This window comes from Lepisma saccharinum, chromosome 22 (assembly GCF_977018435.1).
Source record: "Lepisma saccharinum chromosome 22, izLepSacc3.1, whole genome shotgun sequence".
NCBI classification, from domain to species: domain Eukaryota; kingdom Metazoa; phylum Arthropoda; class Insecta; order Zygentoma; family Lepismatidae; genus Lepisma; species Lepisma saccharinum.
In genome coordinates, this window is record NC_139250.1 from 26769779 (window position 1) to 27013571 (window position 243793).

The 243793-nt window shown below is 38.0% G+C and overlaps 3 protein-coding genes across 7 annotated transcripts; 1 reads left to right on the forward strand and 2 right to left on the reverse strand.

Annotated features, from left to right (window-relative positions):
- The first annotated feature begins 98106 nt into the window (after positions 1–98106).
- LOC146004752 (sodium-dependent proline transporter-like) lies at positions 98107–176825 on the forward strand. 3 transcript variants are annotated; one of them, XM_083143724.1, is made up of 13 exons: positions 98107–98235; positions 101688–101789; positions 106935–107058; positions 113412–113543; positions 118234–118492; positions 134164–134305; positions 141195–141329; positions 145876–146104; positions 147036–147148; positions 158639–158767; positions 166241–166438; positions 170264–170419; positions 176467–176825. In XM_083143724.1, exons 2-13 carry the CDS (start codon positions 101706–101708, stop codon positions 176689–176691), a joined length of 1926 nt encoding a protein of 641 aa, XP_082999850.1. In that variant the 5' UTR covers positions 98107–98235; positions 101688–101705; the 3' UTR covers positions 176692–176825. The 3 variants fall into 3 exon arrangements, with proteins under 3 accessions (XP_082999850.1, XP_082999851.1, XP_082999852.1); XM_083143725.1 differs by lacking the exon at positions 113412–113543; XM_083143726.1 differs by lacking the exon at positions 106935–107058 and having other exon boundaries at positions 98225–98235.
- Positions 176826–178878: 2053 nt separating this feature from the next.
- On the reverse strand, positions 178879–239599 carry LOC146004738 (sodium-dependent serotonin transporter-like). 3 transcript variants are annotated; one of them, XM_083143701.1, is made up of 13 exons: positions 239504–239599; positions 237830–237956; positions 225241–225373; positions 218210–218284; positions 214061–214316; positions 206386–206524; positions 204215–204352; positions 202036–202264; positions 198114–198226; positions 196945–197073; positions 191302–191499; positions 186620–186772; positions 178879–179185 (listed from the first exon to the last, which is right to left on the reverse strand). In XM_083143701.1, the coding sequence occupies exons 2-13, from the start codon at positions 237941–237943 to the stop codon at positions 178952–178954; spliced, it is 1911 nt and encodes a 636-aa protein (XP_082999827.1). In that variant the 5' UTR covers positions 237944–237956; positions 239504–239599; the 3' UTR covers positions 178879–178951. The 3 variants fall into 3 exon arrangements, with proteins under 3 accessions (XP_082999827.1, XP_082999826.1, XP_082999828.1); XM_083143700.1 differs by having other exon boundaries at positions 218153–218284; XM_083143702.1 differs by lacking the exon at positions 186620–186772 and having other exon boundaries at positions 218153–218284.
- Positions 239600–242646: 3047 nt separating this feature from the next.
- LOC146004789 (uncharacterized) lies at positions 242647–243264 on the reverse strand. Its single transcript, XM_083143812.1, has one exon. It carries the CDS (start codon positions 243262–243264, stop codon positions 242647–242649), a length of 618 nt encoding a protein of 205 aa, XP_082999938.1.
- Positions 243265–243793: the final 529 nt, after the last annotated feature.

Below are 243793 nucleotides of genomic sequence, written 5' to 3' on the forward strand. Positions count from 1 at the left end.
TTAATCATTTTGTTTATTTAATTGTGAATTTGGTTTACTTCTCTTCAAAGTTCCTTTAAAAAATTGCTTCTGTTCGAATTTACACTTTGCATTTAAACTTCATTACACAGATTTTCCATTATTGCATGTTACTATCACGATATGTTGACACTTCGAAATAGGAGTTGTGTGGTTAGATTTGACCTTGATACTGGGGAACAAAATTTCTGTTGCATTGATACCAGCAATTTTTTTAATCTAATTTTGGTGCGCTGATTTCAAATCTGAGGTTAGTTCTTCTCTGTAAGCTCTATTTTTTTTTCAACATTTTAATTTTTCACCTTGATATTCATTTTTTAAAATTTAATTCAACATTTTAAAGTTAGATCTCATCTTGGCAAAGATATTATTCATGTATTCACAAACACGTGTAATTGCATCACAATATGCATTGCAGTTTGAAAATAAGGCAAGATGAAAGCACTTTTTTGAGTATTAAACATGTATTCAATCTTAGAAAAATGCATGAATTTAAGATTTTTTTTAAAAAAAATAACGTATGTCTACAGATAAACGGAAGGCAATATAAGAAATTCGATATGGATGGCATGCAAAGCTTAAATAACTTCTATTCAGGCTAGAATGTGCGCCTGTAAGCTCTTGCTTTGTGGACTTGCTCAGGGCAATCTCGCTGCCAGCAGTAGTATGCCATCATATTCTTGTTACATCACCTTTCACATGCTCTTTTATGTCATTATGTTCTTCTCGCAAATGAACTGAGTGACCAACTGCAAATGATCCACAAACATTCCCGTTGTGGAAGAGAAAACACACGATACTGTGCTTAGAGCTATCGAGAAATAATTGCCATTCTTTGGACTATACGAGGTAAGACCAAATTGGGTGAGGAGACGTGAGATATCATGGCAGTAAACAGAGTGCTTGTCTTCTGAGTAGAAGTCCACAAAAATCTGCTCTCACTTTTGGAAATACGACACTTTTGCCCATCAGTACAGTATTTTTTTTTCTTGCAGCCTGGATGCCATTAACGAATCTGTTTTCTTATGTCTAAGTGAAGAAGCCATAATCCGACATGAAAACCAAAAAGGAGGTATTTTAGGGCCTCACCGATGACGTAATGGGAACGTCGTCGCCTTGTAATCAAGGAATCCTGGGTTCGATACCCGGTGGAGGCAAATATAGTTCTGATCCCACTTTAAACTGCTAGTCCAGTCCCGATTAGTCTTCCTATAGATAAAGTGGACTTAAAACACACTCAATCAAACAATCACAGGTGTTTTAGTGCGTGGTTAAGGTAGATCTAAGCGTCGTTGTCAACCTATTCCCAAAGAAAATACCAATGGGTGTAAACGTTTCAAATTGCATGATGACTATAGCATATGCGGGAAAACTAGTTTCATATTTGAAATCAGCATTGAACAATTATATAGAAACAGTTGAAAAATCAAATGCAACAGGAAAATGAGAAAAAAGATTTTAGGGTTGATCCTGTCACTAAAATTTAGGAGCTTCGTCCGTTAATTGGAGTGCACATATGCAAGCGCACACACACATATCCGAAAATTGTAGGTAGTTTTTAACATGCGAGTTCATAACCAAGTAAATGTGGATTTCAATAATAATTAAATAGTAACACAATTAAACCTTGTTTCCATGATATGAAAAACTCAATATGATGTCCAAGTCAGAAATATATTTTATTTTAAAACATAAACTAAACGTAACGTTTCAACCTTCTAGCAAGGTCTTCTTCAGACTCTGTACCAAGTACAAATGAATCAAGGTACAAAACAGGAAGCTATATATACAAAAAAATCACTCCCCTCCAGACACAAGATTATTAGAAAGTTGTTTCTGGAACATTCCAGCAGGAGGCCTTCCCTTGTCAACTGTACTTTTACCTGAAAGGTGATTTAGCTAAACATTTCCTTTCATCTGGAAAGTGATTGGACTCTTTAGCTCACTCTCTTTTTCCTTTCTTTCTTCATTCCTCTTCCTTCTTCTCTCCTCTTTAACTCTTGTCCTTTCCACTCTTTCTAACACCTTCTTCCATTCTTTGTTTATCTTGAGTCCCCCATTCCAGTTCACTGTGTCTTCTTCCCCTTTCATCTCTATTTCCTTGGCCTCCTTCCATTTTCTCACTAGTATTCTCTTCTCCCTTCCTATCTGCTTAGCCTCATCCCACTCTATGTCATGTCCTGTTTCTCTCGCGTGTTTAAATATCGCATTTCTCTCTCTCTTAAGTCGTACATCATCCCTATGTTGTTTCAACCTGTCTTTCAGCCTCTTTTTCGTTTCTCCTATGTACACACTCTGACATTCTTTACACTTCACTTCATAGATAATCCCTTCTTCTTCCTCTTCTCTGTTTTCCTTTTTCTTGTTTGCAAAGTGCTTAGTAAAGCTGGCATTAAAACTTACAGGAAGGGAGGGCGTAGCATCTTAAAAATAGAAGAATGCAAACAAGAAAAAGGAATCGAATACTTTGAAAATTTCACGTATTTTTCATATTGATTGCAGAAACTTTTCAAGCAGCCCTCGTAGAACGTGCTTTTTTAATCCATTACAAAGAGGTTTTGATTATGTATACAGAGAAAGAAAGTGCTCATGACCATGCGAACAGGGAAATAACGTACTTTCCTGTAAAATCTGTAAAATTGACAAAGCACGTTCTTTCCCTGTAGTCTACAAATTGAATGATTTAGTTTTTCGGTCACTTTTAGCTAATCTCGAAGATGAGGATGAGTGATAATATGATGAAATTGATGAAGCGACACTCTCAAAGAACACCCATGCCCAAGAAAATTGAATTAATTCGGACATTTGGTACTGATAAGCTTTATTGGCTTAGGACTGTTTGATAACAACATAATTTTCTACAAGTTCTCTTTGGATTGGAAACTGGAAAAGATTAGTGTCAATGGAATATTAGCATTGAACACCAGCTTCCACGAAAAATCGAGTTTTGATCCTAGTGTCGAAATATCAGATTATGTTTTAAGGGGTTAATTGTACATAAAAACTCAAAAGTAATTTATGAATTTAAATTGATTACAAAAATTTGAAAAATGCGAAATTTTGTCAAAAAGGTATAATGATAAGTTGTTCCATAAATACCAAACTTGGGATCGTAGTGTTGAAATGTCAGATTATATAAGCTTTATTGGCTTAGAGCTGTGCGATATAACATAATTTTCTTTGTTGTCTCTGGTTTGGAAACTGGAAAAAACGAGTATCAATGAAATATTAGCATTGAACACCAGCTTTCACGAAAGAATCGGGTTTTGATCCTAGTGTTAAAAGAAAAAACTATGATATTGATTTTCGCTAATATCTTGTATGGAACGGAGAAAATTGAACTCACACACAAGTGTAACGTTGGCCGCTAGAAGCTTTCGCGAATAACTTGATTGCCCCTCGGAGTGAAAACGTGGCCACTTCACCCCCATCCCCTTCCGAGGGCCTCCAAAAGAACACGTATTTCTCATGAAGCGAACAACTCTTCGAAACGCAGTTTTGCAGGATCCAATTACATCGTGCTCCGAATATCTTCTCGAGAGAGGCGTATGGTCCTTGCAGCATCCCGAAGAGGGGGAGGGGCGCCTCTGGACCAGTTGGGATTCGGTCCTTTGTTGCATCCGGCATATCGCTGGATTCGAACGAGGAAGCTTTCTAAGGAGAGGTCCGGGATAAGGATGATTTAAAAGTGAGATCACGCTCTCGAATCGGACGCGGCTTCCATGCTGAAGGCGGGTTTTGGAGATATTTTCCGGTCTCGTGAAGAGGCTTTCCTTTGTTTACCCTCCAAAGGAGGAGAGGAAGTGCGGCAACAAACTTCTCGTGGTAGACGTCACTTCTGAGGGTTCTCTGGATAACGCCGCATAGAACGGCCAACAAAGCTTGTACAACCAACAGCAAAAGCAATAGCAGGGAAATTTTTCACCTAAAACTAAGCCACAAAAGATAAAAATGTATACTCTGTAGCAAGGACGCCCATATCGGAAGAGAAGGGAGGAAATCGAGTGGGCATAGCAGAGCAGTACACGCTGCTGCGAAGGCTAGTCACTGCAGTCGCTTTCCCCCTCCACGCAATCCCATTCCCTCTTACGTGCTCACTGGTGGAGCCGTCTTGCGTTATACTTGCGCAGAGACTTGTTTTCGTTCGCTTCCTCCATAGATAACCGGGACAGAATATAGAGAAGGAACTATGTTGAATTTAAACACATGTGGAGATCCATCCATCCATAAAATGTCGCAATCTGTTAGCACTTCCGAATCCGATAACACAATACAAGACAAATATTGTTTCTGGGTAAGAAGTACAATTTACTAACGATTTGTGCCCCAAAAGTGTGGAAAATTGTTAATATTCTCCTAAAAATTTAGATTCTTGTCTCTCTCTTCACACAAATACCTACACATGGATCAACAATAAAAGTATTTACACTAAACTTTAAAGCATGGTCACAAAAGATTAAGAAGTGAATAGCTTTTCCAGGTTACTGTGAACGTTCTGGGGTATGTTCGCATGGAGCAAAGTAGATCGAAAATAACAATGGGACTCTCTAGCCTCTTCCTTTGTAAAAACGCTTTGTTTGTTTCATAAAAATCTCGGTAATGTTGCCTAGCAACAAATGAAATGTTGTTCGAATGAGATGTTTTTTCGCACCAGCATGGAGATCGAAAGGGAACACTTCCGGGAATTAATTCTTCCCTCTTTTAAAAATGGGTAAAAAATAGAGTGAACAGCTTGAAATATTAGGAAATCCATAACAACACTGTTGGTTTGCGGATTTTAAAATCGGAAGGAATTCTCTCAAAAGGGGAAAAACGAGCGGCAGGTCTTCGCATCGACTGAAGCTATGAAAATATATACATCCCTTGCAGAAAAGATACTGAACGAAGAACATCGAATATGAAGGGTTAGAAGCAGACATGTTTATTAACAGTTTTGCACATTCTCTTGAGTTCTTAAAATTTCCTCGAGATGGGTGTCCCACAGTTGCATGGAGGCGGAAAGCAAGAACACATGAATTGGTGTTCTAAATTATTCTTAGATTTGATAATGATGTGCGACACCATGCGTTTGACATCCATCTATTTCGCTCCACCTTTTGACTCTTTGCAGTCACGCGTCTAGTTGATTTGGTGTCAAGTGGTGTATTTGGTGTCTGCACCGTTTGTACTACGTTCTAGAGCGGTGTAATGAATGGTGTGGTCACATGGTGCGTGCTAACTAATCAAATTAACATGTAAAGCAGCAGATAGGCATTTGTTGTATCTTCTGAACTTGAACGCCGCTATTCGTCTACTTGTTTGAACGTCATTTCCTTGCACCAGCATGACACAGGGATACACCTGCACTACACCGAGTGTCAAAAAGTGCAGCGGGGCCAATGTCGTGAGAGAACAGGCTTGGAGTTACAAATGCGATCCAGAACCTAAATGACACTCGTCAGTATGCGTCCTTTCAGACAACATTCTTCCAGACAAAGTGAACCGAAACAAAAGATTGAAAGAAGGAAGAAGTGATTCCGAATAAGCTAAAGTTGTGTGTAAGTTCACGGAGAGTCTTGCAAAATTCCAATGAGTCATTCCATGTCAAATCAACACAGATATGTGCAATTTCCAACCTAACCATCTCCGATTTTCATGAAATTTGGGGAGTTGAAACTATGCATGGAATTTAGTAACTATGAAAATTTTTAGTCTCTTGCGTCTTGTAATTGTTAAATTATTCAAGGTCAAAGTTAGCAGAAATTGCCCTTTTTGAGCCCGCTTAGCTATACTAAATATGCTGTAACTCCGCCCCTATTTCGCCTAGAAAGCTCAAATAAAGATTATTGTACAGGGAATTGAACAAGCTTTCCAGTGATATATAACAAGCCTACCTTTCGATAAAAATATAATTTTGATAACTACTTTACATTTTGACTCGTCTTAGTTCACGTAATGAAGCTTTTATCAGTCACATAGTTACACATATTATTTTGTATCTTCTGATCCCATTGCAGTCCCAAAATGATTTTTTGATATGTTTTAGAGTATGGCATGTGGGACCAAATATATTCTTTTCACGATTTTTGATGATGACATGTTTTGAGATATTCAAGGTCAAAGGTCAAGGTCACGTGACAAAATTATATTTTTATCGAAAGGTGGGCTTGTTATATATCACTGGAAAGCTTGTTCAATTCCCTGTACAATAATATTTATTTGAGCTTTCTAGGCGAAATAGGGGCGGAGTTACAGCATATTTAGTATAGCTAAGCGGGCTCAAAAAGGGCAATTTCTGCTAAATTTGACCTTGAATAATTTAACAATTATAAGAAGCACGAGACTAAAAATGTTCATAGTCACTAAGTTCCATGCACAGTTTCAACTCACCAAATTTCATGAAAATCGGAGATGGTCAGGTTGGGGGCTGTGTTGATTTCGCATGGAATGACTCCAATATCGTCTAGTTTCGGTAGGACTTTTGGTTTCCTTGTGTCCTGATACTTTCGTAGTGTCCATAAATCACACACTTTATTCAAGAATCAGTCTGCAAATTTATTTCCCCATCATGTTCTCATTGTTGAGAATTACCACTTAATGGAAAATTGTCGTATCATTTGACTTTGCTGTTTCCCCTCTAGCCGTACCGTAAATTATGGAAAGCAATGAAGTTTGTTAAATATACAACGATTTATTTTAACGGTAACTTAATGCACTTAATTTGTAACAAAAAAGAGTGTCAGTATTTACGTCTAGGCTTTAACATAATATACCTAAGATTCTTCTGTACTGTAGTTCCACTCTTAAACCCTGTTCCGGTTATCTCTGGAGCAAGCGAAGGAAAACAAGTCTCTGCGCGAGACGGCTCCACCAATGCACACGTGAGAGGGAGTAGGATTGCGTGGAGGGGGGCGACTGCAGTTACCAGCCTTCGAGCAGCGTGTACTGCTTCGCTCTGACCACTCGATCCCCTCACCCCCTCTTCTCTGCAACTATGCGCGACTTGCTCCAGAGATAAGCGGGGACAGGGTATAGCTCAGGCCCGTACCCAAGGGGGGCCAAGGAGGCCATGCCCTCCTCGAGACATGAAATATTTTAATGCGAACCTATAAAAAAACTACAAAAAAACACGGACGGTTTTTCACATTTTGCAAGAATTTCAATTTTCTTCTTGCATAAATGAATGGGTTGTTTCTGGAGAGAGGTAGACTCCTGAAGTCTGCACTGTAGTATATTTAGTAACTTTAGTTTTATAACCATTTACGCAAAGTTACCAAACATCTGAGTTTGGTCGGGACGGTTCACTATTTTTAATCCCTGTCCTGATTCTTTTCGAACAGAAGACTTGATGAGAAAATGTCCTCTTTTTTTGGTTAATTCACATTCAGACATGTTATTCATTGTAAGAATAATTCCTAAAACAAGTAATTTAAGTTATAAATATATTACTTTGTAATCATGGATTATCTTTATTACAAATCAAATCAAATCATGGCTGTTCAATACTGGTGGTATAAGAAAATTGAAAACATTGTTAATTTGTGGATATTGTTTTATTCAAATACTTTTGAGAATGGAATGTAAGCTATAAGCACCGAGCTGTACGCCAGGTGACAGCCTTTCACTGTAAGCAACTGTATTTTTGATTGCCGGGTTAGTGAGAGAGCAGGGTCCTATCACATCACTTAGTTGATTTTTTCCCGTTACTTTGCTCCATAATATTGCAACACTACAATTGTACATCCAGTTGCAATACTACCTTAGCGTTGGTGGTCACATCCAGGGTACGAATTCCCATGCCGGAGGGGGATCTCACACCTTCCCACCAACGATCCTGTTCTATTGAAATTCACCACCCCCCCTCTTCCAATCAATTTTTTTCGAGGGGAAGAATTTGTGTTATAACAATAAAAATAAGCAATAGTTTTGACTTCATAGCTACATACTTTACTAAGAGTAATATCAGAAACACATACAAAGAAGGAAGAACAAAGAATAATGTCTGTGTGTGTGGGAATGTTGCATACATCTGTTGCTCTCTCTCTCTCTCTCTGTCTGTCTGTCCTTCTTTAGAGCTGGTAACAGCATGCGGTTAAAACGTACTTCTATAGTCCCAGACGGTGGCGGCTATTAGGGGGGCAAGAGATGCAGTTGCCCCCCACTTTTTGCCACTTTTTCTCCCGCACAATGCTAAACTTTATCTACCAAGATAAACTGAACTGATAAACTGTCATTGCCCCCCGCCCCCAGTTTTGGCACCTTGCCCCCCCTATTTTTGGAATCCAATCGCCGCCACTGGTCATAGATAAGTTTTTTAATTATATCAAAATCGACTAGTGAGAAACGAAGCCTTATATGCAAAGGGGGTTGTCATTGTAGTCACCCTAGGCCCCTGGAACACAGAAATTAAACCGATCTTCTATTTCACCTCCATTTCTCACCTCCTCTCGTCGAAAATAAACTTACATGTTAATTTAATAGAAAACTAATGGGTTCTCAAAGTCTTTTATTTTTAGCCCCTCCACCTAGTTACGTATATCAGATCTTTAATTTGTAATCAAATTTGCAGATGTTAACAATACCCCACACTGCTTGAATGAAGATGAGGTAGGATGCACAACCATTACTGTCCTTTTATTAGGCACATTTCTTGAATGCTAAGAGGGCTTTCCAGAATGGCGCAGTGGTTGCGTCCTCGCCTTGTAATCAAGGGGTCCCGGGTTTGATACCCTGTGGAGGCAATTAGTGGTTCATATCCCACTTTAAACTGTAGGTTCATTCCCGATTAGCCTTACTGTGCATAAAGTGGACTTAAAACACCAAATCAATTCAATCAATTCAATTGAATGCTAAGTTTTATTTTCGTCGGATTCAACGGAAAAGATTATGTACATAAAATTTCTTCATTCTCTAAGTATGCGAGCCTCATCTAGGCGGGGGGGGGTGCAAATTCTGTGCAGGCAGGGGGTGTGAAAATCTATTCTCGTCCTGGGCGCTGAAATCTCTAGCTACAGCTTTGATAAGGAAATATTTCCTTTTGAGAGACCATTAACAGATTTACACCGTTATAGAAACATACCACAATAAAAGTATGAAATTAGATTGATCATTATTTATAGAAATCAATAATTAAATAAAGTCTAACACTTAATAAGAACATTTCCCCTATTGTCTAATTTCTCGACATTTTGAACCAGTTGTGAAAGGAATGAATTTGCTAGTTTATAAATGTACCAAATTAATTTATATATACATGTTTAATTATATTATTTATTTATTTAATAATTGACATATATACGTATTTCATGACAATAATTTATATACGAGTATGTATATATATATATATATATAAATCGAAGAAGGTAAAAGAAAACACTCACCGGACAGTGGAAAAATTCAAAATTTTCGCTAACTTCGTTGCATCATCGGTGCTTCTTTGATTTTTACTTAGCCCTTTTGGCCCTCCTTACTTTTTATCCATATATATATATATATATATACAGGGCTTCGGGCTTGGCCCCCCCTCAAAAAATCCTGGGTACGGCCTGGCATATCTAATTTTGCTTAAGTTTAGTGCCATATAATGATTAGTTTTGGAAAATTCAGTTTTTTAGCAGTTCCGTGTAGAGATATGTCTGAAGCCAAAGATAAGAATAGGGAGATAAGCCACAAATAATAAAGTCTAATTGTTGCCAGACCTTTAAAGCACAAAGTTTTCTTTTACATATAGTATTCCAATATTACTACCAATGAGTATTAATAGGGTAACGAAAAATAGCCCCCGTACTTGACTCTTTCCTTTGATAATGATGCTGTTAACAGTATATATTTAACAAATATGATGTTGTGAATAATTATAGAGTACTAACTTAAGGAATAAATTTACACAACGTAATATAACGACATGGAATGTATATTCAGAGAGTGTCGATTAAGTTATTCTTGTCTCACAAGGCTTGCAAACGTGAAAATAATCATCCGCCATTATTGAAACATGGCCGCCACTTATAAACACGTGATACAGTAAAATATCAGTTTCGAACTATATGCTTCAATCTCGTATAGGAGTTCTTGAAAATGATTTCTTTTCGAGCAACATGTTGTTCGACTAATTCGTATTTGACCTAATGGAATTTCTCCCTGTTATCCCATTCGCTAAGTCTTCCTCCGTATGCATAAGCATGAAAGCAAACATTGACTTTGCCTCTGGTTTTAATAACGTTCCTGCTCCCTTATTATTGCACTTATTTCTCCTGGGGTGATCCCGAATGCTGGATCATGGCTCTTGGTTCCACGAACGTCGGCCTCTGAAGTTAGAGCCCCTCGTTTGCAGAAGAGATAGGCTTATATTGATTGAAGGTCCTCACCAGAGATTAGCGTCTCTTCTGCTGACGTGACCATTAAATAATCCCTGCATTTCTGCGTAGAATCACATTGTAACGACGTCAATATTTACACATACACCAACATTCCATCTAGCAGTGGTTGAGAGTTTGTAACACGGATTCTCAACTTCAGGTCGAAATCATGTTTTCGTGTGATAAAAATCCGATATTATATCTATGTTCGAAATTCATTGGAATGTACATTTTAAATATTTAATGAACAACTAACTAACTCTCTAGTGTTCTCAAACTCGAAGGTTTTTGGCCGCAGCAACACAAGCCTTCTTAAACCTGAAGGTTTATGGGTGCAGCAACACAAGACTTCTTTGTTTGATTTGGTGTTTTAAGTCCACTTTATGCACAGTAAGGCTAATCGGGACTGGATCTACAGTTCAAAGTTGGATCCAAACCACTATGTCCTTCCACCGGGTATCGAAACCGGGACAAGCCTTCTTAAACCCGAGGGTTCATGACTGCAGTAACACAAGCCAATATAAAACCCTAAGGTTTATGGCTGCAGCACCACAGGCCTTCTTAAACCCTAAGGTTCATGGCTGCAGCAACACTAGCCATCTTAAACCCTGAGGTTTATGGCTGCAGCAACACAAGCTTTCTTAAACCCGAAGGTTCATGGCTGCAGCAACACAAGCTTTCTCAAAATCTTAAGGTTCATGGCTGCAGCAACACAAGCCATCTTAAACCCGAACTTTCATCGCTGCAGCAACACAAGCCATCTTAAACCCGAAGGATCATGGCTGCAGCAACACAAGCCTTCTTAAACCCTGAGATTCATGGCTCCAGCAACACAAGCCATTTTAAACCCAAAGGTTCATGACTGCAGTAACATAAGCCTTCTTAAACCCTAAGGTTTATGGCTGCAGCAAAACAAGATAATTTAAACCCGAAGGTTCATGGCTGCAGCAACACAGGCCTTCCATCTGTCCCTATCCTAGGCAAGATCAATCCAATCTTTTGAATCCCTACCGATTTCCTTTAGGTCCATCTCAATGTTATCTCTCCATCTTCGTCTTGGCTTTCCTACAAGTCTCTTAACATCAGGTTTCCCAACAAGAATCCTATAAACTCTTCTTTCCTCTCTCAATCGTGCCACATGGCCTGCTCACCTAAGTCCTCTTGATGAACACATTTGATATTAGTATATAGAACAAGTTGCGTTATTAGTGTGTGTTTTTGACTGTAACGATATTGAGTCGAAAAGCGGATTCGACTGTATCAAGATGGATAAAATGTGATTGTAGCAACATTTGAAGCACAGTCTCAATTTACTTCTACAATTTCAAATTTTGATGTGGAATTTGTAACAAGAAGACAACCATAGACGTCCGCAAGATTTTTTTCCATGGAGGGGCAGGGAAGGTATTTTTTTTTCCAGGGGGCAAACAAGGCACATATTCCCCAATAATAGTGTTGTTCCCTCAGAAAATATTGCTTAAATTTGATTTTATCATATTCATTCAATAATTAACACATATTATTGTGGCTCAAATGAATTTATGTGAAAAATATATATATTTTGGTTGACTTTCATTTTCCAGGTAGGGCACGGCCGCCCTTGCCCACCTTCCAAACGCACACGATATATTAATTGATTGATTGATTTAGTTTATTTTACTTCGCGTTTTGTGCCTCTTGGCTAATTTGCGAACATGGGGATGAGTGATGAAATGATGATATTGATGAATGGACATTCACAAACAACCAAGCCCGAGCGGGATTCGAACCCGGACCCTTGGCATCGCAGCGCGATGTGCTAACCACTCGGACACATAGTCCGGCGAAGCTAGTTACATAATTCAGTGAGAAATCAATGGTCATGTGATTGAAGATCTCAATATCTTTGTCTCTCATCATAATCACCCATGCCAATGATCTTGGTTAACAAAGAGGTATTATTCTTAATAAAAAAAATCATTACTTATTACACTGATTCCACTATTCCACCATAATTTATATGAACATGGTTATGATTCGTAAAACACATTTTATTTTCATAGTATATTCCCTTTTGTAGTAAGATACTTTAGGAGGATTGTTTCTGCAAGGGGTGAATTAGGAGACGTATTTCAAATACTGTATGTGAAATCATTGGTTTAAAAATGCCAAAAAATTAAATATATCTGTCGTTATCAGTGTGTGAACGTAAAGAAACACCAGTTGCAGTTTTATTATTGTAGACTTACGACATTCATTATACTAATGAGTAAAGTAAATATTAATATTTTTGACGATACACAGAAAATCATAAATATCGTAAGATTCTATGTTAGAGCAGATTTAACCCAGAAACATACGGTAGGTATATGGATTAAAAATATTATGATAAAATATACCGACGAGAATGTTGCATCTACAGGGATTTTTTGAAAGCATAAAAAAAGATGAAATATCATATGTCAGTCTTTTGCAAAGCTGATATACGACTACCCTCGTCTCTGAAAAGATAATTACCCCACTTAAAAATATCCTTCCGAGCATCAACCAATTCTTCAAAACCGGAGTGTGCTCCTAACGTAGGAGAAATATTTTCTTCGTCCGAAGTTGTGAAACTTTTCGTCAAATGCAATATCGTCTCAATCAATTTAGGAGGTAGCTACGTAGCTGTATCGAATTTAAGATAAATTGCCCTAAACTTGCTGCAGTTATTGGTGTCATAAAAATGATGACTTGCTACAATTTGTCTCCAAATACCTCCTTCCTAAGGAACGCAATATATTATTGCTTTCTTTTTGTCCAGTTGTAGGGAACCTGATGACGTAACAATTCCATTTGTCTTGCACGGCAAGCTAAAAAAATATCCTCTACAGAGTTCTGAAAATGTTAAATATTGCCAAATTGTGTCTGTGTGTGTGTGTGTGTGTGTGTGTGTGTGTAATAAAAATCAGAATAATATTGTACACAATTGTTCATCACATATAAAGAACACGCACTTGAAAAAAGTTAATGAAATTAGAATGGTTAATTTGAAGCGATATTATATTACAAACAATATTGTTTTCTGTAAGTTACACCAACTAACAGGCATGTCCAAGAAAATATCGAGAGAACATTTGTTACGTACCAAATAGGACCAAGTAATGTAAATAGTTTGCCAAAGAGGAATAGAGATTGCAGCACCTGGCGTGCAAGGTTAAGAATTGGCATAATATATGTGAATAACTTTATAAATAAGAACAAAGCAAATTAGAAAGATGAAAAACAATAGAGTATATTATAAGAAGACAAAGAATAAATATGAAATAAATAAATTAATATATATATTTTATAAATCAAATCAGTGATCATATGTAAGTTAATATGAAAATTAAAGAAGTCAAAGCACTGATTAACAAGATATTTGGGATAGAAACTAAGCATTGGCTAGCCATGTATGTAGATGACATGTACATTCGCAGTAAAGAATGGGATTCACATATAAGAAAATATATATCAAGAAAAGAGATTTGGTGTTTTGTAAAACACATCCGGTGAGCAAAGCTTCAGAGAAAGCTATCAAAAAGCTATTTTTCATATATGAATGCCCATATGAAGTGATAAGTACTTTTAGAAATACAGTTCTTTTAAAGCACATAAAAACAGATGTAGAAAGAAGAGAGAATTTAGAGAACATTAGAAGATATAATTGTACAGAAGAGAAGAAAGAAAGCGTCAAGAAGAAATAATAGACTTGTACATATATATAATTTGAAAAAAATTGTATCTTCATATATATGTATATATATATATATATATTACGACAATTTTTTTTATGGCCAACGGGGGGAATATTGTGTTACGTACCCAATAGGACCAAGTAATGTAAATAGTTTGCCAAAGAGGAATAGAGATGGCAGCACCAGGCGTGCAAGGTTAAGAATTGGCATAATATATGTGAATAACTTTATAAATAAGAACAAAGTAAATTGGAAAGATGAAAAACAATAGAATATATTATAAGAAGACAAAGAATAATTATGAAAGAAATAAATTAATATATATATTTTATAAATCAAATCAGTGATCATATGTAAGTTAATATGAAAATTAAGGAAGTCAAAGCACTGATACAAGTTTGTGTCTTTGAACAGATATTGCATCTGTCTGATTGATTTATCATTCCCATAGCGGAAATTTTGTTTACATCAGTGGCGTGCGCGTTTCAATCGACGCCCCACAGCACTTTTTGGTTGCGCGTTTGAACCGTAGCACCTACTTGGATGCGCGTGTCAATCGTTTGCACCAAGTATACACTCTGTTGTACCTAGTTAGTGTTGGCGCGTTCCAATCGCAGCCGTAAGGGAGGATATTAGTATTATTCCCAAAGCTTAAAGGAAAAAGCTGGAAAAGGATAAAGGAATTCGTTAAATCGTGAAAACATAAATAAATTGAAATCCAGAGGGAAGTTTGCAAAGAAGACAAGAAGGAAGTCCAGATCCTCCATATTGAGAAGGAAGTCCAGATCCAGACCGTCCATTGAGAAGGAAGTCCCGATCCAAACCGTCCATTAAAAAGGAAGTCCAGATCCAGATCTGGAAACTCTAGAGTAGAGTTTCTATTGGCCCGTTACAGCGGGAAGTCCCCCGCTCTAGCCAATTCGAGCGCAGTTGCATAACTCACAGAACGGCCATTTCTCTCAAGTTAATTCTGCTGGACTGTAGGTGGCCATAAGTTTTAGGAAATTATTCAACCCAACCCCTTTCCTACTGGGTTTCCTTACAATCAAAATACGGACCCTAATCTCCCTCAACATTTTCATAGTTCCTGGTTTCCTTTTATCCTTTTCCAAACTATTAGCTTGTTATGAGTTAACCTTTAGATAAACTCTGGTCTGTTTATGTTTTTTCTTGTCGATATGAATTTTAAAATACTGGCGTTTAAATTGATTTTTTTTAATTCATAGAATGAGAACTAACAATTCATCGTAGAGAATGTTAGGTTAGGTTGTTTTAATTTTGATATCACGGCTATGGCTTTCCGAGTTGACATTCTATCTAGATACAGGTGCAATTAGCAGGATAAAACAGTAATTTACTCACGAAATCCCATTTCGGGGAGATCCTACACCCTACCCAGATTAATCAGAAGTGAACAGAAAAATTATAAAATGTAACACTACATTCGTGGTTAATATAGCTGAAAATTGTCCCATAGTTTGTTATGAAAAAATATTTAAATGCATTGTGCCAAATCAGAAAAGTAGTGTAGCCAACTATTCACACGAAAGGCTGACGATTCAAGCAATGGCTATGTAATGTAATCAAATCATTGTACGTACTACGAAAGGTTACTCCTTGAGAAACTATTACCATTCTTAGATTTAAAATAAAACCGCAAACATATAAACACCTAAAATATTTCAAACAAATATGTATTTTAAAAAATAATAAACCTCTCCTGTTTGATTCCTACTTAATGTAGAGAGATGAAAACAATTTTCGACAGTACAGCACTAAAATAATGTTTACCTAGCATACTACTAGACTAGGGTATTTATCGACACCTCTCATGACTTTGTTTAGTATTGCATTATATTTTTTTTATGAGGTATTGAAATATTATCAGCATAACTTTGCACGGTTTTAGGACCCTACTACAATCTGAATTTTTTTATTCACATCAGTTTATTATGCGGGCCAATAAAACTCTCGAAATAGGATATTTTGTGTAAAATTAAATTTTCTTCTTCTTCAAATTGTATTATTTTTGGACTGGGATACCAAAATTTCCTTTGGCACAAGGGCACTATACTTTGAGAAAAAAACTATCATCAACTGTAGTTTTCCTACTACTTTTTTTTTTCAGTAGTATGTGTTGAAAAGTGCGTGCTTGAAAACTTCTGGGTGTGAAAGGTTTTAAGAGTGGAGAGGTTCCCGGCATTAAAATTAAAGACGCTCTGTGTGTTTGAGAGAGGGGGATGTTGGAGGGGTTTTAGAGAGTGTGAGTATGAATTCACATTATAGTGAGAAGCATGATAAGTATCATTATTGCTAGTGGTTATGAATCTTTTTGGTAGGGGCTGAAGCCCGACATTCCCCTAAATACGCCACAGGATTTGCAACCTCTAAAATCTAGATTGACATCCATTCCTGCAATAACCGACCTTTAGTGAACATTTGGGAAAGTAGTTACATAGGTTGCTATTTATGTATCCGGAACTGGCAACACTAATGTTGCTAGGTAACATCTAATATATCCATCGTAGAGTTGAACATTTCTATGGTATATGTACCCAGAACGTTGTGCTTACGGATACTATTTTTGTTTGTTACAGGGACTTGAAAATTTCATCGGAGGCCAACAATGGAATTAACTCGAGAACATTTTCGAGCAATGATTTTCTATTACTTTCGACGTGGATTATCTCAACAACAGTGAATTGATCAACTCACTTCGACTTTTGGCGATGAATCACCATCTAAAAGCACTGTATATCACTGGTTTAGTGAATTCAATCGTGGCCTTCGTTTGCTCACGGATGAATCTAAAGAAGGCCGTCCAAAATCGGTTGTTGTGCCAGAAAACATTGATGCTGTGTGAGAACTTATAATGCAAGATCGTCATGTGAAATATTGCGAGATTGAGGCATCCCTGGGCATTAGTATGACTAGCATACATTAGATATTGCATGAACATTTAGCCGTGAAGAGGATTTGTTTGCGTTGGATCCCGCATAATTTGACAACCGCTCAAAAAAAGGCTTGTGTCGATTGGTGCAAACAAATACTCACAAAATACAATCGTGGTGCTTCAAAAGCCGTGTATAACATCTACACAGGTGACGAATCTTGGATCTATGCATATGAGCCCGAAAGCAAACAGCAGCCGACGGTGTGGGTGTTCCAAGATGAGCCAAACCCTACGAGAGTTGTTCGTGCAAGAAGCACTTCGAAGCAAATGGTCGCCTGTTTTTTTGGGGGGAAATGGACATGTGACTACAGTGCCACTAGAGAATCGTAGAACCGTCAATTCTGAATGGTACACAACCATTTGTTTGCCAGAAGTCTTTGGGGAAATCAGCAAATACAACCAGCGACGCAGTCTCATTCTTCACCATGACAATGCGAGTTGTCACACATCGGTCCAAACAACTCAGTATTTGACCAGTGAAAACATTGAATTGATGGGTCATCCGCCGTATAGCCCTGATTTAGCACTCAATGATTTATTTTTGTTCCCGTACGTGAAGAATAAGCTACGTGGTCAACTATTTTCGACGCCAGAAGAAGCGATTGATGCGTTCAAAATGCATATTTTCGAGATACCTCAATCGAAATGGAAAAAGTGCTATGAGAATTGGTTCAAACGTATGCAAAAGTGCATCGATCATCATGGAGAATATTTTGAAAAACAATAAAACCATTTTCAATGATATTTTTTTTTTGTTTGTTATTCCGGATACATAAATATCAACCCTCGTATTACATCATGTAGCGCAGTTTGCTCATTATAACCTTTTTCTTCTACTACCCAGGAGACATATCATTAGATATGTGACGCCGTAAACACAGCTCACACTTACTGCGTTTAACTCAGTATCATCCCACCTTCCTCGCCTGATAGATGATACACTAATCTGCGCTCTATAAGTAATATATTAAAGGCTAATGTTTAGTCTGTAGTTCCTCGTAAACTGTAATTCCATACATTCTTCTACGTGTGATTGGTTCCTAGTCTGTCCACAACTAACCATTGTATAAAATACTATCAAGTAACATTCCTCCAGGCGCATAGTTTGCCTTCCAAGCTTTGACCTGGCAACATTCCGTCGCACTGATAACAGCGCCATCTATTGTTTCACACTTGGGAACATTCGAGAAAATATGCCGAGATGCGTCACATCCTACGTTGTGCTCGCAGTTCTTATTGTTCCCAGTGGTAAGGTATGTAGGTTCTTGTATTGCAATGAACAAACTTCCAGATACTTTGCATGCTTTGCATTGCCATACCAGCCAATCAAAGGCTACTTCAAGGATGACGTAGCCATGATATCATGAGTCTTGACGTCATTAGGGCTGCCAGGAAAGGGTATAAATCCAGCATTCCAAGAGTGTAGCTCTTAGTTTTGTTTCGCTAGTAAGACAGAGAAGATGGTGGACAAAATGACCAGCGCTAAGGCTAAGATGGACGTCGAAGCACAGAAGGTCCAAAAGGCGAAAGAAACCACTTTACAGATGAAACGTCTCTGTATCTTTCTGTACGTGCTCACTGTAACCGTGGCCCTTGTTGCTCTGCTGTTGTGCATTCTCACCTTCGGTTGTAAGTATATCGTTTCTCATTTCTTATTTTGGCGCACTTTAATTGATTTATGACTAGTGTTTGACGTTCCCTAGTCGAGTCTGGTGGGGATTTCTCCCTGCTGTAATCTCTAGTTTCCTAAAACCGAACGCCATAAATGTTAAAATACTGCTGGATAAAACCAGGGAGAATTTGCTAGGATAAGTATGGCAGGATAAATTATGTAGTGAATGGGTCTCCCAGATAGTGTAGTGGTAACGTCGTCGCCTTGTAATCCAGGGGACCCCGGGTTCCGATGGAGGCACAATGCGCAGTGGTTTGGATCTCACTTTCAACTGTATGTTGCAACTGAAAAAGTTGGCCAAGAAGACCCTAGTGTTCCTGACAAAGCTATTTAATACTATCCGTAGACGGGCGTATATTCCGGACCAGTGGAAGACCTTCAAGATATGCTTCTACTTGAAGCCTGGAAAAAGGCAGCAGCCAAAGAGTTACAGGGCCTTCAGCCTACACTTGCTGCACATGAGTAAATCATAGTGAGGATCCTGTTTTACAGGGTGCAAGAACATGTGGGATCTCATCACCTGCTACCTCCACACCAGTTCGAATTCAGAAGCTCGCACATCACAACACAGGTCTCCCTAGCAGTGGACTACATCACCGTTAATCAAAACAAAAAAGCCCACGGTTGGAGTACCCCTTGACATAGAAGGTGCCTTTGACACAGTATAGATCAAGGAACTCGTCGAAAAACTCTTCTCACTACCAATGCTACTGCTACACCTACAACTTTTCAGGGATCCACAACTTGCAACAGTCCGATCTAGGTGTGAGTTCCAGAAGGCAGAGTCTGCATTCTATCTACACGGTAGAAGCACCGGTGACATGCGCTTGCTTCCGAGCCTTTTGCGCAGACGATGCAACACACTTCACCACCAGAAGAATGTTGACCGGGGCCTACCAAGCCTTGAGCCAGCAACTAAGAGAATTCGAGACATACTCTACGCTCTGTAGATTTAAGACCAACTCCACGAAAAGCACAGTCAATCTCTTCAAGAGAACAAGAAGTAACCAATATCCGCACCAGGGATCGACTCTCTTTGGGCAAGCGGTACCCTATGCTGACACTACCCGAAACGTTGGGCTGACACTGGACAGTCGTCTGACCTGTAGATACAATATCGAAGATCTGCACATTGTGAGCAGTGCCATTTTCTTTTTCTTTTTTTTCTTTTTCGTTTTCTCGATAGAGGGTTCTGGTAATTCATGTTGTAGGCGTTAGCTGCCCTCCAAACATCGACCTCACCTGGGCAGTTGGGGCCATGGGCGTCCGGAAGGGGGGCAAGGGGGGCCGTGGCCCCCCTGGAAAATGAAAGTCAACCAAAAAATATGTACTTTACATATATAATTTCATTTTAGCCACAATAATATGTGTTAATTATTGCATGAACACCATAAATTCAATTTTCAGCAATGTTTTTTAGGGAACAACACTATTTTGGGGGAAAATTTGCCTTCTTTTGCCCCCCCCGAAAAAATACCTTCCTTGCCCCTCCCTGGAAAAAATCCTGCGGACGTCAATGGTTGGGGCACTGGTTTATGGATTGTTGGGGCAGAGTCAATAAGTTGGCTATCTCCGCATATGTTACCAGTATCAACTGATGCAACTTTTCCCCTTCCTGCTGCCTATACTGGAATGCACGATAATCCTGAAGTGAGCCATTATGTGGCTCATGTTTTGTCTATTTCGATTCAAGAGACTGATATTTTTTGCCATGTATCCAGTGGAAATATACCATGTTTATTTTATAGGTGATAGCGTTACTGTCATCTTTCTATCTAAATGGTTTAATTTCGATCTCTATAGCCTTGCAAAAGATCAGTAAAATAGCTCTGATGACTGCCCGTAGTTCCATGCGCAGTAGGCTTGTGCGCAAGTTTTCTTCACTGTTAACACTGCACATGGATTGTAAAGGAATGTACATTCTGCAATAAGTTGTATTTGATTTGCTATACTTTCCTTTGCGTACTTTTACCTTGAACGTAGGTTTGAAATTCGTGTTTATTACAATTGTTAAAATTCATCGCTCTTGCAAAAAGTATTCATTTCATAATGTTTTGTAATTGTTATACATTTTGAATCCAAGAGCCAAACGTACCATTGTTAATTAATCTTCAATTGTTTTTGAAAATCACCAATTTAATTCTGTAGTTAGGCTAGAACTATTGTGTTGCATATTTTTAGGAATGTACGATACATGTACGTACATGCCGTATGTGACAAAAGAATGTGAAGATCATTTGTGTTACCATTTTGAAGAACTTGTATCACATACGGGTGTACGATTATGCTATTAGTATAGTCTTATAGCTAGAGTTTTTACACGTTGGTGCTATGGGACATAGAAGTAATGGGGTGTTCTCTCCTACTTGTCCCACAGGCCAATCTGGATTGTATCGAGTATCTCATTGGTTAATTATACCATGCTGTCACTTCCTTTGCCTCTATAATCTACAGGGTGGACGGAAAGTAACTCCTTATTTTTTTCTCCTAAAATATTGAAGGTAGAAACTTACTTTTTTGTACACATGTAGTTTATTGTATACCATTATCTTTCCTCAATGTGTGCTCCAGTATTTTCTAAACACTGTCTTAAACGAACAGGTACGTTTGCTACGACCTTCCACAAGAACTCAGCAGGAACACCACTTAAGACCTCACGGATCTTATTCTCAATACACCAAGAGTTTGAGGTTTGCTGCGATACACTTCTTCCTTAGCCCACCCCCATAAAAAAATCACATGGGGTGAGGTCTGGATTTAGCGCTGGCCATTCTGTGGGACCTTGGCGACCTATCCAGCGTCCTCCGAAGTGCTCATGAAGCCATTGTCTAACAGTCAAGGCGTAATGGGGTGGAGCTCCATCTTGCATAAATAACAGTTCATGTACCTTGTCCTATTCAGAAAGTTTAGGCCATACAAAATTATCTAACATTTCCAGGTATCTTTCAGCGTTCATGGTGTCTCTCAACAGATAGGATCCAATAATGCGAAAAGAACTTAATCCACACCACACTGTCACTTTCGACTTGCCATGCATTTTTCAATTGTCTCTTTGGGATCAATTTCTGACCAATAATGGCTATTATGACGATTAACGAATTATCAAATCTTGATGCAATTTTGGCTCTCTCTTCAATGTTCAATCGTATTGTCATCTCTATTTTCAAGGGCACTTTAAAGGAACTTCAAAGGCTTCAGAGGATGTGGAAAAAATATACAACAAATGGCATACTTTAGTATATAAAACAAGATAACTTTCATTGAAATATGTACATAACTTCAATAGGAAAAAAATAGGGAATTACTTCCCGTCCACCCTGTATAGTTAACTACTTTTTTATCGCGCTGAATATCCTCAACCTTTTTTTTTCCGCCTTCTGAATAGAATTTAATATATGGTACGGTCCTGTTTGGATTTTATAGGTTGAGGATATTCAAAAACTTTGTACTCCGTCCCTTTAGGGTAACCGTTACATGTTTTTCCAGGGCTGAGTTTAACAATACCTATGAACGAATGTATATGTTTTTACATGGTTATTTACTAAGATATTTTCGCATAATGTGGACTTGAAACAACCAAGGTTTTATCACATTACAGTGTTCCTAGAACGCGATGAGAAGATGCAGTTTATGCTCTCCAAGGCCATGAAGTACATCCGCTCTCAGGTGAGTAGCACATCACTGTATATTAGTGGCATCAATAACTGATGGCTGGACTGATTGCGTCTACACTGGGAGGATGTTCAGGTGGATGTTTGTACTTTCGACTTATTTTGATTAGCAAGAATAGTATAATACCAAAGAATTGTGAAACATTAAAAAGTGCTGGATAAGCAAAAAGTCCAATCAAATTAGATAAAAAGGTGGAAACAAAACTTTGATGCTGGTAACAGAAGCTTCCTTCCTATGAAAATTGATAAAGGTAGTAGGTGAAGTTCGCCTTGCATATTGCACCGTGCCATGAAAGCATGTTTAGAGGATGTGGGGTAGGATCAGTGATGTGCGTCTACGAGTAAACAAAGATAGTCTACATTCTACACGTAGACTATTTTATACACGTAGATTACGTAATCTATGTAAACAACATGGCGAAAGTTGATAACTTAGCAAAGGGCGCCGTGGAATTAAAACAAAATTATACTGCGCATCAGTTGCTGATGTGTAAGGATAACTTTTCATCCTCTTTCTTCCAAATTCGAACCATTTCTCACCTAGGAAGAAACCTAATATAGGAAATATTCTAGTATTTCATGGGGAAAAGACCACTCTTGGCTCAAGACTGCCATCTGTTGTTGTTTTTTGCATACTATTTATCTTCTTCCATAGTTGATGATAGAAGAGAAGAGAAATGTTGTTGTAAATAGAATTCTTTTCATTTCGTTAGGAACCAATAAAGTTGAAAATGTCACTTTCCTTTCATGAAACCCTTGAAAATTAATTTTAATGCACTTTAGATTGTCTACGTAGTCTATGTAAACTACAACCCAATGTAATCTACGCGTAGATTACGTGTAGAAAACGCATGTAGACGTAAACTTATAGTCTACGGCACATCACTGGGTAGGATCCCACATATTATCGATCTCGGCCATTTTGGAGGTGATGTGATCAGCAGCCCTTACACCAAAGGTACCTATTTTTTCAGGTTGGATGTGTAACAACTGTTTGCACCTTATAAACTTTTTCCGCTTACTGCAGAGCATGATAATTTTGCTTAATGTTTCAAAAATATCCACATAGATACAATTAATACCCATTGTAAGTTTCATGTCTCCGTCGTTTTTTGTACAAAATTTACATTCAAAATCTCGGTTGCGTGACTTTTTGACACACTGTAGTGCCTACTCATCGATACGATTAACTAAAGGGGAAGGGGTAGGAAGTAGGAACGGACGATATCGGAAATTTGATATCGCGATATATCGTCAAGAAAATATCGTCAGCGTCGATACGATACGTTTTTCTCTCCGTATTGTGATATCGGCGATATATCGTCTCCACGAAATATATTGCCAAATATCGTGACGATATATCGCTGACACGATATATATATCGCCAAAATATCGTGACGATATATCGTCTAGTTGATATCGCCTGGACGATATTTTTTCAATATCGCGATATATCGTCTGAACGATATACCACCAAACACTAGTAGAAAGTCGCGTAAGTGAACTAAAAAGAAGAACATCACAAACTATTTTAAATTATTCAATCTCCTCCCCCACAAGGGAGCGAAAAGATTGTTCCACACATACTGACTCGTGTATCTAAATGTTTCCTTTGTATTTCTCATTTTCCACGACAGTGGAAAAGAATCTAAAAAGGCGAATTTATTTTGTAACCGTAGACTATACAATTCGTATAAGCAACGTTAAAATGTGGTCTCAATATAACCCCGTTAACTAGATAATTCTAGAATATGATTGAATACATAAATCTAACGTATACGCCTATCTTTCAGATTCGCATGGTGAATGCTGGCAGTTCTGAGAATGTGGTTCACGTTCAAGGTATGTGCCAAGTTTCATCAATAAATTTTTATTTTACTTCCTATTGTCTTGATTTTGCAGCTAATAAATGATTTTCTTGCTTGTAATAATAGATTAGTGACAATAGTTCTTGTGAAAATTTAATATGTAGAAAGCTCCAATTCTAAGATAATGATTTACTGTAATTTCTAATGATGTCGCACCAGCAGTTCAAAACTCTAAACTTATTATATGAAACAAAACATCAACATTAAAAAAGAAAAACAATTCGAACTTTATCTTAACAAAATCTGGTAACTTTCTTCAAAAAACCAAGATAAATTTGAATATGTTGAATTGTTGTTTTAAGTCCACTTTATGCACAATAAGGCTAATCGGGACTGGACCTACAGTTTAAAGTGGGATCCGAACCACTGTGCCATGTGCCTCCACCGGGTATCGAACCCGGAACCCCTTGAATACAAGGCAACAACGCTACCACTGCGCCATCGGGGAGGCCCAAGATAAATTTGAATAAAATTGAAAGAAATAATTAATTGCTTTTGAGAATATATCCTGACATATTATTAATTATGTTAGGGAAGTGCAACACGACTTGTAATGTTCGTAAACTATAGTGCTTCAATATGAACTTAAAACTTTGAATAAGAAAGCGTACTTTGAAACCAAACACATGTGCTTCAGTGACATAACACTTAATTTCAAATTCAAAAATTCATTTCAAACATATGAAAGTGGACTGACTACAAGTAAGAATCAAAAATAATGAATAGTCAGTCAAAGAAGTTGAGAAAGAAGGCAACTAACCTTATTTAGTATGTACTTAAGTATGCATTTATGCAAATATTTGAGGTAAAGGGTAATTTAAATATATCTTCTCCGTTGTGAGAAAGGAGCACAGGAATAATTGATTTGATTGAATTAGTGTTTTAGTCCACTTTATGCACAGTAAGGCTAATCGGGACTGGACCTACAGTTTAAAGTGGGATCCGAACCACCATGTGCCTCCACCGGGTATCGAACCCGGGACCTCTTGATTACAAGGCGGCGACGGGTCACAGGAATAAGGTTGCACTGTCAGAGTAAGGTATAGCATGTACAGTCACGGATACTTCTAGATTTTAACAATCTAATTTACTTTATATGCAATTTATAACCCAAAATTGTCCGTGAGTGTACATTGTTCCATTCTGGTAGTCTCACGTTAGGTGAACACTGGGAGAAGTGCTGTTATCGATAGGTCTCCTGTCCAGAAAATGGTGAGAACACTGATTCAACTTCATTTTCCAGACGAAGCAAAGGAAACTATAACCAATGTTTCTAAGACAAATTTTGCACCAGTTATATCTTAACTTATAGATATGTAGGAGATTGTCTGTTGTAAATCTCGAAATAAAAAATTAATATTCCAAGATTAAATTAATTATTGTAAATAATTACAGCTTCAGAAGAATGGTTAACTTTACCTATTGTGTCCTGTTCATGAAGCACTGTTACTTGTTCTTGGTGTAGTGTAGACAGCAATGCAGTTGTTTGGGTAACCCTTGGCGGAGTGGTTAGCACAGCGCACTACGACGCGAGGGTTCGAATTCCGGCATGAGCATGGGTGTTCTTTGTGAGTGTCCCTTCATTAATTTCATCACTCATCCTCATCGTCGCGATTGGCCAAAACAGGCAGAAAAGCGACTTATAATAATCTAATTCAATCAATCAATTGTTTTGAACTAGTTTTTCATTCTAATTTTATATTTCATTCTTTTGATATTTTTAGGTTTTTACGTCATAGTCGACTGTATATTTTGCTATTTGTGGTGCACATATCTCCAGTCTAGTGATAAGAAATAAAAATCTGCTTAATTGACCTTGATAAAGTAAAGCTCAATCATTACATAACCGCTGCAACCGAATTGCGCACACTTTAGATCCAGGATTGCGTACAAATCTCACTGACCTGTTTGCGTACAGATTTTGATCGAACGTTGCCACTTTGATAGCTGTACAGTCTGTGCGCAAAACTGTTTTTTTTTTCTTTACACAAGAAGAGAGAGAGAGAGATTAGAAATAAAATAGTAAATCATACCAATTTACTGAAAACTCAAAAGTTAGGTTAGGTTAGGTTAAGTTAATGACTGCAAAAACACATGTAAGTCCACACACACACACACACACACACACAAACACAACAGAAGTGAGAACGGTGAGAACATTTTACATCTGACAACATCGCCTCATTTTTTTGTGCGCAATCCTGTACATTGTAAACGGCTTATCAGATACCACTGATAAAACCGGAAAAGTGTGCGCAATCCGGCTGTAGCCTACATAACTAATATAATCACTTCTCACAGAATGTATCCAATGCAACATTTAACAATCAATATAAATGCTAAAACTCTGAAACGTTTGAGGTACAGATTCATTAACTGTTTCACCCAGTGTCATATAATAACATGCATTACCATGATTTATTTTATTTTAGGATGAGGATGCTGAGATCCTGATGGGGAAAGATGGGGCATGCCCTCTCCAACTAGAAATGGAATTCTGGACTTCATGAAAGGAAAAAAATGTTCTCAAAATTCAAATAAAACTCAATAAAAATCTTTCTTAAAGATAAATACATTTTTTCTATTTAAAGACCTTTTTAATATACAGGGTGATTCAAAAGTCCCTTAACACTACCTCTAAAATCTAAAGGAGTTAGGCTGAGTACAAATACTCATGACAGAAACACAACTTAAAATTTAAAAATTTTGAGTTGAATTCAATGTGGCAGTCACCACTATGGCTGACGTTCGCTTGGAACACACCAATTGGTTCACGCTAGGCCTAACCTGCTTCTATCATGACATATTGCATCCAGCCGAACTCCTTTATATTTTATTAGTGGTGTTAAGGGACTTTTGAATCACCATGTAATTTGAATTCTATGAATACCCCCGGGAGTTCAAAGGTACCGGTACTTCTTTTGTGTGCAATTCAGATATATATATATATATATATATATATATATACATATATATATATATTAGTTTTTAAACTCCTACAGAAATAAGTATTGTCTCCAAGTGGGGTAAAATATGATATTTTCCCCTCATAAATTGAACAAAATATACTCACAGTATGAAGAACCCTTATCGCAAGATGGCAGTGTTTCAATGTCACTGAGGAGGTCTTCGTTTCGTGTGATCTGGTGTTGCATGACCTTATATGGGTTGCCTGCTATAAACTTGGAGAGATAGACAGGATAGATTTTTATTTCGATTATTTTGTGGAGTAGAAATGAGTTGTGAACTGCATATACCTCTTAATTATAACGACTCAATTTTCACATGGTAGCTATGGTGTGAAATGTTTAGAATATATTACACCAAAAATAAGCCAACACATGTCCTGGATTCGGTACAGACGTCCAGATTATTCACTATTGACTTTAATACTTTTTTCTCTACAGGGTCATAAACATGTACTTTTTGTTAAAAAAAATCCAAGTTCAGGGTTAAATATCCCTGGTGGACAGTTGTTTAAAAATCTGAAATTGTACACAATACAGTACTCCATGATAAGTAACTTCAGTAAAAATTGAGTTTAAGATTACTTTGAGATGGTTACTTTCGTAATGTTCAAGAGTACAGTGAATTCTTAAGCATTTATGTTCATTTAAGCAAAGCTACGATCTAATTTCCACTTCCGATAAGAACCTGTTACAAAAATCAATTTTACGTAAAACACAGTGTGGCAAACAGAATATCATAAAAATCAGGAATACATAATGTAGAGGACAGATAGGAATGCATCTATATACAGGGTGTCATTTTAATGGCGCCCACGGACGACGGAAACGTATAGAGGACATCAAAACAAACAACTTTTCTCAGTAACATTATTCTCGTTGGTGCGTCGATTCGACGCTACAGCCATTCAAAAAAGACCGTTTTGCCGCCTGGATGCTGGCAACCCAACACAACATTTGATCGTATCTGTGACGTCATTTCCTGCGGCGAAGCAGCACACGGCAGGGTTGCAAGTAACACGCAAATTTTGTGAAAATTGACAAACTACCAACCACATTATTAACTGTAAACGAAGCGAGAAACGCGTCCAGAAGACCGAACATCATATCCTACCAGCCAGAAGATCAGCAGTCATCTCCGGGGTAGGGGGAAGTGAACCAACGATATGAGAATGGTAAAAATACGTATTCAAAATGAAGTGTCAATATCGGATTTTGTCTGAGCCTACATGTCAAATATCGACAACAATACATTATATTGGACTTACAGCTTACATGTGGCTGTTTACGCCCAGTTACATGCAAAATATTTGGAAATCTTGTTGCAAGGTTGATATCTTCAGGTTTGTGTCCAGATGCCATGTGGTACTTTTGTGCTGATAAGGGAAGTATCCGAGGTTCACGTTGTTACATTACGGCTAAAACACGTACAGTGGGATCCATAAGTATTACCAAGCCAATTGTCCATCACCCCGTTTACTCCCTTTGTTTTATGCAATGAGAGCTTCAAGAACTGACACAAAACACCAAACAATCTGGTTACAACATCTGAACCAGTATACGTAAAAATATAGTCCTTAAAAATACGTGGGATGAGGATAAAAACCAACAAAAATAGTCATGGACAATTTGCTGAGCAATACTTTTGGATCCCGCTTTACAGCCACAGTAACAATCTAATGATGAATCAGTAGCGAATATACTGTCCTGTTCACCGTTGCAAACTATTACATGTGTATCCGGTGCATAGATAAAAACAGTCGTCGGAGAGCTTGTATTACTACTACTTATATCCCTGTATTTTCAAACATTTCTGAAACTTGCCTCACAATGTCCTGAATATACATTATATTAACCTATGTGTTGCTTACCTTTGGAATTTTGAGTTCTTTCATTTCTATTTTGTCATCTGTTCAGTGTGTCACAGACAACTAGTATCAGAAGGACAAAGTGGATAAGACTAAATTGTAGATGCCAACTTGGTAACTAGATTTGCAAATATTTGACATGCAAGCTGAGACAACTTTCGATTAGACCACTTCCACTTGAATTCGATTTTCTTTCTACAATTTTTCGTTTCGTTTGTTTACCTCCTGTTAGGTTACAGAACGTGTTTTCTCGTTTTGTTTTACGGTACATAATGTAGCTGATTGTAGCTATGTCATTTTTAACAGAATATGTGTGTTCCTTACAACCCTGGAACGCATCGCTTCACGACGGGATATGACGTCACCAATGCAATCAAATGTTGTGTGTGGTTGCCAGCATTCAGGCGGGAAAACGGGCGTTTTTGAACGACTGTAGCGCCGAAACGACGCACCAACGAGAAAAATGTTGCTGAGAAAAATTGTTTGTTTTGATGTCCTCTACACGTTTCCGTGGTCCGTGGGCGCCATTAAAATGACACCCTGTATATTCTAATCATAATTTTTAATTTAATTTAATTACTTGGTGTGATACGAGTTGAAATGCAACGTGATGTGACACATATTTCATTCCCAGACATCAATACATTCCAGGGAACCAACACATCTCTACCACGAAAAATGCATTTATGGCTGTGGTTGAAGGTTCAGGCCTCAAAGGACACACGGGTACTGTTTGACCGACACTGCATTTGAAATGAGCGTCCAAATCAAACGATGCGGTGTGAATGGTGTACCGCACGGTGACTGAATAACGATAATGAGAGAGTTATAATCTTTCAGTTTGTCATAGCTGGTCAGGTATTTTGAACCGGAATGGAAAAGGAAACTTCACCCTGAATATACGAGGTATGTTAAAAAAGTATACGATTTTAGCCCGAGAATTATTCAACTGAACGGACTTCTCCCAGCAACCAATCCTGCTCGATAGAAACGCAGAGCCTGTAGAACGAGGTGCGCGTAGTACTTCCTCCTGCCACGTCGTATCTCTCGGCGCCACGGCTATAGTCTGGTTGGTGTTCGACGCATTCGCCGCTCCCCACTTCCCTTGCCAGCTTGTAGAGAGCTCGCCCTTAGAGAACACAGTCACACAGAATTTACCTGAGAGGAAATGTTCTCTCCCCACACTGTAATGTTTGCTTTGTTCATTAATATTGGTACGATTTATTCTCGCCAAACAGACGTGGCGCGGCGTCTTCTGATCAATAATTATCGAGTCCCGTGCCGTGAATAGGACCTTCTGTTCTTCCTCGGAAAACTCGAGGATAAACGTGAGTTTCTGTTAAACAACCAAATACTGCACAGTACCATCGTAAACAAGATTGAAATCTCCCGCCCTCCAGCTTGAATTCCATATGTTTACAAGAACTGGCCTCAATCATGGCTGCTCGATCCCACAATGCAACAGTTTGTGACGTAGGTCAAACACACCTATAGGAGACATTCATACTCCCTTATACGTCGTTTTTTTTTTTGTTGTTTGTTTTTTTGGTACAGTTCCCATTCGGACGATATTGAAATAAATGCACAACTCTTACGAAACTGTCGCTCTTCCCCTTAAACAAATACAAAATAAAGTTTAACCCATTTAAAGGAAGAATGTGATGAAAGTTATAGCAGCATCTTCTCCTTGCATGAAACGTTCGCAATACCATCTAGTACGATACTTTTCTTTTACTGCGACCCATATTCCAGACTGTAATTTCCCATTTCCTTCGGCAAAACATTTCCTTCTCTACGTCAGACGTGCGGCTTCCTCTGTTATTCTAACGGGGTTTAAAATGCTTCGCTCTGAAACCACAAATGGCTGGTGTTCTTGTGGTGCTTCTAGGCGCCCGCTGAGGTTGCAGAATTTCCAAAGTTCAGAACTTCTCGGACAGAACAGCTTGTTTTGACGTTGGCGAAACTCATTTCCATACTAGATCTTACGAAAGCAGACGCTCCTGGAGAGGAAGGGAAGGCGAAGAGAGAGAGAGAGAGGGGGGAAGGGAGAGAGAGTTGCCACTTTTTCTATATCATGTAATAAGTTAATTTTTTTCATTATCACTATGGCAAGAAATTTGATGATTTTGCAACAGTTTTATTTTTCTAAAAAAAGTTCAAAGATTGTTCGAACAATTAAAAATGTGTATTTGCTAAATAAAGGCAATTGGTTTGCTCATTTTCATGAGATAGGTACTTTTTTAAAAAAATATTTAGATCGTTAAGAAACATTTTAGTAGTTGATGTCACTTTTGTCATTAGGCTAATCACGCCGTGAAATCAAGGGGTCCCGGGTTCGATACCCGGTGGAGGCACATGGTGGCTCCGATTCCAGTTTAAACTGTAGGCCCAGTCCCGATTAACATATATGTGCATAAGTGGACTTAAAACAACTGTAACACCATTAAGCCTTGTTTCCATGATGAAAAACTCAATATGCTGACCAGAAATTTATTTTATTATAAAACATAAACTAAACGTAACGTTTCAACCTTCTCGCAAGGTCTTCTTCAGACTCTGCACCAAGTACAAAAGTAACAAGGTACAAAACACGACGATATATATACACAAGACAAAGACGTTGCTAGAAGGTTGAAATGTTACGTTTAGTTTATGTTTTATAATAAAATAAATTTCTGCCTTGGTCAGCATATTGAGTTTTTTTAAAACAACAATTTAATTCAACAATTAAATTCAACGATGAAGAGGATTTTTAGATTAAATTGAAGAAAAGACACACCCAGTAAACATGCCGGATTGAAATGATCGAACTGATTTACGTAACTCAAGTAAGAGGACATAGGCAGTGGCGGCGATTAGGGGGAGGCGAGGGAGTCAGATGCCCCCCACTTTTTGCCACTTTTGCTCCCGCACTATGCTAAACCTTATTTATCAAGGGAAAGTAAACTGTTCTTGCCCCCCTCCCCCAGTTTTGGAAACCATTTACCGCCACTGGACATAGGAATATTAATATTAAAAATTATAAATATATGCAGGGCGGTATTTGTTTGTTTGATATGTTATTTTAAGCTCACTTTGTGTACAGATAAGCTAATCGGGACATGACCTACAGTTTAAAGTGGGACCCGAACCAAGGTGCAATTTGCCTGCACTATCGAACTCCGGACCCCTTTATTAATAGGCGATGACGTAACTACTACGCCATCGGGGAGGACAGGGCGGTACGGAATCCAGTGTGACGTTACAGCAGACGACGCGCTGGAACTGAGTCTAAACAAATAAACAAGTGCTTTTCTTCGTATCCAATTCAATGCTATTTCCTTCGGAAGGGTAGCTTTAATTATTGTGACAGCAGTTACGAAACAAAATTGTGATGTGCATCGTACATCAATGTAAAGATGAGATTTCGGAGAATACGTCTGTATATAACATATACAGATGGGAATGTAAAGAATAAATGAAGTAGGAAATCGAGTAAAGCGAATGCTTCACAAGAAATCTCAGCCAATGGGCGACGTCGGTTCAGTCGCCTGAGGTTACTGGTTTCCCATCATCCATAGCGGCAGCGTGGCCGACTTGAGATCGGGTGAGCTTCGGTCGGCTTCGGCTGTGTTCGGAACTGGAATGTTATGAAAATGCATGATTTTCTTACTCCGGTTATTCTTTATCTTATTCTCTGTAAGGTGTGTGTGATATATAGTCGTATTCTCCGAAATATCATCTTTACATTGATGTACGATACGCATCATACTTTTGATTCATAACTGCTGTCGCAATAATTAAAGCTAGCCCGTCCGAAGGAAAATAGCATTGAATTGGATACGAAGAAAACACGTATTCTCGTTGTGTAGACTCAGTTCCCCAGCTCGTCGTCTGCTTGTGACGTCACCACTAATGGACTCCATTGTAGGAAGGTTGGTATCGCTGTTACAACCATTTTCGTCTTCTTCTTCTAAGTGAAACAAACCAACTAGCCTAACCTAACCACCACAGATTAGTTACTACCCCAAAAAGCTAACAGCCAATGGGAATGCTTGAAAACGTTGTAGCGGCAATCACTACCTTGTAAGGAAAGCAAGAAGGTCAAGTTTTACTTCTGAATACAGCAACTCCATCTTGTAGTAAATGTTAAATCTTTGAGAGGGAGGATGGATGTTATGTGCTTTGACAAAAGTAACTCAAAATTGTCAAGTCACACTGACCATACCACTATTCTTTATTACTATACCCTGTTCCAGGAATCATTGGAGTAAGAGAAGTAGTAACTGGGGAGGGGTCTACCAATGAACGCACACGCACGAGAGGGAAAGGGATTACATGGAGGTGAAAACGCGGCTGCAGCTACCATCCTTTTGCTTGTACTGCTTCGCTCCGCCCACTCGCTTTCTCCTCTTCTCTACCGTCATGTGCGACCTTGCTCCATAGATTCCTGGGACAGACTAGTCACAAAAGTAGGAAGTTAGAACATGAATTAACGTCCTGAGAGTCACTTTTTCATCATATAACACAACCTAATTTTCTGTCCTCTCCCGTGCTCTAAATGAATATCGGAATAAAAGAGTGAAATAAATGCGAATAAATAACACAAAATCCGATCTTCTGCGATTATAATTCCAACCGTCAGCATGCAAAATTTAAAGTACACTGCACATAAATTCGAGAAATTTCGAACTCGTCTCCTCATCCTCCTTAATTTACGATTTAGGAATGGTTCGTTTAATGCCAAAAAAAACTCTAGGATGAAGCTACTGTAAAAAAAGGTTCCTTTCAAGGATCGATTGAACAATCTCAATAATTCAGTGTCGTACAATGTCTTTCAATTCCCCTCATGAATATTTTCATATGCACATGTTTGAACTCTGGGCAGTATTATTGGTTCTGCTAGTCTTGTCAAAATAAGCAAAAGACGATAATAAAGTTGGACGTTAAAAAAGTTGACGATCTCTTTACTATTACGTAATCGCGCAGTGCTCTATGCGTGCTTATCCATGCATTACGTTCTGTAAATTCATTGTGGAGAAAAATTTCATGTTATTTTTTGTGACGTTCATAGTGTATGCTTTAATTGTACAAGATATGGGTTGAGGCAAGAATTCCTCTTATAATGACTATGAGAAAACCAGGGAAACAATTTTACATTAAACTGGCGCGCTTATTTATAGTAAGTGCACATTCAGAATTAAAGCATTTTGTTTCTGAAAATCCTAAGTGACCACATATTTTTTTCTTTTAATCATCATAAAAAAAACATAAACACTGTTGTTATTTTACGTTGCTTTTCTGCCCCATTTGGCTAATCGCGACGATGAGGATGAGTAATGGTTAGACGCAATTGATTAAGAGAGACTCACACTGAACATCCATGCCTAGACCGGGATTCAAAGCTGGGAAATTCGGTGGTGAGATAGACGATCTCCTTGGCAGAGTGATTAGGATACCTCTACAATGGGTCCCGGGTTGGAGTCGCGTCCTGGGCATAGGTGTTCTTTGCGTGCTCCATCATATTATCGCTCATCATCTTCACGATTAACCAAAGTGACAGAAAAGCGAAGTAAAATAAACCAAATAAAATAAAATTCGGGGCGAGATGGGAAGTCCACTACTTACCGCACTCAGCCTATAAGATATAAGGAAGGAATATATTTGAGAAATTTTGGCCAATAAGAAATTACATATATTAGAAAAATTTACAAATTTTACCATATTTTATGATTGGTTGATTTTGTTTCTTTTACTTCGCATTTCTGCCACTTTTGGCTAATCGCGAAGATGAGGCTGAGTTATGATAAAATTGATGAAGGGACACGCAAAGAACACCCAGGACAGGTTCGAACCCGGGGCCCCTGGCGTCGTAGCCCGGTGTGCTAACAACTCCGCCACTACATTTGTACACATATTGCTGTAAGCAGTGAACGAATATTCACTTATCCAAGCCAAAGTATCTGAAATTTGATCGCTGTGCAAACTTGATACCGTCGTTATTCCTCTAGACTTAAGCCCCTATCAGAGGGAACTGGATTTCTAGTTGTAATGCCCTAGTTGGCGCTGAACTAACTTTCCAGGTAGCAATCATGGCCGCCTGGCTGACTGCTTGACTGGTTTGGAGGAATAGGACATGTTCTAATTGCTACTTGCTTTCCTCGACTGGATTCTGTGGAACAGCCAATCAGAGCAAAGTTTCGTCATGTGAAGATAATCTGTGAGTGTGCAAAGGAGCGTTTTGTCTGTGGTTTCCGAGTGTTACTCCAGCAACGTATAAAGTATACAGCATGAAAGGCGCGTTGAGTTACACCATCTATGCTGAGTGCACGGTGTTTACATTTGAAACAACTAAAATATTCTTCCATGCGTGTACAGTAAACGTTGTAAAGTATATATTTAAGCAGCGACGTTGTTTTGAACCTAATAACATTTTATACGAAACGTTATTCCTCTCGGTTGAATAGTTATCGGCTTTAAAAAATGTGAAGTGATACATTGGTTACATCTCACGCGGCCGCCATTACAACTTCCCTCGTATGGGAACAAAAGTCTATCGACAAGTACTCTGATGAGTATCGTGTGAGGCGAAACCTAGCAAATTGATAGCAAGTCCAGCGCCAACTAGGGCATACCTACTGGAAATCCAGTTCCGTGTGATGCAGGCTTTACTGTATACTGTTCAGCGGAACGTGGCAGGAGAATTGAATCAGCAAGAAACACTAAATTTTGCGTAGGAGAGTCTTTGAATGACTGAAGGGATTAGAACCAGCTTTGGGTTACAAGCAGTAATTGTTCTTCCGCTTGGGAAGGTACAGAATTTCCATCTCCAAGTGCATTAGATGCGAATGCAAGGAGAAAGAAATGCTTGTTCGTGGTCACTGGCTGCGGTAGGGACCTCTCCTGGGGTTATTTCATTACCAGCCAATCAATATTCCCATCAACTGCAATTATGGAAATATGGACATTATGGAAATACCGGCAGATGTTAACGGATCGTGCATGAGTGCACCGAGTTCCTTTGGTAACTACTGCGTTCCCTTGTGGAATGGACCATGAACCTCAAATGCTTCGGTTCGAAATAGTACCTGAGGGTATTGTGTTGCAGCTGAGCTCCAGAAATACTGGTTCTCGTTGAAGAGCAGCAGACGAAAGCATTTTCCTTAGCATCTTTCTTAACATTTATAGCATGTCAAAAATGCTACCGTGTGAAACATTTTATGAGATTTTAGATGCAATGGCATATGTCAGTAGACCTAGTGGCCCGGTACTGAATAATCATTTGAGGCTCGAATCATCATTTGAGGCTCGTCGTAGCCTTTTATGATGTATATTTTGAGGGCAGAGTTGGCAACACTGTGGGCCCACTGTAGCCTTTTATGAGGGGGGTCTATTGCCCTCTGTTTACATCTGGCAACACTACCGTAGTTTGACAGTGTTGTTAACCTACTGGGTTTTTTTCACTGAGGCTCGAATCATCATTTGAGGCTCGTCGTAGCCTTTTATGATGTATATTTTGAGGGCACAGAGTTGGTAACACTGTGGGTTTTTACTGTAGCCTTTTATGAGGGGGGGGTCTATTGCCCTCTGTTTACATCTGGCAACACTACCGTAGATTTTTTGACAGTGTTGTTAACCTACTGGGTTTTTTTCACTGTAAATTTTCATCAAAGGGCCTGAGGGGTCCATGTATTTTTTATGTCTGGCAATACTGTTGGGGGCCTAGTGTTGGCGACACTGTGGGTTTTTACTGTAGCTTTTTATGAGGGGGGGTCTATTGCCCTCTGTTTACATCTGGCAACACTACCGTAGATTTTTTGACAGTGTTGTTAACCTACTGGGTTTTTCACTGTAAATTTTCATCAAAGGGCCTGAGGGGTCCATGTATTTTTTATGTCTGGCAATACTGTTGGGGGCCTAGTGTTGGCGACACTGTGGGTTTTTACTGTAGCTTTTTATGAGGGGGGGGGGTTCATTGCCCTCTGTTTACATCTGGCAACACTACCGTAGATTTTTTGACAGTGTTGTTAAACCTACTGGGTTTTTTTCACTGAGGCTCGAATCATCATTTGAGGCTCGTCGTAGACTTTTATGATGTATATTTTGAGGGCACAGAGTTGGCAACACTGTGGGTTTTTACTGTAGCCTTTTATGAGGGGGGGGGGTCTATTGCCCTCTGTTTACATCTGGCAACACTACCGTAGATTTTTTGACAGTGTTGTTAACCTACTGGGTTTTTTTCACTGAGGCTCGAATCATCATTTGAGGCTCGTCGTAGCCTTTTATGATGTATATTTTGAGGGCACAGAGTTGGCAACACTGTGGGCTCTTACTGTAACCTTTTATGAGGGGGGCCTATTGCCCCCTGTTTACATCTGGCAACACTACCGTAGATTTTTTGTCAGTGTTGTTAACCTACTGGGGTTTTTTCACTGTAAATTTTCATCAAAGGGCCTGAGGGGTCCATGTATTTTTTATGTCTGGCAATACTGTTGGGGGCCTAGTGTTGGCGACACTGTGGGTTTTTACTGTAGTCTTTTCTGAGGGGGACCTATTGTCCCCTTTTTATATTTGGCAACTCTATTGGATGTTCCTTTTTTGAGGCTTGGGTTTTACCAACCCATCCGAAGAAAATTCCACTATATGATCTTTTACTGGCTAAGCTAACCTACAAATAGAAATTGCCAACACCGACGAGTCTTGAATTATCATTTGAGGCTCGTCGGTGTTGCCTACCCACTCTACAAAAATTCTACTATATGATTTTTTACAGGTTAAGCTAACCTACAAATAGGAGTTGGCAGCACTGACTTATAAACCCACTGGGTTCTCTTGGCATGTTTTTTCATGATGTGTTGCTAGGCTATTGAGCATCTTGGCGTATACAATGTATATATTTTGAGAGGGGGGTTATAGCTTTTTATGCTGTACGAATACTGGAAGCTTGACAGTGACAACCAACAGAGTAGGTAAACCTACATCCAGGAACTGGCAACACTAGTTTCTGACAGTAAATTTGAAATAAAATATTAAACAAAATACATGAGTAAGCACTGTGATTACAAATAGTACCAGTGTTATGCCCCCAACTCCAACTGGACAACTGGGGAAAATAATTGTACAACAATTTGTACCTAATTGTACAATACTTGTACCTAATTGTACAACATATACACAGACATAAAAGAGAGAGCCTTCCCGTAACTTACTTCATGTACAATTTATATGATTTTACAACTGTGAAAAGAAAGCATGTGTGTTCTGTATGCACACATTTATTCTTATTTTTCGAAGTTAAATGAAAGCACATGTTTTTACGCTCTCGTAATACTAACCTTGCTCCACTGATTTTAAATTGCTTCCATCCGCTTTTTTTTCTGTGTTATTTCCGTATGCACGCAACATTCGCTTTCAATAGACAGAAGGAATGTTAGTATAGCAGGCTTTGAGTTTACAATTTATTAAATTAAACAATAATTTATGTAAGAATATACTTGTACTTACCGAACACAAAATAATAAAAAGCACATGTGAATATTTGCGTGTGTTCATGTTATATGACGACTGAGTAAAAAAATAATGTTGACTCCCCGAAAGATAAAAGTTCCTAGTTCGACATCAGATGCATGCAAATTTTATGTTTTGCTCTCCAAAATCTTGATTTTTATGTTTGTGCTATTTGTCATACAGCAGAGGAGGAGGAGGAGACAAGAGAGAGGGGGGAGATGACTTTCGTTTTCTGTGGAAGCTTCTGTAGAGAAGAGTAATGTTTTTTTTTTTGCAACTGCACGCGATTATACAACTGTTTTGTGTGTGTTAAATTGCTAGCAGCTTTTTGTAGGTAAGTTTTGTTTTTTTTTTTTGTTTTTTTTTTTGCATGTGTGTGTAATAATTGCGAGTTGCGTTAGTGAACAGGAAGTGGTGTTTTGATTAAACATCGAAATTTACGCTAAACAAAAAAAAATATGAGCATACATAACGTGCGCTTGAAAAAACTATTCTTCATCGCGAATAATATAAAAGCGAGGTAACAATCGGAGGGAGGGGAAGGGGACGATGATCATGATCATGTTAGTTTACTCATGGTGGATGGTATTGACGCGTGTACTCTGGGTTGGATTTGTTGTTTTAAGTCTATTTTATGCACAGTAATGTTAATCGAAACTGGACCTACAGTGGGATCCGCCGGGTATCGAACTTGGTGTTTTAAATTATACAAGTACACAGGGGGAAATTTTATTTTTTTAATTTGTTGATACTCTGGTTTGGATTTGTTTTTTTTATGTTTATTTTATGCACAGTAAGGCTAATCGAAACTGGACCTACAGTCACCAAAAAAAATCGACAAGGGGGGAGATTTTTCGATAACTCTTTCACTGTTTCCAACGTACTTAGGTTTTTTTGATAGACGACAACGACGGAGTCATCAATGAGTAAACATCTGTGAACTCGGTGAACAAGTCAACTTTTTTTTTTCAGTACGTCAATATTTTTTTCTTATTTCTTAGTGAATGGGTTATGGATGACTTGCAACGACGAAGGCCTTCTAGCAACACGTACTTAGCTTATGCCTCTTCCACCGAACATTCAACACAAGAGGGCTGTGTTAAATATACAGAACAGCGATAACAAGTGTTTCTTTTTTGGTGTATATTGGCTGCACTGCATCCTGTTTATTGCAAAAATAATCCACAGTGGGTTGGATATTACAAACAATACGAGTCCGAGTTTTGAAAGTGTAATGTCTGGCATCGAATACCCGGTGACTATTTCTGATACATCAAAATTCGAAACACGAGCACGAGATGCAGAAGAAAAACGCTTAATCATCAACGTGTATTCCTATACGTTGGATAAACATGTCGTGCATCCCCGTCAGGATAAGCGATGTCGACGATGATGATGCTCGTGTGATTAATCTTCTTCTAATTTCAAACGACAGTGTTCACTATTACTGTCTCAGGAATGTTATGCGCTTCCTCTTTTCTCTATAAAAAAGAGAGATTTGTGTTGATTGTTTGGTTAAAAAGAATTTCCTAATTATTTGTTTTTTGTCACAAGAATTGTTTGAATTTCAAACATTCCTAAGTGTTTACTTAAAGATTGATGCATTAACCTGTTAAGAATGTCACATTAATAATACCGGCTCGGAAATGTCATGTCCTCTTCCTCTATAGAAGGTCATATAAATGTGCTAATTGGTTGGTTAAGGGGGATTTTTTGATTAGTAAATTGAGGTTATAAATACGTACGTATAAAGGTTTTGCTAATATGGAATGCTAAAGTTTAGTACTTGGCTCTCTCAGAGATTCGAATTCTATTAGGTTAAACAGCATGGAAATTTCACAGCAAGAATTCTCATATTTACTGACGATATTCTTAACAACCTGTGTTTTGATTCCACTACAAAAACTGTATACAAAATATGCAGTCCCTAGAATGAGATGGATGAGGCTTATGAACCTCGACCTATACAGTTGTACAATCTGGCAATGAATAGATGTTGTTTTTTTATTAAGCATAGCAGAGTGTTTTCGCTTATTTTAATATCAGGCAACAATGTTAGAAAGTGGCCCCAAGAATAAAATTTAAAATCACTAATGTGATATGAATTTTTTTACTTGTGTGTATTTGAATATGAAAGTGAGGTACTTTGAATAATTGAGGGGGACAATCACAAGTAAGCTTGCAATGGTATTGGGAGGTGTCACGAGTTCAAATTTTAGACGATTTCTGTTAATCTGCTAAGGCGATATCAGTACGAAAAAAATTGTAAAAAAGAAGAGGCTAATGGCAACGATGAGGATGAATAATGATAATTATGATGAAATTGATGTGTGGCACTTAGAAAACAAAAACTTCAAAGTGTATTGCACCAACAGCTACAATTGCCCCCTCTCCCCAAAATACAAGGCAGTTAACAGAGGTGTGTATATTTGTTGGTTTACGAGTCTGAGGGCTTAAGTTAGTATATTCACTATAGCTATACATATTAAAAAAATGAAATGACCTGAGCAATAAAATATAACAATACCGATTCTGTTTTTTTTTTGTCGGATGACAGTAGTACAGTTGTCCCGGTTCTAAGCCCGAAAAGTGAGGCTCGGTGAGGCTCGCCTTAATGGATTTCTCTCGTAAGGCACCGAGCCTCATTTTCTGGCAGTGTTGCCAGCTTCTTACTCGAAAAAATCACCAAGGTTTTTTTTGGTCTAACCTAGCCTAAAGCAAGGAGCTGGCAATCTTGCTTGAGGCTTGCTTTACAGTGCATAAAGCAAGGTTACCAACCTACTGGTACTTTTGCCATAGCCTTTTACAAAAAAGAGAGAGAGGAGAAAGAGAGGGAGGGAAGAGTTAAACAGCCGAAGTAGACCTAGTGGCCGGGGGTTCTAAGCCCTCATTTGAGGCTCGAATTATTATTTGAGGCTCGTCGTAGCTTTTTATGATGTATATTTTGAGGGCCTAGTGTTGGCGACACTGTGGGTTTACTGTAGCTTTTTATGAGGGGGGTCTATTGCCCCCCCTTTTTATATTTGGCAACACTACCGTAGATTTTTTGACAGTGTTGTTAACCTACTGGGTTTTTCACTGTAAATTTTCATCAAAGGACCTGAGGGGGTCCATGTATTTTTTATGTCTGGCAATACTGTTGGGGGCCTAGTGTTGGCAACACTGTGGGTTTTTATGAGGGGGGTTTATTGCCCTCTGTTTACATCTGGCAACACTACCGTAGATTATTTGAGGCTCGAAATTATTATTTGAGGCTTGAAATTATTATTTGAGGCTCGTCGGTGTTACCAACCCACTCTACAAAAATTCTACTATATGATCTTTCACAGGTTAAGCTAACCTACAAATAGGAGTTGGCAGCACTGACTTATAAACCCATTGGGTCTTCTTGGCATGTTTTTTCATGATGTGTTGCTAGGCTATTGGGTATCTTGGCGTATACAATATATATATTTTGAGAGGGGGGTTATAGCTTTTTATGCTGTACGAATACTGGAAGCTTGACACTGACAACCAACAGAGTAGGTAAACCTACATCCAGGAACTGGCAACACTAGTTTCTGACAGTGAATTTGAAATAAAATATTAAACAAAATACATGAGTAAGCACTGTGATTACAAATAGTACCAGTGTTATGCCCCCAACTCCAACTGGACAACTGGGGAAAATAATTGTACAACAATTTGTACCTAATTGTACAATACTTGTACCTAATTGTACAACATATACACAGACATAAAAGAGAGAGCCTTCCCGTAACTTACTTCATGTACAATTTATATGATTTTACAACTGTGAAAAGAAAGCATATGTGTTCTGTATGCACACATTTATTCTTATTTTTCGAAGTTGAATGAAAGCACATGTTTTTACGCTCTCGTAATACTAACCTTGCTTAACTGATTTTAAATTGCTTCCATCCGCTTTTTTTTCTGTGTTATTTCCGTATGCACGCAACATTCGCTTTCAATAGACAGAAGGAATGTTAGTTATAATTAATCACATATTTACCTCATGTTAATTTTGATTATTTTGATTGTAGAAATGATAAGATTTAATATATAAAATAAAACATATTTAATTAGATTTACAAACTTTTATGCTCTCCTCTCCAATCAGCTAGTTCCTCATTTCCATAGCGAACCAGGAGGAGAGGTTTAGGGGCTCTGACCCCTTCCAAAATATTCATAAAAGTGAGAAAGAAATCTGTTTCTTTCATGAATTATTTCAAAGGGCTTTCTATATCCCCTTGAATGGGTATGTTTAAATAGAAAAACTTCTATTCTAAAGTGCCTACAGAGAAATTGGAGGTATGAACCTCCGATAACTGACTTAATTAATTTCTTATAATTTGCCTAAATGATATTCTACATGTGATCCATTCGCTATCTATCTGAAAAGGTACAATTTCTGGTCCTTACACAAAATCCATTTGTAATAATATGTTTCGTTCATTTTGTTTACCTGGATTTGTTATTTTATTAAATTTTCCATAAATAGTTTTTCTGAAAATTAGTTTTACGAGGATTATTAGTTTTCCACCAATGACACCAGAAAACAATTAATTTCTCCTTCCCCTCCTCAACTCTACTAGAATATTGAAAGGTGATACATTTTTATTATTCACAATTCACAGATAATATCCATATTAATTAGGAAGGTATGTTGTATGCTAGGTTAGCTAATTGTGTCTTCTACAGCTTCACTGTATAGAGGGAAGATGGAAAAAGAGAGCTCTACGGAAACTGACGTTCTTAACAATATTGTACGTTCGTGAAAATTATATATAAATAAGACTTAAGCGTATTATCTGCTTTCATGTCAGATTTTACCAACCTGTGAGCTGTAGTGTTTAGGTGACAAGTGACCTGCTCAAATATGATACTGTTGACAATATTGTACGCCCGTGAAAATTATATATAAATAAGACTTAAGCGTATTATCTGTTTTCATGTCAGATTTTCCCAACCTGTGAGCTGTAGTGTTTAGGTGACAAGCGACCTGCTCAAATATGATACTGTTGACAATATTGTACGTCCGTGAAAATTATATATAAATAAGGCATAAGCGTATTATCTGCTTTCATGTCAGATTTTCCCAACCTGTGAGCTGTAGTGTTTAGGTGACAAGCGACCTGCTCAAATATGATACTGTTGACAATATTGTACGCCCCGTGAAAATTATATATAAATAAGGCATAAGCGTATTATCTGCTTTCATGTCAGATTTTCCCAACCTGTGAGCTGTAGTGTTTAGGTGACAAGCGGCCTGCTCAAATATAATACTGTTGACAATATTGTACGTATATTGTATTGTATAGGAGACTAGATGCATATAATTTGGCGAAAAAAAAAAACCAAGTAAGGTCATAGAAAATAGTTAAAAAAAAAAGTGAACAATTATATTTTGCATTGCACAGCATTAGGTATTAAATAACATACCCCCAAAAAATCTCTGCATTATGCGTTCTGTAAAAAATTGCCCTACGTGCCAAATTGCTGGGTCAAGTAAACATTTTCAAAAGCACTGTCGTACTTGTGTGCCGGGAAAGCGAATATGTGCGACCAAACTGTGCTCTAAGTGTGGAAAAAATATTTCTATTGCCAACTTCAAGTTGTTTTTTTGACACGTATATATATTATTATTTTTTTTAACAGAGGAAGAAAGTCCGTGCTTCGGAAAACGCGATGATGTGCGTAATGATATCTTCCGTCTCCTGCTTAGACTTGCACCAATCTACTGTGTACCATCTTCTTCCCTGCCTTGCCTCGTCCAGTTCGTCCAACCTCTCGTTCAATTTTTCCCCTGCAGCCGAAAGCAGAATGTTGAGATCACTGCACCTCAGGCCGCCGATCTCCCGAAGATGGTCCTTGAGAACCATTTCACAAGGGATGCGAAATTCCGGCGTCGTTCTTGCTATGATTACAAGTTTCCCTACATCCTCACAATCTCCGTTTACTGCGTGTTTAAATATTTTACATAGTAGCTCGGGCGGCAAATCAGTTATACGAGACATGTTGTTATTATTATTATTTTTCACTCTATGTTATTTATATACCCCACCCCAATTTTTATTTTATGTTCATGGCGATGGTGATAGAATACCACACACGTAAATTTGCCGTTGCGTAGAAACGAATTTTCGTTTCGTCTCCCTCTCTCTTAGCATCATGTGTTCTACCCTGCTCGATAACCTTCGCTATTGTTGCCACATTGTCATTCCATTCCTGGACACACTCGCGCAAACATCATTGAAAACAATTGAATAGCGCTTCAGCTCGCGGTTCCCACCGTTCGGTAGGGACGCTAATGTGGCAATATAGCACGGCGTAGTGCTTGCTTCTTTTATGCAGTGCATGTTCATTGGCTAGCTAGTAACTAGTGTTGCCAACTGTAATAATGAAGCACTATTTCTGTCATGGAAGGGGAAAAGGCAGGTAAAGTGGCGGTGAGTTTTGTTGGATTGGAAGCACCATATTTTTATTTTATACTAAGTATTTGACCGGTTTGACGTTGTGTGCGTGTATTGCGTGTGTGTATGTAAAAGTGTGTGTTTGCTAATGAACGTTAAATTCCATAATGCCTCCAGTTCTGTCGAAGTTGAAATCAAAAACCTTGCATAGCCAAGCTCGGGAAATTCTAAGCAACGTGCACGAGTTCATGAAGGAGGAAGCCAGTCATGGTGTTAGCATCCCAATAAAGCATTTTGGCAAGAGAGCAGCGAACAGCAGCAACAAATTGTTCATATTTCATAATTTTGGAATTATTCAAAATAAATAAATTATGTATCTCCAACATCATTTCAACTCTGGCTCCGGCACGTGTTCTTGTAGAAATTGCATAGAGGAGGCTGTCATTTTTGCTGCTTAATGCGATACATATTGTTTTCTGTGTTAAAATTGCCATGCTTTGATGGGTAATAAGCCTATTGAAAACTGTGATCGAGCGAGATATTCTTTTGCGCTGAATAGTATTGAAATAGCATAAGAAGTCTTATTATTTATTTTATATTTTGATGTTTTAGTTAGGAATATATTGATTTTCAATTTTCCGTTGCTGCGTAATGACCGGGGGAGGTCGAAATAGAGCGGCATCTGCCGCCACCTCCCAGGGAGGCAAAATGACTAGCGCCGGCCCTGGTTCATAACAAAAGAAAAAGCCGCGCAGCTTATCGTCTAGTGGCAGTATATGTACTTGTTATTGTTGTGGAAGCCGGCATCCTTTGTAAATGTACAACAAAGGCAACCGACTGTCGCCGATCTCAGAGAGGAAATAATAATACTGCTTCAGGAGGAGTGTTATGGTGCAATTGTAGCGGTTTAACACGTTGGCATGTTATTATCTGCCGTTGCAGTTCCATACCAGTGTATACGGGTTTTGGAAGTGAAAAGTTAGAACGCCACCAGTGCATTAATGCAATGAAAAATAATATATATTTTTTTTTATTTTGTTTGAAATCACTCAAATAAGGAATCGTATGAAGAAGTCTTCTTTGCAGCATTTTTGGTAATTTTACTTATGTGTTAGTTCATATTTTGCGAATTTTTAGTCCATATGTATGTAGCTACATACAAAGTCACTTGTTAGTACATATTAATCCTAGTCCTGGTATAATGCATGACGTTTAAAACTCAACGTTAGATAGACCTGAATTCTCTAATTTTATTGTTGTACGTAACAGCTGTGCATCGGCGCACTGCAGCGATTTTTCTATCTGCTCCATTAGCAACACTGCTTCTTTAGTTGTTTCGCGCATCGCACGGCAGAATTATCTGCGCTGGACTCTACCCAGTTCGGCGACCCGTTCACCCAGCGATGCGTCTCTGCTCACGAACTTTTCGAAAGCTGCGTGCTCTAACTTTCTGTCTGCTTCGTGACGTGCATCCAGATCCGTCTGCGTGGTGTTGTAAGCGATGTCGTGATTTTTGCATGCGGCGTCCAACGGATTCACACCCTTGCCCCCTCTCTCCAATTTTTTCTCGAGTTTGGTACCCGGTCCGCAGTACTGGTAGCCAGGTAAATGCATCTGAAAAGGTAACTTGTTACCTTTTGAGAACAGGCACCTGTACGTGTTCTCGAAAAGTTTGGAGCAATCCAAATACTAGCAACTGATGAAACTGTACGATGGTCTGGACATTGCAACGTTCGCCTCGGAAATAAAACCACTCGACGATTGTCGTGAAAATTCAGTCGTTGTGTTCGACGACGCCATCCTGGAAAATCAAAATGAAATTCGCAACTTTTTCACGCAAGGTCGTCACAAAAAAAAATGGATTGCTTCTACCTAGCTCAAACGTTTTCCAAAATTCCAAAACAGTTAGTACGCGACAACGCTAATTTCATATGTTTGTTTCGTCAAGATCACACCAACCTCAAGCACGCGTACGATGACTACGTAGGCGGAGACATGAACTACAATCAATTTTCGGAACGCTGCTGCTCTACTTGCTGGAACGGTGACGATTTCGGATTCGCGACGATCGACATGACGAGGAAACCCAACGACGGAAAATACAGAAACAAAATCAACGACTTTCTAAACGTTGCAACGTTGTGAGAAACGACGTTTATTTATATACAATAAACGTCGTTTCTCACTACGTTGCAACGTTTAGAAAGTCGTTGATTTTGTTTCTGTATTTTCCGTCGTTGGGTTTCCTCGTCATGTCGATCGTCGCGAATCCGAAATCGTCACCGTTCCAGCAAGTAGAGCAGCAGCGTTCCGAAAATTGATTGTAGTTCATGTCTCCGCCTACGTAGTCATCGTACGCGTGCTTGAGGTTGGTGTGATCTTGACGAAACAAACATATGAAATTAGCGTTGTCGCGTACTAACTGTTTTGGAATTTTGGAAAACGTTTGAGCTAGGTAGAAGCAATCCATTTTTTTTTGTGACGACCTTGCGTGAAAAAGTTGCGAATTTCATTTTGATTTTCCAGGATGGCGTCGTCGAACACAACGACTGAATTTTCACGACAATCGTCGAGTGGTTTTATTTCCGAGGCGAACGTTGCAATGTCCAGACCATCGTACAGTTTCATCAGTTGCTAGTATTTGGATTGCTCCAAACTTTTCGAGAACACGTACAGGTGCCTGTTCTCAAAAGGTAACAAGTTACCTTTTCAGATGCATTTACCTGGCTACCAGTACTGCGGACCGGGTACCAAACTCGAGAAAAAATTGGAGAGAGGGGGCAAGGGTGTGAATCCGTTGGACGCCGCATGCAAAAATCACGACATCGCTTACAACACCACGCAGACGGATCTGGATGCACGTCACGAAGCAGACAGAAAGTTAGAGCACGCAGCTTTCGAAAAGTTCGTGAGCAGAGACGCATCGCTGGGTGAACGGGTCGCCGAACTGGGTAGAGTCCAGCGCAGATAATTCTGCCGTGCGATGCGCGAAACAACTAAAGAAGCAGTGTTGCTAATGGAGCAGATAGAAAAATCGCTGCAGTGCGCCGATGCACAGCTGTTACGTACAACAATAAAATTAGAGAATTCAGGTCTATCTAACGTTGAGTTTTAAACGTCATGCATTATACCAGGACTAGGATTAATATGTACTAACAAGTGACTTTGTATGTAGCTACATACATATGGACTAAAAATTCGCAAAATATGAACTAACACATAAGTAAAATTACCAAAAATGCTGCAAAGAAGACTTCTTCATACGATTCCTTATTTGAGTGATTTCAAACAAAATAAAAAAAAATATATATTATTTTTCATTGCATTAATGCACTGGTGGCGTTCTAACTTTTCACTTCCAAAACCCGTATACACTGGTATGGAACTGCAACGGCAGATAATAACATGCCAACGTGTTAAACCGCTACAATTGCACCATAACACTCCTCCTGAAGCAGTATTATTATTTCCTCTCTGAGATCGGCGACAGTCGGTTGCCTTTGTTGTACATTTACAAAGGATGCCGGCTTCCACAACAATAACAAGTACATATACTGCCACTAGACGATAAGCTGCGCGGCTTTTTCTTTTGTTATGAACCAGGGCCGGCGCTAGTCATTTTGCCTCCCTGGGAGGTGGCGGCAGATGCCGCTCTATTTCGACCTCCCCCGGTCATTACGCAGCAACGGAAAATTGAAAATCAATATATTCCTAACTAAAACATCAAAATATAAAATAAATAATAAGACTTCTTATGCTATTTCAATACTATTCAGCGCAAAAGAATATCTCGCTCGATCACAGTTTTCAATAGGCTTATCACCCATCAAAGCATGGCAATTTTAACACAGAAAACAATATGTATCGCATTAAGCAGCAAAAATGACAGCCTCCTCTATGCAATTTCTACAAGAACACGTGCCGGAGCCAGAGTTGAAATGATGTTGGAGATACATAATTTATTTATTTTGAATAATTCCAAAATTATGAAATATGAACAATTTGTTGCTGCTGTTCGCTGCTCTCTTGCCAAAATGCTTTATTGGGATGCTAACACCATGACTGGCTTCCTCCTTCATGAACTCGTGCACGTTGCTTAGAATTTCCCGAGCTTGGCTATGCAAGGTTTTTGATTTCAACTTCGACAGAACTGGAGGCATTATGGAATTTAACGTTCATTAGCAAACACACACTTTTACATACACACACGCAATACACGCACACAACGTCAAACCGGTCAAATACTTAGTATAAAATAAAAATATGGTGCTTCCAATCCAACAAAACTCACCGCCACTTTACCTGCCTTTTCCCCTTCCATGACAGAAATAGTGCTTCATTATTACAGTTGGCAACACTAGTTACTAGCTAGCCAATGAACATGCACTGCATAAAAGAAGCAAGCACTACGCCGTGCTATATTGCCACATTAGCGTCCCTACCGAACGGTGGGAACCGCGAGCTGAAGCGCTATTCAATTGTTTTCAATGATGTTTGCGCGAGTGTGTCCAGGAATGGAATGACAATGTGGCAACAATAGCGAAGGTTATCGAGCAGGGTAGAACACATGATGCTAAGAGAGAGGGAGACGAAACGAAAATTCGTTTCTACGCAACGGCAAATTTACGTGTGTGGTATTCTATCACCATCGCCATGAACATAAAATAAAAATTGGGGTGGGGTATATAAATAACATAGAGTGAAAAATAATAATAATAACAACATGTCTCGTATAACTGATTTGCCACCCGAGCTACTATGTAAAATATTTAAACACGCAGTAAACGGAGATTGTGAGGATGTAGGGAAACTTGTAATCATAGCAAGAACGACGCCGGAATTTCGCATCCCTTGTGAAATGGTTCTCAAGGACCATCTTCGGGAGATCGGCGGCCTGAGGTGCAGTGATCTCAACATTCTGCTTTCGGCTGCAGGGGAAAAATTGAACGAGAGGTTGGACGAACTGGACGAGGCAAGGCAGGGAAGAAGATGGTACACAGTAGATTGGTGCAAGTCTAAGCAGGAGACGGAAGATATCATTACGCACATCATCGCGTTTTCCGAAGCACGGACTTTCTTCCTCTGTTAAAAAAAATAATAATATATATACGTGTCAAAAAAACAACTTGAAGTTGGCAATAGAAATATTTTTTCCACACTTAGAGCACAGTTTGGTCGCACATATTCGCTTTCCCGGCACACAAGTACGACAGTGCTTTTGAAAATGTTTACTTGACCCAGCAATTTGGCACGTAGGGCAATTTTTTACAGAACGCATAATGCAGAGATTTTTTGGGGGTATGTTATTTAATACCTAATGCTGTGCAATGCAAAATATAATTGTTCACTTTTTTTTTTAACTATTTTCTATGACCTTACTTGGTTTTTTTTTTTCGCCAAATTATATGCATCTAGTCTCCTATACAATACAATATACGTACAATATTGTCAACAGTATTATATTTGAGCAGGCCGCTTGTCACCTAAACACTACAGCTCACAGGTTGGGAAAATCTGACATGAAATCAGATAATACGCTTATGCCTTATTTATATATAATTTTCACGGGGCGTACAATATTGTCAACAGTATTATATTTGAGCAGGTCGCTTGTCACCTAAACACTACAGCTCACAGGTTGGGAAAATCTGACATGAAAGCAGATAATACGCTTATGCCTTATTTATATATAATTTTCACGGACGTACAATATTGTCAACAGTATCATATTTGAGCAGGTCGCTTGTCACCTAAACACTACAGCTCACAGGTTGGGAAAATCTGACATGAAAGCAGATAATACGCTTAAGTCTTATTTATATATAATTTTCACGGGCGTACAATATTGTCAACAGTATCATATTTGAGCAGGTCACTTGTCACCTAAACACTACAGCTCACAGGTTGGTAAAATCTGACATGAAAGCAGATAATACGCTTAAGTCTTATTTATATATAATTTTCACGAACGTACAATATTGTTAAGAACGTCAGTTTCCGTAGAGCTCTCTTTTTCCATCTTCCCTCTATACAGTGAAGCTGTAGAAGACACAATTAGCTAACCTAGCATACAACATACCTTCCTAACTAATATGGATATTATCTGTGAATTGTGAATAATGAAAATATATCACCTTTGAATATTCTAGTAGAGTTGAGGAGGGGAAGGAGAAATTAATTGTTTTCTGGTGTCATTAGTGGAAAACTAATAATCCTCGTAAAACTAATTTTCAGAAAAACTATTTATGGAACATTTAATAAAATAACGAATCCAGGTAAACAAAATGAACGAAACATATTATTACAAATGGATTTTGTGTAAGGACCAGAAATTGTACCTTTTCAGATAGATAGCGAATGGATCACATGTAGAATATCATTTAGGCAAATTATAAGAAATTAATTAAGTCAGTTATCGGAGGTTCATACCTCCAATTTCTCTGTAGGCACTTTAGAATAGAAGTTTTTCTATTTAAACATACCCATTCAAGGGGATATAGAAAGCCCTTTGAAATAATTCATGAAAAAAACAGATTTCTTTCTCACTTTTATGAATATTTTGGAAGGGGTCAGAGCCCCTAAACCTCTCCTCCTGGTTCGCTATGGAAATGAGGAACTAGCTGATTGGAGAGGAGAGCATAAAAGTTTGTAAATCTAATTAAATATGTTTTATTTTATATATTAAATCTTATCATTTCTACAATCAAAATAATCAAAATTAACATGAGGTAAATATGTGATTAATTATAACTAACATTCCTTCTGTCTATTGAAAGCGAATGTTGCGTGCATACGGAAATAACACAGAAAAAAAAGCGGATGGAAGCAATTTAAAATCAGTGGAGCAAGGTTAGTATTACGAGAGCGTAAAAACATGTGCTTTCATTCAACTTCGAAAAATAAGAATAAATGTGTGCATACAGAACACATATGCTTTCTTTTCACAGTTGTAAAATCATATAAATTGTACATGAAGTAAGTTACAGGAAGGCTCTCTCTTTTATGTCTGTGTATATGTTGTACAATTAGGTACAAGTATTGTACAATTAGGTACAAATTGTTGTACAATTATTTTCCCCAGTTGTCCAGTTGGAGTTGGGGGCATAACACTGGTACTATTTGTAATCACAGTGCTTACTCATGTATTTTGTTTAATATTTTATTTCAAATTCACTGTCAGAAACTAGTGTTGCCAGTTCCTGGATGTAGGTTTACCTACTCTGTTGGTTGTCACTGTCAAGCTTCCAGTATTCGTACAGCATAAAAAAGCTATAACCCCCCTCTCAAAATATATATATTGTATACACCAAGATGCTCAATAGCCTGGCAACACATCATGAAAAAACATGCCAAGAGAACCCAGTGGGTTTATAAGTCAGTGCTGCCAACTCATATTTGAGCAGGTCGCTTGTCACCTAAACACTACAGCTCACAGGTTGGTAAAATCTGACATGAAAGCAGATAATACGCTTAACTCTTCCCTCTCTTTCTCTCCTCTCTCTTTTTTTTTTTGTAAAAAGCTGTAGGTAGGCTGTCGGTTGTTTAACTCTTCCCTCTCTCTCTCCTCTCTCTTTTTTTTGTAAAAAGCCATGGCAAAAGTACCAGTAGGTTGGCAACCTTGCTTTAGGTTAGGTTAGACAAAAAAAAAGCTGTAGGTGGGCTGTCGGTTGTTTAACTCTTCCATCTCTCTCTCTCCTCTCTCTTTTTTGTAAAAAGTTATGGCAAAAGTACCAGTAGGTTGGCAACCTTGCTTTATGCACTGTAAGGCAAGCCTCAAGCAAGGTTGCCAGCTCCTTGCTTTAAGCTAGGTTAGGTTAGGGTGGGTTAAGTTAGGTTAGGTTAGGTTAGGTTAGGTTAGGTTAGGTTAGAGTAGGTTAGGTTAGGTTAGGTTAGGTTAGGTTTGAGTAGGTTAGGTTAGGTTAGGTTAGAGTAGGTTAGGTTAGGTTAGGTTAGGTTAGGTTAGGTTAGGTTTGAGTAGGTCAGGTTAGGTTAGGTTAGGTTAGGTTAGGTTAGGTTAGGTTAGCCAGTGAAAGATCATATAGTAGAATTTTTGTAGAGTGGGTTGGCAACACCGACGAGCATCAAATAATCGATTGAATCTTTCCACGATGCTGGCTTTGATGTGACTGAAGGTCGTCCTCTCTCTTTTTTTGTAAAAAGCTATGGCAAAAGTACCAGTAGGTTGGCAACACTGCGAGAAATAGGTTGCCAGCTCCTTGTTTTAGGCTAGGTTAGACCAAAAAAACCTTGGTGATTTTTTCGGGTAAGAGTTGGCAACACTGCGAGAAAGTGAGGCTCGGTGCCTTACGAGAGAAATCCATTAAGGCGAGCCTCACCGAGCCTCACTTTTCTGGCTTAGAACCGGGACAACTGTACTACTGATGACGTAGTGGTAACGTTTGTTGCAATCACACCTCTGATGGTGTATAAAACTTAAATGTTTTGCATAACATGAAATATTGTTAATGGGAATGTGTTGTTTCTAATGTTAAATATAGAAAGCAGATAACAAGAAAAAAGAAGAAAAGAAATAATGTTGCAGGTAGATACGGAGCCTCAGCCCAAACACATATATGATCAGACAGGATGTCAACGATGCATTCATAACTAACATGTGATTATTCAAAAATTGAAATAGTACAGTGGGAAACAACTAACTAACTAACTCTCTATGTTTTTTTTTTTAAACCGGCACGAATGAGAAAGGAATAAAGGAGATTTTTACAGGAATCTTGTTGGGAAACCTGATGGTAAAGGACCAAAACGAACATGGAGATGAATCTAAAAGAAATCTGTAAAGATTGGAATAGAATATATATAAATTTTGCTCAGGATAAGTACAAATTGAACTGTAACTACGAATTTTCAGAATCAAGAGTGCTAGAGAATTAATTAATTAATTAATATTTAATATAATGAAGGTAGTAATATAGTATTCTTATTGAGAAGAGAATTTCTAAAAAACTTATTTTTCCTCGTACGTTTACTAATAGCAGTTATATTTGACATGTTTGACTAATCGCGAATCAACGTACGGAAGCCGTTGGAAGCAGTTTGAAGACTGAAATGGCTATGGAAGGACACTTATTATAATGTTAATATCTTAGTATAATGTTTTGAGAATTGCTTCTCGATAATGTTTGGTATATAATTTAATCTGTTGTTAGATAAAATACATAATTATCAGAATTTAAGGATGGAAAATATGAAGAGCGAATGAATGATACGTTTGACTAATCGTGAAGATAAGTATCACAGTACGTTTTATCGTTTCTTATATAAACGTTGAAACGTTTAAGAACGTATAAGAACGTTTACTGAAACGTTTCAACAATTGTTGAAACATTTATGAACATTTTGCCACCTTGTGTTTGTGTGTAGCGACTAAGGACTGAACTTTCATTTAGTGAAGCAAATTTCGCCCTGGTTACTATATTTTCAAGTATTTACACTGTTGGAAGTCATTGTAAAAATTTACAATACTCTATCGTTAAAATTTAAGTCTTTCTGTTAATTTACACAAACACTATGAATTAAAATTGATGTCAGCGCCGTGGCAAGAATGAGAAGTAAAGATGGCGTTGGTAATACTAAAGACAGACACACGCACCCGTACACGTGCGCGCGCGCACACACACACATACACACATGTAAATTGTCGATTGCTAATTTCGCACTTGTTTCTTATTTTTTCTGTGATTCTATGGAATGAAATCATACTTCTCCTGGAGAAGATATTGTTATCTGCTTAAGTTTCTGTTTCAATTCTTGAACACTACGTTTGCGGGAAACAAAATGAACATGGTGATGTACAATTTTTCGCTGGCTGAACAATATTGAGATATACGAAAATCTTTCAAATTTAAATATGAATATTTTATTTTGCACAAATATCTATAAACATTATCAATTACAATTGTGTGCACCATAAATATATTTCTGTAAACCGAAACGGTAAAATTACATTAAGCTTCCCCGATGGCGTAGTGGTAACGTCATCGGCTTGTAATCAAGGGTCCCGATTCGATAACACGGTGGAGGTAAATAAAGGTTCGGATCCCACTTTAAACTGTACGCAAGTGGATTTAAAATACACTTTATTTAAATTACATCAATTATAGTTAAGTTTGTTAATAGTCGATACTACTTTTAAAAAGTTATTGTTAATTTTTACGGTAAATGGATATCAGCCGAAATTGACGACTTGTAGCCACCTTGGTGGCCTAGGGAGTACAGAGGTTTATTCATAATTTCGTTACTGAACGTTTCCGGTTCGAGTCCTGGTTTTGGCATAGGAGTTGCTGTGTGCGAGTCCCTTGGTCACATTAATCTAATCGACGACATTACCACTATGTTCTCGAGGAGGGCCCTTACCCTGGGACAGTTCCTAGCACTGTGTAGTCCAGTGGTTCCCAACGTCCTCCTTCTCACGGCGCACTATAGTATTTTGTAGTAGATCCCGCGGCACACTAACGTACGAGTTGGTCACAGTGCGAGTGGTGACTGACGTTAGAATAACATGGCACAATATTTTCCCTCCATCACTGTCGACAATTATGATTGGGTGCGCAATCCATATGCTATGCCCCCAGCATCAACCACCGAACTTCCTCTGGAGAAAGAAGAGCAGCTCCCAGACCGAACACTTCAACTGAAACATGGTGTACTACCACTTACCAAGTCTTGGATGTTAGCAAAGAATGAGTACCCACCAATAGCAGCGGAACCAGTTAATACCCTGTCTAGCGTAAGACGCATTCTGAAAGGTGCACAGTGGAAAGTGTACATTCCAATACTGCTACACGCGATCAACGAGGACGATCCGGATAGTAGGGTCGAATACTGCGAATGGTTTGAGCACATGGTTCGCGAGGATAGAGAATTTGCAGGGACAGTTGTGTGGTCTGACGAGGCGCAATTCAAACTTAACAGTACTGTGAACCTCCACAATTGTGTCTACTGGTCGCCCGTCAATCCTCACGTTTATAGGGAGAAGGCGGTGAATCTACCGGGGCTTAACGTGTGGTGTGGTCTGTCATCGCGTGGTTTGATTGGTCCCTTCTTCTTCGAGGGTACCGTAACCGGTGAGGTGTATCTCGAAATGATTCAGTCAAGGATTCTGCCTGCCATCCGAACCCTATTTGGCGATGAAATGTTTTACCTACAGCAAGATGGAGCCCCGCCTCACTACCATCGCGATGTCAGGTCGTACCTGGATGACACACTCCCCGAACGGTGGATAGGTCGACGCGGTGCTATTGAGTACCCACCTCGGTCCCCTGATTTGACACCAGTGGACTTCTACCTGTGGGGGACCGTCAAGAATGATGTGTATCGACAAAACCAACTACACTCAACGAGCTACGTGAAAAAAAATAGCATCATGTGCTGCCATTATGCCAGATACACTGACGGTCGTAGTACGGTCTGCAGTTCGGCGCCATAGGAGTTGTTTACAAGTTGCTGGTGGTTATTTTGAACATCTAACATAACTCTCTCTCAGTGCCAAAAATTGTACCCACAAGTCAATTTTGTCAGAAGATATGGACTATCAAACAGTGAGTACATTTTTTGGACCTCCTGTATTTGTTAGCTACCAGAAAACGCTGAAGTATGTGCCATACAATAAGCTGTTCTCAATTCGTATGTGGAAAATTGTTATTAAAAAATTAGAAATTCGATTATCTCGAAAACTACTAATTTTCGGACGGGGTATCATATGGTCAAGTTTAATGCAAATTGCCTCTACTTTAACCCCTTTCAGGGAATACATGTAATTACCGGTTACCCTGTATACGTACAACTTGTGTGGCTATCGTGTTGTGACGGGGCGCCTTGAATATCGCATCAGAATCCAGAATCGATTCTCGGCTAGTGTCGTGCATTGTTCGTGCGTTTGCTCAATCAAAAGCAACTCCACTTGTTGTAATAGACCTGGGAAAATTATGTAGTGAGGTAAAAGCTCTTTCTCGCTTGATAATTAGAATATGAGAAAATTAACCGGGAACCGGAGAGTGTGAAGGGGGGTGACGTTAAAAATGAACACACTCAAATGCCAACTTCTCTTCTTCGTAGGACGTTCAATAGCGTAGTGGTAATGTCGTCGCCTTGTAATCAAGTCATCCCGGGTTCGATACCCGATAGAGGCACAATTAATGCAGATCCCACTATAAACTGTAGGTCCAGTCCCGATTGACCTTTATGTGCATAAAGTGGACTTAAAACCAAAACTCATCTCAGCTCAACTCGTAGTACGTTCTGCGCAGCATTCTTGCAGGCTAGATAGGCTCTGACGCCTAGACCCACGGCCAACCCTCTTTGGAGGTTGTTTTATTCCCTTAATATATATTTGTCAGTGCCACTTCAGCCATTTCATCACCATTCATCTCCATCTTGCGCATTGCCGAAGGTTCCGGGTTCGAATCCCGACATGGCCGTCCTTTGTGAGTGTCCATGCATCAATTTTAATTTAATCATACCATCACTCATCTTCATATTTACGATTAGCCAAAAGTGGCCGAAAAGCGAAATAAAACAAACCAAATCAATCAATTATACCCCAGCGTTGCGACTGATCTAAAGTAGAAGTAATAACCTAATTGAAATGCAAACTCGGACGTCAACATCGGGGCTTCGAGCGATCAAGTTCCTTGCACTGTTTTGGGCTGAGGTCTCCTTTGTGGCTTTCTCTCATAGTTCTCCAGACGATCACCAAATCATACCGTGGAGCCACAGCCCTTCGAGAGCCGTCCGCCAGTCTGACTCTCACTTGTAGATGTAGATCCAACCAGTTATGGACTGACGTGCGGTCAGCACGACGAACCCCCCAGTCGTTATTGTAGGTTTCCATGACCGTGTTATGCTACTCATTCGTAGCTCACAACTTCCTCACGATGGTGGGTGGCCACCGGTCCAATAAAAAAAGCCCAAGCCTCAGGTTATAACGCTTCCCCAAGGAGACTGGAATCTGCGCGCGTCCCGTAGCCGGTGACCAAGGCATGACGTCTTAAACCGCACGGCCACGGTGAGAAACTACCTTGAACTTGAATAGAAAAAAATATATATATTGCTTTTCTGACTCTTAAGTCAATAACGAAGATAAGGATGAATGCTGATTAGATTAATGTGACCAAGGGACTCGCACACAGCAACTCCTATGCCAAAACCAGGACTCGAACCGGAAACGTTCAGTAACGAAATTATGAATAAACCTCTGTACTCCCTAGGCCACCAAGGTGGCTACAAGTCGTCAATTTCGGCTGATATCCATTTACCGTAAAAATTAACAATAACTTTTTAAAAGTAGTATCGACTATTAACAAACTTAACTATAATTGATGTAATTTAAATAAAGTGTATTTTAAATCCACTTGCGTACAGTTTAAAGTGGGATCCGAACCTTTATTTACCTCCACCGTGTTATCGAATCGGGACCCTTGATTACAAGCCGATGACGTTACCACTACGCCATCGGGGAAGCTTAATGTAATTTTACCGTTTCGGTTTACAGAAATATATTTATGGTGCACACAATTGTAATTGATAATGTTTATAGATATTTGTGCAAAATAAAATATTCATATTTAAATTTGAAAGATTTTCGTATATCTCAATATTGTTCAGCCAGCGAAAAATTGTACATCACCATGTTCATTTTGTTTCCCGCAAACGTAGTGTTCAAGAATTGAAACAGAAACTTAAGCAGATAACAATATCTTCTCCAGGAGAAGTATGATTTCATTCCATAGAATCACAGAAAAAATAAGAAACAAGTGCGAAATTAGCAATCGACAATTTACATGTGTGTATGTGTGTGTGTGCGCGCGCGCACGTGTACGGGTGCGTGTGTCTGTCTTTAGTATTACCAACGCCATCTTTACTTCTCATTCTTGCCACGGCGCTGACATCAATTTTAATTCATAGTGTTTGTGTAAATTAACAGAAAGACTTAAATTTTAACGATAGAGTATTGTAAATTTTTACAATGACTTCCAACAGTGTAAATACTTGAAAATATAGTAACCAGGGCGAAATTTGCTTCACTAAATGAAAGTTCAGTCCTTAGTCGCTACACACAAACACAATGTGGCAAAATGTTCATAAATGTTTCAACAATTGTTGAAACGTTTCAGTAAACGTTCTTATACGTTCTTAAACGTTTCAACGTTTATATAAGAAACGATAAAACGTACTGTGATACTTATCTTCACGATTAGTCAAACGTATCATTCATTCGCTCTTCATATTTTCCATCCTTAAATTCTGATAATTATGTATTTTATCTAACAACAGATTAAATTATATACCAAACATTATCGAGAAGCAATTCTCAAAACATTATACTAAGATATTAACATTATAATAAGTGTCCTTCCATAGCCATTTCAGTCTTCAAACTGCTTCCAACGGCTTCCGTACGTTGATTCGCGATTAGTCAAACATGTCAAATATAACTGCTATTAGTAAACGTACGAGGAAAAATAAGTTTTTTAGAAATTCTCTTCTCAATAAGAATACTATATTACTACCTTCATTATATTAAATATTAATTAATTAATTAATTCTCTAGCACTCTTGATTCTGAAAATTCGTAGTTACAGTTCAATTTGTACTTATCCTGAGCAAAATTTTTATATATTCTATTCCAATCTTTACAGATTTCTTTTAGATTCATCTCCATGTTCGTTTTGGTCCTTTACCATCAGGTTTCCCAACAAGATTCCTGTAAAAATCTCCTTTATTCCTTTCTCATTCGTGCCGGTTTAAAAAAAAAAACATAGAGAGTTAGTTAGTTAGTTGTTTCCCACTGTACTATTTCAATTTTTGAATAATCACATGTTAGTTATGAATGCATCGTTGACATCCTGTCTGATCATATATGTGTTTGGGCTGAGGCTCCGTATCTACCTGCAACATTATTTCTTTTCTTCTTTTTTCTTGTTATCTGCTTTCTATATTTAACATTAGAAACAACACATTCCCATTAACAATATTTCATGTTATGCAAAACATTTAAGTTTTATACACCATCAGAGGTGTGATTGCAACAAACGTTACCACTACGTCATCCGACAAAAAAAAACAGAATCGGTATTGTTATATTTTATTGCTCAGGTCATTTCATTTTTTTAATATGTATAGCTATAGTGAATATACTAACTTAAGCCCTCAGACTCGTAAACCAACAAATATACACACCTCTGTTAACTGCCTTGTATTTTGGGGAGAGGGGGCAATTGTAGCTGTTGGTGCAATACACTTTGAAGTTTTTGTTTTCTAAGTGCCACACATCAATTTCATCATAATTATCATTATTCATCCTCATCGTTGCCATTAGCCTCTTCTTTTTTACAATTTTTTTCGTACTGATATCGCCTTAGCAGATTAACAGAAATCGTCTAAAATTTGAACTCGTGACACCTCCCAATACCATTGCAAGCTTACTTGTGATTGTCCCCCTCAATTATTCAAAGTACCTCACTTTCATATTCAAATACACACAAGTAAAAAAATTCATATCACATTAGTGATTTTAAATTTTATTCTTGGGGCCACTTTCTAACATTGTTGCCTGATATTAAAATAAGCGAAAACACTCTGCTATGCTTAATAAAAAAACAACATCTATTCATTGCCAGATTGTACAACTGTATAGGTCGAGGTTCATAAGCCTCATCCATCTCATTCTAGGGACTGCATATTTTGTATACAGTTTTTGTAGTGGAATCAAAACACAGGTTGTTAAGAATATCGTCAGTAAATATGAGAATTCTTGCTGTGAAATTTCCATGCTGTTTAACCTAATAGAATTCGAATCTCTGAGAGAGCCAAGTACTAAACTTTAGCATTCCATATTAGCAAAACCTTTATACGTACGTATTTATAACCTCAATTTACTAATCAAAAAATCCCCCTTAACCAACCAATTAGCACATTTATATGACCTTCTATAGAGGAAGAGGACATGACATTTCCGAGCCGGTATTATTAATGTGACATTCTTAACAGGTTAATGCATCAATCTTTAAGTAAACACTTAGGAATGTTTGAAATTCAAACAATTCTTGTGACAAAAAACAAATAATTAGGAAATTCTTTTTAACCAAACAATCAACACAAATCTCTCTTTTTTATAGAGAAAAGAGGAAGCGCATAACATTCCTGAGACAGTAATAGTGAACACTGTCGTTTGAAATTAGAAGAAGATTAATCACACGAGCATCATCATCGTCGACATCGCTTATCCTGACGGGGATGCACGACATGTTTATCCAACGTATAGGAATACACGTTGATGATTAAGCGTTTTTCTTCTGCATCTCGTGCTCGTGTTTCGAATTTTGATGTATCAGAAATAGTCACCGGGTATTCGATGCCAGACATTACAGTTTCAAAACTCGGACTCGTATTGTTTGTAATATCCAACCCACTGTGGATTATTTTTGCAATAAACAGGATGCAGTGCAGCCAATATACACCAAAAAAGAAACACTTGTTATCGCTGTTCTGTATATTTAACACAGCCCTCTTGTGTTGAATGTTCGGTGGAAGAGGCATAAGCTAAGTACGTGTTGCTAGAAGGCCTTCGTTGTTGCAAGTCATCCATAACCCATTCACTAAGAAATAAGAAAAAAAATATTGACGTACTGAAAAAAAAAAGTTGACTTGTTCACCGAGTTCACAGATGTTTACTCATTGATGACTCCGTCGTTGTCGTCTATCAAAAAAACCTAAGTACGTTGGAAACAGTGAGAGAGTTATCGAAAAATCTCCCCCCTTGTCGATTTTTTTTGGTGACTGTAGGTCCAGTTTCGATTAGCCTTACTGTGCATAAAATAAACATAAAAAAAACAAATCCAAACCAGAGTATCAACAAATTAAAAAAAAAAAAATTCCCCCTGTGTACTTGTATAATTTAAAACACCAAGTTCGATACCCGGCGGATCCCACTGTAGGTCCAGTTTCGATTAACATTACTGTGCATAAAATAGACTTAAAACAACAAATCCAACCCAGAGTACACGCGTCAATACCATCCACCATGAGTAAACTAACATGATCATGATCATCGTCCCCTTCCCCTCCCTCCGATTGTTACCTCGCTTTTATATTATTCGCGATGAAGAATAGTTTTTTCAAGCGCACGTTATGTATGCTCATATTTTTTTTTGTTTAGCGTAAATTTCGATGTTTAATCAAAACACCACTTCCTGTTCACTAACGCAACTCGCAATTATTACACACACATGCAAAAAAAATAACAAAAAAAAAAACAAAACTTACCTACAAAAAGCTGCTAGCAATTTAACACACACAAAACAGTTGTATAATCGCGTGCAGTTGCAAAAAAAAAAAACATTACTCTTCTCTACAGAAGCTTCCACAGAAAACGAAAGTCATCTCCCCCCTCTCTCTTGTCTCCTCCTCCTCCTCTGCTGTATGACAAATAGCAAAAACATAAAAATCAAGATTTTGGAGAGCAAAACATAAAATTTGCATGCATCTGATGTCGAACTAGGAACTTTTATCTTTCGGGGAGTCAACATTATTTTTTTACTCAGTCGTCATATAACATGAACACACGCAAATATTCACATGTGCTTTTTATTATTTTGTGTTCGGTAAGTACAAGTATATTCTTACATAAATTATTGTTTAATTTAATAAATTGTAAACTCAAAGCCTGCTATACTAACATTCCTTCTGTCTATTGAAAGCGAATGTTGCGTGCATACGGAAATAACACAGAAAAAAAAGCGGATGGAAGCAATTTAAAATCAGTGGAGCAAGGTTAGTATTACGAGAGCGTAAAAACATGTGCTTTCATTTAACTTCGAAAAATAAGAATAAATGTGTGCATACAGAACACATATGCTTTCTTTTCACAGTTGTAAAATCATATAAATTGTACATGAAGTAAGTTACGGGAAGGCTCTCTCTTTTATGTCTGTGTATATGTTGTACAATTAGGTACAAGTATTGTACAATTAGGTACAAATTGTTGTACAATTATTTTCCCCAGTTGTCCAGTTGGAGTTGGGGGCATAACACTGGTACTATTTGTAATCACAGTGCTTACTCATGTATTTTGTTTAATATTTTATTTCAAATTTACTGTCAGAAACTAGTGTTGCCAGTTCCTGGATGTAGGTTTACCTACTCTGTTGGTTGTCACTGTCAAGCTTCCAGTATTCGTACAGCATAAAAAGCTATAACCCCCCTCTCAAAATATATACATTGTATACGCCAAGATGCTCAATAGCCTAGCAACACATCATGAAAAAACATGCCAAGAGGACCCAGTGGGTTTATAAGTCAGTGCTGCCAACTCCTATTTGTAGGTTAGCTTAACCTGTAAAAAATCACATAGTAGAATTTTTGTAGAGTGGGTAGGCAACACCGACGAGCCTCAAATGATAATTCAAGACTCGTCGGTGTTGGCAATTTCTATTTGTAGGTTAGCTTAGCCAGTAAAAGATCATATAGTGGAATTTTCTTCGGATGGGTTGGTAAAACCCAAGCCTCAAACAAAAAACATCCAATAGAGTTGCCAAATGTAAAAAGAGGACAATAGGTCCCCCTCATAAAAAGCTACAGTAAAAACCCACAGTGTCGCCAACACTAGGCCCCCAACAGTGTTGCCAGACATAAAAAATACATGGACCCCTCAGACCCTTTAATAAAAATTTACAGTGAAAAACCCAGTAGGTTTAACAACACTGTCAAAAAATCTACGGTAGTGTTGCCAGATGTAAACAGAGGGCAATAGACCCCCCTCATAAAAAGCTACAGTAAAAACCCACAGTGTCGCCAACACTAGGCCCTCAACAGTATTGCCAGACATAAAAAATACATGGACCCCTCAGGCCCTTTGATGAAAATTTACAGTGAAAAAAACCCAGTAGGTTAACAACACTGTCAAAAAATCTACGGTAGTGTTGCCAGATGTAAACAGAGGGCAATAGACCCCCCCTCATAAAAAGCTACAGTAAAAACCCACAGTGTCGTCAACACTAGGCCCCCAACAGTGTTGCCAGACATAAAAAATACATGGACCCCTCAGGCCCTTTGATGAAAATTTACAGTGAAAAAAACCCAGTAGGTTAACAACACTGTCAAAAAATCTACGGTAGTGTTGCCAGATGTAAACAGAGGGCAATAGACCCCCCCCTCATAAAAGGCTACAGTAAAAACCCACAGTGTTGCCAACACTGTGCCCTCAAAATATACATCATAAAAGGCTACGACGAGCCTCAAATGATGATTCGAGCCTCAGTGAAAAAAACCCAGTAGGTTAACAACACTGTCAAACTACGGCAGTGTTACCAGATGTAAACAGAGGGCAATAGACCCCCCTTATAAAAGGCTACAGTGGGCCCACAGTGTTGCCAACTCTGCCCTCAAAATATACATCATAAAAGGCTACGACGAGCCTCAAATGATGATTCGAGCCTCAAATGATTATTCAGTACCGGGCCACTAGGTCTACTTATGTCATGGCGTTTCTCAAGGATAGGATACGTCCTATTTCCTTAATAAACCTTTTTAGAGCAGGCCTCATCTCCAGGAAGGTATCAACTCGAGGCAAGCCCCGGTATCTAACGACCTGTTGGATGAGATGAGTCAAGGCAAAGATACTATAAACCTTTTCCTGCTCCACCAAAAATAGGCAATAGTTAGGCTGGATAGTTCGATGAACTAACCAATCTCTAACTACGCACTGGTAGTGGTTAGGCTGGAGAGTTCATGTGAAGAACTAACCGACCTCTAACTTAGCATAACCAATCAGAATCGACCTCTAGGTCACGAGTGCAGTTGTAATGGCGGCCGCGTGAGATGTAAACAATGTATCACTTCACATTTTTAGAAGCTGATAACTATTCAACCGAGAGGAATAATGTTCCCTACAAAACAGTATTAGGTGCAAATCAATGGCTCTGCGTAAATACATACATAATAACGTATACAGTGCACGCATGGAATAATAATTTAGTTGTTTCAATTGTGTACACCGTGCACTAACCACAGATGGTGTAACTCGACATATCTTTCGTGCTGATACATTGTAGGTTAATTGCAGAAGCTAACCAAAATTTTACATAAAATGCTTCCGTGTAAAGTATTATCTGCTATAAGATTTTTGGAAGCATTTACATAGCATTTATGCTAACAAAAATGTTTAAAAAAGCTTCCGTCTAAAGCAGGCCTAAGAAGCAAGGGCGCCCGCAGAGGGGAACCACAAGGGATGTTTATCCCCTCTGAGAAAGAAAAACTTCAAGTAATTCGAATGGTTAAATTGTAGCGTGGATGAGGTGTGCCATGAGACAGCAAAATAAGTGGTGTCTGTGCATTGCGAAAAAGTACAAAAAGACAAGAACTGTTTATCAACAAAGTGATAGATGTTTGTGGAAAGAAGCAAGTCAAATACAGTTTCTATTTAAATAGTGAAACTTGAGAGCAATGTCATGGTATTTTTAAATTAATTTCAATTTTTTGATTTGTAAAAAAAATAATAATAAAAGGTAAACTATGAGTTTTTTATGACGAAAGGGCAAAATATAAAATCTTACTCTGCCCCTTCTCCCCCCAGTACTTTGAAGCTGTCACACCTCCAGACTGGTGTATAAATTATGTTCAGATCCTACCCTGGGACACCTTCAAAATACAGAAAAAATAATTGTTGTAGGTAGGGTCCTTCGTTCAGCCTTGACGGCGGCACGCTTAACGGCCACCCGGACGCCAACTCCCGTCAAATTGCGTGCGATATCTCCGCTATGAAAGCCGCAAGCTTCGAAATGATTTCACGTTCTCAGAATTATAGTTACAATTACATTCAAAGTAAGCACGTTAATTGTCACGGGGGATGTTGGAAATGTTGTCTTCCTGCATCCACTCGTTTTTGGCATGTTTTTAGGAAATTTCGCGTAGCTTTGGTAGCAAGACACGCTAAAAGGGAACTTAAGTTTCCTAACAGCTCGTGGCGCCAGAGTGACAATTGAAACACATAGCTTTGAGCATAACTTGTGGATTTCTTTCTTAACCCCATTCCATTTCAGTAACTTCCCGATCTCAGTTCAGTCGTATTTTGAAAGTGGGTAAGTGTTACAAGTGTTCTTGCGATTTTCTATTGTTTTATACAGCGTTTATTAAGCGTATAGTGTTCCAAGTGTTATTTGTGTTTTGCTATAGTTTTAATAATGGCACATACGCACACAATACAACAAAACGTAGGGCCTCACCGATGGCGCCTTGTAATCAAAGGGTCCCGGGTTCGTTTCCCGGTGGAGGCGCATACTGGTTCGGATACCACTTTAAGCTGTAGGTCCAGTCCCGATTAGCCATTTTTATGTACGATTCTTATCTGATTACAATTCTTGAAGGGATGTTCGTAGACGATTTTCAACAGAATTCCCAGGTGTGCCTGTTCCACACAGAAATACCGTGCGAAACCTTGTGAACAAATTGAGAACGAGAGTCGGTTAAATTTCTGTAAATGAATTATGGGGAATGTTAGTGGTGGGGTAATTGAGCCAGGATTAATATTCTTCTCTAACGAAGCAAGGTTCCATTTACAGGGAACAATGGAACCTTACTTCCGTTGGGAAATCATTTTGAATAAGGATATCTAGCCTATCTTTGTAAATTTTATTTTATTTGAAAAGAAACTATTCTTTAATCACATTTTGATAAAAAAAATTGTGACTTTATCTCTCCTTTTCGAGCAGAAATGGGACCTATCGTCCATTGTTGAACTCGTTTTGAAAAAAGGATATCTAGTCTTTTCTAAATTTAATTTTCTTTGGAGGCACAGTGGTTCGGATCCCACTTTAAACTGTAGGTTCAGTCCTGATTAGCCTTACTGTGCATAAAGTGGACTTAAAACACCAACTCAATCAATGAAACAATGAATACCACTCAGAAATGTCACGAGACGATTTTTAAACATAAACGCCTACATTATCTGGCCAAGGAACAAGAAAAGGCATTTTATGGCAAATCGTTAGCCTATTATTGCATAAAATTTAAAACAAATCTCCGGGATCAGCCCACAAATTTCCTAAAACCGTTCCAAAAACGAGTGGATGCACGAGGACAACATTTCCAACATCCCCCGTGACAATTAACGTGCTTACTTTGAATGTAATTGTAACTATAATTCTGAGAACGTGAAATCATTTCGAAGCTTGCGGCTTTCATAGCGGAGATATCGCACGCAATTTGACGGGAGTTGGCGTCCGGGTGGCCGTTAAGCGTTTCGCCGTCAAGGCGCTCAAGGCTAAACGAAGGACCATATTTCATTCTAAACTTACAGTTTACATGTTTTACAACTATATTATCTTAGATCTAAGTTATGCTCTTTCCTCTATATCTCTGTACACATTTTTCAATGGTAATAACAAGTGAGAATTGTTAATTGTATATTTTAGATTTGTGAAACCTAATATTTCCATTAAAAGATTCATCCTGCATATCTTAATTTGACATTTACGAGGTAGTGAAGCCCAAATTAAATTTCATATCAAAGCAGTAATCGAAACGCAGAATATATTCCGGTACACCATGGCCACCAAGCAAACAACCCATCCTTTAATACAAAATCAAGCAGATGTTACCACGGAAACGAGAAACAATCTTAGTAATTCTAAACCTCATTGGTAAACCACGCACGCAATGAGGTGGCCGTCTCATATGAAGTTGGCTTTCGTTGCTAGGAAACTGTTCTAACTCGGCTGGTGTAATTGAAATTTACACTGGGGCCGCCATGTACTCGTTCATAACGCCAATTATCATGTTGGCTGAAGAAATCCCCTAGCTCATTTTGTACTTTCGCCTTCAGATTCACAACTTGACCCTAGAAATTATGAAAGGATACATGGAACTTCTCTATAATGGACACGAATTAGTAGAGACAGATATTTTTGGTAAACAAAAAAAGCAAAATTTCGGTACAAAAACAGTCAATTTCGAGTGGCAAATATAATAAAATGTCGTTGTTATAGCGGTGAAAAATCGGATCAAAAGCTGTATATAAAATGACATTTGGTTTTAAAATTGTGAATATAATCCTAAAATCGATTTAAAACTGTAGCACATTTATACGCTGACCAGAGTAAGTTTATTCCTGTATAAAGGGGTCCATTTATGCTTCTCCAATATTTACAGCAGAATTATAATCAATTTCCGTGATAATTCAAACTTCAGAAAGTGTCTTGTAGGTAAATAAACTCTAAATTTCGTGTTTAAGAGTCTACATGGCATTTTGCAGTTCATTTCGCATCATTTCTTGACAAAACAGGATAGGAAAATGGACCTCACACCTTTGAGAAACATGAAAAATGAACATTACAGCATGTTATTTCACATTTTGTGTTTTCGTCAAAAACGAAATATGCATGCCTCTTACCAATAAGGAACATAAAAATGGCCGTTATTGAGAAGTACCCTCTATTGGGAAATAAACTTACAATGTTATTAAAATTTCGATTTGCAGAACAAAATATTTATGCTATAATTGATTTGGTTTACTGTACTTCGCTTTTCTGCTACGTTTGGTTAATCACGAAGATGAGGATGAGTGATGATATGATGAAATAGATGAAGAGACACTCGCTCACGAAGAACAACCATGTTATTCTAATAACTGAAAATTCATTGTCGCTGAAGTATAAGCTTTGCATCTGTCTTTATCTTGCGTTAAGTTCAATGGCTCAAGCTAATGTTATGGACGCTATGTTGGAATTTGTGCATTATTATAATACACCCTTCATATTTTTAACGGCCATTATCGTGTCCTTTTTTGAAATTTGTAATGTCTATTTGGATAGTGATTAAGTGTTTATATATCAGGGTTATATAGAGACAGATGTTTTGTTTAATGTAATTGTGGAATAAAAAAGACAAACGTTTTCAAAACTAGTGACGGCAACGAGTCACAAAATAGACAGATGTTGATGACAAAGCCAATGACAAGGCATCTCATTTTATCTACAATATTGGCGGATTTTTACATATTGAAGTTTCGGCAAGATTTATTGTCAAGGCTTATTTGTTAATTTGGCATTTTAACATGTCTTAGTCTTTTCTTAATTGTTTTGGCACAATTATTATTCATTTTGCACAACTGTCCTACAAAGTCAGCATATGACGCATATGACATTGTGAGTGACACCCATGGGCGGAGTTTGAGCTTTTGCTTTGGAGAAGCATATGATGTACCTCAGGGTTATTGAATATCCCCTAGTTTATAAGGGGTTCGGAGGCCTTCCCCGAAAATTAAAAAAAAAAAAACAACTTAAAAACACCTAGTTTTAGGCCTTTTAGATTTGAAAATGTTAAATTTCCTCTCTTAAGTAAACAAATATTAATTAGTATATTGGTTGTCATTTTTAAAAGAAGCAAAACAGTACGATTATTGCATTTTGCATTTCATTAAATTTTTATTGATACAAAACTCGTATTACTTTAAAAAAAAAGTTACGGTACGATAGTAAGCTTCAGAAATTTTAGAAAAATTAAATTGAAAAGTTCTTTTGATGCCCTAGCAGTGACTGTTGACTCAACACAAAACCATTTTACGTTTTTCATTTTTCAAACTACACATCAATCAAATCGTCTAAGACCCGCTATTGCGGCGCAATTACCGCACATGCCAACATGCCAAAAGTCAAGATTTGTGGTATGGCTTCATAACAAAAATTTAGTAACTGAACTTAATCATGTGTTATTTTCTTTTAGTCTTTTCTAAGTTGGGGGGGCAGGCCTATAAACTCCGCCTATGGTGCCACCATCGATACGATTCTTACGAAAACAGCTTACAGTGTGTTTTTAAACCTACACCAAGACTATCATGGCGGTTTAATTTGTGTTGAAGTTTTAGCGTACTTTCATGCCCTGTCTTCGAGTTATGAATTTTCGCCTTTTATCCTTATGCTTGCTGCGTAGAAATTCTTCATGAGCCCCTCCTTTTACACAACTGTCGTGCGCTGTACACGTATGGAAAAATATTTTAGCTTTCTCAATTGTAAACACCGTGCACTCACCATAGACGGTGTAACTCTACGGTTTCGTGCTGTATGTATTAGCTATACATTGTAATTGGAACAGCTAACCCAAATGATCCATGAAATGCTTTGGTGAAAACTGTAAAGTACTCTCTGTTATAAGATATTTGAAAGCATTTACGTAGCATTTATGCTTTCGTCTAAAGCCGGCTAAAAGGTGGACGTGGACGAGCAATTTGAAGAATGTTGTAGGAGAATTACTGCTTTGTGCTTTTATTAAAAAAGGAAAATTATGAACTAGAGATTGGCTCAAAAAAATATGGTAATCAATGCGTACCGAGCAAGCTTTTTAATTCGGATTTGCATTATTCATACATGACATTCGCAGGATTCATTCACAAAAAAAAAACATCAAACATTTATTGGTGCACTTGTAATAATAAGGATTTTCATTTTCAGCTAATCATATTTGTCACGTACACATCTCATCGCTTTGCATAAATACCTAAATATTAATGAACTGAACACGAATGCACTGCATTTCATCTCTTTACTTCTTTTTATCGAGAAACGGAGAAACTATAACATTAACAGCCAGCACTCTGAATCCCCAGACAAAAATCGCTCCTATGCAAACTCACAGCTATCTTCACATGGGCAAACTTTGCTCTGATTGGCTGTTCCACAGAATCAAGTCGACGAAAGCTAGTAGCAATTAGAACATGTCATATTCCTCCAAACTAGTCAAGCCGTCAGCCAGGCGGCCATGATTTCTACCTAGAAAGTCAGTTCAGCGCCAACTAGGACATTCCTACAAGAAATCCAGTTCCGTGTGATAGGAGCTTAACATAATATCTCTTAGAGATTCACGTTCTGAATTAATGAAGAATCCCTGTGCTACGGTTACATATATTTGTCTGAGTTAACACCATTTCGAACTGTATTGCAATGCACAAAATAACATTCCAAACATACCACATATAGAACAAATATTTTCACATTTTTGAGAAACAGACATTTACAAATGAGCACAATATCAATTAATATGTAATGGAAAATAAACATATGTTACAAACCTATGTCTTCAAAGCAGCTTGTGTGAAGAAAATCAACAGGTAGGAGCATATTCTAGCCCTTCAGATGTACTTCAATGTGACTCATTGATCAATTAGGTGATTTTCCTTGAGAATTTTACTTTTTGAAATTCCCTGAGATTTCCAGGTGTATGGGAACCCTGTCTAATATATGCATTGCATGACAGAGTCAGAAATAACAATTGATTGATTTGGTGTTTTAAGTCCACTTTATGCACGATAAGGCTAATTGGGACTGTACCTACAGTTTAAAGTGGGTCAGATATAAGAGGTATAGACCCAATCTGCTTATGGTACATTTAGATGGAGATTATTATTTGATAGTATATGGTATCTTTAACATGATACATTGATTATTGATTGTCAGCCACCCATCGATACATTGACCAAAGGAAATGTTGGTTGACTTTATGTGATGTTACATTTAGTTGCATAATATTATAGATCAAGATTTTGTGTGTATGTCTCCTTGGGTCCCTTCGTTCTATGTTGTGAATTGTAGGATTGGATGGGGAGGCTGCTTCGTCCAAAATTTTATTTTCTCTCTGGATGAAGTCGAATAGAGTTTATTGATCAAGCATTTCTGGAATCTACATATTGAAACATATCTATTTGTGCCTGTTATTATTTGCAGTGTTTCGTTTTAATTACAATAAACTTTTTACAATAATCGAATTTCGTGTTCGTCGTCAAGCAACGTATTGCGAAGATGGCGAAAATTGTAATAGAAGCCAGCTAGCGTTCCATGACTTGCAGCTGCGTTCGTCAACACCGGAGATGAGAACGTCTGTTCAAGGTTAGACCCTGCACTTCAACGTAGGCTTTAGCACAATATCTGTCGATTGAGAGACCGAGGAGTTTCCACGGGCGCATGTGTGTGCAAAGCAACGTGCTGAACACCTCGACTAGATGCTATGCAAGAGAAAGAAACCAAGTAACCACAACCGTTGGGCCAACTGCAATTTTTACGTAGGAAACGTTGGTTTACGTTGGTTGGCAAATTCAAGTTGGGCCAACGGTTTTTGCCAACACTTGCCCAACCATGGAAAAGTGAGTCAAAATCAGTTTTAAAAACTACTTTCTTCTGTTAAGCAACTTTCAAGAGTATGCCGTAAATTTTACAGTGTACAATCAGTGACATGTAACAGTGTTTCTTTTCGAATATTTCAGCACATACTGGAAATATAATATTTTGTTAATGAAAGTAGAAGCTATTCCTAACATGTGGTCACTCCACTCACAAGTTCTTTGTCAGCCACCATGGAGGAAATATAGTATCTCTGTGCTGGGAATTTCTTATTGTTTGTCTGTTTAGCTGTAGCAGAACTTGAACATTCTTACAGTTATTGTTGTGAAGGTGGTTCAAGATCCATATATGTGAAATAAGCAATGTTATGTGCAGAAAGGTGCAAAACTAAATAAACTCTAAAATTCAAATCACCAACCCTGAGACCTTCTGTAAACAAAACCACCTGCATGCAGAAAGCATTGCAAACTCATAGAAGTAAAATAATCCACACGAAAATCCAGCGTTGTTACAGGATTCATTATGTAAGGTAAAACAATGGCCAATTTGTAGTATGGGATACGCTGTCGCAAATGACGTCTCACTTTAAACCCAATGCTCTTTCTTTTGTACTTATTGCTTCACCTTTATGGTTAACTCTTTGCACCAGTAATCATTTCCCATAAATTTGGCTTCTTTCTTGCATGCGAATTGAATATATTTTACTTGCATTTTTTTAGACAAAATGATATAACATGGTAATGTATATTTCTAAGGTTTGATATAGATAGGAGTGTATTTGAAATTTGTTTGTAGATTTTATGTAAATTATATCTTATATAAATAAATAATGGGCATAAACAGCAGCCATATGCAAAGCTGTAAGTCCAATAAATATATTGATGGTGATGATCAAAACAAGACAAAGAAAGTTTGTAAATTTATTGCAGTTGGAAACTTTGACAAGCATCCTAATAACGATTTTTGTTCCACCAAATATAGTGCACTTCGTAAAATAACTTGGTGACAAGGCAAGATAGGTGTGAACATTTTGTAGGAATATACATTGTAACTTTCAATGAGCTTAGAGATTTGTGTACATAATGATATTTTATAACATTGGATATTTTCTAAAAGTAATCATGTGAACAGCAAGGAAGTAGTGCCACTTTCAACATGGCGAGTTCTATGAGGTAGTCGGCGGTCATGAATGGAGTGATACATTGAATCAGTGAGACGGTTTGTTTACATAAGCTCTCAGGGTTGGTGATTTACACTTTAGAAAGTTTTATATGCTACCACTTGAAGTAACCTTGAAAACAATGACGCCATATGAATGAGAAAGTGCTCTGTATTCTTTCTATTTTACACGAATAATTTGCACTGGGGTTTATATTTGGCCTCACAATAAATTACATATACGAGAACACAAACCTATTTATACTTTTGTTTCAGTACTTTAGCCCAACGTAAAACCACACACAAACAGCACGTTGGGCCAACATATAAACCACACATTGAGCCAATTTTAAAACAACACGTTGGGCCAATGTTGGAACCACGGCCAAAATTGTCACTTCCCAATGTATGTTCTTACGTTTTGCAAAATATTTTCAGTATGGCTACTCACCCCTTTGGATACTGCAGGTCCAGCAAGCAAAGGGCTCGTAGCGGGAGTCTGAACATCTGCCTGTGGTCGTCGAAAGTACCTCTCGGCTCTGCAAGTACGATGCAACACGATGGATTCATAGTGTCAGCAAGCTTGTCAACCTTAGGTGTCTGTTCGCCTGTAAATAGTAATTGTACACTTGTAAATATGAAAATTGTAAATATTTGTACACATGTAAATAGCTTTCTGTATACAATACTTATAAGTCGTTGCTTGTACTAAATGTTTGTATATTATGTAAATATCTTTCTGTAAAGTGTAAGTAAATAATGTAAACATAGTTACATATGTAAAGATGATAATACTGATTCGTATGTAAAAATAAAATTGTAAAACCATGCTTGCTTTTTATTCTATATCAATGCAAATTGTTAAAAATTTACTTTCAAATTACATTATGAAACTACAAACTCTAAAGTTTGCAAAATTACTTCAGACAGTTAAGTTATCAACTTAACTATAATAAGCACTGCCATCTGTTTTCAATCTTGCTCGAAGTTGGTGTGGTTATGCTGGTTAGTATACTAGTAACTTACAAACGTATAACAATTTGAAAGCTGTTCAATAAAGAAAAGTACAAATAATTAGGATATATATATATATATATATATATATATATATATATATATATATATATATATATATATATAGATAGATAGATAGGGTGATTCTAAACGTAGGTACAAACGAAAACCACAGATACCTCCCATGAAATAGAGACAAAGGTGCCCCTTCCACTTTGCCGATAGATGCCTCCGTGAGAAGCTAGACAACGCCGAAAACGTGTGAAAATGAACTTCACACCGCTGTACAGCCAGTACCAGTGAAGATAGAAAGGCGGAACAAAAGAAATCAAAAGGAACACCAAAGTCGTCCATCCAAAAAACACCAGGCGGCAGCGGCGCAACGCATGCGCATGGGGTTCCACAAAGGAAATAGGAGTGTCCCGCAAGACAAGTGAAGGGAATGGGAAGCGATCAACAACGGTAGGGACAAAAGAAGCAATGAAGCATGAAGTAACAATTGCACAGCGGGAAACAAACACCATGACTGAAGCAGTGCAGTCGAGAAAAGTAGTGCGGGGTTGGAGAACCACGGGAGGACGACGTAGGACGAAGAAACGCACCGAGAATACAAGCAAAATGGTCCGTGACACTAGACAGGCAACAGACGCACGTGTGCATGGGTCGGGGCAGAAATGGCGGCGCTGGTGGTGCAGCGCATGGAGAGTCCCCAAACACAGTGGGGAGACACCACAGCAAGAACAAAGCACGGTGCAACAAAAGAGAAAGAGGACCGGACAGGGAATGGTACCTGCCAAGGAGACAACAAATGCGGGACGAGGGATTCCCCGCAGCAGCACCGAGAGGATGTCACACAGAAGTCGTGCGCCAGCAGTAGAAACACAGCAACTACGGGCACAGGAGGTTTATTGCCAACGAAAGGTGCACATACAGATAGGACCACGTACCCCGTACATACGTTCTTACAAACGTAGTGATGGGGCTCAATCAGCCTCTGAGAAATGAAGCCGGAGGAACATCGCTGGGTGGGAGGAGGCGAAAGGCTGCTGGAGTGTCGTATGGACCCCTCCACTCCGTACGGTGGACGACACCAATGGACTAGGTCGGAAAGTGTCCAGCCCGATCACCAGGTCCACTGTCCCCAGACCTGACGCGTCTGCTTGCTTCCGAGCCCAACCCCAGCCGAACAACTCGAGTCCCTCCTCGGCCGCAGCCTTCCGCTCCGAAACCAACCCTGGCCTCACACCACCTCAGTCACACACTGCCGCGTGGGTGTGAGACCGGGCCGAGCGAGGCTGGACAGACAAACTGCGTGGGACAGCCGTGGAATGAAGCTACGTGGGGGTAGGAGCACGAGGACGTACTTGCTCACGTGGACGACACACCGTCCACTAGCACCCGTAGCATTGCACGTGCAGTGGGAGTATCACAGTCGACAGTGTGGCGTGTCCTTCTTGATGATCTGCTGTATCCCTATCATCCACAGCGAGTCCACGCGTTGCTGGCTAGGGATTACCCACGACGTGTGGAATTCTGTGAACGACTGTTGCAGTTTTGTACCGACGATCCCCGTTTTTTGTGCAATGTGCTTTTCACGGACGAGGCATCATTCACCCGTGAGGGCATCTTCAATTGCCGAAACAGCCATGTGTGGGATTATGAAAATCCACATGCAGCAGTCGAGGTACACCATCAGACCCAGTTTGCAGTGAATATCTGGGCAGGTATCATCGATGAACAGATTATCGGTCCATACCTGCTGTCACAATGTTTAAATGGCCACCTCTATCGCACCTTTCTTGCATCAGTCCTTTCAGACCTGCTAGAAGATGTACCCCTCAACGTGTGACATCGCATGTGGTTTCAATTGGATGGAGCGCCTGCACATTTTGATGGCACAGTGCGAACCCTTTTGCACCGTACCTACCCATAGCGCTGGATCGGCAGAGTGGGCGCCGTCCCCTACCCCGCCTGTTCGCCTGACCTCACATCAATGGATTTCTTCTTGTGGGGCCATGTGAAAACACTCGTCTACGAGACCCCGGTGCCTGATCAGGAAACTTTGGTAACGTGGTTACTTGCAGCAGCATCGGCCGAGGTGTGTGCCATGCCAGGGATTTTTGACAGGGTTCGCCAAAATTTCCTGCGACGCTGCAATGCCAGCATTGAATGTGATGGTCGTCAATTTGAGCAACGTTTGTAACAACGTCAGTCCGGGGTACGACTACGTACTACATATTATTCCTATCTGTAAGTGCACCTTTGTGTGGCAATAAACCTCCTGTGCCCGTAGTTGCTGTGTTTCTACTGCTGGCGCACGACCTCTGTGTGACATCCTCTCGGTGCTGCTACGGGGAATCCCTCGTCCCGCATTTGTTGTCTCCTTGGCAGGTACCATTCCCTGTCCGGTCCTCTTTCTCTTTTGTTGCACCGCGCTTTGTTCTTGCTGCGTTGTCTCCCCACTGTGTTTGGGGACTCTCCATGCGCTGCACCGCCAGCGCCGCCATGTCTGCCCCGACCCATGTACGCGTGCGTCTGTTGCCTGTCTAGTGTCACGGACCATTTTGCTTGCATTCTCGGTGCGTTTCTTCGTCCTACGTCGTCCTCCCGTGGTTCTCCAACCCCGCACTACTTTTCTCGACTGCACTACTTCAGTCATGGTGTTTGTTTCCCGCTGTGCAGTTGTTACTTCATGCTTCATTGCTTCTTTTGTCCCTACCGTTGTTGATCGCTACCCATTCCCTTCACTTGTCTTGCGGGACACTCCTATTTCCTTTGTGGAACCCCATGCGCATGCGTTGCGCCGCTGCCGCCTGGTGTTTTTTGGATGGACGACTTTGGTGTTCCTTTTGACTTCTTTTGTTCCGCCTTTCTATCTTCACTGGTACTGGCTGTACAGCGGTGTGAAGTTCATTTTCACACGTTTTCGGCGTTGTCTAGCTCCTCACGGAGGCATCTATCGGCAAAGTGGAAGGGGCACCTTTGTCTCTATTTCATGGGAGGTATTTGTGGTTTTCGTTTGTACCCTACCTTTAGAATATATATAATTCATAAATTTAGCAACATATATATCCTCCTTTCCAAATGAGTTGTGACAATGGACCATTCCTTACAGGCTAGAGGTATAGTTTAATTCGTGAACGCATGTCTTTGAGGGTTTACTCCCTTTGCTCTTGAAGTTCACATATTACACAAGGCAGTGGTTCCCCTTACTTCCAGATGTACATGCAAATCTGTGAGTATGGTACAAGACAGTGTATTAGAGAATACACATATCTGTATTACAGAAGCTGTAGCTCTTGAACTGTTCAGTCTAGTATTTGCCCAGTTGGGGAGCAGCAGGAAGGTTTAAGTAATATCCCTTTTCTCATTCTCACCCAATGGGTCAACAGTGCCAGAAGTTTGCATATAGTGTTACTTTGTTCCCTGAGAATGAGTTCTGCTCGAACATCTAAGCCATAAGTGCATGTAAGATGTGTAACTGAAATATATATGACAGTATTGTCAAGTTCCTTCAGTTCCAGCTCACTATAAATGTAGTTTCTGTTATTGCTGCTTTCATAGGAGCTTGTGTTGTTCAACATAGCACTTTAATGGCTATCCAGATGTTGTGGGTGAATCTTATCATGTGGACATCTTGCCACAAAGCTATCTATACCAGATCTTTTGTTAAGAAAGCCTTAGGGTCGAACAAAACCTCTTACAGTAAGGACAATGATGAAAAATATCCTAGGGCAGGTTATATACCAGCTCTCTGTAATATTTACGTTTTTGTTCGTAAAGGATTAAATGTTAGAGATTGAACCAGGAAGGTGTGCTCAATTTGGTGCTGAACCAACTCAACATTTTACAATTATGTATAACTCATTTGTTTTGATGATCTTATTTAATGAAATCAATGCAAGAAAGATTCATGGTCAAATAAATGTGTTTGAAGGGTTCTTTTCAAACCCTATATTTTATTTGATTTGGATTGGAACATGTGCAGCCTAGTGTACTTATAATACAATTTGGGGGTATGACATTTTCAATCAAGAATTCAAGATTGGAGCAGTGGCTGTGGTGCCTTTTCTTTGGAGCAGTTACCCATTTATAGGGTCCAAGAGTTCCAACAAGGAAAATATCAAAACTACTATCATGGGACTTATTGATTTTGCTCTATTTTACTTCGCTTTTTGTTCTAGTTTTGGCTAATTTGCGAAGATGGAGATGGACACTCACAAACATCCATGCTCAGGCCAGGATTTGAACTCGGGACCCCTAGCATCATAGCACGATGTGCTAACCATTTCGCCATGGGGGCCAGCTATTACCATTGGGAAAAGGCCATCCTGAAGACACTGTAACACTTGAAGGAGTAGGCCAAATCTTATGGGGTTTACAAGGTTACATACACAGGTGATGAGAGGCTAGAACATTGATTCCGGTCCCCTACAGCAAGAGCTCCACAGATCAAGCTATACATGTCATTAATGCATTCCATCAAGGTGTAGATGCTAAGCAACATTGCAAATATTGAGAATGAATTTGCAAGGATAATGTGCATATAATTATTGCAAAAAAAAATAGTTTATTGCTCAAGAAAGACAGTATGCTACTTATATTCCAAAAGAGAGAGGCAGCATGCTTGAAACCTTTTCATGTTCCCCCCAAAATATGCAATAGTTATGTTGGAAGCTTAGATGAACCAATCGATCTCCAACTATGCACTGATAATTGGTTATGCTGAAGAGTTCATCTGAACTAACCGATCTCTAACCATTATGTGGAAGTTCACTGTTGAGGAGGCTGTGTTGAAATGTTTAATATTGATTGGTTTATTACACACTTCCCTTTAAAAAAAATGAAGTGCAAGAAATCAGTATGTAGATACTAGCAGTTTGCAAATTGGTAGCCACCGAAAAATTTAAGACCTCACAGCTCCCAGAATTGAGTGTTATTATTGACTTCCTTTTGGTGTACTTTGTTCATTCTAGCAGCTAGGATAATGTTAAAACTGTTTTATCTGTTATCATAGCTGTAGGATGTATTAAAGAAACGTATTGTGCTAGAATTACTCATTGTTAACCTGTCTAGGAGGAACAAATATTGGAAGTGCAAAAATAGCTTGAAAGTAAATAAAACTCTCATTCTCAATGGAAAAATGTAATATTACAATTTTTAGTAAAAAGGGAGCACCACCAATAGTCCACTAAATGTCTTAAAAAACAAAAATTCTTATTAAATCCAGAGTAAAATATTTAGGGGTCATTGGATGAAAAACTAACTTGGAAGGATCAAATTAAAGCCATACAAGTCAAATCAGAACAAAACATTTGTTTAATTTGTTCAAAGCAATAGCAAATACTAAGTGAGGATGTCATCCTCGAGTTATGTTTATATTTTACAAGAATTATTTTTAGGCTATGATAGATTATTCTTTATTGGCAATGCGTAACTTGACAGAAGGAAAATTAAATTCCATCCATGCGATATGAAGAAAATTCTTGAAAAGATGTTTAGTATCATGAAGAACAGAGTAGTATAAATGGAAGCGGGCGAATATTCCATTTCGTGTAGACAGAAGATGTAGCAGCAAATATGCTCTTCAAAGTGAAATCATATTGTGATCATCCAATGTACTAACAAATATGAAACACTTACATAAAACAGGAAAAAAGAGGGGGGAACACAAATGGATACAATTGTATAATTCGTTTCCTCAAGAATACCAGGATGTTCTACAGATGCATTCACGACCTGCTTTATCATTAGATTATCCTCAACAGTCTCAGGATAATATTAATTTCCCTCGTTATTCGCACATATCGGAATATTTGATTCAATGGCAATGTATTTATTTCATATACACAGATGGATCTAAAGGTGAGTCAGGAGTTAGATGTGCAGTGTATGATACACAACATAAAACAGACCTATTATTTCGGCTTCCACAAGACTGCTCAATATTTACAGCAGAATCTTACACAATTTACCAAATTTTAATATATGTCCAAAAAATTAAATTTCAGAAAGTACTTATTACTTACTGACTCAAAGTGTACGTATTACAGACACGTAAATCTTCTTACAAGACCAAAAACTCAATATGCTGACCAAGGCAGAATTTATTTTATTTTAAAACATAAACTAAACATTACGTTTCAACCTTCTAGCAAGGTCTTCTTCAGACTCTGCTAAAAGGTTGAAACGTAACGTTTAGTTTATGTTTTATAATAAAATAAATTCTGCCTTGGTCAGCATATTTAGATTTTGGTTATCATGGAAACAAGGCTTAATGGTGTTATCATTCTTACAAGAGTCTTTACAAATTATCCCCTTATATTATAAATTGTATACAATTAGTCCAAACAATACAAAAATCTGGAAAAACCATTGAGTTTACTTGGCTTAAAGCACATAGTAATATTACAGGCAATTCCCATGTAGATGAACGTTTTTTGTTGTGGTTGTTTTTTAATCTAATATCTATGAATTAGGGGGAAAAGATGGATATTTTAAAATGTAAAGCAGTAATGAACAGTGACGTGCGGTGACGTCGACACTTGGGGTAGCAATGAGTGCCGTGCCCAACCGGTCATAATCCCCCCCCCCCCAATTTTAGGGCCCAGTATTCCTAAAAGAAGAACGTCAAATACAGGAAAGATTGCAAAGTTAGGAATGACAACAAAAAATTGTACACATAATTTCCACCCACTTTCGAAAATCAAAAATGCTTTGATTTGACTACTGAGCCAGAGATGCCGGGTTTGAATCTCGGCTTGGCAATGGGTGATCTTTGTGTGTCCCATGCCCTTCATCAATTTTATCATATCGTCTTCGCGATTAGCCAAATATAGCGGAAAGCGAAGTAAAATAAACCAAATCAAACAATCAATCAATGAATGATTTTATTTTATTCGCTTTTTTATACATTTGGTTAATCGCGAAGATGATACGACAAAATTAATGAAGGGACAAACACAAAGAACACCCATGTCCAGGTAGGGGTTCGAACCAGGAACTCCTGGTGTTGTAGCGCGCTGTGGTAACCACTCCCCCACGGTTGGTTGATTTGATGGTTGATTTGACGTTTTAAGTCCACTTTATACACAGAAAGGTTAATCGGGACTAGACCTATAGTTTAATGTGGGATCCGAACCACTATATGCCTCCATCGGGTACAGATCCGGGACCACTTCCACTCCCCCACGGAGGTCGGCCGACAACAAACATGTGAGGAAGGCGCTAACCATTCGGATACGTGGGTATCGGTAAAGCAAACTGCATTTTTCCTGAGTAGTAATTTTCAATTGAATTTTTGAAATACCATCTTTATATATGATTAACGTTTTTTCAAAAATTTTTCATTGCTTGATTTCCATAATTTCCCCATCTCACGATCTCGTTACTGAAGGATCCGGGCTCGAGCCCTGGCCTTTGCATGAGTGTTTCTTTGCAACCACTCTTCACCCGTTTAATTTAATCAACGTTCATCGTCATGGCAGAAATTAGGTAAAGCGGTGGAAGAGAGAAGAAAATACAAACAATTTCCTCCCAGTGCATCTGCAGTGCACTGTGAAATTATCTGTTTATGATTGTCTCTCACGACTTTCCAAGCTCTTAGCTACTTATTCCGATTAAATCTATACAGCTAGAAAAAGCGATGGGTAACAAAACACAACTTTAAACAAAGCATTTTTCTACTTTCTTCAATGATATTCATTTGGCTTTTTGAGTTCTGGGATACATTTTCCATTTCTAATTTTCTCATTATTCACTGCAGGCAGAGTGCAACACATAAGAAGAAGAATGCACGCTCGTCACGAATCCCGGCCTGAATTGTTCTTTGCGAGGTCCCTTCATCAATTTCATTATATCATCACTCATCCTCATTTTTGCGATAACCAAATGTGGCAGAAAAGCGAAGTAAAATATACCAAACCAACAACAAGAATTAGAACGCGGGTTCACTTGCCCAAATAAATACATCCGTATTTATGATTGTTTAGCTTATCCATTTTTTATTGGAGGCCAAGAGATTAGTATATTTAAATAAAACACTACTAAAACGAGAGCAAGAGACAGCGTGAGCAAATATTTGTTATTTAATCATTATATATTCCATATTTTTAAAAAGAAGCATAAAATTTTTGTCTGCACATAAGACGTTCCAATTGCATAAATAATAAAAGTACATCCCATATTATACATACATATTGTACAACGTGTAAAAAGTAGTGTAAATACAGAGGACAGAAGTACTGCAGAAATATTTCCCCTTAGTTCTTTAGAGGATTTACAAAGGAATCGAAGGGAAACCAATCCCCTATCTGTCCTATAGGAGATAGACTGGAGGACCTGAAAGCACGGGCTTTCAACCATTGGAGCGGGGGCGAGGGGGCAAGGGAGGTAGAGGCAGAAATCTTCCCTTTCCCTTCGAAAACCCGTTTCTACCTGGAACTGTGAGACGGAGAAAGAGCGAGCTAGGCCGCTGAACGCACCGAGGGACGAGAAGCGCGTGAAAAAAAGTGTTGCATATGAACTGTGGCTTCAACAAAACAATAAATATTGTGATTTGAAAATAATTACAGATTTGATATTGATTGATCTATCTCTGCTAGACTAGCTACTCCTCAGTGCACGTCACTGGTAATGAAGGTTTTATATGTAATTGTAATGGACAAAAAATGGCATAAAAGCTGTTAGGTCCAAAATAAAGGAATGAATAATCTGTATATGAAGAAGATACCAAGAAGATACAATGAGCTGGGACCCAGGAAGGTATAATTCCATAATTTACAGGAATTGTGAAGCAATACAGATCACATCGTTATCATTATTTTTTCACCCTCTGAATGAAATGAAGAGTAAAAGTTGTTGAATGTCCTTTAATATCCTAATGTATATCTGAAAATACTCTTACAAGCCGTTTTCTCAGACGATGTGTAGTTCAACCAGTTATCAGAACGCTACATTTTAAAAGTAGCTTTGCTACAGCTACAGCTACTCTTCCAAAATGTACCTTCGCTACAGCTACAGCTACTCTTCCAAAATGTAGCTTCGCTACAGCTACAGCTACTCTTCCAAAATGTAGCTCACTACGCTATTCCTGTTCGCTACTTTTTGCGCTACTTCTGCATAAAAAAATAAAAACAACCATAAGGTTATTAAAAAATCTCCTACTACTGGTAAATATATTCCGTTATTTATTATCATGATTCCGGTCATTCAGTAATTTTGATAGCAGTGTTACTTCAGTTACTTATTTTTACTATAGTTTTTGAGAATACGATACCTATGCAAGGGGCATATCAATTCAAATTTGATATATGAATATTGCAATTAGGGTGTTACCCAAATTAATGATTACAACTATACACAAATCAAATTTGGTAGGATTACGTATTTATGTTCACATCAACATATTTTTCTTGAGAATAAATAATTCATTTTTTATAGACTGATATGAAGACAGCATTTTGAATGAAAAGTACCTGAAGCCCTTTGACTACAAAGAGCCCCAGGTTCAAGCAGAGGCACATAGTGGTTCGGATCCAGTCTCGATCAGCTTATCTATGCATAAAATGGACTCAAAACAAAAACTAGGAAAGATGCCAAGTTGGGAGGATGGGATCCTCCTGTTCCTCCATTCCCCGCACTGATCATCATTCATCATTCTTCCTCGTTCTCACAATTAGCCGAAAGTGGCAGAAAGCGACTATAGATAATAGAATATTTAAATTAACCATTCATCCTCATTGTCATGATTGAGAGAAGTGGAAGAATAGATGAGGAGGTAAACAGAATAGGACAAATGGGTGGTGGACTATATCAAAGTGTTCGAAGATTAATATGGAACAGGGATGTACCTATGAAAAACATACTATGTGCCAATAATTACGTAAGGAGCAGAGACTTGGACAATGACAGAGAGAGACAAAAGAAAGATGCAGGCAGTGGAGATATTTTTTTTAAGGAGTATATTGGGAAAGACTAGAAGGGATAGAATAAGGAATGAGGAGATCCGACTGACAGTTGGGGTGGTGAAGCTTCAGGACAGAATAGATAAGGCACAGATGAGATGGTTTGGACACATGAAGAGGATGGATGCTGAAAGACTACCAGTAAGAGCTTAGAATGCACAAAGAGTGGGAATAAGGTCAAGGGAGACCAAGATGTCGGTGGAAAGAGAGGAGTGGTGGAAGACCAGGAAAAATGGAGAGGCTTGACTTGTATGCTGACCCAGCCAGAGGCAGGAAACTGCAAGGGATGATGATGATGATGTCATGATTAGCAAAAGTTACAGAAAAGTGACGCAAAAGTAGGAGATACATAAATTTGAAAACTATGTATATGTATTAACTAAAGAAAATTGTTGTTTCTGTAGGAAAGTCAATAACTCGTACATACTTTTTGCAATATGATAAAATTATTGAGGAAACTGTCATGTAAACCTGATATTCTAAACATATTGTAATTTTAAAATTCTTGAATTGTAATTCCAGAAACTCTATCATTCTTGTAACAATAATTTCCTGCTGGTGAGATCCTATATAATGACAATGATCAATGCTGTTACCGTACTGAGCCATTTATTGCTGGCACTATTTCCTTGTCAGTGCAGTGGAAAATCCATCACTCGTTTTTGCACTGCAAGTTATGTCTTACACAGCAATTAATGACATTTTGGTGTCTCTTACACCATGAATATCCACAGGATTTGTTCCGGGGGTGACACAAACGAGGCACTTTTTTCCAGTGGTGCAGCAAACGAGGCATGTTTCTCCCCAAAATAGCGATGCAGCTAAAAATACGTAGCTGTTAGCAAGAATATATTCATATATGTCAGTTAGTTATCTGGATATCTGAATTATTCAGCTACTAATTAAATAAATTATGCAGATATCTATAATCTACAATCTAGATAATCTGTACTTCCATGTAATAGACTGTCTTTATGAACCTTCTGCAAAATTAAAGGTTATTGTCTATTTTTTGTGACGCTGTTGCCACATTCAAAATTCACCTCAATATGCTGAGAAGAAATGTAGCTGTAGCGAAATTTTCGCTACAACTACAGGAATTTTGTTACTTCGCTACCTCTACAACTACAATTTTCAAAATGTAGCATCGCTACAGCTACAGCTACAAATTTTGTAGCTAGCTACAGTAGCGACGCTACAAGTAGCTTGCTACTTCTGACCACTGAGTTCAACAATGTGTAGCTCACACTTTTAGTGGAATGAATGCTTGCTTGCCATATCCAAGCTAAGTGAACCTTACAGACTGTAGTTTGTGTGAATGCCTAATGGAAGGTGCAGTTTCCACCTGTCTCCCCATCGTAAAAATAAACTGAGCCATACATAAAAACGAGATAGGTTTTGGCATGGGCAAGAGAACAGTTAGAGCAGTTATGTCATCTCAACCTTTTATGTTTACGCAGGCATTGCTGGCAAAAAGTGAATTATTACCCATGATTTGGGTAGTTCACCTACTGAGATTTTATCACTGTTATCACAAAGGTGGGATAGTAAGTTTGTGAGCCGCAAAAAGAACTTGCATGTTGAACTCCTAGCCGGAAAGATGGGAAGAGTTACGGCATGATCAGAATGGATTGTCAAGAGGTGGTTTCTACCGAATGAAAGAAGTGTAATCTGGAAGTTGAGATGATAAATGAATAGTGATTTTTGGTACTGTAAAGTAAGCCTTGTTGAAGTGTTGCTTTTTACAGTTCGTCAGGTTTTAAGAAAAACTTTAAAAAATAAAACTGTTCCTTTTTGTTTGACACGTCCTTTCCCATTGCACAAATATTTATTGTTATTAATTATCTTTTCTCTTGTGCAAATGTTTATTGTTTTTGTAATATTAATTACTGTAATTTACCTATCACTGATAATGTCAGGATAGTGACTAACTGTATATAATTATCTTGTTAAGAGCTGTTGCCATGGGAATTACAAGTGTCTTTTGTCTTGACTTAGGAGTTCGGGCTTCGAGTTTTAAAGAGTGGTTAAGTTGAATTGTAAGAAGCTGTTATTTCTTTGACTGAAGTGGATTTTATGCACATAAGTATTTATTTTGCTAAGACGTAAAATATAATTCTTTTCTCTTAGCGAAAACTTGACTTTGATTTGTTTTGACCAACGAACGAAGAGAGATATTACCCCATACCCTGAGAGGCATCACGTGAATGCTTTCGAGTCTTTCATGTGAACTTATTATTTGTTCTTTTAGTTAAATCATGTTCTTTTGACTAAAGAACGTGTCAATATTTTGGCGCAACAACGCGGGGCCCGAAATCTGTTGTTTCGTTAGTGGTGTTCATTTTTGTGTGTTCGTGAAGAGTAATTGATTTGTGATTGTGATGGAAATTCTGTGCTAGAAGAATATGGATAAGAAGATGTTGAGAAGTGCAAGTAAATCGTCGGCTGAGGAAAATGAATCTCCAGTGCAGTCAGTTCCAGTTACAGCAGACCTGCTTTCTTCAATACGGATTATGTTGGAGGAAAGTACAAGGGTTATGGAAACTAAAATTCAGGGAAACATTAGAGAAAGTTCCAGCAATCTGGAAGCAAAGATCCAAGAAAACGCCATTGCTTTGGATTCTCTGGAATCAAAAATTAAGGAAAACATTAGAGAAAGTTCCAGCAATCTGGAAGCTAAGTTTCAGGAGAATGTAGCCATGTTGGAATGCAGTTTGAACTTAAAGTTAGAGGAAAGTGGTAGAAATCTGGTGGAATCAGAAAGGCGGTTAGAAGAGAAGTTTTCACAGGGTTATTCGAAACTCACAGAATCTGCTTTGGAGATGGGACAGAGACTCGACAATTTGACTGTAAAAATGGAAGAAAATCAACAGAAGATAAAAGAAAGCATTCAAATAGAGATCGTTAACTTTCGTCAGACATGTGAAGCAAACTCTCTACAAGTGGAATCAAATGTGCAAAAAGAAATTGCCCTGTTGAGAGAAGAGGTTGAACAATCTCAGGGTAACTTTCGTAAGGAAATCGCTGAAGAACAGAGCAGTTTCAGAAAGGAAGTGTTTGAAAATGTAAATCACCAGGTAACTGTTATCACAGACAAGTTAGAAGATACCATTAATCACAAAGTGGCAGAGAAACTTGCTGAGAATATAAATGAAACCGAGGGATACCGAAAAGCTGACGAAGAATGGAGGAAAACAGTTGAAACTAAACAAGACAAATTTTCCTCAGATGTTGGTCATATCTGTAGTGAAATTGTTCATATTTCTGATCAGCAGAATAGGTTACAGATCCAGACGAACACTGATCATCCTAAAATCCACCGTGTTGATGAAGGTTCTGGAAGACCGACACTTTATCCCATCTGTTCAGATGAAGCTTCAAACCTACAAGGAAAAACCTCACGGAAAAAGAGGTACAAGAAGATGAACGAATCCAGCTCCTCAGACAGTGAATCAACTGCTCGCAGCAGAAGAAACAGAAGAGAGCCTGCTTCAGGCATGGTACACACTGGGGTAACTCCTAGAATGGCAGACATAAATTCTATGAGAAAGTTCGACGGCAATATTGTCGCTACTTCAGCTGAAATATATTTAAAGGAATTGAATACAAACTTTGAAATTCTACAGATTCCTCAACATTATAGGCTTGAAATCATTCCACGTTTGTTAACTGGAAAGGCCTATCACTGGTTTTATTCGCATAAGAACGATTTCCGCACTTACTCTGATTTCTGCAGAGAGTTCAAGAAGCGTTTTGCTTCAGCAGAAGCGAAAGAGAGAGAATTGTCGTCTGTGAGGACTAGGCGGTACAATAAGCAGAATTATAACAATGTGGAGGAATACGTTTGGTCTGTGTACTCTGCCTATAGGAATCTGAGTAATCATTACACCGAGCAGGAAGTAGTTAACCTAATCATCGGACAGCTACCTTTTAGAGTAAAGCAATTGTGCTTGGCTCATGCTCCGAACACCGTGGATCTCTTAGCGGATTTTGTTAAGAGATATGAGCAAGCAGAGGAACAAGATGCTTGGCGGTCTACATGGAGACGAGAAACGGGCTCTCAACCAAACAGCAGAGATGTTCAAAGAACGTCTAGAATTCGCTTAGTTCAGCAACAAAATAGGAGTAACCCAGCTGAGAGTCCATACCCTAGAAATGGAAATAATTACCGTCAACAGCGTCAGTTTAGATCACGACGAGAATATCCAGCTTCCAGAGGTAATCCTTACGATAGACCGTATCCTAACAGCGGGTTTTCTTCGCCAAGTCAACAACGTTTATCTCCACCGAGAGATAGCAATAATGCTCCCGGAACTCAAATGACGAGCAGTGGCGTGCAGACAGACATTGTTGAACCATATCCCAGCGTTGAGCAACAGTGTAGTGTGGCAGTAACGAGGAACTTCTGTTGGGATACCGGATCTAATCTTGACCAGGTGCGGGATTTTACCCCTCGCCTAGCATAGAAACGTCCCCTTATGTTAGGCAGTCTCGGGTGAAACTGGGGGCAGCAAAAGACTTTTCCCATTCTGGAGATGAAGATAAGAAACTCATACTTGTAATAAATCACGAGGAAAAGGAATTTAGATGTAAATTACGGCAAGCCGTTCAGTGTAAAAATTCAGTGAGAGCCCCAGAAATTAAGGCACGTGTGGCAAATGTAGACATAACCTGTGTAGTCGACACTGCAGCGGAGGTCTCAGTGATGAGTTTAAATATTTGGGCAAAAATAAAGCAAAATTTTCCCGGGGCTACGTTGCAATCTGTACCTGAAGTTAGACTTGTTGACTTTGCTGGAAAAAGTCGCACTAGAGTTGTTGGCAAACGTAGTATTGTGCTGGAAATTGCTGAGACCGCCATTCCAATGGAAATCTTCATTGTTAAAGGTTTGCCTTCCGATTTGCTTTTGGGTTACTCGTTCCTGCAAAAGTATGAAGCAGAGATCAATCTTAAACATAGCAAATTATATTTAAAGGTGGATGGAGAGTCGATTGAAAAGGAGCTAGAAGAGGATAATTCCGTAGATAAGCATATGAGCATCCGGAAATTTGAAGCTAGCTATGACAAGTGGACCACTTCTCCCGAAGATATAAAAAAGAAGATTGACTCTAGTCTGTTGCTGAGCATGGATCAAAAAGCCAACTGTACGAAATTTTCATGGGTCATAAGAAGGTGTTTTCGGATAGGCCTGGCACAGCCAAAGACTTAGAATGTGTAATCGAATTAATGAGTAATGTTCCAGTGAGCCAGAGACCATATCCAATACCTGTAGCAAAAAGAGAAAAATTGGAAACTGAACTGCAAAAATGGATAGATTGGGGTGTCATTGTGCCATGTAACTCGCCCTATTTAAATCCTCTTATTGTGGTAGATAAGCTAGACGGTACAGTAAGACCGTGTGTCGATTTTAGATCCCTCAACAAGCTGATTATTGTTCCAAGGAGTTCAGTTGAACCAATAGATGAAGCTCTCCAGAAGTTCAAAGGTGCAAAGTACTTTACCTCTTTTGATTTAGTATCCGGGTATCTTCAGATCCCAGTTAAGCCTGAGTGTCAGCGGTACACGGCGTTTTCCTACAAAGGGCGTCAATGGATGTTTGCAAAGATGCCGTTTGGTCTTGCAAATGCAGTTTCAGTATTTGTGTCAGCGATGCATTCTATATTTGGACCTGAAACTGATTCTTTCTTAACTCAGTACATAGATGATTTGTTAGTTTACGACAGTAATCTGCAGATGCATTTTCAGCATGTTAATTATGTTTTGTCTAGATTGAAGGAAGTCGGAATGACTGTAAAACTAAAAAAATGTGATCTGGTCAAATCCGAGATTTTATATTTAGGTCACATTATGTCAGGGGATTCTATCCGAGTAGATCCGAAAAAGAATGATGCTATTTTAAAGTTTCCTAGACCTAGATGTCGAAAGGATGTTCGAAAATTTTTAGGATTTGCTGGTTGTAAAAGGAAATATATTAACAATTTCGCTGTGAAGGTCGAGCCCCTCTGTCAGCCTGTCGAAAGATAAGAAATTTCAGTGGACCCATTTAGAAGATGAGGCTTTTGAGTTGATGAAACTGGAACTGATTAGTGCTCCTGCCCTGTCGCAGCCTGATTTTTCAAAGGAATTTTGTTTACAATCGGATGCATGTGCAAAAGGATTTGGCTGTGTACTTTTCAAATTTTTGGACCAGATGTTCATGTTATCCAGTATGCCAGCCGGAAGTTACGAAACAACGAACTCCATTTCTCTACCCATGAATTAGAGTGTCTTGCGATTTTGTTTGGAATCGAACGTTTTGCAGTTTATCTTAAAGGACGAAAGTTCAAAATTTATACCGATCACAAAGGTCTGCAGTGACTGCAGAACAGTAAGAATTGGAACAGTCGCTTGACCCGCAGGTCGCTTAAAATACAATCTTACCAATTCGAAATAGTATATATGAAGGGAAAAGATAATTTCGTTCCTGATACATTATCACGCTATCCTGTAGGATTGGACAATGAAATAAATTTGGAGACAGAGGTGCTACATCATCACATTAATCAGCTCTGGGAGGAAGATGAAGATATGGAAGTGAGTGAATGGAAGCTCGCTCAAGCCAATGATGATTTCTGCTCTGAAACCATGTTCCGATTGAAACAACCCAGCGAAGACGATGATTTGTCTCTTACTAGATTACGAAAATCATTTAAAATTCATCATGAATTACTATTTAGATGTTACGGTGGTGAGTCACCACAATACAAGTTGTGTGTTCCTAGTTCGAAACGACAGCCGTTGTTAAAATCTGTTCATGATGATTCTGGTCATTTTGGCATGGGAAAGTGTTACAGACAGTTGCAGTCGAGATACTATTGGAGAAAAATGAAAGCTGATATTTCAAATTACATACGGGATTGCCTCATATGTGCTAAGAGCAAGCCTGACAAATTAGGGATATTGAAAGAGAAGCTTCATATCAGTGGCAAGAGACCTCATGAAATGCTTTCGGTTGATATTATTGGAAAGTTACCGTCTTCTTCTGGCTACTGTTATATACTTAGCCTAATTGATGCTTTCTCCAAGTTTGTTACGATTTACCCTCTGCGAAGAGCCAGTACTTCTGAGATTATCCGGATAATGAAGGAGAGGTATTTTGTTCATTATCCAATTGTGAGAGTTATATTGTCCGATCAGGGATCCCAGTTCACTTCAAAATCTTGGAAAGACATGTATGTACTACGCCTTATCATCCGCAAGGAAATCCAGTTGAGAGAACTAACCAGGAAATAGTACGTATACTTCGTGTGTACTGCCAACATGACCATCAGACATGGTCCCAGCATCTGTATGATGTAGCTTGGTTGCTAAATAATTCTGTGTCAGATATCACCGGCTGCTGTCCAACTGAGTTATTCTTCAGACATCCAGTTTCATCTCACGTGCTGAGAAATTTTCCATGGCCTGAGGTGAAGGAGAAGGATGAAGAATGGGAGGATAAAATTATACAGGCACAGTTAAGGGAGCGATACGCTCTTCTAAGGAGGAAATTAAAACAGAAGTTGCATGCTCTGAACTTAGAGGAAGGCGATCTTGTGTTACTAAGATGTCATCGGCTCAGTTCTGCAGTCAACAAAACTATTTCCAAGTTGTTCTATTTATGGACCGGCCCTTTCGTAGCTAGTCAATTAAAATATAACACTGCTCTTCTGTTGGACCCCAGAACAAGGAAAGAAGTGAAGAGGGTTAATTTTGACAACCTCAAGAAATTCAACTGTTCTCCTGAGATGAAGAGGAAAATCGTCGGTGACTGAATCCAAAATCTCCTAGACTGGTAGTTCGTCGTCGATTTTGATTTTTGTTTGGAGGGGGCAATTGACACGTCCTTTCCCATTGCACAAATATTTATTGTTATTAATTATCTTTTCTCTTGTGCAAATGTTTATTGTTTTTGTAATATTAATTACTGTAATTTACCTATCACTGATAATGTCAGGATAGTGACTAACCTGTATATAATTATCTTGTTAAGAGCTGTTGCCATGGGAATTACAAGTGTCTTTTGTCTTGACTTAGGAGTTCGGGCTTCGAGTTTTAAAGAGTGGTTAAGTTGAATTGTAAGAAGCTGTAATTTCTTTGACTGAAGTGGATTTTATGCACATAAGTATTTATTTTGCTAAGACGTAAAATATAATTCTTTTCTCTTAGCGAAAACTTGACTTTGATTTGTTTTGACCAACGAACGAAGAGAGATATTACCCCATACCCTGAGAGGCATCACGTGTATGCTTTCGAGTCTTTCATGTGAACTTATTATTTGTTCTTTTAGTTAAATCATGTTCTTTTGACTAAAGAACGTGTCATGTTTAAATGAAAGCAGGAAACAATTCTTTTGTAATTCACTTTTTTGTTGTTGTTATAAAGGTGGGGTTTTCCTTCTGCCATTCTGATGGTCTTCTCTGCAACAGATTTCATTATTTTCACCATATCCAAAGCAACAGGCAGACCTTGGATTCTGAAATGGGCCAAGGTTGGTTCAGTTATTCCCATAAACTACTGGTGCTAATAAATATTGAATTGGTATTAACTAACTAACTAACTAACTCCCTAGCCTTCTTAAACCTGAAGGTTCATGGCTGCAGCAACACAGGCCTTCCATCTTTCCCTATCTTGAGCAAGTTCTATATACTCTTTTCCATCCCTACCGATTTCCCTTAGGTCCATCTCAACATTATCCCTCCATCTTCGTCTTGGTCTTCCTACAGGTCTCTTACCATCAGGTTTCCCAACAAGAATCCTGTAAACTCCTCTTTCCTCTCCCATTCGTGCCACATGGCCTGCCCACCTAAGTCTTCTTGATTTAATTATTCTAATAATATCTGGACATGAATACAAATTATGTAGTTCTAAATTATGTAGCCTTCTCCACTCACCTGTCTCCTCATCCCTTTTAGGTCCAAAGATTTTCCTAAGGATCTTATTTTCAAATACTCTCAATTTATGTTTCTCTTACAATGTAAGGGACCAAGTTTCACATCCATATAATACTACAGGCAAAATTACTGTTTTGTATATTTTAACTTTTAGTTTCTTAGATATTAAACGAGAAGACAAAAGTTTATGAAGAGAGAAGTAACATGCATTTCCTGAATTAAGCCTACTTTTTATTTGCTCTTTAATATAATTTTCATTTGTTAATATTACTCCTAAGTATTTGAATTTGGAAACTGGTTCAAAAGAGTTGTTATCAATAATTAGATTTTGATTATTACCTAACACTTGGTTTCGGCCTGTAAGCATATATTTAGTTTTCTCTTTGTTAACTTCCAAACCTATCTCTTTAGCAGTTTTGAAAAATATTTTAGCATTATTCTTAATTGTATTCACATCATCCCCCAGTAAGTCTACATCATCTGCATATGCTAACAACTGAGTCACACCATTTAATTTTAGTCCTTCTTTAGTTTCTTTTACCTTCCTAACAGCATATTCTAAGGCAAAATTAAAGAGCAATGGAGATAATGCATCTCCTTGTTTTAACCCATCATGAATTGAAAATTTGTCAGACATATTAATACCCACACGAATTTTATTTACTGTTTCACTGGTGCATATTTTTATCATACTAACAAGCTTCTTAGGTATTCCAAACTCTACTAATATATTATATAATTTATCTCTTTTCACCGAATCATATGCTTTTTTGAAATCAATGAATAGCTGATGGACATTTTGATTATATTCCCACTTTTTTTCAAGTGTCTGTCTGATGTGAAAAATTTGATCTGTAGTTGATCTGTTACGTTTAAATCCACATTGATAATCACCTATAATTTCATTAGCATATGGTGTTAGTCTTGTTAAAAGAATGTTAGACAATATTTTGTATGTTGTCGAGAGTAGAGAAATTCCACGGTAATTATTGTTACACCTTTATATAAATCTCTGATATTTTTATTTTTGCTGTTTGTTTCAATTTCGTTAATTTTGCTTTTCAAGTAATCTCTTTTTTTTACTTCTAAACGTGCGGTTAACTTCTCACTTTATTCTATTATAATTGTTTAGATTTGTATCATCAGAGTTACTTAACCACCTAAGTCTAGCCTGATTTCTTATTTCTATTAGATTATGACATTCATTATCAAACCATGGCTTACTTTTTCTCGGTTTATGGTATCCTATACTTTCTTTAGCTGCTGATTATATTGCATTACGTATGTGCTCCCAATTCTTATTTACGTCTGTTTCATTTATATTTTCATCATCATTTAAATCCTGCAAAACATCAAATCTATTTGACAGTTTAATTTGGTAATCTTTCTTAATTCTTTCATCAGTAAACTTTCCTGTATCAAATTTTAGAACTTTTAGATTTTGTTGCTTATGATTTATCACTGAGAGTCTTTCTCTTAATTTAGCAATTACTAAATAATGGTCATTGACACAGTCAGCACCTCTATGTGTACGAACGTCAATTATACTAGTATGCCTCTCTTGTCTCGCCAGAACATGTGCACTTAGAAGATCAAAATCAAATCTTTCTTATTCTATAATTTGATGCACATACACAGATAAACAAACAGGTCATATAATCGTACAAAAATAAAATAATGCAAATGCTTTCAATTAATCAGGGTATGTTATCTTAGCTTTCATGCAATATTTCTGTTTGTCTTGTGTAGTATTGGTGATGTGTATGTATCTGTCTTGTGTTGTAGTTGTGCTGTCTAGTATGTTTGTGAAGTAGTTGTGCTGTCTAGTATGTTTGTTTTGTCTTGCGTAGTAGTTGTGCTGTCTAATTTGTTTGTGTTTGTCTTGTGTAGTAGTTGTGGTGTGTAGTTTGTTTATGTTTATATTGTGTAGTAGTTGCAGTGTGTTTGTGTTTATATTGTGTTATAGTTGTGATGTGTTTGTGTGTGTCTTGTGTAGTATTGATTGATTGATTTAGTTTATTTTACTTCGCATTTTGTGCTTCTTGGCTAATTTGCGAAGATGGGGATGAGTGATGAAATGATGAAATTGATGAATGGGCATTCACAAACAACCAAGCCTGACCAGGATTCGAACCCGGGACCCTTGGCGTCCCAGTGCGATGTGCTAACCACTCAGCCACAGGATCGGGCATCTTGTGTAGTAGTTGTGCTGTCTAATGTGTTTGTGTTCGTCTTGTGTAGTAATTGTGCTGTCTAATGTGTTTGTGTTTGTCTTGTGTAGTAGTTCCTCCATTCATATTGGGGGTTAGGCGTAGAGCTGACAACTCTGCACTGTAAAAAAAATGTCAAGAAACAGCAATATAAGGCCATGGATGTTCCCAAGGTAAAATATTCCGGAGGTAAAAATAGTCCCCCGTTCGGATCTCCGGGTGGGGACTACTTTGGAAGGTCCCTGGACTAAGGATAAGATCTATGTTAGGAATAAGGATATTAAATTAGGCACCTGGAATGTTCTGAGCCTTTACCGGCCTGGGGCATTTCACTGTACAGTTAATGAGATAGTTAAGTGTAAATTAGATGTAGTAGCTGTCCAGGAAGTTAGGTGGCCAGGAGAAGGGAATTGTAAAACTAAAAATTATACTTTTTTCTATGGTGGTACTGAAAATCATAATTTTGGAACAGGCTTTTTCATAAATAATAGAATTATCTCGGCTCTTAAAACATAGAATTTATTAATGATAGGATATCATATGCAGTTTTACAGGGTAGGTGGTGTAAAATTATTTTAATAAACATACATGCACCAATGGAAGATAAAGATGATAATACTAAAGATGATTTTTATACAGAGTTAGAACAGGTCTTTGATAAATTTTCTCAGTATCATATGAAAATTCTGTTAGGTGACTGTAATGCACAGATTGGCAAAGAAGAGACATTTAAACCCACGATTGGTAAAGAAAGTCTTCATGAATTAAGTAATGATAATGGTATAAGATTGATTACTTTTGCAACCTCAAAGAATTTAATTGCGAAAAGTACCACTTTTAAACATTGAATTGGTATGGATGGCAAATCAAGAGAAAGAGTCTAAACATGAAAATAAATTAATGTGCATCATACTATTTATTTTATATTCTATAGCTGTATAAAAAAAGGATTTATGACTGGGAACTAAAGTCTAGTTTAGTTTAGTTTAGTTTAGTTTCTTTATGTCTAAGGACTACCGGTGTGTACAAATAACAGTACATGGTAATATAGGACATGTCAGTACTTACATCACAATACAATACTACATTTATAGATTTTACACATACAAATACAAAATACATAGCCAAAAATTGTATAAAATTGGATCTTACTCTGGTATTATATCAAAATCACAAAAAATATAACATGAGAAGATATAGAACACTACAGTCTACTTCTAGGAGATACTAATTATCCACCTTCATTTGACATTTAAATTTGCAAGAATATGTGATTATACTACATTGTATACATTTTGTCTTATGTAAAAGTCTCTTCCATGTATTCACCTATAGAATAAAAAACATGCTTCAGAAGCATCGATTTTATCTTGTGCTTGAATATCATCAATTTTGGTTCTTTCCTCACATCTTGTAGTTTATTGTAGAGATCTATGGAAGAGTTTAAGGAACCTTTCTTACATAAGTTAAGGCGGCAGTGTTTTATTTCTTGTGTTTAGGCCATGTATTTCCTCATTTGAGGCAGAGTTGGAAACATTTTGCTTAACATAAATTAAGCATTCATAAATGTATATGCAGTGGCCGCGGTGGCTCAGTCGGTAACGTGTCTGACTACCATGCTAAAGGTCCCGGGGTCGATCCCCGGCCGGTTCAAATCCGGGAACTTTTCTAACGATGGAAGTGGCCCCGGTGCCCACCCAGCATCGAATAACATGGGTACCTGGGGGAAACCCTGGGGGGTAAAGGCAGTCAGGGGCATGATGCTAATCACATCACCCCCACTCACGACCGGATCAAGAAAGTGTGGGGCGTTACCCCCACACCCTCTATATGCCTTCATGGCGTGGTGCTATGCACAGCAGAGCACTTTACCTTTTTTTATATGCAGGGGAGAGTTAACACATTAAATTTACGGAAAAGATTTCTACATGTATAAGTTTTCTTTAGTCCAGCTATGATTCTTATTGCTCTTTTTTGAAGCATAAAAAGGACATTGGAGTGGTCCTTGTTAAGCCCAAACCATAATCCCATATTTAGTAAAGCATCAAAGTTTGCCATATAAAAGCACTTTACAGTTTGGGTGCTTGAGATGTCCACCATTTCTCAAAGGGTAGACATTGAATTCATCTGAACATTTGATGTAGGGCACATAAATATTCGAAAGACTGGCCACAACCAGTAGCGGCAATTAGAAGGGGCGGGGTGGGTGTAATTGCCCCCTACTTCTCACCACTTTTGCCCCGCACTATGCTAAACAAAGGGAAACATACTGTCTTTGCCCCCCACCCCAGTATTGGCAAGTTACCCTCCCGGTTTTGTAAACCAATCGCCGCCACAGGCCACAACAGATTATGTTGTGGTAGCGCTGACAAAGACAATTCCACACAGGTAAAACAGCAACTGTGAAAAATCAGGCGAAACTTTTGGCTGGCTCAGTAGCTCACTTGATAGGCCAATGGCACGGTATATCTGAGATCTGTGTTTTAGTCCTGGTTGAGACTGCATTTTTTGCTGAAATTTCTACATAATACATCTAAGTGTGCAAAATTGTAACAATATTTTATCTGGCTACCAATGGAAGTTCTCTTTTTAGAATTGATGAAATCTTATTCCTGGGAACTGGATTATTTTCCTGAGCAAAAGCAGCCAAAGTAGAATAGAATAGATGATAATGAATGCAAAATAGTTTTATGTGACTGTGTGTTGGACTAAAACAGCCATACAATAAACTCATGGTTATTAGAAATATATACCTCTATTTTCAATAAATAACTACGAGTTTACAATATAATGTCCACTACAGTTTGACAGCAAAAGATTATGATTTAAAACAGTGATTTAAGTTAATGTCAGTTCGAAGATTATAGATAAATTGCACATAAAAATTATATCAGCAATACCATTGTAAGTATAACTGGATATTAATCTAGAAATAAGTTTCTCATAGAACTAAAATAATGTTTATGCATTAGAGCATATTCACTTTCACAGGAATTTAATATTTGGGATTTAATTTTGTAAATGGATTGTTTTGTTAGTATATTAGATTAATCAAATGCTTTCCTTGGTTATATGCAACAAAATTAAAATTGAAATATTAGCTTGGATTTTCCTATTGGTATTGAATTTTATGAAAGAAGATGAAGGAATATTAATTATTTCTTTTTAAGATAGATGTATAAATAATGCAGTGTAAGTATTCTGAAATTATTTTCTGTTGTCTGTATTGTGATGCTTTTCATGACAAATAAAAATGTAAGATGCTGTTATATGTAGTAGTAAGATATTGAATCTGTAGTTTATTCAGAATTTTACATCTGGGGAAAGGGGGGGTTGAAGGGTAAATTTAGAGACTAAGTGAAGTGAACACAGCCTTATTCAGAATTTTGCATCTGGAGGAAGGGGGGAGGGATTGAAGGGTAAATTTAGAGACAAAGTGAAGTGAATCCGGCCTTTGTGAAACATTTTTGGAGTACGTTAGGAGGTTGTGTGTGTGTGGATAAATCACTGTATTGAATAATGCTGATTTTCCGACCATCTAAAAGCTAGTCTTCACCACAAACAGGTAAATTTCAAACACAAAAAAATCATGAAGAAATATGATGGTGAGTGAAATAAGAGATGAAGAGGTGAGCAGCAAATAAAGATTGCTTTCAGTTGCTACCAGCTCCTTAACCTCTCTCTGCTCTTCCCTCATCACATTCCCTCTGGTTTTGTTCATGTTTTAATCAACATCTAATTATTATCTTTGCTGGATGTGTTTTTCCCCCTTTCACAGATTTTCAATTGTCATACCTTGTAACTTCAATTTCTAGTAAGTCAAGTATTAAAACCTTATGTTACTATATATTCTGAGGCTTTACTTAACCCAAATTTAAAAAAGAAAAAGAAAAGACTTCATTATTATAAGTATGGAATGTAGTTTAACCTTACTTTGCAACATCAGAAATTAAGTGACATACGTTACCTCATATTGACCAAAACGAGTTGAATCTAAAAGTTGAGATTTTTACTGTGAGTTAGGTTCATACAGGGCTTCCTTTGTGCGAAATTTCAGAATTTTTCAAGAGGACCCATCTGAGATATTTGACCCCGAAAACTGTCAAAATTCAATGAACGGCCATGTTTGAGCCCATGCTGTAAAAAACAGTGTGCATTTCTAAGCACTTATATTTTATTTACAGACACCCTGCAGGTAGGTCTACACATGAAAAAAAAATCAAGCCTTAGACTAAACACCTTCATTTAAAAAATCGGGCTTAAAAATCCAAATTTTTAACTTTTGTTACCCAAATTTCCACCTTAATTTTCGTACTTAGGATGCAATGTTGAGTAAAATATACTTGAATATCATAGAAAGTATACTTCATTAGCTACAAAATGAAATATGTTTCAGGTCTCTAGCTCTAATGGTTTTTCAGATATAAAGGTTTCCGTATACTGCTACTTGAGCGAAAAGTGCCATGCGCCATGTTGGAAAAATGGCTGCCGCAGGAGAACTAAAGACAATTTTTTTTTTAACATTGGTTTTGATATCTAGAAACATGTACAAACGTATGTACTAAAAATGTTTTTTTTTTTTCTAAAATGGTCATGCAACCAATTATTTAAAAATTGGTTCATTTGACATGGAATGACCCCATAGTGCAACTTGTATATCTTATTTGCTTGATTAAAACTAAGTTCCATGGTGCAACAGCCTTCTATGGGCCAAGACCTGCCAAGCAGCTATTTCTTGGGTGGTGCATGATCAGCACATCAAGTACCATAACCGATGTTTTCTGGCTTTTGAGACTGGTGACTGCCATTTCTTCTATTCAAGTAGCTCTCCAATTGTTCTCACGACAATGGGTAAATGAAGAATTTTTTTGAGCTCCCACTGGGAACTGAACTCAGAACCAGGTTTAAGAATTTTTTTATGCTGACGTAGAAAATGGTTTTCTATACCAAGTAATTTACTAGAAATTACACATAATTTTCATATGTATCAAGTAAACCTGTTCAAGTTTGTTCCCATCCAATCATTAACACTGTCACTCATCCATCTCACTTTATTTCTGTCCCCTAATATAGCTCTTCTTTTAACATTCTTTTAGGCAATCTTTCCAACTTGCTTCCTGTCCTCTCATAGTCATTAAAATTTTATGTATCTACCCCTCAACATCATCAAAAATGTTGTTAAAAACGACACAAAACACATAAACTGCATGATACAAGACACTTTAAAAGTTTGCCTAACCTTTCGACTCCTTCTCAGAGTCATCATGAGCACTGGTCGAGATATGGCAAAGAAGACACAGTTGAGGTTCCGATGATGCCTTGACAATGTTTTCGTTGCCATCTCTTGACCAGCCCTGATGATGATTCCGAGAATAAGTTGAAAAGCTTGGACTAACTTTTAAAGTGTTTTGTATCATGCAGTTTATGTGTTTTGTGTGGTTTTGACAAGAATGTTACTGGCACTTGACGAAATAAGTGTCTTAATGTCACATCATCAATAATTGTTCCCTTATAATCAAAGGGTCCCGGGTTCGATACCAGGTGGAGGTACATTGCCCAGTGGTTTGGGTCCCATTTTAAACTGCAGGTCCCATCCCGATTAGCCTATCAGTGCATAAAGTGGACTGAAAACCAACTCATACAATCAAACAATACACATTGATATCATCAAATTCCACAATATATATTATTCTTTAATGATTACTTTCAGAACTTTTCTAAAAATGACTTCAAATAACGAATGTCCCATCTGTTAAGAACTATGTTTCTTAAGTAGTAGTTTGTACTAAGAGTTTTAATCTTAGTATTCTTGTATAAATTGAAGTGAAAAATGCATGCTCAAAGGCATCAGATCCAATTGCAGTGACGCTGACAGACACAAATTCACCAGTATGCCAGAGACCCAGGTTTAAGTCCTGATAAAGGCTGCATTTTCCCCTTAAAGTTCCAAGTAGTACATCTCTTGTGCATGCAAATTATAAGGTTAGTATTCTTGCGTATAAATTTACCGTTTCTCATAGAAGGTGCAATTGTATGTCATTGATAAAATAATAAGTTACATCATCTTATTTGTTTATACTTATTGTAACCCATGGTGCAACAGCCCTTGAGGGTCAGGGCTAATCTATCTACCAACCTCACTCCTACATGCCTCAGCAGAAGTACACGATCATCTAATCAGTTATAATATGACGTGTGTGTGTGTATAATACACGTGTGACGTATAATATAATATGTGTGGTCAGAACGACAAACCTGCAGTTGTTGTTATACTAATTATACAGTCCCATATTTTAAATATACACATTTTGTGCATGTTATTTCTAAATAACGTTCAACCATCATCTCCTTTTCAGTGTTAATGCACAAGCAGGATGAGGCGGGCCTCCTCTAACGTGGACTTTGAGACTTTAGTTGCTCTGCTTTTTGATTACAGAAAAGTTCAAGAAGTCACCAAGGTAAATTAACAGTTCACTCAGTTTATAAGTGTTCTTTAATTCAATTAATTAAATTCATTTAATTATATGTCTTTCTAATGATTTTCATCACAGTGTAATAACTAAAATTATAAATAAAAGCAAACAAGCTATTACATAATAATTTTTTTTAGTGTTTTAAGTCCATTTTACAGGGTGGTGCATGAATAGTTGACACATTTGAAAATTAGATTGCAAATTTATATTAAAATATTACATGTGCATATTATGACATACAGAATAGTCTGTCCGTTGAAAGTTGTCTCACTGTATCACATGCTCAGTATGGCCCCTTTTTGCCGATCAACCTCTACAAGGCGGTTGCGCATATTTCTTACCACTCTACGGGACATGTATTCGTGAATATCACCACACAACTGAACTATCGGACCTCGCATTTCCATAATGTTTGCTGGCTTTAATGGAAACAGTTTTTCATTTAAAAACACCCACAGGAAAAAGTCACAGGGATTTAAATGTGGGTTTGAAGGCAGCCAGAAGAAACCTTCATTGTCGATCAGGATATCAATTTTAAATTACTCTATCATCAAAAACTGTGTTCAAAAGTCCAACACAACATTAGCGGTGCGAGGGGAAGCCCCATCTTGCATGAATCACTGAGTTCCCATTGGAAGATTAGTTATGAGTAGTTGTGGTACGAAATCATTGCGCAGTATATTCAAATATCGCTGTGAGTTGACTGTATCGTCAAAATAGATTGGCCCTATCATTCCGTGACTGGACAAAGCTACCCATATGATCACTTTATCTCCATGCTGTTTCTTTTCGTGCACAATATGTGGTGCATCTCTTGCCCAAAACCGGATATTTTGTTTGTTGATGGTCCCATCCATATGAAAATAGGCCTCGTCTAAAAACCACGTATTGTATAGAACATGATCTTTTCCTTCTGACTACCGTGCGAATTCCATTCTTTTTCCTTTGTCAAGTTCGGATAGTTTTTGCAATGCAGTAATTTTATACGGATACAGCTTGAGATCACTGTGAAGAATTCTTTGAACTGAATGGCGAGAAATGACCATTTCTTGTGAAGCACGCCGTGTAGACTTGCCCGGGCTGTGCCATGGCAACTCGAACAACCTCAATGTTTTCAGGGGTCCGAACTGGAGCAACGCAAGGTCGTCTTTCTTCTTTCACGGTGGCTTCTTCCTCGAACGTACGGTACAAACGAAGAATAGTGCTTCTTGCTGGAGCCCATAGTGTTTTGATATGAGCTCGAAATTTCCGTTATGTACTTGTAACGCTCTTCGTTTCTGCATACAACAGGACTGTTTTGGCACGCTACATTGAAGACAAACGTCCATGCTCAGGCATGGCTACTCACTGACTGGCGGGAAATGGATGTGTTTACTAAATCATGCCTAGCGTGCCCAGCGATGGACCACCTACCGGTATTTCCAAGGACTACCAAATGCGTTTGTGTATTTTTCAACTCCGACCACAGTTTTTTTTTTTTTTTTAAATTTAGATTTCAAATGTGTCAACTCTTCATGCACCACCCTTTATGCACAAAACTGAACCTACAGTTTAAAGTGGGATCCAAATGACTATGTGTCACCACCAGCTATTGAACACAAGACTCCTTGATTACAAGGTGATGACGTTACCACTATGCCATCAGGGAAGCCCTACATAAATTTGCAAGCTTGTTTTAATCTATAATAAAATTGAAACTTGAAAATTGAAATTTGTTTCACATGATCTGTAAGAACCAACAACAGTGATTCGATTTTATTTAATCCTATTTGTTTAATTAAGTGCATTTCTAATGCCTATGGCATCCATCACATTCATAATATCTGTATCCAAAGTGTAAATAGCATAATCTCATGTACTCTAATGACATGTGGGTCCCAGGTTCAAAACCCAGTGAATATACATGAGTCGGATCCCACTTTAAGCTGTAGGTTCAGTTTCAATTAGCCTTACTGTGCATAAAGTTGACTTAAAACACTAAATCAATCAATCAATCAATCTACGACATGTAAAAAATTGAAAAATTCTAACATATTGATAAGAAATGTATACTTATAGACACTGCCCCACAAGTGTGTGGATTGTTAGGGTTTAACTGTCAATATTATTATTATTATTACTACAAGGCACATGTAAAAAAAAAAAAGGTCGATAATTTTTTACTTGGGACTGCCAACACTGACAAAGCTACGCATGCACGGAAGCATGCCTTAGTATGCTGTGCCTGCAACAGAGGTATATTTCTTAGTGTGGAGGTGCGTACATGTGAATAGCAGGAAGTTGAAATGGCTGCTGTAATAGAAAATCCCACCAAATATGAGGTGAGGTAGGTGATTAGATTTCTCAACGCAAAAGGACTGAGTGCAGCTGACATTCATTGGGAATTGTGTGCCATTTACGGACCAACAGTAATGAGTGAAGAAAAGGTAAGACAATGGTGCTGTGCTTTTCAGGAAGGACGTTCAAATGTTTATGATGACGAGCGAAGCAGCAGACCTAGTGTTCAGACGGATGACCTTGTGCAACGTGTTGAGAAAGTTCGATCCAATCGCCAATTTCACTACTACTGATCTAGGCAAGGAGTTTTCTGAAGTGTCTGATAAAACATTGCACCGAATTGTAACGGACAATCTGGGTTATTACAAACTGTGTGTGAGGTGGGTGCCAAAAATGTTGACAAACACTCACAAAGATGAAAGAATGAAATCAGCATGTGATTTTTTGGCCTGCTGGGAGAAGGATGGGATGACTTGTTTTCTCACATAGTGACTGGAGACGAAACCTGGATATCGTATGTCACTGGTGAGTCGAAGCAGCAATTGATGCAATGGTGCCACTCTGGTTCAACGAAACCGAAGAAATTCAAGCAAACACAATCACATCGCAAAATCATGGAAACCATGTTTTGGGACCAAAAAGGTGTAATCCTCGTGGAATTCCTGGAACTGGGACGAACCATCACAGCAGATGTGTATTGCCAAACACTGTCTAATCTGCGACGTGCCATCCAAAACCAGCGAAGAGGAATGTTATGGTCTGGAATTCTGCTTATTAATGACAATGCCTGCCCACACATAGCTGACCGTACTGTTGCGACAATTCAAAAATTCTGATGGGAATGTTTTAATCACCCACCATCCAGTCCCGATCTTGCCCCAAGTGATTACTTTCTGTTCCTTCACCTCAAAAAGTGGCTTGCTTTGCAATGTTTCGATGGTAGTGAAGTTCTCAAGACATCTGTTCTCGACTGGCTGAGATCCCAGGTGGCAAATTTCTACGCAGAGGGTCTACGTAAACTTGTTTCACGGTACCAAAAAATGCTTGGAGCATCATGGTGACTATGTAGAAAGATAGCCAGAGTATGCACTTGTATAGCATCAAAATAAAAAATTCTCACTTGATTTTATTCTCTGTAATAACCAATCGGTCCTTTTTTTTTACATGCCCCTCGTAAAATACTACTGAAATCCCAGTGTTGGATGGTATGGGGGAATGGTAGCACATTTAAGCAAAATTTTTCATTATAAGGTTAGTGGTTAGTTGCAACTAAGTATAGCCTACTTTAACACTTAGAATCTCTGATTCACCTTAGTACCATTCAATAATTCCTACTTCATGTGGACTGAAGATTTTCTATGTTCCATTGATATGCTGTATCCAACATGAAGTTCATTTTTAGTACTTCATAACAAACTTACAGTTGCTCAATGCTTAAAGTGGTTTCGGTCAATATCCGGAAAGTGAATCACAAATGAATAGACAAGAATGCTACTACTACAAATAATAATAATTAATTAATATTAAAATTACAATGGTATTTATTATTATAAATACATAAGCACAAGTTCTATCACATCTCTCATTTCAGTAAATTTGGTTCTCACTTATATCTTAAATAAATAGCACTGACCAAAATTCTAAATTTCCGAACCATCCACTGACAGGAGACAAATTTAGTACAAAAATTTTATATTTTTTCGTTCATTGTTTACAAGTATTAATGTAACGAAGGATTGACTTTTGATTATCATATTAAATAAATAATATAGATGTCCAATGTTGCAGCAGGAATTGAGTTCTGGCCCACTTTAAGCCCTGAGTTGAACCAACCATCCTAAAACTGAAGTGTGCAACGAACCTAAGAGAAAGGAATAAGACGGCATAGCAGGAGTAAAGTCCACAACAGTTACTGATTTTTTTAATTAAAATGCATGGGGAATATAATGATGAATTTAAGAATTGATTGCTAATGAAATAACTTACAGTGATTACAAAGAATATTGAAGTAAGTCTTGAAGCTTTCCTGGCAATGAATGATGTAAACATTGTCTCGGGCTATCGACCAGGTGAGTTGTGGAAAGGATTCCAAGCTTTCGAGAGCTAATGTCACGCTCATATTCCGGGTAGATGTGCAGTCCTGAGAGTCAACCTGGTGCATATGTGTTCATAGAGAGAGGTTCCCAGTGAAGATGGTGGACCAATCGGGTGCCGTGTCTGCTACATCTGCACTGCTGGTTGACTATTGCTAGCCAGGCTGAGTCCAGTTCAAGCCCTGTGTCGCAACTCTCCTTTCCTTCTTTTTTGCTTCCTTGATGACACAGTTGCGGTAGTTTGAAGAATTGGTTATAATTCCTGGAGTGTCTGGATTCCCAGGTGTGTCCATGTTCCCCAATGTGCGCAGATATCCTTGTGTGTCTGGACTTCCTGATGTGCTGGCCTTCATAACAGTACTCGTTTTAATGTTTTGTTGATGTTGTGTTCCAAGTACACATTCTGTCTAAAATCTGTTCGAAGATGCTGTATTTCTTCAATGAAATATTTGTATCACGATGCTAGACACTTTTGTCTACATGTCACATCTTTCAGCCATTGCCTCAGGTTTTTTTCCTAGGGTGGATTATCAATGATGTTCCTACATACAGTGACCCTTGGGCTCAACTAGCCTCCAATCAATGCAATCCTGGGGTAACAGCAATCAGAGCATGGTGCTGATCACATGATCTTCACTATTCCCAAGATTCAGAATGTGTTGGGGCCCTTCTTCTACACCTCTTATATGTCTTTATGGCATGGTGTATTGCACAGAGGATAGTTTTACCTTTTTTAAATTTGATTATTTTTGTTTTCCAGTATACTGTGTGGACCACCTTAAAATGGATATCTAAAAAAGATTTTCTTACTATTTTACTAATTTCTCAATTTAGTACTTATGACATGATGTACGTGACTGCAACGGCATTCACTGCTGGACAAGGTAGGGTGCTCTTTTCCTAACATACAGGGTATCTGAATTGAAAGACCCTAATTTCTACAGTCTGTAACTCCACATGTATTTGATGCATTCAAATGAATTATACATTAATGAATATACATAGTTCTAATGTTTCTATGAACGAAGTAGTAATTAGTACATTTAGTACATTTCTACATGAACCTGACATCACCCCTTTAGATTTTTTCCTGTACGGGTATGTCAAGGACATGGTATATTCAACCAAAGTGACAACTCTGGAACCACTTCATGAAAGGATTGTAATTGGGACAACCACACATGTTACAACCTGGCAGGAAATTGAGTATCGACTGGACTGGACTCATGGGGCGCATGTAGAAATGTACTAATTGCTACTTTGCTGACAGAAACTTTAGGACTATGTATATTCATTAATGTATAATTCATTTGGATGCATCAAATACATGTGAAGTTACAGACAGTTGAAATTAGGGCGTTTCAATTCAGACACCCTGTATACTATAAATACTGTAGTACCACAATATTACCAGTTAACAAGTCACAAAATAAATAAAGAACCAAATGTCTTAAAGCATCTTTGAACTTATTATTCCAAAATATTTAATGATGAAACCATTTGCACATATTTTATACAATTGTCACAAACAAAAAAAACTGAGAGAGTGTGTATGGGTGCTCACCTATATTGGTCCTAAACTTAACTGTCTTATATACTCATTGGTATGCACTACACAAGCATGTGTTTTATGGGACCAAATATGGATTAAATCTACATACTATGCTGATCGTTTGTGGGGAGGGGTTAAGTGTAAGTCACTACAATGCCAGAGGAATAAACTCTAAGACTGAGCAGACATCACTTTGAACCAATATCCATACTGATCCCGATACTCTTACAGATTCCCGCCAATATCCATACTTGAAAATACTGTTATGTAATCACAAAATAGTTTCTCATGCAATATTGCTACAAAATCAATGGAAACTTCAAATTTTGAACAAGTTCCAGAATAATTAGACTCCGCGAAAATGTTACGCAGAATATTTGCAGACCCACAAATGATCAAAAAGCCAGAAAGGTATCAGCAGTGAAAATCCAACTGATACATGAGCATCGGTATTGATTCAGCCCTAATAAGCCCACAGGTATTCATAACTTGCCACAATATATATTATGCTATTCAGAAAGATAGTGAAAACATTTACATCTCTACGCAAGTGTTTATTATTATAATCATTATTATTATTATTATTATTATTATTATATTATTATTATTATCATCATCATCGAAGTATGAAGGTATTCAAAAGTGCAATGATGAGGTTAATAAGCACCTAGGAATGGATTCAGCTCTAAAAACATTTTTTGAATACCATTATGGGTTAGAAAATGGAGCAAGACATATGTATATTGATCTGTGTGTTTCAAGGAAAGTTAAGTCCAAAGGCTTATTCCAATACCTACCTACTGAAAATTCTGTCTACTGTTTTCAGTAGATCAATCGGTGGTTTGAAACTACTGTACTTTAGATGAACTGTAATGCTACTGTCTTCTACTGTGTTTAGTAGTCCTACTGTGTCTACTGTTTTCAGTGGATGAACTGTACTCCTAATGTTTTCTACTGTTTTTGGTAGTCCAACTGCTTCTCCTATCTTAAATAGTAGAACTGTACTCTTAATGTTTTCAGTAATATAATTGTACAGCTAACATCTTTCATTGTGTTCAGTATATTGCTGTCTGAAAACAGTACTCTTCTAAGTAACAAAAATTTTCTTATCTATACAACTGAAAATGCAATGGAAAAATCGTATAAACAACTAAAATAAATGTATGGTAAAGCATGTTGAACTTGCTACTTAGGAATGTGTTCACACAACAAAGAAATCAAATAAAGTGAACACGTTTTTAAATGTGTAGCTTCATTGTGGATAACGCACTTGTAGAAAATTGAAAAATATACTCTTTTATATATAAATTGACATATTGTTCTTCCTATATTCACACAGAAACAGCAAAAAATTAGTTTAAACAAAGACCCCACCCTCAATGCTTGAAAAACCAAATCAAGCAAAGACTGTTGACTTTGTTGATCAAAAGATGGGTCCTTTCTGCAATTGCATTGCACAGATATAAAAATAACTCTGTAAATTTCATGCTGAAAAAAAAATCAACTGATATGATCATGTATTCAAACTACTAGCTGCTTTAAGGTTGAGTTATTTCTTAAGAAAGAATTATAGTAACTTATTCATTAAGATATATCTGACTTCAGTAGTATTAATTAGAAAAACAGTAGAAATTCAGTTCATGTACTGTTTTTCCAATTCACTTCAAAATCACTGAAAATGGTGTCAAGACTTAATTTGTCTATTCTTGGGAGTCAATAAATGATTTTATAATATATTGTAGCAAGTATTATGCATAATTATTTACATTGTTCTTTTCAGTACAGTAGTTCTACTGTAGAGTACAGTAGCTGTACAGTAGATGTACAATAGGATTTCATTACATTTCACAGTACACAGTAGAAGACATTTGAAAACAGTAGAATTTGTCTACTGAAAACAGTAGAAATTTCCATCAGACCCCCCCCCCCCCGCCATCCCGATCTATGGACCTATGAGTTATTTTTTCTTTCTTTCTTTTCCTTTAGTCCACTTTATGCACCGATAGGCTAATCGGGACTGGATATACAGTTTAAAATGGGATCCAAACCACTATGTGCCTCCACTGGGTATCGAACCCAGGACCCCTTGATTACAAGGTAACATTGTTACCATTATGATATCACTCTAATACCCCTTGTAATATATGCTGTCGAGTTCTTTTGTGGTATGTTTGTATTAGGTATTGATAATTATGGTATGAAAAAATGTTCAGCTATTAAAAATAATAATGTTTCAAGCAAGAATAGATAATTTAGTAGTGCTTGCACTCTATCATCTACAACAGAGTGCATTGCTGTACCCAGTGATCAGAATGCTACATTTTAAAAGTAGCTTCGCTACAGCTACAGCTACTCTTCCAAAACGTAGCTTTGCTATAGCTACAGCTACATTTTCCAAGAAGTAGCTCGCTACGCTACTCCTGTTCGCTACTCACTACTTCGCTACTTCTTGCGCTACTTCTGCATAAAAAAAAAGAAAACAACCATATGGGTATTAAAAAATCCCCTTCTACTGGTAAATAGATTCTGTTATTTATTATCATGATTCCAGTCATTCGATAATGTTGATAGCAATGTTACTTCTGTTACTTATTTTTACTATAGTTTTTGAGAATACCATACCTATGCAAGTGGCATATCAATTCAAATTTGATATATGGATATTGCAATTAGGGTGTTACCCAAATTAATTATTACAACTATACACAAATCAAATTTGGTAGGATTACATATTTATATTCACATCAACATATTTTCCTTGAGAATAAATATTTCATTTTTATAGACTGATATAAAGTCAGCATTTTGAATGAAAAGTACCTGGAGCCCTTCGACTAAAGGGCCCCAGTTCGATACCCAGGGGAGGCACATAGTGGTTAGGATCTTGTCTCGATCAGCTTATCTATGCATAAAATGGACTCAAATACAAAAACTAGGAAAGACGCCAAGCTGGGAGGATGAGATCCTCCTGCTCATCCATTCCCCACACTGCTCATCATTCATCATTCTTCCTCGTTCTCACAATTAGCCGAAAGTGGCAGAAAGCTACTATAGATAAGATAATAATTAAATAAACCATTCATCCTCATTGTCATGATTGAGAGAAGTGGAAGATTAGATGAGGAGGTATGCAGAAGAGGACAAATGGTTGGTGGACTATATCAAAGCATTCAAAGATTAATATGGAACATTGATGTACCTATGAAATTCAAGAAGGTAGTATACAACACATACTATGTGCCAATCATTACGTATGGAGCAGAGTCTTGGACAATGACAGAGAGAGACAAAGTAAAGATGCAGGCAGTGGAGATTAAATTTTTAAGGAGTCTTTTGAGATCCGACAGACAGTGGGTGTAGTGAAGCTTCAGGACAGATAGATCAGGCACAGATGAGATGGTTCAGACTAGGGATGTGACGAAGCTGAAAATTTACCGATGCCGATGTACTCACCGATAATTTTTGGAACCGATACCGATGCCGATATTTAACCGATTCCGATACATAAGATTATTAACAGCATGACAAAAATAAATTTGCTATGTACATTTCCATTGCATATCATATGTATATACATATATATTCTCAAGAGATGCGAATGTACATTTGCATCTACAAACGGTTATGTGAACCTTTAAGAAGAACATGGATTCTCAAGAGATTAAACATTAATACACAAGCAGTTCCTTGAAATGCAAAATGAATTCCTGTTCTGCCAGATTCAACTTCAGAAACACAAGATTGGGAAGCACTTCTGGAAGTAACCTACTTCTTCTCTTATCGCAAATCTGTTCAGCAACACTGAACACTCAATCACTGAATACTGATGCAGCAGGTATGCCCAAGTATTTTCTCATCACTTGCTTCAGGTTTGAATATTCATTTTTGAATTTCCAATACAACAGCAGATCCTGGTTTAGCAATGTACTGTTTTATTTCCGATTTATAGTTAGGTTGATCCTCTGAATGAGAGTTTGCAATAATTTTATTATAAAAACTCTACAATAATGACGAATCATAACCAAATTTTCCATAAATCTTACAAAACTAGAATATAAAACTTATTAGAAGGTAAAAACTCTAGTATAATCTGTACCGGTCTAAATATCGGATTTTTGCCGATTCCGATACCGATGCCGATGTGTCAATTTCGGCCGATTTTCATTCATCTGTAATCGGCTTCGGCACATCCCTAGTTCGGACACATGAAGAGGATGGATGCAGAAAGACTACCAGTAAGAGCTTACAATGCACAAGGAGTGGGAATAAGGCCAAGGGGGAGACCAAGATGTTGGTGGAAAGAGCAGATAGTGGAGAGTGTTAGGTTGGTTGGTTGGTTGATTTGTTGTTTTAAGTCCACTTTATGCACAGTAAGGCTAATTGGGACTGGACCTACAGTTTTTAAAGTGGGATCCGAACCACTTGTGCCTCCACCGGGTATCGAACCCGGGACCCCTTGATTACAAGGCGACGACGCTACCACTGCGCCATCGGGGAGGCCCTGAGAGTGTTAGGAGAAGAGGACAAGATTGGAGCACCTTGAAAAGAGAGGAGTGGTGAAAGACCAGGAAAAAAGTGGAGAGGCTTTACTTTTATGCCGACCCAGCCAGAGGCAGGAAACAGCGAAGGATGATGATGTCATGATTAGCAAAAGTTACAGAAAAGTGACGCAAAAGTAGGAGAAATACATAAATTTAAAAACTATGTACATTAACTAAAGGAAATTGTCGTTTCTGCAGGAAAGTCAATGACTCCTACATACTTTTTGCAATATGATGAAATTATTGAGGAAACTGTCATGTAAACCTGAGTGTTCTAAACGTATTGTAATTTTAAAATTTGTGAACAAATACTATCGCGAAAATAATTGTAATTCCAGAAACTCTATCATTCTTGTAACAATAATTTCTTGCTTGTGAGATCCTATATACTGACGATGATCAATGCTGTTAACGTACTGAGCCATTTATTGCTGGCACTATTCCCTTCTCGGTGGAAAATCCATCGCTCGTTTTTGCACTGCAAGTTCTGTCTTACACAGCAATTAATGACAATTTGGTGTCTCTTACACCATGAATATCCACAGGATTTGTTCCAGGGGTGACGCAAACGAGGCACTTTTTTCGAGCTGCTAGCAGGAATATATTCATATATGTCAGTTAGTTATCTGGATATCTGAATTATTCAGATACTAATTAAATAAATTATGCAGATATATATATATATAATCTACAATCTAGATAATCTGTATCTCCATGTAATAGACTGTCTTTATGAACCTCCTGCAAAATTAAGGGTCATTGTCGACTTTTTCTGACGCTGTTGCCACATTCAAAATTCACCTCAAAATGCTGAGAAAAAATGTAGCTGTAGCGAAATTTTCGCTACAACTACAGGAATTTTGTAGCTTTGCTACCGCTACAACTACAATTTTCTAAATGTAGCGTCGCTACAGCTACAGCTACAAATTTTGTAGCTAGCTACAGTAGCGACGCTACAAGTAGCTCGCTACTTCTGCCCACTGGCTGTACCTCATGGTAGCAATATGTAATTTACACTATTTCCTTAAATAGAGTAACCTTTGAGAACAATCCATGTACAAAATTGGTAAATTAACATTTTTGAAACCATTAATCTTTATTTTTCATATTTAACTTTGGTATGTTTATGTTTTCTTCTCTGCAGGTTTCTATTATGTTGAAATGATCATTGCATATGCTCTTGTTGGAATTCCAATGATGGTAATGGAATTATTTTTAGGATATTTTTCCCAACGAGGACCTTTGTTATCTTGGAAAATTGCACCTGTTTTACAGGGTAAGATTGCTAAGAAATGTTCATTAAATTAATGAAATATGTAATGTTTGATTACACTAGGGAACAGCCATTTTGTATTCTGTTAGCGAATATGTGTTCTTAACTAATTTCGACATGCTGATTTCGGATTTGCCACTCCATCGTGTACCATTTTCGAGATACGCGTGACGTCACATTTGGTATAATATGGGTAATTTATACACCACTGAATTCTGCTTTTCTTGTAATCTGGCAACACTGCAAATTGTTTGCATGCCAAATCATCATGTACACCTTCAGTAGTCTCTTATGTGTTGGTATGTGGGGTTTAATGTAATGTTGTTTGCTACAAAAAAGGATATTACTATATACCCTACTAAATAAACATGCAGTTTACAGCGTTTGATTTGTGCAGTGACACAGTGGACTGTGCTGTGATAAACTATGTTGACTGAAAGAACCCATTAGCTGTAATCATCCTAACAAATTCTGTTACATTTCTGACCAATGCACTCCAAAATTGCAATGTAAAAAGATCACAGATTGTGATCTGATGGGCCTCACATGGTACATATCATAGTTGTACTATGGTATAACCTTAAGAGAATGGTTGAATGGTATTCATCAAAGCCTTTTGATGTGTCTATGATATGGCTTGAACCAAGTGACCACGTGACTAGTTGTTATTTTTGCTGCACTGTAATGTGTGACTATTCCTCGAAGAATAAAAGCATATGAAAATGCCGATGTGCCTTCCGCACAGTGAGGGATTTCCAATTCCTAAATCACTATCCACCACAGTGGAATTGAACATTTCTCGTCACCAGGAATGGTCTTTCAAATATAAAAGATAGTGTTAAATAGAAAGAAGATAGGTAGGTTAGTTTTGCACGATAAATTTCAAATCTTTTATTTCATGTGAAAATTAATTTAATAACATCGCCAGATGTTGGTGCACCTGGTTGCAAGTACACTTTATAATATTTTTTTTTAAAAAAAAATATTTTATGAATATGGCATGATTAACCCCATAAACCATCTGTAGTGCATAGAATTACTCCCATGTCCCCTAATGTGCCTTCATGACACGGTGCTATGTGCACAGAGAACTTTACCTTTCTCTTTTTGTATAGAATGCATTAAAATGTATCGTTCCTTTCAGTGGCATGCGGTGATAAATCAGGCAGGGGAACAGGTCACCTGCACTTGCCCCCCCCCCTCCCCCCGCATGGGTGTCTTAATATAATACAGTAGATCAAGTAAAATTCAACCCTTATTGAAATGAACCAAATAAATATACGATACATATACTGTATTACAAATTGTCAGAAGTGATAAACATGAGGCACGTTAAAATTATATGACAATAATAATTTTAAAGCAAATGTGATATAATATAAAGAAAACATTAAAAATAAAATTGTTGATGCGCAACAAAGAAAAATTTGATAATATAAATTTTTGAGTGATCAGATAAAAAAAAATGTTTTGTCGGAACCTGTTTCATCTCTTTATTCGTAGATTAAGTTGTTGTTTTTTTTTAATAGAGTTGAGTATTCTTGTAATTCAAATGCCCCCAATGCAATAATGGCACACAGATGGCTGAGTTTTTTTCATGACATTCGCTAGGTTAGTAGAAGTTGTTAATGTGACAAAACCCGAACTATTCCAGACTCCCTTCTCAGGATCAAACAAGGACAACAATATAATTTGCCACTGGAAGAATATCCAGTTAATAATTTTACAGAGTTGTAGTAACTCATTTGAAAATGCCTTGTGTATGATTTCGTTTTAGTTTTTAATTCAGTTAGAATATGTGTTGGTTTGTTGTATTTTCTGCAAAGTTCAATGAACTAAAGGCTTTCGTCCTCAGCCGGTTGATCATACAACACTTGCAACATTTGCTTTCTTGTCCTGCCGCTGCGTGCCTTGAAACTTTGGTCTTGGGGTTGGTGGAACAGGTGGATGTGAGCTGTTCCCTCAGAAGCTATTTCCAAGCGTTTAGCCAAGGCATTTAGCAGACGCTTAGACTGTAGAAGATTTTTCTAGTTCGTTATGAATGTCAGACACAAGTTCTCAACGAGATTAGGAAGTTATAGACTTTCTACACTCAAATGAATGTATCACTGTGACGCGATTAAACTTCAGCACATAGCAAAAACTGGAAGAAAAGTGAATCCGCAATATCTCTGGGGGAACAGCTAGAGTGTTCAGCTTCCGTGGTGCTGTGTGGATCGTTTACCTTCGCGCGTGGTCGGAAATACTCGGCATCAGACAGTAGAGGGTGAGAGCCATGATGTGTTGGGTTGGGGGTAGGTGACGTAAACAAACGTCCAGCCACGGTGAAAGATTTTCTTCAGTGTTACTTTTGGAAACGTTGATTTCGGGAGAAAGAAGTGTTCTTATTATGTTAATATAAATAATTTAAATAGCTCAAAAGCACGATAAGTAGGAGGGAACAGCCTGTTCCCTCTGTTTCATGGAGGGACTGCCACTGGTTCCTTTATCAATTCGATAAATACCAACTGAGTCCACTGACACATATCAAAAATTATTGCAAGTGACTCCATATCTGTCTTTTATCCATTTTTCTTTCCTTCTTACAATATACTTTTTACATCTTACAAGCTTTCATTCCATACTGAATGTTCATGCAGAGAATTACTTTTGTGTTTGATGTTTAAAGAATATTCATATAGTTAAAGTTAATAACTAACACTAGGTTCATGTGTCTATTGTTTTTTGTACAAATGTTAAGTATATTCAAAGTCTCAGTTGATGATTTTTGAGACACCCTGTATATGTCAGAAATGAGACGTGATGCACAAATTTTGAGACTTTCTCTGAATACCTCGCACCAAAATTAGTAAAGATCATATTATTTTATCCAGGATACAGAAAAGAAGTTGAAATTTGTTCTCTAGTGTTATCATAAAGATATACTTTTTGGAACAATTAACTTACTGGTTTCATTCAAAAGTCTTTATTGAGCATATTTTAAAAATAAAAGTTCCTTTAACTTATAATGACATATTACCAAACAACACGATAACTTGTTTTTACTTTCTAATAGAATGTCATTGTATATAGAGGGAAAAGTAATTAAATAAACAACATTTGATCAACTGAAAAATTCATGATTACACAAGTCACTGATTAACTTTTGAATCCCACAGTCAAATATCTAACACAGTTGGAGCCACAGTAAATAACCTAAGCTATCAAGCAAGGGGAGGCATGTGAATGATTAAATAGTTTGTTTTTCTCATTAATGAAGTATCTATTTTTATCCATGTTTATGAGGTATGATTCTATTATATGTATTCCAAATGGAAAATTATGTGATTGCATTCGTCAGGAGATCTTCTACTGCACTCTATTTGGGTACAAAATTTGCTGTGAGATATGTAACTGGTGTTACCGCAGGTAACAGCAAAATGTAAAGAATTAAAAAGTTGTTTCAATAAAATGACAACATTGTTTAATACGTTAACCAACAGCATTGCCATCCAGTAGATATTGCAGAGGACATTTTTTTCTGCAGCCGACAGAATCACAGAAGAAGTCCGTTCCACTACCCTGAAGAGGTAACAAGAGGAGAGGGCGACATTGCAAGGGAAGAGCAGGAGAAGACTTTGGGGCAAGGTATGCTATGGGGTAATTCATATGCCTGTTAATAGGCCCAGTTACTTGTCAGGCCTGCCGGATTAGGCTAGTGTTGTCACATTGGATTGGCAGAAAAGAGTTAAATCCCACCTAAAATGGGGATATTATATCTGTGAAGCAACTAGAGGTAGACTGCAAGGCCAAGGCTGGATTTAACTACATCTGAGACCAGTTAGGTATTAGAGGAAAATATAGTTCCTTAGTCCAATTCGTGATTTGGACAAACCTTGCTCCAAAATACTAAGCTGGCAACATTAGTACGTACAGCTGGGCTTTCCTTCCACATTGACTGTCACTGGAGGAGCGGAGTTCTGTCATCTACTCACCACAGAAATGTCAAACTGACCCGAGAAAAGTGTGGTTCTTCTCCTTTGCAGCTCACTGGGAATAAACAGAGAGATAGATGAAGAATTGACAAGGGTCTACCACTATTCATTGGATTTTCGCTGTAACTGTTTCATGAGTGGTAGTTCTCTCTAGGAGTGTTTGTTGTGGCTAAATCACTGTGTGAATTGCACAAAAGAACAAAATGAACATTAATCTAGATCGAAGATATGTTGGTTTTTTTTGTGGGGGGGGGGTGATAATGTCTAGCAGGCATAATTGTCATACTGATGGCCAGTAACACTTTTGAAAAAGTCGTGCCACGCCACTGATGTAGGGAGTATTTGCCTACATACATATAATAGCATTATGGCTGGGGTCCCAGGTTCGAATCCTGGCCTGGGCAGGTTCTTTGCATCTTTACCATCACTCATTCTACCTTCACAGCCAAAAGAGGTAGAACAGTGATGCAAGATAATAAATATCAAAAAAAGTGTTATAAAAGAAGAAAGTTACAAAAAAAAAGTTGGTAACCTTTATAAGAGTGCCTCATAAACATCACTAAATATTCCATACTTCCCTAGTAACTATTATCGATAAAATATTCAAAAATGTGTAGAAACAAAATTACATGCCATGTGAAAATCATTTATTACTAGTTAACAATATACATTGGAAGCATTAGATTTGAACTTATAGAAAGTGCTTAATCTCTTTTCAGGAATTGGATATACTATGGTTCTTAGGACTCTAGGAAAAACTATTGTTCTATGTATTTGGTTGACAGAACTTTTGTGGTACTCAGTATTAACACTGCTAGTCAGCATTCCCTGGGACACTTGCAATTTTACACGTGCAGATCCAAATATTTGCTACAATCTTAAAAATGACACCGCCATGTTGCCTTATTGCCCCACAGTTGCTCCTGGAATTCCCTGCTCAGAAGTTAGGATGGAAGTAACAGGAACTCACTTTTATCGGTAAGTTTTATAGGAACACTAATTCTCAGCAAGAAAGTGCATTGATTAAGAACCAATTGATGTCTTCAGTATCTATTGGTACATCATATAGTTATTATGAGATCCACATAGAGTAGGTCTATTATTAGAGACCGGATTTTAAAGGGAAAAAAATTCCTCTAAAAAAGACAAAGAAAGGGAAAATTATTGCCAGAAAATGGAGAAAAAAGGACTATAGTTTTTCTGCACTCCACTAAAAACACTATTTTAAATGAAAGCGCAATGCATATCATTCATATGTAAAAAGGGATACATTACATTTCGTATTAATGTACCCCTTTTACATGTTAGTGGTATATACAGAGGTTGTGCGCTTTATATCCGACCATTTTTGATTCGGTGCTGCCACCTGCCATATCATGCTGGAACTATGGGTCTGCTGGCGGGAGCAGTGTTGTGTCTGGCCTTGTAGGAGTGTGAATGTTGGTAGTGAATGTTATCAAATGGCACTGAAAATCAACCGGTATTGGGAGGGTTATGTAATGGCCCTTTTCCATGCTAAGTTTTCATACGTACGCATTGTGAAACAGTGTCAGGAGAATGGGTTAACACTCAGGGTGACTACTACGAAAGCTATTGTGGTCCGTTACACACAACAGGCTCTCCTTGCGAAACATTCACCAACGAAAACCACCAGGAGAAGGGCTGCAAGCAAAGTGTCATCTGTAGTGCAAAGGGGAATCCGTCGATTGGCGTGCCAAGAAAATCCCCCGACTCAACGTGATATGGCCCACAGATTTCACCTTGCACCGTCAACTGTGAACAAAACAATTCGCAAGCGCCTCAGGTTGAAGTGTGTGCAGAAGGCCCGTGTACGCCAGCTTCTACTGCGTCACATTGCCGAACATAAGACAAACTGCAGGAAACTGTATGAAAAGTACCTGGCAGGTTCCAAATGGAAGAACGTTGTCACAATGGATGAATCATATGTCCATCTCACTGCTGTTGGTCACATTTGGGCGATCACATACCATGACAATGACGGCAAGCAGTGCAGCAACTTTGTTCATCAGTGCAGGGAAAGTTTCCTCTTGGCTTTATGGTTGTGAAGGGATTCGGATATGAGGGTAGGTTGATGATGCGCAAGGTGGACAAAAACGTGAAGGTGAATGCCAGATACTTTCAAGACTCCATTCTGACACCTATCTATCGGAGAGACATCCCACAATTGTATGGAATGGACGTGAACCAGATGATGATCCATATGGACAAGGCTTCGAGTCATACCGCCACAACATCACTACGTTTTTATAAGGAAATGGCAGAGGAATTAGGAATTCATGTCATTCCGTTTGAAGACATTCCTGTGAAAAGCCCAGATGCCAGTCCAATGGATTTTTGTGTATTTGGACTGTTGAAACAACGTCTTCAACATCGCTGCCCATGCACCCTGGATGGTCTATGAAAAGCATGCAGGGATGAGTGGAACAGAATTCCCATGCCTGTCCTGCATCGGAGCTTGTCGCAATGGAAACTGCGATGCCGGGCGATAGTCCACAATGCTGGGGGTCCAATTGAACATGATCGGTGGTGGCGGATATGGTCGGATATAAAGCGAACAACCTTCTGTATTGTGCTTTCATTTAAAATAATATTTTTAGTGGAGTGCAAAAATAAACTGTAGTCCTGTATTGTTTCCTCTTTGTGAAGGTAAAGTACAGTGAATAATCTTACCATCCATTTCAATTAAATCTTCCTTGCAACAGCTTACCGCATTCCAAGCTTGCTGCCACTTGTACGTACCTGGCTTCGCCATTTCACTCACACTCAATACTGTTGTCACTGTCACACAGTTAAGTTAAAACTATTCTAAAAAAAACTCCACAATAAATGTCTAAATCTAGCAGATAAGTACACTTTCAACCCAACAGGTGTGCCAGCCCGTACCCAGGATTTTTTGAGGGGGGGGGCAAATTTTAAATAAATTTTCTCTTATATTATACGCTGTATATATACACTATCTACCAAAAAGTAATTGGGCACCTGTACAAAATTGTTTTATGCTGGTGCGAACCCTGTTAGAACCTCGTGGAGCCACCTCTTGGTACTATAACAGCAGCCACCTGTCAGGCATGCTCTCGACTAGTTTGTGGAAGAAGTCCATGGGAATAAGTCGCCATTCCTCTTCCAATATCGCACTCAGTTGGACAATTGAATTTGGCCGCATCTCCCGGGACCTCACCTGCCGGTCCAATGCATCCCAAAGGTGTTCTATGGGATTGAGATCAGGACTCTGTGCAGGCCAGACCAATCGGTGAACATTGTTGTTAGCATACCACTGCATAGTAGCTTCCAAAACATGGCACCTAGCTTTTTCATCCTGGAAGTAACAGGGGTCCATTCCGTAAAAACGCCACAAGGTTGGGAGCATTTCATGGTCTATTATTGAACAGTATGCCTGTGAGTTCATTGTGCCATGAACAACCACCAGTGGTCCCACAACATAGTACTAGAAACTACCCCACACCATTACTCCACCATCACCAAATTTCCTGGCAGCCACTATACACTCTGGTAGAAGCCGTTCCCCGGGTAACCGCCACACCCATACACGTCCATCAGACCGAAATATTGTGAATCTCGACTCATCACTCCACACAACCTCTTTCCACTGCTGCAGTGTCCATTTGAGATGGTCCAAACACCACTTGAGATGCTGAGCTTTATTCACTTTGATGATATGCAGCTTATGTGCCGCTGCTCTTCCGGAATATCCGAGTTGGTGGGCCTCTGTTCGCAATGTTCCAATATAAACTGACGCCCCTGTTGCTGCTGTAAAGTCCTGTCTGATGGTAGCCATCGGCTGTGTCCTGTTTCACGTTTTAGGGTTCTCCGATTTCTGTTAGTAATTTTTTTTGGATGCCCGGAAAGTTCACCATTGTCACAATGTCCATGCACCTTCCACTTACGAAGCACAAATGCTATTGTTGATTTGGGCCTGTTTAACTTTGCGGCTATGGCCCTGCTAGACAGCCCACTGAGGTGGCAGCCCACAATTATGCCCTTATCAAATAACTCTGCACTACGCACCATCACTTTCACAAGTGGTTCTCTTGCTCAAGGAACAACATGAAGGCCACACGAATCAAATTAGATACTAAATGATTCAAATTAGATACTAAATTAACCACCATCATAGGTGCCCAATTACTTTTTGGTAGATAGTGTATATATATATATATATATATATATATATATATATATATATATATATAAATGTGTGTGTGTGTGTGTGTGTATGTGTGTGGATGTGTGTGGATGGTGTATAGGAGAAGGTGGGTAGAGAAATTTGCTCATTTTGTTATAAAATGTTGAAGAACAGCAACCACGTGACAAATATTTGCAGTTGACATTGACATTTGTTTCTGTCAGAGAGCGAAAAAAAATTGTATGATGGGGGTAGACTACATGTGTGCATAATGCAAATAATTCAAATAGCCTACGAAAAGCAACATATGTGTGTGGGGTTGATAGATGAGGGTTCACACCCACTTTGCAAAGTCCCTGACTTTTCTAGGTATTTTACATAACTGTGTAATGATTTAACATGCTAAAAATAAGAGTTACACTTCAACTTTGTAAGTTAATCAAATTAATCACGTTTGTTGAAAATTTTTGAAAATAAATTTAAAATAGAATGAAAGAACCTTTTCATAAGCAATATTACCCAAAAAGGAAGATTGTTGGGAAGATATAACAAAACATGTTTCCGATTACAAAGTCTGCCAAGCAAAAATCATTTAATTCCCTTGATTTTTCCAGGTTTTGAAACCTTTTTTAAAAAATTCATTTGTTTCCAATGACCTCAGTTCTAGCCTTGTTTTCCTGACTCCTCCAGTTGTTCAGGACTTTGGAGTCAGTTCGAACCCTGTAAATAAATTATCTGGAGGGAACGGCTAAGTAACTTCACCCTGGCAGTGTGTTTGCTGGCGTAATATTGTCTCTATGGTGTATTTTCGCTTTTAGAATCTTATTCGACAGTAAAAATAAATGCCAGTGGCAACCAAGAAGCTATTATATGGGGATGCATACATGTGGAATAGAAAATGTCATTATCAATGGCTCGTAGCATCAAATTTTTTGGCACACTGTGAAAGTTGTCTGTTGTACGGTCACAACACTGTGTATTTATGTTCAAGACAATTACAAGTAGAAAACAAGAAAAGTTGCAGTAAAACAAATTCCGATTGACAGAATTTCGTAAATAATTATGTACGTAATTTCTTGAGTGTTTTGGATAAATAACAATATATGTTAAAAGTACTTCAGGCAATTTTTTGCCCCAAAAATCTAGCAACAATTTTGCTGTGAAGTGGATTCTCCTATTTACATAATATTAATTAACCCTAAGCCATTGAGTGGCAGAATGGACATCAGAATGGAAACTCTGATGTCGAAGAAAGAAAAAGTTTTTTTTATCCTTCTGCTCAGTGGTGGCGAAAAGGGATCACAGACCTTGCGGTGCAGGTGTAGAGCTAACTGCACCTTAAATGGTTGGTTTTGTATTGCAGTCATTGAGGAACGAACCTTTCTTCCATAATGTAAAGAGTATAGAAAATTCCCCTCTATTTTAATTATGTGAAACATTTGGACCGAGCCAAGGCAAAAAGGTCGGGACATGGATTAAAAGGAATGGACTGTTCAGACGAAATCGGAACGCCTGATAGCCTTGCATCAATGGTTATAGAACTAAAATAGCCCAATATTGCATACTGCAGACTTCTAGAGCTTGCCTCTGTCCAGAAACAACCTATTAATTTGTGCAAGGACAAAATGGAAATTCATGCAAAATTTGGAAAGCCATCAACGTAATTTTTGTATGTTTTTATACGTTCAAATTTTAAAAAAATCATGGCTCGAGGGGGGGGGCATGGCCCCCCTTGGGTACGGGCATGTGTGCCACTTACAATCGGTATTTCATAGTGTTTAATTTCCCTTATATGTGGCGTACATGGACAAAGCTTAACTTACTAACAGGCGCGGTTGGCTCTATAGCGCACAGGATCAGTGAACCCCCAGTAATATACGATAATCACCTCGAGAACAAACAATAAACAATGTCTTTACATTTTCACATTATTTCGCTAAAAATTCTACACAATAAGTCATGTATTTGTGTTCGTAATACGGCGAACTCTTTTGCTGAGAATAAGAAACCGCGAATCGGCCACACTGATACAGACCCTCAGTTGAACCCCCACAGGACAGCGCTTGCCATTGTGAAAGCTTTGTGCGGGAGCAGAAGCTCGAGGAGGGTATAGGACAAAATACACGGAAGATGATATTGCAGAACCAATGTCTCCACCCAACGGTCATGCGCAGTTCGTTCTCTCGCAGAAGCCGCGGGACAAGGCTCCGTTCTCACTGCTTCCTCCCTTCCAGTGTTGCTGTGTGCGGTTCAAGTTCGAAGTGCACACATTACATATTCAATCTTCTCTTGTATCATTTTTGCACCGAACTTCTTGGAATAAATGCAAGATTGTGGCAGAGCTGGATGAGTGGAAACAAATAAAAGCTGGAATTAGATGCGATGAATTAAAATAAAGGATATACACTACCAAAATAGCTCGTGCATGCATTCAGAGGTTTTTCCTTAAAGGTGGAAACACTTCGGGTTCAAGAAAGAGAAAGAATGGCGCAAAGACGTGACTCGCTGTCGCTCGGTGTCAATCGTCTCAAGTTTGTTAGTTTTTGAAGTGCTTGGATACTTGTTGGAAAGTATTAAGTGATGCTGCGAGTGAAGCGAAGGATGGACTTTACCTAGGTTACGTCATTTGATGCAGTGTAGGCGTTGCTGTCCGCACAGGTAAGAAATGACTGATAAAAATGCACATAATTAACGTAAACAAACTTCCTTGTCCACTGAAAAAAAGCGTGTGCTGGTCGACCAGCCCCAAATTTGAACAAAGCTGTCACGTATCAATGAAACGGTCTCAGGTTCAATTTCTAGTATGCGCATGCCATTAGTTGCCATTTCCCTTTAATAAATGTAGGACCAGTTCTGATTAGTCGGCATGGACGTCCGGAAGGGGAAAAGGGGGCCGCCCCCATGGAAATTGAATGTAAACAAAAAATTATATATTACATGCATATAATTTAATTTCAGTCACAGTAATTTTTGGTAATTATTATAAAAGCGTTGCAGTAACTTCAGACTGAAGGAGTGTTTTTTGCTCCTGCTGGGGAAAAAATATATTACTTGCCCCTACTTGAGGACGTCCATGATATTCCAACAAAACTCAACTTTTTTCATAAAGGCACAATTTATTGTAGTTTCAGCCCTAAATTTTTTCGCACACCCCTAATACAAAACCTTATACTCCCAGATAAAAAGAATTCTGGACAAATCTTTTAAGCCCTCCCCCATCCTTTTGTTAGGCGAAGGAAGTATATTTTGTGGAAACTGAATATATGTCACATCACTTCAGTGAACCCCTGGGTAAATAATGCACGAACCGCACCTGCTTACTAACTAACCTTCTAGGCTTCTTGAACCTGAAGGTTCATGGCTGCAGCAACACAGGCCTTCCATCTGTCCCTATCGTGACCAAGAGATATATACTCTTTTCCATCCCTACCGATTTCCTTTAGGTCCATCTCAACATTTTCCCTTCATCTTCGTCTTGGTCTTCCTACTGGTCTCTTAGCATCAGGTTTCCCAACAAAAATCCTGTAAACCCTTCCTTCCTACCCAATTCGTGCCACATGGCCTGCCCACCTAAGTCTTCTTGATTTAATCATTCTAATAATATCTGGACATGAATACAAATTATAAGTAAAGTGTTCCCCTGTGCTTAGCACCATACCATGAATGTGTATAGGGGGTGTGGGGTAATGCCACAAATTACATACTTCCAAATTATATACTTCCAAATTATGTAACCTTCTCCACTCACCTGTTTCCTCATCTCTTTTAGGCCCAAATATTTTCCTAAGGATCTCATTTTCAAATACTCTCAATTTATGTTCCTCTTTCAATGTAAGGGACCAAGTTTCGCATCCATATAATATTACAGGCAAAATTACTGTTTTATATATTTTAACTTTTAGTTTCTTAGATACTAAACAAGATGACAAAAGTTTATGAAGAGAAAAGTAACATGCATTTCCTGAATTACGCCTGCTTTTTATTTCCTCTTTAATATCATTTTAATTTGTTAGTATTACTCCTAAGTACTTGAATTTGGAAACTGGTTCAAATGAGTTGTTATCAATATAATTAGACTTTGATTATTACCTAACACTTGGTTTCAGGCTGTAAGCATATACAGTATTTAATATTCTCTTTGCTAACTTCCAAACCTATATCTTTAGCTGATTTTTAAAAAAATATATTTTAGCATTATTCTTAATTGTATTTACATCATCCCCCAATAAGTCTGCATCATCTGCATATGCTAACAGCTGAGTCACATTGTATAATTTTTAGTCCTTTGTTAGTTTCTTTTACCTTCCTAACAGCATATTTTAAGGCAAAATTAAAGAGCAATGGACATAATGCATCTCCTTGTTTTAACCCATCATGAATTGTAAATTTGTCAGACACATTAATATCCACAGGAATTTTACTTTACAAAGCTTACATGGGAGTACACAACAACTCAACAAGTTTACACAGTGTATCTTATAAATGTTCAATGTGAGCACCTCTCGTGACACGGCATGCATCCACTGGTAGCACAACTCTTCCCAAACACTTTTGTTCGATACACCTGGATATTCAGAATATAACGTTTTTTTCTTTGCTTTTTGCTTTTACTAGTGCGTTTTTTTATTCTGCCGTCGAACAACGTCAATAACACAAAAGGAGACTAGCAGTGAATTTTTATATTTTACTATCTAAGTATTTACACACCACAAAATACAGTATTAATATTTATTAAAGGCCCAGGCACCTAACGTCTGTGGTTTACAAATGATTCCGGAATACACAGATTAGTCAGCTTCCGGTGTGAATTTGTTGAGATAGACTAAACTTAGTTCTTAGAGGTTATTACACAGAGTACTTATGTCTTCGATGTAACTACTTTGGTATTTACTTCACTTGGCGATAAACACGCTGACTAACACTAAAGTTGAACACTTAGGGGGAGTTGGGGGAAAGCACAAATCTTGCTGATACCGAGTTCGATGTCTTCAATCTTCTAATCCTCCTGTTGTTGGTTCATAATAAACATGTAGCCTCTCTTCTTTAGTAAACTTTTCTCAGGTTCTGGTAGAGATACTGCACAGGCCGATAGTTCACTCACAGTTCGTCCCTTAGACACTATATCTCTTTCCGGCTGAGATTATGGCCGATAGTTCACTTACAGTTTGTTCTTTAGTCACTATCTCTCTTTCCGGCAGAGATCATGGCCGTTAGTTCAATAACAGTTTTTCACAGCCCGCGAAACCAATAACCAACGTAACACGGATCCTAACCGTATCAATGCTTGACTCAGACTGTCTTCCCTGCAACGCACATCAATCGTCCCCCAGAAAAAAACGTTAACATCTCTTGCCGCCCTTTTTTCCCCAGCGAGGGCAGGTCAACTTATATAAGGGGTGCGTCAAGATCGGTTACAAGAACTCTTCCCTTTACAGACACATCCAGTTGTTTGAAACTTATTAAACCAGCGACAAAGTTTGTTATTGGACAGAGGATCACTTCCAAACTGCCATCAAAAAGCTCGCTGAACTGAAACAGCAGAACCACACTTTGCAAAGTCAATGACACCAAAGGACTTCTGCATGGGAGTTTCCATCTTGTAATACAAACATGCTGCTTTGATTGAAGGGAAAAAATTAAAAACGCTCAGGATAGCAAACTTCCACAGACATTCTTAATTGTATGTGTACGATATAAATATTCACCTTCGTTCAGTTGAGTTGGTGTCTTTTAAGTCCACTTTATGCACAGTAAGACTTATTGGGACTGGACCTACAGTTTAAAGTGGGATCCGAAACACTATGTGCTTCCACCAGGTATCGAACCCGGGACCCCTTGCTTATGAGGTGACAACGCAACCACTGCACCATCGAGGATGCACGTTCACCTTTGTCTCTTGCAATATATGAACTACTTGAAACCCTGATAATCATTTTGGGACATGGCGTATTTGATTAGCTGATGCTTGAGTTACTGATTGATCAGTATTTATCTGAGGCTGGCTTGGTGGTCAACTTTCAATTTTGCCACTGAAGTTCCCTGGTTTGAATCCTGGCGTTGTTTGATCCCTTCATTAATTTAATTTCATCATCACTCGTTCTGATGATTACAATTAGCCAAAGGTGGCAGAAATGCAATGCTAAATAACAAGAATACAAAGAAATATTTATCTGAATTGCAGTGCACATGAGATTGGAATCATTGTGATGGAGTTCGCCTTGTAATCAAGGGATCCCAGTTTCTATACGTGGTGAAGCCACATGGCACAGTGGTTTGGATCTTACTTTAAACTGTAGGTCCAGTCCTGATTAGCCTTTCTGTGCATAAAGTTGACTTAAAACAACAATTCAATGAAATTCAATTCATTGTGATGTAGATGGAGAGAGATTGAAAGAGATAAGTATGGTATTTAATATTTAAGTTCACTTTATGCACAGATAAGCTCATTGAGACTGGACCTACAGTTTTAAGAGACATCTGAACTACTATGTGCCCCAGCGATGTTTATTGACTGCACCTCACAACTGGTTATTCAGGTTTGCCACTCAAGGGCCATGAAAAAATTCAAGTATAATTTTAAAAAAAAAATCCAAGGGTACAAGCAGATTATTCAAACATATGTATTACTGCCTCTCACCAAGTGGTGAGAGTTGTGTGTAAGAGTGCTGTTACACACAAATAATACTAGGTCGTTCAAGTCAATCGGGGACTTTTTTTTAAAAAAAATAGAAGAACAAATTTCAAAGTGTGGTAACTGGATTTATTTTTCCACATAACCTCCTGCTACAGTTATACACTTATCCCAGCGTTTAACTAACGCCTGGAATGCTTCCGCATAGAAGGATTTATCATTACGGCGGAACCATTGTAGGACAGCATTCTTCACTTCATCATCAGTGTTAAAATGTTTTCCTCCAAGGAATTCCTTCAGGGGTCCAAACAGGTGAAAATCACTTGGCGCTAAGTCAGGACTATAGGGGGTGTGTGGTAATATCTCCCAGCCGATTTCCTGGAATGTTTGGAATGTGTGTTGAGCGGTATGCGGTCGTGCATTGTCTTGCAAAAAGAGAACACCCTTTGTGATGAAACCCGGACGTTTCTTCCGTAAACTCTTATGCACATCACGCAGAACATGGCAGTAATACTCACTGTTGATAGTGACACCATGGGGTAAAAAATCAATGTGAATAATCCCCTGTTTATCCCAAAAGACACTTGCCATCACTTTACCAGCAGACGCAACTGTTCGAAATTTCTTGGGAGGTGGTGATTCCATATGCTTCCACTGCATCGATGCTCTTTTGGATTCTGGAGTGAAATGGTGAACCCATGTTTCATCACATGTCATGATGCGATTCAGAAAATCCTGGCCTTCCATGTCTTAGCGGTCCTTGAGTTCTCTGCAGACTTCAACTCTTCTGTGTCGGTCAAAAGCGGACAGCTGCTTTGGGACCCACCGTGCACTCACTTTTCGGAACAACAAATGATCATGAATTATTGTGTTCACTGTTCCTAACGACAGATTACACACCCTTGTAATTCCACGACAGGTTATGCGACGATTGTCCAGGATCAGCTGCTCCACACGCTGAATGTTTCCAGGAATGATTGCCGTGGGCTGTGATCCACCACGACCGGGATCGTCAGTAATAGAGATACGGCCATCTTTGAAGCGCTTACACCATTCAAATGTCTTACTGCGACAGAGTGTCTCATCACCGTACTGAGCCTGAAGTCTTCTGTAAATTTCTGCAGGTTTTCTGTCCTCGTTCACTAAAAATTTCATCACAACACGCTGTTCCATGTAGACATTCACACTTGTCCTCCATCTTGAATAACGATCTATGCAGAAACGACGGAAATGAGCGCCGCCTACCAGTAACAGCACACAGTTGCCAGTTCCTACTGCATACAAAACCTCCAGCCTAGGCGTCTATTTAAACCTGGAAAAAAAAAAGTCCCCGATTGACTTGAACGGCCCACGTATAAATAATATAAAAGATCTGTGTGATTCCAATGTATCCAAATATTCTAATTCAATTCAAGTAAATATATATATAATTTAAGGTGCAGAGTTTACATGTGCCATTTCACATACTCAGACTCGAAATTCATCTACAAACACAAGTCATAAATGTTACGGATATACTAATGCACAAGAAATTGTTAATTGTATAAGAATTTAAAACTCAAATTTACTTAATCAACTTCAACATATATTATCTTGCAATAATCATACACCTGTCAGATAGACTGTGCTGCAAAGGACACTAACAAAGTAAACGGATTGAGAATATTCTGTTTCATTTTACACGTAGCTTTCTTTTCCTTCCTAGATAAAAATAAAAGCTGAACTGTGAAAAACTTGCCTCAGGGCATTTATAAATATGTATAAATTCAATGGGATTTGAATTTTAAAAAACTGCAAATATTTACGTCTACGGAAAAAAATGCAAACAGAATTCATGCAAAATTCCCGGAGCCAATAATTCAAACATAATTTCCAGAATTCAAGGAATTCCTGATGAGTAGCCACCCTGTTACTACTATAGTTGTAAAAGTACAGAGGCACACTATACAGCTTAATTTATTATTTCTGAGACTCAAATATTATTTGTAGTTTGAGAATATTACTATCAGTTGGGCAATGGTGCCACAAGCACATCTGTGTGGTGACAGGGGAGTTGCATCGCCCCAAACAATCCATAAATATATTGCTTTATTATACCTGCAGATACATTATGTACCGTATCTAATCTAAAGTCACTTAAATTATACTGTAAAGTTTTGCTATACTCAATGAATTTTCTGGACAGATCCTCATATTCCTCACATCAGTAGGCAGCACTCCTTCTTTAATCTTCTTAATTATTTCATTAGGGATGCTGCAAATTAACTCTCCCATGAGCAAGTAAGAGAGTGATTTTATGCAAGCACAATTCAATATCTTCAACTGTAGTAGAGATTAACACAGGTGCAAACAGCACGAACATGAGGAACAGAGAGAATAAATTGCCTGTGTCCAAATCAAAAGCTGCTGACTTCAGCACCATTCCACCCACATAATCCCCCTACCATTATCACTCGAATCTGCATCATAGATCAGTTGGAGGGAAGATGAGGAAGGTACAACAAATGCATGCTTCAAGCCATTGTAGCTCTATACAACCATGCTGCAACTTTCACTTTGTAGAGGCAATGTTTACTAAATAGGTGATCTAAAACACAGTACACTTTATCTTTAAATCTGTATTTCGAAAAATTCTGAAAGAAGAAAGTACATGCTACATTTTAATTTTAAGTAGCAAATAAGTGGAAACATTATGACATTTAGTTTGTTTGCCTCCACCAGGTATTGAACCCAGGACCTCTTGATTGCAAGGCGATGACATTACCCCTCTGTCATGGGTGTAACTTGGGGCCTAATTTTGGAGGGGCAAAATCGAACTTGGGACTTAACTTTGGGAAGGGGTTCAAACTTAGGACTTAATTTTTGGGGGGTCAGAATCATAATTGGGACTTAACTTCTGGGTGTAGAATCAATCTTGGGACTTTACTTTTGGGTGCAGAATCAAACTTGAGACTTTACTTTCGGGTGCAGAATCAAACTTCTTGGGACTTAACTTTTGGGGGCACAATCAAGCTTGGGACTTAACTTTTGGGGTCACAATCAAACTTGGGACTTAACTTTCAGGATCACAATCAAACTTGGGACTTAACTTTTGGGGGCACAATCAAACTTGGGACTTCACTTTCGGGGTCACAATCAAACTTGGGACTTAACTTTCGGGGCACAATCAACTTGGAACTTAACTTTTAGGAGCACAATCAAACTTGGGACTTAACTTTCAGGGGCACAATCAAACTTGGGACTTAACTTTCAGGGGCACAATCAAACTTGGGACTTAACTTTCGGGGGCACAATGAAACTTTGGACTTAACTTTCAGGGGCACAGACAAGCTTGAGACTTAACTTTCAGGGTTAGAATAAAACTTGAGACTTAACTTTCAGAGGCACAAACAAACTTGAGGCTTAACTTTCATGGGCAGAATCAAACTTTGGACTTAACTTTCATGGGCAGAATCACACTTGGGATTTAACTTTAGGGGGCAGAATCAAACTTGGGACTATGGGAACCAGGACCAACAAGTTTCCCATCCCGTAAAATGTCCAGAACTATTTTGCTAAACAACTTACATTTGCCCAATCATAAAATAAAGTCTTCAATACTTTGCTACTCAGATCCCAGAAGGTTGAAAAAGTATATTTAATTTTTAAATTTAGTAACCTAAAAATTGGGGGGCAAGTGTCGCCCCTTGCTCCTTCCAAGTCACGCCTATGAACTCTGCTATCGGAGAGGCCTGATATTTAGTTGGTGTCTGCCTTATGTTTCTGTACTGTGTGCCCACACTCCAGAGCGAGGTGGGTGGTGTTCAAACTGAGAACTGGCAGGGAAAGTAGCAACTGTACTGAAAGGCAGCATCTACATTTGGACGACTTCGACGGCACCGGAAAGTGACAGGAAAACACATAGTGGTGGCCTTGACAATTCAGACATGGCCATTGGCACTGCCTTGTGCTCATTCCAAACAGCATCCAGCTAACAGACTGTTCACAGACTATTCAGTGACATAGTAATTTTGAAACATTTCTGGCAGGTGGCAGCACCAATCACACACACACACACACACACACACACATGTGAAACATAGCAGTGGCGTAGCATGGGCATTTCGGGTGGGAACGCCAAGTCCGAAGGAAGGGTCGGCCCTTTTTTGTTTAATAATTTACTTATGGCATTAGTCGCCACAGGTATTGTTTATTTACCTGAAGTCAGCTTGGTTTTCAATAAAACATAATCCATGCATGTTTTAGCTAGAAAATGAGATGCCTCACTATGCAACAAATGTTTTGAACTCTGGTGTTTTATACCTTTCGGCATGACGCAAATCATTATAAAACCTAACTGAATCACAAGTGCCTCTGCACAACAGTAAACGTCATTGTTGTGGGCGATCCAACTACTGATTGATTTGGTTTATTTTACTTCGCTTTTCTACCATTTTTGTTTAATCGCGAATATGAATATGAGTAATGATATTGATGAAGGGACACTGACAAAGAACACCCATGCTCATGCCGGTATTCGAATCAGGGGCCCTCTGTCGTCTTGGTGCGCTGTGCAAAACACTTTGACACGGAGGTGGGCGGATGCTCCAACTATCGTACACTCTACTAACGTAACAGTGCCGATTAGTAATTCAGACCACTGTTTATTACGTCTTGAGAATACTGATAAACATTTTAAAACAATTTTGTCCAGAGACCATTCGATGTTAAAGCGTTTTCAAATGAATGCTAAACATTTGCATTGACACAATATTAAGCAGTTACATAATAATGAAAAAATAATAATAAAAAAACAATAATAGTTTTGCGGGTTAAGTGGTAGAGCAGCCACAGGCTGAACTTCTACCATCAGGACTTCACCAACTTATTTGACAAAAACTTTGTTGATCTTTTAGATTTTAATGCACATCGCTGTTCGTGATATAAATTATACAATGTAGTGGCCATTAAGAAGTGCTATATTTCAGTTTGATAAAGTTACATCAGTCAATATTGCGTATTGTAGCAACACATAGCACGAGTGGCACGAGCGCAAAGAACCAGGTAGGAATTCTACCGCTGTCGTCTGCTTCAGAAGGCAGAAAGGGCCACGTGAAATAATCACATAGCCCTCTGCTCCACATGCTGGCGTACGAGAGAGCATTTGGGCACGTGCTGTAGAGGTCCAAGTTTTCCCTCCAGAAAGGCAGCAAGGAATATAGGGTCCTCTATGGCGAACCTGCTCAGCGTCCAGCCAGGAAAGGCATTGAAAAAAAATGCTAGAATGAGTGTTGTTAGTGGAACATTGCAAGCGGATCGGGAAAAATAGCTATTATAATGCCATGAAGGTCAGACATATATGAAATTAGTCAAGATTTACTTTATATTTACAGCATTTACGCATTTTTGAAATTTTAAATCGTGGAACGCCAGGTGTACGGGCGTATTATAATGCTACGCCACTGAAACATAGTGCTCTTCCCTAACAAGAATCTTGCTTTCTAATCTATAAAAAAAGGGGGTTAAAGCTACCCCTGAACATTGAAACCTGTCATGACGTGATGGGGGAATATGCTCCCTCCCTGGCTCCACTCCTGATGTGAATTTGAAGATTTGTATCATATTGACATCACATGCATATGAAATATAAGTATATATATACACTATTATTTCACAGGAATTAGTTGAGATTTTATGTTATGAATTACTGTTTGTGTCTTAATGTTCATTTTAATTTTAATCTTTTCCTTACATAGTAAAATATCATAAAGCTTATCATATTAAAGTGCACATAAATTATGTCTAGGAAGCAGAACTTCAAATGGTACATTTTATTCTAGAAACAATCTACTGTTTTCTTTCTTTTTTATTAAGGAGAGAAATACTACAGATTCAAAATTTCAAAAGAGAAAGTTCATTTGGAACCCTTCAGGAGTCACTGTTTCCTGTTCTGTTACTCATTTGGATATTATATTTTGTCATTTATCTTTTCTATGAACTTCAAGCTATTATTAAGGTATGTATGTCCATTTCCTAAGATTAGAATTGTTCTTTCTACAGGGTGTATCAGAAGTGATACGGCAAACTGAAAGGGTGAAAAGTACACAATAGTAGAAGCAAAAAGTCTCAGTAAAAATGGGGTTGCAAACGAACCGTTTGCAAGATAATTTTAAATGTATGATTACAATCTGTCACTGGCTTGATTGTTCGTACACATTTGTGAGATTATTGCGAATGTACGGTTACAATTCGCCACTGTTTGTACACTGTACAAGCAGTCAGCTCACGAAAGATCCCCAAACAAGGGAAGACAGGGAGCAGGGAAGGAAGGACCAGTTCATTTACAGATTTTAGGGGAAGTAGAAAGTGTTCAGCTGCGACAAGTGTCCCTTTGGTTATGTGTAGGAGTTGATTGCTTTGCGTCAATCACACAGAGCATGTGTCTGCGGAAACATGTTGCAGGTTTCTTTTCAATGTCCAGAATACTTTTGTATTGCTTATTCTGTGCATTAGACTGAATTTCAAAGAATTTCAAAAACAATATATGGCAAAGACTTTATTATATTGTGAAATGTTGTTAACTTTTGATGAAGATGCAGCATTTCAAACACACGTCTTGTGCTTACTGGTGTTGCTGTGTGGTTTTTATGCACACAGCTGCAAAATGGAAACTATAAGTGTAAAAGTTTGGATATTTGTAAAAGCTCTTGCCTACGTTACCTTTTGCCTGGTAGCCGGGGAAGCTGATGGTTGCTTTTCCTCAACGGCTTCCCTGTTTGAAAGGTAACAATAGGACTTTGCTCTGGTGGTTGGGGGTGGATAGTTTGTTGGAGGTATAAATACCGGATTCCGACTTGTTACGAGCTCTATCATATCTCAGAATCCCAGGCTCTCAGATATGCAGGAAGTTGCCGGCTCGCAGATACTCCGATACAAGGCCCGATGGATTGAGGCAGTTTTTATGGATGCATAGGGAAACACAGAGAGTTAGCGCTGAACTTTCTTCAAATGATGACTTAGTAAATACTACTTTAATGGAACATAAAATTATTTTGATTGTCACATCTGCCAGTTTGTGGGATCGAACAATTGTAAGTCAACACCTGACACATTTTTAATGCTTGAATCCTTAAATGTCGGTGTGACCTGTATATATCACTGGCAGTTGAGGTCGCCAACTCCGGCTGTGACATATATGTCACATAGCACATTTTCTGACTTTTGGAGCATACTATGACTCAGGTAATGTTTAGAGTTACATGTTTGGAATGCTACATTAGCTTTGAGATATCTCATTAGTAAAGTTTAATTTTATTTTGTCTATATTTGGGGGGGGGATTTCTAATTTTCCACTAAAAGCAAGCACAGCTTTTTTTATTTGAAAGTATTTTTTTCTCCGAAAGTATTAGTAGAAAGTGCCACAAGAATGGAATACATACCAAATGTTCTCATTGGCTGGTGTCATGTTTTTACGGAGAAGTGGGTTCCAAGCGTGACTGACCTGAAGTCCCACGTCCCTGTTGAAATTGATGCTTTCCTGTGAAATGGCTATGGCTTCCTTTACCCGTCGGTAAAGATCCATTCTTCAACAGAACCTTGGTTCCCAGGTTCAAGCACCAAGAAAGTCCCCCACCAAGATACCGAAAGGGATGAGTCCCGTACGAACTGGTTCCCAGGTGCAAACCCGGAACAGCCCCCAACCAGGTTTCATGCACCATCCGTCCCAATTTGTTGGGAGGTACCGATTGACATTCGTCAGTTCCCGGCTCATTCCAAAGGGAGTACCTGCGAACTCTATTCACCCTGTTTTTCTGTATCTTCCATCCCCCCCTCCTTTTGTTTGTCTTGATAGAATGTGCTGTTTAATTGGTCACGTGATTTTTGTTTATTTAGTCAAGTGAGTTTATTTTATTGAATCACTTGGACCTTTTCCATTGTTAATTGCATTTTTGTTAATTAGTCAAGTGACCAGGTTAATATTAGTCTTATTGGACACGTGTTTTTGTAGTTGAATCAAGTGGGAATCCCTAACTGGGATAAAGATGAGTAGTGAGCTGTTCCAATCTGAGATAAGTTTAGTATTATTGGTATTGGTTTCTAAGTTGTATAAGGTTTCTAAGTTGGCAAGGAAACAGAAGGTCCCTAACTGAGATAAAAATTTGGTAACACTGAGATATACTTTTCAGCACCCCTAACTGGGATAAAATTGAGTACAACACCAGAGTAAATGTAGATCAAGTTATTCTATAATAATTTTGTGACCAGGTCAATGCCTTGTCCGGGTGTGAAACTGTTGGGTAATAAATATACAGGGTGATCCAGGAGGAAGCGGCAATACTTTGGCAACTGGTAGTATGGGTGATTCTAAGCAAACAAGTTCATATGAACATGGGTCAGATTTTGAACAATAACGGACATATGAACAGAAATAAAAATGATGTAGGAAAACGTAAAGAAAAACAGTAACAAGTAAAACATGGCAATGTAATGGTAATTGTGTAAGTAAATACTCATGTTATTCGACGCTGGATAGACGCTGGAGCCTCTTCCACCATCAGAACAATTCCGGGTTTCCCCGGTCGGGGGTTGAATCTGCGACCCTTGGATTGGTTGTGGAACGCCGTACCAACCGAGCTACAATGGCCCCTTAGTAAACCATAACGTTCCCTGACAATTTCGCAAGATTGCCAATGGGTGGCAGCACACGTGACACAGTTACTCATCGAAGCATCTTAACTGCAGTGCTGTGAGAGTGTGTACTTGGAACACGTGCACATTTGTGAGATGCTGTTATCTGGGTTGTTTCCATAGCAGTTCACAGACAGTTACCGTCAAATGGCACCTACATACATGAATGAGGAGTATGCGGACATGGTGTTTGTGTACGGGTTTTGTAATAGAAGTGCGCACATGGCCGTTGAAGAATACAGGAGGCGTTTCCCATTATGAAGGACACCAAATAAGGTAGGGTTTACTAATACGTTTTGTGCATTGAGAGAGCATGGAATACTTCCCAGTGCTAAAGTGACTTCCGAACGTGAAACCAGACAATCTGTTGACGAACAGGAGGAAATACTTACCATGGTGCAACAAAGACCTACCACTAGTACCAGACGAATGGCAACACGTCTAAGTATTGCACATACTCGTGTGTGGCGGACATTAGATGGGAACATTTGTATCCATTTCACAACCAACCAGTGCAAGACTTACGTCCTGGTGATTATGCTTCCCCCGTCGATTTTGTCATTGGCTACTACAGCAGGCAGTACAAGTGCCATACATTTTATTCACTGATGAGGCAACCTTCAATCGTAGTGGTGTGAATAATACCCGTAATAGACACACTTGGGCTCGGGACAAACCTAACGAAACTCTTGTCACAGGGTACCAAGACAGATTTTTCATAAACGTGTGGTGTGGCATGGTTGGCGACATTCTTCTTGGACCAATTATCCTTCATGAACGAATGAATGCACAACGGTACCTTCATCTGTTACAAAATTATTTGACAGACCAGTTAGACGATGTTCCTTTGCACACAAGGCGGAACCTCATCTTGCAGCATGACAGAGCACCTGCTCATTACAGTCGGTTGATCATTCAACATCTGAATTCCACCTACCCTAATCGATGGATTGGTCGTTGTTGTCATCGTGGTAGTGGTCTGGTTCCATAGCCACCTCATTCTCCTGACCTAACCCATCTTGATTTCTGTTTATGGTGGTGGATGAAGCAGGAGGTTTACCGGGAAAGGGTGAATACAAGGGATGAACTGCACATTCGCATTATGAATGCTGCTGCGTTAATCCGGGAACATCATCGGGAACTTTGTAGTGCACCACAAGATGTCCTCCGACACGTTCAGAAGTGCATTGCTGTTGGTGGTGGTATTTTTGAGAATCTGCTGTGGCCTGCTATGATTTCTGTGACCTTTTCCCTCCTTACATTCGTTCATGTGAGTACTGACCAGCAGGTGTTAACATTTCATTTTTCTACATTTATTGCTTGCTTCATTACTTAATTATCGTTTACTAATTACTGCTACACCACAAATTCATGCAATAAAGATTAGTATCAGCATGTCCCTTCTTGTATTTACTTACACAATTACCATTACATTGCCATGTTTTACTTGTTACTGTTTTTGTTTACGTTTTCCTACAACATTTTTTTTAGTTCATATCTCCGTTATCGTTCTCACTTGAAAAGTACATTCATAATATTTATTTTATTATACCCAGAAAGCTCTGAGATATCTAGAGTCTGTGTTCTCAGATTGATTTAACGTAGCTAGCACTTACGGTTAAGACTTTTGCCTCCCCCCCCACCCCTGATTCTCTTGTGGAGTGTATATAGCTCTGCATAGCTCCTGTGTGATGTGTAGCTCATGGCTCTGCGTAGATCTACATATTTACTTGTGAGATATCAGTATGTCACTTTTCATTGATTGTTACAGGTCACTGGCAGATGTACTGACTGTTTTAGTTGATTTTTATTCTGTTGAAGTATTTTTTTTAAATACGAGCTATCAGTCTGCCAAATTTTGTTTTTTATTGCTCTTGTAATGTCAGAGATATTAATAGTTGGTGCACACTGACAGACGGGGTACTTTTTTTTTCAACTTTTTTCGAATTTTCTTCTCCTTCAAAAACGACTATGATATTAGAATATCCAAAAAATTACATCTGTTTAGAATTTCTTCTGGAGCATTCACATAAATCTTGTGATTTGCTTTCACTGTTTCCTTGATATTTTAAAGAGTTTCATGATTACATAAGTTTATTAAACTATTGACGGATTGATTGATTTGCTTTATTTTACTTCACTTCTTGTGCCACTTTTGGCTAATTTGCGAAGATGGAGATGAGTGATGATAAGATGAAATTGATGAATGGACACTCACAAAACATCCATGCCCAGGCCAGAATTCGAACCAGTAACCCCTGGAGTTATAGCACAATGTGCTAACAGCTCCACCATGCAGGCTGGGTAAACTATTGATAATACCCAGAGAATACCAGGTGTGCTAGTTAATAATTCTTAATTGATCCGAAAGAAAACAAGTGTATCTGGGGAGAAATGTAACAAATGCTTTATTCAAAGTATGAACCATTGCTAGCTATACATTGTGTCCATCTGTCCGACAAATTGTGGATGCCTTTCCAGAAAAATTGTTCACATTTTGAAGTGATCCAGTCAGCAAGCCATTGTTCGACGTCTTCATAATTGTTGAAGTGTTGCTGGGAAAGTGAGTGAGACATCGATCGAAAGAAGTGGTAGTCCAAAGGGGCCAAGTCTGGTGAGTATGGCAGGTGGAGTAAGAATTCCCAGCCAAGTGCAGAAATTGTGTCTCTGACACCTTTCGCTGTGTGTGATGAGGCGTTGTCGTGCTGCAAAATCACTTTTCTGTGTCTTGTCGCCCAATCTGGGCACTTTTCGATCAATGCATGGTTCAAATTGATGAGTTGTTGATGGTAGCGAATGGCATTTACTGTTTCATCTGGTTTCAGAAGCTCATGGTACACCACACCACAGAGTGATCACACCCTTCTGATCCCACCAAATGCACAGCATTGTCTTCCTTCCGAAGCGATTCGGTTTTGCGGTCGATGTTGAAGGTTGTCCTGGGTCAACCCATGACTTTTTGGGTTCTCGAAGTAGATCCATTTTTCTCCCCAGTCACTATCCGTTGCAAGAAAGACTTTCTTTCATGCCGAGAAAGCAAGACTTCACACACCGTTTTTCGCTTTTCCATTTGTCTGTCGTTCAAATTATGTGGGACCCATTTTCCTACCTTCTGGATCTTTTCCATGGCATGAAGACGATCAGCTATGGTTTGGCGACCAACATTTAACTTCTCTGCCAGTTGTTGTTGCATTTGTGTATCGTCTTCGTCCAACAGTGCTTGCAATTCAGCATCTTGGAATTTTTTCAGCTAGCCCAGGTGATCTTTGTCTTTCAAGTCGAAATCACCACTTTTGAATTGTCGAAACCAACGGACACATGTGTCTTGCATTAGGACGTTGTCACCATACATTTCCATAAGGATACGATGCCTTTCACTCGCATTTTTCTTTTGATTGAACAAGAAAACCAGGACATGCCGCACATGCTCCTTATTTGGTTTGAAGGTCAACATGTTTCCCACACAAACCCAATATCACGATCACTAGCACTCGGTTGCACATCCACGGTGTTTTGACAGATACTGTCCTGGCAACACACTGACGTAAAAGTTGAGACTGTGCACCAACCCTTGCTTCCAGCACCATCCAGTGAGGAAATTCAGAATTATTAACCAGCACACCTGTAGCAAAAGCAAACCATATGAAGATTCACGTGAATGTTCCAGATGAAATTTTTCGGATTTGGGAATATCATAGCAGTTTTTCGAATGGAAAGAAAAATTCGTAAAAAAAGTTGCCTTCATGTCAAAGATCCAGCCCCAGACAAGCCTGAAAATGAAAAACATGTTCCTTTGATAATTTCATTTTAAAAAGATAAAATAATCTTTGATCTGGGAGAAAATTGTAATGAGAAAGTAATTCATTACATGGACGGAAAGAAATAAGAACTGGCAACATAATCAAAGAACGCAATTTTGATTCATGTATAAGAGAGAAGCCTATCTCTGGCTTCTTTCATTTGGAGCTTTTAATATCCACGGATAGTTGTGTTGTCCATTAATATTTCAGAACATCATACTGTCTGGTAATGCCTGATGAAAGGAGCATGTGTTCTTCCAAATTGTAACATCAAAAGTTGTGTTTATGTGCTTGTAACAACTGTGAACTAAATGAGAAATAAATATTTTCTTCTAATGTTATTGAAATATCCTTCCTTGTACGTATTTCTTATAGCTTATCTACATATTTATTTAATTATCTCTCTCTCTCTTTCAGGCTATGTATAAAATCCTTATCATATTTTTTGGATTTTGCATTATTTTGTTGATTATATTAATCATATACCAAACTCAATCAGCACCAGTTTTTAGGTCATTTGTAGCAGAGCAAATGAAAACAGATATATCAGAAGTATGTACAATTTTTATATTACTTCATGCTAGCATTTTAGATGATTTATTAAGTTATTTAATTTGCTTTAAAGGTATATAAACTCTGACATGTAACTTTAAGAAATGAAAGCCACTTATAGGCATGTACTATTTTATTCTTGGCAGGCATCCCTGAGTGAGAGCTGAGACTTCCCTCAGGAAGAGTACTCAGATGAATATGTTTTCCATTAATACATAAGTGGCCTTGGGACTCACCTAACTTCTCATAAATGAATACCCTAGGGTGAAGGTAATCAGACCATGGTGCTGATCACATCACCTCCACTAAATCTGAGTTCAAGAATATGTGAAGTCCTACCTACACACCTCCTATGTGCCTTTATGATACGGTAAAATGCAGAGAAGAAACCTTCACCTTTTCTAAGTGAGAGTAACTAGTGTACATTATCAATATTAACACTGAACCCACACTTACTCTTTAACTTTCACTAAACTGGAAACCTGGCACAATTTTTATTTTATTTTTTATGCTAATCGTCTTAGTATTGTAACAATTCATATCAAATTTCTAGCAGCCTTTTTGTAAAAAGGCTCTGATGATCATCTAAGTTTGTAATCTAGTTTAAAATAAAGTTATTTCAATTAAGATAACAGCATTATCACATATTTTTTTGTAGTACGTAGTAAATAACTGGGATAATCTCATGTACAGTTATTGATATTTCTGAAGTGTAATGAGCCAATAGATATGCAATAGGCTTGTTACAAACCAAGTGTCCATAAATGTACATACAAGTACATTCAAAGCTATAAAAAAAACACCCCAACCCTCCCCTCCTAAATAAAACAGAACAATAATGATATACTATCCCAGACCATGGCCATACTTTGGGCTCGGACTAAGGGAACCATAACAACTTTTCTTCTGAGATTTTGGCCTGTGTATGGGACCAGTGGCCACCCACCATTGTGAGGAAATTGGGGAGCTATGAGCGAGTAGTGCAACCTAGTCATGGAAACCTACGACGACGACTGGAGGCTCCTCGTGCTGACCACACGTCACCCCGTAACTGGTTGTATGATCTTCCATCACACAGGTGGGAGTGAGGCCAGCAGTCGGTAGGTAGGCGGGCCCTGGCCCTCATGGGCTGTTGCACCACAGGTTATTTTTTGTAATTAGTAGACCTGTGCTAAAAACTGTGCTTTTAGGTCCCTAAAATAGGCTCTAAAAATCCTAAAATAGATTTGAAAAACCCTAAAATAGGTTCTAAAAATCGTAAAATAGGTCCTAAAAATCCTAAAATAGGTTCTAAAAATCTTAAGTTAGGCTCGAAAAATCCTGAAGTAGGTTCCAAAAAACTTAAAATAGTTCAAAATTTCTCCTCACCTATATCCTGAAATATGCACTATCTTGCATAATGTTATGTTCTAACCTTATGGCAATGGCAGAACTTACCATTAGAAATTTGCTAATATAATCCACTTAGTTAGGCAACCATCTATTTTCATGTTATCAATAATCAAACTCTGGAATTTTGTCTGTGAGAATCATCTTATATGCTGAAAATAATCTTTCAACAAAAACATAGTCAGTGGTGCAAACTTCAATGCTGAAATGTTAATTCGCAAGATGTGAATGTCACAAAACACCGAAGTGACGTGAAAGTGACCAAGACCACACAGATCAGACCACTTTGGATTGTACAGGTAACAGTGGCACCAGACATTTTGCTTTGTTTAGAGCTTTGAAAATCCACAATGGACTTGGAGGAAGGGAAATCGACAGAGAGTACGTTTCAAACACGTTCATCATTGAATTATTTTGTGACCAAACAAAGCAAATGCCTCTGTGTGACATAAAAATCCTGTAAAACCTTTAAAATATAAAAACCTAAAAAAAAGGCTTGATTTAGGCACATAAACCTAAAATAGGTTCTAACAAGCAAAATAGGTTTTTTAAGGCACTATAAAACTTCATCAGTTGTTGCATTTTTAACAAAATGCTGACATAACTTATTATTTCTTACATACCTGTAAAGGAAAAATAGGTTAAAATCCGAGGTCTAGTAATGACATACCACAAATTATGGTCCCACTCATAATATGAAGTGATATTCCTGCCATATGACTTCAGTGTGTATGACATCTATATTTAACACTTTAGCTGCCACATGTACCGCCAGAGGTACAAGCGTATGCTTTACTAGCAAGACAGCAGAGATTTTGGTTGGAATACCCAGGGAGGCAAAATTTCGTCTTCAGTAATGTAGTCTTATATACTTCCTTACTTCCTGTAAGTACCAGCATGGCAATAATATGTTGGAAAACTGTATTTTTTCTTTGTCGAACTCTTTGTGATTTACCATGAATTGATGCATGTGAGGCCAACATGACAGCCGGCAGTTCAATGGATTGAAACCTGCATATCATTGTTGAAATGTTTCATGTGCGTGAACATTCACAGAGGAGATTTATTAACAGTAGTGCTTTCATTTGATAAGTGTCATTGGTGTCACTACTTGCTTCTTTTATTGTTTTCCTATATTGTTTTGTTACTCCACTTTTGGCAATTTGCAAATAAGGAACACAATGAACGCACTCGTTTGTTCAAGGTACAGAGTTTGATTTTAAAACTGAATGAAGCATATCAAAATACTATGCTATATTTTTCTATAATTTTATTTACAACAGTGTATTGATAAATAGAAATATATATATATACATAAAAATGTATTAACATATAGTATTGTATTATTATTAGAAGCATTTCATTGCACAATTCATATTAATTGTGATAAAAAGTGGAAGAAAACCCAATGAAAAGTATTTAGTGTGTAATACGTTTATGCTGTAATGTATGTTGTAATGTATACTACATAAATGAGAATAATATTCTACAAATATGTGATAAATATAAGAAAAAAATAGGTAAGGTAAAAAGTTAAAGTTCCCCGTGAATATATCACCACGTCATGAAAGCACATTTAGAAGATGTGGAGGTAGGGCCCCACATATTCTCGATCTCGGCTAATTTGGAGGTGATGTGATCAGCTACATGCTTAGGCTGCCTTTATCCCTCAGGGTTGCCCCCATGTACCCATTGATTTGAAGCTTGGTAAATCCAGGAACTGTTCTATGCAGGGACAAGGTTTGAAAAATTCCGACCTTACATCACCCACCTCGGGAATTGGACCCAGGTCTCCCGCATGAGAGTCAGGTGCCATGCCGACTTTTTTGGGTAAATGGAATACTCCTAAGCAGTAGTATTTTCTGTTTCGAAGATTTTCTCAAGTATCACACCTATCAATTTTCTCTAAATTCTATGGATTCTCATTGGAACAAACACAAATATCCATGTCTGAACCGGGATTCGAACCCGGAGCCCTGGCATTGTAGTGCGCTGTGCTAACCACTCTGCCATGGATGCCGACAACGACTAGACCACACAGGTTCTCTTGTAAGAAAAAAATAGATAGAAATAATAAATTTACAGAAAAATATTTTAAGTAGTGCTAAAGCGAACAATAATCAATAATCACGAAAATATGAAAAATAAAATAAATAAATGTAAGTAATATAAACAAAAACAGAATGAAAATACTATTTCCAGCAGGCCACATTAACTCTGCAATTATGTGCCCAGAGAGCCTTACAAAACATGATAAATTCAAATTTAACAGCCACTTGACAGCCAGCGGGTCAACTGTCCTCTTGAGAATACACACACTTGAACCGCCGGCGGTATAGATAATTTGCTAAAATATCCATGGCAACTAGTGTCAACATGTTCATATGATTAAATTATTTTGAATGGAATAATATATGAAAACAGAAATGTAATATAACAAGAAATGGATAAATTCTGTAGGACTTAAGAAGTTATCTCATATGTTAGTGAGACTCAAGTAATGCATATTTTATCTTTCAACCAGTGGTGGCAATGAAAACCTCTACCACATGGGAAAACAGAAGCTGTACTTTAACAATAGATTCAGACTTGCTTTAATTATTATTAATGCATGTAAAAATTAATGCTTCATACTTCATCCTGGATGGGGAATGTCCACATTACTTTATTTAATATTTTTACAAAACTTCATGCATACAAGAATGCAATTCTTAAGAAACAAAATGAACACATCTTAAGCACAACTCAATACAATTTTAGATTTCCAAATATTCAATTTTATCAAATCCAAGTACAGGTATATAACAATCTAACTTTTCTATACTGTAAAAGATAGCAAAAATTCTTGACCACAAGCATAATTTCTTGACCTACCTGCTGATTTCTTGACTTTTCTTAACTGGTAGACACCCTGTTATGTACGGACGGAAAGTAGATTGTCCTTGCCCCCTAAATTTTGGCACCTTGCTTTCACACCTTTTAACCAAACTGCAGCCAGTTAGTTCAACATTAAGAATATAAATTAACCTGTTTCAAATAATATAATTTAATACACTTAAGAAAATGTATGCTGGATTACTTTTGGGATGACATTGCTATAATTGAAATTTCCATTTATTTGCGTGTGCATCTTGCTATTAATACCATTTATTTTCAGATATTTGCAGAGCTAGTGCATACAACCGTTGATTCGATGTGCTTATCATCTGGATTACTCATTCTGCTTGGCTCATTAATGCCCTTCAACGCATCTCTCGTCAGATCTGTTATACTAGCTTCTGTGATTAAGTATGCTGTATTGGTAGTTTTTGCCTGCGTGTATGGATACTCTGTGTATAACATTGCATATGCAGCAGGTGTTAATCTTGAGTCTATTGCAGGAACAGGTACACAACTTTGTATTACTGTATTAGCTGAATCAGGGTGGCCAATCTACGATCATGATAATATTCAAGTATAATTCCCGGTTTTCAAGGCAAACTTTCCAAAAATTCAAGGGTACAAGCAGATACTTTCTCTATTTTAACCTTATGTATTACCGCCTCTCACCACCCACACAGATACACATGCAAAATGCATTAACAATATAAAAGGTTTGTGCGATTCCAATGTATCTAAATTCAATTCAATTAAACGGTATATATATTCAAAATATTTAATTTACGGTGTGGAATTTACATTTGACATTTCACATACTGGGACTCAAAATACATAAAGAACACAAATATTACAGGATATATCAATCTAGGAAAAATTGTTACTTCTATAGAAATTTCAAACTCTAATTTACTTAGATAGCTTCAATATTTATTATTCTGCAATAATTTTCCTCCCGTCAGATAGATTATTCTGTAAAGGACACTAACAAAAAAAAAAGATTTGAGAGAATTTGGTTTTATTTTCGAATTTTTTTTTTCTTCCTTGAGAAAAATAAAAGCTAAGCTGTGAAAAACTCGCCTCGGGGCATTATAAGCATGTATAAATTCAATGCGATTTGGATTAATAAAAGTTGGAATTTTTTCATGTCTACGGAGAAAAATTCATGCAGAATTCACGTATAATTCACGGAGCCAATAATTCATGCATAATTCCCAGAATTAAATGAATTCCCGGTGAGTAGCCACCCTGTGAATATTGTATTATGTTGGTAATCTATATTTAAAATATGTGATTAATTAAATTTTTATTCATTTAAACAATTAGAATAAAACGGGAAAAATATTATCAAACAACAGTAGCTTATTAGGCAAAATGTATTATTTTGAAAATATAATTGATATCATATTTATGCTAATTCTTCTTATTTTCATATTGTAGGTGCAGAGGCAACTTTCGGAATAATTCCACAGTTTCTTCATATGTTACCATTCAAATATGTAACACTCCTCTCATATTTCAGCATTCTAGCAGCTGTAACATTTATGAATGAGGTTTGCATTATTCATTACTCATTTGATGCAGAGGGTCAGGCAGTTTTTTTCTTCTTGCGTTCAAAAAAGCTGATCACATGTAGAGGGTGGGTCAAAGAAAAAGGTAACCAAAATATGGAAATGATCATCAAATGAGATGAAGTTGGTGATTCATGTTATTTATGCTACTATGTTCTCATGTAAATGTGGGAGTGAACGTAATGCTTTGATTTCCAACAGCAAGTTTTCCAGCAAAATGGAGCCCCCCAACATAGGAACAAGGCACTGTTAGAGGAACTGTTTCCAGAACACCTCGTGTCCATATGGACTGCCTTCCCTCTTCCTTCGAGAAGTCCAGACCTGACGATGTGTGATGTGTTTCTGTGGGGAATGTTGAAGAAACAATGTGTCTCACCAGTACCAGAAACTCTGGAACAACTACTTGAGAACATTGACTCAGTGCTGGGAGATGTATCCCCTGAACAGTGCTCCCAGATGGTGTCTAACTTCATCGAACACATGGAACTTGTTATTCGCAATGAGGGCAACATGTGAAACATGCCATTGTGCAATAAATACACCGTCCTCACAGACACAACTTCGATTACCTTTTTTTTTTGCCCCACCCTGTATAAAAACCAAGTAAGAGCTGTATTGATATTAATTTCAACTTTGTAACTCATCACTGGATGTAGACCTTAAAATGACAGTAACAAAATATTTTTCAACATAATTTAAAACCCAGCATCTCTTAAAATAAATAATTTCCACACAACACATTGAAGCCTAAAATAATGCCTATCAAGCCTATCCTAATATTCTAGAGTATTTTTTCATGCCTAACTTTATTTAATGAGTAACATGGATTGAATTTCTTTTTTGGAGTATGTCAATTTGTTCATGTACTATATTGTTACACATCACTATCCACCAAACAGGCACGTATCTAGAAATATGTTTCGGGCGGGGGGGACCAATGATAATAATAATAATAATAATGTTTAATTTAAAGTAATTAAATTCAATTAATAATAATTACAACATATAAATTAATATTATATTATTATTACACAAATAGGTAAAAAGACTGTATATGAATAGAGATATTACAGCACATATTCATTATGTAGCTTACCTGTAGTTAAGATCGGAATAATTTACATAAAAACAAGTGCCCTGACAATGAAATTAATGTCGAATAGATGAATAATTGAATATTTATTGAATAACAAAAATAATGTTACATGTAGTTGAAGAAAAGTTAAGTTTCTGATTAATATTTTATGCATATTATTTTGAGTAGTAGTGTACATAAATCTTCTTTGTAATGTCATTCAAAGCCGTATGATCCCAATATAATCCTTGTCTTCAAATAACTTCAGAGGAAATTATACAACACATGCTAAACGAGTATATTTTCATTATTTAATTTTCATATTTATTATACAACAAATGCTAAACGAGTATATTTTCATTATTTAATTTTCATACTTAATAAGTCTTTTGGGTGGGGAGGGTGGTCCGGACCCCCTAAATACGTCCTTTCCGTTCTTCAAAGCCATATGATCCGAATATAATTCTTGTCTTCCAATAAGTTCAGAGGAAATTATATAACGACGACTAAACGAATAAATTTTTCACTATTTAATTTTAGTACTTGATAAATCTTTTGGGGGGGTCCGGACCTCCCCCCCCCCATACGTCCTTGCCACCAAAGTAATCACTGCTTTCATGGTTTGGCATGTAAACAGAGTTTAAGTATTGCGAAGGTAAAGTTCCTTATTTCTGCATGAAAATACAGAACCTCACCAACACAATAACCATTGCTTGTTTTTATTTTAAAAATACTTTTTGTTACTTTTTCCATATTATGCATGAACTTATATTCAATTGATAAATAGGTAAGAATGTGCTATACACGTACCAACTGAAATGCAAAGCCTGGTGTTTATGGTACACCTTAATTTATGTATTAATTTAGTGTTAAACACCAAAATTAATTGCAACTCAAAAAATACTTCCACAAAAAATAAGCATCCTGCAATTTGCCCTTGATAGCACAGCAAGTGTGGAGACTGTAAACAGATCTTGTAGTTCATATATATATTATGCATATTCACTTTTTTCTTCCCTTATAATATCATCTGGATATTGAACTAAGATTGCTAAATGATATATTCTGTATCTCAAACATCTAAATCCAAGTTAATGAGATGAAATATAGAATGTACATCACACAGTCTCAGGACCTGATGTCCCAAGGTGGTGAATGTACCTGGTTCATACATAGGTATTGCTGTGTAGAGGATACATTGAGAAACTACCCATTTAAATTGAAATTTGTATTGGCATATACATACATACTATTAAATACTTTAGGAATTCTAATATTTTAAAGATATTGTTGCAAAGAGAAAATTTCAAGCATGTTACAAGGCAAATTTTAACAGAAACTTAGAAATGTGTTGTTTCATATTTGTGTATCATTTATACATTTATGAAGTAAGCATTTCTTGGTAGGACATATATTTCTATGTCTATATTTTGTTAATGTATGTTTCCATTGCTTCTTCTTGGCTTGTAATCTAACTTCCTAATGATCAGAATTTGCAAATCCCACATACCTTCAGCCATACTAAAATATTGCTTTCTTACCAACATAAATGTTATGCTCTCATGGAACGTTCAATATGCATTGAGAACAGATCTAGATATCCAAAATAAAGAGACTTGATCAGTGTTTCTTAAAAACATATTCCAAACTTTTATAAATATGTTTCTCATAATACTTCAAAATTGGTTTGCACTTTTTTGGCTGATTTATTTTGCACATGGCTATTTCTTTAAAAAGAAAACTCACAGACTCTACAAAATCTGCAGCTTATTGGAACGTATTGCTGAAAAGAGGGGTCAGATACTAATAATTTCCTTGTCCAGCAAATAGAGGAGGGTGTTCAGCAAATTACTTATAATCACTTATGCTAAGTTACCAGTAGCTAGTTTCTTCATTTGTGGTGAAAATTGATGAAGTCAGGGACACTTTTATTGTAGTGATGTAGAATGACCCAAATTCATGCAATGCTCAAGAATACAGTATTGTAGTAGTGAACCACATGTTTCACAAAATGATGCTCAACTAAAAATGTTCAGTTTACTTATTACAGCATCATTGTAATTTTGATCAAATGAGTTTACGAATCATTGCTATTCTATACCCTGTTGGAAATGTCTACGGTTTACAGTAGACAGAATCTACTGTTATCAATTGTACTCTACTATGTGTCTCGGAAATCTACCAAAAGTCAATGGTTTCCTACTGAACACCTTCAGTAGGCCTAATGTACAAATACAGTTGAGGAATTACAATTGATAATATTCTCTTCAGTATTACATTGTTGGAGAATTATCTCTAGAAACTAACCACGATATATCTTTTTATATATTCTTGTATTCGCAAATAACAGAACTTTTCTCTTGCTCATTTTGCTAATGCATTTGTTTTTATATAACCAATTGCTTATTTTGTGAATATCCAGTGCTTTAAAAAACCTGCACTCCCATTGGTCAGTTCATATCGGGTGCGGTGCCTAGTTGCCGCCATCTTTGCGTGGAAGCTTACTTCTGCCAGTGTTCGTGCAGAAGTCACTCCGGCAACAGCCGAAAGTCACCGCGTTGCGGATATTCATGAAAAAAAGTAAACCTAACGTGGCTACGTTTCATTCAGCTTATCAGTGAAGTGCAGTGATTTGTAGTTCAGTTTCACAGGAACATTACAGTGCTGATATCATTCAGTGAAGAACTAGTGACGTGTTATTGTAAAACCGGCTTCCAAATTCATATAAATAGTTTACTGAGGCAGGAGTGCAGGACAGTATAATTACGTGTCATGTGTACATATTTATTATTAATATAACATTATAGTTGTAGTAAGTGCCTTCATTTTCTTTACACCTTAAGAAGATCGCGGTGAACTCAGCTCTATGGTGATACAATCCATTTCAGGGAGACAATCAGGGTCCTACCGGGCAGCAAACGCATTCATTTATGGTCCTCCGGGCCGGATCGCCTTTGTATTGAACATGAGGTACGTTACCATCAGTGATTTTAGTGACATTGTGTTGTGCAAACATTATTTTCAAGTACAGTAACTACAAGTTATTGAAAGCATTACGTCATTCGTTGTAGCGCGCGAGATATTTTCCACGTGGCTGAAGGACGATCGGGACTTCCCCGACCGACAGCGCTCACGCTGTTCGCTTGTCAGTGACGTTTCACACTCCGCTCCCTTCGCTAATCGCGCTGTACGAGGAACTCTTGCTCCGCAACCAGTGACATGACTTCATACACCGGTGGTGTGTCGCTGAGTTATTTTTAGACTGCAGTTTTCTGTTCCTTCACGGGACTGGCTTTTTCGTTCGTTTTCGTGCGGAGAAACGTATCGCGGAGAGTTGCATCAAGCAGCCCACGCGTGGAGACGTGACATCACCAGAGCGACCGTGAATCAGCTGTTCGAGTACCTGCAGTGTTGCAGCCTAACCAGGATTTCAGATGCCCAGATGGTCCAGTGAATGCCAGATCGGTGAGTACAACAGTGTTTGGTTCAATATTTCCTCACTTTTTCCTTTCATTTCAATACGCATTGCTTGTCCGTCCCACCTTGAGGCATGGCAGACTTAGCACATCTTCTAAAGCAACGTGCCGCCTACAGGGGGCAAATAACGAGATTGCAGTCATACATTAGCAGTGTTGATCCAGAGGCGTTGAACGTTCAACAGATCAAGGTTCGGCTGGAGCAACTGAACACATTATGGCCCAAGATAGAAGAAATTCAGGATTGCATTGAATTTGAAGCCACAGACGATGAACACACGGCAGTTCGAGAGACAATCGAACTTTCATATTTGGATCTCAAGTCGCAGATGCTAACATTAATAGAGGGAAATCATTCAAATACAGATGGCGCGGAAAATGAACACAGGGCTTCGTGCAAGTCTCAAGTCAAGTTGCCATTAATAGAGCTTCCACATTTCAGTGGAAATTACACCCAATGGGTATCATTCAAAGACACATTTTCTTCGCTCATACATGATAATTCGGATATTTCAGATATTCAGAAATTCCAGTATTTATGTGTTGCACTGAAGGGTGAGGCATTGCAAATCATTGAAAGCATACCAATTACAGCATCCAACTACGGTGTAGCGTGGAAACAACTCCAAGAGCGTTTTGACAACAAGCGTCTCATAGCTGCTTCACACGTCAATGATATTTTGCATATAAAACCAGTGTCGAGAGAAAATGCAGAAGAGTTGCGAGCGTTCACAAACACAGCTATCAGTTCCATCTCAGTGTTAAAATTATTAGCAGGAGATAGTTCACTATCAGATATAGTGTTAGTTCAACATCTTACCTCTCAGCTTGATGCCACCACATGAAAAGCTTTTGAATTAGAAGTGAATGATTCTGAATTCACCACTCTTGACAGTTTGTTTCAATTTCTAGAGCACAGAACCAAGGCTTTAGAGAAATTCAAACCAATTTCCAATGAAAAATCAATATTCAAACCACAGTTTAGTGGCAACACCAAACAACAAAGTCACAAACCTGCGCATCCTTCTCCTTCAAGATCGTATGTTTCTACTGTATCTCCTTCATGCCTGTATTGCAAGGATACTATGAAGAATAATAAGCATCCGCTGTTTGCGTACAGTTCTTTCAAAGCAGCTACTATAGCTCAGAAGTACAAATTTCTTCGAGAAAACCAGATCTGTTTCAATTGTCTTGGACAGTCAGATCACCAGGGATTTAGGTCAGGATGCAAGGCAGGATCTTGCAAGTATTGCGGCGAGAAACATAATTCCCTTCTTCATGAAGATAAGAACAGCAGAGAACGTCAAACACAGAAGCGACCCAGTCAACCCAGAAGTAAATCGGCAGTAGGCGATGATACTCGTTTTCAGGATAATGATGCCCAGACTAAAGCAACATATTGTTCTGTCAAGAACAGAGAAACTTCGCAAGTTCTCCTAGCCACAGCAGTCATAAAAATCAAGAACGCATACGGCGAGTGGCTCCCATCTCATGCACTTTTGGATGGAGCCTCGCAGAGTAATATTATGACAGAGCATCTTGCTCAGCAGCTACGCATCAAGAAACAAAAACGCCGAATTCTAATCCAAGGGATAAATGAAGCTACAGTGCAAGCCTTTCACACCATGGAGACGCAGATTAAATCCAGCATAAGTGGATTCACCATGGATATATCTTGTTCCATCTTGCTAAACATCACAGGTCCGATGCCAGCGCAGAGGCTCGAAACTTCCACATGGGGAATTCCGAGTGACATACATTTAGCAGACCCTAGCTTCCATACACCTGGCAACATTGACCTACTTCTGTCTGCAGATGTGTTCTACACGATTCTCAAGCCAGGAAACCTTTCAAGAACAGGAAACTATCCAGCGTTGCAAAACACTGAATTTGGATGGATTGTAGCAGGAAGGATTCCCAAAGCACCATCTACGAACGGACCTTCGAAGTCATTCTTTGTTCGCACAGAAGATACAGTCAATTTCCATTTACAGAGATTTTGGGATAGAAGATACAGTCAATTTCTATTTACAGAGATTTTGGGATTTGGAGGAATTCCATGATAAGTTGCCTTCGCCAGAAGAAGTCGCCTGTGAAAAACATTTCCAGGAAACTACATCTCGTGATCGAGAAGGTCGATACACAGTCAAGCTTAGAGGCCAGCATAGTCTGCATTTTACCTACCCACTGCCCGCTTGCCCGTGAGGACAGGTATACCTGCTAGCCTGCCCACGGCAACGAGTCGACTTACGTCTTTACCCGGGTTCTTCGTCTTCCAGGCACTCTGCGCTTACAAGGTAACTGGGCATTCAACAAGACCCGGGCGCCTGCAAAATCTGCTGGAAGGAAACAGCCCTCCGGCAGCGTGTCGCTCCAGGTGTTTCATCACCACGTGGACAGCTTCAGCCAGTGTTGCCTACTTACGTAGCTCGTAAATCCTATGAGGTCCTAGGAGGAGCTCTCTCCTCCAAGGAGAATTTATATACTTAGCGATTTCAGTTCAGCATAAGCAGTTTTTATCTTATTGCCAGGAAATGCATGCAGTATTACAGCTTCATTTATTTTAATGAATGATCGAGCAAACAAAAATCTCCTCACTGAAAACTAATTGCTTTTCATTGCATGGTGCCTTAACCAGGCACGCAGTGGCGCAACCAGAGGGGGTAGGGTGCATTGCTCACAAGCTTGGACGGAAATTAAGTCTAGCGGAAGGGTCAGGGTGGGGGTCAAACATTAAAGTACAAGAAAAAACAGACTAGCAGAATTTAAGAGTAGCAGGGCTAAAGGGTACTCAAGATGGAATTAATTTTCATATTTTTCTTGCATTTTCCTTCCAGACGGCCAAGGGCACCTGCAGAGGGGGAATGGAGGGGTAATTGCAACCCCTTAATTTCAAATTTTATGAAAGTAGAAATATATTATAAAATATTATCCAGTCTCATCAAGTTCAATGCCGTAGCAAAGGGGTAGCGGGAGTCGGCCCTGAGCGCCGAACGATCTAAGTGAGAAAAGTTTTAAAACAGAGAATGCTATGGCGGCCCGTGATATTATTTGCTATTAATGTTGGTTTGTTACGAGTTGGATGAATTGATTATGTAATACGTCGCTCCATGTGAAAAGAAAATATTGTAGATGGAAATTTTACATGCCATATGTCTGTACATTCGGAATGCATTTATCATGCACTTTCTTTCTTTCAAAAACAGTTTGTGTGCTTGTTTTCCATTATTAGCTAATGTGAAATTGACGTGTTGAAAAAAAATATTTCTAATCCTCTGTTTCAACACAAATGCGCGTGAGAACCGACTTCTACCCCCTTTTTGCGTGATTTATGAGGATTATAATGCCTTTCATGCTACTTTATTACTATTATTGTGATTGTTCTTGTTGGCACGTTTATCCAAGTACTTGGCCCTACCCCCCAAACGAGGGTAATGGCAGGCCCTGGCTGGCTACGGCCCTGGTGTTCGCAGTAGAACAGTGTGTTGTTCGACTCGCGACCTCAGCGTCGAACGTGACATGTTTCAGTCCTGTCCTATATCACTATATATACGTATATTGGTTGTTTACGACATATACTTATGGATCCTGTGCCACGGAAAACCTATTTCAATGTGTGTGGGGAGGGGGGTAGCAACATTCGTAAATCTCATTTCATTGGTGATGTGGCTTACGAAGCTTCGAGTTCCCTTTTTTAAGTAGTGAAAATCTATTGCAGTTGGCAACACTGCAGAACGGTGTGGGCCAGGTGCAGTTTCTACTCGAAGCAACTACGTCATGCAGAGGGAGAGGTCTGCAGTTGATGGAAAGAACGAACTGAGACCTACTAGGTATCGTAAGACTGCGGGTACCCGGCGGGTCTACAATGCCTGCCAGGAACGATCTGTGCAGGTGGGCATACAAGCTGCTCAAGCGAGGGTGTTGCGCAGGTTGCATGGCATTTCAGGAGCGATGTCTCGCGAACGGGTCTGCTCCAGGTCTTGTGCAGGTCTTTAGTCAAGCTACCCTTGAAGAAAGACAGATCCGTTCTTGGGGATTCTCTGCAAACAGCGATTTCACGATTTAACCAATTAGAAAGAAGACTTGATCGGAACATGGAATTGAAAAGAGAGTACACAGAATTCATGGTCGAGTACCAACAACTCAAACACATGCAACCAATTGGGACATTGGAAGATGTATCCAGAGACAAGGAGACAAGGTACTACATTCCACATAACTGTGTGATCAAGGAATCAAGCAAAACTACACGTTTAAGAGTGTTTTTTGATGGAAGCTCGCCCACAACTACGGGGGAATCGTTGAACAGTATACAGATGATTGGTCCTACAATACAAGAAGAATTGTTTTCAATCCTGCTCAGATTTCGTAGTCACAAAATCGCACTGACTGCAGACACGACTAAAATGTATAGGCAAATTAACATGCATTCAGAAGACAGACCACTTCAATGCATCTTATGGAGAGCATCACGTGACGAACCGATCCATGTTTACAGTTTGAACAATGTCACTTATGGATTAACTTCAAGTTCATTCTTGGCCACAAGATGCCTCAAAAAGTTGGCAGAAGATGAATCATCAAATTTCACAGTAGCCACTCATGTCTTAACACATGACTTCTACGTTGACGATTTTCTGGGAGGAAATCATTGCATTGAAGGTGCAATAAAGCTGCGTGAAAGTCTCACAGAATTACTCCAGAAGAGAGGATTCAATTTAAGTAAATGGTGCTCCAATAGCAAGGCAGTGTTACAATCTATTCCAGAAGAATTGAAGGCAGTACAGGACCTAGTGCGCGTAGTCACCATGCGTACTAGAGACGGAGTCTACGAGAGAGCATTAAGCAAAATTTTGCCTTTACCACATTGGGAAGAAGATGCTCCATGAGCTAAATCATTGACAATATATCCCCTAGTGTTAGGTTGGATGTGAATATTCTAACGGGGGGGAGTATGTTGGAGAATTATCTCTAGAAACTAACCACGATATATCTTTTTATATATTCTTGTATTCGCAAATAACAGAACTTTTCTCTTGCTCATTTTGCTAATGCATTTGTTTTTATATAAACAATTGCTTATTTTGTGTATATCCAGTGCTTTAAAAAACCTGCACTCCCATTGGTCAGTTCATATCGGGTGCGGTGCCTAGTTGCCGCCATCTTTGCGTGGAAGCTTACTTCTGCCAGTGTTCGTGCAGAAGTCACTCCGGCAACAGCTGAAAGTCACCACGTTGCGGATATTCATCAAAAAACGTAAACCTAACGTGGCTACGTTTCATTCAGCATATCAGTGAAGTGCAGTGATATGTAGTTCAGTTTCACAGGAACATTACAGTGCTGATATCATTCAGTGAAGAACTAGTGACGTGTTATTGTAAAACCGGCTTCCAATTTCATATAAATAGTTTACTGAGGCAGGAGTGCAGGACAGTGTAACGTACATATTTATTATTAATATAACGTTATAGTTGTAGTAAGTGCCTTCATTTTCTTTACACCTTAAGAAGATCGCGGTGAACTCAGCTCTATGGTGATACAATCCATTTCAGGGAGACAATCAGGGTCCTACCGGGCAGCAAACACATTCATACATGTAATATTGTATGTAGCATGTCTAGCTTAACGTGTTGGCTGTAAATATTACATTTCCCAAGTAACCAAAAGTGGTTGGCCCAACGTTGGCTTTCATTAACAAAAAAATATATTTCCTGTTTGTGCTGCGACTGAAATATTTGAAAAGAACGCAGTTACATGTCACTTATTTTACACTCTAGAATTTACAGCATACTCTTGAGTTAACTTAATAGGAGAAAGTAATTTTTAATACTGATTTTGAATCTTTTCCATGGTTGGGCAAGCGTTGGCAACAACTGTTGGCCCAACGTAAGACCAATGTCAGTTTATCAACCAACATAAACCCAATCTATACCATGTAAAAACTCTAGATGGCTCAAGGGTTTTGGGTACTTGGGTTCATTTCCTCTTATTAACAATTTTTATTTATATCTGTTTGAAAATCTGAACAAAGTATATGGTTCAAAACAGCTAGTGATCTACTGAAAAACAGTAGAAAACATTTTCAGCAGGGTATACACATTGAATTATTTTTCATAATAAGTCCATTGTATGATAGGATATGGGATTTTAATATCTCTGAATTAGAAAATTGTTTGGTCATTGTTGACAATATTGCTTGCCCAAAATCTTCTCTTGCAGCTTATCATTCTTGTGTCTTCTACTGATGAAAGCAATTTGAAATGATATTTAAACAATTTGAATTATAAAATTAAAGCTGTAATATATTTTTTGGATTATTATCAGTATATTGGCATACATTAACTATGAATTACATAGTTTATCATTTTCAAATAAATATTGTAACATGCAGCACAAGCAAGATGAAATTGTAAACCTCTTGGGATGAAAGTTAAAAGAGAGAGAGAGAGAGAGACTAAACGTGGGCATGTACCTCAAGTCAACTTCATGCCCCAATAGCCTAATCAGTACAGGGCTTACTCTTTGAAGTGAAATGTGAGAATCAAAGCCATCATTCCTAGATTAGAAGGCAACAACTGAGACAGCTACACTATTACAGAGACTGAATCAAACAGAGCTTGATTTGATTTGACTTTGTGTTATTCAGCATCGCTTTTCTGCAACTTTTGGCTAGTTGCAATAATGAGGAAGATGATGAAAAGGCACTCACAAAAACACCCAGGCCCAAACTTGTGACCCCTGGCATCATAGCTGACTGTGCAAACCACTCTGCCACAGAGGTCGACTAAAGGCAACAGGAAAGTGGTTTAAAATATGTGCAATGAACTTTCTAGTTAACAATTTGTATTTGTGGTAAGAAAATATTAACATTTATGGCTTTGTAAATTATAAAAAATATTTTTTTAAATTTTCTTTTTCCAGTATTTACGAATATATTTGATCATCCACTGTGTCTTTACTTATTTTCCAAACATAAGGCACTACAAAATTCATGTTATAACTGGCATATGTTGTACGGGTGTTGCACTAAGTTCTTTCATGCTAACAACAGTAAGTATTCAATACAAGTTTTATTTATTTATGTAGTACATTCCATTTTTAATTAACATGAAAAGACATAAACAATCTATGATTACTTTTGGAATTACAGTTATGTTTAATGATGTTTCTCTACCTTTCTAGGTTAATTGTGAATTGGTGAAATAACAAAATAGAGGGTGTTCACATGGAACTCCCCGATTTAAAATTACAATTGTGAGGAAACTATTCGACATAGAGCTTTACATTGTGGTATGATATAAAGCAACTGATTATTATTATTATTATTTTTAAGGTGCTGAGTAATTAGCAATGATGATGACAGTACAAGAGAGAGCACAGTGCATGGTGTGGTATGCAGGAACGAAATCGCCAATTTTAGCCCAAAGATATTTCAGACGTTCGTTTCAACGGAAGCCACCAGATATAAAGACAATTAAGGAGCTTGGTATGACAAGTTCCTAGCCACTCACTCCATCACCCCTTACATGCTAGTGCACATATGGGTTGCTAGACATTTTGAATGTTACGAAAGGAGCCCATGTAGAAGTGAACTAAATTAAAAAATATTGAGTTGCTTTACATGGTGCCGCTAACTACATGGCTCTATGTCAAATAGTTTCCTCGCAATTGTAATTTGAAATCAGGGAGGTTTCATGTGGACACCCTGTACATATTCAATACCCAGGAACCTAAATCCCTGGATTCATATCACACTAAATTAAGCAAACTGACTGTTGAAGTTATTCATAATATCAAATTTAAGAAACTGTAGAATGAAACTATGGAGATCATTCACCAAAGAAATACAAAATCAAACCAAGATTCATGAAAATGCATCAAAAATTATTCCCAAAATGCTTTGGTAACCATAATAATTACTTATGTAAGAGTTTGTGAAAAATGTTGATCAACTAAGTATCAAACGAGGGGCCCCCTTGTCATTCATTTACAGTGATATACAAACTGAGTTACCAAGCTAACCCCTTAACCTAACATACATGGAGATCCAATTTGAGTTTACTGCGGTGAACCATATTTATTTATATACTTGAGTGCTCATTGAATTGCAACCACCCCTCCAAACAACAAAGAACAGCCCAGCAGCTGCTCTGATCACATGACCATATATAATAATTATTAATTACAGTTAGATTATAAGTATTTTGTAACAATTATATAATATCAATAAATATTTATAGATGTACCTTTCTCATGATAAGAATATGGATGATAAGAATATGATAAGAGCTTGAATTTAATCTTCAACTAGCATTTTTCATTCAAGCAAAAATGCCAGATAAAAGTGGCAGATGGTGGCACACAAAAGTTCTCAAATGTTTGGAAGTTAGTATAGAATGTTATACATTATACCCATATTTGCTACACTGGCTACATTATACACATATTCTATACACATTTGGCTATATTGATAATTCAAAATATGTTTTTTCTAAAGATGAGAGATTATGAGGCATCTAATTTTGGTTCTGAATTGAAAAAAGAAGCATCAAGCATAATTCCAAAAATTCTCACTCTATGAAAGTGTTGCTTAACAAGTTTTCATAGCACGGACGGTGAACAGACCAGTATTCACTGTTGTCAGTGATTAAATTCAAAGAAATATTTCTTGATGTCACTTTGGGTGATTATCGCCATCATTTTTGATGCAGTTGTATGGTGATTTCACCAAAAGTGACACAAGACAAGTAACCACTGACCAGTAACACACTCCATTCACACTGAAATGATGATTGGCACGTGACACATCTCTACAAAGCAAGCTTTAAGGTCAACAGTCTTCCTGTTCCCCCCTGTTCACCACTTGCTTGGTCCCAGTGGCATTGTCACATTTTTAGCTTAGTCTCGATATAAACGGGTGCAGTTGTTTGCATCATGTCAGCAATTTTATTAAGTTGGTTGTTACTATTACCATGAGTGACACTAATTGTGCTTCTGACAATCAAATTGTCACTTGTACGCCATAGCAACGAGGGAAATGATTCAGCACGAATGACCTAAATAAGAGTTATTTATTGCACAAGGAATGTCCTTTCCATACTGTGGGACATAACAATATGAGCCTCACGGTTTCCATGTTGAGCTAATGTTCTATCCCTTGGATTAATACACTGCCTTCCAAAAGTTAAAATTTTTGAAAGCGTATATGAATTTGAGTGGGTGAAAATCGCTTCGGATGTAAATGTCAGTTTTTATGTGTAGCTTGCTTTTTGTAAGTAAAGAGTGAATCATCTGTACCTAGGTGCTTAATCTGTGCTCTTGAAATAGCATAAAAGCGAGGATTTTGTGCAAGAATCATCACACTTTCGTTCATAACGCCAGCATTCTGAAGGGTTTGAGGTGAATTTAAAAGCTGATACGAAGGGTTTATAACTTTTGTAGAATTATTTTTGATAATATTCGTGTTTCTATGGCTGAAATAAGACGAATGACAGATAGTGAGCGCTGGCATGCTGTCGGACACATTGAAGCAGGACAGTCAATCAAAGATGTCGCTATTTTCTTTGGCGTTGATCATTCAGTACTTTCTCGATTATAGAAACAATTCGAAACAAGTCAAACAATTGTCCAAAGACCTGTGCCCGGTCATCCAAGGGTTACCGCCCCCTCTGATGATCGATATATTGCTATAGTAGCCAAGCAGAATCGATGAATGACCTCCACAACTGTTACATCCATGGTTGCAGCGGCACTTAGTAAGGCAATATCTGCCAGTACTGTGTGCCGAAGGCTCCACATAAAGGAATTGTATGCCAGAGTACCACGTGTTTGTGTTGCACTAACCATGCAAGCCAAAGGGGCAAGATTAAAGTGGTGTCATCAACATGTCAATTGGACTGTCTCAGATTGGTGCAATGTCCTGTTCACGGACGAGTCCAGATTTGCCCTGGAATCAGATGAAAAGCATATAAGGGTCTGGAGAGAACGAGGCACTCACAATCAGGCCAAGAACATCATCAAACATCATGCATTCAGAGGTGGCAGTGTGATGGTGTTTGCTGGAATTTCAATGGGATATCGCACCGAGCTGCACATCTTTAATGGCAGTTCTGTGATGGCTGTGCGATATCGGGATGAAGTCCTAGACCTCTACGCTGCAGCAGTTGGTCCTGATTTCCTCCTTATTGATGATAATGCCCGTCCCATCAAGCCAACATCGCTGATGAGTACCTGGAAAGTGAAGGCATTTCTCGTATGGGGTGGCCGGCGTATTCCTTAGACCATAATTGAAAACCTTTGAGATGCCCTCGGGCATGCTGTCTCTGTAAGTTTACCTACTCCAGCCAGTCTTGGAGAGTTGGAAACTGCCCAAATGGAGGAATGCCCATTGCTCACATCTACAATGGTTGATCACCTCATTGAAAGCATGGAAAAATGTTGTAAAGTTTGTGTGAAGGTCCGGGATGGTCACATACCATATTAATGTAAGTTTTATTTTGGTCACATACCATATTACTGTGAGTTTTGTTTGGTTTGTTTACCTTTAAACATCATTATGTTAATGACCCAAATGTAATGTCATCATATAACTTACAAAAAGCAATTTTTTTTTCATCTATGTACACAATTCTTGTTATCTTTAATGCATAAATACATTTGCTACCTTCATGTGCAACTTTGTGTTAATCAAAGCTTTACTTTTCCATTTTTGTTGATTTTACCATCGCGTGCTTAACTCTTGGAAGCGTGTTTATATTGCATAATTTTATGTTATTATTTTATACTTTTTGAAATTTTATTTTATCCTCTTCTTTCAATTCTGCAGAATTTGTAACAAGTATTTTCTTGAATCCCGGAAGTTTATTTTTCTGCTAAACTTTTCGCCAGTTGGATATTCTCCATAAACATAAAAACTAAAAACAGACTTGGATCCCACTTTAAACTGTAGGTCCAGTCCCGATTAGCCTTACAGTGCATAAACTGGACTTAAAGCAACAAATCAATCAATCAATCAATAAAAACAGACTTACACACTACTTCCTTATCAAACTCAGTTATATTCTTCTCTCTTTTGTACAGAGTGTTTCAGCTGATTTTCCCAGATTTCAATCCTCATTAAAAAAATACTACAACAGGTTGAAACTTACACAAGGTACCATTGGAAAGAGGAAGGTTCAAAGTTTTACTAATAGTTGATGCCACCAATTTGTTAACACATTGGGGTCTCACGACGGGCATAACCTGCAGTGCACTTAAAGTCAATGTGGACGAACGACGGGCATAGCCCGTCCTGCGGTATGCAATCACTTTGCCGATTGAACGACGGGCTATGCTCGTACTTCGTCTCATGCGCCTGTTCATTCAAGCCCCTCTGTTGAAATTCCAACCGCTAGGTGACTCATGTGCTATTTTTATCTCACATCTGTGACTGTTTGTTGTCGGGTTGATGTACTGTGCATTGTTTAGAATGGCGTCATTAGATCCAGACTGGATAGAGGATTCCGCCTCAGAGTTTGAAGTTAGCGACGATTTTGATGATGCAGATGAATTTGAAGATTTGGAAGGTAGGTTATATTCGTAATAATTATTGTTAACAATATAAACAGTGTTGCAAACTCTAGTATTTTATGAATGAAGTGAGAAGAGGTAATTTTTTTGGGTCTATTCATCTTGCCTCTTGCACTGATGTATTTTTAGTTTTTCCATTTATTATTTTGTACAGCGTATGTAAAATGAAAATTTATTTTATTTATTTAGTTTATTTATTTATATGTTTAATTTTTACAGATGATGCAGAACCAACTGATACATCGTCTGGTCCTGTCCTGCAGCCACTTTTTCATACAAAAGATAATTACTTGTAATTTGTAATTATTTTTTGTTATGTGCACATAAGAAGTATTCTTATGCAAGATTCAAAAGATGTATTGATAGTTTATGTAGTTAATTATTGAAATATCCAGATTACGAACTTAAAATATCTCTATATTAACATTTGTTACAATGTTGTACTTTTTCTTCTTCACAAAACATTGCTGAAAAAAAATATTAAAAAACATCTAAAAATGAAAATAAAATTTAACAAATTTTTGTTCATTGAAAAGAGGAACTTTTTGTAGATTTAAGAAATATGTGGTAAATAAAAACAAATTAAAAATATTTTTTCTATGATTTTTTGAAAAACAACCAAAAACCGCAGACCAGAGGAAACAATGCTGTATTATGAGGCCAGACCTGAATGTGTTAATATTTTCTGCACTGAAATTGTTGTCAGAAACAGGAAAGCAGAAACGGCTAGACTTTCTGCATGAATTCTCAGAGCTCGTGGAAGATGATGATTCTATGCTGGAAAATGTATGGGTAAATGACTAGGCTTATTTTCATCTCACTGGGGAAGTGAATAAACAAAATATTTGATTTTGGGCTACCGAGAACCGACATGAGTTTCAAGATTCATCACAATATACCTAGAAAATTCTTGTCTGGTGTGCAATTTCATGACATGGTGTCATGTCCCATTTTCCTTCGAACAGTACGCCATGTGTGAAAGTTACTGGAAGTAATAAGAAAGTACATGGTGCGTAAGTCTGTTTTTAGTTTTTATGTTTATGGAGAATATCCAACTGGTGAAAAGTGAGACTTAGTTTAGCAGAAAAATAAACTTCCAGGATTCAAGAAATTACTTGTTACAAATTCTGCAGAATTGAAAGAAGAGAATAAAATAAAATATCAAAAAGTATAAAATAATAACATAAAAGTATACAATATATTAATCCAAGGGATACAACATTAGCTCAACATGGCAACTGTGAGGCTCATATTGTTATGTCCCACAGTATGGTCAGTTCCACCTACAGCCTGGAAAGAACATGTGCTGTGCATATGCGACAGATGGAAGGGACAGCATGCATGCTGTAGAAAACCTCATTTTCAACTGACATGCCACCCTGAAGGTATGTCACACGTCGTTTGTCACTTACACATGACTTCTCCCTTGGTGCACCATCGATTTTAAGGTATTTGTTTTCATAGCCAACTTCGTAGCCGAGAGTCAAGTGGTCGTGTATTGATCATGTGACTAAAGTTCCTTGGTTCGAGTCCCAGTCTTGGCATGGGTGTTCTTTATGAGTGTCTCTTCATCAATTTTATCTCATCAGCAGGTAACGGATTTATATAAAAAAAAGAAAAAAGTAAAGTGTTCCCCTGTGCATAGCACCACGCCATGAAGGCGTATAGGGGGTGTGGGGGTAACGCCCCACACTTTCTTGATCCGGTCGTGAGTGGGGGTGATGTGATCAGCATCACACCCCTGACCGCCTTTACCCCCCAGGGTTTCCCCCAGGTACCCATGTTATTCGACGCTGGGTGGGCGCCGGGGCCGTTTCCACCGTTAGAAAAGTTCCCGGATTTGAACCGGCCGGGGATCGAACCCGGGACCTTGAGCATGGTAGTCAGACGCGTTACCGACTGAGCCACCGCGGCCACGCATTTATATGTAAATAAATATTTATGTATGAAGCTGAAATCAGTTATACACTCCTCGCAAAAAGTTTGGAATATTATTACATTAGAAAATTTGTAAGACATAGTCTTGGAATGCAACATGGTATATGTCTGGTGGACGTTCTAGTCTTTTCGCCGACATATGCCACCATGTCTATCACCTAATATAATAATATTCCAAACTTGTTGTGCCTAATATAACAACTACAAACTTTTTTGAGGAGTGTATTTTGTAATTTCTTTGCACCTCATGACATATAGACTCAAAAAATTCTGTTTGTGTTTCCATATTTGTACATATATTAGGTTTTGGCTCATATTTTACATATTTTAGTAATTTTCATATATTATTTCCATATTTCAGTACATTTCTCAACATATGCTCCATATTCGTGCAATAACTACATGACTGAAAGAGTTGGGTGAATTTCTTGAGAATAAATGAAAGTTTACAACCTTTTTCATACCCTCCAATTGCATTAATTACAAATTTTCTGTCATCCGGACAATAATGGGTTTTTTTTTTCCTCCCAATTGTTTGCTTTTGCTACTGCAAAACACTTGAAATTCCTGTTTATTTACAATTGTTATCAACAATACAGAATCAGGGGTCAAGTATCGGCTCCTGGTTGTTACAAACATTGGAAGAGTGTCACAAGTCAAGCAGCCCATTGCTAACCCCACCCTCGCTACTAGTTGCACATGTGACAGCAGCTTCCCTTCTGGTTTCTCTTCAAGACAGTCACGGTAACAGTTATAATGCTGAGACTGTGTTTTAGGTAGCTCGTGTTGTGTCTTATGTTATTAAAAAGGTAAATGTTAACATTTTAAGTCCATATTTAACTCCATATTTTGGTGAAAATAACTAAATATGTATTTACATATTTAGCACATTTTTACTACATATAAATCTGTTCATTGCTCATCAGTATTCCTTATCGTAGCAATTAGCCAAAACTGGCAGAAAAGTGATGCTATATTAAAAATAATACAATTTGCTTCATTTAACTCCCCTCACAGAAACCAATGGCTCTTCAAGAGGAATTGCTGATGTTCCTGTCAACTGTGCCTCTCCTAGTAATTATCACCTTAGAAGCAGCAGCTGTGTTCTGGATGTACGGAATCACAAGATTATCAGGAGACATGTACTTCATGTTGGATTTTAATCCAACATTTTATTGGAGACTATGCTGGAGTGTGTTGCCAGGAATTTATATAGTAAGTCTTTTTTGTAATGAAGGAACTAAATGTGGTGACGTATTCGTAGAACAGAAAATTTTCCAGACCTGATATTTATATAAGTACCTGTACTTAAAAGCATGATTCTTCAACTTTTATTATTAACTTTATGTATATGATGGTATAATTCATGGAATCTGCTTTTACTAACTTTCAAACTTACTTTTGGGCTAGCAGACCATGACTGTCTTAATTTCTCTGGAACAACAACTCCTCATATTTCATTTCTAATGATTGTTCTTTTAAAAGCGCAAACCTTTTCAAATATGAGAATACATACAAAAAATATAACAGAACTGTTTATCATAGAGGGTTGACGTCTGACATATTCTTGGCAGAATGGCAATGAAGTAAAATTTTGACAACCTACCCTCATACAAGTGGAATTAGATTTTGTTGAGCTATACTGACTTGCCAAATAAATATATATGTGTACAATTTAACTATTTCCCTTATTCTCACTACGTTTGTTGGGATGGAAAATACAGTGGAACCCTGATTATACATTCAATTTTATTGAATCCAACATAGCAAAATTCTATAAAAATTTTCCTCGATTTAACATTTTAAAGTTTTTTCAGCTTGGTACGATCAAAAATGTAAAATCGAGGTTCACTGTATTTAACTTCCCACAAAAAGTTTGTCATTTAATATTCCATGGGTAAATTATCATCTCCATTCAAAACAGTTCATGTTTGAAAGTAGTTCAGAGTTCTTATGTAAATATCAAATTTGATATTTACTTTTTCCATATCTTTTCTGGGGAATTTTATGTTTTCTCTATGTTACTTTAACTGATACTAATTGCATTTTTAGGTTCTTTAAATAAGCATAACAGTGCAGAGGAACAACACTAATGTGCCACTCAGCAAAGATGTATGAGAAAATATTAGAGAAGAGAATAAGGGAAGTAACAGAGCTGAACGTGAGAAAGGAACAGAATGGATTTAGAAGAGGCAGATCAACAGTAGATCTGATATTCAGCATAAGGCAATTACATGAAAGGCACTATGAGTATGGGAATGATTTGATTATGGCATTCCTAGATATAGAAAAGGCATACAATAGCATGGACAGAACAAAGATTTGGAAGGGAGTCGAGGAAGAGATAGTGTGCAGAGTGCAGAGCACATACAAGGCCAACCAGAGCTGTGCGAATACACCAGTGGGAAGAATAGAGTGGTTGATGACTTAGTAATATGAGGGAACAGGGAAGAAGAAGTACAGAGACAGCTTGATAGTTGGAATGAGAAAATCAGAAGAGCAGGAATGAAATTCAGTGCAGAAAAGATCTAGGAGCTAATAACAACAAGAAACAGAGCCAGAAATGAACCAAGAATAAAGATGGACACAGGAGAGTTGAGGGTAGTGGAGAGCTTCAAATATCTAGGAAACATAAGTGAGAGACGTGGAAGAATAAATGAGGAGGTAAACAGAAGGCTGGTGGACTCGTTCAAAGTGTTAGAAGATTAATATGGAACAGGGATGTACATATGAAATGCAAGAAGGTAATATATAACACATACTATGTTCCAATATTTACATATGGAACAGAGACTTGGACAATGACAGAGAGAGACAAAAGAAAGATGCACGCAGTGGAGATGAAATTTTTAAGGAGTATATTGGGGAAGACTAGAAGGATTAGAATAAGGAATGAGGAGATCCGACAGACAGTGGGGGTGGTGGAGCTCCAGAACAGGATAGATCAGGCACAGATGAGATGGTTTGGACACATGAAGAGGATGGATGCAGAAAGACTACCAGTAAGAGCTTACAATGCACAAGGAGTGGGAATAAGGCCAAAGGGGAGACCAAGATGTCAGTGGAAAGAGCAGATAGCAGATAATGTTAGGAGAAGAGGACAAGATTGGAACACCATGGAAAAAGAGGAGTGGTGGAGGAATAGGAAAAAATGGAGAGGCTTGACTTCTATGCCGACCCAGCCAGAGGCAGGAAATGGTGACGGATGATGATGATGAACAGTGTAAATAGAATACCAGTTTGCCTTATAACTTTAATGTGCATCGTGTTCTGCATGTGGTTGCTATATTTCACAAGCAAAAATCCAGAACCTTGCTTAATTATTTATTAACTTATCGATTTTGGTGGCTTTCTGTTGCCATGCACAGAGGAACATTGGTTGATATTTAATGAGAACTGTCACTGTCAATCTACAGTGAAAATTCAATTTAACTCTCATTAAATGTCGATGAACAACCTTTTGTGAATGGTTGATTGATTGATTGAACAGGTGTTTTAAGTCCACTTTATGACTGGACCTACAGTTTAAAGTGATATCCGAACCACTATGTGCCTCCACCAGGTATCGAACTCGGGGCCCCTTGATTACAAGGTGAGAATGTTACCACTGCACCATCAGGGAGGCACTTTTTGTGAATGGTGAAAGTAAGCAAAAGAATAAATTAAGTTTCTTGCAAAAGTTGCATGGAATTATTATATACGAGGTGTGACACAAAAAGAACCGGATTGAAGTAATAACTCAGAATACTTACATTATTGGTTCCTGTCGGTGGTGTTACCTTCAAAGTAGTCCCCCTCTGCTTCAACACACTTCTTCAGTCGCCGCTGCCATTGTTTGTAACATCCCTGGAAGTCATCTTCTGTAAGGGCCTTTAGTACATTTTTTTTTTAAACCTCATTAACGAAGTTAAAATGTGTTCCTTTTAGTTGATATTTGATTTTCGGGAACAAAAAAGGTCACAAGGTGCCAAATCAGGTGAGTACAGTAGGTGTTCTAACACTGCAAAAAATTGCTGTATGGATAGTGCCTTGTGGGCGGGTGCATTGTCCTGATGCAAGATCCATCCACTTTCCCACAACTGGGGTGTTTTATTTAGAACTTTTTCACAAAGTTTCCCAACACCTGAATGTATAGTAATGTTGATTTACAGTTTGTCTGTTAGGAACCCAATCAATCATCACTATCCCACGAATGTCAAAGAACACTAGTAGTGTTGCCTTAAATTTGGACTTTGACATTTGAGCCTTTTTGGGTCAGGGGAGGCGGGGCACTTCCACTGCATGGATTGTCGCTTCGTTTCTGGGTCGTAGGTGAAAATCCAAGTTTCGTTGACAGTTACAACCAAATCCAACAAATTTGGGTCGTCGTCAATCCTTTCCACGATGTCCATACACAATTCCTTTCGGCACTGTTTTTAATCATGTGACAACACTTTGGAAACCATCTTCTCACAATTTTTTCTCATTTGCAATTCTTCCGTTAAGATACGTCTGACTCACTCCCTGTCCAAGTTCACAGCCTCAGCAATTGCTCTAACACTCAATCTGCGTTCATTTTTCACAACACGACATAGATTTTCGATGTTTCTTTCAGTTACAGAAGAAAGCGGGCGACCTGGTCGATCATCATCATCACAACTCTCCCTACCCTCCAAAAACCTTTTGTGCCACTCGAAAACTTGTGTATGCACACTTCACCATAAACTTCCCTCAACATTTGAAATGTTTCAGTAGCAGATTTTCGAAGTTTCACGAGAAACTTGATGTTAACTCTTTGTTCTACTTTCACGCTCATCATTTTCCTGCAATGCACTGACACGCGTGTTCACACAGTGACGCTTATCTCGCGACTGGCTGGCTGGGTGAGTCCAATTCACGGTGCTAGGGAGGGCAGGTGTGGTAGTTTATCCCTGCAAAAGCAATATGCATCAAGTTAATTATTTTTAGTAATACAGCCACAATCCGTTTTTTTTTTGTGTCACACCTCGTATTTGTGTAAGAAGTGAATGTGAGTAATTATTTGAAATCTTTATATTTCAGTTTACATGCTCAAAGGTACTGGCAGTGTACTTCGATCGGAGCTTTTGGCGGCAAGCTCTGTTTTCAAAGGTGGCACTTCTATTACTTATAGGCAGTATCCTTCTACCCTTTCTAATTGTTGGTGTATACAACCTTTCTATCTACTACCAACATGATGTAAGTATAACCAATATATTGCTTCAACACTGAAAATAAATATCCAGATGATCCCATGCCAAGTCAAGTAAATGTAACCACAATCGTTGGACCAACTGCAGTTTTTACACGTGAAAGGTTGGGTTTACGATGGTTGACAAATTCAAGTTGGTATTACGTTGGGCCAACGGTTGTTGCCAACACTTGCCCAACCACCCTGGCAGGAAAAGTGTTAATGGCTTATGAAGATTTGGTGTGAATTTCTATTCTCATGTCAATGGTTGCTTTATAATGTTTTTTTACTTATCTACATTATTAACAACAATGGAAATGGTTGAACTAATGAAAACAGATGACAACAAACATGACAAAACTTTAGTGCTCTACCCAAAATTCATTACGATCATTTTTCTCTGTTACTTTCTTAAAAGTGTAAGTTGAGGAGAACCAAATGGGGCAGGATCAAGATAATTTCATTCCTTACTCTACAGGGTGTGTCCAATAAGTATCGGGACTGAAGTCATAACAATAAATTTATTGAAGATAGTTAATATTCTTCAAATATGACCCTCCTGCATCAATACACTGCTGCCAACGCTTTTTCCACTCTTCATACGTCCCCTGGAAGTCGGCAACTACAAGGCTGTTCAGGCACCCCATCAAAGTGGCTTCGACCACCTCAAACGTCCCAAAACGATGTCCTTTCAGGCTCTTTGGATCCGAGGGAACAAAAAGCAGTCTAAGGGAGCCATATCTGGACTGTAGAGTGCTTGTAGCAGCATCGCCACATTGTGTTTGGCCAGTGCCTCCTTCACAATTAGCGACGTGTGACTGGGCGCATTGTCATGATGCAGCAGTCAGGAATCGGCGATCTAATCCTCAAACGTTCGAGCACTTCTGCGTACAAATTTCCCATTCACTGTTTGTCCAGCAGGCACAAACTCCTTGTGCACCACATCTTTTGCATTACTAAAGACGATGAGCATCAATTTCACTCTTGATTTGCTCATGCGGGCCTTTTTTTGGTCAAGGAGAGATGCTTGTGTGCCTTCGACGTCTTCTCGGCCATCTTTTAATTTTTTATGCCACTCAAAAACATGCGTTCTGGACATGGCTTCGTTCTTGTAAGCCTCACTGATCATATCAAAAGTCTCCGTAGCAGATTTGTTCAGTTTAACACAAATTTGATGGCACAGCACTGCTCGATGGTTCGTTGCATCTTGACTCTTGGCGCAAGCACTAAACACACTTTCACTTCAAGTGTGACCTACACACTCCAAAGGTTCAGAGGCAACTGAGCTGGGTCTCCTAGCTCAAGTGATATCCAGCAACACCCATCCCATCCACAGAGACTGCCCTCCACCCCAGCGGCGGCTCGTGACTTTTCAAAGATGCATGCTACAACTGATGCTGTTTTTCATGTACTTATAATGACCCCTAACCCCCCCCCACCCCCACCCACCCATACGTGCCGGCTCTGTGGCCACAAATGTTAAGTGGTCGACTTTCGATCTTGCCATCGAAGTTCCGGGTTGGAGTCTCGGCCCGGGTATAGGTATTCTTTGTGAATGCACCTTCATTCATTTCATTATTACAAAGTATTACAAAGAATACCCATTTTACACCCACAAAGCCATGGTCCACTATCGTACAGTTTTCTATTAAATCGCCTTTTATGCGTAGCGTTCTTACCTCCCTTTGCATTTTGCGATAGATCCAAATCTGGCAACGGTCGTCCTAGCGCTTTTATTTCCAACTTTTCTTCAAGTGTTCTTGAAGAGAAAGGGTCGCTGCAACAAAGAATCCACCGAATTCATGGTACACTAACACGCACACACACACTCACTTTCACTTCTAACAACAACAAAAAGCTAATCCTTCACAACAATGACCACCCCTTCACACACCACGCGATTTTAACACAGTGAACCACGCGGAAAATTTTCGGGTCTGGAAACCGGGGAAAAATTACGGTACTCTGTAAGTTTGTTTCTTGACTATTGAACACAAGGAAATATATTTCTAGCATTTAAAAACAGGTAATTTAGATAAAATATAAAATTAGAATTTCTTAAACATAAATTACATAGCAGAATCAACTTTCGGAAGCAAGAACGGCATGGACTATAGTTTCAGAGTTGCAATCTTTACAACTTATCACCGAAATAGATAAAAGGCTAAGGGGTAGTGTCAATTCGTGTTCCAACTTTTTTGCAGGTGCTGCTAATGTATACGACATGTTACAAACATTACATAAGCCTACACTGATAACGTACAGAATGTTTGAAAATGACATTAAGAAACTTTGTTCTGACAGAGGCAATAGGTTGTCGTAGACTTTCTTCTTATCCTGAGATGACACACTTACCGTGCTGAGTCCTCCTGTAGCATGCTAGCAGACGATTTTTCTCGAGCCGAGACCCTATCCCCCGTACAAATCGAGGAGTGGGAGTGTACAGTATTCATGCGCAGAGTGATGAAAAAGGGGCGAAAATGTGCTGTTGAGATTTTAGCACGGTACGCTATTCCCTATAGCCCCACCAGCGTGAGGGAAAAACGTGGCGCCGCTGGTAAATGTTGAGGCTCTTAACATGAGAAGTTTCATTTCACTTTGGGGCTTCATTAAACTTCTTGCATCTGTGAGATTTACTTTTTTCTTCTTTTCATTTTAACAAATTTAGCAACGTGCTATAGCACGGTATCACGTATTAAGCAGCCGCCGCTGCTCCACACCTTCCCATTGGCCGGACAAAATCAATCCCGATACTTATTGGACAAATCCTGTATTACCAAGAATGTTCCTGCTTGTGAGTTGTGTTTATGTAATATTTTCTACAAATGTACAATTTAGGAACAGATTTGTATCATAAAGTAGCTGAAGTCTAGTTTACGTAAATACTTACTTGTTTTAGTAACTCCAGCTTTCGCCACATCATGTGGCTTCTTCGGGAGTTAAGACAAGAGTAGTCAAAGTTTTAGGGAGAATTCACACCGAAGAGATATGCAACATGCGATATGCGACATGAGAGTTCACACCGAAGACACAAGATGCACAGGACACACGGCAAATGACACTAATTTGTTTACTCATTTTACCGATATATTAGTCACCAACAGAAACGTAACAAGAGACATTGTTACATTTAAATTGCATTGTAAAATTTGTGCAAGTTATTGAAACTCGAGAGAGGCATGTTTTGCATGAAAAAACAGAAAAATAATATGCACTGACCTCAAACTGTATACACTAGACTTTCCAGCCTGAATAAAGTGAATACGTAAACACTAGAGAAATGGTTCTCAACCTTCGTGAAACCATGTCCCAGTATTTTATTAAGTCAATGCCCTTAGCCCAAGAATTTTCTCATAAATACTTACACTTACAATATAAGATTTTATGTATGAATTAACATGTACCTATAAAATTAAATATTGATAAATAAATTCTGGAATAATCATAAAGAGTAATAATAGTTTGATTGCATGTGTAGGATTGTTGACAAATTTAAAAATATGGATTGCGAAGTGGTAATGCCGTCTCCTTTTAATTAAGTGATCCTTAGTTCGATAACCGGAACATAGTGGTGCCTGGTCGCACTTTAAACTGTAGGTCGAGTCCTAATAAGTGTATTTGTGCATAAAATGGACTTAAAAAACGAAAACTCACAACTCAAATATGATATTGGGATTATGATAGTTGTCAACCACTTTCAGCAGAACATTTTGCAGCTCAGTATAGTTGATATGAAAGCACGGTGTCGGGTCGTGGCCCGGCAGTTGAGAAACAATGCACTAGTGTACTGTACCATGTTGACCAATCTATTTTGAACTAAAGTGCTTCCATATGCTGTCCTCTTCAAATGAAAGCAGTCACATCGTAATTGGCAAAAACACGGGCTTCTTTACACGATGTTGAAGGCAAATTACAGCCGATAACTGCATCAAAAAACTTGATGACGCGAAAAGAACATTATGTTTAAATCTTAAAACATTGTACATATCGATGCTTTATTACATCAACAAATTTGAGCTTCGAACATGTTGTAAGGCCTCCGGTTGGGCTCTCTTCTAGAGTCTAAATATAGCTCGTTGGAGTAAAGCATTCACTGTGCATACACGAACAACAAACTGAAGTGACACAATGCACGGTATTGAGAAAACGGCACAGTCTGAGAGACATGTATGCGACATGCGATACTTGCATCTTGCTGTGTTTCTTCGGTTCGAAAGGTTGCATTGATTACTGAGGGTTCGCTTCCAAGTGACACGTGTCTCTTTGGTGTAAATTCTCCCTTAAACATGTGAAGGTAAATTGGGTTTAAGAAAGGTTAAAAATAGAAAGTGAACAACAATGCAGAGTGTCCTGTCACTACTTCCTGCTCCATTTTATGCTTTTTAAGCTTTCACCACATCATGTGCCTTCTTCAGCCTGAGATGGAGTAAGAAGCAATTTTTTTAGAGACTTTTTTTTTTAAATTCAAGCTTCCCATTTTAATCCAGAATCTACACACCGAAAAAAGTTACACTTAAGACACACTGGGTCCCTGTGATCCAGCTTTTTATTTTATTTTTTACGCATAGAGAAAGTTGATAACACACAAAATTTGTTCATGCTGCCTTGAAATGTGTTTATTGGTAGTTGTAACAGCATGTTGTTATGATAAAAATATATTCAAACTGAGACATATATATATTGATAAATATATTTACTTCATGACATATATGTATACAAAAATTAGTATACTCATTACATTATATATGTGGTTTCGAAATTTAATAGTGGCAACTATTTATTCTCAAATGATACAAAAGAAATACCTCTATGAAACTTTTACAGTCCTTTGATGTAGTCACCAGCATTGTGCACAACAATTGCCAGCAATGTGGAAGTCGTAGTATTTCTGTAGCAGTGCATTTTCTGTTGATGGTTTGAATGGAGCGGTCTATTGCCTGAAGAATCTCTGGAACAGGTGGAAGCACATATTGGTTCGGATCCAACTTTAAACTGTAGGTCCAGTTCCGATTAGCCTTTTTGTGCATAATGTGGATTTAAAATACCAAATCAATCTCTGGAACAGTTTGGAAGCTTTATCTTAGGGATCAAATCAAAGTCACAGGGGCTAGTAGAGCATCTGCCAGCCCCATCAAGCTAACAAATCAGCTACATGTTGCACTACAAGCACCCGAGCATTGTCCTGCAAAATGATGGGAGGATTCAGCAGAAAGTGCAGGTCACAGGTTATGTTCCAAAAATGAACAGTAATACTGTGCATTAACAGTCTGTCCTAGAGGTATGGCGAGAATCACCAGATCTCTCACATTAGTGGGGTTCTGACTACACACCTTTAGACTGCCATCTCCAATTATAGTCTATTCCTCTTGTCACTGCACATACGCGTAGTGTTGGAAGAGAGGGTCCATTTACTGGGAGGTAGCTTAGGTATTAAACTAACATGTGGTACAAGTGAGGAGCACCGGCTCCATTTTATGGTGTATATACAGCACTGTTGCCACTATTAAATTTCCAACCCACGTACATATCTGAGAAATTAGTTGAGTGATTCTCTCCACTCCCTAATATGGCAGTAATAAAATACTAATTGCATTAATTATAAAACATAGGAATAAGAAAAATAACACAACTACGGTTTAACCAAAACCTCAGAGCAAAAACGCCGACATAGTACCTTCCCTACGGTTCATTGTACCGGTTCATACAAAAAATTAAATTAAATTTGTCAGTCTCTCTGTCAAAATCGGGGTAAATATTGGACATGGACCAAAAACCATGTTGTATCATAATTTGTTACATAACCAACCAACATATATATATATATATATATATATATATATATATATATATATTCCATTCGTGAGACATTTTAAAATAACTTTAAGATCATTTTATAAAACTGTTTTCCTTTTTATGAACTTTCAAGGGCTACTTGCGTTTGCAAATTTGAAATTTGTTTGCCTCTTCCTGCAAACACCCTTGCCACAATTATGGCTTGTTCAATATTTAACTTCTATAAATACTATGTATATATTTTCCTCCTCTTCTATTTCAGAATACAATAGGTGCATTTGAGGCTGAAAGGTCATGGGGCCCTCCAGATAAAAGTATGCTTAAATTAAGAAAATTGTTTAGACCAAAAACACAGACACGTTTCAACTGCCTTGTGAAACATACTTGTAAACACAACTGCCTGATTGACAACAGCAAACTTGCAAAAGATATTGCTCAGGAAGAAATTAGTTATAAAGCATATACTCAATTTAAAAATTTGTTGTAAATTGTATGTCACATGCTTCAACCACTTTATTCCGTGTCGTAAAAGTTTATAATAATTTGATATGTATTAGCTGTTACTAAGGTGTTTTGTTATTTGACAGTTATTTGTGTCATGTAGATATAATAAATACTAAATTCTCACTAATAAACTAGATCTTTAATATGTTATTGTCTTGCATTTCTTTAATATTAAAGATACCGACCTGCATGGCAGAGTGGTTACCATAGTGGGCCCAAGTTCTGATTGTTTAATTCAAAATTTATCATGGTGTACAGGCATTTTCTTACATGGTTAGATATCAAATTATGTCTATTAGCATATACCTCAGAATCTTAAAGCCGGCCCCCATGGCAGGATGGTTAGCACATCGTACTATGACGCCAGGGGTCCCAATTTCGAATCCCAGCCTGGGTATGGGATTCGAAATCCATGTAAGTGTCCATTCATCAATTTCATCGTATCATTACTCATTCCCGTCTTCACAAATTAACCAAGAAGTGTAAAATAAAAGCAAATCAATCAATTCAGAATCTTAGTGAATACTTATTGCATGTTCTCTGGAGAATGATTTTTTCTTCACCATATACTCTAATATGATTCTCTGTTTGCAAGCAACCATTTGTTTACTGCCATCTTCAATACGGATTTCTGCTGCCTTCTATTTCACATGCATGGAGTGCAAAGGAATATTTCATCACTAAATGTGTTTCATTGTCAGGTTAGGCAGGTCATGATTAGGGATCTTTGCATTAATAAAATATCACAAAATCTTTTGTTGTTAGATGGGTAATGTTTAGGGTAGCGATACAGGAATATGGTGGTGCAGTTTTTGTGGCCTAAACTGGCAAATCTTGACATGAAAAATGTGTTTTTCCAACAGGACGGTGCAACTTGTCACACAGCTTGCCAAACAATGGAATTATTGCAGGAAAAGTTCCCCGGATGAGTTCTGTCCAGAAAGGGTGATGTGAACTTGCCACCGAGATCATGTGACCTAACCCACCTGGATTATTTTCTATGGGGTTATGTTAAATCTAAGGCCTATGAGACTTAAGCCACACACAGTTCGTGACCTGAAACGGAACATCGAACGAACTATTGAGGCTATACCACTCAATATGTGTGCAGACGTGCTGCAAAATTGGACATTCAGAATCCATTCCACCCACCGAAGTAGAGGAGGACATTTGAATGACATATTGTTCAAAACATAATGCCATTGTTTGTTGCTGATAATAAAAATATATATATATATGTCATTTTCACTTGTGGTTTTCATTCTATCAAATTTTAAAGATCTGACGTTCAAATTGGTAGACGCGATATAAAGTTCAGGTCTTCCAGGTAGCCAAATGGTTAGCGTTCTTGCCTTTGGTGCAAGCCGTCTAGAGTTTGATCCTAAGTGGGAGCCCTTGAAATTTCAGCATTGACCCAGCATTGTGAAGTAATCGGCTCTGGTCACGCAAACCAGAAAAAAACAGAAACAATGGGACTCAATATGTTGGCCCATGGCCGTATTAAGAGTGTGGTTTCTAGGGTTCAACCCCCCCCCCCCACCGAAACATCTAACTTGTTGTATTAATGGAAGTTCAGAAACCAAAATATGTGACTCATTTTCACATATTCACAAAAATACAAGGAGACAATGTTGAAACGATCGAGCTAGAATTTTCATACATTTTGAATTCTGAAACTTGAAGGTTAAACAACACCTAGTTGACTAAGATTTCCATCTAACTTTTAAAGCTTTTTCTTGGTTATCTAAAATTTAATAAAAAAGTATAATAATTGTGCATTTCAGTACACACTGTATGAAACGTAAAAAAAAAAAATGCTGGATATTCACTCACCTGCTGGATTGAGTAAGCCCCCTCAAATATATAACAATATAATATAATAATAATAATAATTATTATTATTATTATGAAAGTTTAATTATTATGGCATAATTATTGTTGTTATTTCTATTATTCAAATTTCTGGAGACGCCAATGGGAACAAATTTTAATATACTCCCCCCCCCCTGAAAATGATGTGTTTTTTTTAATGTAAAGTTCAGTCACTAGAAGACAAAGGTATAGATTAGTGCCGCCGCAACCCTTATAGTGGCTGACAGAGAAAATACCATGGTTGAGAGAATACGAACACAAAAACCAGGATCATTGCAGAATTTTTATTCAACTTGAATTGAATTTTAATAACACGGGCTTACTTAAATTAATATATATATACACACAAACACTTACATATAAGTATGCATTTACTCCGTTGAAATCTTTATTGTCCTTCTTCTTTTAAGCCTAGTATGAAGTAAATTCTCAATTATCACTGCACGTTCTAGCGGCTTATTAATTAGCAAACAGTCATGTTCACACAATTTGATCACACGGTTATATCGTGTTTCTAAGTCTGGCCTAAAACATTTCCTCAATCGCAGCCTCATTTTGTCCGAAGGTCCCCAGTCAGGTGTACACTTAAAAGATCCACTGAAGTTCTGAAAAAAATATATATACAAAGAGAAATAAAATAAAGACCATATAACAATGTAAGATAAAATTGAGACCAGAACATCAATTGTTTAATTTTGTGCATGACATTCTTTTATTCTTAATTTCCTATTTATAATAATTCAATAGCTGTATTGTTTGATTTCCGGTGGAGGCACATAGTGGTTCGGATCCCACTTTAAACTGTAGGTCCAATCCCGATTAGCCTTTCTGTGCATAAAGTGGACTTAAAACACCAAGTCAATCAACCAATCAATGGCTGTGATATGATCCATATTTTTATGTGATGTCACAACTTTAAAATATGTCACTGATATATTATACTTTTATGAAAGGACACGTAAATGTTGTGTTATTATATGTAATATTGCACCCTGTTTGTAATGTATATCTTTTGTTTAATGTTTATTGTATTTTATGCTCTATTATGAGTAGTTTAATGTATCTTCATGTTTGCGAGAGTGCACTATGTGAATTTGTATTTCCAAAAAAGTGTAGATGTCAGTTTTGTTGATTGTATCATTTTGTAGATAGTGAGTGATTCATCTGTACTTGAATCTGTGTTCTCGAAAATAGTATAAAAGCGAGGATGTCGCGTAAGAAATATCACACACTTTCGTCACGGATCGACGAAGCTTTTAAACTTAAAAAGAACTCCTCGGTGTTGTGCATACATCCTGGTATGGTAGTTCGGGGCACAAGCTAGGCCTATGTGATCATAGGTACGCCAATAGCCATGCATTGATGCTATGCACAATACTGCAACGATTCTACATTAGATAATAAAGCTAGCCTAAAAATTAATTTGAAAATAAAAGGCTAAAGAGCAATATTGACTCAGTTATTATTGCATATCTCTTGGTGTGGTAGTTCGGGGTGCAAGCTAGGTCTATGTGATCATAGGCATGCCGAGCATTGAGTTTATGCATTTTTAGTTGAGTCAATTCATAGACAAAGCGAAATCCTCGCCTTCGTCTCAAGTATATTTGCTTATAATTGCCATAAATAAAGAATAAAACCTTTTAGTTTATTTACTGCAGCAATGTGGTTTTATTTCTCTGTGCTGTAAATATTGTCTTTGCCTAACACTATCTCTGTACCTGAGAGGAGTCTGTGTACTTCACCGAGTCTCATCGTTCACCGCTGAGTATTATTAAGTTATTAATAAATATAATAATATGTTTAATAGTATAATAATACAGGTTTGACTTGAACGTATCAGCTGTATTATGGTTTTATCTCTCACATAAACATCTACATATATTGGCAAGTCAGGTAATATTGAAAATTGACTTCCAATTGGGATTTGACTTCTGTAAGACTATATTTGTCAAATTTCCTACTTCATCAAAGTTTATTTTGTATCTTTAACATAAATGCTAGCTTGTAACCTCATGAACAGATGCATTAGCTGATACTGACTGAGAAGCTCATTTCAAATCATGTTAACTAATTTGTACTGATTTCGAATTCTAACTTTTTTATAAAAAAAAGTGAATAATTTACATTTGTGCCACGTGAATAGAACCCCAACCTCAAAGAGGAACCGGTGAATCTTAAATAATAATAATAACATGTGAAGCAACAGTCCTTGAGGGCAAGGCCTACTAACAAGTATGTGGCCTCATTCCCACATGCCTCAGCAGAGGTGGGCGATCATCGAACCAGTTACGGGGTAACATGTGGTCAGCAGGACGAACTCCCAGTCATTGTTGTAGGTTTCTATGACTGGGTCATGCTACTTACTCATAGCTCCACAATTTCCTCATGATTGTGAGTGACCAACAGTGCCATACACTGAGGAGGAAAGTTGTTACCCTTCCCTCTAGCATATGCCTGTAGCAAGAGCCCACAGCTTGACATGTTAGACTGCATGGCAATAGTGTGGGACACATTGAATCTTAAAAAATTACTGTAGAATTTGCATATAAGAAATGATGGCATCAACAAAGCTGACATACATTCCCTTTCTTGACGAAATAAACCTATTTTAATAGTATGAACAATAAAAAGTAAAAAAAGAAATAAAGTAAAGTGCTCCCCTGTGCTTTGCACCATGCCATGAAGGTGTATAGGGGGTGTGGGGTTAGGGTTCCACGCTTTCTTGATCTCGACCATGCTGGGGGTGATGTGATCAGCACCATGCCCCTGGCTGCCTTTACCCCCAGAGTTTCCTCCAGGTACCCACTTTATACGATGCTGGGTGGGCGCCGAAGCCGCTTGAACAGGTTGAAAGAGTACCGGTTCTCTCCTGCCGGGATCGAACCCGGGTCTCTCGCATGGTAGTCAGACATCCCAACAACAGCTACCCCAGCTCAATGTATGAACAATGCATTTTCTATTTGTATTATAATTATCTTACATCACTTTATGAATAACATAGGAATGATTGGTTTATGTGTAAAATGTCATCAATTTTATGGATTCAATATTGTTGATTTGCTGTTTTAAGTCCACTTTATGCATGGATAGGCTAATTGGGACTTGACCTACAGTTTACAGTAGGATCAGAACCACTATGTGCCTCCACCGGGTATCGATCCCAGGATCCCTTGATTGCAAGGTGACAATGTTTTCACTGTGCCGCTCAGGAGGCACACAGATGCAATATATCTATACCTAGAAATAAGTGTGTGGGGGTGTATAACAATTATCAATATCGGTTTTTACACACACACTCATTTGAAATGCCACAATTTCAAGCTGCCCTAATTTAAGTAGTACTTCAGAGGAGATGAAATTGTGGCCTCAGTTGTTATTACACTAGTAAGGTGTGAACTTTTGTGTACAGATGGCACCACATACCATGGAAGCACTGCACTCTCTTTGCATGCGTTTGTTCCAGTGAGTGGGCAATGGCAGGTGTAGACAGTTAAGCATCTAGCAGAAAGTCTTCCTTGTTGAACCGTTTATGGAATGGAAATCTGCAACAACTGTGCAGAGATGTTTAGACTTAAGTTCAGTGTTCACTGCGCAGGAAAGCACCGTGGCAATGTTACCAGCAGTTTCAGTCCACTTGTAACTGACATAAGAGAATCAACACCCAGAAAGATACAAGATACTGTATCAAGGAACTCTGTTGGGATAGATGGTTGTCATTGAAAGTTATGATATCTCCTACGTCCTGTTGGAGAGTGTTATAGTTGGGTTTGCAATTGTTCCCCTACAAGTTGCAAATTCTACAGAAGTGGAAGCACTTTGAGTTTTCTATGGCATTTTTTCAGTCTGTTGGAGTCCAGTGAGTCCATTCTTGATAATTGAGTCCTTGTTTAAAGTCCACACTATGCACAGGAAGATTAATCGAGACTGGACCTACAGTTCAAACTGCCATCACAGGGAATTGAACCCAGGACCCCTTGATTACAAGGCCACAATGTTACCACTATGTCTGGTTTGATTGATTGATTGATTTAAAATTTTTGAGTGGGTCAACATATTGCACCCTTCAGCATATTCAGTGAAATAGACCCTTTTCTAAAATTCTTACCTAAGAGTTAAAAAAGAGGTGTAAAAAGCCCCTTGGGAAAAATTAAAAGTGCAAGGTTGTAATTGGATATGCACAGAACAAACACAACACATTAAAAAGGTAAGAATACACTGAAGATTTCCTCACAGACAGTGAAAGAGACCAGTTCTTCTCAAGAAGCTAAAAGTGTTTGTTAAAACAAAGTGGGATCCCAATTACTATGTACCGCCACCAGGGATTGAACCCGGAACCCCTTTATTACAAGGTAAAGACATTACCACTACACCATCAGGTATCTGATGAGGTGCAGTTTCACCTGAGTGGTGATATCAACAAACAAAATGTGCAATTGTGGTGCAGTGAAAATCCATGTGAAGTTCATCAATCTTCCTTGCACCCTGAAAATTCTGGTGTGATGTCCTATACAAGTGCAGAGTGACAGGCTCATACTTTTTTTTTCATGAATGATGATGACTTATGATTCATACAGAAAGATGCTTGACACTATTTTTATAAGAGATTCAAAGGAAGAAAATTACAAAATGACAGCAAGATGAAGCTGAACAGCATACTACAGGGTGTCCCATAAGTCTGGACCCATTCCGTGCTCATACTGCAACACTGCCTTAACACACAATTTCCCGCATTTTGGACTGTACACTGAGAATGAATGTAGTGGTCTCCATGAAACCCAGATCTCACTCCGCTCAATTTTGGGCCCACCTAGCAGCTGTGGTGCACAAGGTCAAAATTTAGAGCATTCTCTCTTCTTAAAGAAGAACACTGTACAGGTGTGTCAGCAAATATTCTCTGACTGTGATCCATAAAGTGTTGCAGGAGGGAAGATTTCTTCAGCTGTGTATGTGATTCAATGGAGGACACTCAACAGCCTCTGTAACTATATGTTTTTCCCCTATGGGTCTAGACTAGTGTTGGGTAATATATCATCCAGACGATATATTGTGATATTGGAAACATATCATTCAGGCAATATCAACTAGACGATGTATCATCATGATATTTTGATGATATTGAGTCGGCGATATATCATGTCAGCGAAATATTGTCATGATATTTTAGCTGTATAAGGGAGTCCATAAAGTCCTGCAGGAAACTAAAACTTTATAACTTCTTAACTGTTACGTTTAAGAATACAAATTTTCTTGGTGAGAAGAAGAGAAGTTTAAAGTTTTGTTCTCGCCACACTGCTCAATGACGCTTGCACTGGTAATCATGTGATCATGAGACTTAAGATGGCGTCCATCCAGGAAAAGGCACAATATGTGCTGTGGTTTGAGGAGTTAAAATCTTGAGTTTCAGTGCGGAGAAAGTTCCAAACAGTGTATGGGAAACCACCCCTAGCAGACACAAGTATCAAGAGATGGTATGAAAAGTTCAAGGCATCTGGAAGTGTGTCAGATTTGCCATGCAGTGGAAGGCCAGGAACGAGTGACGATGTGATTCAGACAGTGCAGGACAGCTTGAGCTGGAGTCCAATGAAATCGCTTAAACAAAGATCCTTAGAACTGGGAATACCGAAGTCAACGTTACACAAGATCATATGCAAGAAGGTGAACGCCCGGCCCTACAAGTTAAAATTTGTACACGAGCTGATAGTCGAAGACCGTGACATGGATTTGCCGAAGAGGACCCACACCTTGGCCTGCAAGATCACCAGAATTGTCACCTTGTGATTACTGGCTGTGGGGTCATGTAAATACTGAGGTGTATTCACAGAAACCAGCTAATCTGGACGACCTGAAGGACAAAATAAGTGATGTGATTCTGAATATCCCAGACGAGCACCGTCAGCATGCAATTCTCGGTTTTGCAAAAAGACTGCAACAGTGTTTGTACGTGAATGGTGCACAATTGGAGGTTTGGCGATGAACCTTAACAAGCAGAAAAAAAAACTTTGAACCTTGCTGCAGGACTTCATGGACTCCCTGTATATCGAGAATATGATATGTCGCCAATATCATGATACGGAAAATTATTGTATCGTCTGTGATGGTATTTTCTTGATTGATTGATTGATTTGGTGTTTTAAGTTCACTTAAGTGTACAGTAAGGCTAATCAGGACTGGACCTATAGTTTAAAGTGGGATCCGAACCACTATGTGCCTCCATCGGGTATTGAACCGGGGACCCATTGATTACAAGGTGACAACGCTACCACTGCACCATCGGGGAGGCCTGATGGTATTTTCTTGACGATATATCGCGATATAAAATTTCCAATATCGTCCATTAATAGTCCCGACTTATGGGATACCCTGTAGGTAACAAGTTCTTCAATTGCTGCAACACTTTCCTATGGGAGTCATTTGAAGCCAGTACCGCACCTTGTTCCGTTGTAGCATTGCATGACTTTCTGCAAGTCCAGATCCCAGTCACAAGGACTTTTTATTGTGGGGGGGGGGTTCCGAAGGAAAATTTCTTTGGGGCTTCCCCATGTGAAGTTGACTAAATGCAACCATTGGTGAAGAAACACTTGAAGCTGATTTTAAGAACATGTGCTTGAATGTTCAGTTAGTGTGCCTTATGTGTCATATCCACATTTATGGAGACCAGATTTTTAAAACAAAAAAACAGCACATTTTTCATATTTTCCTGAAGAGAAAATGGGATAGCAAAATGTACACATTTTAATGTAAAAACTGCTTTGTCATAAATAATTATGTTCTAAAACTAATTAAATAAATAAATTCTGTGTAAATAACTTACATAATATGGAAATATATACTCCAACCAAGCAGTCATTTAGAATTAGAAGCCATTTGTTAACATTTTGCCGATGAGTGAAACTCCTTCAGTACATCCTCCTTTTCAAATTATTAACATTTTGTAAAAATTTACACATGAGTTATTGAAGTTCATCTTTTAACTTTTAAAGTTTGTTGAAAGAGTGTTCTTGTCACTTGTCCACAAACATTTCATGTATGAAAACAATTGTTCTGTGGGGGTCTAAGTTCCAGGTAAACAGAGAAGAAACTCCAATATTTTAAGAAAATTGGAATATGGCACATTGTTGATATTGTAATGTGAAATAATTTCCAGCCAACAATGCAATCCTTCATAATAATAATAGAGAATTGTTACAGCAATTCTATGCTGATAAGTCATTGTCACAAAAAAGGGACATTTTAGCATCCTGTTCTACATTACTGTTGTCAGAGTAATGCTGATGGTCGACATGTTAGCACCTTCATTCTTTCAAATTTCGTTTATCTTTTTTTGTTTTCAATATATTTTTTTATTCATTATGTGAATATTGAACATTGTTGTTTCGTCACGTCCAGTGTACCGTGGCCCATGAACATTTCTTTGAGTTTGATTGTCATCTTCAACAGCTGATACTTCACTTTTGCTGTCATGATTGCTTATGCTAGGCTGCTCCACATCACTATCTTCTGAATAAAGAATATCACTCTGCTCCTCACATACACTTTCATAGTCTGTACCATCCATTAACCATTGCAATATATGAGTATTGTCCATCATGAATAAAGTTACTTAAACACAATTCCACCAATATAATTCACAAAGTAAAAAACAAATTAATTAAAAAAGACAGTCCCTTGGTTGGTCAGCATGTGAGTGTCACACTAACATCTGACAATGTGTTGAAAGGATCACAGCACAGCTCCTAGTAACAAAAGGGAATGCTCCACCATATTATATTTTCCCATTAGTAACAAAGCAAAGGATAACTCGACTGCATCTCAAAGAGCTTTCGTATTTTACAACAGACATATGAGCAGATAAATGTCAATGTTAGATCAGCGCTAACATCTCGACCAATGGCGGGTTAATCACGTTGAACATTTAAACTTCCATTAGCAGTGTATTCATATGTGTTAATAAAGACTGTTGTAGGACGAAATTAACTGAAACATCCTATATCAGCAAAAATTTCAAATCTAATAAAATTTATCTTACTGATAATGCTTACCCCTGCAAAGTGATTTTTCACACATTTATACAATCCAAATACCAGGACTGGGAGCATAGTAATGCCTGTTATAAATTTTATTAACCTTTTGGTAAATTCTGGAGTATCCTCGAGCATAACAAGGAAATCATAGGTCAAGTAAATGGATGAAATCTGTAAGAATGAGAATTTGGTATAATTGTGAATGTAAAGTGCACAATCTATTAATCTAGAATGTCATTTATCAAATACGTAATTCTGATAAATACTGCCTCAGTTGACAGGGTATTGAATGATTGGGTTGATTCATAATATAAGCTTCCAGTTTTGACTGTATGCGAGTATTGCTTCACAATTTTCATCAAATTATGATGCATATACTTTATGGCCAAAAGTGGCAGGAAGTAAGAAAAATGTAACATACAAATAATTTTGCCAACTACAAACCTGCATGTTTCACTTTTGGGTAAATGTCTGTTATATCGGAGACACATTTCTATCGGATATTTTCAGTATTAAATGGTTCTTACTTACCAATTGTGTATTGCGGAACATAGTTGAAGGTGCCATTGATTGATTGATTGATTGATTGAAAATAACTTCCATTTTTTACATTATGAGTAACTCTTTTGGGTCCTTTATTCCGTTGCGGAACATACAATATGGCGCACACAGCTGTGAATCATTGCGCGTCGTGCTTGTGTTTTGTCGATTTGGAGTGGGTATGCATTGTTGCAACCTTCTTAACCAAAAAATACCTACTTTCGTGTTCAATATGTCATCACAAACCATTGATGGATAGCCCCAAAAACCATCCCCGATAGCCCCAAAAACCATTCACGATAGCCCAAAAAACCATTTGTGATAGCCCCACGAACCATTTCCGGCAAGGTTAGGTTAGGTTGGGTTAGGTTAGGTAAGCATAGTTAAAAACGTTTAAAAAATAAAATTCTGGTAAAAAAACAGGGCACGTTTGGAAACACTGGCAAGACCCCGTGAGTTTCGACACTCTCGCCATCTGCAGGTACATAATGGAAACAACGGCATAATGTTGTCGCTTTGCACAAAATGGAAGTTTATTATATCAAAAGTGTTTATTTCTTGTTGTGCAGCATTCTACAGTGAGAAAATACCTCCACGAACTTTCAAAATACTACAGAAACTCATTTCCATAAGTAGATTCTTCTGTAAAAATGAAGAAATGTGTCTCCGATATAACAGACATTTACCCACTTTTGATAAAAAAACACGACATATAAGTTTAAATATCACAATATTAATTTTAAGAATTTTGAAAAGCTGAGGATTTCCTAGCATATTCCATCTGAATGTAATGGAAAATTAAATTCAACATGCTGAATTAGCTCTTAATCCCTTCCTTGCAGCGACCTTGAAGAGAAGTGCATCCAAAAAGAAATCATCTATATATAGATGGAACCGCAAATTTTCTTCATAGTAAATAATGCAAAAATAACTATAAAAAGTATTTCCGCAAAATGAAGGTAAGGTAAACAATATATACATAGACTCTGCCGCAAATAAACATTTCATACTAGGTAAGGTTCCCCCTGCATATAGCACCATACCATGAAGGCGCATTTAGGGTATTTGGGAGTAGGGCCCCACAACATATTCTCGATCTCAGTAAAATTAGAAGTGATGTTATCAGAACCATGTTATGGCTGCCTTTACCTTCCTGGGTTGCCCCCAGGTATCCATTTTTTGAGGCTGGATGATGCTCAAAGCCGCTTTATGCATGGACAAAACCGCTAAAATTCTGACCTAGACCACCATGGCTCTAAGTCCATATCGCAAAAAAAATATTTTTCAGGAACTGACAAAGCATCATCAATGGATTGTTTGATTGCCAATAGCCCACATACACTTCCAAAAGCACAAAACAACGGTGTATATAAAAATGACTTGCTGCAATACAAAAACCGTTAATTTTGAAATACCCTCTCTATATAGACGCTCTGAAAAAAAGGCCCATTTTTAGAGAGTCTATATAGCTATAGCTCAGCAAAAGAGGCCCACATTTAGAGAATCTATATATAACTATGCAAAAAATGCCCATTTTTAGAGACTCTATATATAGCTCTGCAAAAAGGCCCATTTTTAGAGAGTCTATATATAGCTCCGCAAAAAAGCCCATTTTTAGAGAGTCTATATATAGCTCCACAAAAACCGTTAATTTTGAAATACCCTCTCTATATAGACGCTCTGAAAAAAAGGCCCATTTTTAGAGAGTCTATATATAGCTCAGCAAAAGAGGCCCACATTTAGAGAATCTATATATAACTATGCAAAAAATGCCCATTTTTAGAGAGTCTATATATAGCTCCGCAAAAAGGCCCATTTTTAGAGAGTCTATATATAGCTCTGCAAAAAGGCCAATTTTTAGAGAGTCTATATATAGCTCTGCAAAAGAAGTCCACATTTAGAGAATCTATATATAACTATGCAAAAAATGCCCATTTTTAGAGAGTCTATATATTGTTCCACAAAAGAGGCCCATTTTTAGAGTCTATATATAGCTCTGCCACAGTTAATGGGTTAAGTATGAGTCCCTGAACTTACAATAAGGTACACCGGGAGCAAAGGTCAACAGTGTTGTCAAACTGCCATAGCAATAGCATGCAAATTAAATCAAGTGGAATACTACTACAATCCATGAGACCACTGGCAGTGTTAAAGAAGCAGTACCGTACACTTTATGCACTTGTTACCTTGTCAACTTCATGTCCTGTATACTTACAAATTAAAAAAAATCAAAACAAGAACTTTTGGGAGTCAGCACACTAAAGATACTCATACAAGCAGTGTGTGGGATAACCTTTTGGCTTTAAGATATTGCATAGCTGCGTTCTGGGGAGGGGAGTGGATGGGAGTTTGCATTTACATCTTTGGTTTTTCTTGAGTTCATTGCTGTTTTTATTTGAAAATTTTGATTTTCTCAATTTCTGGAGGGGCTACAGCGCCATCAGTATCCCTCTGCATAAGCCAGTGGAGGGGATGTCATCAAATGCTGGACTCAGGAAAGATACAGGAAATGCATATTTACCATTGTGCTTTTATGATGAAAATTAGAAAATTAAATATTTTAAATCAAATAATATTTTAAAAAATTATAGCATTGGCTTTAAAGTTTGAACAAATATCCTGTTGAAGATGTCTGAAAGTTTTATGTTCGACGACAATACGAATTATAAAATATTACATTTTTTATGGCATTCCAGCCCTTATAGGACCTCATTTTGCTATTAACCCTTAAATGCCCAGCTGGTACAAATATGTACAACCTGGTATTTCTGCTAATGCCCAGCTGGTACATATAGCTGGTACATATCAGTCACTGTTGTAGCGTAGTATGTGACATTTTTGTTCATACTGTGACTCAGGTAATGTTTGGATATACATGTTTTGATTGCTAGATAAGTCTTCAACTATGCCATTAGTAATTAGTGAACTGTAATATGATCCTGGCTATCTTGGGGGAGGGGGAAGTCATAGATAAAAATGCTAATTTTTTTACATATTTTTTTTTCTTGACTTTTCAGAAAATTGTTTTCTGTACTTGAATTCTGCCACATAGTGTTCTGTTCCTCTTTGTTCACAAAGCTTAACCTTTGAACTTTTTGGAAGAGTGCTAATTACTTGTAAAAGGGGAAGGTGTATGAGTGGGGGAAGGGTGATTGTGGGTGAAGGAGAAAGTCATAGCCTAAGTAGGGGCCAGCTAAATTACAAATTTCATGAAGAAATAAGTTGTTTTTTTTTACTTCTTCACTTTTTCTACTGGGTACAGATACTGTGCTTATAAAAACAACATAATTTGTCAGAAATAAATGTTATTTTTCACACACAAACAGATTGCACACTTCCCATATGTTTCCATAATGAGTTTTATAGAGCTCATGCCAAATGTGTTAATATTATATTTGCCTAATAACTTCTCATTCTTCACACTAGTTATGGAGTAATAGTACATTACACCCTCATTTACATTTTTCTGCAGATATCATTGTTTAGGGTGGCCCGTAAGTCCCTACGCATTCACATATTTTATGTGTCCAGTGTATCTGTGTTCTGTCCTTCATTCCGGCTGCATAATATCATGCGAACTCATGTTCTGTGAGACATTTTTCGCAACATAGCAGGGGTTATTGTTCCAAATGATGCTGTAACAGCTGCCCTCAACTCATCATTGTAATTATAACGTTGTTTAGACACAATGTCCGTTATGTATCCCCAAAGAGAGTTATCACACGTCAAGTCTGGACTTCTTGCGGGCCATTTCATAGGCGCCGGGGATATTTCAGAACCACGACCTATTCATTTGTTAGGAAAAGTGGGCATAATGAGCCGGAGCCCCATCTTGTTGAAACCAAACCTCATCTCCGATTCCAAGTTCGAGTTTCAGTGTAAACCATTGTTGTAACATATTGAGGTATGGGATATGGTTTACTGGCCCATGAACATGGATGGCATTGCATAATATTATGCGCAACAGCACACAGAAAACTCTATACACTAGATACATAAGATATATGAATGGGTAAGGACTTATGGGCCACCCTGTACAAAAAAAGAAATGCTTTCATTTCATACACCACCGTGCCGTTAGTCTAACACATAAATCAAGGTTTGTAAAAATGCTGGTAATAGTTGTTCTTAAATTAGAGTATAATTCATGTGCAACTTACCCCTAAGATCAATGGTAACAAACCCCAACAAGTTAACCAAAATATTCCAGGATCAATTCCAGCATAAAATCGTAAATCAGTTGAGAGTTTATTAATTCCATACAACCAAAATATGACAGCAGCTTCAATGGTTGCCAAAAATGAAATATTTACTACATCAATAAAATAATGGAATGTCGAAATTTGACATATGAAGCCCTAGAAAAAAAAAATCAACTTATTTATCATTATAATTTGCAGTCATTATTACGGAAGCAGAAATTGTAGGTAATAGTAAAGCATATAATACTAAATATTTATGAGGGCATTTTGAAAAGTTTTGCCTCCTACGCAATAACGTCAATAATATACAAGATACTTACATGAACTATATGTCTTCTTAAAGCTTGTAATGTCCTCTACCAGGGTGTCACTACTTTTCCTCTTATTCATCATCATTGTCCGCACACAATGTTGCATCCCATCTGCGAATAAATCGGACATCTTCTCCCAGCAGCAGCGACGCACATCTGCTTGCACCTCTGCATCACTGGTGTAACGGTGTCCTTTCAAGTGCTCTTTCGCCTCGGATAAAGGAAAACGTCACAAGGTGCGAGATCTGGGCTGTACGGTGGATGAAGTAAAATCTCGTGGAATTTGAGACACTGCAATGGATCCTGTGTTTGGCGACTCCTGTGTGGATGAGCATTGTCATGTTGAAGAACTGCATCCTTGCCAGGCCTAACTCGCAGTAATCATGAGTGGAGTTCTTCAATGTCTTCCACACAGGTGTCACCATAGATAGCACTCATTTGTCAATGTCAATGGGCACACAACCCTCTGCTGTGAGGAATTCAATAACAGCACATTGTTTCAACTGCACGTCCATGTATGTCACCATTTTACTCACTATTGTGAGCACGCGTGTTGTTGCAGGCGAACGCTGCTAGATGTCGCAACAGTCAGTGAATCAGTGGTTATTCTCACACCAATTTCACATGTCTCTGAGCAGTGTTGGCAGAGTTATTCCATATGAGGCAAAACTTTTCAAAACACCCTTGTATTTCTGTACTTATGCTTATACTGCTGAAGAACAATCAAGAGCCTCTATATAGTAAGTCTCGTAATTAATATTAAAAATGCAAAATAAAAGGCAACAGAAGAGTACATAGCAAGTGGAGAGAGCATGAGGGTATGCTAAGAAAATTTGCAAAAAGCATCTCCTGCTTGAACATTTGCAAAAGCATCTCCTTCCCCCCCCCCCCCTCACCTGCTTCATTGTCTCCATGTTGAATCATACAAGCATCCCCACCTACACTATATTGCCAATAATGACCAGACACCCACAGGAATGTGCTTAACTGGGGCTGGTCTGGTGTCAGTGTGGAGTAGGTCCACCATTCACCTCAATCACTCCCTCCACCAATGGTCGCTTCTATTTCTCCTGCAAAATGGTGAACAGCTCGGTGGTGATGTTTGAGTGGTTTTGCTTGGATCGCAACTGGCACTCTTAACTCATCCCACAGATGTTCAGTGGAGTTGAGATCAGGGCTCTGAGATGGCCAGTTTTCATTCACTCCCATGTCAAACTACGCATATTTTTTAATATACTTAAGTATGTGTTAATTCCTTTGTACACAAAATTACACATGTAATTGACCTACCTCATATCATAGTGCTATTTGTACTCATATGATCAAGTGGATGGAAATAAATCTTATCTTATCTTATCTTATCTTATGAGCATGTTGTCATCCTGGAAATCAAATGTTACCACAATGTGGGGAGCATGGAGTTGTCTAATATTGTGATAGGCATCGGCATTCAGGATTCCAGGGACCAACTCCATACCATGAAAAACAGCCCCATACCATTATTCCACCCCTGCCGAATTTCATGGTTGTGACAATATACTCTGTTAAGAACTGCTTCCCAGGCATTCGCCATGTCCTCACATGCACTTCAGATTGCCACCACATGTAGTATGATTCGTCACTCCACAGGATATTTTCCATTCTTCTATGGACCACTGGCGACATTCTTTGCACAAATGTAATCAACATGCTGCATTGCGGGTAGTAATCATGAGCTTATGTGCTGCACGTCTCCCATGGAATCCAGTGTCACCACCTTTCGCTAGGTGGTTCAGTACTGGCATCTCCTCCGAATGCCATTGGAAAGTCTGTGGCCACAGTGTCCAATAAAGCCTGCTGGTTTGACTTCACCTCACGTCGGATCACTCGCCAATCCCTATTGGTCATTTTTTTTCCCCCGGGTTGTGGTTGTGGTTTTATCCCACCCTCACATTTCCATTTCATGACTACATCACTGACTGTTACGCATGGTGTCTTGAGCCTATTCGAAATCTCACGGGTGGAATGCCTGAATTGGTGGATGCCGATCATTCAGCCCTATTCAGCTTGTGTCATCTGCTCATTTCGACTGCTGGCAGTGGTATACATACATGTCTAAAGCACACTCACTGTCATTCATGAGTCATTCTAGTGGCTCCTGATTTGTATTGATGATGTATGGGCAGATTCATCCTTACAGTTCAGGGGGTAGTCCGTTGGCAATACAGTGTACACAGTATACATCTCCAACCTGGACCAAGCATCCATCCCCCAGCTAGGAATTTCCACTTCAAGCAGTGACCAATACAAAAAATATATGGGACATTCCATTGTCACAAGTGGGATACACGGACTACATTTTTTATACTAAAGTACTAGATCATTCAAATATGACCGGGACTGATTTTCTTTTTCAAACAACCTGCCATGCACAGCAGTTGTGCATCCTTGGGAGAATAGAGCCACAACCCCCACCCTCCCTCCCATGCAGGTTAGAACTTACTCAGTCCTGTCTGAGTGTTGCTAGAGTGATGAGAAAACAGAAGGTGCCACGGAGCATGGAACAACGCATTCTGATCCAATTTCTCGGAATAAATGTCCAGCCATCTGAAATTTTGCAGAGACTCAAACAACAGTATGGGGAAGAATGTCTCTCATGAACACATGTGTTTGAGTGGTGTAAGTACTTCAGAGAGGGAAGAGAGCATGTGGAGAATGTGTCCCAGCAGTCATCACGTGAGTGGCAGCATACCGGTTCTCCCAGACCCAAGAAAGCACAGAGGACCTGTTCTGTAGGAAAAGTGATGGCAACGTTTTTTTTTTGGGGGGGGGGGACTGGCAGGGGGTTATCCATGTAGACTTTCTTACAGATGCCAGAACAGTCACTGCAGTTTATTACTCAGAACTCCTGACAACAGAAGTGAAGGAAAAGATCCGATACAAGCAGAAGAGAGGTGGAAAGCAGGTAGCCTTCCTTCAAGATAATGCACGGCCTCATACAGCCAAAACAACTATGGCAACTCTCAGCAAATTGAAATGGGACTTTCTGCCACACCCGCCATACAGTCCCGATTTGGCCCCAAGTGATTTCTAGCTGTTTGGAAGGCTTAAATCAGACTTAGAAGGCATGCAGTTTTCGGATAACGACGCCTTCATCGTTAGTGTTCGGGAGTGGATACGCAGCTAACCGAAAAACTTTTATGAAAACGGCATTAAGATGCTTCCAGAGCATCTTATATGTATGGACTCTAGAGGGGAGTTCTTTCAAGGGTTACATGTGCAAATAAGTATTTGACAATAAAAGATTTGGTAAAAAAATCGGTCCCGGTCATATTTGAATGACCTAGTAACTATGCTACTGATAGTTAAGCAACATTTTTCGTACAGTTTCTATGCAATGAAATATCAAACTTAACACTGTTGATTAAACATAACTACCCTTAAAATACTTTCCCAGATTTGTGTCACTAGTGGGACAGAAGAAACACTGCCTCTTCACTTAAAAATAAATATATTTTAATTTCTGTGAATTGTCAAATGATGAAAAAATAAGTTATTTAAGACGAAGAGAGAAGGTCATTGACCTTTGAATATTCTAGTGGAGTTCAGAGGGAAATGAATGTAGATAAGAGTAAAGTGATGGTGGTGACAAAAGAAAGAGAAACTGCACACCTAAATATACAGTGGAAGGAGAAGCAGCTGGAACAAGTAAATAGATACACATACGTAGGAACAATCATAACGTCAGATGGAAGAATGGATGAAGAAGTGAATAATAGGGTACAAAAGGCAAGCCAAGTGTACTATCAACTCAACAACACTTTAATTGGTAAAAAGGAAATAAGTGAACAAAGGAAGATGATGATTTACAAGACAATCTACATTCCTACATTGATGTATGGAACAGAGAGCTTAACATTATTACCAAAACAGAATAGCAGATTTCAAGCAGCAGAGATGAGATACCTACAAAAACTAGTAGGAAAGACTAGAAGAGATAGAATTAGAAATACCACCATTAGAGACCAGTTACAGCAAACACCACTATAGGAAACAATAGAGAGAAAGGCACTGCAATGGTTTGGACACTTTACAAGAATGGAGGAGGATCGCAAGCCTAGACAGGTGCTGGAGGCCAGACCAGAAGGCAAGAGAGGAAGAGAACGACCAAGTGTTCAATGGGAAGAGTATGTGTAAAAGAGAAGAAAGGGAAAACAATGCCCGAAGTCCAAAAACTAGCCTTGGACCGAAAAGTGTACAGCAAGTGGATGATTGAACCTACCTAACGCTTAATGGCAGAAGGGGATGGAAAAGAAAAAGAAGAAGAATCACCTTCCAAAAGTTTTGCAACAAATTTAAATTTTAGTTTATTCAAGACATTAACATAGCTAAATAAATCTAAACAATTTAAATGTAAATTACAAATAGGAATGATGTAAAATAAAATTGTAAACAGTGAAAATTTCAAATATGTGAACGGGTTCCACTCTTATTAGTTTTTGATTGATAAATTTATGAATAATTTGAACTAACAAATATTTAAGTTAGGGCTAAGCCAATACAATATTGATGCATCATTATTGGCTGATACCAGTGGTACCAGTATCAGAAAGTATCAGCTGAAATTTATTAACTGATACAGCCTGATACTTTTCTGATGTTTGGTCTTTTGAGGAGCCCACAAGAAATGCTACACAATACTTTTACATAGTCCAAATATCCTGCAAATTATTTAAATTTGAACTTTCCATTTATTTTCCATACATTGTGTGAAAAACTGGATTTTGTGATTACGTAACAGATATTTTAATATTCTGATATATTCTTGAATATTTTAAAGGAAAACTCTTGGTAAATGAATGTGTGTGCATTGGCGTGAAATACTTGCACATTAATACAAATCAATATTTTGTACAACTTTTAATTTTTACAATTTTCAAGTGTTGCTGTAGGGTAAGCCAATACCATATTGATGCATCTTTATTGGCTAATACCAGTGGTACACTCCTGTTCAGATAAAGTGTCACATACTTCAATTGTCCAACCTTATGAAATGTGTCACTTTATGTGAACAGGAGTTTACCAGTATCAGTTGTGTGGGGTAAGTCTATCAACATTGGCATGGCTATCGGCCATTTAATCTCTAATTTAAGTACCACCTTGTAATCAAGAGGTCCCGGGTTTAAAACCAGGTGGAGGTGCATAGTGGTCGGGATCCCACTTTAAACTGCAGGCCAATCCCGATTAGCCTTGCTGTACAAAAGTAGACTTAAAACACAAACTCAATGAATCAACTAATGTAAATACTTACTGGAGTTGTTGTTACGATTGCGATGAGAAAAGAAACAAAGCAGAGTATAATTGGCAAAACAGACTTCATTTGTTCCACAACAGGAACAGTGTCAGCAAGACTGTCAACAATGGCACAAATATACATGGCCTACAAAAATAGAAACATGGGAAATCTGGATGAGTAAAATTAAATTAAATTTAATTATAAATATTCTAATACCACAGAAAAATTATTAAAGATAAAATAATAATGATTTGTTGTTACAGGTATTAGGCTATGAGTAATAATTTCTTCATTTGTCTTACAGTAGAAATTATTTCGTTATCACTTGTCCCACCATGACATAAAGAAAGTAACTGAAATAAAATTAGATTTCAAAATATTATTTTGAAAACTATAGAAAATATAAAAACTTACACTAAACATCCATCCATACAATAGAGATTCAAACCAAGAAATACAGTCTGGCCATAAATACTTTTACACACTATTTTGTGAATAAAGACTGGGATGTTACATTTTTCAGACTAATGCCTAATTTTAAATTCAATCTGAAAACAGCATGCACTTTGGGACTAACATCACAAAAATAGTGTCGGAGTTCCAGGCTTATAATGTTCCACACAAGACTTCAATCCTTCACCCAACAAGATTGGATGTTTATACTATACTCAAAGTGATACATCTTTTAAGTTAGGCATTCTCACAAAATTATCATATTACACGGAAAATACAATGGAAATGGAAATGGAAATACCAGATTTTACATTTTCCCACATTATATATTCATTCTTAATGGTCTCAACACAGCAAACTGTTAATTTTCCTCGATTTACATATTCCCACATTTTTAATATTTTCAGCTTGGTCACCTGAAAAACGTAAAATCGAGGTTCCTCTGTAATTGTGTAATTTTATGGGAAGAAACTATTTGTAAGCAAAACTGCCAACTAGTTACAATTTTTTATTCTTGTATATATGCATTGCTTCCATAAAATAAATTTAAGTTTAAACTAAAAATAAATTTCTGATGTAGAAAGTGTGTGTTCTCCTGAAATGTAACAACAAATTGTGTTTTTATGCTTTTAACAACCGCAGACTACAAGAGAAATAATTATAAATTTCCAGTAGATATGTGAAACATCTTTTCAATAATAAACTTAATATGCAAAGCATAATGGACTTACCCTACATGCAATATCAGTCACAAGAATTGGAATGTAAAAAAATAAACAACCAACTTGTGCACCCATAGCAATTACCATGTACTGTGCAACTGGAGCAAACATAAATGCATAACCTGAAAAATTAAAGTGTAAATCCATAAGTAATACTTAAAACTATCTCAGTATATCCTACATTCAAATGCATTAAGATAAATTATCAAGTAACATAATACATATAATGAAGAGGTTTTCTCGGGCAATCAGCCAGGTGATTTCCGGATAGGCTTCCGAGCTATCGAGAGTTACATTAGGCAGAGAAAACCTCTTCATTATTCGCCGCTAGGAAAGCGTCAAGAATTTTTAACAGGCCTCTATGGGGAGGAAATGCTACAGTGGATCCTCAGATTTGAATTTCTACACACCAAGAAAGCCAAGCTGTTGTCAAGAGATGCAGAGAAAAGAATATAGTACCCATCTTCGCCACTTCAATCCCTGAAGATGAGAGTGACATTAGTTCTTGAAAGCTCGGAAACCTATCCGGAAATCGCCTGACTGATTGCCTGCAAAAATCTCTTCAGTATTAGCCAACCGGAAAGCTTCATGAATTATTTAATACATATAATATTGGACAAAAAAAAGTACATTCTTGAACATTTAAAAGAATGAATAAACTTTGAAAAGGTTCTATTCATTTATTCAGTCATTAATTTGAGATTTACTCAGTTCACAGACAGTTTCATATGAAATAAGGCAGATCAATATCCTGCACATGGCGAAGGTAGGATCTCGTACATACATGATCTTGCCAATTGGTGCAGACGATGTGATCAACACCATGCTCTGGCAATTTTTTGATCCCTGTGCTGCCCATGGGTACCAATTTATTAGAACCCTGGTGAACCACACAGTTTCTCTATGCAGGGGGAGAATCGAAAACTAGCAACCTGAAATCACACACCCCTGAAGTTAAACCCATGTGGTTAAAAGCCCAACAACTCAATATAAATCAATTACCACTGATCAGCCACACACAACTATAAAATACCTTTTTGTGACCACTTGAAAATACACCAAACCGAAAAAACTTCCCTGAAAGAGTTGTTTGAAATTGAACTAAGTGTCACCTGACCACCTTTACCATTTGAAATTATAAAGGTATACAACTGAGAACCTATCTGGTGGGGAACTACATATGTTCAAAATTCAATCCTTCAACTCGACCTATAAACTTTCATTAAGCAACATGCTGTGTAGAGGGGCAATGTGAAAGTAGACCTCCGCACATTTGCAATGTTGGCCATTTGTGGAGATTAGGTGATCAGCACAATGCTACGACCACCTTTACTCACCAGAGTTGCCCCAAGGTACTCATTTATTAGAGGCTTGTTGAACTCCAGAACAACTCTATGCATATGAATATTGGTGGAAAAATTACCACCAGAAATCAATCACAATGGGAATTGAACCTCGATCTCCAAATCAGATTCCACCATTGCTCTTAAATGAATGTATAATTATAATATAAACACTATTAGTTGAGAAAGTATTGGGTTGGTGTGAATGAAATGTCTGCTTTGACATCTGGTGGGAAACTCACCTAAACAACACAACACAGGGATTGACTGAGGTCACGGGTCTAACATCAGTAAACAGGCTGGAGCACCCAGATAGTCAGGAGGCAGTGTGTTGCTGAACAGGGTCGTCTGAAAGTGCAACATGGAGAACACACAATTGCGAGTGATTTTTCTTTACGAATTGAAACTGGGACATTCTGCTCAACAAGCCACCAAAAACATTGTATTGCATCAGATTGTCACTTCAGAGGAAAAATAATACCTCTCCACCCACGGAAGGTGTTGTTGCTGGTATGGTGGTCTACGGTGGGTGTGATCCATCATGTCTTTCTCAGGCGAGGTGAAACCATCAATGCAAATCGTTACAGTGCTGAACTCCATGAAATACACCGCAAACTTCTCCTCAAGCCTCCAGCAATGATCCACAGACATGGCATCCTCATGTTACACTACAATGCTCGGCCACATGTCACGCAAAGGATCGTACAGGCGCTCCATGAGTTAAAATATGAAACCCTTCCTCACCCAGCATATTCTCCCGACCTCTCTCCCACTGACTACCATCTCTTCCAGCATCTCTATCACTTCCAGGCAGGGAAGACCTTCGCTGATGATCGGGCAGTGTAACATGCCATTGAGGAGTTCTTTGGGTTGCAGACTCCAGACTTCTTTCGCCATGGAATCTAATTGTTGGCTGAACGATGGCAAAGGTGTGTGACTGCAGACGGCATCTATTTTGATTAACCAGGTATTGTAGTTTTGATTTTTTTGGCCTTTGGCAATGACGCACCTGGTCCAGACATTTCATTCACAACAACCCAATATGAGGGTCACTATTTATATTTTGAGCCTAACAATGAAAAAATAGGAATTTGGCATTGAAAACTGCTTTATTGTTTTTCGAAGTATTCTCCTTTATGGTCAATACACTTTTGCATTCGTTCGAACCATTTGTCAAAGCAGTTTTTCCAATCTTCTTAAGACACCTCCATAATATGGTTTTCGAACGCATCAACGGCATCTTCCGCCGACGAAAATCGTTGTCCACGCAATTTATTCTTGACATTCGGGAACAAGAAGAAGTCATTGGGTGCCAAATCGGGACTGTACGGCGGATGACCCATCAATTCGATTTTTTGACTGTTCATAAAGTCGGTTGTTAGACGAGATGTGTGACAGCTGGCATTGTCTTGATGAAGAATGATCCGACGGTGTTTGTTTGTTTTCCGTATTTGACCGAAGACCTCTGGCAAACAAATTGTTGTGTACCATTCAGAGTTGACCGTTCTACATTCCTCTAAAGGCACAGTTGCACATGAACAGTTTTCCCGAAAAACAGGCGACCATTTGTTTCAATGTGCTTCGAGCGCGAACAACTTTTGTTGGATTTGGGTTCATCTTGAAACACCCATACAGTCGACTGCTGTTTACGTTCCGGCTCATATGCATATATGTCCTCCCGGATGGTGTAGTGGTTGCGTCGTCGCCTTGTAATCAAGGGGTCCCGGGTTCGATACCCGGTGGAGGCACATAGTGGTTCGGATCCCACTATAAACTGTAGGTCCAGTCCCAATTAGCCTTTCTCTGCACAAAGTGGACTTAAAACAACAATTCAATCAATCAATCATATGCATATATCCATGATTCATCACCTGTTACAATCTTATATACGTCTTTTGAAGCACCACGATTGTATTTATTGAGCATTTGTTTGCACCAATTGACGCGAGCGTCTTTTTGAGTTTTTGTCAAATTGTGTGGGATCCAACGAGAACATACCTTTCTCACAGTTAAATGATCATGTAATATTTTATATATGCTGGTGGAACTAATGCCTATGGTTGCCTCAATCTCACAGTATGTCACATGACGATCTTGCAGTATTAGGTTTTGCACAGCATCAATGTTTTCTTGAACAACAACTGATTTTGGACGACCTTCGCGAATCTCGTCGGTGAGCGAATGGCGGCCACGATTAAATTCGTTATACCAGCGTTTCACAGTGGCAAAGGATGGGGCTTCATCACCAAATGTGGAAGTAAGTTGATCGATGCACTCTTGTCTTGATAATCCACGTCGAAAATCGTAAAAAATCATCGCACGAAAATGTTCACGAGTTAATTCCATTTTATTGTTGTCGCGCAATCTCCAAGGCAACATAAACAACACAAATGAAGCTATTGACAAAACATTTGAAGTACGTTATGGTCAATAATGCCAGACGATTCCGTGCAAATGTCAAATCGCGCCTAACTTCAATCAGTGTTGCCAAGGCTCAAAATAGTGACCCTCGTACATGTGGTAGCCAATCTCTTTAATAGTAGGTTTCACAGATTAACAGTATATGCAATTTATGATCTTTTACTTACCATGTTTAGATATTATGTCATCAGTAACTTGGTAACGTCTCTTCATTACATCAATAATAATAGCATTAGAAGTAAAAATTAAAATATTCATACAAACATAAGTAATATTAACTGTAAATGAATTTGCACTTGGATGACCTTCAAAATTAGCATATGATCCGAAAAGTATCATAGTTCCTGTCGACAAGAAGAAGTTATCAATGGATAGAAAGACAGCAGACGCCCATGCCTGAAACAAACACAATAATGATTTATTGTCCTAAAGAGGAAAAGTCTCAATGTTGTTATAAAAACTACCTTCGACAAGGAAACTGATATCTTACGAACATTTCATTGAGCATGGCATGTGAAATGGTGATATGAGAATTTGCCCCTGGTGTTTTGGACCCAAACCTTTTTTTCTTCTTACTGTCGTTCCTAAAGCACCTACATTTTACACACTAGTTGATTGACAGTTTCAAATGTGATACCAAACAGAAGAGTATGATTCGAACAAGTGCTCCAACCTTATCAGCCACGTTAAGTCGATGTTAGCCCCCAATGTTTCGAGCACATACATTGGTCTCATCATCAGGGAATGTTGAATTTTGTTGTTTTAAGTCCACTTTTTGCACAGAAAGGCTAATCGGGACTGGGCCAACAGTTTAATGTGGGATCCGAACCACTATGTGCCTCCACCGGGTATCGAACCCAGGACCCCTTGATTACAAGGCGACGACGCTACCACTGGGCCATCAGAGTCAGTTTCTGTCTTGTGATTGGCTCGTAGAAGAATATGATGTAAACACTGACATGCCCAGGATTTTCGAAGGGGGGGGGGGTTACGTATCCTTTTCTAGCAGTCTATACTTATTTTGCCATCATATCCTGGATTTGACATTCTATTTTTTAGGAACACTGGGCCTAAACAACAAACACCCTTGGGCATGCCACTGACTGTAAAATGATTCTTTTGAGATTTGGGATGCATAAAATAGAATGAAAAAGAAATTCTCTGAAAAGTCACTATTTTTGATATAGCATGGGATATGGGGGGACAGAAAAGTTTCATGGAAATATCACATCTGATTCTACTTTCTGTCAACAAGAAACCTACATTTTCTTAAAAAAATATAACACTATTCCTTATTAGTCCAGCAACCATTTGACAATCCCGAGACAATCAACATGAAAACAAAAAATCACACCAGTACAGAAAGTTACCAAGGAGTGTCTCCATGGGAGGTAAGGACTCGACAAGATAAAAATTGACAGGAATTTTTTGTACCTGTATTTTCAGGAAAATAATGCATGCCACAGTGAGTTGACAAGGGCGATGACAAAAAGTAATTAAAATGGAAGGGCTCTAGTGTGCATGCAGGATGATTGATTTATATTCATTTTGGCATCAGGTGAAACCCAGCCTTGATGGTTAATTATGAAAAATTGATTACTAGAGATAATATTGTGTATTTGTTTGGACAGTACCAATATACGAGGGACGTTTCATAATGATTTACAATTTCGAATGCCAAGCATCCCATGGTTGACCATTGGGCTTGTCATGGCAGTCACAGATAACTAGTACCTTGGTCTGTCACTTGATATCAGCACTGGACACGTGAACCATAGCGCATTTCCTGCAAGTCTGTCAGTGTGTGCGTGGACAACATGGAAGGACAGCACTGGGCGACGTGGTTATTTTGGAAAGGGGCATGAGTATCGCAGAAAATCATAGGTGATAGTTATCTTGGTGAATACTGCCAGAACCCTTCCAAAAACACATTTGGTGAATTAACATTGGATTATTTTTCCTCATTGCTTGATAAGCTTTCAGTTCCTTCTGTATTGCTGGCAGTTGTTACCACTATATCTGTGACCAATTGTGAGCAGTAGGAATAACATTAAGTCTTTCTCTTGAAAGATGAAGTACATATACAGTTTCATATGACTACCAGAGAGTGTGCTGCAAGTTTCCAATTGGATGATGGCAGTGACCGCCAAAAATAATACAACAAGAAGAAATCAGAGCATTACTCTGCATGGGGCAGGAATAAAAGTAGTAATCTTACACCATCTGGTATTATTTTCATGAAAATGTACATTTTGTGACAATCAGATTAACTCATCATAATTATTTTCAAATTTTAAAAAAAAATAATATTCATGTAAACTAACAATTTAATATTATTCTACTTACCGTCAGATCTTGTAAAGCACTTGCATCAATTTCAAACAAATGTTGAAAAGTTTGTCTATTCTCTGAAGATAGTAGTAGCATAAGAAATATTCCGAACACAAGGAATAATGCTCGAAATACCATGGTGACTCTTAGTACCTATGAACCGAAATAAATTCAAATGCATTATGATATTGTTGAAATACATTGTTTTGGTAACAGTTTCATACATCGGAGACACATTTCTTCATTTTTACAGAAGAAACTACTTACGGAAATGAGTTTCTCTAAGGTTTCCAATGTTAGTCGAGGAATTTTCTTTCATTGTGGTATCTATTTGACCAGGAAATCATGTCAGTGTTTCCAACCCCCCTTTTTTTAACTATGCTTGCCTAACCTAACCAAACCTAACCTTATCGGAATGGTTTGTGGGGCTATCCGTCAGCTACCCAAGCATAATGTACAATTTGCACACGTGACGAACACGATAGTAGGTATTTTTCGGTGAAGAAGGTTGGAAAACACTGATATTCGAAAACAAAAGAAGCGATATCGCACCGTTACGTGCATTCGGTAGCACTTAGATAAATGCGTTTTTTCAGTAGAAAAAGTGTTTGTTTTCATGTAAAAATCATAATGGCACCTTGAACTATGTTCCGCAATACACAATTGGTAGGTACGAACCATGCAAAACCCAAAATATCTGATTTTAATGGGTCTACGATCTATGAAACTGGTACTCATTGTTTTAAACAATAATAAATTTATAATTACAATAAAACATGCCTTACTGATAGTGCAGGTTCTTGTAGAGTTATCAATTAAAATATATTTCTTGAACCTGTGATCCATCGAGTGCTGTGCTTACTTTCAATTTGCATTAAACACCATTTTAACAGTATTTAAAGTATTGGCTTTCCACCTGTGGTACTCTCTAGCTGACTTTTAGAGGGTCACGAGTGACCTGATTGCATTCTTATGAGATGACGTAAATGGCAGTATGAGAGATAGTATTGTTTTGAAAGGAGTAGTGTCAGAATGAGCGTAGATCTCACTTGTGGCTGATAACAATACTTTCTTTTTATTAGTAAATAAGTCTATGCTATTTCTAGTTGATGTGTTAATACGAGGGGAGGCTGATAAGTATTAAGCCTTATACAGAACAAAATGAGCTAGGAGACTGAAATTTGCAGGGTGTACTGGTTAATTCTTCTATATGTAATGATGCATAAATCGACTTTCTATGATTTTAACTTCCCTTTGTTTTTCAGGTCCAAAGTGAAAATGGCAGCACCTCCAGAGAAGCTGCATGACAATGCCTCGCCACACACTGCAGGTGAAACAACAGCGACACTGACCTCCTTAGGCTTTCAAGTGTTGCCCCATCCACCCTATTTGCCTGACCTGTTTGCCATCTGAAAAAAAACCTAAAGGACAATGATTTGGGAGTGTTCAGGAGGCAACTAATCCTGCAAGAATTTTATTTTCAGCGACTTTAGAAGCTGCAGGACAGATGTCGCAAGTGCATTGACTTCCTGAGGGAATATGTATAGTGTGGCAGTTACAGCATCCTAGCTGATTTTTTTTTGGGTAAGGCTCAATACTTATCAGCCTCCAATCGTAGTTTGTGTCAGGCTTACCAAAGTTTGTGTAGAACTTGTCAAAGTTAGGTAGTTATCCCATGCTTAGCCCAAGCTTGGTCTTGTTCCATATTCTCCACAAAATGAGATTTTAGCTTGCATGGGTAAAGAAGGCATCACTTGGAAAGCTTGTGATGTGTGGTAACTAGTTCAATTGATTCCTAATTGCTACAAACTTATATTTTGCATAACCAAACTTGAAGCAAACTTGTTCACTTGAAACTACAAGCAGACTTTGAGGAAAACTTAATGTGCTATCCAGGCAAATTCTTGAATCACTTAATTTTTAAAAGAATTGGCGGGGTGATGCGCAAAAGCCAGAGTTATTTTGATTCATACCAAAAGACAAGTTTAAAGATTATATGCATACTTATCTTGAAGCAAATTGATCCCATACCAGTGTAAAACTAATAATAATAATAATAAATAAATCATTGCCTTGTAATCAGGTGATCCCAGGTATCAAACCCAGGACCCCTTGATTACAAGGCAATGACGCACTAGGGTAACTAGGAAAATGTGTGTTCCCTAAAATGTAAGAAAGTATCTTACCCTGGCACAACCTATTACATCCATACTTGTAAAGAAAGCAGTGAGCATCCAGATAGCAAATAAACAAATCACTAATTCTTCTCCTACAGGGCCAAACCTTTTTATATCTTTAAGCATGTATGTTCTGGCATATCGTTCCCTGTAAAGAAAGAGTCAAATATATTGATTTTTTATCTGTATACAACCACTTATCCGATGCAAAAAAAATCCCAACTTACTACCAGACTGGCAAAGCACCTGAAGTTTAACAAACACAGGATCCAAAAAGTTTCTGTTAGGCATGCAGCATACTCAATGATTGACACAAAAATTAAAGAGACGCATGTAATTATGCACTTTCCGCATGAGCTGAATATCGACAGTGGTCAGGCACATCATGTTTGGCCCCCGCAGTTGCAACAACTCAAACCTATCACACGCAGCAGATGAACTGGTTACACCAGCGCCCTTAGCGGTAAGTGAGGAAAGAACAGGAACCAGAGGTCAACCCAACAGTGAAGCATCGAGTTTCCCAAGTGGATGGTGGCAGAGGCCACCGAAATTAATAGAACATTTACAAGTAAGTTTCACGTAAATCTTTTTAGTACTCACTTACGTCTTCTAAATACTTTCTATGATTTTCTGGAAAACAGGAACTTGACATATGTGACATTAATGTTTAAAATTAAAAGCAGAATTATTTCAAAGTAGACAACTTATTAATTTTATTGAGCTTCTGGATGAATGGATATTTAACTTAACCTAATTTACAATAATTCTTTAATTAACATAACATAAACGATGAATGATTATGTCTACAATCAAGAAATTTCTATCAATAACTTCTGATATATAAAAATGAATGAATGAAAAAATGAATCTCACATGGAAAGAATTGGAGGACGCTCTGAAGATAATGAAGAGAGGTAGAGCACCTGGAGTAGATGAAGTGCCAGTGGAAATTATACTAGGAGCAGGAGTGATTGGTGTGCAGTGTGTTGAAAACAGTATGGCAAGAGAGAGAAGTGCTCATATTCAAGAAGGGTGACAGAAAGGAATGTAAAAACTACAGAGGAATAACACTTATGTGCCACTCAGAAAAGGTGTATGAGAAAATATTAGAGAAAAGAATAAGGGAAGTAACAGAGCTGAACACGAGAGAGGAACAGTATGGCTTTAGAAGAGGCAGATCAACAGTAGATCTGATATTCACCATAAGGCAAATGCAGGAAAGGCACTGCGATTATGGAAATGATTTGATTATGCCATTCCTAGATATAGAAAAGGCATACGATAGCATGGACAGGACAAAAATTTGGAAGGCTCTAAGAGAGGAAGGAACCGAGGAGAAATAGTGTGTAGAGTAAAGATCACATACAAGGTCAACCGAGCTGTGTGAAGACACCAGTGGGAAGAACGGAGTGGTTCAGTATAAGTAATGGACTAAAACAGGGAAGTGCTCTTTCCCCACTGCTCTTCACAATTACAATGGATACAATTAACAAAGAGGTGGGGAAGAAGATAGGAGAGGAGAAGATGAAGGCCCTGTTGTTTGCTGATGACTTAGTAATATGGAGGAACAGGGAAGAAGAAGTACAGAGACAGCTTGATAGTTGGAATGAGGAAATCAGAAGAGCAGGAATGAAATTCAGTGCAGAAAAGACTGAGGTGCTAATAACAACAAGAAACAGCCAGAAATGAGCCAAGAATAAAGATGGACACAGGAGAGTTGAGGGTAGTGGAGAGCTTCAAATATCTAGGAAACATAAGTGAGAGAAGTGGAAGAATAAATGAGGAGGTAAACAGAAGGCTGGTGGACTCGTTCAAAGCGTTAGAAGATTAATATGGAACAGGGATGTACGTATGAAATGCAAGAAGGTAATATATAACACATACTATGTGCCAATAATTACATATGGAACAGAGACTTGGACAATGACAGAGAGAGACAAAATAAAGATGCAGGCAGTGGAGATGAAATTTTTAAGGAGTATATTAGGGAAGACTATTAGGGTTAGAATAAAGAATGAGGAGATACGACAGACAGTGGGGGTGGTGGAGCTTCAGAACACGATAGATCAGGCATTGATGAGATGGTTTGGACACATGAAGAGGATGGATGCAGAAAGACTACCAGTAAGAGCTTACCATGCACAGGAAGTGGGAATAAGGGCCAGGGTGGGACCAAGATGTCGGTGGAAAGAGCAGATAGCAGATAATGTTAGGAGAAGAGCACAAGATTGGAACACCATGGAAAGAAGGAGTGGTGGAAGACCAGAAAAAATTGAGAGGCTTGACTTCTATGCCAACCCAGCCAGAGGCAGGAAACGACAAAGGATGATGATGATGATGAATAAAAATAACAATATGATATGATTTATTTCATTCCATTGACCATTATACATTTGATCTTTCACAGACTGTAAAAAAACATGTTAGTACAATATATTTTTTTACAAAATATGCAATGAACACTGTTCCGTCAATCGCAAAACAGTATGTAAAAGGTCAACCAGCGCCATCTCTTGGCGTTAAGAATTACTAAAAACAATAGAACATCGTCGAGCGTACAGCAGAGACAGACACCTGGACGCGAAAAGATCGCTTTTCACAACGCTACGTACTCTCATGTATTTTTATGTATATTTACAGTTCGCTTATATTTTTATACAATATATCCACATATAATCATTACGCGAGTGTTGTTTTTTATCATAACCTCAGCGGTGAAGGACCACAACAGTCCGGAGCCACAACATTTTGGTCCTCCAAATCCGGATGCAACGAGATTGAGCCCGCCATGGACGTCAACTGTCGCACCGCAGCAGCAACAACAAGGTAGGTAGTGAGTGCATGCAAGATTCGTCACTTTCCTATTTAATTACATCCTCATACCCTTTTGTTACCCTGTGTTAGTGTTCAGTGAAGTGTAAGTGAACTTTCAATACTGCAACGAACAGTTCCAGCGCATCAGTGTCGTGACAAAACAGTTTGAATTCTCGTTAGCAACAATGAATGCAGAGAGACTGAAAGAGCTTATCGTTAAGCGGGGACAAGTAAAGGCTAGAGTTACGCATTTCAGAGCATACATTGACAGCTTCACAGAAGAGCATGGAATCGCACAATTAACATTACGTCATGAGAAATTTGTTGAATCGTGGAAAGACTTCGAAAACATTCAGTCAGAAATTGAACTTTTGCAAGATGAGTCATTACAGGAACAGGAAGGTCAAGAAAGGGAACACTTCGAAAATGCATATTTTGAGTTAGCGGCGCAAGCACAAACTGTACTCCAGTCGCACGCAACGTCTAAAATTCACAACGAAGTGCCGAAAGATACGCAGGACAATATTGCAGTGAAATTGCCAATGATAAATCTACCGTTATTTCACGGCTATTATGATGAATGGTTGTCTTTTTTTGGCACGTTTCAAGCACTAATTCATAACAATTCGTCATTGCAAGCTATTCAGAAATTTCACTATTTGCGTTCTTCGCTGCGAGGGGAAGCACTTGAAGTCATTCAAGCGCTCGAGATCTCTGCACAGAATTACGAAACGGCGTGGTCACTTTTAAAGGAGCGGTTTGAAAACAAAAGGTACATTGCAAACAAACACGTAAAGGCATTGTTTGATTTACCGCCTGTAGAAAGGGAATCGGCTGCCGCTTTGAAGCGACTTCTAGACAGCATAGTGAAACATTTACGTGCTTTAAAATCGCTTGGTCAACCGACAGAAAATTGGGACGCTCTTCTCTTGCATTTAGTCACAAATAAATTAGATAGCGTTACTCATAAAGAATGGGAAGAAACAATTCCAGGTACTGAACTTCCGTCGATGTCAGAACTCATTCAGTTTCTGCAACAAAGGTGTCAAGTTCCAGATGCTGTAGATAACAATCGGCCCACACAAAATAAACCTCTGTTTCGCAACAAAGGCTCTTATTCTCAGAAGAGTGGATCGGAAAGTAAGAATACGTTTAAAACAAACGTTCATCTTTCATACAATGAACCAAAGTGCAGGTTTTGTAATCAAACACACTTCATTTATCAGTGCACTTCATTCAAAGCAAAATCAGTACTAGAGCGAATAAATGTAGTAAAGCGTCTTTCACTTTGCCTCAATTGTTTGAAAGCTGGACACAGATCTGAGACGTGCCCTTCAGGTAATTGTAAGATTTGCAATTCAAGGCACAATTCCCTACTGCATTTTTCTCAGCAGTCATCATCACGCAGCACATCATCATCGTCGTCTTCTCAATCAGAAAACTACGTCACTCCGAGTGCACGGCGGAGAGATACAGAATCCGTTACATGTGTAACACAGAATACTAAGAAACAAACAAATGTAATGTTGTGTACAGCAGTTGTTTATGTTAGTAATGCACAAGGATCATATCATACTTGTCGAGCGCTTCTCGATTCGGCATCGCAATCAAACTTTATCAGTTCGAGAATGGCGCAAATGTTGAAATTGAAAAGAACAAACAGGGTGTCTCACATAAATGGAATAGGCACATCAGAATCAAAGGCGTGTCACAGCGTTCAAGCCACTATCAAATCAAGATTTAATGCTTATTCTGCCACATTAGAATTTGTCGTTTTGCCTGAAATTACACAAGAACTGCCAGCACTTCCGATTAATATCCACAATTGGAATATTCCACAGAATATTCATTTGGCAGATCCACAATTCAATACATCTCAAAGAGTAGACTTACTGATCGGAGCAGGAATATTCTTTGATCTGCTTTGTATAGGTCAAATACGTCTCGCATCAGGGTTGCCAACTCTACAGAAAACCACTTTCGGATGGATCGTGGGAGGCAAATATGATATTACGTCACATCATGCATCGCCAAACGTATGTTGTCTTAGCATAGAAGAACGAATCGAAGATCAACTGCAAAGATTCTGGTCACTTGAAGAATGCAACACTAAGCCTAGCTTATCCGCAGAACAGATTGCTTGTGAAGAGCATTTTAAGGCTAATTTCAAGAGAGATTAAACTGGAAGATTTATTGTTAGATTGCCAGTAAAGGACAACATAAGTAAATTAGGTGATTCGAAGGAAATAGCAACAAGAAGATTTCATTTAATGGAGAAGAGGCTCGTCAAGAATCCAGAATTGAAGGATGCTTATGTCAATTTCATGAACGAATATGAAAGTTTGAAACACATGCAACGTATTGAGGAAGATGAATGCCACATTTCAGAATGTTTCTTGCATCATCATTGCGTAACCAAGGAAACAAGCTCCACATCGAAGCACCGTGTTGTTTTCGATGCCTCATGCAAAACTCCCAGTGGATTATCACTCAATGATATTCTAACAGGTGAAGGAAGACAACAGTCCGGAGCCGCAACAAACACAGTGGGTAGATTCATAGAAAGAAGAAGAAAAGAGGTTTCTCTCCTAGAGAAAATTGTTAATTCACCACTATAGAAAAAGTTAAAAAAAACTAGTATAATATCTAATGTCAAGTAAAATGAAGCTTTACTATCAATACACAAGATGCTAGATAATGTAATAATACACTTCTACTGAAACTCGAACTGTAAAAATATATAAAGTGGAATATTTCATACTGAAATGTATTTACACATTTCCAATTTTTATGAAAAACTCAATATGCTGATCAAGGCAGAAATTTATTTTATTAAAAACATAAACTAAATGTAACGTTTCAACCTTCTAGCAAGGTTTTCTTCAGACTCTGCACCAAGAACAAATGTAACAAGTTACAAAAACAAGACGATATATATACACAAACATTCCTCCCCTCCAGACTATTAGAAAGTTGATCTGGAACATTCTAGCAGGTGGCTTTCCCTTGTCACCTAAATGGTGACTTTCACCTAAAAAACTAAACATATATACTTCCATATCAGTAGCGAAGCGTGGTCTTAAGAGGAAGGAAAGCAATGCAGTACTCTGAAAAATGGGGGGGGGGGGGTATATAAATTATACAGTCCATTGCCCCAGTTTTTCTAGGAAAGAAAGGACATTTTAAATAATAATAATATATCCATGAACTCCTCTCTCAACTGCCATACTGCTAAGTTCAAAATTCTTGTCACGTTATTGATAATAAAATACTTGCTATTACTTACAGCTTCCCGTATGAAATTTGAAATATTCATGTTTGTTTCACAAAAGAGAACACTCACTTCAACCACTCATTCTTCCCACATAAATGAAAAATATTCCGAAAAGCTCACAAGCTAACAGAAAAGTGATGTCAACCTCGTTGTAAAAATTAATGTTCACGGGGGAGTAATAGAACTGACTTGAAGCTTAAAATTAATTAAGCTTTCGAATAATAGGCCATTACAATAGGAAGAACATGCGCTGTTTCTTCTTTTTAATAATGTATTATATTAATAAAAATTATATTTCGGGTTGGATAGCATTTATGACTTAACGTTTTTGCTATTTGCAGGTCTCAGAAGAGAGTTTCATTGCTTTTTTTTTTACATACGTTTTATCGAAAAAAAACATCAGTTCATTGTTTGTATGAAAACTTACGATAAATATAGTGTAAATTATTTGGTAGTTGTCAACACTGGCGTGCGTTGTAATTTGAGACAAGATAAGTGTGAAGCGGACAACAGCCAGCTGTTCTGCAGATTCCAGCGCTCCCCAGTGCCGGAACACCATGTTTGTCTTAATCCCTGAACGTCGACATTATTGACACGTTTTACAAATCTTGAAACTCAAAGTAATGCTTTAAAGTTTATCTACATGGAATTTGGAACAGTTATAATAATTTATTTCAATAATTCTGTGTTTATAATAAAGCAAATATACATCTTCGAGATCATGTTAACACTTATATGTTTTCTGATAGTAGTGTCTGCTTTCTGCTTGGCTCGGGTGTTTTCGAGAAGCCGAAAAGCTCCGAAAAGCAGAGCTTTTATTAGTGGTTTGGGGACCGTACCTTCACCAGCATCTACCCTTCACCATATGATACTTGAGAAGAGTTGGTTTCCCGCACAGTGGCTGCAAGCAGAGAGGTTGTTGCTTGCCAACGGGCTGCGGAGAGAATTTGCGGCCGTAAAATTTTGCGAAATCGAGTGCGATAGAAAATAAATAATGCACTCAACGTTAAGTACATTAAATAATATTTTAATTGTGCAAGCAGTGCTTGCATTGCTTGTACTATATATTCGCCACTGTTCCATATAGAATGTGGTAGGACTCTTTTATCTAACGCTATTTTTCCTTCATTATTCTTCCTTCTTCTTTCCTCTTTCTCTCTTGTCCTTTCCACTCTTTCAAACACCTTCTTCCATTCTTTGTTTATCTTCAGTCCCCCATTCCAGTTCATTGTGTCTTCTTCACCTTTCTTCTCTATTTCCTTGGCCTCCTTCCATTTTCTCACTAGTATTCTCTTCTCCCTTCCTATCTGCTTAGCTTCATCCCACTCTATGTCATGTCCTACAACTTTCTAATAGTCTGGAGGGAAGTAATTTTTGTGTATATATATATCGTCCTGTTTTGCACCTTGTTACATTTGTACTTGGTGCAGAGTCTGAAGAAGACCTTGCTAGAAGGTTGAAACATTACATTTAGTTCAGGTTTTTAATAAAATAAATTTCTGCCTTGGTCAGGATATTGAGTTTCTCATATCATGGAAACAAGGCTTAATGGTGTTATAACCCACGTTTTAGTACATAAAATATCATAATACTCACTCATAGAAATACAAAGCAGGATATGCCATTTCTATTTCAGAGCATGCTACATCTCCTTCTACATCAGAGCATTTTGGTAAATATTTTTGGTTTTTCATGGGATCATAGCAAATTAGATCAGAGGAATTACTTGCACAGCTCGACCATAGTAGCTGATCAAGTAATGATAAGTAAGAGTAGCTAAAGAGAATTGTCCCTGTTATACTGGCGATCAGTATTTTGAAATAAGCAGCTATTAAAAATGAGTAAGCTAAACCTGAAAGTAAATCAAAACCATTATAAAAGTAGTTCAATGAGATATTTTGAAGCATTTCACAACATTTTTCCGTAAAAAATAACCTTTGTTATATGTATATTATTAAGAAATAGAAATAGCAAATTTAAGTTGATACTCACTAATAGTAAATGAGAGAAAATAATGTATGTTCTTTTAATTCTATTACTATTCTAACGTTCCATTTGTTAGTGGTTGACACTTTGAAATTAAGGTGAGGTGTGACATTTTCGCACCAGGCATGCATTTATTTAAATATCGTCAGAATGGGCACTGCTACTGAAGAAAATACACGCATAATTTGAGAGTTTGAATTTCTCCCCATGTTGCAAGTGGAAGCTGTTAAGCTAGATACCGTGTTTGAAAAATATGATGAATACGTATTTACAGAATTCCATGTATTCCTTATGGAGAGACAACTTCAAATTCAAGTTATGGCTAAACAAATGGGAGTTTCAAGTCTTGCTAGCGCAAATATCATCTTCAATGGATCCTCTACCTGATCATATTTTTTTTTCTGCCAGCGGAAGTTTGATATCCCCAAGAGAACGTATAAAATAATTCTCCCATAAGCGTAATGCATTTCTCCTTGCCTCCTATGGCCATCCTGGCAGTGTTGCCAAACCAGATGTGCATAAAAGAGCTAAATTTCACCTTAAATTGAGCTAAAGTTGACTTTCAAGGAGCTAGATTTACGAAGGCTGGATAAAGTGTCTCCCATGGTAATTTTAGTTGTCAAGGTAGGAGAGGGTGGCAATGCTATTACCTCTAACTTTAAAGTGATGACAATCTATTCTTAGTTTTCACTGTCTAGAGCTGATGGTATGATCGTATGAATCGAAAATAAGGAATTACCGGATAACAATATTGTCATCTTCACCTCAACCAATGCGCTAATAAAAGTAGCTTGGGAGGTAAGGAGGGGGGGTGCAGCCAACATAATAAAATCACACCACATGCAAATCCTATACGCATGGAAAAGTTGGTCAATGTGGGCTGGAGCTAGTGATCGCATCATAGTGGGGCAGGGGCAGGTGACACAATGCACAGGCAAATAAGTGCACGAAAGAACCAGACCTTGTCCCTAAAGACCTAAGTTGGCAACAGTGCTCCAAGCTGACTCAGAGAGAAGGACCTAGGGGAAATTGTCCCTCTTCCCCTTAAGTATTTAGTGGCTTATACCTTTATGAGGATGACGAATGTTAAGGCTCAGCTGGTCATTTGGCTGGCGCCAATGAAACCATATTTGAAAATTCCTCTCCTTTTGAAAAACAACTCTATTCCAAATTCTGAAATATTATATCTGCTTAAAATTCCTTCTAGAGCATTCACGTGAATCTTCATGTGGTTTTCTTTCACTGTTGCCCAGATATTTGCAATAGTTTCGTGATTACATAAGCCTATTCAACTATTGATAATATCTAGACACCAGCGAAAGAAAATCATACGAAGATTCATGTGAATGCTCTACAAGAAATTCTAAGTAGATTTTTTTAAGATTTTGGAATATCATAGTGGATCTCTGAATGGAGGTAAAGTTTTGGAAACATGGCATTGGACAAAGGTTTAACTCAGACTTAACTGATTACTCTCTCTATTGATTAGTCCTTGCACATTATAAATAATAAACTTTGTGGTTCAACTTTTAATTGATGATCAACACCTGCCAAGTGAGTTTTGCAGTGTTGTATGTATGAGGGTCACTATTTATATTTTGAGCCTTGGCAACACTGATTGAAGTTAGGCGCGATTTGACGTTTGAACGGAATTGTCTGGCAGTATTGACCATAACGTACTTCAAATGTTTTGTCAATAGCTTCATTTGTGTTGTTTATGTTGCCTTGGAGATTGCGCGACAACAATAAAATGGAATTAACTCGTGAACATTTTCGTGCGATGATTTTTTAAGATTTTCGACGTGGATTATCAAGACAAGAGTGCGTCGATCAACTTACTTCCACATTTGGCGATGAAGCCCCATCCTTTGCCACTGTGAAACGCTGGTATAACGAATTTAATCGTGGCCGCCATTCGCTCAACGACGAGATTCGCGAAGGTCGTCCAAAATCAGTTGTTGTTCAAGAAAACATTGATGCTGTGCAAAACCTAATACTGCAAGATCGTCATGTGACATACTGTGAGATTGAGGCAACCATAGGCATTAGTTTCACCAGCATATATAAAATATTACATGATCATTTAGCTGTGAGAAAGGTATGTTCTCGTTGGATCCCACACAATTTGACAAAAACTCAAAAAGACGCTCGCGTCAATTGGTGCAAACAAATGCTCAATAAATACAATCGTGGTGCTTCAAAAGACGTATATAAGATTGTAACAGGTGACGAATCATGGATATATGCATATGAGCCAGAACGTAAACAGCAGTCGACTGTATGGGTGTTTCAAGATGAACCCAATTCAACAAAAGTTGCTCGCGCTCGAAGCACATCGAAACAAATGGTCGCCTGTTTTTTCGGGAAAACTGGTCATGTGGCAACTGTGCCTTTAGAGGAACGTAGAACTGTCAGCTCTGAATGGTACACAACAATTTGTTTGCCAGAGGTCTTCGGTCAAATACGGAAAACAAACAAACGCTGTCGGATCATTCTTCATCAAGACAATGCCAGCTGTCACACATCTCGTCTAACAACCGACTTTATGAACAGTCAAAAAATCGAATTGATGGGTCATCTGCCGTACAGTCCTGATTTGGCACCCAATGACTTCTTCTTGTTCCCGAATGTCAAGAATAAATTGCGTGGACAACGATTTTCGTCAGCGGAAGACGCCGTTGATGCGTTCAAAAACCATATTATGAAGGTGTCTCAACAAGATTGGAAAAACTGCTTTGACAAATGGTTCGAACGAATGCAAAATGTATTGACCATAAAGGAGAATACTTCGAAAAACAATAAAGCAGTTTTCAATGCCAAATTCCTATTTTTTCATTGTTAGGCTCAAAATATAAATAGTGACCCTCGTAGTCACAATATCAGATTGCATCATCACCTTTGTCTGGCTTTCATGGAGCTACCCAATCGTCTCATGACTGAGTCTATATAAAAAAATCATAACTCCCACTAATGTTCAAACCTGGGAGTCAGTGTGGCGGCGATTAGGGGTGTGTGGAGGGCAGTTGCCCCCCCCTTTGCCAAATTTGCTCCCGCACTATGCTAACCTTATCTACCAAGGGAAGGTAAACTGTCCCTGCCCCCTACCCCAGGTTTTGCAGCTTCCCCCCCCCACCAGTATGATACCCAATCATCGCCACTGCTGGGAGTGCTAACAATTCATTTATATATGCATTGTCTTTCTGCAGTATTGGATTTAGAAAACAGACGTTTCTTCATCTACTGCTTGTTATTAATATTATTATCATCATCATTATTATCACATCACACTCTTTTCACAAAAATAGTAGAGATATTGACAGCTAGCACACAAGTCAAGAACAAGAATGATAATAATTGTCAATGAAAACCAATGTTTCACTCTTGGAGTCGCATATGAAGAAAGAAAAACATGTGTCATTTATTTCAGACCTGGAAACAGCTTATCTAGAGACTTCTGGAAGGATGTCATGTATTTATGACTAGACAACATTTTTTTAGGACTGTTTATTAATTTCTTATTTAATATTTTGAATATGATTGTTCAAAAATGGGGACTTATTTGACACAAAATTATAACAAATACTGTATGTTTAAACTCAATTTTTTTTATGTTAACTTTAATTAATAATAATCTAAATTAAGATTAAAGATTTTGTTCAATGCAAAGAAAAAGTTCAAAATGATATGCATACATCTACTTACCAATGGAAATTGGTACCATTTTCCACATAACCATAGGACCCAAAAGAGTAAACTCACCAATTGCAAGTTCTGCTGTCATTAGAGGAACGTTCACAAAAAATGTTGAAATAACATACATCAGAAGAAAGGAACCTGCAATAATAATAATAATAAATGTTGGGCAATATTTACAGAAGAGTTGCCATGCAAAACTGAAAATATAACAACTTGAATTAGGATCTCTAAACAAGAATTTCTGACAAAATTCGAAAATTGGAAGGATATTAATTTGTCTTGTTCACTATTTAATATCACAAACAGTTCATTATTTATTATAGAAATGGACCAATATCATGTTTACTATAACACCATTATGCCTTGTTTCCATGATATGAAAAACTCAATATGCTGACCAAGGCAGAAAATTTATTTTATTTTAAAAACATAAACTAAACCTAACATTTCAACCTTCTAGCAAGGTCTTCTTCTGTTTACTAATATCAATAAGCAATAGTCAACCAATCCGACTTAAAGTGCAAACGTTCCATGAACAAACTGGATGGCTCGATCGCCTCCTTAATTCAATAATTCAATAATGTATCTTGCATCATGAAAACAAATTACCTATTTAGACACACACATAAATTCAAAATGTTCAAGAATTATATCAGAATATTAAAGTATCTGTTATGTAATTACAAAATACTGTTTTTCACACAATACTGGTACAAAATAAGGGCCTCCCCAATGTCGCAGTGGTAGCGTCGTCGCCTTGTAATCAAGGGGTCCCGGGTTCGATACCCGGTGGAGGCTCAAGTGGTTCGGATCCCACTTTAAACTGTAGGTCCAGTCCCGATTAGCCTTACTGTGCATAAAGTGGCCTTAAAACATCAAATCAATCCAATCAATCCAATGGTAGAAAATAAATGCAAACTTCGGGTTTTCCATTATTGCCAGGATAATTACACTTTGCTAAAGTGCCACATGTCTACTTTGCAGCCCCTGTGAAAGATCAAAACACTAGAAAAGATATTGACCAGTATCGGTAATTAACCCTAGAATGTATATGTGGGGTATACTGTACCCCAAGGATGACGTCATTGCTTGCATAGTTTGGATACTAGGGGGAGCATGATCTATGACTTTTTAATTTAGTATTAGCTCTCTCTGTGAACATACACACATATTTCTCTTGCTGTCCAGTCACGTGATAAACGGCATTTGGGGTACCAGAAACCCCACATACACTATGTTGCCATTCGTCACTGGACACCTCTCAAAAAGTGCTTGGGATCGTCTGTACATGTCATAAAATGTATAAAAAGCGTTGCCGGTTGAGAATACACTCATACCAGCTACAGCAGTTAATATGGACAGACGAACTGAGTGAAGCGGAAAGAGGGATGATCATTGGTGGCCACAGGTTTGGACATTCGACTCGTGAGATTTCCAACAAATTTCAGGTACCCCAGTCGACAGAGTGATGTTCTTGTGAAGTGGAAGCGAGAGGGGGTCATGACATGCTGACCTAGACCCAGTAAACCGAAAATATTAACAGATCGTGACTGTCGATGCTTGAAACGTGTAGTGAAGTCAAGCAGGAAGGCATCGTTAACAGATGGTGGCACAGGAGTTTTGATGGGTTTCCAGTGGTGCTGCAAGTGATCGTACTGTTTGCCAAGTCGTCCCACTTGGTTTTCATGGTCGCACAGCAGTTCACAAGCTGCATATCACAGCCCGCAATGCGACCCGTCAGTTACAGTGGTGCAAGGAACACCGCCATTGGACTCTCGAACAATGGAAATCTGTCCCATGGAGTGATGAATCGCGCTACCAAATGTGGCGGTCTGATGGACGTGTGTGGGTGTGGCGTATGCCCGGTGAACGCTGTTTACAGGACTGTATCGTACCCACAGTGAAATTCGGCAGGACCACATCATGGTGTGTCCTGCTTTTTGTGGTAAAGTCTTGGTCCTCTTGTTTTAGTTCAGGGAAACATGAATGCCGATGCATACCAAAAAGTTCTGGACAATTCTGTGCTAACGACATTGTGGGAACAATTCAGTATTGGCCCATACCTGTTTCAGCACGACAATGCTCTATGTCATACAGCAGGCATTATCAACACGTGGTTCGAGGACATGGGTGTGCAAAAACTTGATTGGACAGCCAAAAGTCCAGATATCAACCCCATTGAACACCTTTGGAACGAGTTGGAGCACCGCTTGAGAGCCAGGCCATGCCACCTAAAAAACACCACTGAGCTGTTTGCCGCCTTGCAGAAGGAATGGGGCAACATTCCCGTCGACACGTATTACAAATTGGTGGAAAGTCTTCCTTGAAGGGTTGCGGACATTGTGGTGAAAGGTGGCCCTACACGATACTGATGTGGTGCTGTGACCAGATTAACGTACTGGTATGGGGTGTCCGGTGACGAATGGCAACATAGTGTATATTGTATACTGTTAAAGTGTAGTTTTTTAAACAAAGTGGAATCACCGATATTGTTTTTTTAGAAGGCGGCACAGCAGGCCTTTATCAGATTCTGAAATTTGCAATGTATTGATGAGGGACGAAGAAGATATTGTAGAAACCGACAGCCAAAGTGACGATTCCAGGTCCTTAGATGAGGATTTCGTGTTGGAAGAAACACACCAACACACATCAAGTGATAGTGATGCCTCGGACAGTAATGTTGATGATCAGCCAGGCACATATCAATCGAAGAAGCATGTAAAAGGTTGCAACGGACACCTGTGGAGCACTGAAAAGCAGACAAGGATTGGTAGGACTCCTGCAAGGAATATTATCAACTTTACTGCTGGGAACAAGCTTGCTGCAGAAAATTGCAAATCCATTTTGGATACATGGGCACTGCTATTTTCTGACGATATAATTCAGAAAATTATCGTGCACAGCAACGAAGAAATCGCTCGGCAATCCACAAAGTATAAAGTAGAGAACAGATTCACAGGGCAAACAAATGAAATTGAAATTACAGTCTACATAGGAATTTTGTACATGGCTGGTGTGTTGAAGAGTGCTCACGTAAATCTGGATGAATTGTGGTGGAAGAAACCAATGTGTCCAGACCACTATGCCACTATTCATTAAAATGTAAAATTGTCTATTACTGTAAAAAGGAAGAAAAACCACGTCTACCATTAAACTCGTGCTGAAGATTTTCATAAATGGATGCTTGAAGAAATAAACACAATTTTAAGGAGAGACAGATGAAAGTGATAGGCTATAGATTAGGAAGAAACATTACAAACATAACAAGGAAATTGACAGATAAAATGCACAGTGCTTTACAGTAGAAGTACATCTTAAATGACATCAGCTGTGGCTGGTTAGTACATACTATACCTTTTCCGCGCTTAGAAGGGACTGCACTGTAAACACAAGGGCAAAGGTATTACTCCGTCAGGCTTCAGCGATTGGATGATCGTAAAGCTTCTGCTGCTTCCACCACGTGTGAGAGAAAGTTGGCGCGAAAGCAATGTTACAAGCTACGAGAAATTAAATAAAAAGGAGAACTATAACTATTCACAAGATAAGCTGAGCTTCTGTACTTAAGAATTTAATTTGAAGTTATAAAAGTGTTTTACTTGCCTAAGCAGAGTCAGATAGAAAGTCGATTCCTTCCATAGATTCCTCCCCTTCACTGTTGGTGCCGCCGCTACTGCTATCAGCTGGATTGATAACAAGTCGGTCAACAATCGTGTCGCACATGTAATCTGATTCCCAGAAGCGTTCCTCTTCTTTCTCCAATATGCAATACAATAAGGCGTCTGCCTTTGCCGGTCGGGTTTCTTAGCCCTGTGGTTAATCCTGAGAAGAACGCCTGTTTTTTAGATTTTACGGCAGAATCTACCCACACCTTAGAAACAGTATGACCTTCATTCACCCACGTTTCATCAAGGAAATACAACTTTCGCCCCTCCCGCCTGTATTCGCGTATTTTCCTCAGGTAGTTCCGGCGCCACAACAATATGTCTTCTCGGTCAACAATAATATTTTTTCTGTTGCGTTGCACAAACTCGAAGCTGATTTCTTTCAGAAGTGTGTGGAAACTTGTTTTCTTAAGGTTCGGCAGATCCGGATCACTATTCACACTCACCAACACTTTATTTATTGTTGGCGCTTCGTTCCTCTCCAAAAAGTGATGAACCTTACGACGGATCCTCGCAAACTCATCGCACTGAACTTGTAACACAGGCTTTTGACGTTGACGCTCTTTCCCTGGTGTTGTTAAAATGCCCTTATTTAGAACCTCGCTGCGTGCAGATTTTACACTCTTAACAGACACACCAGTAAACTCAGATGTCAATTTCATCACGTCCTGGATAACCATAGTTGGATATTTCTCGCAAAACTTTGCGAACACATTCAATACAATTTGTTTATCGGCACTTTTCAACGGTTTCCCGCTGCAGTGTTTAACGTAGCCAAAGCGAACATCCATCTCGCACAAATTGAAATTCCCTCCCGCCTGCCCAGCCTTTACGCATGCGTGTTGTACCCAGAGTAAAAATTGTCACGTCTTGTGTATTTATGCCAACCTGGAGTTCATTTACATACTAAATATTGGTTATGATAATTCTAGAGTACGATAATTACAATTGTGTTGAAGGAATGTTCTATTCTTGCAAGTTAGAAAGTGGACTATATTTTGTTGCGCGTGGCAGGGTCTGTTGTTCAAGCAGACTCAACGAGAAGTGTTGCCAATCCGCCTATTCTTTTGCTAAAATTAGCTGTCTTGAACGTTTTGATCCTGCATTGGTGACAATAATGGCTTTCAGATATTTGCACAGTAGTATCATACTTATTTGACTTCATTCAAAAATAGACACGGAAGTGACCTATTTTTCGTTTGTTTATTTATTTTCTTTAACAGCAGTATTAATCCTTGTGGTATTGTTGCAGATGTTCCTATTCGAACGTTCTCTATGTCGCAGTTTGTAAATATAATGCTAGATTTTAAAAATTTTGAAAAATGGAAGAAATAAAGTGTCTGAAGTTCCATTTCGTTGTTAATTTTCGATTCGTCAAACCTCTTACGATTTTTGAGTAAATTAGACGAACTTCTGCACATATATTCTCTACGTCCATTGCAAGACAGGGTCTACTTCATTTTTTGATAGCATAAAAAAAGAAAATCGCGGATCCACGATATTGGATTTTTTTTTCAAATTCTCTTACAATTTTTGTCCAATTTGCGTGAAATTTGGAAAACTCTAAAAATGTATGCAAAACTACTCTAGTTATGTGGATATGTTTATACTACATATATATATTTAATAAACCTACGGATATACAAAGATAACACTCGGAAAGAACTGGCCATTCAAAAATGGCTTTTCTTGTGAGGGAAGTGAGGAGGAAAATTTGTCTTCTTTATTCTATGAAAACTAGCAACAAATAGGGTATGACATGTCCACATTGTGATTATGGTGATTATCCATAAAAAGCATTTCTACAATATAATGTAGAACCCTACACACTGTGAGAATTCGCTTTTCGCTATATTCTGCAGTTATTGGTTGGCAACACTGTATTCATACACTTGCATTTGTTTACAGTACAGTTCCTTCTAAGTCATAAAAATAATTTCTACAATATAATGTAGAACACTACACACTGTGAGAATTCGCTTTTCGCTATATTCTGCAGTTATTGGTTGGCAACACTGTATTCATACACGTGCATTTGTTTACCCTACAGTTCCTTCTAAGCGCGGATCCAGTATACCATGTTACAGCACATAAATTATTTTTAGACACATTTTTTTTTTTCAAATCTACACTATATTAGAGCCTAATGTTTAATAAATGATTTGTTCGCACTTAGGTTCTTCACCTATGAGATTTATCTAACAATTTTGCAGTTTAACCTAAGAATGAGCTAATATCAGAATTGCATTGTTCTGCTACATGCAAAAGAATACTTATTTATAATTCTCTCAGAAAAGGCAGTTCTTCAGCATAAACCAGTCATCTGTTGCCAGGCTTCCTTATGCACTAACCTGTTTAGTGTGCCAATCCTGGGCAAGAAAAAAGTTTGGCAATTGTTTTGGATGCATGTATAGAACTTTTCTTTATATTCCTTTTGTCAGACATTTGAAGACTCTTAACAGTTTCGTACTGGGCGTGCTTTTATTTCAATATCGTCAGAATGGGCACTGCTACTATAATAAAACCATGACTATGCAAGAGGGTATGAATCTCTCCCCATGTTGCAAGTGGAAGAGATTTTTCAAGTTGATTATTAAGCTGGACATGATGTTTGAAAAATATGGTAAATAAGAATTTTCAGATTCCCATGCATTCCTTATTGAGACAAGAAAAAATCAACAAGTTACGGCTAATCAAATGAGAAGTTTTGACTTTTTCAATGACAAATCAAATCTTCGAACTGTCCTCTTTCCGTTCATGTGTTTTTCTACGCTATTGTAAGTTTGATATTTTTCCAAGGGAACAAGTACAATAATACTCCCATAACCAAAGTGCTAAGTTTTCTCCCCTCTTATGACCATCCAGCATACAGACCTCTCAATCCGGAGCTCGCTGCAGAGTAAGGTTGGTGAGGAAGGGGTGGTTTAGGGTCCTCTCATCTGCCTGGATACAAACTGTTCCTCCTACCCTTAAGATGTCATCAACTTGGGGAGCCATTTGGACATTTATGGAGTTTTTAAAAGTTTGCAAGAAAGGTGCCAGTGATATTTTTCATTTATAGTCCCATTTAAATAAAACACTGTTGAAACTTTTATTCTACTTGCATGATTAATAAATACACTAGTAGGTAGGTATTTAGCCTTTTGTAATTATAAACATACTTCAGCTTTCCTATGTGTAATAGAAAGAACCTGACTGTAATAAAATAAAAATATATATATGTGGCTATTATAAAGATAATTGAAACAAAATTTCAGTCAATATATTTCATGACGTTCATATGTTGGGATAAGAATTAAAACTTTGCTGATTGTCATCTCAAAATAGATAGTAAGTTAATGTTAGTGTACATTTCTTAGATTAGCAATATCATGTTGCAGGTCAAAAGTGATAGTAGTGTATCAAACTTACATAGAAACAATTAAACCTTACCTTTTCCAAATTGAAGAGAGAGAATAAAGAGTTCTGCAAAGCTATCCGGGGTAAAGGCAATTCCAATAAGTGTTAATACATAAAGATTTCTGGAACTCCATTGCAATCGAGTTGTTTTTGACTCCATGTCGTCCTAAACGTGAATGTAATAAATATTAAAATATCTCGTTTAAGTTACATTAAAACATATGTTTGAAGGAAAAGTTATCTAAATATTATTAGAAAAGTTCTACGACTTAATTTATGACTGAATTTTACAATTTCCTGGATTTTACTATTCTAGACCCATAAATCTAAAATGTTAAGGAATTTTCCTGGATTATACTTTTCTCCATATTATAAATTCTTAGCCTACAACCTTCTGAAAATTTCACTATAAAACAAATGAAATATTTGTCACTGTATTGATCCAAAATGCATAAAATGGTTTATTTAGGAATAATTAAATTATTGTTCACATATTCTAAAACATTTTAATTAGTGGATTAAGTAGTTTGCTTCACAAAAATATATTTTCATCATACAACTTTAAGTAAGTTAATGAGTGAGACACTTATGTTAATATTAATGATGAGAGGGTCCCACACTGCACAACTGTTAAGAACTTAGGTGTGATATTTAATCAGAAACTTGACTGGCAAAACCACGTAACGTCTCAGAGTTCAAAAGCTTATGGTATACTTAGATCACTCTATAAATCATCGCACTTACTTTCGACTGATGTTAAATTGCATCTTATGCAAGCTCTAGTTCTTCCCATTTTCGATTACTGTGACGTTGTTTACAGTGTTAATTTAACAAAAAAGAATGCTAAAATTGCAAAAAAAGTACAGAATTCTTGTATACGTTTTGCATTTAGCTTGAAACGAAGGGATCACATACTGCCTTACTTAAATGACGTTAATTGGCTGAATATGACACGACGCAGAAAACTACATCTGGCCTGCACAATATTCAAAATTCTGCAAACAAAAACACCCACATACTTATACGACAGACTCCAATTTAGACACGACATACACAACTACACGACTCGACACTCTAAGAAACTTAATCTGGATAGATTCTCAAAATCCATATTCCTGTCATCCTTCAAAGCTGCTTCTGCATATTGTTGGAATGCGCTGCCACCAGATGTTACCTCATGTGCGACATACAACAGCTTTAAAAGGGCAGTAACAAAAGTACTTCTACGTGAGCAAGGACAGAGTCTCAGTACACATGACTAGATTCAGCATGCTTACGTTGAAATCAAAACAAAAAATGAGCAGATTCGAACCCAAGATGAACATTTTGATGTGTGTGAATGAGAAAAATTGTTTTTTATCTTTTTAGTGTGTTAATTACTGAAATATTTAGAAGTGAAAATGTAATGGAATTCGTATGTTATAGTAGTAATTGTATTTTGTCTGTTTTATTGTAGTAGATTTTGCGGGTTAAGTGGTAGAGCAGCCACAGGCTGAACTTCGCCCATGAATAAAGAAACTCTAATTCTAATTCTAAAAGTGAAATTATACACAACTTTTATATCTTGTCAAATTCTACACTAAAATCAGCATTGTTATTAGTAATGCGTAATTATTACCTATTGTTGTTGTTGTGTGTGTGTACACAAAAAATAAGAAAGGAGCCAGTAGGTCTCAGACAAAAAAAAATGGAAGGATATGATAACACAAACAGAAACACACAAGTTCTACATATCTTGGCCTGGTGGCATTTTGAATGAAGAAAAAATATGGCACATATTTCCATGTAGCCAAATGATGGGATAAGATAGAACAAGCATTAGATGAAGAAAAGCTTTCACCAGTGTTTAACTGTTTGGATGGGACGGAAAAGGTTGGAATAGTTACTGAGCAGCTAGGTTGAGTTCGGGGGATATGGTTGCATGCATAACTGATATGTAGAGTCTCTCAGAGTTTCCAAAAGGATGTGCTTGTTGAAGGGGTAGTTGGTGGATAATAGCTACTCAGAAACAGTCATTGAATTTATTAGTGCTGTGGCCTTTGGTGAGACTACCAATGATGAAATGGGACAATTACTCTGATAAGCTTACTTTTCATTTTTTCTAGCAAATTTTCTTCACGATCAATTTCGCCACCTGTCTAGTGTGTTTGACTTTGACGAAGCCACTAGACAGGTGGTAAAATCAATCATGAAGAAAATTTGCACAAAAAGATGAAAAGTAAGCTTACCAGAGTAAATTACCTATCTCTGCATAACAGATATCTTTAGATATAAGATGAAATTGGAGAGTTGGGTTAATGAGTTAATGCTGATTGTTAATTCTGAATTTCAGGAGTGGGTTGAGGTTTCACAGTGGTGAAATCCACCATAGATCTCGTGGATGAGAATATGTTTTTGGTCTGAGCAGTAGCAAGTGTAGAGAATGAGGTTGCCTAGATCAGTGTGTGTGTATGAAGGGTCTGGAAATGATGAAAATTAGGCAGGTTTTGCACCTCAGTTTGTTTCATTTATGGGAGGAGTGGTTTGGGGTGTGAGTGAGCATATTTCGGACCAAGATGTTTCTGACTTTAGGTGGGTGATTGAAAATGACTTTAGTAGGGCTGTCTGGGAAGACATTCCTAATATCAGCATCATCGTGGAGGATGGTGGTGGGGGGGGGATGCAGATGGTATGTTTGACTTTGATGAACTGTGGGTGATATTGGCTTATTAACACAGGAGTTAGTTAGTTTGAGTTTTGCTTTAAGTCCACTTCCATGCACAGATAGGCTAATTGGGACTGTACCTACAGTTTAAACTGGGAACCAAACTACTATGTGCCCCCACATTATACAGCACACACATATCCAGGAGATGTCTAATGGAGGTCCTCTGGATATCCATGCCAAAATTCTGGATATCCATAGGATGTCCCGGAATGTCCAGTAGACATCCATAGGATGTCCCCTGGATATCCATATGTCCATCCAGGGGACGTCCATAAGATATCCAGGAAATTCTGTGGATCGTTTTTGGATGTGTTTTGGATATTCTGGATATGTTTCGGATATTCTGTGGATCATTTTTGAACATGTTTTGGACATCCTGTGGATCATTTTTGGATGTGTTTTGGACATTACATGGATGACGTTTGGAAATTAGTTCATGCGATTTTCTGGATGTTTTTATTTCATTGTGGATAAGGATATATATTCTGGACTAAAATTATACCTAATCTGGACATTATGCTGATATTTTTCGCACATACTTTGGATACAAAAAGAACATTCCTGGACTAGATTTACACAAATCGAAGGCCTTGAGTACACATATGCTTATAACAAGCACTCCACTCTCTATCTCTCTTTCTCTATCTCTCACTCACTCACACACATATGCACTTACGCACACAAATTCACACACACACATATCAACACATCCGAAAAGTACTTTGTATTCACACACATAAGCATAGTAAGCACTGCTTATTCTTCACTACCACGCAAGGCAACGTCCTCATGCAAACTGCCGTTCTGCTCGAGACGAGACACAAAGAAAGCCTCGTGGCAACTTTCACCTGCTTGGCACACATGCGTGACTTGCTGAAAATACAATGGGCCTACGGGCAACACAATTCCTGTGGGAGATGTTTTTAATTAACGATTTATTAATTGACACTAGAATGACTGAATCTTTACATGGATATCAAAACATTTATGTCAAATTTGTGATAACACGTGGACGTAATACCACATATCCCATAAATATGCAGAATGGGATGTCCTGTGGATATCCAGGATGGGAGTTTCTCTGGATGTCCAGGAAGGGATATCCCATAGACGTCCCATGGATATATCATTCTGGATATCCAGAACGGCACATCCATAGGATGTCTTATGGACATCCACAATATCCATGGATCTGAATTGGATATTGTGGACGTCCTATGGACGTCTTTTGGAGATGTGTGCTGTATGGGACCTGGTATCAAACTGAGGACCCCTTGATTACAAGATGATGATGAAATCACTATGCCATCGAAAAGACATATTAACATCGAAGAATTGGTGTCAGCATTTTTTGTTGGGGATTTGAGATGGATGGAAAGCAGTTCTGATTACTTGTTTGTTTACAAGAGTGGAGAGGTGGCCACACTTAACTAAAGCTTGATGAAGTTGTGATGGGATGTGGAGAAGTTGAGGTGTTTGATTTGATGAATTGATTTGAATTTTTTTAAGTCCACTTCTTCTGCAGTATGTATACTGCTTTCAAATGGAGCTATATCACTAATTTACTATTCTTCTTTATATTAAAATGGGTTAGTGCTTGCCCATATAGTATATTTCAAAAGTACAAGGCCCTTCAAAGTGCAAGCTCTGAAAAGCAGCATCCATTACACACCTCTAAGAGTAGCCCTGAGTAATAATACAGAATGACCCTCTAATATTAAACAAACAATTCTGATTTTTGTATATTGTGCTGTGAAGCCAATATTTCTTAATGAAAATATTAATATTGATTTTGTGATTAATTGTTTCTTCTTTGCAAATGATATGTGTAACATTGAAATAAGTACTTTCTTTACACTGAATTTAATTACTCCTCTATCTTTCACTGCTAGAAATATACAATTGTGTTGAAAATAGTAAAAACATCCATGATTCAACAGCCTTTTGATGGCCAAAAACTTAACTAGAAGATTTTTATTTGGTGAGCCTTGATGAATGAATCAAATTCCTTTGTTACAGTTACATGGGTTGTTCAATATATAAGTTTCCGTATGCTGTAATTTTTTCTATTTTTAAGATACATTAGAAAACTATACATACTTGTGTAGGAGGATCCTTCCTCACTTCTCCACATAATCCCCATAGAGATGCAGGCATTTGTCTCACCCTTGCACCAATTTGTCCATACCCTTTGCAAGAAAATCAGGGCTCTGGCTATTGAGCAATAATTTCACATTACGCTTAACTTCTTCATTTGTTTCGAAACGGTAAAATTGCAATTCAGACTTTAACACTGGAAAAAGATGGAAATCAATCGGTGCTAAATCGGGGCTGTATGGAGGGCAGAGTAGCTGTACCCACCACAATTCTTCAATTTTGTGTTGTGTTTGCACTGCTGAGTGGGGGCCAGCATTATCGTCAAGAAGAATGACACCAGTTGACAGGAGACCTTGTTGGCTTATGTCGAATTGCGTTTGTCAGTTTATCCAATGTTTGACAATAACGGTCAGCATTAATTGTTCTTCCTTGCTCCAAAAAGTCCATCAGCAGAACGCCCTTAGCATCCATGCTTCTGAACTCCTTATGACGCGAGCCCACGTTTTCCGAACAAGCATTTACTTTTCGCCCTTGAGCGCATGCGCCTTCACGTCTGATAACAAATCGATTGTTGTTCCTTGTAGACGAAGGATGGCGCTTGTCAACAATGTGCTTCTTTTTAATGGCATTGCTTTATACAATATTTTATAGCACAGGGAAATTTATATATTGAATGTCCCGAGTATCTGTTTTGTACTCCTTATGATGCTAATACAACACAGAATATTTTTGGGATTGCCATTGGATCCATGCCTGGATATAAGACAAATTATCTAAGACATTATCTAAGGCAAAAGCACCAACCAAATGGTCAAAAGTACCTAGGTTTTCAAAACACACAGATAATAATATTAATAATAGGGTTTGATTTATTTATTGATTTAGTTTATTTTACTTCACGTTTTGTGCCTCTTTGCTAATTTGCGAAAATGATAATGAGTGATGAAATGATGAAATGACATTCACAAACAACTAAGCTCGAGAGGGATTTGAACCCAAGACTCTTGGTGTTGCAGCGCAATGTGCTAACCACTCAGCCACAGGGTCCAGCCTACCGATTAATCAGTACTCTATCGGTATCGGCCAATATAGGAATATTGGTGTATCGGTAAAATTACCGATCCGATATATCGATAAATATCTTATAATTTAGTGCAAAATTCTGCCATTTTGTTGTAATTTTTATGGATAATCTCTATACCCTTCTTTCTAAAAAAGTAAATGTCTAATTATTCAACTTCTTTTGCACTGCAGTCACCTCAAAATACACATTTATTAAGGTGATCAATGAACATTTCAGGTTCTTCAAGGAACATTTCTAATGTTATATCGGATCGGTAGAATATCAGTTATCAGCAGTGGCGTGCCCAGGGGGGGGTTGGTGGGGGTTAAAACCCCCCCCATTGGTTTCGTCATTTAAAAAAATTCAAAGCAGAAATACATTTTATTTCATAAATTGCCAATATTGTAAAATGTTTACATTTGGCAATGAGAAATGTATTGCTTCTTCAATTACTTTTGATAATATTGGAGTTGAGTTACAGCAATGCACAAGCATTCATTCATTCCTTAGTCACTGAAAAGGAAGGAGAATTTCCTTCTCAGTATGGTCAAGAGAAGAGCCGCAACCCTTGGAATGCGAACTGAAGGAATCCCTCCTCCCCTTTCTTTCACCCACGATGACCCTCTTAGGAGAATGACCCTCCCTTTCCTGTTACGACAGTGCTGCTAACTTCCCTTTTCTTTCTTTCCCCTTCCTTATACCATTTATACCAGCAGAGCAAAGTTCTGTGAGATTTGAATCACTACAATTAGTAGCAAAGTAAGTCAAAATCTTATTTCGCACCTGGATGCATATTTATTTCAAAATATCAATAATTATAATAATAATAATAATTGTTGCAGGCAGTAGTGAGGCATGGTTTTACGAAGTAGGCAATCGATGTTTTGTACAATAGCATGCCGGGAGGAAGGGAAGGATGCGTTATATAGCGCAACTGGCCCAGTCAGTTTCATAAACAAAATAAAAGCAATTAATATGCCAAAATATTATACGTTTTACTCTTGTGCTCTTTACAAATTAGATATTTTTTTCGCAACCAATTTCCAGCCTTCAGTTTATTGAATTTTCTTGTAACATGTGTGAAAGATCTCGCTTGAATTTGTGTGTAAATAATTTAGCAGTTGCCAACACTACTGACACTGACACTACTGGTTGCTGTCAACACTGGTGACGTAATTTGAGCTGGACCAAGCTGGATGCATGGTTCAGACATTCGACCGCCCGGTATCTTTCTCCCAAGTCCTGGTGTTCACTGGGGTTGTAGCGAGTTGCAGTCTGCAAGGTAGCAAGTCGAAGTGGTCGTGTTGTGTGTTACGTTTCTGCATGTGTAATAGATTTTTGAGGTGGAACTAAAGATGGATAGAAAAAAGAGGAGAAATACATTATTAGATTATTTCAAAAAGAAACAAAAAATGGAAGTTGAAGCTTCACCTTCCACAAATAGAACGTCAGAAAAGGTCGATTTAAGTTCAGAGGAATTCCATCCGAATTGCGAGAGTGAAACGTGCGAACTTTCAGACTCTTGATATTCAACAAGAAGGCATAACAGAAGATATTGCAAACCTTGTTGCAAAATTATGTCAAGGAACTGTCGAGGTAAGTGACGTTCATTATTTGATAGCAGATATATCCATAGGCGGATTTAGAATTGTTTTTCTGGGAGGGCACAGCATGTGCTGTAAGCATACAATCGTGTGTGTGCAGGGGAGGGGTGTGCCCGCGTGTGTATGTCTGGAAGACGTGTGTAGGATGTCACCCTATATCACCAATAAACTTTCGCAGGGCAAGAGAACATTATGATGAACAAGTTTCCTCAATGATTTCAGGGGCCTCACCGATGGTGGTGTAATGAAAGAGGTCCTGGGTTTGATCCCCTGTGAAGGTGCATTGCACAGTGGTACGTATCCCGATTTAAACTTTAAGACCAGTCCCGATTAACGTATCTGAATATAAAATGGACTTTAAAATCATTTACTTTTTGTTTTGTTCACGAACCCTCGAAAAACGATATTACCTATCTTATAGATCCACCAAGGTATTTGAAACCCTGGCGTCGGAGCAGTGGCACTAATGTCGCTAGTGTATATGTATGCAACCACATTATAAAATCACGGTTGGCATGGACAGTTTTATTATTTTGTAGGAAAGGGATAAAGTTTGTATTACGACACGGGATAGACTAGATAGGCATCCTATTAACTGTAAATATTCCTTACAAATCTTCTGAATATTTATCTTGTACAAACGCAACAAATACAATAAGTAATATACGTGTGCAGTAATAAATTCATTTTCTGAAAGCATCTTTTCTGGCATCAGTGGTCGAAGTAGGGGATGCTGCCTTCAGTTAAGAAAGTTTCACAAATCATACCCCCAATTAGAATAATTTTCATATTGAGCATCCTCCACCTACTGTATTGTCTCCATGTTGATCCATACAAGGATGTACCCCCTCGTATTTCCAAAATCGATCAAACATCCCCTCCCTTTTCGGCTACGAATTTGCATTTCGAGCACTGTCTGGCAAGATTTTGTCGGGCTCAGTGACAGATCCTGTGGTGCGGTACTGGGCTTCGGAGCGGAAGGGGGGAGTGGCCCCTTCAACAGTTGGTTTCGCAGTTCCATAACGTTAACATTATACAAAATTCCTCTCCATAGACCTAATATGAAAATGAATATGACACATTAATGACACTGTAGTAGAAAATGTTAATGAAATGAAATGAAGCGGTTCGTATTTGTTTGTCGACTGTCAAACAAATGTTTTGACCAATAATATAATAATACAATGCCAAAAATGTACACAATATTTAGCAAAACCATCTCCACAACAAGTACAATGTTGATTGAATTGATGTTTTAAATCCACTTTATGCACAGTAAGGCTAATCGGGACTGGGCCTAAAGTTTAAAGTGAGATCCGAACCACTATTAGCCTCCACCGGGTATTGAACCCGGGACACCTTGATTACAAGGTGACGACGCTCACACTGAAATGAAACTGTGGTATCGTCATCTTACAGCAATGCAAAGACGTCTAGTAAATGCTCTTGAAGCAATTGATATGTGCAGTGAAGTAATATTTCCCTGGGTAAACACACGTTTGCTCATATTATGTACAATCCCGGTAACAACAACATCAAATGAGAAATCATTCTCAACTTTGAGGCACTTGAAGACCTATCTTCGAAATACCATTTGCGAAGAAAGATTAAATGGGTTAGCTGCTCTGAACATTCACCGTGATATAAAAGTTACTTGTGACGACATACTGTCAGAACTCGCACAGAAACCTCGATGCCTAAATTTCAGAATTTAAATTGTTGAACTGTGGTACCTTATTTATTACTGTCTTTAAGACATCAAGTAGTCTTAATCTCTTTAGTGTTGTTACAATGTTGAGTGTACATATTTTTTGTTTAAAAATTATATTTGAGCAATTAAATATAAAATTTTAATAATTTGGAAATATTCAAGCAGGTGCTTTTATATGATGCAATAAAAACATGAAGCATTCATAGCAAATACATTGATAGCGTTCATTGGGGTAAAATCCAAGTATATTAATTATCTAATTTATTACAAGAAATTTGACCTGTGAACTGGAAAATGTGTTAGATTCATAACCCCCCCCTTACGAAAATCCTGAGCACGCGCCTGGTTATCAGTATATTTTATATTGGTACTTTATCGGTATTGGCCAAAATTTCATATCGGCCCATCCCTAATTAATTATAATATTATTAATAATTGCTGGCTCAGTAGCCAAGAATGTAAAGTGGTTGACTTTTGATCTCTCCCCAATATTTCCCATTTCAAGGCATGGGTGTTATTTGTGAGTGTCCCTTCATCAATTTCAACTAATCATCACTCATCCTCATCATTGTGATTAGCCAAAAATTGGCAGGCAAATAAAAATACATTTTTAAAAATAGCTAAATGCCATTATTGCAACATTACAATGTTGTATTATATAGTGAAAAATGTATTAATTTTGGAGTTTTTGCAGAGATTTAAAATAATATTATTATGTTAATGATTTTAATTTTGCACTTTCCAAAGCATGCCTCTTATTTCATTGTGTAAGAACCAGTGAGACGTAACTCCAATCTGTCAAATTTATGAGAGAGGGGAAATAATGAAGTCTTAGGAATATTTGTGACTCCTAAAAACATAACAGGAACATAACTCCTAAAATGCAGTTTTCAGTTTTGATTAAATAAAATCCACTCATGACCGGATCAAGAAAGTGTGGGGCGTTACCCCCACACCCCCTATATGCCTTCATGGCATGGTGCTAAGCACAGGGGAGCACTTTGCCTTTTTTTTACCTCACAAGAACTCTAATTGGAGTAAAATCGACATACAGTGCTTAAAAAAAGTTTTGCATATTCAGGGTTTGTGATCATTTTATTGTACTAGATACATGGAATCATATTCAAGAGTACAGGGGAGACATACAAACAGAAAGAAAACAGTACAGCCATGCAGAAGAAACAAAATCACACCAGAAGCACAAGATTGAAAGTGTGGGATGCGAAACACAAAAGAAAGGCAGTGTAATACTGTGTACCTATGGCTCGCAGGCATGCTTGGGATCAACAGATGGGAGTTCAGTACCATATATAGCCACCTCTAGCCCGAAGGCATGCTTGAACACGACGGGGCATGTTATGGAAAAGAGCATTCAACTTCTCCTGAGAAAGACTGTCCCAGTCTTGAATGGCAGCCTCCCGCAATTGCACCTTGTTCACAGGAGGATTTTCGAGGCTGACAATTGCTCGCTTCAGGAGACCCCATGCATGTTCCACGCAGTTCATGTCTGGAGAATATGTTGGCCACACCATGCATCGAATGCCGTGCATATCAAGGAACTCTTGAACCACTCTGGCTCGATGTGGTCGAGTGTTATCATCCACCAGCGTGAAGCCATCCCCCACAGTTGTAGAGAAACCTGCTACCACAGGTTCGAGAATAGCGTTTCTGTACATCAGACCAGTCACGTGACCCTGGAGAGGAATTAGGGGCGTACGTCGACCAAACATGATTCCACCCCAAAACACGATGGTGCCCCCCTGCTGCTGGTGACGTTCCTGGATGAAGGGCTCATTCAATCTCTCATCTGATCGTCTCCAAACCCTTATGCTTTTGCTTAATGAGTGCAGACTGATGGTGACCTCGTCTGTAAAGAGTGTGTGCTCCCACTGTTCTGACTCCATTCGCTGTGCATTGCTGCCCACCTTACACGGTCTCTCTTATGGTGTGGTTTCAGAGGAATCTTGGGTATGGGTCTTCTTGATGCCAATCCTTCCTCATGAAGTCGATTCTGCACTGTCTGATTGGAAACATTCGCTCCTGAGGTCCTCCGCAGATCCTGGCATAAACTGGTAGCAGTTGCAGTGGGTCTACGACGTGCCGAAATCACCACGTACTGATCTTCCCTGTGTGTTGTTTTGCTTGGTCGCCCTGTCCTTGGTCAATCAGCAACTGATTGTGTCTCCCTGAACTTTTTCCACACTCGGGAGACATCACTTTCGCTCACTCCAACATGGGCAGCAACGTCCACTTGGTGATATCCCTCTTGCAGCAGTGTTACAATTTGAATGTGGTCCATAGCAGAAATGGTTGCTAGAGGCATGTTGCCTTTCGTTTTCCACCCGCTGTCTGTGCAGTTTCCAACTAACAAGTGTGGATAAGACACGGACAATGCCTCCCATCGGGCTGCTTTCAAATCTGCTCAGGGATCATGTGGCAACTACTGCCCTCTATCTGCTGAATATCGAACTCACTTGGGGCATTATGTTGGTTTCTGTCTCGGGCATTGCTCACATTATGAACATTGTATACCTTTTGGGGATATTGTGACTCAAACTGCATGCAATCATAATATGCAAAACTTTTTTTGAGCACTGTATGTTCACATCTAATCATTAGCAGAAAGATGCAGTCACATATCCACTGGTTCTCATATGACGATTTACAGAAGCAGACATTTATTACGATTAGAGCCTGGATGTTCAGGCACTGAAAAGTATTAAAAATGGCAGGCAAAAAGGCAGTGTATGTCGAAAAAAAAGGCAGTCAAGTTTCAGAAAGAGGCAGTGAAAATTGAAGAGGAGGCATTAAAAATTGAAGAGAAGGACTTAAATTCTTCTTAAATCTTTAAAAATGTATCTACAAATAAAAATTTGAATAACAAGGGTTATTGAAAAATGAAATCAAATAGAAGAAGAGAAATATAATTTTAAAAAATGCCTTGTCGGAATGACAGAGGAGGCAAAAAAAGGCAGCGTAAGGTGAAATAGGCAAAAAAAAGGCAACATAATGCCTTGTCGGAATGACAAAAGAGGTAAAAAAGGTAAAAATGTTTGAAAAAGGCAGTGTAAGGTGAAATATGTAGGCAAGAAAGACAACATAAAGTATTGTTCAGAATATTAAGAACCTTCGGATTGGTGTACTTTTGTGTTCAATTTTTGTCTACCAGGGTCGGAAACAAATAGTCATTTTGCCTAAAATCCGGGCTCTAATTATGATACTTAAGTAAAAAGATAATGAACAAAAGGAAAAAAATATAATTCCTGATAAAATGACTAATTGAATTGACAGTTGTTTTTTGTAGATTTGAATTTGAATTTGAATTTTATTTTTCTTCCGTTGATCCTTGTTTAAAAGGGCATGGAAAACGTCAAGATACATAATGAAATAATTTACTTCTGTTAGTAACAATATAGTTCCATATAAATATTTTTACATACCTTAGTATAGTAGAATTCCGGTTTTTTGTCCTTTATCCCATACAAATTGAAAACAGGTGGCATAAACATTGGGTATAGTCTTTCGAAATAAACATCCTGGCTTTGAATTTCCATGCCGCAAGAAAATCTGCAAAAAAATCACTCATTTCAAAATGAATCATACTACTTCCTGAAATCGTTTTATAAATACTTCCCTTCATGATAATTACAAAATATGACAGTTGGGTAACTATTTTTTTCTTGAGAATATGAAACTGGCATATACGGTAAATTTGAGTCAGAAAGCATATGTTAGCATTACAGGAACAAAAGAGGCATAATCTACAGTAGGGCAGGGAACAACTGTCCCCAAAATTCATTGCTCAAAATCGCACTCTGCTACCATATTTTGAACAAATAGATCAGATCCCTCATTGAAAACATGTCATGTAAACATTGTGTATATGATCTTTGGTAAAGAAATTCAAGATATGATTATCTTGATCATATTTGGAATGTGTTTGTACAAAATATTGCAAATATCTCACTGTAAGAAGGCTTCTCATACACATTCCTTAACACATGTGAATCTATCTGCCCAACTTCATGCTGTTTCTTCAAGAGCACTGTGTGATGGCATGAAGTTGAATATCATTCATTGTGTTGAGCTATTTTCAGCAGGTGAAATCTATCAAGTTTTTGTTCTTATTGCTCTTTATTGTTCTATATTGTTGATATAGACAGACATGGATGAATGGACAGACAGCTGGATGCAACCATAACATAAGGGTACTTTTTTTTAACCACATGGTGCCATCAGCAGTATAGTTTAGCTACTTAAAACATAGGCACATATTGATTACTAAAAACAGTAGAAAACATTAGCACATGCAGTTCAGCTACTGAAAACAGTAAACAAAATTGGACTACTAAAAACAGCAGAAAACATTAGCAGTACAGTTCAGCTACTGAAAACAGTACACACAGCTGGGCTACTAAAAACAGCAGAAAACATTAGCAGTACAGTTCAGCTACTGAAAACAGTACACACAATTGGGCTACTAAAAACAGCAGAAAACATTAGCAATACAGTTAAGTTACTAAAACAGTACACACAGTCGGGCTACTAAAAACAGCAGAAAAAATTACCAGTATATATACAAACTTACAATTGGATACAATTCACCAATTGTAAATTTTCTTGATTTTCCAATTGATTTCAGTTGAGATTCCGATTGAAACCAATACATTCCAATATAATCTGATTCATTCCAATTGAAATTTCAATTGGAACCAATAGAAAATTGCAGCTGGGTACAGTTCAGCTACTGAAAACAGTACACACAGCCTGTCTACTAAAACAGCAGAAAGCATAGCAGTACAGTTCAGCTATTTAAGACAGCAGACACAGTTGGGCTATTAAAACAGCAGAAGACATTAGCAGTACAGTTCAGCTACTTAAGACAGCAGACACAGTTGGACTACCAAAAACAGTAGAAAACATTAGCATTACAGTTCAGCTACTAAAAGCAGTAGGTGTTTCAAAATACCTATTGATATACTGAAAACAAACAAAATTTTCAATAGGGATGTGATAAAAGTAAAACCACAAGAATTTCTCATGAATATAGTTGCTATTTCTTCATCACATAATTTTGATTGATAATGATATAATTTGTTTGATTGAAAATATACTTTTCTACCACAAGAGTTGTCAATAAATAGAAGATTTAGTAATTTGTTGATTATTTACAGCATGCCCACACAATAAATTAACATGATGTAAAATTGGCAACTAATTCAAGATGGGTGGATAACAGGCAAGCCAACCAGATATGATAAAATGGGATTGGTTGATGTTAAAGGCATATAAAAAACTGACTACCATGGAACACCATACGCAAAAACTCATAAAATTTAAAAAATCCTCTTCTTCAATCATGTAACCAAACCTATCATTACTGCACATATTTGTTACTTGCTTGTACTTATCAATTATAATAATATTAATAATAATAATAGTCTTTATTAAAGCAGGCATGTTTCAGCCTCTTGGGTCACTCTTACAAGTAACTCTTGCCCATAGGAAAGTGACAAAGAGAATTTTAAAATAATACATGAAGAATGATAATACATTAATATATATAATATATTATTAACATTATTAATTATAATATATAATAAAAAAAGGTAAAGTGCTACCCTGTGCTTAGCACCACGCCATGAAGGTGTATAGGGGGTGTGGTAAACACAAAGTTAAGTTAAATTAATACTAATAGTGATATTATTATGGTAAATAATGTCAAACACATGTCAAAAATGTATAGAGTTGATCAGTTGTGTATCTATGACTAAATTTAGAGAGAAGAAGGCTAAAGGTGTTTTTAGTAATCTTAGAATAGTCATAATACAAGGGTTGTGTTTATAGAAAGGGATTTTCAAGTCAGCAGTGATGATACTAATGACATTTTTTCTAGCATAGACATTTCAAACAAAAATGAAAAACTTCCTATATCGGAAAACAATTTTTTTTTAGGTAAATGAGTCAAAATTTTCAGTCATTATGAAACAAGGTCCAGGAGCTGGATGTGATTCTTGGATTCCTCAAAAAAGTCCCACATATAATTTGTGCCACTGAACATTGGTTGCGAAAGAAGAGGTTTCTTCCATGCAAATTCCAAATTTTAATTTAGCCAAGGCATATTGCCGTGAACACCACAAATGAGGTGGTGCCGCCATACTAGTTAGAAGCAACATACCATTTGAAAACATAACGTAAACTGATTATTTAAATGAAGAATTCAATTTTGAACACACAGTAGTGAATATGATGGATATTTAGGCACATTTTTAAAAAAAATTAGAAACAATGTTGTCCATTCTATTACATAAAAAACGACCCATTATAGTGAAAGGTGATATAAAAAAAAAGTGAACTAAATACAATTCTAACCTCTCATAATTTGATTGCAACAATAAATTCACCAACAAGGATAACACCAACAAGTAAATCATGTATTGATCAAGTAATAATTAATCAAGATTCTTTTGAACACTCCACAAATATTTTACCTTTAGCCTTGTCCGATCATGAAGCAGTTTTCATATACCAGAGAATATAAAAGAAAAAATGCAAAACGAATCACTACTACAGAAAAAAGAAAATTCACCAAAGAAAATATAGGAAACTTTGTATATTAATTAAAGAAAGATGACTGGACTGAAGTGCTCACGGAAAAAAAAATTAAATACAAAAGTAAGCCTATTCACAAAGACAATAAAATATCATTTTGAAGTAGCATTTCCATACAAAACATACAAACAACCACTTAATCAAACCAACTCAACTTCCTGCATAACCAAAGGGATAAAAAATCATGTGAAACAAGAAGAAAATTATATAAAGAGATCCAGAAAAACAAGAATCCCATACATAAAGACCACTACAAAAAATATGTAAGTATCCTCAGGAAGGTAATAAACAATACGAAGAAATTAGCCATTGCAGATAAAAGAAGCAAATCTGCAAACAAATCAAGAAAACTATGGGAAATTGTTAATGGTGAAACTGGTAAGAAAAAAACGTACGTGAATGAAAAATAGAAATAATGTCTGATGGAGAAAAAATAAGCAATCCCCTTGATGTAGCACAAATTTCTAATACATATTTTGTGAACATTCCCAATACCGTAAATAAAAATGCAGTAATCTCTACACCTACATTAAGAACATATTTAAGCAGTCCCTGAAACACAAACACCATGTTTCTCACCCCAGTAATTGAGGGAGAAGTCGAGAAAGTAATTATAAATTTTAAAAAATAAGATATTCATCAGGGCCAGATGAATTTTCAAGTTCTCTACACAAAAAATGTGTGAATAGTATATTACAACCACTAGTAAGTATTTGCAACACATCTTTAGAAACAGGTATTTTTTCTAGTGAGTACAAAATAGCAAAAGTGAGAGCATTATTCAAAAAAGGCAACAAAGAGAATGCTCCAACTATAGGCCAATATCTATTTTGTCAGTTTTCTCTAAAGTAATAGAGAAAATTATGCTAAATAGATTAGTAACTTTCTTAATAAAATACAAAATTTTATCCAAACATCAATTTGGATACCAAAAAAATAAGTCACTATCAGAAGCTATTTTTGAATTTACAAATAACATACTAAAATCGGCAGACAAAAAAATGCATGTGTATGGATTATTTTTAGATTGTACCAAAGCATTTGATTTGGTACACCATGACATTCTAAATAAAATGGACCATTATGGAATCAGGGGTCTAGCAAAAAAATGGTTCACTTCTTATTTAGAAGACAGATGTCATTAACAAAATCAAATCAGATAAATTGCTCCTCGAAACAGGTGTACCGCAAGGTTCAATTCTAGGACCAGTTTTAATTTTACTTTACATAAATGATCTTCTAGAAACTTTATCAGAGTCTCAAACAATGCTTTTTGTGGATGATACAAACATCATAGTAAAAAGCCTGGAACGTGAGCAACTGCAAAAGAATTCCATTTTGACCACGACACAACTAAACACCTGGCTAAACAACAACAAGCTTTCCCTGAATGTTCTAATAAATTTTAATCCAGTAAAACAAACAACAAAATTAAATGCAATTATTAACAATGAAGTCGTCAAAGAAAACAATGCAATAAAATTCTTAGGAGCATGGATTCACACAAACCTGTCATGGGACATGCAAATTACTATTTTAACTCAAAAGTTAAGCAGGCTCTGCTAAAGGGTTTTCCAATAAGGGCGGGTCGATGTTGAAATGGAATAAAACAAGCTGTGTGTGAGGTATGAACGAAATTCTTTTTTTATTTGAAAGGCCCATGTATGCCATTATGTAGGAATATAACATCGTTCAAATGTCCGCCGCTGCTTCTCACGGTGGTACTTATCCGAGTGGTCCAATTTTCAATGACACTGCCGCATAGATCCGGCTGAATTTGAGCGATGGCCTGGGTGATGTTGACTTTAAGGGCATTGGTTGATTGCGGCTTATTGGCATAGACCTGCGACTTCAGGAAACCCCACAAGAAAAAGTCTAGCGGGTTCAAATCGCACGATCTTGGTGGCCAATTCACGTCACCTCTGCGAGAGATAACCATACCTTCAAATCGTTCACGCAGAATGTCCATCGTGGCGTCCGCTGTGTGGCACGTAGCGCCGTCCTGCTGGAACCACATGTCATCTATGTCCATATCATTCAATTTGGGCCAAAAGAAATCGGTTATCATCGTTCTGTAGCGCTCGCCGTTGACGGTGATGGCCTCACCAACGTCGTTTTCAAAAAAGTACGGACCAATGATGCCGCCGGCCCAAAATCCACACCAAACAGTAACTTTTTGTGGATGCAATGCCACCTGGTGAACCTCGTGTGGGTTGGAGTCGTCCCATATACGGCAATTTTGCTTATTAACACAGCCATTCATCCCAAAATGCGCCTCGTCGCTAAATATGATTTTTCGGCCAAAATTGGGGTCCTCTTCCAAACGCCCTGAAGCCCAGTCAGCGAACAAACGGCGTTGTCTATGGTCATTAACTTTGAGCTCCTGGGTCAGTTGGATCTTGTACGGGTGTAGGCGCAAGTCCCGATGCAAAATTCGCCAAGTTGAAGTCTGCGAAAGGCCCAGTTCTTGTGCACGGCGAGGAATTGACTGCCTCGGGTTCTCCTGCACACTTTCACAGACCGCGGCGATGTTCTCAGCCGATCTGGCGTTCCTTTGACGTACGGGTGTTGGCTGATTGTTTACCGGAACTGGTCGTCTCGAATTTGGCCACCAAACGTTGGAGAGTCAACTTTGAAGGGCCACCGCGTCTGCCGTAAAATGGGCGCAACACGCGCAACGTTTGCACTAACGAACACTCATTTTGATAATAAAGTTTTATCATTTGGACACGCTGCTCAATCGTGTAACTTGCCATGGTGATTTGGCATCAGTGCCTGAAAAGGAAACAACA

Bases quoted from the DNA above. Each gene is read 5' to 3' on its own strand.
- LOC146004738 (XM_083143700.1), bottom strand. From the start codon at position 237,943: ATGGAAATTCAAAGCCAGGATGTTTATTTCGAAAGACTATACCCAATG. The intron at 202,265-204,214 runs GTAAGTAGAATA...TGTTTGTTTCAG, and splicing joins GTGCTTTACAAGATCTGACG to GCATGGGCGTCTGCTGTCTT. The intron at 186,773-191,301 runs GTAAGTTGCACA...TCATTCTTACAG, and splicing joins TGTTACCATTGATCTTAGGG to ATTTCATCCATTTACTTGAC.
- LOC146004752 (XM_083143724.1), top strand. From the start codon at position 101,706: ATGAGGCGGGCCTCCTCTAACGTGGACTTTGAGACTTTAGTTGCTCTG. The intron at 101,790-106,934 runs GTAAATTAACAG...TTTGTTTTCCAG, and splicing joins AAGTTCAAGAAGTCACCAAG to TATACTGTGTGGACCACCTT. The intron at 141,330-145,875 runs GTATGTACAATT...ATTTATTTTCAG, and splicing joins TGAAAACAGATATATCAGAA to ATATTTGCAGAGCTAGTGCA.
- LOC146004789 (XM_083143812.1), bottom strand. From the start codon at position 243,264: ATGAATGGCTGTGTTAATAAGCAAAATTGCCGTATATGGGACGACTCC.